At 37.9% G+C, this 286,640-nt stretch overlaps 9 protein-coding genes and 1 pseudogene across 14 annotated transcripts; 7 read left to right on the top strand and 3 right to left on the bottom strand.

Moving 5' to 3' along the window:
• The first annotated feature begins 24,478 nt into the window (after positions 1 to 24,478).
• Positions 24,479 to 59,040, top strand: LOC307164226 (uncharacterized protein). Its single transcript, XM_079880763.1, has 25 exons — positions 24,479 to 24,567; positions 34,189 to 34,318; positions 34,487 to 34,645; positions 34,749 to 34,886; positions 38,291 to 38,439; positions 39,487 to 39,590; positions 39,735 to 39,927; positions 42,530 to 42,661; positions 42,764 to 42,907; positions 43,131 to 43,269; positions 46,141 to 46,294; positions 51,695 to 51,831; positions 51,986 to 52,097; positions 52,744 to 52,807; positions 52,889 to 53,095; positions 53,402 to 53,547; positions 55,190 to 55,308; positions 55,459 to 55,583; positions 55,746 to 55,840; positions 56,290 to 56,426; positions 57,001 to 57,125; positions 57,340 to 57,485; positions 57,582 to 57,684; positions 58,287 to 58,429; positions 58,620 to 59,040. Exons 1-25 carry the CDS (start codon positions 24,544 to 24,546, stop codon positions 58,741 to 58,743), a joined length of 3,249 nt encoding a protein of 1,082 aa, XP_079736889.1. The 5' UTR covers positions 24,479 to 24,543; the 3' UTR covers positions 58,744 to 59,040.
• A 1,917-nt stretch (positions 59,041 to 60,957) lies between these two features.
• LOC307164489 (E3 ubiquitin-protein ligase TRIM39-like) lies at positions 60,958 to 68,238 on the bottom strand. 2 transcript variants are annotated; one of them, XM_079881398.1, is made up of 6 exons: positions 67,589 to 68,238; positions 65,148 to 65,243; positions 64,018 to 64,224; positions 63,901 to 63,923; positions 63,701 to 63,819; positions 60,958 to 62,395 (listed from the first exon to the last, which is right to left on the bottom strand). In XM_079881398.1, the coding sequence occupies exons 1-6, from the start codon at positions 67,979 to 67,981 to the stop codon at positions 61,911 to 61,913; spliced, it is 1,323 nt and encodes a 440-aa protein (XP_079737524.1). In that variant the 5' UTR covers positions 67,982 to 68,238; the 3' UTR covers positions 60,958 to 61,910. The 2 variants fall into 2 exon arrangements, with proteins under 2 accessions (XP_079737524.1, XP_079737523.1); XM_079881397.1 differs by having other exon boundaries at positions 63,994 to 64,224; positions 67,589 to 68,228.
• An 8,981-nt stretch (positions 68,239 to 77,219) lies between these two features.
• Positions 77,220 to 88,887, bottom strand: LOC307164483 (E3 ubiquitin-protein ligase TRIM39-like; annotated as a pseudogene). Its single transcript, XR_013824076.1, has 6 exons — positions 88,376 to 88,887; positions 83,293 to 83,388; positions 79,998 to 80,226; positions 79,850 to 79,872; positions 79,650 to 79,768; positions 77,220 to 77,997 (listed from the first exon to the last, which is right to left on the bottom strand). The product of XR_013824076.1 is annotated as an E3 ubiquitin-protein ligase TRIM39-like (transcript).
• Positions 88,888 to 101,403: 12,516 nt separating this feature from the next.
• mcoln1b (mucolipin TRP cation channel 1b) lies at positions 101,404 to 132,529 on the top strand. Its single transcript, XM_079881195.1, has 14 exons — positions 101,404 to 101,616; positions 102,340 to 102,593; positions 103,621 to 103,788; positions 104,464 to 104,620; positions 105,930 to 106,011; positions 106,364 to 106,460; positions 106,924 to 107,023; positions 107,100 to 107,206; positions 108,309 to 108,458; positions 108,536 to 108,637; positions 109,837 to 109,959; positions 110,782 to 110,988; positions 112,052 to 114,797; positions 132,429 to 132,529. Exons 1-13 carry the CDS (start codon positions 101,574 to 101,576, stop codon positions 112,181 to 112,183), a joined length of 1,722 nt encoding a protein of 573 aa, XP_079737321.1. The 5' UTR covers positions 101,404 to 101,573; the 3' UTR covers positions 112,184 to 114,797; positions 132,429 to 132,529.
• A 9,236-nt stretch (positions 132,530 to 141,765) lies between these two features.
• Positions 141,766 to 168,134, top strand: prr36b (proline rich 36b). Its single transcript, XM_079880622.1, has 5 exons — positions 141,766 to 142,305; positions 154,552 to 155,234; positions 156,005 to 156,098; positions 163,203 to 163,417; positions 163,625 to 168,134. The coding sequence occupies exons 2-5, from the start codon at positions 154,655 to 154,657 to the stop codon at positions 167,476 to 167,478; spliced, it is 4,743 nt and encodes a 1,580-aa protein (XP_079736748.1). The 5' UTR covers positions 141,766 to 142,305; positions 154,552 to 154,654; the 3' UTR covers positions 167,479 to 168,134.
• Positions 168,135 to 170,697: 2,563 nt separating this feature from the next.
• Positions 170,698 to 177,763, top strand: LOC307164803 (proline-rich protein 36-like). The gene is made up of 2 exons (XM_079881932.1): positions 170,698 to 170,704; positions 170,803 to 177,763. Exon 2 carries the CDS (start codon positions 170,890 to 170,892, stop codon positions 171,625 to 171,627), a length of 738 nt encoding a protein of 245 aa, XP_079738058.1. The 5' UTR covers positions 170,698 to 170,704; positions 170,803 to 170,889; the 3' UTR covers positions 171,628 to 177,763.
• Positions 177,764 to 180,357: 2,594 nt separating this feature from the next.
• LOC307164173 (uncharacterized protein) lies at positions 180,358 to 198,401 on the top strand. The gene is made up of 7 exons (XM_079880635.1): positions 180,358 to 180,420; positions 180,534 to 180,576; positions 184,688 to 184,776; positions 189,442 to 190,002; positions 190,062 to 190,655; positions 192,788 to 193,950; positions 194,445 to 198,401. Exons 1-7 carry the CDS (start codon positions 180,366 to 180,368, stop codon positions 196,578 to 196,580), a joined length of 4,641 nt encoding a protein of 1,546 aa, XP_079736761.1. The 5' UTR covers positions 180,358 to 180,365; the 3' UTR covers positions 196,581 to 198,401.
• A 1,816-nt stretch (positions 198,402 to 200,217) lies between these two features.
• Positions 200,218 to 238,295, top strand: pkn1b (protein kinase N1b). 3 transcript variants are annotated; one of them, XM_079880826.1, is made up of 22 exons: positions 200,218 to 200,741; positions 216,000 to 216,297; positions 218,446 to 218,591; positions 218,848 to 218,968; positions 222,279 to 222,427; positions 224,349 to 224,562; positions 224,867 to 225,052; positions 225,162 to 225,271; positions 226,474 to 226,617; positions 226,791 to 226,866; positions 227,565 to 227,694; positions 227,786 to 227,867; positions 228,701 to 228,795; positions 228,978 to 229,050; positions 230,053 to 230,144; positions 231,379 to 231,555; positions 231,948 to 232,010; positions 232,110 to 232,186; positions 232,572 to 232,714; positions 233,318 to 233,425; positions 233,559 to 233,639; positions 235,521 to 238,295. In XM_079880826.1, exons 1-22 carry the CDS (start codon positions 200,712 to 200,714, stop codon positions 235,722 to 235,724), a joined length of 2,799 nt encoding a protein of 932 aa, XP_079736952.1. In that variant the 5' UTR covers positions 200,218 to 200,711; the 3' UTR covers positions 235,725 to 238,295. The 3 variants fall into 3 exon arrangements, with proteins under 3 accessions (XP_079736952.1, XP_079736950.1, XP_079736951.1); XM_079880824.1 differs by lacking the exon at positions 200,218 to 200,741 and adding an exon at positions 211,962 to 212,230; XM_079880825.1 differs by lacking the exon at positions 200,218 to 200,741 and adding an exon at positions 211,995 to 212,230 and having other exon boundaries at positions 222,282 to 222,427.
• Positions 238,296 to 248,237: 9,942 nt separating this feature from the next.
• On the top strand, positions 248,238 to 271,854 carry engl (endoglin, like). The gene is made up of 18 exons (XM_079880914.1): positions 248,238 to 248,603; positions 249,865 to 249,975; positions 251,842 to 252,002; positions 252,077 to 252,214; positions 253,602 to 253,776; positions 254,057 to 254,225; positions 256,646 to 256,790; positions 256,869 to 257,064; positions 258,284 to 258,405; positions 259,247 to 259,396; positions 259,858 to 259,947; positions 262,449 to 262,655; positions 265,094 to 265,633; positions 266,468 to 266,537; positions 266,649 to 266,690; positions 267,597 to 267,692; positions 267,784 to 268,164; positions 271,474 to 271,854. Exons 2-17 carry the CDS (start codon positions 249,915 to 249,917, stop codon positions 267,861 to 267,863), a joined length of 2,442 nt encoding a protein of 813 aa, XP_079737040.1. The 5' UTR covers positions 248,238 to 248,603; positions 249,865 to 249,914; the 3' UTR covers positions 267,864 to 268,164; positions 271,474 to 271,854.
• A 267-nt stretch (positions 271,855 to 272,121) lies between these two features.
• Positions 272,122 to 285,546, bottom strand: LOC307164748 (uncharacterized protein). 2 transcript variants are annotated; one of them, XM_079881808.1, is made up of 10 exons: positions 285,407 to 285,546; positions 281,625 to 281,811; positions 281,429 to 281,515; positions 280,224 to 280,296; positions 279,153 to 279,641; positions 276,762 to 277,001; positions 275,203 to 275,360; positions 274,139 to 274,270; positions 273,454 to 273,619; positions 272,122 to 272,329 (listed from the first exon to the last, which is right to left on the bottom strand). In XM_079881808.1, the coding sequence occupies exons 6-10, from the start codon at positions 276,946 to 276,948 to the stop codon at positions 272,130 to 272,132; spliced, it is 843 nt and encodes a 280-aa protein (XP_079737934.1). In that variant the 5' UTR covers positions 276,949 to 277,001; positions 279,153 to 279,641; positions 280,224 to 280,296; positions 281,429 to 281,515; positions 281,625 to 281,811; positions 285,407 to 285,546; the 3' UTR covers positions 272,122 to 272,129. The 2 variants fall into 2 exon arrangements, with proteins under 2 accessions (XP_079737934.1, XP_079737933.1); XM_079881807.1 differs by lacking the exon at positions 285,407 to 285,546 and adding an exon at positions 281,915 to 282,032 and having other exon boundaries at positions 279,153 to 279,307.
• Positions 285,547 to 286,640: the final 1,094 nt, after the last annotated feature.

Here is a 286,640-nt window from a genome sequence, read left to right as displayed (position 1 = left end):
TCTCTTTTTAGAGTGTTTCCAGTGTTACATTTTAACACACATGGTGTGTTAAAAATCTACACAACATGTGTCAAAATGCCATCAACACATCTTGTGTGTTGTTTTTTAACACATCTCTTTTTAGAGTGTTGGTTGTGCAGTGAGAAAAGTGGCAAAACCCTTAAAACCATCAAACTACCGGTTTTCATCGGGTTAGTTCACTAAAAACAAATCTAAAACTATGGAAATTATTGTTTACTCACCCTCAAAAGACTTTCCTGATTCTGAGGTACAGTGGTGGTCAGAATTAATGGCACTCCTGGTAAATAAGATCAAAAAAGGCTGTAAAAAATAATTCTGCATGGTTTATCCATTTGATCTTTCATTCAAAAAATTCGCAAAAATCTAACCTTTCATTGAAGTAAAAGATTTGAAAGTGTGTGTGTGGGGGGGGGGATCACATTATGAAATAAATGCTTTTCTCCAAAACACGTCGGCCACAATTATTGGCACCCCTAGAATTTTTTACGAGTAAATATCTCTATTCCCATTAATATTTACCTTTATTTATCACACCAGGGTGACTAGGAACATGAAATTGTCCAGCTATGACTTCTTGTTTCACAGGAATTTAAAAATAAGGAAACACACAGGCCAAATTCCCTGAATCATCCGTCACGAGTAAAACCAAAGAATATAGTTCTGATGTGCATAAGAAGATTGTTGAGCATCACAAAATAGAAAGTGGATGTAAGAAAATAGCTAAAGAATTGAAAATCCCCATTTTGACCATCAGGGCAATAATTAAGAAGTTATAATCAACTAAAGATATTACAAATCTGCCAGGAAGTGGACGTGTGTCTATTGTATTAATGGACGGTGAGGAGGAAAGTTTGAGTGGCCAAAGACTCTTCAAGGATCACAGATGGAGAATTGCAGAGATAACTTGGGTATAGCCTACATCCCAAATAAGTTGGAAGTTTGGTCTTTTTTATTACTGTATTAGTCAATTAACCATCATGAAGGGGAATCCTGGAGAATGACATATTGAGGGAATCCCCAGTTCTGCAGCACACTGCAATATAAAGTTAAGAAAACTAAACAACCGAGAGAAATATGTCTACTAGATACCTCAGATTTAACGTTTTATCTCAGCATCAGGGAATAACATTATAATCTCATTCACCGTAGAGAATGCTGCTTACATGTGCAAATCTAACTGTGAAGACTTAAATGTTAACACAGCTTTTGTGTCTTTATCAGCTTTTCCATAGCCTACTGGCCCTGATAATCATCAAAAGTACTTACTGCTTGCTCCATTTTTGTATTCCGTTTTATGAATATGAGTCTCTCATCCATAGATATCATAAAGGCTAGATGGCTCGTCCGCGCTGCTGGCCAATGGAGCTCGACATACTTAGGTAAAGTTGGTTTTATATTCGCATATTCGCACATTCGCGGACTTCCGCGTTCAATAACTCGTGAACTAAACGTTGTTGCTACACAAAACACCTATCACATATAACTACAGATTAAACACCAGAAGCTACAACATAATTTTCCTCAAAACGATCTTTCCTTCGCACTGGACAAAATACATTGATCTCTATGCGCAGGCTGCTAAGAAGGGACCATCTGCAAAGTGCAAACCCGAAGGAAAGCTCGTTTTGAGGAAGATTTAAATATTAAAACAATGATTTGTGTAGTAACAATATTCAGCTCACGAGATATTGAACGCGGAACTCCGCGAATATGCGAATATAAAATCAACTTTACCCAAGTTAGGCACTTGATCATGTAGGTAGGACCTTCAGGACCACATACGTGGACAGCACCATGAACATAGTCAAGTAAAAAAATAAATAAATAAAGTTGCCAACCAGGGTAGAAATTGTTTCAGGTTTGATATTTGCTGCATATTGCTTTAGTGTACTTGTTGACTTGTAGACTGCTTTTGTGTAGGCTACTGTACACAGTACGCAAATGTTTTATGTAAAAGTTACAGTAATTCACCAAAGGGATTTTTTTCATGTTCCAAAGGTTGTAGTATGGTCCTACTGACCAGACTGACTTACTACATGTGAAATTTTGACAATACCTCCCTTACTGTACGTTCAGTATACAAATATTAATTAAAAAAAATTACAGCAATTCACCTAAAGTATTTTTTCCTGTTCCAAAGGCTGTAGTGCTTTCCTAGTGACCACACTGACTTACTACAGGTGGAATTTTGACAATACCTCCCTTACTGTACGTACAATAATCAAATATGTTTAAGAAAAAATTACAGTAATTCCCTTAAAGTATTTTTTCATGTTCCAAAGGCTGTAGTGCTTTCCTAGTGACCACACTGACTTACTACAGGTGGAATTTTGACAATACCTCCCTTACTGTACGTTCAATAAACAAATAAGTTTAAGAAAAAATTACAGTAATTCACCTAAAGTATTTTTCCCTGTTCCAAAGGAAGTAGGCTAGTGCTTTCCTAGTGACCACACTGACTTACTACAGGTGGAATTTTGACAATACCTCATTTACTGTACGTACAATAAACAAATAAGTTTAAGAAAAAATTACAGTAATTCACCTAAAGTATTTTTCCGTGTTCCAAAGGCTGTGGTGCTTTCCTAGTGACCACACTGACTTACTACAGGTGGAATTTTGACAATACCTCTCTTACTGTACGTACAATAAACAAATAAGTTTAAGAAAAAATTACAGTAATTCACCTATAGTATTTTTTCATGTTCCAAAGGCTGTAGTGCTTTCCTAGTGATCAGACTGACTTACTACAGGTGGAATTTTGACAATACCTCCTTTATAAACAAATAAGTTTAAGAATAAATTACAGTAATTCCCCTAAAGTATTTTTTCCTGTTCCAAAGGCTGTAGTGCTTTCCTAGTGACCACACTGACTTACTACAGGTGGAATTTTGACAATACCTCCCTTACTGTACGTACAATAATCAAATATGTTTAAGAAAAAATTACAGTAATTCCCTTAAAGTATTTTTTCATGTTCCAAAGGCTGTAGTGCTTTCCTAGTGACCACACTGACTTACTACAGGTGGAATTTTGACAATACCTCCCTTACTGTACGTTCAATAAACAAATAAGTTTAAGAAAAAATTACAGTAATTCACCTAAAGTATTTTTCCCTGTTCCAAAGGAAGTAGGCTAGTGCTTTCCTAGTGACCACACTGACTTACTACAGGTGGAATTTTGACAATACCTCATTTACTGTACGTACAATAAACAAATAAGTTTAAGAAAAAATTACAGTAATTCACCTAAAGTATTTTTCCGTGTTCCAAAGGCTGTGGTGCTTTCCTAGTGACCACACTGACTTACTACAGGTGGAATTTTGACAATACCTCTCTTACTGTACGTACAATAAACAAATAAGTTTAAGAAAAAATTACAGTAATTCACCTATAGTATTTTTTCATGTTCCAAAGGCTGTAGTGCTTTCCTAGTGATCAGACTGACTTACTACAGGTGGAATTTTGACAATACCTCCTTTATAAACAAATAAGTTTAAGAATAAATTACAGTAATTCCCCTAAAGTATTTTTTCCTGTTCCAAAGGCTGTAGTGCTTTCCTAGTGACCACACTGACTTACTACAGGTGGAATTTTGACAATACCTCCCTTACTGTACGTTCAGTATACAAATATTAATTTAAAAAAATTACAGTAATTCACCTATAATATTTTTTATATATTCCAAAGGTTGTAGTACTTTCATAGTGATCAGACTGACTTACTACATGTTAAATACTGCCAATACCTACCTTACTGTAAGTATAGTACAAACATATTATTATTAAAAAGTTATTGTAATTTCTCCTTTTTTCATGTTCCAATGGTTATAGTATGTTCCCAGTGATCACTCTACTCAATTAACTTTGATAAATGTATTAGGTAAAAGTATGTATTAGAACTGCTGTTCCTTGTACAACACAATTCTTTCATTGATTAAAAAAAGCAGATATTTTAGGTTAATCATATTTTCAACGTTATAAATAAGCAACACCCTTATTGTAATTATTCAAGTTAAGTTTTTGTTATGAAGTCCTGAAGAAGTGGATTCTGGAACACACTGCTGCTTCAATGTATATCTAATGAGTGATTATAATCAAGGTATTAATCAATAGTTTTTCTTCTAAATATCAAATGAGTTGAATGACTTCTCTAGGCTTATGAGATTTTACTTTGTTATAGAAATTATCAGTGTGATTATTGAAAATGTTATTTCATGCATTCTTTAAATGTCTGTATTTGATATCTGAGGTGTAACGTAAGGGTCTGGCCCATGCCAGGAATGCAGTAACAGTGCTTGCTCATTTAGCCTGGCTTCCAGAGATGAAATATGGACTTCTTTAACAGGTGTCACTACATCCATCTGCTTTTCTAGGCTACCCTGATAGCAATGGTCTCAGGAGTCATTGAAACCTATAGTTGAGAGACCATTTCTTAGTTAAATTCTTTACTTTACAGTTAGATTTAAAGTATCCTCTCCTTGAGAGAAATAACATGTTATATTAATGTTTTGAGAAGACTCTCCTCCTCACCAAATCCAATCTTGAAGAAACTGTGTCTGTGTGTGTTAGTATTCTTGGTTACATGTTAAGGAACAAGTGGAAATATAGCTGCAAGCAGTGATACGGGGCCAAGCCCATGAAGCAGCAGCAAGAGCAAGAATAGTAAAAACAGCAGAAATTGAAGAAAAAAGAGCTGGTTTAGAAGTACAGGTGAAAATGAACTCAAAATGAACAGAAGTTCAGATGAGAATGAACATATGAACAAGACATACATTAATCCAAGAGGAAGAAAGATTAGTGCAACGTTGAATAATAAAGGAATCGACATGACACAACATTACACACATTTTTTTTAAATCATCCCATGCGGGGCTCGAACCCATTATCTCTGGGTCAGATACCTGTCACTCATATCATTGCGCCACTGGGAAGTTGTGTTTTTGGTAAGATGAAGAAGGTCCAATAGTTGAAGTGAGAAGCAATTCAAAATGAATAATTTTTGTATAAATTCGCTGCATGTTGTATTTATCAAGTTCGTTCACATATAGACAACATGTCTGGAACAGGAGCTACTTTTCCACCACTTAAGGCCACAATACCTCTTGCGGTCTGGGAATGTGCCACACAGGATTCAAACCCACAACCGGAATGGTTCAGGGTTTGCGGCATGTGGTTTAGCAGCTTGCGCCACTCAGATGACGCTGGCTTACCAAGCTGCCGAGGAGAGGCTTAAGTGTAAGAATGAGCACACAAAGGCATGTTAACCAGATTAGTTAAGTTAGCAAGATAAGTTAGCTTAATGCTAATGTAGTTTATGGTTAACCTGATAGCTGAAGAGCCACATTAGAAAGAATGGCATCAGGTTAGCATGCTAACCAATTAGCATGCTAAGCTAACTACCATAAGACAACAAATACAGGTCAAATTTGGAGAAAAGTATATCAGGAATGGTAGCAAAAATAAAAAATCTGTTCAGTCACTTCTGTGTGGCTCGGTCCAAAGATCATCTGAGCCAATTTTTGTAAAAATTGAACAAGATTTGAATGAGGAGTAGCACAAAAAATTGAACACTGTACTTTTCAAAATGGCCACTACTGTAATGGGCAGAGTCTTAATGTAAGATATTGATTGTGATCACCATGAGTGGAATCAGGTGTACTAAGTTTAATTTTACATCTATTTACATTCACATCTACACTCACCTAAAGGATTATTAGGAACACCATACTAATACTGTGTTTGACCCCCTTTCGCCTTTAGAACTGCCTTAATTCTACGTGGCATTGATTCAACAAGGTGCTGAAAGCATTCTTTAGAAATGTTGGCCCATATTGATAGGATAGCATCTTGCAGTTGATGGAGATTTGTGGGATGCACATCCAGGGCACGAAGCTCCCGTTCCACCACATCCCAAAGATGCTCTATTGGGTTGAGATCTGGTGACTGTGGGGGCCATTTTAGTACAGTGAACTCATTGTCATGTTCAAGAAACCAATTTGAAATGATTCGAGCTTTGTGAAATGGTGCATTATCCTGCTGGAAGTAGTCATCAGAGGATGGGTACATGGTGGTCATAAAGGGATGGACATGATCAGAAACAATGCTCAGGTAGGCCGTGGCATTTAAACGATGCCCAGTTGGCACTAAGGGGCCTAAAGTGTGCCAAGAAAAAACATTCCCCACACCATTACACCACCACCACCAGCCTGCACAGTGGTAACAAGGCATGATGGATCCATGTTCTCATTCTGTTTACGCCAAATTCTGACTCTACCATCTGAATGTCTCAACAGAAATCGAGACTCATCAGACCAGGCAACATTTTTCCAGTCTTCAACTGTCCAATTTTGGTGAGCTCGTGCAAATTGTAGCCTCTTTTTCCTATTTGTAGTGGAGATGAGTGGTACCCGGTGGGGTCTTCTGCTGTTGTAGCCCATCCGCCTCAAGGTTGTGCGTGTTGTGGCTTCACAAATGCTTTGCTGCATACCTCGGTTGTAACGAGTGGTTATTTCAGTCAAAGTTGCTCTTCTATCAGCTTGAATCAGTCGGCCCATTCTCCTCTGACCTCTAGCATCAACAAGGCATTTTCGCCCACAGGACTGCCGCATACTGGATGTTTTTCCCTTTTCACACCATTCTTTGTAAACCCTAGAAATGGTTGTGTGTGAAAATCCCAGTAACTGAGCAGATTGTGAAATACTCAGACCGGCCCGTCTGGCACCAACAACCATGCCACGCTCAAAATTGCTTAAATCACCTTTCTTTCCCATTCTGACATTCAGTGTGGAGTTCAGGAGATTGTCTTGACCAGGACCACACCCCTAAATGCATTGAAGCAACTGCCATGTGATTGGTTGATTAGATAATTGCATTAATGAGAAATTGAACAGATGTTCCTACACTGTAAAAATTTTTCGTAATTTTAACAGTAAAAAACTGTAAAAAAAGCAACGGAAAAAAATGTTAATTCCTTAACGGTATGTACCCTTACTATATACAGTGAAAAACTGTAATAGCTCTCACGGGACATTTCATGTAATTTTACATTAATATACTGTTAAATGTACGGATTTTGGAAGTACACTGTAAAAAAAAAACTTACCGTTGCATTTACCGTACCTTACCGTAAAAAATACGGTAGCAAATGTTTACTAATTTTACAAAGTTTTACATCATCGAACTAAAAATTACGGTGAAAAACTGCCAGCTGGTTGCCAGTACTTTACGGCATTGAACTAAAGTTTACGGTAAAAAACTGGCAGCTGGTTGAAAGCGATTTACCGTAAAAAAGATGGTAGTAATATTTTAGGTTTTATGGCATTGAACATTGAACTGAACTTTTATATAAAAAATAAAAAATAAAAACATGCCAGCTGTGGTTTCCTGTAATCTAATTATTGTGAATTACCAGAGGTTTAGACGTTGATGTTCTATTGAAAATAATAAAGTTTTAAGTTACCATCATGGAGATGAGTGTTTGCTTTAGTTGGGCTCTTGACCCTTGACTTTTTAACTTTAGATTTTCTCTGCCTGCTGTAACTCTGTGTTTATAAGACATGTTGATTATGGCTAGGAAATCAGAGAGAAAATGAATCATGTGATGGCGGTTGTGTATCAGTGATGGCAATCACCATGTTTGATTCTCTGGTCTCTTATCTGTAATTATATGTGTTATTAATTTTACATTATTGATTGTAGTAGCCCTATGATTCTACAGCATGTGATCCATCATTGCTGTGATAATCAGAAATTTTTTTTAAACATTGTGTACAATAACAGTTTGAACTGCTGTATCTTTCAGACACACACACAGACATCAAGAATCAGCATATGAATCTCAACAATGGTGATGATAAAAGTGCAGCGCACTTGATGGAGCCTCCAATCAAAACTCATCAGTATCTCCCAGCATGCATTGCAGCAGGAATACATTATGCTGAATTGCCTTAGTATTTTCTTTTATTATTATATCTGCTTTTATTTTTGATGTTGTTTTTGTTGCAGCTTTTTAGTAGCTTGTTTTGTGATGTTCAGAGTTTTATCTGATTATTGTGTTGATTGTCACCGTTGTTGAGATTCATATGCTGATTCTTGATGTCTGTGTTGGTATAAATTGAGCAGTAGTTTAAAACTTTTTTTCTACACCATGTATTTTTAAAGTTCTTCAGATTATCTGTTGCTCACTTACAGAGATATTATACTCAATAATATGAAATATTTATTTTTAATATTATAATTAATATTACCACTTCGCTCATAAAGTGAGAAATAAGACTCTTTATGAGATCAGTGATTCAGGCCACAATATGACGATTATCTCATCATTAACCTGCCATCATTACCTGGTCACATTTTCTCTCTGATTTTCATGCCATAACGTTTGTGTTATATAACCACACAGTTAAGGCAGTCAGAGTAAATCTAAAGTTAAAAAGTCAAGGGTCAAGAGCCCAACTAAAGCAAACACTCATCTCCATGATGGTAACTTCAAACTTTATTATTTTCAATAAAACATCAACGTCTAAACCTCTGGTAATTCTCAATAATTAGATTACAGGAAACCACAGCTGGCAGGTTTTTATTTTTTATATAAAAGTTCAGTTCAATGTTCAATGCCATAAAACCTAAAATATTACTACCGTATTTTTTACGGTAAAGCACTTGCAAGCTGCTAGTTTTTTACCGTAAACTTTAGTTCAGTGCCGTAAAAGCAAAAAAAAATTCTACCGTATTTTTTACGGTAAAGTACTGGCAACCACAGCTGCCAGTTTTTTTCCGTAATATTTAAATCACTGCCGTAAAACCTAAAATATTACTACCATATTTTTTACGGTAAATCGCTTTCAACCAGCTGCCAGTTTTTTACCGTAAACTTTAGTTCAATGCCGTAAAACATAAATATTTATACCGTATTTTTTATGGAAAAGTACTGGCAACCAGCTGACAGTTTTTTCACCGTAATTTTTAGTTCGATGATGTAAAATTTTGTAAAATTAGTAAACATTTGCTACCATATTTTTTACGGTAAATGCAACGGTAAGTTTTTTTTTTTTACAGTGTACTTCCAAAATCCGTACATTTAAAGGTATATTAATGTAAAATTACATGAAATGTCCTGTGAGAGCTATTACAGTTTTTCACTCTATATAGAAAGGGTACATACCGTTAAGGAATTAACTTTTTTTTTTCGTTGCTTTTTTACAGTTTTTTACTGTTAAAATTACGAACATTTTTTACAGTGTAGCTTGTCTGGTGATAGTCCAATGCAGCATACATTGGGTACCATCTTTGGCACTGTTCACATTGGTAAACATGACAAGGATTAATTATGTAACAAACCACTAACAGTTATAGTTATGTGTGTTAACCAATTACATAATGCAATGAATAAATATTAAATAACATGTTCAATTGCTTAAATATTTTTGTTTACCCAAAGTAGTCCTGACTGAAAACATTTGAAAAAATTGTATTCAAACACACACATTTGTTTTACTTAAACTTTTACGTCACTTCACTAAAAGAAAATATAGTAAAGTAAAAAGTACTTGACAAAACAATCAGTTAAAGGGTTTATGATAATATAAGAACAACTTAAACCAACACTGTAAAATGTAATATGTTGACTCTACTTAGAAAAGGTGAGGAAACCAATTGCCTTAAAATTTCCAAGTAAAGTAGTGTATTAATGTTGTTAATCTAGTATACTCAAGCACTCTTGAATCAAAATCATTAGTTGTGTTAACTTCTCATTAGAGTTCACGTTACTAGGAAAATATCAGGAAACCAATTGCTCTAAAAAAAAGCAAGTAAAGTGAAATAGGAATAGTATGTGGTACTGACAAATGCTTAGTTAGTAAAGTTCACTTACACAAGAGTTCTAGTAACTAAAAAATAACTGTAGAGAGTACTTGATAATTTACTTTAAATGAAATGTATTTGTCACCATGGTTGTGTTTTGCATGCTGAATGATGAAGTCTGTGTGAGTCAAGCATGATCAATTACAAGATTTTCACAAATATAGAGGGATTATATAAACCCAATTAACTGTTTCAGAAGGTGTTTAGGCATAAACAGTAGCAACAAAATTATAGTCAAGTCAAGTCAAGTCATCTTCATTTATATAGCGCTTTTAACAATGTAGATTGTTTCAAAGCAGCTTTACAGAGATAAGCGTATAATTTAAGGTAACAGAGATTGTTTCGGCTTTACAGCAGAGTTAAGTTATTTCCATCTAAAGTTAGTTTTGATTGATTTGCTTCCGTCGCAATGATCATTTGTTATTAAATTAGGGGCCGCTAAGACGACACCATTCCCTCTACACAGACTTTAAACGCGAACCTGTGAGAAACACTGATGGCGTTCACATGAGCATTTAGAATGAGTTCTATAGTTATGTGCGTTTGAATATACGCAGGTTTGGAATTCCCTACAAGCCAAGCCTAAGCAGAATACTTGTCTTTCCTTATAAATTTTGATAAAGAATTTTATTTTATTGTGTTGCTTTGGGGTAGGAACGCGTAACGGATTTTCCCGACAACGCCTTATCTGTAGAGTGGTAGTGGGATCCTCCATAGGGAGAGACTAGTTGGCACTTCAGCACTGCGTTGTCATCGGTCCAGGCGAAGGTCCTTCGTCAGATCTGGATACAGCCTGGATCCGGCAGGCTGCAGGAAAACCTCGGGATAAACACAGACACTAAAATTAGCGTAGATGCCATTCTTCTCATGATGTAACGAGTACATCAGGATTTTTGGGAAGTGTTCCCGGTTCCGGCTGACCTAATCTATGCAGCCTAACATTAAATTATAGAAGTCTATAATGTATTATGTGAAAGCTAGGTCAAAGAGATGTGTCTTTAATCTGGCTTTGAACTGACAGAGTGTGTCTGCTTCCCGGACAATGGTAGGAAGACTGTTCCAGAGTTTTGGTGCTAAATAGGAAAAGGATCTAGCGCCAGCAGTCGATTTTGATATTCTAGGTATTATCAACTGGCCGGAATTTTGAGATCGCAATAGACGTGACGGACTATAATGCGTTAAGAGCTCGCTCAAGTACTGCGGAGCTAAACCATTTAGTGCTTTGTAAGTGATCAGCAATATTTTAAAATTGATGCGATGTTTAATAGGGAGCCAATGCAGTTTTGACAGAACCGGGCTAATATGGTCATACTTCCTGGTTCTGGTAAGAACTCGAGCTGCTGCGTTTTGAACCAGCTGTAGTTTGTTTATTAAGCGTGCAGGGCAACCACCCAGTAGAGCATTACAATAATCTAGCCTTGAGGTCATGAACGCATGAACTAATTGTTCCGCATTTGTCAATGAGAGCATATGGCGTAATTTAGATATATTTTTAAGATGGAAAAATGCAGTTTTACAGATACTAGACACGTGACTTTCAAATGAAAGATTGGTATCAAAGAGCACACCCAGGTTCCTAACCGACGACGAAGACTTAACAGAGCAGCCATCAAGTGTTAGACAGTATTCTAGGTTATTACGTGAGGAAGTTTTTTGTCCAATAATTAGAATCTCTGTTTTTTCAGAATTCAGAAGTAGGAAATTACAAGTCATCCAATTTTTTATATCCGCTATGCATTCCGTTAATTTTGTGAATTGATAAGTTTCGTTAGGTTTTGAAGAAATATAGAGCTGAGTATCATCGGCATAACAGTGAAAGCTAATGCCATGTTTCCTAATGATATCTCCTAAGGGTAGCATGTACAGAGTGAACAGCAGCGGTCCTAGTACTGAGCCTTGTGGTACGCCATACTGAACTTGTGATCGATGAGACATCTCATCATTTACTGCTACAAACTGATAACGGTCAGATAAGTATGATTTAAACCATGCTAGTGCAATTCCCGTAATGCCAACATTATGTTCTAATCTATTTAAAAGAACGTTGTGGTCAATGGTGTCAAACGCAGCACTAAGATCGAGTAACACTAATAGCGAGATACAACCACGATCGGATGATAAGAGCAAATCATTTGTGACTCTAATGAGAGCTGTCTCAGTACTATGGTACGGTCTAAATCCTGACTGGAAATCCTCGCAGATATCATTTCTTTCAAGAAAGGAACACAGTTGTGAGGATACTGCCTTTTCTAATATCTTTGACAGAAAGGGTAGATTCGAGATCGGCCTGTAATTGACTAATTCTGTAGTATCAAGTTGCGTTTTTTTAACAAGCGGTTTAATCATAGCCAGCTTAAAGTTTTTTGGTACGTATCCTAGAGACAAAGACGAATTAATGATATTAAGAAGAGGATCTATGACCTCTGGAAGTATTTCTTTCAGTAGCTTAGTCGGTATAGGGTCTAACATACATGTTGTAGATTTAGATGATTTAATGAGTTTAGTAAATTCTTCCTCTCCTATAGCAACGAATGAATCAAATTTTTCCTCAGGGAGACTACAATGCACTGCCTGATGTGATACTGTAGTAGACGGTTGCATAGTTATAATTTTGTCCCTGATATTATCAATCTTATAATTGAAGAAGTTCATAAAGTCATTACTGCTGTGTTGCTTGGAAACTTCTGGGCTTGAAGCTTTATTTTTCGTTAGTTTAGCCACCGTTTCAAATAAATACCTAGGATTATGTTTATTTTCTTCTAATAGGGTTGAAAAATAAGCAGATCTAGCAGCTTTTAAAGCCTCTCTGTAAGCAATAGAGCTCTCCTTCCATGAAATGCGAAATACCTCTAGTTTTGTTTTCTTCCAGTTGCGCTCCATTTTTCTAGCTGCTCTCTTAAGGGCCCGAGTGTGCTCATTGTACCACGGCGTTGGACTATTTTCTTTAATCTTCTTTAAGCGCAACGGGGCAACTGTGTCTAAAGTGCTGGAAAAGAGAGAGTTAAACGTTTCTGTTGTAATATCTAGTTCTTCTAAGCTATCTGAGATGCTGAGATGATGAAACTGATTAGGAAGATTATTAATAAAGCAATCTTTAGTAGCAGAAGTGATAGGTCTCACATATTTGAAACACGGAGTCGGCTTTGCAGCCTTGGCTAAATGCAAATTACACGAGACTAGGTAATGATCTGAGATGTCATCGCTCTGCTGCAGAATTTCAACGGCATCAACATCTATTCCGTGTGATAATATTAGATCTAGAGTATGATTACGACGATGAGTAGGTCCTGACACGTGTTGTCTAACTCCAATTGAATTTACAATGTCTTTAAATGCCAATCCCAATGCATCTTTTTCATTATCGATGTGTATATTAAAATCACCAACAATTAGTACTTTATCTGCAGTCAATATTAATTCTGATAGAAAGTCCGCAAATTCTTTGATAAAGTCTGTATGGTGCCCTGGTGGCCTGTATACAGTAGCCAGCACAAATCTCAAACGTGATTTATCGTTTACACTATATATTTTTACATTTAGCACCAATGCTTCAAAAGAATTATATTTAAAACTTGATTTCTTAGTGGTTTTGAAACTATTACTATAAATTACAGCAACACCACCCCCTTTGCGTTTCGGACGAGGCTCATGTTTATAACAGTAATCTTGCGGGGTTGATTCATTTAAAGTAATGTAATCGTTTGGTTTTAGCCAGGTTTCTGTCAAACACAGCACATCTAGGTTATTATCTGAAATCATATCGTTAACAACGAGTGCTTTTGAAGTAAGCGATCGAATATTCAGCAACCCAAGCTTTAGCATTTGCTCATCTGTAATATAGCTGTTTTTTATTTGTTGAACATCAATTAAATTTTTAACCTTAGATGGGTTTAAACGTTTTTTGGATTTCCAAATTCGGGGAACAGACACAGTCTCTATATGATGATAGCTAGGTGAAAGAGGCTCTATGTGATAGGATTTATCTGACCTTGGTGACGCGAGGCCGCTAGCAGACGGTTGGTTTAGCCAGTCTGTCTGCTTCCTGACCTGAGCCCCAGATTGTCATGTTTGAGCTCTAAGACTATGAGCCATATTACTAGAGAGAAGAGCAGCACCATCCCAGGAGGGATGAATACCATCTCTTTTCAACAGGTCAGGTTTGCCCCAAAAACTTTTCCAATTGTCTATGAATTCTATATTTATATATTATTAATTATCTATATTATTATAAAAGATCACTAATTGACACGGGTTACATTATACACCATTCATATTTTCTCTCTCACACACACACACACACACACACACACACACACACACACACACACACACACACATATATATATATATATGTGTGTGTGTGTGTGTGTGTAGTATTACTTCTCTTTCTTTGACACTAAACAACTGATTTATTGTTGCATCACTGCATCTATAGAAAGAGAATCATAATAAAGAAAATATAGTTCCAAGTGCCCAACCAAAGGGATCACTAATCGCCATAATGGTGACTAAAAATATTTTAAGAAAATCTAAATCAATTTATGAAGTCAACTTATGTTACGTTCTTACAAATTTTTCAGTTGTATTGACAATTCAACATTCAAGATTACTTTGGGAAATGAGTGAATGCAAACAAAGACAAATAACTGCAGAAGTGGAGGAAATTAGTGAAAAGTCCATTAAGAATTTCTCTGCCTCAAAAACTACACTCAAACCAATCAATTAATCTTAACTTGGGTTTTCTGAGTAAATAAAACATAGTATGTGAATAGTACAGATTACTAGATTTTTACAATTAAGTTAAGACATTAAGTAAAGTTAACTAAAAAGTTTTAGTAAGAACCACTGTTGGATTTTACAGTGAAGAGAGGATCAACAACAGCAAAATTTTGAAGAGGTGATATTGAAATATTACTCTAACCACGAGGAATTAATTACAACTTTTATGTATAATCCCAGTGGAAAAATTAGAAAGATAATAGAAACAATAAAGATAATAAAACAGTGCACTGTACAGTATCTTGAATGCCTCCATGATCTTGCTGTTCATTATCTGTCAGATTTGCTGCACCAATGCGTACAGGTTCAGTCACTACTGTTAATAATAATGTAGCCCCTATTAATGTACTACAACCTTAAACAAACAAAACCCCTTTTAGTGAATTACAGTTATTATATATATTATTATGTAAAACAGTATTATTAGATATTGTCAAAATTTCACCTGTAGTAAGTCTGTGTGGTCACTAGGAAAGCACTACAATCTTTGGAATATATAAAAAAAAACACTATAGGTGAATTACAGTTTATTACATAAACATATGTAATAAACACATGTAATAATGTTTATTACATAAAAATATTTGATAATTGTACATTAAAGGAGGTATTGTCAAAATTTCACCTGTAGTAAGTCAGTGTGGTCACTAGGAAAACACTACACCCTTTGGAACGCGGAAAAATAGTTATGGTCAATTACAGTAAATTTTCCATAAACCTATTTGATAATAGTATATACAGTAAGAGAGTTATTGTCAAAATTTCACCTGTAGTACTTCAGTCAGGTCACTAGGAAAGTACTACACCCTTTGAAACATGAAAAGAATACTTTAGGGGAATTACAGTAATTTTTTCATAAACATAATTGACAATAGTACGTACAGTAAGGTAGATATTGTCAAAATTTCACCTAGAGTAAGTCACACTGGTCATTAGGAAAGCACTACGCCCTTTGGAACATGAAAAAATACTTAAGGTGAATTACAGTAATTTTTTCATAAACATAATTGACAATAGTACGTACAGTAAGGGAGATATTGTCAAAATTTCACCTGTAGTACTTCAGTCAGGTCACTAGGAAAGTACTACACCCTTTGAAACATGAAAAGAATACTTTAGGGGAATTACAGTAATTTTTTCATAAACATAATTGACAATAGTACGTACAGTATGCGAGTTATTGTGGAAATTTCACCTGTAGTAAGTCAGTCAGGTCACTAGGAAAGTACTACACCCTTTGGAACGCGGAAAAATAGTTACAGTCATTTACAGTTAATTTTTCATAAACATATTTGACAATGGCACGTACAGTATGCGAGTTATTGTGGAAATTTCACCTGTAGTACTTCAGTCAGGTCACTAGGAAAGTACTACATCCTTTGAAACATGAAAAGAATACTTTAGGGGAATTACAGTAATTTTTTCATAAACATAATTGACAATAGTACGTACAGTATGCAAGTTATTGTGGAAATTTCACCTGTAGTACTTCAGTCAGGTCACTAGGAAAGTACTACACCCTTTGAAACATGAAAAGAATACTTTAGGGGAATTACAGTAATTTTTTCATAAACATATTTGACAATGGCACGTACAGTATGCGAGTTATTGTGGAAATTTCACCTGTAGTAAGTCAGTCAGGTCACTAGGAAAGTACTACACCCTTTGGAACGCGGAAAAATAGTTACAGTCATTTACAGTTAATTTTTCATAAACATAATTGACAATAGTACGTACAGTATGCGAGTTATTGTGGAAATTTCACCTGTAGTAAGTCAGTCAGGTCACTAGGAAAGTACTACACCCTTTGGAACGCGGAAAAATAGTTACAGTCATTTACAGTTAATTTTTCATTAACATAATTGACAATAGTACGTACAGTATGCGAGTTATTGTGGAAATTTCACCTGTAGTAAGTCAGTCAGGTCACTAGGAAAGTACTACACCCTTTGGAACGCGGAAAAATAGTTACAGTCATTTACAGTTAATTTTTCATTAACATAATTGACAATAGTACGTACAGTATGCGAGTTATTGTGGAAATTTCACCTGTAGTAAGTCAGTCAGGTCACTAGGAAAGTACTACACCCTTTGGAACGCGGAAAAATAGTTACAGTCATTTACAGTTAATTTTTCATTAACATAATTGACAATAGTACGTACAGTATGCGAGTTATTGTGGAAATTTCACCTGTAGTAAGTCAGTCAGGTCACTAGGAAAGTACTACACCCTTTGGAACGCGGAAAAATAGTTACAGTCATTTACAGTTAATTTTTCATAAACATATTTGACAATGGCACGTACAGTATGCGAGTTATTGTGGAAATTTCACCTGTAGTACTTCAGTCAGGTCACTAGGAAAGTACTACACCCTTTGAAACATGAAAAGAATACTTTAGGGGAATTACAGTAATTTTTTCATAAACATAATTGACAATAGTACGTACAGTATGCGAGTTATTGTGGAAATTTCACCTGTAGTGAGTCAGTCAGGTCACTAGGAAAGTACTACAGCCTTTGGAACGTGGAAAAATAGTTACAGTCATTTACAGTTAATTTTTCATAAACATATTTGACAATGGCACGTACAGTATGCGAGTTATTGTGGAAATTTCACCTGTAGTAAGTCAGTCAGGTCACTAGGAAAGTACTACACCCTTTGGAACGCGGAAAAATAGTTACAGTCATTTACAGTTAATTTTTCATAAACATAATTGACAATAGTACGTACAGTATGCGAGTTATTGTGGAAATTTCACCTGTAGTAAGTCAGTCAGGTCACTAGGAAAGTACTACACCCTTTGGAACGCGGAAAAATAGTTACAGTCATTTACAGTTAATTTTTCATAAACATAATTGACAATAGTACGTACAGTATGCAAGTTATTGTGGAAATTTCACCTGTAGTAAGTCAGTCAGGTCACTAGGAAAGTACTACACCCTTTGGAACGTGGAAAAATAGTTACAGTCATTTACAGTTAATTTTTCATAAACATATTTGACAATGGCACGTACAGTATGCGAGTTATTGTGGAAATTTCACCTGTAGTAAGTCAGTCAGGTCACTAGGAAAGTACTACACCCTTTGGAACGCGGAAAAATAGTTACAGTCATTTACAGTTAATTTTTCATAAACATAATTGACAATAGTACGTACAGTATGCGAGTTATTGTGGAAATTTCACCTGTAGTAAGTCAGTCAGGTCACTAGGAAAGTACTACACCCTTTGGAACGCGGAAAAATAGTTACAGTCATTTACAGTTAATTTTTCATAAACATATTTGACAATGGCACGTACAGTATGCGAGTTATTGTGGAAATTTCACCTGTAGTACTTCAGTCAGGTCACTAGGAAAGTACTACACCCTTTGAAACATGAAAAGAATACTTTAGGGGAATTACAGTAATTTTTTCATAAACATAATTGACAATAGTACGTACAGTATGCGAGTTATTGTGGAAATTTCACCTGTAGTACTTCAGTCAGGTCACTAGGAAAGTACTACACCCTTTGAAACATGAAAAGAATACTTTAGGGGAATTACAGTAATTTTTTCATAAACATATTTGACAATGGCACGTACAGTATGCGAGTTATTGTGGAAATTTCACCTGTAGTAAGTCAGTCAGGTCACTAGGAAAGTACTACACCCTTTGGAACGCGGAAAAATAGTTACAGTCATTTACAGTTAATTTTTCATTAACATAATTGACAATAGTACGTACAGTATGCGAGTTATTGTGGAAATTTCACCTGTAGTAAGTCAGTCAGGTCACTAGGAAAGTACTACACCCTTTGGAACGCGGAAAAATAGTTACAGTCATTTACAGTTAATTTTTCATTAACATAATTGACAATAGTACGTACAGTATGCGAGTTATTGTGGAAATTTCACCTGTAGTAAGTCAGTCAGGTCACTAGGAAAGTACTACACCCTTTGGAACGCGGAAAAATAGTTACAGTCATTTACAGTTAATTTTTCATTAACATAATTGACAATAGTACGTACAGTATGCGAGTTATTGTGGAAATTTCACCTGTAGTAAGTCAGTCAGGTCACTAGGAAAGTACTACACACTTTGGAACGCGGAAAAATAGTTACAGTCATTTACAGTTAATTTTTCATAAACATATTTGACAATGGCACGTACAGTATGCGAGTTATGGTGGAAATTTAACCTGGAGCAAGTCAGCCCGGTCATTAGGAAAGCACTACACTCTTTGGATAATAAAAAAAATCCCTTTGGTGAATTAATGTAGTTTCATTCTAAAATAGTTGTGTACTGTATGTACAGTCAGGCAGGTATTGGCAAAATCTCACATGTAGTAAGTCAATGTCTTTGCTTTAATGAGGTTGTAATTTGAGGTAGTGTATTTCTTTGTAGGGTGTGCTATGTAACTTAAAAATTATTCAATAACCATTACAGACACTTTGAAGGTATACGATGAAACTGTACTTTGTTTATAATGGTTGCAATGTTTTTTTAAAGCAAATCATTCCTCTATAAATACATCCATGAAGTAAAGAAGTTACTGTTTTCAGCCATTACATTAATAAATAAATGTAGATAATGTAATATTGTTTGATGGAAGGTGTGCCATAGAACCCCATAGGAGTTTTGCAAGTTTTTTTAAATGTTCACCTGTTAGGGGCGCACAGTCAAAGACCCAGAACCAGATATGATGAATGAAGACCAGGAGTCAGCATTATAATAAATTAAAGAAAAGATACTGAAGAGTTTTCAGTTTCATCAGCAGATGTCAGCTTCAAGACTGACTCACACAGGAGTTCGTAGGCTGCCCTGCTTAGTTACAAAGATCACAGCAGATTTACCATTTCCAAGGGCATTGATTACATCATTGCTTACAGGTTAGCTACTTCTGATTGGCTAAGTACACATAAAATCTAAACAATTTTCCACACATATACAGATAAACTGAAGCATTTCTCCATCGATTATGCAGCTGAAACTCGGACCCTGAAGTTAGGCACGTCGTGATCTTCCAGGTCTCAGATTTGGGTTGCTGGGCGCCAGCATGACCCGAACAACACTCTGCCAGTGGTTTCTTAACCTGTAATCAAGAAGACTAACACACACACTGACACACAGCTTTTTCAAGGTTGGATTTGGCCAGGCTCTAACTATAAACAGGAGAGTATTCTCAAAACATCAGGATTATGCGTTCTTTCTCCAAGAAGAACTACACTTTAGTCTAACTAGAAAGTAAGGCTTTAACTGAGAAAAGTTCCCTTAAACGATAGACTTCAATGACCCCTGTGACTCCCAGATGTATGTATTGACACATGTTGAAGGCCTTTCTTAACAAATCTTTCCATATTTCATTTCTGGAAGCCGGGCTAAATGAGCAAGCACTGTTACTGCATTCAAATATCAAATACAGACATTAGAGAATACATGAATAGAATATTTCAGTAATCTTCACTGGTAACTTCTAAAACAAAGTAAAATCTCATAAGTATTAACTCATGTAATATTTAGAAAGAAAACCTTGATTATAATCACTCATTACATATACATTGAAGCAGCAGTTTATTCCAAAATCCACACCCTTCACACCCAAAATAAACATCATGTTTGCTGTCATGCTTTCTGAGTACTTGTCAATAATCTGATGGATTCAGTACCACAGTGATATTTCTGCAGGACTGTAAACATCAATCAATGCACATGAATTGTGTTATTGTGACGTGAGAGTTTAATGTTAAACGAAGATGCTATACAAAAGGAAAACATAAAAGATAGTTTAGCCATTCTTTTTATTCAATACCTGGAGAACACTGTTACACTGTAAAGTCTTTATTGCACTTAAAAACAGAAAAACAGAGGTGCATAAAACAGCGAGACATGGGCTGTAGTATGTTCTGTAGGGTCCAGATAAGACGATCCAACTTGCTTTGGAACAGTCGGCCCATGCTTGCAAAACCTATTGAAATAAATCATATGTCATTATTAAAACCAACACCAACACGGTTCTTGTTCATTTTGATTTCAAATAAATTAATATAAACAGTTGTAAAATGAAGCGATTAACTATGTTCAGGAGATTACACATGATTTTGTACTTTCTACAGTCTGGATTGTTACCAAATTACAGTTCATGTACATGTTCATTCTTTCTTATTTCCTAAACACCTTTTTAAACACCATCATTATAATGCAGTTTTTATTGTTGCTAAAGGACATTCTATAGCATTAGAACTAATAATGTTAGAGATATTTGCTGGTACATCTGTAGTTGGCTAAAATGTAGTTGTCTGTTTGCACGCAATGAAAAAAAATTACAACTTTTTAGACGGTCCCTATCTTGTTCACCACACTACATTGGACATTCAGTGGACATTCGCAAGTAAGTGTGCCATTAAAACAATACTTGCCCATTTTTATCGATTGTGGAAAATGTAGTAGTTGACCATCTTTGTTGTCAACATCATGTAGCTGCTTAGAATTTGCAAAAAGTAGCTTTATTGCACATACTATTGAAAAAGTGTTTAAACGCGGAAGTCCGAATGAGCGAATATAAGACCAACTTTACCTAAGTGCTCGACATCCGCACACGGCGGCCATCTTACGACAGGGTGCTCGCTCACTCATAACATGGTGCATGTACTTTTAAATAACCATAACTTGCTCAATTTTCTACCGATTTTCAAACGGTTTGGTTTGTTATAAACGTCAGAGATGTAGCTATTATACTGCATACATATGAATAATTATGTTCAAAATGTTTAAGCATTCAGAATTATAGCCACGTTAATAACGTTTGTAAGAAACCAAACCGTTTGTAAATCCGTCCAGATTTCAGCGAGATAAGAGGATTTGTAATAATAATAATTAATAATAATAATTCATTACATTTATATAGCGCTTTTCTAGGTACTCAAAGCGCTTTACATGAAAGGGGGAATCTCCTCAACCACCACCAATGTGTAGCATCCACTTGGATGATGCGACGGCAGCCATATTGCGCCAGAACGCCCACCACACACCAGCTTACTGGTGGAGAGGAGACAGTGATGAAGTCAATCAGTATATGGGGATGATTAGGAGGCCATGATGGACAGAGGCCAAGGGGCAAATTTGGCCAGGATGCCGGGGTTACACCCCTACTCTTTTTCGAAGGACATCCTGGGATTTTTAACGACCACAGAGAGTCAGGACCTCGGTTTAACGTCTCATCCGAAGGACGTTCATTTGTGTGCGTGCTGCTCACTCACCTTAATTCACAGAGCCCTGTCCTAAGATGGCCGCCGGTGATGCCGGAAGTGACTCCGCCTTGAGCCATCTAGCCTTTATATGATATCTATGCTCTCATCCGTTCCTCTAGTTTTCTTTGTCAACAGCCGCTTGCACCCCCTGCTGGTGAGGTAGACTAACAGCTATGGAGATTATCAATCGGCAATCTACTGCTATTCCTGCCATTCCCGGATGTCAAATGTTGAATTTTCTGTCGAATTTGAACCACTGAATTTGTGGAAGCGAAATAAAATGGACCCAAAATTGCCTGTTGAATATTATAGGTTGTATTTTTAAACAGAATTAATATTTTGGAAGTGAAAACTGAAATATGGATTATTTAATTTTTATTAATGAAAATGTGTGTGAAATGTTTTGAATTGAAATATTCACAGCCTAAATATACAACCATGTTAAATTTCAGCCTATAAAAATGCAAGCAGGGTTAATGCAATGCATATTTTTTCAAGTAGTGCAATTCAACTAGCTTTTTCATTATTTTATTTACATACTAGCCTAAATCTAGACGCACCATAGCGGCAGCAAAAAAAAAAAATAGAGAGTTAATATCTTTTATCTTCAGTTCATCTGCATCTGAATAAAGTAGTTTGTGTTCTTATTACTCTTTCGATATATGATTATATGTTTCAGGAACATCACACTAACCTTCAAATAACATTCTAGTAACATTAAAGAAACTGGATATTTTTATGTTCTTGGAATGTTAGAAATCAACATTCCTATAATGTTGAATTTTAAATCAAAATTAAGTTGAAAGAATGTTTGAGGAACATCATACATTTTAAAACACGTATTTTGTCATGTAAGAAGTTTAAATAACACTCTCAACTTAAAAAACTCTCAAAACTACATTCCAAGACACAATAAGATTTGTAAAATATGTGATTGCTCCTCCGCAATTGCCGCTCACTGTGAGAAAGACAAGACGAAATATCTTCTTCTTCTTCTTCTTCTTCTTCTTCTTCTTCTTCTTCTTCTTCTTCTTCTTTTTCTGGTGTTTTATGGCGGTTTGGCAAGATGAAATATCTAACAAGAGTTATGAACCCATCGAATGGAATCACTGTTATGGTGACTTCACCTGAAACATCTAAACCTCTGTTAATTCTCAATAAAAACTTTTGTAGACGTCTGACAGAAATAAAGTCAGTCTGGTTAGTAATAAGTGAAGCTGGTAATGCTGTTTATGGAGTTGTTTAATCCTCCTCTGCTGAGATCTTCACAGATTTAATGTCTTCTTTTCTCTTCTGTTGATTTAATCTAAGACTGTGTCTGAAGTCAGTTGTAGTTCTTGTGTTTCTGCTCGTCTCTTTTTCTGTTCTCTTCTTTCCTTCAGTGATTCTGCTTGTTAACAGGCTTATTAAGGCTGAGATTACTCCATATTTAATATACACAGACTTTGTGGCTCAGATAAGGTCTAGTTCTGGTTTTTATTATTTGCTCTTGGTTGACATGCATTGCTATCCTGCTTGTGGCCCAGATCTGGCAAACAGAGCTGCCCAAGGGCCATCATTCCACACTGAATGTGGACCAGGGGTGCGTTTCCCGAAAGCATCGTTGGCCAACTATGGTCGCAAGTTCATCGCAATGTCCATTGAACTCTATTGGTAACGACGGAACTTGCGACCATAGTTGGCCAACGATGCTTTCGGGAAACCCACCCCAGATCATCATTCCATATGCCAGATGTGCGCCGGATCTGGGATGTCCCAATGTTCCTATGTGTACATGTATTTGGCTGCTGTGGGAGGCTCATATCCATTTATCCCTGCTGGGATAGGAACAAGAGTGAGGAGTCTTGTCAATTTCTTTATTTTAGCCTACATTGTGAATCTTTTATAGCCTAGTTGTTTTCAAATATTTTATATTGATATTGTGTGAAATTGTATTCTCAATATTTGTTTTTATGCCTGTGAAGCACTTTGAGTTGCATTCCATGTATGAAAATTGGTATATTTATTATTATTAGGCTATTAGGCCTATGATGAATTGATGAATTAAACATGTAGCCTGTGTAATATAAAGGCTACAATAGTTATGTGACAAACACTACACACACACACACAAAAAAAAAAAAAACAGTCAAAAGAAAGACTGCACTGTGTAAAAAAACAAAACAAAAAAATACTGAGTGATCTATAGATCAATAATATAGAAATATAGTAGGCTAATATAGAAATATTTTACTAGCCATATTTTGCCTTCTCAAGATATAAGCTACAAGTATTAATAACTGATGCTCTTCAAAGTCTGTGAATTTCATGAGTAAAATGTTTCCATTGCCAACGTAGGCACTCGGGGAAAACGCATATAGCTCCCTGTTTTATGGAAGTCTTAATAGCATACACCATTTTTTATATCTTTATTTCTAATGATCTTGACATAAGTTATTTTTCTTATGATCTTAGTTGCGATCACGAGAAAACAAGAAAGAAATAAAAATAATGAATGACCTCTTAGGCTTCCGTATCTTAGTTAAAAACAACTCCCTCCCGTTTTGAAAACGCGCCAAAGGTTGGAAACGTCCGAGAAGGGAAACGCCCTGTCTTGTTCATCAGAGTCCACTTGGCACTTGAACTGCTAGAGAGAGATGCTGTCTGCAAGATGGCAGCTCAAATGGAGACAACGGTAAGAATATATTTCACCCTTCTCACTCAGTAAACTGACTGAAGAGGATGGTCTTATAAGACCTTTTTCTCCAGAGACACGCGCGCGCTGCCATTTTTGGAGTATTGTCTCTGAACTTCCATTTTTGCGGTAACAGTTACTTCTGTATATTTCAATGGCATCGCTGTCGAGGAGTAATTAGCTGGTGAAGTGGATTTACTTACTGTAGAGTTAACGAAAGTTATCATGAGCATTGTAATGTTTAAAGCAGATGTCTTAACACATGTCAGTAGACCGGGAAGATTTTAAAACGAGCTGTTAATCATAATAACTGTGTAAGAAATATGGAAATACAACGATTGCATCGCTGGAAATGGGGCGGGACTAAGGTTTTATTGTGTAACGTTACTAGATCGCTCCTCATCAAATTAAGTCCAGGTGATGTGAAGTTCGGATCTTTTTAACTGACTCTCTCGTTCGATCTCGTTCATCAAAATTCGAGTCATTTTGTTCATTTAAGTGGCTTTTACTTTTTTTAACAGCCGAAATTTCCCCGAACACATACATTTACGCAATCCTGAATCCTCAATTTTGAATTAAGACATAATTATAATGTAGCCGAAGATAATTTACAGGGAACATAACTATTTAATTTAGTCTTTCCATGTCACGTGACAGACGCAATGAACGGATCATAAAAGAATCGTAAGAATAAAGTTTTAGTGTTGAATCAAACAGCTCACTCAAGTAATTTACGCCATAATCCAACCATTTCTCAAAAAAAAAAAAAACTACTCTTTCCTTTAATTGTAATCAATTCATTATTCCACAATAGCATTCTGTTAGGAGAAAAAGTATAGCCTACAAACCACAGTTTCCAGGCCAGGAGTGCTTGTTAATAAAATGTATTCAATTTTATGGGTAATTTAGTAGGCGAAAAATTACAGGTTAAAGGGGGGGTGAAATGCTCATTTTCACTCAATCTCCTGTTAATCTTGAGTACCTATAGAGTAGTATTGCATCCTTCATATCTCCAAAACGTCTTTAGTTTTATTATATTTATAAGTGAAAGATTGACTGTACCGAGTCTTTCCGGAAAAAACCGAGCGGCTGGGGGCGGGCCGTGTGGGCGGTGTGCTATAGCTGTGCTAACTGATCTAACAACAACACAGAGAGACATTTGAAGTAGTTTACTCACCGTGACTGCTCGATCCTTAAGCATTAGACGATCTGCAAATAAGTCGATCTGGGCTTTGTTTATAAAACAATCATCGTCGAAATGCAGGGAACAAAGATTCGTGCACAACCTCCGTTGATGCTTCGAAAAAACAAACTCCATCCACTATTCCCTTAACGCTGGGTTCTTTGGGAATCTGTGCAGGGTTGTCTTGCCCTGCCAACCAAAAACCCACTTCTTTGGTGACATTGACTTCCCTAAAAGCCGAGCATAGCGCTTTGAGGTAACGTACTGCTTTCGCTCTCTTCTCTCTCTGGTCTGCGAGTGCGCGCGCGGCCGCGGAGAAGTGCCCTTAGGACCCATATAAGGAAATTCCGCTCTATCTTACGTAAGACAGAGCCATACTCGAAAAAAACTTTCCGAAACTTGTGACAAACCGGAAGGAGTATTTTTGGAACAAAAATACTCCTTCAAACGTACAACTTAACTTTTGAAACTTTGTCCATGTTTAGCATGGGAATCCAACTCTTTAACAGTGTAAAAAACTCAGTATGCATGAAACAGCAATTCACCCCCCCTTTAAAAGAAAATCAAGACCAACAACTTTCTTAGACATTATTAGGAATAAAAATGTGAAGTTAAAAGAGTAGCGTAACTCGAGAGCATGTAGATGTGAATTTGAGAACTTGTACAATAAATATTCGTACTTGTACGCTAAAGTTTACGCTCACAGCTCCAATGTGAAAACCTGCAAAATAAAAAATTTGAAGTTGAATGTTGAGATTTGCACTTTGCAGAAAATAGTCACAAACCTTTATTCTGAATTTGAAGCTTCAGACAAGTTGTCACAAATCTTTAAAACACCATTCACAAAAACACAATGACAGACACAAACTTGTAGTATTTGCACTTATTCTTTCATTCACATCTACAGTACAACCTCACTTAGGCACTTGCAGCTTCTCAAATCGGACACTTCAATTTCACATTTCCACGCCTTGACTTTTGCTACTACTTTCGCGATATATTAGCGGTGGTTGAGTAGCACCGGCGGTGGTTCGCCAAATAACATTTTATTTTACATGAATGCTGTTTTACGTGAATATTATGACACGAGTGAAGCACAAAGCTTTGTTTATAAAATAAATAATAGGTTAGCAATTAAATGTTACATCACAGCCATGAAAACATAGATTCATGCCGAATGAGAGTTATGTCATGTGAGCCCAAAAATGTAAGCTTTGTATTATGTTTTGCGATCTGGTCACCCGATTATCAGCGAATATCTAACAATATTTCATTGGATATTGAATATCTTGTTTTTTTCCCAAATCTCCACTCACGTCTCGTCCATTTACGTAGGGGATTATTAAAGCTACACTGTGTAACTTTTTTAGTTGATTCTTAGCAAATATATTTCAAAAATATATGTGCTCATTAATATATATTTACTTCTTTCAAGTAATAAAGTATTCTCTTAAGTTTATAATCTGCCATTGAAAGTACATACGGGTGAGGGGTTCGAATGCCGGTCGCCATGTTGCCCCTCCATCTTGAAACTACATTAGCCAAAGAGGGACATGCCTGTAAATTCAAGCTTCGCCTTTTGCGTTTTTCACTCAGTGACACCGTGACGAATGCGAGGGGGAGATTCCTCGCGAGTCGCGACTGCCGGCAGATTTGAAAGATAGTGTGGTGTGTGTGTGTGTGTGTGTGTGCGTACTCACATTTGAAAGAGAGAATTAAAACGTCAACGCGACAGACAAATCAGCAAGACCATAGTCAATATTGGAGTAACTTTTCCCAGATGGAAAGAGCCCATGAGGAGAAAAGATTTTAAAACGGACGCCGAGGTTGCCTGCTTTCTTCTCGACAGGTAATTCAGCCTGTTGTAATTAATTTGTGTAAATTCGAAGTTTTATAGTTGCTTGTCTAAACATAGCATGGTTGTGCATAACGCCAGAACGACCTCTAGTATAACTTCAACCTCGCGTCAATGGTGAAAAAGTATTGTTTACCTTGTAACATAAATCTGTGCTGCGACGGATCACAGGTGATGAATAGTTTTAAAGGCGCAATTTTTTAAGCTATATATAAAAAAAGGACACTGTAAATTTTAGTTATTTTTAATTGCTTTTACTTTGTACACATTGTAACGTTAGCCTAATCTGATTATGCTGGGATAGCCGATTCCAAGGGTGACGTTTACCTCCTGACATCTGTCCTGTAGTTTTATTCATTTTAGACGTATTGTTTATTATTGTCATGGACGAAGTCGATAACTGGAAGCCATGTTAATCTTGGAATAATACGGCCACCGTAGGAGTTTAAACGCCCTCGGAATTGAGAGGAACAGAAACTAATTTTCACTGGGTAGTCATATACAATTTCACCGCTAGATGGGGGTAAAAATCACACAGTGTAGCTTTAACGTTTCTTCCTTGGGTTTGCTTTTACCACAGTAAAAATGCGAGTATAATTGGCTTGATACCTTTTTGCCTGCACATCAAATTCTATTCAACACAGTTCGTGTTTGTTATCATGGTAAGGCCCGTCAAGTTTATTTGTATTGCGCATTTCACACACGCTTGGGATTTTAGTTTTGCTTTCTCTGGCTGCACAAATTCAAACACAGCCTAAAAGTCTTGACACTGCAAAAGTTCAAATTCGCTCTTCAGACCTTTTACAACAGGAGAATCAGGAGAAAACATGAAGATTTTAGAAAACAGAATGACTGTCTCTTTCCTGTTCGTGTCCCGCATCCCTCTCAAGGCTATATGACGCATCTTTGTTGGGAAATATAAAACATATGTCTTTTATTAGGTAGGTTGCAGTTCTGGAAAATGGTGGTGCTGGAGACTAAAGGTTTCCTGATGGTTTCACACTTAGCCTAATTCTTCACCTTCATTCTTTTGCAGTGAATGTGTGTCTTTTCTTCTCCACTTGTATTTGACTGGCCCAATGAGCATTTCACTGTCCAATGGTCATGCCTTAACTAGAGCTGGGCGATTTTTTCCCCTAAAAAAATCTGCGATTTTTTTATAAAAAACTCGATTTACGATTCGATTCGATTTTTTCTCCCCCCATTTAAAACAAAATAACTGTGAACTGTAAATATATTTTAAAAATATATATTTATTGTATTTAATTAAAGTGTATAAACATAAACAAAATTGCAAAGGCAAACCCTTTCTCTAACTAAAAATTCACTGTGCAGTGTGCAACAAAGATTGTTAAACATCCAAATTATTTATACTGTATTTGGATTGAGCTAATAAAACAACAAAAAATCCTGAGGTAACTCTTATGCCTGGTTCAGATTACACGATTTTTTTGTCTGTTACAATAGTCACTGTCAGATAACACGATTTTGACTCCTAAAAATCTTGTCATGTCGTAGACAAGAAACATGTCAGACTACACATTGTTTTACAACCAGTCATCGCGAGCCATCTCACACACTCATTCAAGCTCACTCACATAGCCTACACACACACACACACACACTCGCGCGCACACACACACACACACACACACTCACTCACTCACTCACTCGCACATACACACTCACTCACATACACGCACTATCTCTCTCTCTCTCTCTCTCTCACTCACTCAGTCACACACACTCGCTCACTCACTCGCGAACACACACTCTCACTCACTCTCCCTCACTCACTCACTCGCGCGCCGTCGTCGTCGTGGACATAGATATCTATGGTCGTGGAGGACCGTTAAAAAATTAAACAAACATGCTAGTCTTTTTGTCGTGATGTCGTGAAGCATCGAGGGCTGCGCCGCAGGGAGCGTTCTACGGAAACCCTGAAGGAAGATTTGGCGAATGCAAAATGTATGTATTGAGAGAAAAAAAATCTAAAAAATCGATTTTTTGAAAATATGAATCGATTTGACCTACCAACTCGATTTTTAAATCAAATCGATTTTTTTCCCAGCCCTAGCCTTAACTGCAATTTCTAGTATTGCACTAGTATTGCATCCTTTTCATGGGCAATAAAAAAAATAATCTGAGGTAAATCTCTTTTTTTAGCTAATTTGATCTGTAAAAGAAAATGTGCCTAATAATTATGCACTCCTTAATATAAAGTTTTTCATTTCTAGCCTTCATGAATAATTATATGTCACTTATAAATGATTAAATACAAAATTAATAGTAGTAGTTATTAAGATTAATGTGGTTTGGAATTGGTAAAATGTGCCTGGAAAAAAAAATATTATCATAAAATCAACGTGCCTAATAATTCTGCACGCACTGTACACCCAAAAAACATTTCAAATAACCAGACATGATTAAATATATTGCTGTCCATTTAGGATGAAGATACAATTTTATTTGCCCTTTGAAGAAAATAGCCTACATATTTTAAGATTTCTATAAAGACACATAAACTGTTGTGGTGTGAATTAAAGAAACATGCGGACAGCACATTCTCATATAACCTGACACCAGCTTATAAGCACACGCAGCACAAGACTTATTCCTTTCTTTTTCTAACAAGCTTTATTAAATAATATCACAGTTTATTCTGTGTAATATTTATGCATTCCAATATTATCATTTCTAAAAAAATATTAACATTATTTATTAAATATAACATTATTAACCCTCTGAGGTCTGAGCTGTTTTCTGGGCCCTGGAGGTGTTCTGACATGCTCTGACATTTCTGGTTATTTCTGTTACTTGTGAAATTTTCATGGCTAAAGTCTAATTACACTGTATTCAGCACAAACTCTGCTACAATAATATATCAGCAGCATGTATGTAAAAGTTTGTAGTTTTGAGATGATGACATTTATGCATGGTTTGTGAAAATACAAAAAAAAATTCTCACTGAAATAAGGCCATGAAACCCATACTGATTATTTCTTCACAAGACTTTTGAAAATTGTATGACGTAGCCTAGAATATTTGCTGCAAAACTATGTGAAAATGACCCTGACTGCTCATTCAGATAAGACAATATATTGATTTAAAAATTTTACGACGTGTTTTGTGTGAAAAAGCTTTATGCGGGAGCATATAGTAAGTATGTAAGTAAGTATATAGTTAATATGTAAGCTTTTCACACCTGAGAAAGACAAAGAACCTCCCCTAACGGCCCTATTAGGAGCTATCAGGCCCTGTCATTCTGAGCAACCTTGCACAAAGAATGAGGAGATTTAAAAAAGAATGGCTTTTAAATTGTTTGGATTTATTTACAACACAACATAATCCAAAGATACACAACAAATGCCAAAAAAGCACTTCAAAGACAGACCTTTGTGCCATTCCTAAAAACATTGTACCGTATTTTCCGGACTATAAGTCGCACTTTTTTTCATAGTTTGGCTTGTCCTGCGACTTATAGTCAGGTGCGACTTATATATCAAAATTAATTCAGACTGAGATGAACCAAGAGAAAACATTACCGTCTACAGCCGCGAGGGGGCGCTCTAGTTGGCGGAGTTGTTCAGAAGCGACACGGATGATGAAGAAAATGATGAGGAATGAGATCGCGGGAGCTTGGTGAACTTGTACTGGTAACTTGCTTGTTGGACTCGCTGGCTTATGTTAATTTAGCTTATTCAGCCTCCCAGATATTTGTTCTTTATGCTATTGTGTAGCTGAATAACGTGTGCAGTGCGTGTGCGGTGCATATGCTGTGCAGGAGCAGCACGCGCTAAAGTGCTTTCACATAAGCTGCGTTTGCAGTGCGTAACTGACCCGCGGCTGTAACCCCAAACACATTGTATTTCAAATCCAGAAGTTATCAGCAAATTTTATTTAAAAAAAAAAGAAAAAGTTTTTTGTCAGCATTGCGATTCTCTTTATACGTATACTCTTTAATAGACGTATTCACGTTTAAACACAATTTAAACAAACTATTATTCAATGCATTACTTCTATATAATTATATATTAAGTTGCTCAAGCAAGTGGTAAAATATTTAACCATGCACTTATATTAAAATTGCATACATTTTAAATTAAAACTTAAAATTGACAAAAACAGCAGACTCATACCCTTTCTTTTGCATAATTTAAATCTTTATACAATAAATCTTGCATGTCACAAATAACTTGTTTTTCCACCTCCACGAATGAGACGAGTGTTGTTCATTATGTCGCCTTGTTGAAGTAAATTGTAGTTTTCCTTGATTTACCAACGCTTGAAGTAAAAAGATGACTGTGAAAAATAGTAGGCTAGTATTTAATTAAATGCATTTATGATGAAATTACTACATTTTCATGTCAATCTGGTCAATCTGTATTCATTTTGACCACAAACCGTGTGCTGTCACTTTAATTCAGCGCGTGCAGCACAGCAAAAATAGACTCGGTGCGGAAACGATCGCTGCACTGCTGTATACGCACCGCACCTGGAACGGATCGACGGACTGCAACCGCGTGCATTGTGAAAGCTCTGACCTGTTAACAAGGGTACGGAAAAATATACGCACTACAAACGGAGTATGTGTGAAACGGGCGTTAATGTGTTACGTTAACATACTGGACACCTATTCAGTCTGTTGTTCTGTGTGCTACTGTGTAGTTGAATAACTTGCCTTTCCTGATTAAATGTCTGTTCTTGGTCTTGGATTTAGGGAAATAAATTTCTAAATAAAAGCGACTTATAGTCCAGTGCGACTTATATATGTTTTTTTTCACTTCATGAGGCATTTTTTGACTGATGCGACTTATACTCTGGAGCGACTTATAGTCCGAAAAATACGGTACATACCTTTCATTTCCAAGATTTTCACTTTATCATGTTCACGTACAGAGACTCATGTGAATGTTGAAGTCCTCAGTGGCATCTGGGCCCTGAAAAAAAAAAAAAAGTGAACATACTGATATCAAGAGAAAGGCCTGCATGATTTTGGAAATAAATATTAGATTTTTCTGTTCACAGAATTTTAAAATTCACAGAATACACACACACACACACACACACAAATGTTTCCAACAATATATAATATAATGAACACCAGGTTTGTTGTGCCTTGTAGGCATAAGGTATATGCGCAGTGCCGGATAAAATAATAATAACAATAAATAACCTATAGCAGTATAAATCTTCCAAAAGATTTCAGTAACAACTAAGCTAGAGAAAAATATATTGATTATCATGTTACTTCAAATGTTTCCATCCGTTATGATGATATGAAATGAGATAATAATAAAAACATGAAGCCGTTTGGTGCGTTTTGCTTTCATCCAAAATATGATACAGTACATTCAAACGCGATCGCGCTGCAAAATATGATACATTCAAACGCGATCGCGCTGCAAAATATGATACATTCAAACGCGATCGCTATCCAAAATATGATACATTCAAACGCGATCTCTATCCAAAATATGATACATTCAAACGCGATCGCGCTCCAATATAAAACATTATGGTTACCATATACATATCTACGTTTGAGCAGATATCCACAAACACAGTAACAGTAAACACGGGTCTAAATATTATAATATTCCCCATATATCTAGCAACAGTTCAACTGCAACGTGACATTTATGCAACAATAACAAACTAATATGTAAGAATTTCTTACCTTACATCTTTCTTGTCTTCAAATCGCGTTCTTCTTCTTCTGAGGTAGCCTAAATCCAATGTAAGCTCAGGCACGTCTTTCAAACTCGACGAAAAGTGAAGTGAAGTGTTTTGGTGTTTTGTTGTTGAGGTAATGAGCGAGTTCGCGTTCCATGTGGAGATTTGCATGTGAATATCTTTTGCGCGAGTGGGCGTGGCCAAATTAACTGTAATGAGCAAGCGTTTGAGAAGCTGGACATCTTGTTGGTTTTATACAAATTACTTAAACAGAGAATATTTGTTTTCGTTTTGAATCCGATCATTTAAAAGTACACACTTAAATGTTTATAAAGGTATATGGCTCATAAATGTGTGACAAGTATTCGCTGAGTTTTGTTTCAGTTTATAGACGTGCTCAAGAAAAAAAAGTTCACCGCGACGGAGAGGCAGAAAGCACACCCTGTTTATTTTCTTTATTTTACAAAAGCACAATGTTTTGATTTGATTGTAAGTGGACACATACAAAAGGAGAAATATCACAGATTCTTTTTTTATATTTCTTTTTTCTGTATGACCATAAATGACGGAGTAATTTAAGTTTATAGTGCTACAATGTGGAGAAAATCCAGCAAAACGCGCACGCGCGTTTGTCGACCTCAGAGGGTTAATTTATTACATTGTTTACTTGGTCATGGCATGTAACACACACACACACACACACACACACACACACACACACACACACACACACACACACACACATACACATATAGCAAATCCCAATTTAACCCCTGCATGAGAACAACAGAGTACAATGAAGAAAAAAAACCAAAAAACTTGAATTTTACTCAATATTTTATTAAAATGTTGATGTTTTCTGTTGGTAAAGAAAATGCACTGTTTATAAATTCCATGTGTTTTTCAGATGGATGAAGTATTGAAGCTTTTAGAAAACTACAAACTGGAGAAGTTTTACGACCAGTTTGTTGAACTTGGAATTGAGGACGTGAAGGATTTTATTGACGGTGTGACTGATGAGGACTTGGACAACATGAGTAAGATTTATCAACTTTTTGTATTAATAAAAAATAAATGTATTAATTTTTTTTTTTATAGTAAAGTCATTACATGCCGTTACTACAAATCAAATTTTACTTTTTATTTTATTTTTTTATAGTTACTTTAATTATTAAATGACATTCTCTGCTTGGTGTCTCCCAAAGAGTTTAAGCAAGTTCAGAAGAACAAATTTAAGAACATGATCGATGACATTCAGAGACTTGGTTTGGCTCCTCCACAAAAAGGATCATTGAGGAAATCACTTCAGGCATATTTCCTGTATTATTCATATCCAAAATGTCAAGGGCGCAAAGAAATACAAGGTAAGTGTTTTGGTAAATCCCTTAAACGTGAAAGACAATGACCTTTTGTGTGATATTCTAAGAGTTAACTCATAATTTTGAGTTTGTTTGTTGTTTTGCACAGACATGGACCCATTACAGAACACAGTGGATGATCTTATCCTGAGGATCAGCATTCACGAGAACATCGGTGACAACATGACTGTGTGCTTGTTCACTGTTGATGGGATGCCTTTGACAGATGACCCATTCTTCAACACATGTGAGTGTTTATTGATATTCTCTTATAGTTAATAATGTGCTACTGTAACACAGTATATGTCGTATGCAGCACTGAAATAAGAAATCTTTTTTTTATACTTTACCAATTATACAGTCTTTTTCCTTGTACTTGATTTATTTTAATACTTAATATTTGTAATGATCTCATGGGCTAAAAGCAAATCAGTCTTAGTCTAAATGAACATGTTTAGAATTAGGGATGTACATTTTTAGGAATGGTGATAATCGATTTCTATTAAAATCAACTAATTAAATAATCGTTAATGTTAATACCATAAAACGCATGTGTAAACATAGTAGCCACATAGTAGCTGAATAGTTTTTTTTTTTAGAAATGCAATCTTCTCAGCCTTTTGTTTAAAATTTTGCTTTTTTTTATAAAACTTGCGCACATTCAAGTGTTGATAAATGATGAATGAAGCTTGAATATAATAATTATTATTTTTTTAAATGGAAAGAGTTAAAATATAAAGGTATATTTCAAGTACAAAACACTAATACCTAAATAGGAACATATAGTATACTAAAAGTGCAAAAGTAATAAGTATAATGTTATGTTCACTTAAATAACTTCAGGTATACTTTCAGTAAACTGCTAGTTTAGTAGTTTTATACTGCGAGTATACTTCAAAGAACAAAAAAATGTGCTACATGTGTTTTACTAGTAAACTATCACTATACCTACCTATAACTTCACTTGTAGTACAGCGAGTACACAACTAGTTTTTTGTACTGCAAAAGTTAACTACTGTTACACTAAAAAGTGTACTTTTTGGACACTCACATTTAGTCCCAAGTAGTTTTGAGAGAGTACACTAACAAGTATACTTCTAGTACATTCATATTAGTATACTTAGTAAATAAAGTAGTGTTAGGAAATTTTACAGTTAAGGAACCAGGACCAGATATGAACCCGGAGTCAGAATTATTGTAAATTGAAGAAAAGGTTTAAGAAAGAAAAAAGAAAAGAAAGAAAAGCATATCTTCATTGATATGACGCCTGAACCCTGAGTTCACAGAACTGCAATAGATGTCGAGAACAACTAATTATTTCATCTTTCTAGGGTGCCAGTTGTTCATTTTACAAATACTGACCTCAGGGTTCGTACGGGTGCTTGAAATCCTTGAAAGTGCTTGAATTTTGATGTTGTGTTTTCAAGGTTTGAAAAGTGCTTGAATTTTGGATAAAATGCTTGAAAATGCTTAAATTTGTAACTATTTCTTTCACAAGAAATATCTTTCTGACGAAATAGTTCTTTATTAAATGGAGAAAAAAATGTAGCCCTTCAGAATCAGATACAGATTGATTTACATTACGCTGGCCAGAGCAAAAGTAGGCGGAGTTTTCATTTTGATTTCCGCGGGGTTGTTTGGGATGCACCGTTTTTATTGGCCACGCAGCGGCAACAGTTGAACTATTTTAAACTTTGACCGCGGCGTGCGCGCGAGCTCGCTGAGCTCCGCTTTGGTCCGAGTCGCGCGGCGCAAGCCATTGAAATATATCGGTTTCATTTCATAGCGCAGCGCGGTCCGCGTCCTATCTGAAAGGGCCATTAGTGACTGAGAGTACTTGGTGTGATAATCTAATGTAAGTATTGCATGTCCGTTATGTCACGTTCATTTGTGGAATATGCAGTGAACATTGCCAAAATTACAGAACCGTAACGTGCAAATGAACCTGCAAACGTTAGCCCAGTGCATAACAACAGTCGTTGATTGCTGAACTGAAATCATTCAGTGTCATAAGAAGTAGCCTATATTGTTACTGTAAGGTTTAGGATGGCCCTATGCAATATTTACACTGCTCTATTCCAGTAAATGTATTAGCTAACGTTATGTCTTGGCCCAAGACATCTTGGCAATGAAATACATTTATCAGGCAGGAGCCTGTGCACTCAGATATTGTTCAAACCTTGTCTATATCAAGAATGTGTCCCAAAACGGGAAGGCCTGTCAAATATTTCTGTTCAAATCCTAAGTCTTCATATTTGAAATTAATTCAGTTTTACAGCCTATAAATCACATTTACTGGTAAGCAATATTTGGACATTAATATAATGAAAAGTATATTATTCATATGCAGGCTATATACTTAGTGATACATTTTGAAGAATAAAAATTGTGATTGGCTTAAATATTAGGGCTGCACAATATATCGAAATATTGCAAATGTATATATTACAATATGCATAATTGCATATCGCAGCGGCTTGCAATAACTGGGGTCATGAACAAAAGACAAAGAAAATCACTCACTGCTCTCGGCTGAATAACTTTTGTAGCTTTAATAAGAATGAGTATATTTAATTCATGCAGTGAAAACTAAGCAGTGTTTATTTTTACATTTGATTAATCAGTTTCTGTTGTTAAATAAACCTAATGTAGGATAACCTGAACCCCTAAACCCCAGTGATGTTAAAATAACACTTCTTATGCTACAGAACACTGATGTTCACTGTCTTGAAGTTGTAGGGATATTTTCTTATCACAAAAAGAATGTGAAACTCGTATGTGTAGGTTATATCATTTTAAAGATATTTTAAAGATAATTTAAATTAATTTGACACACTTTAAGCATTATCATATCGCATATTGAATACCGCATTATTTAATGAGTTATCGCATATCTCATTTTTCTTCAATATCGTGCAGCCCTCTGCAATTATGAAACATTTGGCTGTTTATCTCTTTTGATGTGATAAAAACACTAAATAATAATTTTAACTATGTATTGTTATGTAATTTACGGTAGTGTAAGGTGCTGGAAAAAGCTTTAAAATGGACCTGGAAAGTGCTTGAAAAGTGCTTGAATTTAACCTTGGAAAAAGTGTACGAACCCTGTGACCTGTAAAAACAGAATATTATGGCACACACACACACACAGAGAGATACACAGTATCCAGCCTTGTCAAGGTCGCATTTGGTCAAGCTCTGCTCTAAACAATACAAATTTTCCCAAAACACACTATCTGTATGTTTTGGGAAAGTTTCTTGTTTAGAGCAGAGCTCGACCAAACGCATGTTCTATCTCTCTATGAGAGGCACAGACAATATTCATTATTATCCATTAGTGATTGAAATAAATGCTTTAACATACGCTTGAAGATGTTCAAATCATTTAATATGTAGAAGAAAAAATATTGATTATTGATCAATAACTTATAAATTACTCACAAAAATATGTACATCTATACAATGAAGTGGCAGTGGATTCCGGATTATACTTTAAAGGGCCCCTATTATGGTTTTTTGAAAATGATTTAATAAAATCATGTTCAGTGATTAATTGTTGATCTCTCTCTTTCTAGTGTGTTCAGACAGCTTTGATTTTCTCCATTTAATGTAACTGAAATTGTCTTTTGCCTTTTGTGTTTATTCTCACAGGGTCCCTGAAAGACAGGCACATTGAAAATGGGAGTGAACTGTACGCCATATTTACACCAAAAGAAAACTTACGAGGAACTGCCAGCTCCCAGCAAAACAACATTAAAAATGAAGGCCCAAACAGTGTCTTCTGTCATGTGATGCTGAAAGTAACAAGACATTTTTTTTTTTTATCAATTTAAATGCAGCTTTTCCCCTCCCCAATACATTTTATATTTCACTTATTGAAAGTTTCACTATTTTAACTATCACCCCTTCTTTGGGTTTGAAGGGTCTGCCCATGTGCCAGTGGTTAAATGTCATTCTACCTTGTGCACAGTTCGTTGTAATTAATTTTCACATCTTTCTTTTAGATGCATTATACTATTTATACTATTGCACTATTTCATACATGACTCTTTCTTCTACGAGACTGTAGGGCATGGATGGGCAACTATTACGCAGAGTATAGCTTCATCAAATACACCTGAAAAATCAAACATTGTGATTACACTGGCTGGGTTTATCTGGAACGGCAATGCTAAGAGAATACACATTTTTCGGTGGATTGTACCTAATTGGGGTGTTTATCAATAAACGGGGTATAGTGCGAAAACACTTAAATGATATAGCATCAGTAAACCATCATAGAAGGTTTATTAACACACATTTGAGTGATTCTGATAATGTAAAGTTACAGAGGTCTAATTGGCTCTAATCAATATAAAATATTATTCAACCCTCAAAAGTCAAATTTTGTAGAGAATTCTTTACTCTTTATAACCTCAATTGAAAATTGCCGCTGGTCACATGGTCTATGGTCCCATACATTTAAAACATACAAACAATGCTGCCAATGAGAGCTCTTTTGTCTTGGCCATATTTTCTACTCAACTTCAGCACATGCAGGGGCTAAATGTATGCATGTGTAGCAAATTAAGTGTCGTTAGAATTACCAAAGGCTTAATTGTGTTTAAAAGTGACTTGAAAACAGTAATGTTGAATAGGGGTTGAATGATTATCACAGATTTATTATGAAAAAATCCTATAACTCAAATGTATTTTTATTTATTTATCTCGGATCTTTAGAAAAGCTTACATTTGTAAATTGATAGTCTCTGTGAGGTTGAATAATTTTGATTGCAAGTGTATATGCATGTAGGTATGGACAACTACTGTACACACATGCAACTATTGTTTTGTTTTTTTACAAACAGGGCAGGTATGAAATCCATGTGAACTTGGATTGTGACACATTGACTGAATTGAGAGGACGGCTTTCACTTGAGAGTGGAATACCTTCACATGTGCTTTACCTCAAGTAATTCATATCCTTCATTTTAATACAGAATATCAGATAGATCAAAACACACTATAAAATATTGTAAATAGTATATCTGTGGTATTTGTCCCAGTGGTTAAATCTTACTAAATTTAATCAATACTTTGTTTCTCTCTTTTACAGAGACAATGCATGTAAATTCAATGATACACTACGTAAACTTGAAATCAGTGAAGACGCAGTGCTGCAATTCTCTTTGTCCTCATTTCATAATGAAATACCGGATATGAATAAATTCTGCCAAAGTGATATCACCCCATCAGTGAAACAAACAGAGAAGGGCCTCAGTGCCTTTTTCTCAGCCTTGAACGCCGTTGTAAGTTTCCTTTTCTGATTACTCTTTACTTTTTTCAGCATTAAAACAACTAGCCTACCTCACATCACACTCATAATAATTCTTTACACACCAGTTCTCATGTTATAGTGTCTTTGGCAAGACGGTTTGTCAAATACTTTCTAGAATCTAGAAATAGTGTATTATATAGATGATGGGGAGTGATTCAGATAATTAAGGAAACATGTCAGTTTGACAACTTGTGTTTCTGTATTTGGTTGCATTGTGAGTATTTGCAGCGCATTTCTATATGTGGTTGCTTTGAGTATTTGTGGGACTTTTCTATATTTATTGCCTTGTGAATATTTGCAGCGCATTTAAGTATTTAGTTGCGTTATGAGTATTTTCGTTTTTTTTCTGTATGTGGGTGTTGTGAATATTTGCATCACATTTCTGTACTCTTGTATTGAGAGTATTTGTAGTGTGTTTTTGTATTTGGCTGTTTTGAGTATTTTCAGCATGTGTTGTCAAACTGATGAATATGTTTCAGGGCTCCAAACTGCGACTAAAATGGTCGCATTTGCGACCAAAAATATTTATTTGCGAGTGAAATTTCTGCCAAGGTCGCCATTGGCGACAATACAAATTTACTCCCTTTGATTGTAAAATTTGCATCCTACGTGCATGTTTTATAACCAGTAGCCTATCGTAGGGGTGTGCGATATGACGATTTTTGATCATGGACGATTAAAATGTCTCCACGATCTGCTTTTGAAGAAATATCGTAGAATCGTGCATTCTAGTTGCTGTTCTGGCGCCTCTGACTCCCAACATACTGAACAACGCGACGTATATTCACATGAAATGTTAACGCAGCGGAACGGGACACTGCAGTTCACAAAAGTTCATAATTTGCATGTGCTTTAATGCCTTGTCGGTTAAACATTTAATTCGCGTGCTGATGCGCTGTTCTAACGTGTGCGTTTCTCAGCGTGTACATGTGAAGTTCACATGCACTAAAAGCCTGTCTACCAGCGCCTGAATACTGGACTAAGTTATCTTTTGAGTCTTATTGTGCTAATACTGTTAAATACACACAAGGTTTACATAAACAAAGTCGGTTATGTCTAAAGTGAAAGCAAACTTGAGAAAATTTAGAGAAAATCTTCTTGTCAAATGCGTGTACATTAGACGTGTCGCGCTCAGCTCTTAAAGAGACAGTAGCAATAGTAAACACGCTGCCGCTTGTCCTTAAAGGGATAGTTCACCCAAAAGTAAAAATTATCTCATTATTTATGCACTCTAATGTTGTTCCAAAACTGTATTAATTTCCTTCTAATATTTTCTAATATTAATAATTTGAAGAATGTGGGTAACCAAACAGTAGCTGGTCCCCATTGACTTCCAAAGGAGAAAAATATACTATGGAAGTCACTGGGGACATCAACTGTTTGGTTACCCACATTCGTCCAAATAACTTTTATTTTCAACAGAAGAAAAAAAAATTATTCAAGTTTAAAACAACTTGAGAGAGTAAATTATGACAATTTGAATTTTTAGAACTATCCTTTTAATGTTAATGAAACAACAAAATGCAAAGAGAAAATTACTCACTGCTCTTGACTGATAACTTTAATAGTAGCTTTGATAAGTATCAATTTATAATTTATACAGTGAAGTCTATGTTTTGTTTTATTTTCATATTTGTTAATTTAATTACTTTCTTCAATGCTACTGTTAAATACACCTACTGTAGCTGAAAACAAAACAATCTTTATTTCATTTGTATATTAAGTTGTGTATGTGTAATGTTTATTATCTTTGATCTGAATATTTAATAACAAAGAAAATAATGACTACATTTTTTATCTTCGCCCCTTTCTGCCATTCTTTTTTATTTTATATTTTGTTACCTAAGGCTTTGTTTTTAAAATATGGACATTAGTTTGGCTGTAATGCTCAGTCACAAAATAGTAAAACCAACATAAAAAAGAATCGTGATAAAATCGTGAATTGTGATTTTCCTGAAAAAAATCGTGATATGATATTTTTGCCATATCGCCCACCCCTAGCCTATCGCTTCATTTGTTTTGTTAACGTCATGAAATGAGATGCTTTGCGTAAACGTTTCACTGAGTGAAAGCGCCAAAATATGAACTTATGAAATAGTTCATAAGTCGGAAGTGACATTCAGTTACCAAATAAGCTCCAGTTCCCAGAACATTCACAAGATGAAAATGCTGAAACTGTAAGAAGAGGAGAGACATGCACACAACAGGGTGACTAAAAGTAAGTGCATTGTTATGTGGCTCTTAAAAAAAATATTTGGCGCCTGATTTTTTCCCCTATAGGAGCCATTGGCTCCTTAATTGATTTTTTTGTTTGGAGCCCTGTGTTTTCTTAACTTGTTGTTTTTTTCTATTTGCGTGTGTTTTCTTCAGTTGCAGCGTGTTGAGCTCTCTCGGCCACCGTACTCCTGGCATGCATAGCAAAGCAAACTCGTATATACTAACCTGATACATGGACCAATAACCTACATTAAACCAAATTAGGCTAAAATAGCCACTTAATTATCATGAATAGGCAAAAATGTGTTTGTAAATCTAATACTATGCTTCCACTTAATCTAATTCTGAACATCTAGAGAATTGAAAATGGGGGAGATGAGTTCAAGGAAGTGATTGCATACATTCGGAAAATCAGTGGATGCAATGCCTTAGCCCAGAGCTTGTTTCAGATTGTGTGCCAAAACAAGACTGGTACACGGGGCCAGAAGGTAAATATATGCATAATATTTTTCATCAAATAAAATTTGACATAAATATGCTATATGTACAGTATATAATGCCTTAATTTATTATATTGCCTCTACTTACAGATTGCCATAGTTGAAGGACTTTACTATCTCTTCAGGGAGTTGTTACCCAGCCATACAAAAAGATCTGATGACAGGATAATTGAGGACATGGATGTTTTTGAGTATGCCCCAGTTTGCTGGGCCTACCTCATATCTCAAGCAGAGGTATAATTGCATTGTATAACGTACAGGTGTTTTCAAAGAAATGTTTTGACAAGTGTTAGTTAAGTGTTAAAGAAGCATTTCAAGTTAACAACAACATTGCCATTTTCAGTGTCTTGCATATATTCACCCAAGCAATCGTGTTTTATTCATACCAATATTTCAACAAAACAATGACAGTTAAAAGCATCAGATCATTCAGTGATTTCAGTATTTCTCCCTGCAGGATGTGAGCACAGAACATGAAAACTATGCTTCAATTTCCATGAAGGCACAGTCAACAAATCAGCGTTTTTCTGAGCCGGTGCGTGTAGCAGACGTGCCTGAAGTTTTTGAGAGAGAGTATGTGCTGGATGTCATTAGAGGTAAAAGTCTTCACTTTTCATTTGATTTGTTTATTTATGCTGTATGGCAGGTTAATATACACTGTTAAAAATAAAGGTTCCAAGTACAAAAGTTTTTTTTTTTTTTTTTTTTTTTTTTTTGCTGGATGCCATAGGAGAACCCTTGAGGTTCAGAGTAAAATCAACCTAGGGTCTTTTACACCATGACCACAATTGATCATCTTTTCGTCAATTGTGTGGCGTGAGAGCGTGTGAAAAGTCTCACGGTGAATGCGTGAGTTGGCAGCCCTGACATTATTAGTGGGGTAATTAACGAGATACAGATTTGGAGCCAATAGCGCCTGCACTAAGCCATTTGGCTGATATTTCTAAATAAACTCTAACTTTAATAATGTTCGACCAAGGGAAAAAGGCTTATTGGGGGGTGTTTGGCTCGAGGATTTTACTCTGAACCATCCCTTTAAGCACCCCAAAGAACATTTAGAGAACCATGTATTTAGTGTTATTTTAGAGATCCCAGAAATGGTTATTCACAGCAGTGCCACAAGGAACCACTTACTACCAACACTGTAAAAAAAAAAAAAAGAAAAGGCCAATGATTGTCAGCTATGGCTGCTTAACCAAAGCTATAAAATTCAAGTTCAAATATCCTAATTTAAATAAGTGCAAAAAAATATTTTACAGACATTTTCATTAAACTTTTTATACAAAAAAACACTGTTGTTTTACAAGTATTTCCTGAATTATCCCTAACAAACACATTCACTGTAAAATGCGAATCTCTTGAATAATGCGAATAACTTTCTCTAAAGTTCTTATAGAGAATTAATAGAGGTTTGCATGATGATTTGAAACTAAGTTTTATTGCAGAAATTACCACAGTGCTGTGATACTAAGCAGATTTTATGAAGTCGTTATGCAGAAAATCTTTTGGCAGGATCATGTAGATTCACTCAGAATCAGTGTATGAATCTCAACAATGGTGACAAAAAAAATAAATTCTGATAAACAGAAACTCTGAACGACAAAAAAATCTTTGTTGATTGCCACCATAGTTGAGATTCATATGATTCTTGATGTCTCTGTGCCTAATAAAAAACATTCTAAACATTTTCTGTATAATGAAAAAGGTCAAAATACTACTGTAATACTGTAAAAGGCTACTGTAAACCATGTTTTTTAACTCTTATTATACTCAGTGATGTCAGTGAATCAGGCTAATAGCCTAAATGATGACAATATCATCACCAGTAAGTGTACGACATCATCTGATCAGAGTTTCTCTTAGACTTTTTGCACTCTTTTCCAAAACAAACATGTATCAGATATCATTATAGCATGGGAAAAAAACTCAAGTTAAAAATTCAAGGGTCAAGAACCATAGACAGTATATAAACTGGACACAGCGACCTCATATGTTTCAACGGAGACAAGTGAAGTCAGTTAGAAGCACTCGCTTCCTGGGGGTCAAGCGTACTGCGCAGACTCAAACTGAGCTTGACGACGTAGATGTGACGTGAGCAACCCGTCTGTCTTCTAGTAGCTGTGCCAAGAGAAATCTGAATCATTCCCTTCCGAAACTTGCAGAGACGGAGAGTGTGAGTAGGAGCTGTCCATGATCTTGGAGCAGGAGCAACTTTTGCCAAGTATTCTGATTAATTATTCTGTCATTTTGCCTCCATGTCCCCGATTGCCGGCGAGCTTCTCCTCCTGTCCATACGGTAATTTCTCTACTGTGCGACAGAGAGTCACGTGGTTATGACGCAATCGTTAGCCTATTTTTACAAAAATTGCTTCTACGGGGCCATAACATAAGCTACAAGGTAATGGAGCCTTTATACATTTTCGTGTTTCTTTAGAAATAAATAATGGACAAATGGAGTCTTTAAACGCCTCAGATGTAAAGTTATTCGCTGTCAAAGTGACGCCAAAATGAATGGGAGTCAATGGAATGCTAACAGCAGGTGGGGGTCAGCTAGCCAAAATTATTAAAAGCCTTTTATTAAATCACAATTTACAGTCCACATATTTAATTCATGAAGAGTGCATTGATTAATTTACCAATAAGAAGTTAAGGTAAGAAAAAAAAAAGTAAATTCCTATAAACGGCATTAAAGGGTCAATTGAAAACCAGACAAGCAGGCTATTCTTGAAGTTATGTGATAGTTCAGCAAATAATGAAAATTGTCATAATTTACTCACTCTGAAGTTGGTCCAAACCTGTATGAGTTTCTTCTGCTGAACACAAAAAAAGATATTTTGAAGAATGTTGGTAACCAAACAGTTAATGGACTTTCATAGTATATCTTTTTTTTTCTTTCAAAAATATGGAAGTCAATGGTTCCCCACAACTGGGCCAGAGTTGAGAAACCCTGCTTTAACTTAAAGGACAATGCCTTGAGGAACCAATATTCTAATCTGAAGAACATGTAATGAAACACCAAGAACTTCTTTAACCTCCAAAGAGCCATTTAGCTCACTCAAGAACCCTATACAATGATAATTGATTCTTGACAAGGCTATTGGCAGAATCAAAGGTGCTGTAAAGAACCATTGAAAAACCTTCAATTTTAAGAGTGTATGTTAAAGGGATTGTTCACCCAGAAATTTAAATTACTCCATGATTTACTCACCCTCAAGTCATCCTAAGTGTATATGACTTTCTTCTTTCAGCCAAACACAATCAGAGTTATATTAAAAATATCCTGGCTGAGTGAATGGGGGACAAGATTTTGAAGGCCAAAAAAGTGTATCCATCATAAAAGTACTCCACACAGCTTCAGGGGGTTAATATAGGACACTTCAGAAGGAGGAAAATATTCCCCACTCTGTAAACTCTGTCTATCCTATGACAATACTGTATTATTATCTGTTTTATTTTTATCTTTTTAGAGGGAGGAATTATTCCAAACTGCACTGAACTGAACCTTAAAGAGACTTCAATCAAAAAAGCCACTGATGTTGAAAAGATTCTGCTCAGTCTCCCGCCGTTCATTGACTCCTTCCCCCTTTGGATTGACTGTGATGGTACTACACCTGATTCCAGGTATCACACACTTTCACTGCTGAATAATTTTTTTTACCATTTCTTTTTACAATTGCTGGGACACGTTTCTCAATACTGGGGTCACTTTTTCAAAACTCTTCACAAATTTCTTCTAACCAACTTTCTGCTCGGCACAGCAGTTCATTTCACAGTCAAAATACACTAAAACTACCAAAACACTTTATTCATGTCTAAAACAACTCATTCTTCCAGAATAGGCTTTTACCCAACAAACACACTATGCCATTCATAAAACAACAACCTAAAAACATGAACAACAGGTAGCATTATACAATGATTTCCGTTGTAAAAAAAATAAAAATAAAAAAAGTACAAAACGAGAATGACACACTCTACGACAGTGAGATCCCGCGGGGAGCCTGTGAGTTGCCCGCTAAGCACCTTTTATAAATAGCCATTTATAAGCTCTATAAACTTGCCAATAGCGATCCACTGTAATTCGCGGTCGTGGCCAGCATTTACCCGCTGTATCTCTATAGTTACCATAAACTTCGCAGCTTTAAAAAAACAATCATTATTCCTAAATAGCCAATCCGAGTCAGAGTAGGGCAGAATTGTTTTCAAAGTCTTTTACACCGCAAGTCTGACAACCGGACAACACTGCCGAACAAAGAACCGCACTTCGGAAAGCAAGCCTGAGGTAAGTTAGCTTACATTGTTAACTGTCCTGTCAGATACAGACAGCGACGTTGCCAATGTCATTACTTTTAATTTTGACATAGATCGCGAGCGGGCGCAGGCGCGGGCGCCGTGAGCGCTGAGCGAGCAGGAACGTATAAGTTTTCATCTGGCAGTTATAACTCAGTTACAGCAGCCAAACAAAATCTAAAGTTAGAAATGTAAGGGTCAAGAGCCCAGCTAAAGCAAACACTGAAAAATTACATTTAAATTTGAAACTTAAAATTTGAGATTTTCTCCTTCAGTGATTCTGCTTGTTATCATCAGGTGTCTCCAATAATGCTCAATAATCACTCAATTAATCACTTAATTATTTCATTAACTTCAACGCTGCTTCAGTGTTACTTCTAACACTGGTGAGTGTGTGTGGACTCATATAAACACTGAGCATTGTTAGTTTAACACTGGGGGTTTAAAATGACAAAAAAACTATTGACAATAGAGCAATTCCAATCGTGTCCTCACACCATCGGTGCTCAGGCCCTAACTAGAACTAACCGACTGCACATTGCAATTTATAGTCAATGAATACTTTTCATCACTAAATTTTAATCTGTGTGGCAATACTGATTTAATGCAGGCAAGTTGATTAGACTTATTGGTAGGGCTTGCATAGACTAGTCGAGTAGTTGATAGATCGACGGAAACAATCAACTACTCGAGCGTCCATTAACCATAAATTAATTAAAAAAGGCGAACGTCACCAACAGACACCCCACGTCAGATGTGTGGAAGTATTTCATCAAGGATGACAAAAATATTGTAATTGGCCAACTCTGCAAGACCCCATTCAAATATTGCGTGCCGCTGTCTCCTACAAGCGCTTGTGCTCCCATGGCGTCTGTCGTTGCTATGCAACCATGAACTGCGCCCTCCATGATGACGACGAAGAAGTATCAGCAAAGGATTAATTGATTTCTAGCCCTTGCATTAGCGTTACTACTAGATATATTTCTGGAGATGAGAAGGGAAAAACCCGCCCTGTACAGCTACGATCAGCTGTTCGGCCGAGCTTTTGATGATGTTACGGAAAGGCCGAAGCTGATTGTTTTTTGTCACATGACCTTGCGGTGCGCTTGAGGCATTCTGAAAAGTTTAGATGTTTTCATCTCGCCGCGACATCGGCACGCCTGGAAAAACTAGCGCACCTCGTTGCTTCCATTATGAGCGCGCTCGCCGCGCGCCTACATTTGAAATAACGAACTTCAGCGCGAAAAAGACGCAATATGTGAACGGCCCCTAGAAGCAGACGTCTGAAATGAAAGGCAAGAACGGCTATTTATTTGGCTTTAGACTGTTACATGAAAATTTAAAAATGAAATGTCATAATTATAATGTTTTGAGAGTTTACTTATGTAATTGTTGCATTAGGCTTTGAATTAATAAATGTTTAATGATAAGATCTTGCTATTTCATGTCTTTTCATTTACAGTAGCATGAACCACGAGTAGTCGAGTAACTCGAGTATTGTTTTGATAAGAAATCGACTAGCAGAAATCAGTAGTCGTGCAACCCCTACTTATTGGTAAACTGATCCAGCTTTGAGCCGTAATGGCAGTAAAAAAATAAAAAAAAAAGATCTGATGAAGGTCCTTCGCCTGGACCCGATGTCAACGCAGTGCCGAAGTGCCAACTAGTCTCTCCCTATGGAGGATCCCTTTACCACTCTACAGATAAAGCGTCGTCAGGAGAATTTGTTTCGCGTATCTACCCCGAAGTGACAAAATAAAAAAAAATTCTGTATCAAAATTCATAAGGAAAGACCAGTACTTTGTTTGTTTAGGCTTGGTTTGTAGGGAATTACAAACCTGCACACATATATTCAAACGCACATAACTATAGAACCCGTTCTTAATGCGCATGTGACCGCCATCAGCGTTTATCACAGGTCTCCCGTTTAAAGTCTGTGTTGAGAGAATGGTGTCGTCTTGGCAGCCCCTAATTTAATAACAAATGATCGTTGCGACGGAAGCGAATCAATCAAAACTAACTTTAGCTGGAAAATAACTTTATTAAAGAACCGCTATAAAGCCAAAACAATCTCTGTTACCTTAAATTATACGTTTATCTCTGTAAAGCTGCTTTGAAACAATCTACATTATAAAAGCGCTATATAAATGAAGATGACTTGACTTGACTTAAAAACGAATGTCATCTTAATGAATCCAGGCCCCAATCCACCCGAAACCATATGCATATGCACATGCACACCCAGATGCTACAACCACAGGTTTTCCCCACAAAAAGACATGCAGGTTAGTTGAACTTGAGACACTAACCTTGCTTTCACACAGTTTACTTCGGAGCGGGGCACGGTTCGCATGAATGTGAAAGCAACACGGACTCGGGTGCGCACTTGTTCAGGAAGTAAAGTAACATGCGCATGCGTTTCAGCTGATTACTGTGTATTTAGTTAAATAAAACGCATGTAAGGGATGATAGTGTTGATGCTTTACCTTGGATACGAGCAAGAGTGAGCCAGCAAGTGTATTCGCACACAGCCCCTGAAATCAGTGCAACAAATTAATGGAAATCCACTGTCTCCTCAAAAGAGTCAGTTTGCAAGCAGCAGAAGGCTACCTTATGCGACACACAGTAAACCCTTGTTGTTCCCTCAGCTGCACATAATAGCACCAAACTAATAAAATACACAATATATTGACCCGCGTTCTGTTTTATATCATGCACCGTGCACGTTTGCCATGACATAAGATGCATGCAAACGCACCAGGGTTCGATAGAATCAAGTTGAGTGTGAAACCATACCAACGCTGCGGGGGGCGCCGGGAACAATCGCGCTCTGGCTTGGACCGCAGTAAACAAGCCCAGTGTGAAAGCAGCCTAAATCCAAGCGGGAAGGAAGTCGACCGGAAGTTGAAGCCGGCCGCGTGCTGCCATCTTGTAGCAGAACTTCACTTGCGTTAGCATTCCCATTGACTCCCATTCATTTTGGCGTCACTTTGACAGCGAATAACTTTACATCTGATGCGTTTAAAGACTCCATTTGTCCATTATTTATTTCTAAAGAAACACAACAATGTATAATGGGCTCCATTACCTTCTATGTTACATTATGGCCCTGTAGGAACAGTTTTTATAAAAATAGGCTAACGATTGCGTCATAACCACTCGACTCTCTGTCGCACAGTAGAGAGATTACCGTACAGACAGGAGGAGAAGCTCGCCGGCAATCGCGGGGACGTCGAGGGGAAAGCCCTGTCGTTATATTTTAAAATAAATACTATACAAAATAATGAATCAGAATACTTACTCCTGCTCACTCACGCCAAAGAACTGTTTGCTCAAGCTCGCCGTCTCTGCAAGATTAACGTTGGCAGTTTGCACGCACAGCTACCAGAAGATTTACATCTGTCAGACAGGTTGCTCACGTCATCAAGCTTAGTTTGAGTCGGTCTGAGTCTGCGCGTCAGGGACGGAAGTGCTAAAAAATCGCTAAAAACGGGCTTCACTTGTCTCTATTGAGTTTCAATGAGATGGCTCTGTCCACTTCTTTTACTGTCTATGCCTAAATCAGGGGTGTCCATTCCTGGATGGTCAGAGTTTAGCTCCAACATGTCCCATAAAGTTTCTAGTGATCTTGAAGACCTTGATTACCAGGTTCAGGTGTGTTTAATTAGGCCTGGAGTTGAACTCTGCAGGATTGTGGCCCTCAAGGAGGAGGATTGGACACTTCTGCACTAAATTGGGATGCTGGAGCCTATAGAGCTGGTAAGTCCTTCCGCCCCTTCCGCTAACCCCACTGGACCTCTAGGTTGAAAAATCGTCAATGCAAGTGAATGGGAGAAAATAATTATTTTCTGGTCCCGTTTGAATTGTGCCATGAATGTGAACATATGTTGTCTGTGAATTTTTAATATAATTTTTCATGTGAAGAATGCTACAATTTAGTGGGTAGAAGTTTGATACGGTTAGACTTTGTGTGAGAGCACTTTGTGGACTACAACTCTCGACGCGTTTGAAACGTCAACACCACTCGCACATGGACACTAGCTCACGGATCCCGCTAAACATGACTGTGTCTTTGGTGCACTTCACCGCCTCCTTTCAGGGAGAGGACAAAATCGTTGAGGTTGGCGAAAACCACGGGTAAGTCAACTTTATGGGGTGACGTCACATAGGCGACATGTAGTCTTTCTCCTTATGTCTTTTCCACAACTGCTAGCCGAAGAATCATACCATATACTGTCAAACTCGTAACATGGAAACTTTTATATAAAAAATTCACAGACAACATATGTTCACATTCATGGCACAATTCAAACGGGACCAGAAAATAATTATTTTCTCCCATTCACTTGCATTGACGATTTTTCAACCTAGAGGTCCACTTGGGGTTTTACGGATGGGCGGGACTTACCAGCTCTATCCCACTGAGACCCTGGGACAGGCTTTCTCCAGCATCCCTTCAACCTTACCTAGGACAAGCAGTTTGGAAATTGATGGATGGTGTTTTCCTTTTAGACTTGAATGAATGTTCTTTTTGAACAATGAATGCAGTTTTTGCATATCTCCATTGAATTTATTGGTTCATTTTTGAACATACTCTAAATAAAACAAGACCACATTATCTATCATGTCAACATTATCTTACCTTTTTATTACTGAATTTGAGTTTCTTTTTCAGCAAAATAAATAATTATTATCCCTAATCCTAATCCTGATGACAATGTGCTCTTTTAGTTTTAACGTCAATCCAGAGGAAACATTTGCCGAAATGAACAAGGAAGTGGAATGGTATTCTTATTTGGTTGTTACTCCACCACTACAACTCAAGGAGTTTGGAGTAGACCCACCACGCTTGATCCTCCTCAGTCATGGTAACTGATGTCACACACTGTTTACTAATGTATAATGTACAACGTATATAACGTATATCATTAGAAGTGTTAGAAGAACTGATAATATTCCACTGGTAATGGTAACTACTAATATTACTCAGCAGGGGTATTAACTAATGTTTTATTGTTACAGAAAAATATGGCATGTACAGCTATAAAGATAAAGGGGCTCAACAAAACGTTGTTGTTTTCGACCCTCTTTCTGGAGAACACATCAGAGTGAACGTAGATGAACTGGCTAATAAGTAAGTATTATTCTTTATTCATCATTTTAGTCAATCGAGCGATAGGCTCACCCCAAAATTTGAGAATTTCTTTGTCCATACAATGGAAATCAATGGTCACAAAAATGGTTTCGTTACCATTTTTATATATACATCTTATTTTTTGTAAGTATAAAAAAGTCACACAATTTAAGAACAACGAGAGTAAATTATGACAGAATTAGCATTTTAAATATCATTTTAATAATTATAATAATGACCGGGCAAATTTTTATTGTAATCTTGTTGGGGCATATTTGTTAACAGGTAATTTTGTATTAATAAAATAATTCTAAATACAGCAGCTTCCAATCAGAATCAAGTATTCCAAAGAGCTGTGTAACAAACACTTATAACAAATACTTATAATGATTAAGACATGGATTATTATTATATTGTAATGTTATTAATACATTGTAATGTTATTAATACATTCAATCATTTTAACAAGGTAAAACAAAAATCTGTAAACCTTTGATATTATTATATGGTTTGGAACAATAGTATTGAACAATGCATAATCTACCAATTGTAATCCACTGTAGAAGTACTGTGCTGATGTGCATAAATGTTAATATTGTTATATAAGCTTTACAAATATCCATGTGACTGGTTTATGTCTCCCTAGACTGAGAGATGTCAGAGACGATCTAACCTTCAAAGTCACTAAGACTCCTAAAGAAGCTGTTGTGGTATGTTCACTATTGTACATAAATATGTCAAAAATAAGTCGTGAAATAATGTAATCTGTGTGGCATTTCATTGTTTTAAAGGTACTTCTTGATTCAAGTTCCTCCATGGGTGAGGAGTGTTTTGACAAAGACTGCAAAATGACGAGAATTGAAGCCGTCAAAGAAATATTTGATTGCTTTGCCAACCGATGCATGGCTTATAATTTTGAGCAAGTTATCTGCCTTGTGAAGTTTGACTCTATAGTGAAAACTCTTCATACATTCACAGAAACAGTGGAAACCTTCAAGGTAAAGTGGTTTTAGATTTTAGTTTAATTATTTATTAATATTATTATCATATATTTTGAAAGGGTCAACATAAGGGTCCCATATGTAATAACAACTGAAGCATTTTGTAAAAAAATCAAACAAATTATAGCATTACAATAACCAGGAAAATATTGATTTTTTTTTTATTTTTTTTTATTGATTTTTTATTCATTTTAAAAATAAATGTACTTATGAAAGTGTAACTGTTTAGACAGCTGACTAGGTTTGAAAAGATTTTTAAAAAAGAAGTTAATTATATTTAATACATAATTTCCTTGTTTTTAGGAGCATGTTCATGGACTTCAGCCATCTGGAGCCACTTTATTGTATGATGCCTTAAATCGTGGATGCAAAGAACTGAACCAAATCAGACAGAGATTTCCAGATTGCCGCTGTCGCATTTTATGCCTGACAGATGGAAACGATTGCGGGTGCGTTTTCAGGAACTCTTAGATAATCAGTTTTATGTTACAAAAGATGTATACTTAATCATCTGGTAACACTTTAGATACTGTTCCATCATTAATGAATAACACAGGAACAAATGAGTAACACACTATTAACACTTTAGTAACTACTATTAACTAACAAGAAAGAAGATAAATTAGAAAGTAATCCCACTCAGATGAATGTGGTACTTCATATACAGGTTCGTAATTAATGTGAATAATGTATAATTAATTCTAAAGCGAGGGCCGTGGTCACCCACCAGTAATGACTCAAATATTACCAAATTCTTGGATCAGTGTTCTTAACGTGAAACGCATAACTCTCTAAACGGTAAAAAGTGAACATGTGCGGTTGTTGCTTTTAAGAGGTATTTCTACTTTCTACCTATAGATTCAAATTTAGTTTTTGTGACCTATTTTTAATAAACTGTTGCTGCAAGTAAATCCTCGCTTCTCCTAACCTCGTCCTTGCAATCATCGTACCAGAACGACTCGCCAAAAGATGGATCCAGCAGCAAAACCAGACCACAAGTTGAACTCATTCAGGCATTATCTGGGACGCATGGAGCAAACTCTGTTAGTTTTTCAAGATGGCCATTGTATTGAAAATCCTTTTTTATAGCCACCTCGTGCCTGATAACAATTCTTTACTAAAGGACTGTTTCTGGAGCGGTCTAGATCAGGACATTAGCCTAAATTTGCCATGGGAAGACCCTAGCTGGACCCTGGCACAGTTTATTGACTTTGTCCTGCAGTTTTGTGGATCCCCCTTCACTGTAGGTGGAAGAGGATTTAATCATGACCGGCCAAGCCAGAGTCTCCAAACACCATGGATGTCATGCCAGAGTTTCCGGCCCTCACAAACTGCATGTCTGAAGCAACTAAGGCGTTTTTTTGGCATGTGAAATTGGCCTCCAGTTTAGCGGACACACCCCTGATAATCAGCAGAGGCAGCCTGCATCCCAAGACCCACGCTCCCAAATCTGCCTGCCTCAGAGCTTCTTAGTCATGTGGCCAGAGGTAATGTCTCTTTTGTCTATCCTCGCTGTGATGGCAATATCCATTATGTATTTTTGGGCCACACGTCCGGTGTCGGCTCCAGCCCTGCCAGAGCTTCAGTGTGGAGGTCCCCAGTCTCGCCTGCTCCTCACTGGCTCCTTGATCTAGCTCAATCTTCATTCCTTCCACCACACGGGCCTGGCCCTCCATCCCGCCTCCGCTCCACCTCCCTCCTTCACTTTAAAATTGATAAAAATGATATATTATGCATTATTCACATTAATTATTAACTTATATAGTAGTCCTCTGGAAGGTATGAATTTGATAGTGAACTATCTTGTTGCTAGTTAGTGTAAATAGTGTGTCACTTATTAGTTCATGTGTAGTTATTAATTAATGATGTATTCTTGAGTGTCACCAATCATCTTACTATAGCCATATGGAAAATCTCATGAGGGAAGGTTTCAATCGAAACGCATTGCAGTTCCTGTGTGTGCTACTTATTCAGTGAAATGTTGCTTAATATTGCATACAGAATAATTATATAAGATGCAGTTTGAAGAGCATTCTCATGTATTTATCGAGTATAATATTTGAAGTTACATAATATTCTTACAAAATACAGATCGATGTGTATGCCGGTTGCGACTGCAAAAAGGTTGATGGATTCAAAAATCGTTGTTGATGCTGTGCTGATCGGTGCAGTAGATAACACTGAGTTACATGGCATCAGCAATGTTACAGGTAACTTATAAAACAAAACTTATATATATATGTATATATATATATATGTATATATAATATATATAGATCACTAGGCTTTTATATACTTTTATAAACTGCTTAATATTATTTTCATTGTCTAATTATTACTGCTAAATGTTTTGTTTTGAGGTGGCTGCTGTTTTAAGCCTGAAACGAGTAAAGCAGCCTTGCAACTCTTTGAGATGGAAACTGTCTTGTCAATGGAGCTGAGGAAGGAAAAGAAATGCTTTGATGCATCATCAATTAACAAAGTGGTATATTTATATATCAGTCATATAGATTATATTTTAGTCATATAGATGTTCATGTAGTTTGCTAAAATGTGTGAAAAGAATGACAATAGACTGAAAACATGATGCAAAAAAAGTACAGTTTTAAGCTTTGTCCATGATTGTTTTTATTGATGTATTTGACAGGATGACCTCAACATTTTCGGGACCTGTGGTTATGATGTCCAACCAGAGGTTAAATTACCTCCACAGATACACAACAAAGTGACACTGACAAAGAAGTAAGAGCTAACATTGAATTAAAATTTGCTTGAGCTTAAAGCATGTATAGAATTTCACAGTAATTTTAGTATGTTTTGGAGAATTTAGCGTTAATGTACAAGGACATTGTTTTATCAGTTATAAACTAAAAATTTGTTTAAAAAAAAATCCATTTGAACTTATTTCTAAAGAAAATGTCCATTCAACATTGAAGACACTAAACATACATTACTTGCATAAAAGCGTTTGATGTTTTGTCTGAATGTTTTCTTTTAATTAAAAATGTAAGGCTGTTCAGATCCTAAACAGTAAACTTAATTGCCTACTGTAATTTAGTGATTGGATTTCTTAACACTGGGTCAGATAAACTTAATGGGATTGCAATGTTCATCATGAGGTAAAAATAATATTGTTTAAATAATATTGAAAATTTAAGTGTCTCTCACCATCTATGCAAAACTTACTGCAGTGCTTTGAAAAAGAGGATCGTGGAGTCCAAGACGGGCTTCTTTTTGGAGAAGGACAAGAGGATCTTGGAAGAGCTCAAGAATCTCCACTGTGACCCTCATCCGTTCTGCACAGTGCTGCCCTCCGAGGCAGATTTGGGTAAGAAATTGATGGTTAATATTAATAATGAATTCACTTATAATAATGGCTTCCATGAATTAAATAACTGACTAATAATTATAAAAATAAGTCATTTGTATTTGTGAATTCACATAGTTCATCATGTATTCTGATATATCAGCTTGACTGACTAACTAGAATCAGATTATTCTTACTCGCTGTAATAATCGGTTTACTGCAGGTTATCTGTTACACATTGCACTACACTACTGAGAAAACGGATAAATAAAATAATAATGGCACACTGGTCTCAAAACTAATAAAGATATGACTTCACTAACACATACTAAACCAGTGACTATTTTTTCCTTACTGTATCAATATATATAGACTTTTTCTAGAGGGACTAATAAAAAAATATGTGTGCATGCACTCAAACGCTGTGTAAAGATAACCAATATCATTAATAAACATGGTTTGTTATTAACAAAGCAATTTAGTTTCAGTGTGTCAAACAAAAAGACAATATCCATACAGGCAACCAAATACTTGTATTCATGTACCTGCAATATGAGCTAGTGTGCTGTTAAATAATACAGGTTTTGTTCTTCAGCCTTCTGGAAGATCCTCATGAAAGGTCCGTCTGATACCCCGTATGAAGAGGGAGTCTTTGAGCTGTATTGTGAGTTTGGTCCTGAATACCCTGTGAAACCACCTCTTATGAGGTTCGTCACCCCTGTATCCTTTTTCCCACTGCTGTCCTCACATGTGGTTCATCCATACTAGATCTGGTGAACTAATAGATTGATTTTGAGTCTTCTTTCAGCAGTTATAGATAGATGACATAGACATCCACCCAGTTTAATCTCCTCAAAATGAGAATTATCAATCATGCATAACCATAAATGAACATAAATTAGTGGCATTTTCCCTTAACTTCTTTTGTACAAAGGTTTACCATTGCAATGTGAACAATGTGGGAAGAATCTGTCACAACATATTTGATCGAAATTACTCGGCCCACATTACAATGAGAGAGATCCTGGATGCGATATTTGGGCTCTTGATCGCTCCTGAACCAGATGATCCTCTTGACAGGTAAACAGAACATATAGCCTATAACAGGATTAAAGTTGTAGCTCTTTAGATTTTTCATACAGTAGTCATTATGTAAACATTATGCTATTTGTTAAGCATTTTGGCAGAAGAATTCCAGTCCAACAAACACAAATATGTGGAAGAAGCCAAGAAAAGTACAAAGATGTATGCCAATTCCTCCTTGGATGACTTGGAAAAGGTAATTTCAAAACCGCAATTCCATGGAAGTTTACAAACGCCTCCTTCCTGCACTGTATAAAAGTATTGTTGGTTTAATGTAAAAAGTTAAGTTAACCTGGTTGCCTTAAAATTGTGAGGTCATTAAAATAAAAAAAATTGAGTTAATACAACAAAGGAGATTGATTTAATAAATAGAAACTCAAAATATTGTGTTATGTGAACCAAATTAATTATCTAAGTTGATTTGACAAAAGATAAAATGTTGTGATAACAAAGCATGAAAATATTTTTTACAGTGTACTACACTACCTTTAATTTTTAAGTACAATCAACTTGGATGTTTAAGTCATTTTAAATTAAATTAAACTGATTTTAAAAAAAGTTGAATCTTGTATAACAAAGTAGAAAATTACTTAACTTTGAAGCAATGTAAAAACACATTGTCATAACGTATTGCTCATATGCTTTACAGTGCAGTAACTACTAACTCATAATTAATTTAAAAACAGCAAACAGTGCATATACAGACACACATGTGCTTGATTTTTACAGTACTATCAATTTATTTTTTTTACATAAAGAGTAAGTATATTCTTAATATTTTTTTTCTTTCTTTTCTAGAAATATGTAGGTCCAGAGTTGCAGAAAAATGTCACTCCTCCTACTTTGACTTGTCCTCTGTCACACAAGTTGTTTGTTGATCCAGTGAAAACTACAGATGGAATGGTGTATGAGCGCAGTGCTATTGAGGATCATCTGAAGCAGTAAGCTTAGATTATTCTGGAATATTTTTTTCTTCCAGGATTTAAATTGATGAATTTACTAGATATAACTGATATTTTCAGTTGGACAGATATATATTAGAAACATATTATATCAAAGTACTACCTCTTTGGATTATTGTGTGGGGGGAAAATGGATGGTTTTATTTGACATTTTGCATTATTATTTCAGGCATGGAAGTACTGATCCACTGACGGAAGATGTACTACAGATAGCACACTTAAAGCCAGACCTGAATACAAAGAAGGCTGTGAAGGAATATCGCATGGCACAGATTAAGGAAACGCCCGTTTAGGATTTTTCATTCATATGTACCATTATGATAATCTTGCAAATTATGAGAGCAGTTTGATTTGTTGTTATCCCTGCTTTGGACCCTTTGTTCTCAAGTTTTCTAAATAGGGGGCTTACTTTATCTTAATATGTAAGATTTTACACTTTTTATTTCAGCAATATGTTATAACATGTCTGTAATTCAACATGTTGATTTTGGTTTGATGTTGGTTTGTGTGCTTTAATCTGTTCATGACTCGCTGTCAGTTGTCTGTGAATTACAAATCAATAAAAGTAATATTAAAATTCTGTGGCAATTTTATATTAACAGAATTAGGTTTTTCTATGTCAGTATTAGAATGTAGTCAATGCAATCTCCCCTAAATTACACGCCCACAAAGAATAACTACAAACGCTAATGTGTGGCATGAAGCTTATAGGGTCTCACCACTATCATTACACTCTAAAAATGCTGGGTTGTTTCAACCCAAATTTGGGTGAAATATGGACAAACTCAACAGTTGGGTTAAAAAAAATTAACCCATTTGCTAGATTTGTCCATATTTGACCCAAATTTGGGTTAAAACAACCCAGTATACACTCACCTAAAGGATTATTAGGAACACCATACTAATACTGTGTTTGACCCCCTTTCGCCTTCAGAACTGCCTTAATTCTACGTGGCATTGATTCAACAAGGTGCTGAAAGCATTCTTTAGAAATGTTGGCCCATATTTATAGGATAGCATCTTGCAGTTGATGGAGATTTGTGGGATGCACATCCAGGGCACGAAGCTCCCGTTCCACCACATCCCAAAGATGCTCTATTGGGTTGAGATCTGGTGACTGTGGGGGCCATTTTAGTACAGTGAACTCATTGTCATGTTCAAGAAACCAATTTGAAATGATTCGAGCTGTGTGACATGGTGCATTATCCTGCTGGAAGTAGCCATCAGAGGATGGGTACATGGTGGTCATAAAGGGATGGACATGGTCAGAAACAATGCTCAGGTAGGCCGTGGCATTTAAACGATGCCCAATTGGCACTAAGGGGCCTAAAGTGTGCCAAGAAAACATCCCCCACACCATTACACCACCACCACCAGCCTGCACAGTGGTAACAAGGCATGATGGATCCATGTTCTCATTCTGTTTACACCAAATTCTGACTCTACCATCTGAATGTCTCAACAGAAATCGAGACTCATCAGACCAGGCAACATTTTTCCAGTCTTCAACTGTCCAATTTTGGTGAGCTTGTGCAAATTGTAGCCTTTTTTTCCTATTTGTAGTGGAGATGAGTGGTACCCGGTGGGGTCTTCTGCTGTTGTAGCCCATCCGCCTCAAGGTTGTGCGCGTTGTGGCTTCACAAATGCTTTGCTGCATACCTCGGTTGTAACGAGTGGTTATTTCAGTCAAAGTTGCTCTTCTATCAGCTTGAATCAGTCGGCCCATTCTCCTCTGACCTCTAGCATCAACAAGGCATTTTCGCCCACAGGACTGCCGCATACTGGATGTTTTTCCCTTTTCACACCATTCTTTGTAAACCCTAGAAATGGTTGTGCGTGAAAATCCCAGTAACTGAGCAGATTGTGAAATACTCAGACCGGCCCGTCTGGCACCAACAACCATGCCACGCTCAAAATTGCTTAAATCACCTTTCTTTCCCATTCTGACATTCAGTTTGGAGTTCAGGAGATTGTCTTGACCAGGACCACACCCCTAAATGCATTGAAGCAACTGCCATGTGATTGGTTGATTAGATAATTGCATTAATGAGAAATTGAACAGGTGTTCCTAATAATCTAATAATCCTTTAGGTGAGTGTATTTTAGAGTGTATAGTAAATGCCCACATCTTATGGAAAGCCTTTTTAACATTTAATCCTAAAAAATAGTATCTATTTTCATTCTACTAGTACTTATTTTTTAGACGCTAGTATACCGTTAGGTACTAGTACTTATTAATTTGCTACTAGTGCTTAGTATTGATTCTTCAGGTACTAATGCCTTTTTAAAGATACTAAAAAGTAAAGATTATACTATTTATTACAATAGTTTCTATTTAATTATACTTAAGAAAAATTAGATCTATTAGACCTACTTATTTTTTTAGTTACTAGTAACTTTTTAGACCAAAGATATCATGAACTTAATAGGTACTAGTACTTTTTAAATTCACATTTCTGCTTAGTACTCTGCCACGTATGGGTGTAATAAAGTGAACAAAAAAGGATTGGAGAAACAAAAACAATCTTTAATAAATGCAAAACAGAAAACTCAGGAGAATAACCTAATTCAACCACATTGACGATACCGGACACAGAACTAGAGAAAATCAGGGCTTAAATACATGGGGAGACATAATGATTGACAGATGAACGTAATCAGTGTATATGTCTATTTAAAATTAAACAAATTTCAGGGTTTTTTCCCCACGCTTTAAAACAATTATCAAGACAAACATTTAATGTCTTTTTGAAAATAACAAAGAAATTGTGCAATCCCACATTTGTTAATTTATACAAGGTATCATTAAAATTTGGTCTGAAACTGTCAAACTAAAAGATTTCAGTAATTCTCATGAATCACTAAACAAATCATTTCACCTCTATAACTGAAATAATTATTCATTTACAAAAAAATTAAAATGTGCATGTTATACTATTATACAATTTCATGTGAAAATTAAAGTGACACACCCCTAATTTGGCTGGGGATTCGCAACACATCAGTGTTTCTCATTGGTCATGATCTATTATTGAACAGTTGATTAAGTATTGTGTAATGAATAAAAATGTATATAAACCATAACTTTTTCCATATTTTTTTTCAGGCAATTACAATTTTAAAATTCCCTGATATTTGCAGCTTTTCCATGTCTGAAGTCCTGAAAATATCTGGATATGCTGAGACAAAAATTTGTGATTTGATATTAACTTCACCTAAGCAGACAAGATGGGATGGACCCTATGAACACAATTATTTTACAAATGTATTAATCTTAGATGAATGAACTTTCTAACTACTTGTTTATAGTATAACAGCAATATGAGAGTGAGTGTTGCTGTAAATATCAGTCATGTGATCATCTGCAGCCCAATCACAGATCAACAGCGCTCTTACTCATGTGAATTAAATACTGGAAACATGATGAAAGTATGTCGATCCAGACTTACAGGTGTAACTTTTACTGAGTATTGACCGGTAAGATCTTCAGAGAGGAAAACCAACTGAAGAATGGAAAGAGTGTGTCAGTGAAGGTGGTTGTGAATGTGTGTAGATGTGTGTTAGTTACAGGATCAGAGAATGACACCGTTCCTCTGTCATAGTCCAGATCAACTCTCACACGATCAAGCTTCTGTTCAACACGAAAACCATACCCACACACTACATACTCCACACTCCAGACATCAGTGTCAAAGAAATCAAGTCCCTTCCTCTGGTTTGATGCTGTAGTTACTCCAAGACACCAGTATGAACTCTCTTTAACCTCCACATCCCAGCTGTGTGTTCCTGAGTTAAAACCCTCTGAACCCAGAACACAGTAATAATCGTCAAATCTCTCTGGATTATCAGGAAGAGGTTGATTGTTCCCGCTTTTTCTCACACTGGTCAGATCATCAGACAGGACTAGGAATGGATGAGCCGAGTTTGGATCCAGAATCACAGGAGCTGAGGAGACACAATAAACAGCAGCTTTTATTCTGATGTTCATATAATGATCAAGAGTGAACCGAACACAGATTGTTATGAATTATGACACTCATCCTATTGATCAAATACATCAGACATTTTCCTCTGATCACTGTCAGTGTTTTTAGTGTCACACTCATTTGTATTATCAGTGTTTAATCGCATCAGCGACAAACATTAAATGTGTGATTCAAACATTTGTGTCTCATCAAGAGAAACTGATAAAAGTTAAAATCACAATCAAACAATCAGAGATGCAGATGTCGAGATGAAAAACTATCTGTAAAAATTCTGATCATGTTCATAAAACTGGGTCTTAATGTGTGTGTATTTGTTTTAAAATACTTTGTTTCTGTCTGATGTGTTTGACTTAGTAATGAATAATCAATGATTTTAATATTTTAAGATGTAATAAATATCTGTGGTGTGAGTAACTGAAGCAGGTTCTTCTGATAAATACATCATTATCTGAACAGACCCTCATCATTGTGTTTCTGAAACATGGAAAGATCAAGATGAAGCAGCACTTCTTCTAGAAACACTTTCAAAACAGATTCAAGAAAATCTTAGAAAAAAAGTTTGAACAATTAATTCTAATATACATTTTGACTGTTTCTAAGTGCAATTTTTGAAAAGTTCTCAAATATTTCCGTAAGAATGTCTAAATAAATATTTTCTCATGGAATATGTTGAGAAGTTTTGAAGTTGTCTGATTGTATTATCTTACTCACAAGGTTGGATTGTTTAATATGACAAATACATGAATCATCAAGTGGTACATTTAACAATTTATAATATAAATGTGCGATTGTTACATTTTTTAATTCTTCTTAAGTTTTGTATTTAGAACAATCTTTATACACAGATTAAAGTTCTTCTTCTCAATGTTGTGAATGTTGTCTCAGGTTTCTGAGGAGATTATAAAATTAATAATTTTCTTCATGAACTTGAGAGACTGTCAACAGTTCCTCTAGTAACACATTATAATGGAAACTTTTGGAGGATCTTGAAATACATATTTAAGTTCTTGAGTTCACAATATTATATTTGAGCTCCAGTGTTTCAGTCTGAAGAATCACAAATGAAGCTTCAAGTATGTTTTCATTTTTACACTGTTGAGTTTGATCTGGACTTAAGTAGATGAAGAAAGTAGAAACATTCTCAAAAATAGTTTATACTATTGTAAAGTGTCACTACAAACTGAAATAATCTAGTGCTTTAGTGTCATGAAAACCTCATACATGATTTCCAGTGTGTAACAGCACTGAGCTTCTCCAGACTCACTGTTTTGGACGATGTCCTGCATCTTCTTCCAGACTCTGAACGGCAGGTTGCCCAAGTATCGTGACACATGAATCAAAGCTCCAGAAGCCATCTGTGGATCCGGCTGTGAGATCTGGACTCTGGAAGAACATTCAGGAGTCAGAACTGCAGTGGCTTTGGATCAGAACCAGAGAGACCAGAGACACCATCAGATCACTCACCTTTTCATTGAGCCTGGAAACTCCTGCAGAAAAAACACACCATTTATCATCAAGAACTCAATCAATCAATCAATCAATGATGTGAAATCAGACCTTCAGAAAGCAGACGTCACTGACTTTCATCATCTCCTCCATGTCTTTGATTGTGTGTGAAAGATCTGAGATGTGTGTGTTCATCTCCTCCAGCTTCTCCTTCATCATCTGCTTCTTCTGCTCCTCTTCTTCCCTCAGTGCAGTGATTGTAGCTTCTTCTTCATCTCTGAGGAACTGATGAAACTTCTCAAAATGCTGTTTAATCTGACGCTCTGTGTGCTCAGCTTGAGACTGAAATCACAATCATTGGAAGTATATATTAACCAAACTTTTAAAAAACTTTTAAGATGTCAATGAATTCTTTTAACAGAACATTTTCATTCTAAAAGACCTTACACAGTTTCTAAATGAACAGGCCTGGTTTCACAGACAGGGTTTAGATTAAGCTAGGATTAGGCCTTAGTTTAATTAGGATATTTAAGTAGCTTTTATTAACATGTATTAGAAAAAAACATTAGGCTACTGATGTTCATCTTAAGACAAAACAATGGCACTGACATATTTTAAGATATATATGAATATTAATCACATTGTCTGCATTCGTCAAAACTAATTACCTCAAATGAAAATGTGGAAGGTGAGAACCAGGTAAATAGGTTAGGTAAATAACCAGCTGACACTGCGCTTGATCAACATTATATGCAAACAGCTCTCTCTCTCTCTCTCTCTCTCTCTCTCTCTCTCTCTCTCTCTCTCTCTCTCTCTCTCTCTCTCTCTCTCTCTCTCTGTGTGTGTGTGTTATGTGTGTGGGTGTTGTTCACACCTCTACCTTATAAGAAACAAATTCTCCCCACAAAGATGGCAATTATCCGAAATCCTTGTCCTTGCGTGGACATTTTTTGGCCCCATGAGGAAAGCAGCTTATAAATCATAATAAGTGACGTTTTTTGAAAATGTAAAATGCAGATAGTTTTCTGTGATGGGTAGGTTTAGGGATACAGTTTGTTCATTATGAAAATTATTATGTATAAGTCCCCATAAACATGAAAACCCAACGTGTGTGTATTTGTGTTTGTTTGCGTGTGTGTGTGTGTGTGTGTGTGTGTGTGTGTGTGTGTGTGTGTGTGTGTGTGTGTGTGTGTGTGTTACAGTCGATAAAGGAACATGTAATTATGCCAGGCAAATCAGTTTAGCTGTTCTAATCATATCCTCACCTTGATGTGTTGAACTGTTTTCTCAAACTCTCCTTTGATGTTTTCACTGTGTTTAAGTTTCTTTTGTAAGGACTTCAGTGCTGTATTGAGCTCTTCCTATAATTTAAAGTGAACATATATAAGATACCAGAGATTTAATATGATTAAAGAGATTTTTATGTAATACATAAGCTTAAAGAAATAGTTCACCCCAAAAATGAAAAGTCTGTCATTAATTACTGACCCTGACGTCATTCCTAACCCATAAAGGTGATGATACATGCGGAAACGTAATCGGTTACTAACGTAACCTCGGTTCTCTGAGAATAAGGAACGAGTGACACTATGGGAAAACTCCTTTTCTCGAGAATATTGAATCCTTTATTTTAAAATGCAGTACAGTTTGACAGCGAGCATAGAGCAGAGCGTCTAGCTTGCCATTGGCTGTTCTACAGCGACTGCACATCCTATGGCGAGGCGGCTGAGACGTGCGAACCAATCAGGGTGCTTCCGAGCCCGCCAGAAGGGGCGTGGCTTATGACTATATAAACCCAGCCAGCTCGCCATAGAGTCAGGTTAAATCGACTGAAGCGAAACACCCGACTGATGTGGTAGCACGGCAGGGCAAGCAACACTCGTTCCCTATTCTCAGGGAACCGAGGTTACGTTAGTAACCGAATATGTTCCCTTTCGAGAACGGTCACTTCGTGTTGCGTCTAGCTAGACGCTATGGAACCCCTTGTAAAACGCTGTGCTACCACTTTACTTCACCCCCCTGGCTGGGGGACAGTGTCCTCTTAATCTCGGTCAGGTTCAACCAAAGCTGGCGCTCTAACACAATAAGGTTAGCCATCCCCCTGCCGATAGCCTGTACGGTTGACTTAGTGGCTTGCAGGGCTAAATCCATAGCGCTGCGCAGATCACTAAACGCTTCTGGGTCTGGATTCATGGCACGGAGGAGTCTGGACTGATACACTCTTGAAAAACAGCCATGGTGTTCAGAGCCGATGCAGCTTGGCCGACGGCGGTGTAGGTGCAACCAGCGAGAGCTGACGTGGTGCGGCACAGCTTGGATGGGTGGACTGTCTTGGTTCTCCATCCGCTGGAGGTTGACGGGCAGAGATGTGCGGCCACAGCCTCTTCTAGTGGGGACGTCCTGTCATACATCTTTTCCTCATACATCGATTCTCTCTTCTCAGGCATCCTTTGTGCACGTCTCTTCTTAACCAGCTGACACTGCGCCTGATCAAAATTATATGCAAACAGCTCTCTCTCTCTGTGTGTGTGTGTGTGTGTGTGTGTGTGTGTGTGTGTGTGTGTGTGTGTGTGTGTGTGTGTGTGTGTGTGTGTGTGTGTGTGTGTGTGTGTGTGTGTTTGTGTGTGGTGAAGCAGGAGAGCGCCAGGGGCGGGAGAGCGCGAGGGGCAGGGTCGCCATCCAAGAGGAGAGCTAGCCGCGAGTGCAGGATGGCGATGGGAAGGCTGTCACAGTGTAGGCAGCCACTCTGGTTGAGTGCACCTGTAGTAGCGTGGGCGAGGCACGGCACGGCACGCACTCGCTGGGATTGTCACCGTCGTGCAGAGGGGCTCCGCACGTGGAACATTTAGTGAGAGGCATTTGCAACAACGCTCTCAGAAATTTGCTCTTAAAGCAGGAGTCGCAACGGCAAACCCGCTGAAAATCTTTGAAAAGGATATAAGCTTCTCTCGCCGGATAGCTGCAGGTTAACAGCGATTTCAGCGAGGCGGTGCCGGTCCTCTGAATTTGCTTAGCTTGCAAGTTGCTCATTCCGCTACAAGGTGTACTTCGACGACGAGATCTCTGGAGAAGTCAACGATGTGAAGTTTCGCTGAAGGAGATTAAATCTGACTCTGTGGCGAGCTGGCCGGGCTTATATAGTCATAAGCCATGCCCCTTCTGGCGGGCTCGGACGCGATCTGATGTGAAGTGCCGTGATTGGTTTGCGCATCTCAGCCGCCTCGCCAATGGGCAACAAATTTCTATCTGGATACTTTAGATCGGTCGTGGGACTTGCTGTGTCTCACCTGGTTCTCCATTGATGGCAACATTGCCCAGTCTATCATAACCTTAAGACTTTCGTTCATCTTCAGAACACAAATAAAGATCTTTTTGATGAAATCTGAGAGCTTTCACTCCCTTCATAGACAGTCTACATGACTACCACTTTGACGCTTCAAAAATGTATTGAGATAGTAAAATGAATCCAAGTGAACTGAGCGGATTAGTCCAACATTTTTAAAAGACTCAATTGATAGATTTCATAAAAAAGATCTTCATTTGTGTTCCGAAGATGATACAAGGGGGCAATGTTTTGAGCAATGTTTTTTGTTAATGAGTCTTATGGGTTTGGAACGACATGATGTTGAGTAATAAATGACAGAATTATAATTGTTGGGTGCACTATCCCTTTAAGTGTTTAACCTCATTTTAAAATCCGTCTTACCTTATATGATGAAACCACTTCACCAATGGGTCTGAATTTATGATTGTCGTGTTTCTGTGAATTAACACACACTAAACACACAGGCTGTTTGTCCTCCAGACAGAAGAGTTTGAGTTTCTCACTGTGTAAACTGCAGATCTCCTCAGATCCCGATGATCGCCTCTCATTTCTCTCCTTCAGGAACGACTCACACAAGTTTTTTAACACAAGATTATTTGAAGGCTCATGTCTTGACAATCTCCTGCAGACAGGACACTCTTGAGTTTTCTTGGTTCTCCAGAACTGTTGAAGACACTCGTTACAGAAACTGTGGCTACATGATAAAAGAACAGGATCCTTGAAGATTTCTTGACACACGGGACAAGAAATATCATCTTCAGATAGTGAAGCCATTTTCTCTGTTTGAGCTCCAGCAATCTGAACTTTACTTTCACTTTCTGAATCAAGATTTCAAAAATGAAAAACAAACAAAAAAAAAACACAAGAGTCACAAACATCTGTTCAGAAACAAACGTTTCCAATCCTTCTTGAAAATTCTTCCTCATAGTTCTTCATTGATTGCCGATTCTTCATTGCTTTTGTCAAGACATTAAAGTCAGTATGACAGGAGAAACAACAAGCCAGTCTCTTCCTGGTAAGTGTTGTAAGAGGGTGGAGTTTCTGATCACGTGAGTGTTGTTTTATAATCTTTCCCTCACACACTGTGGCCTCAGAGCTTCACCTTTGTCACATTGCTGTCTGAGGTAAAACACACCCCTAATTTGTATACGGATGACGAAATGTAAAAGTGTGAAAATAAATAAATAAATGTATAAATAAATGTACAGAAAGACATAAATAAAGACATAAATACAAAAATGAAATAACATATGTGTGTGTGTGTGGGGGGGGGGGGGGGGATACCATTATATATTTCTAGGAAATAAAAGTATAGATGATACATCTATTTTTCTACATTCCTTTGAATATTTATTTATTACTTTGGCAGTTATGATATTCCATAGAGTTCACTCCAACCCTAAATCAAACACACCTGAACCAGCAAATAAAAGTCTTCAGATGAACTAGAAGCTTCAGTGGCGCTCCAGGACCGAAGCTGCCCATCCCTGACGCATACTGAGAATAATAAAAGACTCAGGACAATGTTTTGTTGTACTCAAGATGTTTTATTGCACTTTATTTGTTGGTGAGTGCGAGTGTGTTTGACGCTCACAGAGTTTCTCCAGCGTCTGTCATGAACAAATCTTTATCTAAATGATTAATTCACGTTGAAGTTCTGCTTATGGTGCTGATCTTCAGTGTTTGGAGACTCGAGCATAGACGCCAAACCAGTTTCTGTCTCTCCATCTGTTCTGCATCATCCATATGTCAACAGAAATAAACACATGAAATATTCTGCAGTGAGGATATGAAATCTAGAAACTGAAATTGATCTGCAGTTTCTCAGCTCTCATGAGGACAGAGAGAAGAGGACAGAGACCCTGCAGTGCTGTCACACACATCCTACACCCCACAATACACAGAAAGCAGCGCAGGGCTCTAGTGTGTGCACAAACCAGCGCTTAAAGGGTTAAACGCATGCTAATCACGTCACAAAGCAGATATTATAATGTATATTAACATTCAGTGCAAGTCAGAGGATTTTATAAAGTTCATAAAAAGCAAAAATAGCACACTTAAGTCAGAAGTTACCTAGAGAAAGTCTGAAAAGATAAAGGTATTCATAATAAATTCATCATATTATATTAATCATTTATTCCTCTGCAATGCCCTCGTGGTAAACACGTGGTAACTGCGCTCCTATCGCGTAAGACCAAATGGTTCTCTAACTCTGAAAGGTTTTAAGATTGTACAGTATATTTTCTTGATGAAACAACATCATTAATGTAATCTGAATACCTTAATTTAATAACTTTTGTCGAGAAAACCCAACGCTCCTTGTGTTTCCTGCTTCTGTGTCCCTTCAGTCTCGCTGTTCCTGAAAGAATGCCTGTCTGTCGGAGTGAAGAGACATGCGTGACGTTCACCCAGTAGGAAGGCACGTGTTGGCATTCTAATTTTGAGTGCATTGACTGGAATGCATGGTTGCTGCCTAAAAGATATTGCATGACAAATAAGGTGAGAGAAGTACATTTTAAAATACTTCATCTGGTGTACCCTGTTAAAACTATTTTTTCTTAGGTTTCGTACTGATGTAGATGTTAAAGGTTGTATCAGTGATCCCCCCCCCCCCCCCCAAATAATATATATCACATTCATCTAATCTTTCCTAACGATCCGCTAGCTACCCGCCCCATAAGCATGCCGTCAAAAAACGCCTGAAATCACTGATACAAACTTTAAATGTGATTTCTGTGGGACTGAGAAAGAAAATGTTGTCCACTTATTTTTTTTAAATTGCATTTATAGCAGGCCCGGGGTAGCCTGGCAAGCCAGACCTACATCAAGATGTTTGGTCTGGCAACTCACCATAGACACGGCTTAATCCGAGGGGCGGGCCGCGGTATGAACGGCTGTCTTTCAAATTCCCTCTGCATGCAATAGGACAGCGCTTCAACCAACCAGAGCGTTTTCCCAACAGCGGAGCTAACGTTAGTTGATAGATTCAACTTTTGAATCTGGCCGGCAAAACGACGAACACATCTTCCTTTTTTTTAAGAATGACTTAAGTGCCGTTCTTTGCTCTTTTCTCAAAGAAAAACTTAACTCCAAGTCCTCCAGAGTCGCGGACAAAGCCGATTCGAAAGATGTTCGCCAGCAGCAGCCGTCATTCTTTGTTTTCAAGTAGCAGCCAGGGAACCGTCGCAACTCTGTCGTCATATGTTAAGCCCGCCCAGCCTACTCTATACACGACGTGATTGGCCTGACCCAATTTAGGTTTTTGCAGCCTCGAAAGTCTATGGAGAGTTGCTAGACTGCCCTGGCTGCAAAATGTGAACCGGCAGGAGGGTTCTCGGTCGCGCACCCTAGACAGGCATGCGCGTCACCTTCTCCTGTGGTCTCAGAGCAGATTCCTATCTCTGAGAGTAGTTCATGTCCCAGGGGTTCTGAACCTCGCAGCAGATTTTCTGTCGAGGCAGAAACTCAGATCGGGAGAATGGATGTTGAACCGCCAGACGGTGGCCCTGATCTGGGAGGTTTTCGGAGAAGCGGAAGTGGACCTCTTTGCATCTCAAGAGTCGGCCCAATGCCCGCTTTGGTTCTCCCTGAGTCCCCCGGCTCCATTAGGGATAGATGTGTTCGCTCACCCTTGGCCAACGCAGAAACTCTATGCCTTCCCGCCCATCAAACTGTTCCAGGCGGTCTTGGCCAGAGTGAGAGAGAGCGGAGTCCGCCTCCTCCTGGTAGCTCCGTTCTGGCCGTCTCAGCCATGGTTTTCGGAGCTAATTCCTCTGCTGGAATCTTCCCCCTGGAAGATCCCGGTCAGGGAGGACCTGCTGTCCCAGCTGCAGGGCAGGATATGGCCCAGACATGTGGAAGCTGTATGTTTGGCCGATCAGAGGCCGTTAGCATTAAGTTCTGATCTCCCAACTGACGTTCAGGAGACCATTGCGAGTGCTAGAGCCCCTTCTACAAGGAGGCTATATTCTTCCAAATGGAAGGTTTTTGAGACATGGTGCTTAGCACATGATAGGAGCCCAGTTAACTGCCCTGTTGGTTCAGTACTGGAGTTCCTGCAGGAGAAGTTTGCTTCTGGAGCAGCTGCTACCACTCTCAGAGTTTATGTCGCAGCTATTGCAGCACATAGGGAATCGGACGAGATTCCCCTGGGGAAACTAAGGTTAGTTTCGGCCTTCATGCGTGGGGTTAAGCGCCTGAAACCGGCTCGCTCCCCTAGAGTTCCCTCATGGGACCTTTCTGTTGTCCTAGAGGGTTTGACGAAGGCCCCCTTTGAGCCCTTGGAGTCAGCTCCAGAGCGGATTCTGACTCTCAAGGTTTCTCTTTTGTTGGCCTTGTCCTCATTAAAGCGGGTAGGAGACTTACAAGCTCTTTCTGTTATCGAGTCTTGCTTGGACTTTGCTCCTGGCTTGGTTATGGTTTCCTTGAGGCCGAGACAAGGGTATGTCCCCAAAGTTCTTTCCACAACTTTCCGCTCGCAGGTGGTTAACCTTAACGCTTTCCACCCTCCTCCATTTTCTTCTGAGGAAGATAGGAAGCTTAACTTGCTCTGCCCAGTTCGTTCTCTTAAGATATATGTAGACCGCTCAGGCGGTTGGAGGAAATCTAACCAGCTTCTGGTTTGCTTCGGTGCTGGCCGCCGTGGGCTTGCTGCATCAAAGCAGAGGATTTCTCACTGGGTCACAGAAGCTATCTCGTTGGCTTATGAGGTGCGTGGCTTGCCTTCACCTCTTAGCATTAGAGCACATTCCACCAGAAGTGTGGCATCTTCTCAAGCTCTTTTTAGAGGAGCACTTTTGGAGGACATTTGTGTTGCGGCAGGCTGGTCCTCTCCGCACACTTTTGTAAGGTTCTATAATTTGGATCTTGACATGACCCCGGGTTCCCAGGTTCTTTCTGTTTGAACTCATCTTGGTCGTTGTCTCATTTATGTACCAGTCATGGAAAGTGCTCTAGCTTGGCGAGTTTGGTAGTCCATTCCCACTGCTCTATCCGCAGCGTTGAGTGAACCTATGAAAGAGAACGTCTCTGGTTACTTACGTAACCTATGTTCTCTGAATAGGGAACGAGACGCTGCGTTAGCTGCCAAGCTCCTCGCGCTGCTGGCAGTTTTCTTTTCGGCAGAGAAATCTGAGGAGCAGATGGCGCACGCGAATATGTAATGATGCGACGTAAGAACGTCGGGGCGGAGCCAGATTGCGCGGGCGCCATCAGCCAATGAATTGGCGTGATTCTATAGGGCTTCAGACAATCGGCACATTCAGAGAATATCCCACTGCGCTATTCGCAGCGTCTCGTTCCCTATTCAGAGAACATAGGTTACGTAAGTAACCAGAGACGTTTCTCAGGTAGGCTACCGCGGCCGAGAATTGCGAGATATAAAGTCAGAATTGCGTGAAATAAATTCGCAATTGCGTGTTATAAAGTCAGAATTGCGAGATATAAAGTCAGAATTGCGTGAAATAAAGTCACAATTGCGTGTTATAAAGTCAGAATTGCGTGAAATAAAGTCGCAATTGCGTGTTATAGAGTCAGAATTGCATGAAATAAAGTCGCAATTCCTTCTTATAAAGTCTAAGTGAATTATTAACCTTTACATTATTTGTTGAACCATGGTATTAATACAAACTACACAATAGTAAGAGCTGAACTGTTGCTTCATTTATCCAATTTGGAAAAAGTGCTAATTTGGAATTCCACCATTGAAAAAGTGGGCCGGTCTTGGGCCTGAAACTCCCGGGCTGAAAAGTGGCCCCACTCCGGCCCTGATTTATAGCTAAATGTTTTGGGTAGATTTGGAATGTTTTCTTTCTAAATGCTTATGGATGAAAGTTTACTTTTCTGAAAAATATGCAATTTTTTTTTTTAATAGACAAAGATTACCTCCAAATATGGCCTTTATTGTTAATATTTGTTTGATTATGGGAAAATACCATATACATAAACATAATGGGCTAAAGGAAAACCCAACTTTTTGTTATTTCAGATAGATATGAAAAATTACATTGAGTTACTACTTGGGTTGAAAAATAGTGAAGCAAAATACACCGGGTCTCTGTGAAGCTTTTATGCTATTTATATTATGATCTCATACCTGTTATTCTTTCTGTTTATATTATTGTCTTTCTTTTTTCTTTCTTTTTACTTGTATTATTATTTTATAAATTACACTGTATATTTTATTTTCCTATTTGTTGTAGTCTATATTTGTTTAATATTTTTACATTATATGTTGGATTATTGTAATGCTTATTATTTGTATGTGACTGGCATTCAATAAAAAATAAAAGGCGGGTGTTGGTAGTTTGGGGTGTTGGTTAGCAGGCGATTCCAATTTATTTTATCTTTAAAGTGCTTTAGGTGCCTATTTTACATATACCGGTAGCTAATTTTCCCAACGGATCAATCCCAAAAAGACTAATAAGGAATGAGAAAATGGCAATAAAAGAGACAAACACTTGTTATTAAAACAAAAGATATATTTTTTGAGACGCTCTTAAATCATATAGGCTACATTTACATATGTGTATTTTTCTATACAAAATAATTAAACACAGTACACACACATATTATGTTAACACAAACTTTTATTTTGGATGCGATTAATTGCGATTAATCATTGCACAGCCCTAATATATTTATATAAAATTAATTAAAAAAAATATTTATATGATTACCATTATAACCATTTGTTGTTGATGATTTTAACAGCAAATGACCCGTTGTACTGTGTGTGTTCCTCAGAGAAGGACCGGCTGCTGAGTCCCGTGATGGGATACGGCTCCGGCGACCTGAACGGCGGGTGTCACCGCAGCCCCCCCACCCTGGACGTGTGTAGATAGATAGATTCTATCATCAATTAGCGGTCATTCAATTAGATGTCCCTAAATTTATTGAATATTGTTTTATTGGATATAGAGTTTCATTTCTTTCCTGTAAAAATAAATTACAATATAAAACTTGTATGAAGTTGTTTTGTAAGGGACAGTTTTGGTCATAATTTCAGGGGAGGACAGAGATGAGCCACTACCAGTAGTAGGGGAAGAAACTGAGATTGAGGCAGAGGAAAGTCAGGATCAAGAAGACAGAGAAGATTATGAGCATGAGGCAGATGTAGAACCAGTACTTGGTGATGATCCTTTTACAAATATCACAAAAAACAGTGAATTTCAGTGGCGTCATCACACCCGCTTTACCCCAGTAAAGAGCGGAGCCACTAACACCATACGGCTACTTCAAGCAGTACGTTCCAAGTCAGATGTTTGAGCTGATGAGCACAACCACCAATATATATGCAGAACAAAATGGAGTCAGGACAGGGGGTGTAAACATGCCTCAGCTTCTGAGATTGAAGTCCTTGTCGTCTACATATGTACTGAGAATGTACTGGTCCTCCAGTATCAATATAGGAATTTTCAAGGAAACCATATCTCAAGATCCTTCTTTTCAACTATGAGAGGCCTCCTGGAGACACTTTATGAATCAAGGTTTCAAAAATGATAAACCACAAGAATCATAAAAAAACTGCTGTCTGTTCTGAAACAAATGTTTCAAATCCTTCTTGAAGTTTTTCTCTTTGTTGCTTTTGTCAAGACATTAAAGTCAGTATGACAGAAAGCAGAAATAACAAGTCAGTCTCTTCCTGGTAAGTGTTGTAAGAGTGTGGAGCTCCTTATCAAGTGAGAGTGTTTTATAATCTTTCCCTCACACACTGTGACCTCAAAGCTTCACCTTTCTGAGGAAAAACACGCCCCCCTTATTAGCATACCGATGACAAAATGTATAAATGTGAAAATAAACAAATGTATCAATAAATATAGACATAAAGACATAAATAAATGGAAATAAATGCATAAATACAAAAATTAAAAAAAAAAATATTGTGGGAAGAAATACCATTATACATAAGTAAGGAAATACAAGTGTTAAACTTGAGTGCGCAGTTCACCATCACTCCGTTATGGAAAACAAACGAAACGAAACTTATTCTTCTCCTCAGCAGCTTTATTCAGCAAAAACTTCAACAGGAAACGTAATCAAAGTCACGTAACAACGTCATGTCACCACGTTCGAACCGTAATACTTTCAAATAGAACAATTTTCGACTGATTCCGTATTACAATGTGTAAGAGTGCAATACTTTAACACCCCCACTCGCTCTTAGTTACAAAAACAAAACAAATAAGACTTTTCCTTATAATGTAAACATACATTTTTACACTCTTAAAGGGATAGTTCACTTTGAAATTAAATTTTGGTATGTTTTAGCTTACCTCATGGGCATCCAAGATGTAGGTGTCTTTGTTTCCGCAGTAGTTTCAAATTTGATATTTTTAGGTCAAACTTGTCTGTCAGTCAGATAATGCAGGTCTGTGGTCACTGTCTCAAAGAGCATGCACAGAGTCCAAATTAAACAATTCCCCATCGTTTGAACAATTCCCCATCAAGAACGGTTTGACCTAAAAATATAAAAATTGAAACTACTGCGGAAACAAAGACACCTACATCTTGGATGCCCTTGAGGTAAGCTAAAACATACCAAAATTTAATTTCAAAGTGAACTATCCCTTTAAGCACCAAACATGTCTCGGACAAACCTCTTTAATTTTTGTTTAGTGGCTGGCTTTGCCATAATATCAGCAAACATGTTCTCTGTGGGACAATATTCCAAGATTTTCTTACCATCATGAATAGTTTCCTTTTTGAAATGGTATTTGATATCAATGTGTTTGCACCTTTGCCTACAGACTGGGGTTCTGGCTAGTGCAATGGCCCCTTGGTTGTCTTCATACACCTTTGTTTGTGCGTATTGTTATGTGTCCATACCCTTGAGGAACTTCACTAAGTAGATATATTTTTTGAACGGGGTTTTGGTTAGACATAAGGTCTGTGGTGAACACAAGCTCAAGACACTTTCACGTTTTATTTTAAGACATAAAATACATCAGTATTACCCCACTTGTGATTTTGTGAAGCTGTTGCGTGTCTTGAAAATGGCGGTTGCTAACAAGTGTCTAAATGAGGACGAGAGTCGAGGAGATTAAATGTCATCAGTCGAACACTCAGATAACACTGATAAACTCAGTCCACTTATACAGCATCGTTGTGCTTATAATTGTGCTCTTACAAACTATTCTAACTCAAACGTTCTGGGAAAATGTTTTTAAAAATCTGAAAGAGTTGTGGGAAGCTCAGTCGTGGGACCGTGGTGTAGTTCGTTTATAGCCTACTTTAGCTGGCGACTGCATATAGGCTTCAAAATCATAAGGCTTTTGTGTTCAACTGTGAAAAGTATCTTGATGGACAAAACATGCAAGTATCATAAACTGTTGTTGATCACAGAGCTTGTTTTTAGCGATAATCCAAAAGCCTATGGAAAAATCCTATTGGGTTTTTGTCGAGGGATCCAGTGTGATGCGAACTGCCGGCTGGCCTACAAAGGTCAAAAGTCAAAGTTAGACAACTGAGGTGAGATGAACGGCCAGTCCGGGTATGGTATTGTTTAACTTAATGATTGTTATAAATTTATTGAGTTATTAGGCCGGATTGTTTATTGTCTTTTGTAGATCTGCTTTATATATTTTAAAACTTAAAGACAAATTTCAATCATGACAAAATATTTTTTGTTATTTTCCTGTTAATTAGTGTAAAGCAATCTTGTATAAAGCTCTATGTAGAAAAATGTGACTTGGCTATTTTAGAGAACAAAAAAATAAAAATAAAAATAAAATCAGAGGTTAAACAAAATTTTACCACGCTTTAAACCTTATCAAGCCAAACATTTAATCTTTCTTTCTGAAAATTATAATGAAACTGTGAAATCACACGTATGTTAGTTTATACAAGGGATCATCAAAATGTGGTCTGAAACTGTCAAACTCAAAGATTTCAGTGATTCCCAGAGACACTGAGAACTTTTCCAGGCATGGAAATCACAATTTTAAATTTCCCTGATATTTGTGGGTTTTCCATGCCTGAAACCCTGAAAATATCTGGATATATTGAGAGTAAAATTATTGATTTGATATCAACACCTCAGCAAAAAATATGGGACGGACCCTATGAACACAATTTTACAGATTTTTTTATTTTTAAAGATTAATAAACTTTCTAACTACTTGTTTATTGATCTGTAGTATACAGCAATATGAGAGTGAGTGTTGCTGTAAATATCAGTCATGTGATCAGCTGCAGCCCAATCACAGATCAACAGCGCTCTTACTCATGTGATATGAATTAAATACTGGAAACATGATGACTAAAAGATGAAAGCATGTCGATCCAGACTTACAGGTGTAACTTTTACTGACTATTGACCGGTAAGATCCTCAGACAGTCAATACAGCAGAAGAATGGAAAGAGTGTGTCAGTGAAGGTGGTTGTGAATCTGTGTAGATGTGTGTCAGTTACAGGATCAGAGAATGACACCGTTCCTCTGTCATAGTCCAGATCAACTCTCACACGCTCAAGCTTCTGTTTAACAGGAAAACCAAAATCTTTACCCAGTCCATACTGCACACTCCAGACATCAGTGTTAAAGAAAACACCTCCCTTCCTCTGGTTTGATGCTGTAGTTACTCCAAAACTCCAGTACAAACTCTCTTTAACCTCCACATCCCAGCTGTGTGTTCCTGAGTTAAAACCCTCTGAACCCAGAACACAGTAAAGAAAGTCAAATCTCTCTGGATTATCAGGAAGAAGTTGTTTGTTCCCGCTGTTTCTCAAACTGGTCAGATCATCAGACAGGATGAGATGTGGATCTGCAGTGTTTGGATCCAGAATCACAGGAGCTGAGGAGACACAGTCAACAGCTGCTTTTATTCTGATGTTCATATAATGATCAAGAGTGAACCGAACACAGATTATTATGAATTATGACACTCATCCAAAGATCAAACACATCAGACATTTTCCTCTGATCACTGTCAGTGTTTTTAGTGTCACATTCATTTTTATTATCAGTGTTTAATGGCATCAGCGACAAACATTAAATGTGTGATTCAAACATTTGTGTCTCATCAAGAGAAACTGATATATTGGAAAGGTTAAAATCACAAAATTCTGTTCAGCATTAATCATAACTAACATTTATTTTTCTTGCAGGAACAACATTCATATGCTTTGAATCTTAAATGTTTCCAAACCCTGGTCGAAAACTAGTGACTGAGTGTGTGAGTGTAAAAATAACAAATAGGGGAAATGAAACTAGACAGATGTCCAGGTTTGAAACCTTGTGATTAACAATGAAGTAATCAAGAAAACAGAGTTTGTTTCTACCTAGTAACAGAAAGGTTTGCCTATGTAGAACCAATAAAATTGTAGGGAAATTATGTAATGTATAAAGTGTACCGGTAATATCATTTTCACCATGCTCCTATTCTATAAAAACTGTTTTATATCTTTTGCTGGTGGGATTCTCTCTGAAATTGGTCTGAGATCCTCCGGCCGTGATTAAAGCATATTCTGAGGCATTGTCTGGAATCTGTCTAGTTATTGCTGTGCAGCAAGTTAGTTAGGGGAACAAGTTAGGGATTACGAACTCGAAGCCAGTTGTCGACCGTAGACGCAGAGCTAGAGTATATTTATATTATTATTTATAAGATATTATTAACGTCGACTGTAGACGTTCGGGGACGTCGATTGTAGACGAGTTAGACTGGTCGGGTGCGAAAATAAGAAAAATCTACCACAGCATCATCTGATGATCTTCATTAAACTGGGTCTTAATGTGTGTTTATTTGCTTTAAATACTTTGTTTCTGTCTGATGTGTTTTGTATTTATTTATTTATTTTTTATTTTTTAAGTTTTCTGTTGACATATAAAGGGTGTTACAACAGATGTAAAATGAAACAAGGTGTCTGAAAGAAAAAGAAAATCAATTCTTAAACAATTATTGAAAAGTTCTCAAATATTTCCATAAGAATGTCTTGTGAAATATGTTCTTCTGGAATATGTTGAGAAGTTTTGAAGTTGTCCGATTGTATGATCTTACTCACAAGGTTGGATTGTTTAATACAAAATATACATGAATCATCAAATGGTAAATCTAACAATATATTTCGTAATATAAAGATGTGATTTTTAAGATAATTAAGTTCTTCTCAATGTTGTGAATCTGGACGCAGCTTTCTAACGAGATTATAAAATTATTTAAAATGTAAAATTTTCTTCATGAACTTGAGAGACTGTCAATAGTCCCTCTAGTAACACATTATATATATGGAAACATTTTGAGGAACATGAAATACATATTGAAGTTCCTTTAGTTCACAATATTATATATTAGGTTCAGTATTTCAGTCTGAAAATTCATATTCAGTATATACCAGAACTAGTATGAACTTCACTTACTACAAACTGAAATAATCTAGTGCTTTTGTGTCATGAAAACCTCATACATGATTTCCAGTGTGTAACTGCACAGATCTTCTGCAGACTCACTGTTTTGGATGATGTCCTGCATCTTCTTCCAGACTCTGAACGTGAGGTTGCCCAAGTATCGTGACACATGAATCAAAGCTCCAGAAGCCATCTGTGGATCCGGCTGTGAGATCTGGACTCTGGAAGAACATTCAGGAGTCAGAACTGCAGTGGCTTTGGACCAGAACCAGAGAGACCAGAGACACCAGCAGATCACTCACCTTTCCATTGAGACTGGAAACTCCTGCAGAAAAAACACACCATTTATCATCAAGAACTCAATCAATCATCAATCAATCATCAATCAATCATCAATCATCAATCAATCAATCAATCATCAATCAATCAATCAATGATGTGAAATCAGACCTTCAGAAAGCAGACGTCATTGGCTTTCATCATCTCCTCCATGTCTTTGATAGTGTGTGAAAGATCTGAGATGTGTGTTCATCTCCTCCATCTTCTCCTTCATCATCTGCTTCTTCTGCTCCTCTTCCTCCCTCAGTGCAGTGATTGTAGCTTCTTCTTCATCTCTGAGGAACTGATGAAGCTTCTCAAACTGCTGTTTAATCTGACGCTCTGTGTGCTCAGCTTGAAACTGAAATCAAATCACATTCACTTCAATCATCTAAAACACACAACTGATTCTGGAGCAGCATGAAGAGTGAGTGGGGAAATGTGGGTTAGTTTAATACAACTTTAACTTTCTGAAGTACTAGCTTCTAACTTAGCACTGTAGTAGTAAATGTTCTGTGTCTGTAGTGTGAAAATACACTTTTTTGAGAATTAATCTTGTAGCGTTTATACGCCCGTATAAATCTAATTAATTATTATTCATAACGAATTATGATCAATAATTAATAATTAAATTATTTTCATAATTTACTGTAGCAGAATCAATAGTATGATTAGTCTATCAGTTCATCCAATGAACAGAAAGCATAAACAATCATTAACTCTAGGAAATATAATATCTTCCTGGCCAAGAAAGAATAATCCTCTAACAGTAAATTAAGAAATAGGGTAAAAGCATAGGTAACTTTTGATCGAAGTTCAAGACAATAAATTTGTTAAGCACATACACAAGCAATATCTTTTCAAATACAAACAATACTTTATTGATTATATACTAACACATAACTAACACAAACACACGCGCACGCATACACACACATTCATACAGGTTGCAGAAAGGAAGAGAGTAATAAAGAAAGAAATACAAAAAGAAGAATGAGTTTGGAAAGAATGAGTTTAAGGGTAAGAGGAAGGAAATTCCGAATTTCTATATGCACTTGTAAGACATGACCTGAACGAACCATCAATCATTAATTTAACCCTTCTATCGTTTCTTAGACAGGTTATTACATTTATCAAAACACCAGTTAAGATTTTAGTCTGGAGGTAGTCTACTTGCGTCTTTGCTTTTGCGTTCCTTTTGGGAATTCCTTTGGTCAGCGTCAAAGGGGTTTTCCCTCGTTCGTTCGTCGGCTGGCCTCCTCGTGCCTGGATAAATGTCTGTGACCAGTCACGTGGGGTGCTGGCGGAATGAAAGTCTTTGTTTGAAGCTGGCTTTGCAGAAGAAACGTGGATCGAACTCTTGTCGCAAAACTTAACTTAGAACCGAGACTCACAACGGAAAAGAGAATGATAACTCAGAAAAGAAAGAAAATTGAGAAGAGAGTAGGCTAGTAAGATGACTGGAAATTAATCTAACCCATCTGATCTTAATTTGGGTTGATCTGCTCGTCTGTTAACGTTACATGGTTACTAAAACCATCGTCTGCCGTCTCCGTCTTTGTTCTGCACTCGTTGAGAGCTCTTCTGTATCAGAACATTTTGAACGAACTTAGTGAGGGAGCGAACAGAGAATCCAAGATTTTTAAACTCAAAGTTTTGTCCCCCCTCCTGAAGAGAGCGGACCAATTAGACACTGGCTTTGTTTTCAAAGTCATAAATCATGTCTTATCTGGGATCTCCTTAATAGCAGAGAGAACAGAGGCTACAGTTTAGCCATCATTAGTATTATAAGAATGCAAAACATTTTACACAGATTTAATTCCAACCATCTTGCTAGTTGTGTTCGTAAAATAGCGTTGATATGAAACAGTACACACTTTCATTCACACATCGGATAATTATAACAATTACATGAATTATATGGGATTAAAGCATATTAATTGGACACATGTATTGTAGAAACACATAGAATGATGTATGATGTTTTTAAGTCCATTGAAAATTGTTCTTGAATGAGTTTTATGTATACTGTAGGAAAAATCTCAGTTTTCTGGTTTAGAAGAGAAAAGAACTCTCTTAAGAAAGTTTGTTCAGAGGTCTCAACGGGGGAGGGGTCAGGAATGCTGTGGTGTCATTTCTGAACCAATTTGTCTTTTAAAAACCCCCTCATACTGACAAGTTCTTCCTTTAGCTGGGCTCATAAAAGTTCTTAGTTGGGGGTTTTCGTTGGTTAGCGTAGACCAGCTGGAGCCTGATTTTATGGCCCCGGATTGGTGATTTGACCCTGGAATGTGAGGACTCTAGTGTGAGACCTTAGTCTCTGTCTTTCTCTTAAACAGTCAGCGTTTTGGCAACAAAGCTTAGTATTGACCAGCTATTTAGTTAGTGTTGGGGGGAGGCTCTTTTAAATAGCCAGAGTGATGAGGATCATTTGACGTTCTGAACAAATCTTCTGTTTTGTTCGGCAGGAAGTAGAGAGTTTGAATTAATTTTCTGGAAGAAAATTAGTCTGTGGTTGGTTTCTTCTCATTGTCGTTACAATCTCATCAGTCTTCACAAAAACAACACTGTTTTAAATGGTGTTATAGGAAGATTCATTCATATTTGATATCATATGAAAGTATAACTAAACTTAAGATGTCAATTCTTTATTTTAACAGAGCATTTTAAACTTTTGTTTGGTATCATCATTATGGTGATCAGTGTTTGCTTTAGTTCAGTGTGTTTTTTAAGTCTCATTCGTTATGCAAAAAAGCCAAGAGAAAATGTGTCTGGATTTTGTTAATTATGTTTTGAAAAGAATAATCGTCATGTAGAGACACACTAATGGGTTGTTGGGTTCATGAATTTTAATCACATTGTCTGCATTCGTCCAAATGAAAATGTGGAAGGTGAGCGCTAGCCAATAGGAGTAGTGCTGGTGCATTAGTCCCGCCCACTGGCTGACACTGCGCTTGATCAACATTATACACGAACAGCTCTGTGTGTGTGTGTGTGTGTGTGTGTGTGTGTGTGTGTGTGTGTGTGTGTGTGTGTGTGTGTGTGTGTGTGTGTTTGTGTGTGTGTCTGTGTTTGTTTGTTGTGTATGTGGGTGTTGTTCAGGTAACCTCTATGTGTGAGAAATAGAGGAACAAAATGTGAGAAACAAAATGTTTTGATCTGTAAATTTTTTTGGTCCCTGTGATGAAAACAGCTTATAAATCACACTAAGATTTAAAATGTAAAAATGCAGAAATTTTTCTATTATCGGTATGTTTAGGGCTATAGTTTGTTCATTATGAAAATTATGTCTAAGTCCCCATAAAACATGAAAACCGAACATGTGTGTTTGTGTGTGTGTGTGTGTACCAGCCAATATAGCAACATGTAATTGTGTCAGACAAATCAGTTCAGCTGTTCTAAATATGTCAAAAGAATCAATCCTCACCTTGATGTGTTGAACTGTTTTCTCAAACTCTCCTTTAATGTTTTCATTGTGTTTCAGTTTCTCTTGTAAGGACTTCAGTGCTGTATTGAGCTCCTCCTGGAATTTAAAGAGTACATCTATAAGACACCAGAGATTTCTGTAATATGATTACAGAGAGATTTTTGTGTAAAACATAAGCTTAAAGGAATAGTTTACCCATTACAAATTCTGTCATTAATTACTCACCCTGATGTCGTTCCAAACCCGTAAAGGTGATGATACACGAGACAACTTTTTTGAGTGGTGTTGTCGAGCGATTGTTGCTTGGGCACTTTCCCATTGAGAATGTGCAACACATTTCTATCTGGATCCTTTAAATCGGTCGTGGGACCTGTGTCTCACCTGTGTCTCAGCTGTGTCTCACCTGTGTCTCAACTGGTTGCACGTTGACTGCAACATTGCTCAAAAAGCTGCCCCGTGTATCATCACCATAAGACTTTCGTTCATCTTCAGAACACAAATGAAGATATTTTTGATGAAATCTGAGAGATTTCTGTTCCTCCATTGACAGTAAACTACGACTTTTTTACTTCAAAAAGTTCATAAAGAGAATCTAAATGAATTGAGCGGTTTAGTCCAACATTTTTTTAAAGAGACTCAATTTCTTTATATCAGTGGTTCCAAACCTTGTGTACAGGAGACCCCTATTTTAACATGAAAAATCTTTAATGAAAAGTGGTCTGAATTTCACAAACAAAAAACATAGAGACTGAAAGAAAATGTAAATCTACTGTATGTCAGTAGGTGGCGCTTATGGAACAGCAGAAATATTATAATATATATGTAATATGAAATATAATATAATATAATAGCAGAAATTCCCCGGTAACCTCTGTAAACAAAGCAGCTGCCCTGATAAACACTATGCGTTACATGAAGGGAAGATTAAAAGAAAATGAATGAATGAATGAATTCAAAATGTCATCAAAACTTTTCTCAAGACAGTAAGTTCCCTTCAGAGATACATTCATAGAATTCATTCATACAAAAATGTATATAATTTCCCTCAGCACTTTGTTGTAAAGGTGGTAAAATCTTTGAAACCATTTTTTCTAACAAAACTAAACCTACGCTTTTCTTAGTGAGGCGGTTACTTAATTTGCTTAATACTGGACAGGATTTACTATGGGTTTTTAAATCCTGGCAATCAAATACGATTTTAATGATTAAAGCGTAATACTAATCGTCAGAAATTGCATCGTGGTTTACCATCAAACTGGTAACCGTTTCATCCCTAACCCTCAAACTAGAGTGAGCTTGGCGACCCCTCATTAATTGACCCCCAGGTTGGTAAACTATGTAAACAGATTATATGATAAACAGATTGAATTTAGGCATTTATTAACATAAACATTCATCAGCTCAAGCATCAGTTGTGGTAAACAAAAGTTAAGGCATGTTCGCTTGACATGCGAGAACCAATGAGTTTCAGTGTTATGCATCACGTTTAAGCAGGGGCCTGTACCATGAAGATAGCTGAACAAACTCGGGGTTACAGGATTAGTTTTGAGTTGACAAAACCAAACCGATGCAATCAGGCTTTATTGGTACCATGATGCAGCTCATCGACTTTCTCTGTCAACTCAGGCTTTGATCTTAAGCTATGATTACTCCACGCGCGCGTGCACATAAAAGAGTGACGTCGACACTGAACAACCAATCGCGGGTAGAGCGAGAGCGATATATTTTTACATGGAGGAGCAAGAGATAATCATTCAGAATTACGATGAATTTAAATATGTATTTCAACCTCGAAACAATACGTTCTTTGCTGCCAAAGCAAGAGAAGACTGTTGGAGAAAGATTGCTGATTGTTAATGTGTAAGTTAAACAAATACGTTCTATATTTATGTAAAATTATGTATGTATGTGTAGCCTATATGTGTAATATAGCCTATAGCCTATTTTTATAATATATAAAAATGTGCATGTACCGGTACTAAGAAAAATTAATATTCATTGATTTTTAGATGCAACCCCAACTCCAAATGTTCTTGGCAGCAGATAAAGACAAAATATAAAAATATAATTCAAAGTGGTGAGTATTTACCACAACCTTTTATTACTTTTGTGAACATTTTATCACAAACACTTGTTTGCAGAAAACAGAAATAAAGAATTAAATTCAGAAAACCAGAATACACTGTGGCGGAGGAGTTGGCTCTGAGTAGCAATAAGGGACGGCCGATTATGGATGGGATTACAGGTGTACAATCTGACCCTGGTGCTGGCTCCTCTAAGCAAGTAACACTGGGTATGTGTGCAATACATTACTACTTTTTTAAGTTTTAAATATGGCTGACTGTATGTTCTGCAGAGGGAAATACAGTGTCCCTGTTGAAGCCAGCACACATACACACAGTCTCCCACACAGAGGTCAGGTGCTTTACAACAGTTATGCTTTACATTGGCCTATTTTTATTTATTAGGGTGGAGGAAATGAAGACACTCTGTCTGTGTGTTCTCAGACAGTTGCTGAGGTGAATGCACTGGGCTTTTTATTATGGCAAACATTTGAATGTGTGGCATAAAAAAGGGACTGGCCCTTACACATCTCTTTTATTGTAGGATTTTTCACAACCTGCCCCAGAAAGGCCTCTACCTCAATGGGCTTCAGAAGAAATGTGAACAAGGTAAGGATTTAAAACCCTTGACATAAATTACAGTCAGTCCTGTGTTTGTAGGAAGTCAAGGAACTTTTTGTGATTTTGATGAGCCTCCAGAAAACTTGTAATGATCATGTTTGTGGTGGAATTATGTTTCAGGTGGAAACAGACTCAGTCAGCGCCCTGTACAACAGGGGCCCTGTACAAAAGGAGTCTTGAACTAGACTGCACACTAAAGGAGACTTGAACTAGACTGCACACTAAAGGAGACTTGAACTAGACTGCACACTAAAGGAGCTGACTGTGAGCTGAGGAGGCTCCAAAAAAAATCAAACAGCTGGATAAAACTGATCTCAGTATGTATATATATATATATATATATATATATATATATATATATATATATATATATATGTATATATTAGTATAACTTATTTAACCAAGTAACACTTTAGTATGAATATTTATTAATGCAACTTTCTCTTGCTCTCTTTCTCCCTCCCATCCCACAAAACCAATAAAACAGTTTGAGACATATCTGCAGTTCCAATGTGCTTTTATTAAGTGTAATATTGTATGGTGATTGCATCTACATCTGCACCAGCTGGGTGGTCAAGTGTGATGGGGTCAGTTTCATCGGGGAGAAGCTGGTTTTGTGGTGTTTCTCGCTCCTTTCTACTGGTGGCTATATTGTGCAGAATGGCACATGCAGCCACTATCTGTGATGCCCGCTCTGGTGACTCTTAAGGGCTGAACACAGTTGAAATGTGCATTTAGGATGCCAAAGGTCATCTCTATCTTCACTCTGGTTTTACTGACGGCCACATTGAAGCGGTGCTGTGGCTCTGTCTGAGGGTCATGATAGGGGGTTATTGTGTAGGTTTTTCTAGCTCAGTTCAAATTAACAGTGTTTTGTATTGTACCAAATTTAACTTGCTTTCCTCAAAGTGCTGACACAACACAGACTCACAGAAAATTTGTGAGACAAGCACTGGAGCCAGGCCATTTGGCATCCAAACTTGATCATATATGTTCATGACCACAAGTCGTCTGCAGATGAAATGTTTAGTAAATCATTGTTATATCTGTTAATGTTACTATTAATTTAAAGATTCATCTCACAGAAAATAATCATCTCAAATATTCACATCATCTCTACCTGAACATTAAGGCTGTGATAGGACTTCCTATTAACATAATCTGCCTCATGTTCCCCTAGAGCAGTGGAGATTGGAGCAATAGACTGCATACATGTTGCAATGACTTGGGAATCCTATCATAAGATTAACAGAAGAATAATAAAAAAAAGATTCAAAATAATTCTTAACATGTATTATATTGTATAGTACACTTGTGAAATTTGCTTTAAAAAAAAGTGTTCATGTGATGTCACCCTATCAATATATCTTACTGGCAATTTTATAAAAGCCCTCTTTTATGGACATGGTCGATAAATGTCCGGGGAACACTATTAATGAAACTTTTCATGTAGAGCGAGGACCACCTTACGAATGGTTTGACAAACCGTGTTTTCCCCTATAGCTTCTGTGCGTCACCCACCGTGCAAGAATGTACCACTTGCCAAAAAAAAAAAATATATATATATTTGCGGTACAGTAAGTGCATGAATTCGACGTGTTAAATTCTTTATGTGCGGCTCAAGAAGTTCGCAAAGATAAGACATTCCTTCCGCGGAAAATCTGTATCTTTCATACAAGTAACTATCAGGAAAGGCAAGGGGATTTTGTCTGGCTAAAAACTCTTTCTCTACGAAGTGCTCGTCAAACAATTTGCGCTGAGATGTCCACCGGATTTGGAAGAAAAGGTGAAGTCATTGCAACAGACACTTGGAATAAGTTACGTCACCTATATGTTTCTTTGCTCTCAGCTGATTGGTCAAACTTCAGTCTGAGATCTTGAATCCAGAACATAACCTGCCCCGGAGCAGGTTAGCCGTGCAGCGTAAGATACCATAGCAACGAACACAGATTAAAGCCGAGCTACTTTCATAGTACCTAAAATCCAGGGTTGGCGGAAACTAAGCTGAAACATAGCTGGCTAGCCACCTAATCCGGCTTCATGGTACAGGCCCCTGGTTCGGTTGATCGAATGTTTATGTTTGCTGATCAGTGTTTATATGTGAATAAAAGCCTAAATGAAATCTGTTCATCATATAAAGCGATCAAGACTCTGAAAATGTTGAACTCACTCAACCGTTAAATTCATACTTTTTGAAGCGTCAGTGGTAGTTGCGTAGCTGTCAATGGAGGGACAAAAATCTCTCAGATTTCATCAAAAATATCTTCATTTGTGTTCTGAAGATGAACAAAAGTCTTAAGGGTTTGAAACGACCTGAGGATGAGTATTAATAACAGGATTTTAATTTTTGGGTAAACTGTCCCTTTAAGTGTTTATCCTCATATTAAAATCCGTCTTACCTTATATGATGAAACCACTTCACCGATGGGTCTGAATGTGTGATTGACGTGTGTCTGTGAAGTATAGCACACTAAACACGCAGGCTGTTTGTCCTCCAGACAGAAGAGTTTGAGTTTCTCACTGTGTAAACTGCAGATCTCCTCAGATCCTGATGAACGCCTCTCATTTCTCTCCTTCAGGAACGACTCACACAAGTTCTTTAACACAAGATTATTTGAAGGCTCATGTCTTGACAATCTCCTGCAGACAGGACACTCCTGAGTTCCCTTGGTTCTCCAGAACTGTTGAAGACACTCGTTACAGAAACTGTGACTACATGACAGAAGAACAGGATCCTTGAAGATTTCATGACACACGGGACAAGAAATATCATCTTCAGATAGTGAAGCCATTTTCTCTGTTTCAGATCCAGCAATCTGAACTTTACTTTCACTTTCTGAATCAAGGTTTCAAAAAAGATAAACCACAAAGATCTACTGTCTGTTCAGAAACAAACGTTTCCAGTCCTTCTTGAAAGTTTTTCCTCTTAGTTCTTCATTGATTGCTGATTCTTCATTGCTTTTGTCAAGACAGGCTGCGTTCAAAACCGCATACTTCCCTACTATTTAGTATGGGGAAAAGAGTAGGCGAGCGAAAAAGTACGAATCCAAAAGAGTAGGCGAGAATTACCTGGGTGACGTACTAATTATCGCGAGATTCGGACTTAAGTGCGTCCGAATATGCCTAGCAGTACTTTCCTACTATATAGTAGGCGAAAACAGTACGTGAAGGAAGTCGAAACATGTATTCATAAAAGAGTAGGCGAGAAGTTCCCGGATGGCTTACTGCTTCCGGCCAGATTCTCGAGTGCTCAACCGATGGATACTCTTTCTATCCCAGGAGGCCACGCGAGAGGATACGTCATTATCAAACATCGCAGAGATCGGCGACGCGGGTGCTTTCAAATGTGAGTAAACACGGTTTCTTGTGTTAAAATTGCAAGTGTTGCACTACTGTAGAGTAAACTGTTGAATTGTTGAAGGTGTAAAGACGTTACACAGTATAATATAGTTGTGATTTTGCTGTAAAAACACGTTTTATTATGTATAACGTTAGCTAACAGGGGAGCTCCAGTAAGGACACGTAAGTTACGTCTCTAACGTGGTTTTACATAAACCATTTACTCTTATTTTAAATGTACATTTACATCTGACAGGAAAATCTTCAGCAAGTATTGCAGAAGAGCACATCACAACATGAAATAGACATCTGAGCGATGAATGTGTGCTATTAAGGAGAACAAATCTATAAAGTAATAAACATAAGTTATATCTATTTTATTTGTCCTTACTGTTGATAAATTGAGGAACATTTATGTTGGATAAAAAGGTTAAAACAACCTCAACATGTAAATGTAGTGTTGAGCTCATAAATCTCAGAGGTAACGTGAATCTTGTCTGGATGTTACAGGGACAGATGAACAGATGTGTGTTTATCCAGTGGAGAGTGGCTCATGAAGCTGAATGCCCATCAAAGGCTTTGAGTGAGTATACTACAGAAATTAATAACAACTATTTAAATCTTAAGTTGTAGTTTATTTTAATTATTGTAATTTCAAACAGAGCTATTACAGCACTTTTCTGATTCTTGATTTTTTGTCTTCTAAATAATACTGAAATCAAATGATATTGTGCGGTTAAATGACTGCTTTTGTGCGTTTGTGCATTTTTGTAGGATCTGAAATGTCAGTAGGCTGGTGTGAGCACTGAGGATGAGGAGCCCAGAGCTGAATCCTGGAGATGGTGCCATGGATGAGTCCCTCCATCACTCCACCAGCCCTTCCGAGACCCTCCATCAGGCACGGCTCACCTCTGGCGGTCAGCTGATTCATCAGAATAAAGCCGCAGAATGGGAACCGCTGTGTTGAGACGGCAGAAGGATGTGGGGTTCAGTGCCTGTAGTCTACATACATGATTGTAGTTTGAATAAAGCTTTGTTTCATGCGTTGACTTGTATATGCATTTGTTTATTGTGTGATGGTGACTTTCATTAATTCTTTTACTAATTTATTAATATTTCTCATTATTGTCAGTAAATAAAATATAATTATTTAATTAATGCTTTATTTAATTGTTTGAATGAAAATGTAGTTCACTATATACACATCTAGAGTATATTCAATCATGCAGCTATGTCATATGACATACATTGCAATTTGTTTGTTTTATAGAATTATATCATTTTCAGTAAAAAGTAATATAATTAAGTATTGGTCAGCATTTATCATTGTTATAATTGTATGTCTTGGGGTGGGATAGCAATACAATTCATTCTGGGGTAATATTAATTTTTAATATTAATGATACTTAAATATTTCGAGTATAAAATCAACAGTTTTCTCCACACTCTAAAAAGAGATGTGTTAAAAAACAACACACAAGATGTGTTGATGGCATTTTGACACATGTTGTGTAGATTTTTAACACACAATGTGTGTTAAAATGTAACACTGGAAACACTCTAAAAAGAGATGTGTTAAAAAACAACACACAGCATGTGTTGATGGCATTTTGACACAATGTGTGTTAAAATGTAACTCTGGATAGAATAGCACTGGGTGGAGGGCAGTTTTTATGAAAGAAAATTATAGGTATATTTTATATGGTATCCCATAAAATGCTCTAAAATAAATAAAGCAATATATTCAAATAAATAAATTAAATCTTAATTCATGAAAACTTAAAGATTAACGGTTGTTTTTTTTTGCAGCCAATCACACCATGCCTCTTTTTCAATGTCTTTTTCAAATGCTGCTTTCACTTGTTATTAATAACCAGATTGACTTTATTTCTGTCAGACTCTACAGAAGCTCTTATTGAGCATTAACAGGTTTTGGTGTTGACGATTCATTGAATGTTTCATTTAAAGTCACCAGAATCGTGATTAGTGTCAGCTTTATTTGGGCTCTTGACCCTTGACTCTTTAACATTAGTTTTCTCTGATTGCTGTAAATGTGTATTTAATTTAACACATTTGAAACAGCAGAAATAATCATGAGAAAAATATGCTCCGATGATAATATTATCATCATGAACATGTAAAATTGTTCAGCTGAAGCTCAGAAAGAGTTTTATATTTGAAAGAAGAGTGTAATACATAATAGATTAGCATAATGCGATTATCTTAAAATTAATTAATAAATACACAGTTCGTACTGAATTTTACAGTGTAAGGTATCAAACAGACATCAAGAATCAGCGTATGAATCTCAACAATGGTGACAAACAAAATGCTTCATGCAGCAATGCATGCTGGGTGCCACCATAGTGCAAATCTCATCCATGACTCCCAGCATGCATTGCGGCATGAAGCTTTTCATTTGTTACCATTGTTGAGATTCATACGCTGATTCTTGATGTCTGTGTTTGACTAATTTCTGCTACAGATTAAAATTTTCAGAAAACATTTATTTTATTATTCTGCACTACTGGATAGCATGATGTCGTGTCACAGGATAATTATAACTAACAGCACATAAATAAATTAAATGTGCACCATCCATTTACTCATAAACTTGATCAGAGCTGCACTTGTTGATTATGACATCATCAAGAAACATCTTATCATATTTTAACTCGCCATAACAAATGTATTTTATTAAAATACAGTTAAAGCAGCCAGAGAAACACTAAAAGAAGAGTAAAGGGTCAAGAGCTCAAATAAAGGAGCCATTAATCACGATTCTGGTGACTTCAAATAAAACATTCAGTGAAACATCAACATCTAAACCTCTGTTAATTCTCAATAAGAGCTTGTCTATGTAGATTCATGATGTCTAAAACATCCAAATGTCCAAACAAACTCTTTATTAAACGTCACTGGACTACATAAACACAAGTTAACAATACGTTTCAGTTTTCATCCAAACACTCAGTTGTAAAAACACAGGAAGTAACTCTGGCAAATACACACCGACTACAGTCACATGTGACACATATCTGACACAAGTTGTGTAACTATAACACATTAGTGTGTAAAAGGTTTCAACACACTTCTGTGTAAGAGGAATAACACATTAGTTGTGTTAAAGGTAACACAAAATGTGTAGTCCTTATAAACACAGAGATGTGTTAAGAATCGACACAGGTTGTGTGTTAAATTTGACACAACATGTGTTGTCCCTGAGCACACACACTACATGTGTTAAAACTGACACAATATGTGTTAAAATCTACACAACATGTGTTAAAATCTACACAACATGTGTTGTCCCTGAGCACACACACTACATGTGTTAAAATCTACACAACATGTGTCATTTTTAACATCTCTTTCTACAGGTTGTGTTGTTTTCAACTCCTCATTTTGAGCGCCGACACTCACCATCACTGTGAATGGTATGCAGTGTTTGCTATGTTCTCAAACAAACAGGCCAGTGAAAATACAAGTTATTTATATACATAGATTTTGTCAGTTGTTACATTTTAATAAAATTCAAAGTGCAAACTCGGTTAACCTTTATTTCTTCATGAACTTTTGTCAAAAGCAGCATTATTAATTAGGGGTTGAAGCGTGAATAACTGAATAATGTCCAGTACAGTGAGTCTGTCCAGTCATTGAGCTTGAAACATTGTTTTGTACTTTGTGTGCACATGCATTCTGTCCTCGACTATTGATTAAACGGTTAATATTTTTGCATCTGGCCCTTTTGCTTTATTTTTTAAAATGACACAATTTGTGTGTTAAAATGACTTACACATTTATTGTGTTAAATTTGACACAACATGTGTTGTCCCTGAGCACACTCACCACATGTGTTAAAACTGACACAACATGTGTCATTTTTAACACATCTCTTTTTAGAGTGCAAAGCCGAATCTTCACACATGCAGCTGCCCTTTGTGCAGACATTACAAACATAATATGAGATTTTTTACACAGGAAAAAACCTACAAGGTTGAATATCTTAATATATATTTTCTTAAATAATTAATTATAATACATTTAAAAAATGTATTTTTTTGTTTATAGCCTAGGCCTGAGGGATGAAACGAGAGTTAAATTCAACAAGAAAAAGAGGAAAACAAAGCAGTTAGCCACTTTTGCTTGTGGATGAAAATGTTCGGATATAAAATAAAGAAATTAACAACATATTCAAGAGATGACAATTTGGGGATTTCGTAGTAAAAATAGGCTAAATAATATCGTTAAGGATAAAATGGTCGGTCACAGTAGGGTTAAATATAAGAACTTAAATCAACCCTAAATGTGATCACAAAATAAATGGGCAGCAGTTTCTTAAAAAAGACCACAAAATGAGCAAGTTTAATCAATATCAAGATTAGATGTCCTTCAAATCTTGTGTGATAACGCGTCGTAGGTCACATGATAACGTCAACATGGCAGATGTCCGGCTCGCATTCATACTCAACGAGATCTGGCTATAAAGTAGGCTACCTACTCTTTTAGCGCTCGTTAATAAGTACTTATTGAAATTAGTATACCTACTCATTGAGTATACGGTTTCGGACGCAGCCCGTGGCCACAGAGCTTCACCTTTGTCACTGAGCGATTGGTATGATGTAAAACACACACCCCTCATTTTGCACACGGATGAAGAAATGTATAAGTAAGAAAATAAACTAAATGTATAAATATATCACTGATTCTTGAGATAAGGGACAAAACATGTCCCCCATCAAAATGTTGCAATTTGCCTTAAAAATCAATAAATTATTTAATTTAAAAAGGCTTTAAAAGTTGGATATGAAAGACTTGCGTATGTTTAGACCCTTAGTTTTGTATATATTTATATTATTTCATAGAATTTTATAAAATACCGGCACTGCACTATGAAAGCCCATGCAAATGAACTCGTCCTCCGTAGAGGTCACAAAATCAAACTGCAAATAAAAAGTGTTTTAAAATGCCCAAAATGCACAAAGATGAATATGAGGTTAATTGGATGGCTTAATAAAATATCACAAAATACTTAAAGTGAACATTGCATTATTTTAGACATTAACAATAGCCTTTCAAAATCTGTCATCAATTCATGTCAACTCCGTCAGATATTTGTCAAATTCTAAATAAATCAGGCATATTTTGGTCAACTTAACCCTGAGGACCCCCTTTGACTTCTATCTGTTGATGGATGCAGTAGTCCAACACATGGTCTCGTAAGTTTACTTTGTATATTCAGCAAACAAGTTGAAATCCCTGTGGTCACAGCTTTTATGTGTCAACACTGTCTTCAAAGTAGGGATGATTTCAATCAAGAATTTTGAAATAAAAATTGGTAGTTTTGTTTAGTTTAGTGGCAGCTGGCAACTGAGGAAAATAAAAATGGCTACCTTTTGTTAGACATGATTAAGTTGAAAAAACATGTCAACTCCGTCAGATGTCAACTCTGTCAGATATTTTGTCTGATGGTGTTGACATGTAAGCTGACGGAGTGGAAAAGTGTTCCCAAATACTCATTAAGTAATGTATAACAACTACATAACATGATTATATGATCTAAGTATACATGTTGATTGACTTAAAATATCTTAATATACCCAAATGCCACATAATAACTTTAATAAAAAAGTATTTTTAGTTAGCTCTCAGCCTATTGTGTCCTCTTGCAAATCATTTGTTAGATTTACATTTTAGTTCAAATATACACTGAACAAAATTATTAACACAACACTTTTGTTTTTGTCCCCATTTTTCATGATCTGAACTCAAAGATCTAAGACTTTTTCTATGTACACAAAAGGCCTATTTCTCTCAAATATTGTTCACAAATCTGTGTTATTGAGCACTTTCCTTTGCTGAGATAATCCATCCACCTCACAGGTGTGGCATATCAATGCTGATTAGACAGCACGTTTATTGCACAGGTGTGCCTTAGGCTGGCCACAATAAAAGGCCACTCTAAGGCCTTGTCCACACGGACACGGGTATTTTTATAACCGTGACTTTTTTTACGCGGTTCGGCCGTTCGTCCACATGGAAACGCAGTATCAGGTCACTGAAACTGAACATTTTTGAAAACCCCTGCCAGGATGAGGATTTTTAGAAACGCCGGTTGCAGTGTTGTGTGTAGACAGTAAAACCGGGGTTTTTGCTTCTGATTCAGGCTTCTGATTGGCCAACGTGGCTTTACGATTAGGGTTATATCGCCGCCTGCTGGTGTGGCATGCTGTTGATAGCTTGATAGCGTGTTTTTGCGTTTTCATGTAGGCGGACATTTCTTTTAAACCGAGTATGTGTGGACGGGATTTTTTTTTTAAAACACAGGAGGAAAAACTCTGGTTATAAAAATACCCCTGTCCGTGTGGACTAGGCCTAAAATGTGCAGTTTTATCACAGAGCACAATGCCACAGATATTTCAAGTTTTGAGGGAGCATGCAATTGGCATGCTGACAGCAGTAATGTCCACCAGAGCTGTTGCCTGTGAATTGAATGTTCATTTCTCTACCATAAGCCGTAGAGAATTTTAGAGAATTTGGCAGTACATCCAACCGGCCTCACAACCGCAGACCACGTGTAACCACACCAGCCCAGGACCTCCACATCCATCATCTTCACTTCCATGATCTTCTGAGACCCGCCACCCGGACAGCTGCTGCAACAATCGGTTTTCATAAAGAAAACTTTTTTCATAAAGTTTCCAAAGAATTTCTGCACAAACTGTCAGAAACCGTCTCAGGAAAGCTCATCTGCATGCTTGTCATCCTCATCGGGGTCTCGACCTGACTGCAGTCCGCGTTGTAACCGACTTGAGTGGGCAAATGCTCATATTCGATGGCATCTGGCACTTTGGAGAGGTGTTCTCTTCACGGGTGAATCCCGATTTTCACTGTACAGGGCAGATGGCAGACAGCATTGTATGGCATTGTGTGGGTGAGCGGTTTGCTGATGTCAACGTTGTGGATCGAGTGGCCCATGGTGGGGTTATGGTATGGGCAGGCGTATGTTATGGACAACGAACACAGGTGCATTTTATTGATGGCATTTTGAATGCACAGAGATACCGTGACGAGATCCTGAGGCCCACTGTTGTGCCATTCATCCACGACCATCACCTCATGTTGCAGCATGATAACGCACTGCCCCATGTTGCAAGGATCTGTACACAATTCCTGGAAGCTGAAAACATCCAAGTTCTTGCATGGCCAGCATAGTTACTGGACATGTCACCCATTGAGCATGTTTGGGATGCTCTGGATCGGCGTATACGACAGCGTGTTCCAGTTCCTGCCAATATCCAGCAACTTCACACAGCCATTGAAGAGGAGTGGACAAACACTCCACGGGCCACAATCAACAACCTGATCAACTCTATGCGAAGGAGATGTTGCACTTCGTGAAGCAAATGGTGGTCACACCAGATACTGACTGGTTTTCGGAGCCCCCCGAATACAGTAAAACTGCACATTTTAGAGTGGCCTTTTATTGTGGCCAGCCTAAGGCACACCTGTGCAATAATCATGCTGTCTAATCAGCATCTTGATATGCCACACCTGTGAAGTGGATGGATTATCTCGGCAAAGGAGAAGTGCTCACTAACACAGATTTAGACAGATTTGTGAACAATATTTGAGAGAAATAGGCCTTTTGTGTACATAGAAAAAGTCTTAGATCTTTGAGTTCAGATCATGAAGAATGGGGGCAAAAACAAACGTGTTGCGTTTATAATTTTGTTCAGTATAGATGACCAACAGAAGACCTCCAGATACATTTGCTTTTTTCTTTTGATACCAGGAACATTTTGACATTTTCATGTGTGCCAAGATCCTGACACCAGGTACTCTTTGTATGAAGTTTGATACCCTTTCCCTTGATACTCTCTCCCTTTGCCATGTCAAAACTAGGTAAATATCTTTAATCAGTTTTATTCTTGATTAGTTTGTCAACACCGTCATTTGTGTGTCAACACCGTCAGTTGTGTCAACACCGTAAGATGGAGGTTTTTCATTTTTATATAAAAAGGTATGTTTCTTTTGTTCAATTGAGTGTGTTCATACATTAAAACACCAACTTATCTACATGCATCAGTGTCTTGTGTGCACAAAACCACTGATTGTATATATTAAAAATAAAAAAATTAGTAAACTAAATGAAGGTTTAAAAAAAATTTAAAATGGCTAATTCCAAAACAATGTAAAATAATATTAAAAGTGTATACAACGCAATTTATCACTTAACCTTGCTAAGGCACACCAGTTGACAAATGTCAAGTTACTAAGTGAGTAAATGTCAAATTTTATTAAAAGTGGTTAAATAAAAAACCTGTTCCTTTTCATGGTATGATAGATGAGACCCGTGTTTATGAAGATATCCAATTCAAATGAATGTAGTATCGATTTTTTGTTTGTCACTTTTCAAAAGTAGGCTACTTTTGTCCCTTATCTCAAGAATCAGTGATATACATAAAGACATAAATAAATTAAATGGATGCATAATACAAAAATAAATAGGAAAAAATACAAAGTCTTCAGATTAATTAGAGAAACTCTGGGTTTACCGAAGAAAACCTGCTCCCGACCAGGTTATGTTCGCAGAATAAGTTACCATGGTAACGGACTCCAGATCCGTTGCGGTCACCGTGATTTTGCCAAGCAAGACATGTTACTGGATCAACATATTTTGTTGGTCCTGGAATAACATTCCTGACAAATTTTGTTCTAACCCTATCCCTACCCAAACTCACCCTGGTTTTAAACCTAAACTCGACATAAACTGTAAACTTGTTCCTCAAATATGATTGGTTGATTGGAAAGTTGTTCCAGGATCAACAAAGATGTTGATCCAGGAACATGTGGTACTTGGTGAAATCCATTTCTTTTACTGTCTATGGTGAAATCACGTTCACCTATAAGTTACCTCTTTCAGAAACGGGCTTAACTTACACTGCTTTCTCGGGTTTGACATACCTCCAATTCTGAAACAGAAAACCCAGTTTCCCTCATTTCAGGGTTTACATATTCAGAGTTTTCCCTTAAACCTCCTTTCTGAAACAGGCCCCTGGAGACTTGGTTGTTTCTTCAACAGGATTCTTTGAGAACACGAGCTGTCGTAGCTGCAGTCACCAAGTCTAAATAACGTAACTTTACATGGTATCTTAGGCATCCAGTTGGCAGTCCTTAAAAGTCTTGACCTTACACACTGCCTTAGAGATGACCACTAAATCTAATCATCTAAAGACAATAGAGGCAATTACCCGCAACCGGAGATAATGGTACCCCCAAAATTGTATAAACACATGGTCACAAGAACTAATACTATGTAAACATAAACACATACTATCAGTAGGAAGATCAAAGACTAGCAAAACCCCTTCAATGGAAACTATATCGAATCTAATCAGTATATGGATGCCATCATATTCACCTTCAATGCCCAATACAGTGGTCACCTTAGTTTTTCATGTGATGTTAAGTACAGATCATCAGATCTTAAACATATTCTTAAATTTGTAATCCTACATTAGAAAGCTTCAGTGGCGCTCCAGGACCGAAGCTGCCCATCCCTGACATACACTGATAATAATAAAAGACTCAGGACACTTTGTGTTTTATTGTACTTTATTTGTTGGTGAGTGTGAGTGTGTTTGAAGCTCACAGAGTTTCTCCAGCATCTGTCATGAACAAATCTTTATCTAAATGATTCATTCACATGTTGAAGTTCTGCTTATCGTCAGTGTTTGGAGACTCGAGGATCCCTTACAGAGACGCCAAACAGATTCGGTCTCTCTCCATCAGTTCTGCATCATCCTGCATGTGAACAGAAATAAACACATGAAATATTCTGCAGTGAGTATATGAAATCTAGACGCATGAAACTGCACTGAAGCTCTATAATGAAACTGTAGCAGGATCTGCAGTATCTCAGCTCTCATGAGGACAGAGAGAAGAGGACAGAGACCCTGCAGTGCTGTCGCACACATCCTACACCCCACAATGCACAGAAAGCAGCGCAGGGCTCTAGTGTGTGCACAACCCAGCGCGTAAAGGGTTAAAACACATGCTAATCACGCCACAAAGCAGATATTAATGTCTATTAATATTAAATGCAAGTCAAAGGATTGTATAATGTTCATAAAAGGAAAAAATTATTAAACTATTAAATCAGAAGTTACCTAGAGAAAGTCTGAAAAGACAAAGGCTTTCATTATAAATGAATAATATTAGTCATTTTTCCTCACTGACTCTGCAATGCCCTCGTGGTAAACACGTGGTAACTGCGCTCCTATAGCGTAAGACCAAACGGTTCTCTAACTCTGCAAGGTTTTAAGATTGTACAGTGTGTTTTCTTGGTAAACAACATCATTAATGTAATCTGAATACCTTAAATGAATAACTTTGTAGAGAAAATCCAAAGCTGCGGGTGCTTCCCGCTTCTGCGTCCGTTCAGTCTCGCTGTTCCTGAAAAAGAATGTCTGTCTGTCGGTCGGAGTGAAGAGACATGCGCATAAACGCTGAGCTCATTAATATTAATTATGTGACGTTCACCCAGTAGGAAGGCTCGTGAAAGGCGGGTGTTGGTATAAATTTGAGTGCATTGTAGATTTTAAATGTGATTTCTGTGGGACTGAGAAAGAAAATGTTGTCCACTTATTTTATTTTTTTTAATTGCATTTATAGCTAAATGTTTTGGGTAGATTTGGAATGTTTTCTTTCTAAATGCTTATGGATGAAAGTTTACATTTCAAAATATGTTTTTTTTTTACAAAGACAAAGATTACCACCAAATATGGCCTTTATTGTTAATCTTTGTTTGATTGTGGGAAAATACCATATACATAAACAAAATGCTTTTTTTTTATGAAACTTTTTGTTATTTCAGATAGATATGAAAATTTATTTTGAGTTAGGCTACTACTTGGGTTAAAAAATAGTAAACCAAAATGCACCACCTTTTTACTTGTATTATTAGTTTATAAATTACACTGTATATTTTATTTCCTATTTGTTGTGGTCTATATTTGTTTAATATGTTTACACTATATATTGGATTATTGTAATGCTTATTATTTGTATGTGACTGGCATTCAATACAAAATAAAAGGCGGGCGTTGGTAGTTTGGGGTGTTGGTTAGCAGGTGAATCCAATTTATTTGTGCCTATTTTACATATGTCTAACTTTCCCAACGGATCAATCCCCCCAAAAAAACTAATAAGAAGCAGGAATGAAAAAAACGCCAGTAATGGCAATAAAAGAGACAAACACTATACTAAAACAAAAGAGATCTTTTTTGAGATGCTCTTAAATCATGCACATTTTTTTGATTAAAGTCTTCACTGAAATGCTGAAATATTTGGAGTTGGTAATATAATCATAATTTAGAAGCATTCCAGAATCTCAAACAGTAGGTCATGGGTTTGATAGTGAATGCATGAACTGATAAAATAGTCTATATACATTTGGATAAAAGTGTCTGCCAAATGCATATGTAAGTGTGAATTTTTTTACATTTGTTTTTTCCTAAATCTTGAATTTATGGTTAAGTGTGTGTGTGTGTGTGTGTGTGTGTGTGTGTGTGTGTGTGTGTGTGTGTGTGTGTGTGTGTGTGTGTGTGTGTGTGTGTGTGTGTGTGTGTGTGATTACATGTGATATAATATACCATTAAACCTATTCATTTGAGTGAAAAAGAAGGAAAGTGAGGAATGTGGTCTGAAAATCATCCAGGGGAATTTGCAGCAACACAAACTCATTATGAATGATGAATGTGTTCGTAATTTAATGCAAAACTAAATGTGACAATTTTATATTACCCCTCTATAGCATTAAAATACATCGCATATGCTGCATGATTGGGTCGTTTTGGGGCTTTTATTTTGACAGCGCCACAAGAGCGAAAACAAAAACAAAAAGAAGCGTTTTTCACTTATTTCAAGAGAAACTCCTTATGAATCCTGAATGTTTTCTTTTATTTAAGCCTAATGCTAAATAAAATGTGATAATTTTAAATTGCTTTTCTATGGTGCTTAATACATGTCGAACAGTCGAAAATGCATGCTTCCTACTTGGGTAATTTTGGGACTTTTATTTTGACAGCGCTTGTGGCCAGAGCACCTGATGGTGGTGTTTGTGTTGTGTTCTGCTCATGTTCAGACTCTGCAGCGATGCGCTTCATCCGCGCCTGTTTATATTCCTGAAGCACATCGATCATATTATTGTGATTTATCTATCAATATCTGATTTTGCTCATCGATGGTCGTAATATGTCGAGCGCTCACACCAGACCTTCAGCTGAAGGGGCCACAGGTTTGATATTATATTATTCGCCGTTATTTACATATAAAATGATATCACTTTTATGACAGATTATGCCTGTCGTTTTAATAAGTATGTCTGAGGTTAAATGATTGCTTCGGCTACATTTATAGAGCCTTATTCACATGTTTTAGCAGCAGGTTCATTTACAGTGAGAGCAGTGAAGAAACACAAAATGACAAAATTGTAATTTATTTTATTTATTTCAAAAACTTTTATTTTTGGAAGCGATTAATCATTGCACAGCCCTAAAAAATAAATAACAGTAATAATAATAATAATAACAATTATATATATATGTATATATATATAAATTGGTGTTTACATTATATGTGTGTGTGTACTATTTATAATTATTTTGTATATATAAATACACACACATGCATTTATATATTTAACAAAAATGTATTATATATAAAATATTTATATATAATATAAATGATATATACTGTATATACATGCAATTATTTCTCAAATATATACATGCATGTGTGTGTATTTTTATATACAAAATATAAAAACACAGTACACACACATATATTATGTTAACACAAACTTTTATTGTGGATGTGATTAATTGCGATTCATCGTTGCACAGCCCTAATATATTTATATAAAATTAATAAAAAAAATATTTATATGATTGCCATTATAACCATTTGTTGTTGATGATTTTAACAGCAAATGACCCGTTGTACTGTGTGTGTTCCTCAGAGAAGGACCGACTGCTGAGTCCCGTGATGGGATACGGCTCCGGTGACCTGAACGGCGGGTGTCACCGCAGCCCCCCCACCCTGGACGTGTGTGTGACGGGCCCTCGGGGGCCGGAGGAAGAAGAGGAGGAGGAGGCCCTGAGGAGGAAGCTGAAGTACTTCTTCATGAGCCCCTGTGATAAATACCACGCGAAAGGCCGCAAACCCTTCAAACTGGTCCTTCAGCTGCTGAAGATCATCTTAGTCACTGTACAGGTACATCAACCCTTTCTGCCTGCTCCGTCATTCATATATCAGCAGCCTAAAAAAGTATTTAGATACTGAAGTCATGCTTAAAAAGGTCTGAAAGTCATTGGATTTGATAATATAAACATCAAAGCATGTGGTCATTTAATGCATTCACATGCAGAGATTTTTAAAGGTGTCATTTTTTTCCCTCATTAAAAAGTTTTTTATTTAATTAAGAGGCTTTCAGAGTCATTTAGGATACCTCTTCATGACAACAATGCACTAAAACCGGAAAAGTTGTACCTTTTTTAAATTTTCTCCACGAAAACAATTAAAAACGCTGTATTATTCATGTCAGGCCAGTAGATGGCGATGTCACAATGTAAAGAAACACTACGCTGAACATGTAATACGCATGACGTCACTGTTTTCACAAATTCAGTTGTTGTTGTTTACAAAGACGATTGCACTTTAACTTAATAACTTCCATCCCATTTCCAATCTTCATATTTTTGCTAAACTTTTAGAGCAAACTGTTGCTTCTCAATTGCACTCTCATCTTACTGCAAACAATCTTTTTGAGCCTCTTCAATCTGGTTTCCGCAAATTTCACAGTGCTGAAACTGCATTAGTTAAGGTCACGAATGATTTGTTAATTGCTTCGGATTCTGGCTGTCTTTTTCTGTCGTGTTTTTGTTGTTTACAGATACGATAACGTATGGTTTTCAAAAACATGCACTTTAACTCTCGTTTTCAAAAGGTTTTATTTTCAGGCCCCCAAAATGCCATTGCCATGTAATGGTCAAAATGCATAATTTTTTTTTTTTAAAAAGAGTGTTGTGTAAATGGTCCCTTAGTTAATTAACACCAAGTTGCTAATTTTACTGTAGTAAAATACCTAATTATTAGGTTTTGGGGCAGAAAGTGGAGTATTTATACAATAAAAACTGTTCATCAGTCAGTGTAATATCTTGAAGTGCACACAGTGGATATCTGTCTTAACTGGTGTGTTTCCACCTGTGTGTGTGTGTGTGTGTGTGTGGGTGTCTGTCAGCTGGTGCTGTTTGGTCTCAGTAATCAGATGGTGGTGGCGTTTAGGGAGGAGAACACCGACTCCTTCAAGCATCTGTTCCTCAGGGACTATCAGGATGATTCTGAGGAGCCGCTGTGTATCCACACGCAGAAGAGCGTCCACGACCACATCAACTACACCATAGAGCAGGTACAGACACGCATCTGCACATCTGAGTGTCCGTGTGTGTTTAAACAGATCAGCTGAGCTCATGAGGGACACGCTTGTCTTTAACACCTGTGTGCGAGACTGCAGACGATCTAACCTGAGGAGAACAACCTCCAGATGAAAACACAGATGAAGATTTCTGTAATTCTCTGTGCAATATAATATAGATAGATAGATAGATAGATAGATAGATGAAAGATGGATGGATAGATAGATAGATGCATGGATTGATGGATGGATGGATAGATAAATGAAAGATGGATGGATAGATAGATAGATAGAGAGATAGATAGAGAGATAGATAGATAGATAGATAGATAGATAGATAGATAGATAGATAGATAGATAGATAGATAGATAGCATTTTTGTACAGACCCCAAGGTTTTGAACCTTGCTTAATAAATATGTTAATGAACTGAATTAATGAAGTAACTGCAGAGCTTGCTGTGGATGAGGAGGCCGTTGATCAATCTGTAGCTTCAGAGACCGTTAGCGAAACAGGATGTTAGCAACATTAGCACATCAGACCAGTGTTGAAACACTGAGCATGTCAAAACATCCACATCAAATCAGTTCATTGCAAACGTGCTGAACTAGTTTACAGTGTGTCTGAATATAACCTTTGACCTTTGACTCTCTGTGTGTGTGTGTGTCAGTATCTGTCTCTGCCGCAGACGTCAGTGGGAAGGTACGCGTACGTCCGCGGTGCGGGTGTGAACGACAGCGCCCTCTATCTGTGCCAGCACTACTACAGGAAGGGCACCATCGACCCCGTCAACGACACGTTTGACATCGACCCTCATGTTGTCACGGGTGCGCAGGAAATGACATCACATCACACTAATGCATAGCTCTGAGTTTAAAAACTAGTCGTCTGGTTGTCTGATGTGTTTGACTCTCTGGTGCTCTCCGCGTGTCGCTCAAAAATGACAGATTATTTATTTTTTGTCAATGAAATTAATGTACTATATTTTTGTTTGATAATGTTTTTCATTTAATATTTTGTATTTTTTATGGGATTTTTTTATATGCTGTATTTATAGTGCATTTATTCACTTTTTGAGCTTAGACCTGCAAATTAAATTTCCGACGTAAATGAAAATCTTGAAATCTTGAACGCACAGACTTAAGTTTGATCTCTTTTCAAAGACGACACTTGGCAGATTATTGCTGAAGTGAAAAAAGTCAACTTAAAAAAGTACCAGAATTTTACGTTTATTTTAATGAAAAATGCACAAAAATACTATTTTCATTTTTTTTATATATTTTCAAAATCACGTTTTACTCTACAACTGCGAGAAAATCAAAGCCATAAATCTAGTTTAGTCGCTTAAAACAAGAAAAAATGTCAGTGCAAGTAAGAAAAATAACTTAATTTAAATGGAAAAATATTGTTTTCCCTTTTCTTTTTATTATTGAAAATAATTATTATTACTTTTATTATTTTTTTTATATTATAGTACTTTTTTATTACCAATATTTTTTCCTTATGGATATTTTGTGTTGTTTTAAGCACAAACTCACTTAATTTTTATACATTTTTATTAAAAAGTATTTATTTTTTTTACCCAATTTCCTTCTCAAATAAGCACTTTTTGATTTAAGAATCATAAGAAAATCATACTGAAAACAAGACAAAAATACTAAGTAAGAAAATAATTCAGTATGCAGCGCTCATTTTTTACAATCCAGTCAACAACCAATGGATTAAATGTTTCAAAACTGTTTATCTCAGAAAAGTATGTGGTAGTAAAGTCGGCTGCAACTTCAGTTTCATGCCAACTTCAGCAAATATTCCATCCTGATTTTGCACCTCATTGCAGTGCATTCTGGGATTGCCTTCTCTGCACAAAGGGTACATATACATGTGGCCTAATAATTCTGCCAGTCCACCGGCGAGAGCAGAATAGGGAGGGTGGCGATGCTCCCTATGAAGGTGTCTCACTAGGGTTCAGAGCAGAGCTAAATATTACCAGAGTTCTAAATATTTGGAATTCCACGGAATCTGTGTTCTGTTTTCCTCTGTTGCCTAGCAACACAAACCTGCTGTCCGTCTGAATGATCAGTGATTCTAAATGAGCCATATTGACTCTTCTCCTGTGTGTTTCTGTTGTTGTTTTAGACTGTGTCGGAGTGGATCCACCGCCAGACCCTTCAGCTCCACTGCGAAACCACTACAAGACCTTAAACCTCAATTTCCAAAAGTGAGACAGACACAGTCAATCCAGCGATTCCAAATGAGAACATATTGTTTATATATGAAATATGAGAAGTATGAGAACATACTAAATGCTTCTATTCCTTATATAGGAAATATAATAATCACAGACCTCCACAAACAGAACATTGTTTACTTTTTTATCAGTGATTTTTAACATCCCCAAAGGGAGGTTTAGCTCAGTTTTGTGGACAGTAACTGTAGCTCAGTAAACACACACACACACACACACACACACACACCGTTAGTGTTGTCAAACCCTGATCTGTGTAAGAGGCGTTAGTCTTGTGAAATGGTTGCTCAAGTTCCTCTCTGCGCTTGTGTCTGTCTCTCCACAGGCTGATTAATGTGACCATCCAGTTTCAGCTGAAGGCCATAAACATCCAGACGATTATTAATAACGAGATTCCCGACTGCTACACCTTCTCCATCACTGTACGCACAGATTCACACTTTTACAACATCTCATAATGTCTCATAAAAATATATTATATTATATTATATTATATTATATTATATTATATTATATTATCATTCAAAGGTTTGGAATCTTTTTTTAAGAAGTCACTTATGTTCACCCAGGATGCATTCATTTGATCAAAAATACAGTCAACATTCGATAAATTTGGGCAGTTTTGCTGCAGGATTATTTCAATATTAAGTTCAAAAGAACATCGTTTATTTAAAATAGATATCTTTTGTAACATTATAAGTGTCTTTACTGTCACTTTTGACCAATTGAATGCATTTTACAATCTTATGCCAAACTTTTGAACATGTTTTCAACATTAATAATAATCAGAAATTCTTGAGCATCAAATCATCATATTTGAGGCTTTGTGTGTGTGTGTGTGTGTGTGTGTGTGTGTGTGTGTGTGTGTGTGTGTGTGTGTTTCAGATCCTGTTTGATAACAAGGCTCACAGCGGTAAAGTGAAGCTCAGTTTGCTCAACGATGCGTCCATTAAAGAGTGCCGAGACCCTAACGTGTCGGGACACGGTGAGCCGACCCCAAGCGCTCTCAGTGTGTGTGTGTGTGTCCTGCTGACGCTGAACCCGTGTGTCTCTGTGTCCAGCGGACAGTTACGCGCGCGTGGCGTTCGACGTGCTGGTGGCGGTGGTGTGCGGTCTGTCTCTGGTGTTGTGCGGACGCTCCATCCTCAGAGGAATCATCCTGCAACACGTAAGCCACAAACAATCCCCCATCTTTCACTCGCATCTGACACGGATCGGAATTTGATGCACACGTGTAAACACATAAATTCACGCGAGATCCGATTTTCTCGCATCCGGCAGATTCATGAGTCATGAGATCTTGTCCATGCTGACAAATAATCATGATCACTTAAATCAGTTATAAATAATTTTAGCACGGTCATTCAAAACCAGGGTCTAGCATGTGCATAGTAAAACAATCACAGAAAATCATTTTTGGGTAGGAATTAATGTAAAAACAGATATAAGATACTAGGGGTGTAACAATACATCATGTCAAAATATATCGCAATACAAAAACGCATCAATATGTATCGTGGATAGTGACAATCTGTATTGTGGATAGTTGGACCGAAATGAAAATTACTGTGTGAGAAAACATTCAAGTTTTCAGAGTTTTAGTGCCAGCACTGCATTAAACTACTGTATATAATGTTGAATATAATGTATAATCATGCAATGGGGGAATATTTGTGGGTCCTAATAATGCCAAATGTCTGATGTTACCAGTAAAAAGTGGCCTACATTATTGTTAATATATCTAGTCAGTGAAAGAGTGCAAACATATGTGTCTAAAATACTGTATGTTCAGCTTCAGAATCATGAATATTGTTATTCTGGTGTCTCTATTGTCCTGTTCATTGGGTTTTCAGCACAAGTCCAAGTCTATTCATTTACACACACAATGTAAAACCAAATATACCTTTTTAATCAACAGTGCGTTTTTTGTTAACCTTCTATCATATGCTTTGGGTTTCCAGTACCAAGTCCAAGCCTATTCATTTACACTCACAATGTAAACAGTGCGTTTTTTGTTAACCTTCTATCATGTGTCTTTGAGTATCGCAATAATATCGTATCGTGAGTTCAGTATCGTGATATGTATCGAATCGTGACATGAGGGTATCGTTACAGCCCCGTCAGATACCAGTCCTGTCTAAAGTGAGTGTAAACAGGCGGGACAAAAAAAATCAGATATGGTCAAAAGATTGGATCTGTGCATTAGGACTTGGAGTGTAAGTGTGTGATCTCCTAATGCATCCTAACTCACGGTTCCTCTGCGTCGGCAGGAGTTTGTGTGTTATTTCCGTCAGTCTCTGGGCCGTTCGGTGTGTTGGGCCGACCGTCTGGAGTTCATCAACGGCTGGTACCTCCTGCTCATCATCAGCGACGTCCTCACCATCATCGCCTCCTTCATCAAGATCGCCATCGAGACCAAGGTCACACGCTTTCCTGTGAGGTATCGCTGTGCTCGAGAAGCGCTCTGATCTGATTGGTGCTTGTGTTTGTGTCGCAGAACCTGTCGTCGTATGACGTCTGCAGTATTCTGATGGGAACCTCCACTCTGATGGTTTGGGTCGGGGTGTTACGATACTTCAGCTTCTTCCAGAAATACAACGTGAGTTACACTGCATTCCTGTCGCATATTCTACAGTCAAACCAAAATGATTCAGACACCAGATATCATTTTTATATATTTTTACTAGTGGGTGCAGGACACTATAGTTCATTTATGTAAGTGAGGATAGCAAAATAAAATAACTGTGACTATTATATTATACCCAGAAATTCTTCATACAGTGACAACCAGTAAAATGTATAAACATTTGAAAGCAAAAATGATTCAGACACTTTGACCTGACCATCTTATGAATTTATGTTTCTCTTAATTTAAGATAATTTAAGAATTTATTTAAGATTTTAAGTATTCAAGAATTTATCAATTCTTTTTATTTAAATTATTGTTGTGTTTCCAATCTATACTACTTACAAAATGTGAAAATGTGTCAAGAACTTGATGTTGAATTCTGTAATTTTGAAAGTTCAATAAACATTTTTTTTTAATAATTATAATATGCATGTGTCCAGGTGACATTTCACCCCAAAATCAAATAAAAAAAGTCTCATTTTCATTATTCTAATCTGTCTCAATGTTTCACTTTTTTTTTAGTTCTCTTTATTCTCAGTGATGATTCTTACTATTGTAATACAGTATTTGTCTTGCTATATTATTACTTTTATTAAAATCGGAACAAAGTAAATTCAGTAAGACAAAATATAAAGTGCTTGGAATTTTACTTTACTACAAATTTTAAATAAAGCATATATTTTTTTCTAATAGTATAGTAATAAGTGTTTGGAGGTGAAATGTACTTCATTTAATTGTCAATGTACAAAATCTTGGGCCATAAAATAGTTATAAAAATAGGCTTTTCTTTATGCTAGTAAAAATTATAATTATTTTTAAATTTTTAAAATATTTTTTTTCTTTTGATTTTTATGACCCTGAAATTTTTTGACAGGCTTTGTGAGCTTCACATTTCCTCTTTCTTTCTTATATTCTTTCTATTTTCTAATAAATTGGACTCTTTAATTGGCCATAAAAGAGTATTTATGCTAGTAAAAATCCATTTATTTTTCTTTTGATTTTGTCTCGAAATACGACCCTGAAATGTTTAGAAAGCCTTCGTGAGCTTTCTTATCTTTTTTCTTTCTTTCCTGTTTTCTATTAAATCTGACACTGCAAATATTACCAAGTCAAAAGCGTAAACCCAGAGACAGTAAACTGAACGAGTGAATCTCCTGATCTGTTGTCAGATCCTGATCGTGACTCTACGAGCCGCGTTTCCCAGCGTGATCCGGTTCTGCTGCTGCGCTGCTGCCATTTACATGGGCTACTGCTTCTGCGGATGGATCGTCCTGGGACCCTACCACGCTAAAGTATGTAATTTAAGCACATTCCTCACATTCTTTCAACTTAAATTCAAAATAACACAATTTCTTGCATAACCCTTTTAATTCAGCTCAAAATATCTTACACTGGGTGTCTTTGCCGACCTGTTGTGGAATAATAATATAACATGATATTTCATGACTCTTGATGACCTTATAGCTCTATATGGAGCAGATCAGCTGTTCCTCTGGGTCCTAAAGTCCGTTTCTCTTCAGTATGCATTCAGATACACATGTAGACATTATAAAATAAAAAATGTTGGTCAAGTTTCAGCATTTTTGTTTGAATTTTGAGCATTTTTATGTTTTTCTATGTGTACTGAAGCATTCCTCGCATTCCCTTCATTCCTAAGGGGGTCAAATTGACCCGCGAGTGAAGGATGAAGAAACAACGTGGCGCAGGACGTGAAAATAATAACTGCGTCGGACTGAAACTAGCAATAAACACTGCATGGCGCCGGTTTATGATAGGGCCCATGAAGTCCAGATCTTAAACTCACTGAAAGTCTTTGGGATGTGCTGGAGGAGACTTTACAGAGAGCTGGACTCTTGCATTGACAATACAACATCTTGAGCGAAAAATTATGCACCTCTTGATGGAAATAACATCACAACATTTATTTTTTTATCAAGAGGAGTGTATATTTTTGATCAATATCTTGTTATATAGAGCTTATTTGGCAGGTGGTCATAATGTTTTGGCTCACCGGTGTAAATCACCACATTAAAACATCCATAGTTTTCTAAATCCTGTTGATTGTTTTCTAGCATCCAAGCATTGACATGTCCTCGTCTGTGTCTCTCCACCAGTTCCGCTCTCTCTCTACGGTGTCTGAGTGCCTGTTTTCCCTCATCAATGGAGACGACATGTTCGCCACGTTCTCGGACATGGAGCAGAGCGGGACGCTGGTGTGGGTCTTCAGTCAGGTGTATCTCTACACCTTCATCTCGCTCTTCATCTACATGGTGCTGTCGCTCTTCATCGCGCTCATCACCGGAGCCTACGACACCATCACGGTGAGTCCTGCTGTCCTCGACCCAAACTAACGAAATACAATTACTAAAACTAAATCTGAATAAAACTAATATAGAAAATAATAAAACTAAATTGACATATTTACACAAAATAACAGAAACTTAAAGAGGTGGTTGATTATGAATTCACTTTTTATTTAACTTTAGGAATTCGACTATACTTTAGGAATAAACAAATTCAACTTTAGTTAGTGTGTAATGTTGCTGTTTGATCATAAACAACATCTGCAAAGTCACAACGCTCAAAGTTCAAAGCAAAGGGAGATATTTTACTTTTACAGAAACCGTTTTTTAAGGACTACAACTAACGGCTGGTAGAGACTACAATGAGCTTCTTCACGACATCACTAACCCTAAAATTAACATAAATCCCACCCACGGGAACAATTATCATGACAGAATATGCTAATCAGTGACTTGAAGATAGTTAACTCCACATCAGCTATATAAATTCATCAACTAACCATTGAGAGACGTCCTGTTGCTTCTACATGTTGTCACTTCTTCTTGAGTCTCTCCATCATTGTCTGACTCCGGTTTGAGCATAAAATGCAGAACAGTTCAGTGACATTTCAGTGTGTGTCTGTGTGAGGTAATCAGAGCTGCTAACACACACACACACACACACACACACACACACCAGCTGTTGAAGCTCCGCCCTCTGTGCCGGGAGCAGCAGCTCATTTGCATTTAAAGGGACACACACAAAAACAACGCGTTTTTGCTCACCCTCAAAAAATTACAATTTTAACATGATGTGAGGTATTTTGAGCTAAAACTTCACATACACACTCTGGGGACATCAGAGATTTATTTTACATCTTGTGAAAAGGGCATTATAGGACCCCTTTAAATAAAATATCCCTTTTTTTGGAATGACTTTGAGCTTTGTAAGCTTGCAGATCTTTTCTCGTGCTCAGACAGCAACATTACACACTAACTACAGTTGAAAAGTGGAAAAGCAGAATAGGACCCCTTTAAAAGTGCCTGTCTGAAATGTGTAAAAACGTCTGTGTGTGTGTGTGTTTGTGTGTGTGTGTTCCAGCAACAAACGCAGGACGTGCTGCATGTGTCTGAACTGCACCGGTTCATCGCCGAATGCACCGACACACCGACCTCTGGAAACTTCCACTGTCATGAGTCATCGACCTGTTCACTCTTCTGCTGCTTCAGCTAGTGTGTGTGTGTGTGTGTTTCTGGGTAACGCTTCATTCATCTCACACACACGGGATGGACATGCACTCCTATGTTTGTTTGTTTACAGATAAACTTGTTTTAATTCCGTTATTTTATATTTAAATCCGTTATAATTAATGAGCAAACTGTGTTTGCATATTCATGAGCATCTTGGCCAGAACAGGTAAAGTGAGCGGCGCCCTCTAGAGGCGAGGAGGAGGTACTGCACACAAACTAACACCAACACAGAGGGAAATAAAGGACATTTCAGGTGTTTTGATGAATCTCAGTCACAACAAAAATGTCCAGGTCACATTTCAGAAAGAAAAAAATATATTTTGGGATTTAAAAAAAAATTAAGCCTTTTTTAGGACCATTATGATGTTTTGCTTTGTGATATTATTTTCATGACGTTTAAAATAAGTGTTTATTTAAATACAAAATATATATATATTTTCAATTTAAATATGCATAAATTTAAGATTTTAAGATTGTGGAAAATACAACAAATATGTTACACAAATAGTTTTGAGAGATTTTGTCATGAAAATAATGTCACAGTGCAACAAAATAGACGTGTTTTCTGACATGCAAAGCGATATTTCTCGTCTCTCACTGATTTCTGGTTGAAATACGACTTTATATTTCAGGTGTTTTGGTGAATCTCGTGATAAAATGTCCAGGTCACATTTCACCCTAAAAACACACGCAAAAAAAAAAAGAAGTTATATTTTGTTTTTAAAAATTAAGCCTTTTTTGGGACCATTATAAATTGGTCTTAATTGCTGGAATTATTTTCCATTTTAAATCTGCATAAATATAAGTTGCAGATTCAAATACAAGATGCATAAAAATAATTTGAGAGAAAATGAAACACATTCGTTATGTATATGTCACAATGCAACAAATATTAATCGGCTTTGTTTTCTTATATGCAAAACGATGTTTATTTTAAATAAGCATAAATTTAATAATAATACACCATGACATTCTGTTTTAGAAAAAAAAAATTAAGTTTGTAATTTATTTGAACAGGGTTAATCTAATTTAAAACGGTTGATTATTCGTGTAATGAAAATAATTTTTAGGTTGAAATACGACCTGCACATGTTTGTCAGATTCACTTGATCATTTTTATTCCGTTCATATGCTTTCATATTGCCGGCTATGACCACATCTGATTTTATGCTTTTTGTAAGTCATTTTCAGGAAATACATTTTTAAATGTGTTTTGTGGATATATAGATATTATAATGCTTATGTTTCATAAGCACAGTAGGATATTTGTGCTTTATTGGCATCATATGGATGATAATGCCACATTCTGACGCTCTTTCTGTGCTTTGTTTCAGATTTCTCTAGTGTGTGTGTGTGTGTGTGTGTGTGTGTGTGTGTGTGTGTGTGTGTGTGTGTGTGTGTGTGTGAATGTGGTTTACAGGAAGCGTAGCTTGCAGGTTTGTCATGAATATTAATGTGGGTGGTGTATTGTATCTGTCTCCAGTGCATTTGCTCCTTCAGCGTGTCACACACACACACACACACACTGATGTTTGGAGAAGCCCTGGGCATCTAGAGAGGTTTTTCCCTGTGTTATTGACACACACTGGTCAGTCCATCAGGGAATCACTCGAGCGGTGAAGCTTTGAGTGTGTTGTGTGTGTTCAGAAGTGTGTGTGCTCAGTAGCGGGATGATAATATTAGCTTGAAATGACTTGTATGTCTTATAACGCTTAATTAGATTCATTACTAGTACTCGAGAAACCATAAGCAGTGGTTGTGGATGAGAGGCCAGATGAATACAGGACAGAAAGGGAACAAAAAGTCATTATTATGATTATTGAAGGTTATTTATGAGCTCTCAGTATAGCATATTTATGATATTAATAATGGACTTTTCTACGCTAATAATAATCATCTTCAGCTTTTGGCAGTTTAATATCAGATCCGTTCAGGTTTATTGCTCTGAAAGAGAGAGCATTGAATTAGATTCAGTGTTTTTGTTGTGAGGAAGATGCTGTTTTTGCCTTGATGTTATTGTTTCTCTTCAGAATGAATTGTTGGTGTAGTTTCATGATTATTGTGATATGTTTACTGCCGTTTTAATGAGATCTAAATTATTTAAAATGCTGTATTTTGTTTTAATTTTTTACATTTATTGTATGTAACTGTAAGCTGAGATGCTTTTGGTCACATCTTTTATTTAAAGTCTCAGACAGTGACACTCATTTTTAACAGAGGGAATATTTGTGTTTAGTTTTTTTTATAATGCAGTTTTGCACATTTTTTTGTTCGTAATTTATTTGGAGAGATTGAAGGTGTATCTGTGGTTTAGTGCATTTTTAATTTAAAATGGTTGATTCATATGCACAGATTTGATGTCTCTCTGTTTTCAGACACGTTGTAACACTTAACACATCTGTGAATGTCAACATCACACATCTGCCAGTTTTATGGATTAAATCACTGAAGCCTCTTCTGTTCGTGTAATTGTGTCTTTTCGCTCTTCAGTTATACTTAGACTTTCTTAAAATAAATATTTCGATCCAGGTAAACACCCTGACATGCATCAGTGATCATAATTGAGGAGATAATATAAGGCAATTAGACATTTTATTGTTAGGGGTTCAAGCACGAAGTGCTGAAACCCTATTGTAATTGTACTGATTTTTAGGGGTTCAAGCACGAAGTGCTGAAACCCTATTGTTATTGTAAGGATTTTTATTATTAGGGGTTCAAGCATGAAATGCTGAAACCCTATTGTAATTGTAAGGATTCGTAAAACGCATCGTGCAGGCCAAACCGTAAGGCCTAGAGTCTTGAAACCTGGCCAGATGGTAGGCCTCAATTTGGGGACAACCTATCAGAGTATGACCCCGATTGGCCCATAGGTGGCGCTACAGCAACCAAAAGTTCAAAATTGCTCATAACTCTTAGACCCTTTGTCCCAGGCTCAAGTGTCTTACATCGTTGGAATCCTTGGCTCAAGGCGGACAAAATGGCTATCTCCGATTTGGATGTAGGCAGGGGAAATTTTCTGCTATGTCGAATTTTGTCCAAAACCTACTTTTGCGAACTAGTCCCTGGTTTTTCGCCCGATCGGAACCAAACCAGTCTAGGACAATTCTCTGGACTCTCTAGATCAATAATTATCGAAAAAAAGTTGAACTTTGGCATTTGGGTGGCTGTAACAGGGTCATTTAGAAAAGGGGCGGGGCAAAATACACTAAAAAGCCTATAAATCCCAAATGAAAACTCAGAACTTCACAAAAATTGATGAGCATATGTGTCATAACATGATGAGGAAGCATGCCGAGTTTCATGCAGATCGGACCCTAGGTGACGCTATAAATGGCAAAAAGCTTCCATTCTTATTAGGGGTTCAAGCATGAAATGCTGAAACCCTATTGTAATTGTAAGGATTCGTAAAACGCATCGTGCAGGCCAAACCGTAAGGCCTAGAGTCTTGAAACCTGGCCAGATGGTAGGCCTCAATTTGGGGACAACCTATCAGAGTATGACCCCGATTGGCCCATAGGTGGCGCTACAGCAACCAAAAGTTCAAAATTGCTCATAACTCTTAGACCCTTTGTCCCAGGCTCAAGTGTCTTACATCGTTGGAATCCTTGGCTCAAGGCGGACAAAATGGCTATCTCCGATTTGGATGTAGGCAGGGGAAATTTTCTGCTATGTCGAATTTTGTCCAAAACCTACTTTTGCGAACTAGTCCCTGGTTTTTCGCCCGATCGGAACCAAACCAGTCTAGGACAATTCTCTGGACTCTCTAGATCAATAATTATCGAAAAAAAGTTGAACTTTGGCATTTGGGTGGCTGTAACAGGGTCATTTAGAAAAGGGGCGGGGCAAAATACACTAAAAAGCCTATAAATCCCAAATGAAAACTCAGAACTTCACAAAAATTGATGAGCATATGTGTCATAACATGATGAGGAAGCATGCCGAGTTTCATGCAGATCGGACCCTAGGTGACGCTATAAATGGCAAAAAGCTTCCATTCTTATTAGGGGTTCAAGCATGAAATGCTGAAACCCTATTGTAATTGTAAGGATTCGTAAAACGCATCGTGCAGGCCAAACCGTAAGGCCTAGAGTCTTGAAACCTGGCCAGATGGTAGGCCTCAATTTGGGGACAACCTATCAGAGTATGACCCCGATTGGCCCATAGGTGGCGCTACAGCAACCAAAAGTTCAAAATTGCTCATAACTCTTAGACCCTTTGTCCCAGGCTCAAGTGTCTTACATCGTTGGAATCCTTGGCTCAAGGCGGACAAAATGGCTATCTCCGATTTGCTCGCCCTTCAGGCGCCAATTTCGAGTAAATTGAGGTTTTTTGAAAAACCTACTTTTGCGAACTACTCCTAGGTTTTTAGCCTGATTGGAACCAAACCACTGCAGAAATATTCTCTGGACAGTGACTATCAATAATCATCAAAAAAAAATCTTAATTTAAATTCCCGGTCACTAAGGGTAACCAAAATGTTTGAAGGCACCACAGCCACTTTTACTAAAACAATTATAACTTGTAAACGGAAAGAGATATTTTTGCTAAACTCGGGACACATTTTCATTAGCTCAATCTTAGGTCATTTGATTAAAAATCGCGACAATTGGCCACTTGGTGGCGCTATAACAGGGAAAAATGTCATGAAAATGGCTATAAACGCATACAACCATTAGTCCCTTGAAATCCTGAATCCTTCCTGAGTCCAACGATACCAAACATGCCAGGTTTCGCCTTATAGTTTATGTATCATTGTCATTTAGCACTTTAAAAACTTGCAATTATCTTCGAAACCATTAGTCCGATCGTGACAAAAACACCACAGGAAATTTGAAAACATAGGTCAATAGCTAAACAATAACACCCAAATGTCAAAATTATGATTGGAACTGAAAAAAAAAAAACACCCGACACCCGTGAGATATTTGGCATGCTAAATATCTGGACCTGTCGGCGATTCAAAATCTGCTGTGTGAAAAGTGTTCTGACTGAAAACTACATTGGCGATGACCGACAGCCAATGAGAGAGCAAGATACAAAGCAGCGGGGAGTTCGGGGAGGAGTTATAGACCAGAATATAAGTATTTTAATAGATATATTTACAATTATATCAAACAGAAACAAAGCACAAACATTTGCTTGACCAGCAGCAACAGCAGCACACTGCAAAATGATTTATTTACCCACTCTCTTTGCAGAACACAGTCCTTGCTCCCCTCGTCTTCCTAACCATTTCCTCCTGCATAAACTCTTTATTTTTCTCCTTTTTGCAAATCAGCGCACAGACAAGTTGGATCTCAATATTCTTGCAGGCTATCCTTTTTAATAACAATTTCAGTCTTGCGAGAGCTCCGGTCTTGCACGCGTGATCTCACGTTGTTTCCTTGTCACATCTCGCGTGTCTTTGATTGTGAAACGTAGTTTGCGTGCCAGACAGAGCTGTCGGCGATTCTTCCTATTGTAAAGTCATGCAGTGTGAAACCTTCTGTCGCCGATCCATCGTGCAGTTTGAACACAGCAGCGACTGAATCCTGGCCTAGATAGTCATGCAGTGTGAAAAGAACAGTGACCCGACTACTTTGTCATAAAAGCATTTTGAGATGCAAATACATTTAACCACGTTAGACGGAGTCGCTCACAGCCGCATATGCTCAAGCACTCTTCGCAAAGCGCGTGAGTATTTAAAATTAAAAGCAGCTTCTGTCTTTGATTTTCATATTTTTAATATATAAGCCAACTGCATTCCAAAAGACACATGATGTCTTCGTAGAGCATTTGTAAGGAAAATACCGGCAAGCGACACCGCACACTACAAGAGTAACATCAAGCAAAGCACGCGTATCATAGCGCATCTTGTGCAATGCAGTCCGCGAATATCCTTGTAATTCGCTTCAACTTTTCCGAACTTTATGAATGATTATTTTTTGGAAGGTTTGAGTGGTGTTGTGTGTGTGTGTGTGTGTGTGTGTGTGTGTGTGTGTGTGTGCAGGGGCGTAGTTTGTGGGGGGGTTGGGGGGAGATAATCCCCCCCCCAATATTTAAATCTATGCATTACAACCCCCCCAATATTTCTACCATGATCACATGAAAAATATGCAGACCCAAACTTCAACCTCCCCAATGTTCAAACCAAATCTACGCCCTTCTTTGTGTGTGTGTGTGTGTGTGTGTGTGTGTGTGTGTGTCAGACAGAGGAATTATTAGCAAGCAGAATATGGTTGTTTATAAAGCACACGCAGCATCATCACGTATCTGTGTTTAAAACTAAGCTCAGACTCGATTCTGAAATGATCTGAATAGATAGAGAATCGTTGGAGAGAATCTATAACACAATATCACATAAAGGTCTATATGCGTAGTGTGCCAAGTTGATGCTTTATCCGCAGTGCAGACTGCTTTACTTGCTCGCTGCTTTTGCGGTTAAAAAATCGCCTTTTATCACATCGCGATATTATTATCGCAAATGCAATTAATCATTCAGCCCTAAAAAGTACAGTTTTTTACAATAGAAATGTACTCGAAGTAAAAGTACCCACATTTAAATCTACTCTTAAAACTAAAATTTTACCAAAAAAATACTCAAGTAAATGTAATGAAGTAAATTTACTTCATTACTACCCACCTCTGATGGTAAATACCCTTAAACGTTAAAAGGGCGATACAATATTTCGCTTTCCTTGGACACTGCAACCTTTTTAATGAATATATATATGGCTTGACCTCAAAGACAGATGCAGATAATCGCACTCGCTCAGTCGATCTCTCTCATTCACTGTCTGATTCAAGAACTGTCTGTTTCAAGTCTGTTACAAATCACCATGATAAACATTCTTGTTATCATTATTAACTTATTTAAGATTCAATACACACGAAGTTCAAAACAAGCAGGGAAAAAAGAAAAAAATAAGAAAAACGTAAACATGCGAATATCGCAGTTGCTGCGGTTACTTGCATTCCTCTGCGGTTGGCTTGTCAGTTGCGCGATACTGCAATATTGCAAGACAACCCTAAAAGAATGTATAATTTTTTATTTTAAGTTATTTGGGTCAAGGTGAAAGAAACAGACGCAGTTGGTTTTGGGTTTTTCTTCACAAATTTTATTAAAACTGCAGAACTTCTCGAAGCTTCTCGAACAGCTTAGGCTGTTGAACCATTCATCCTAAAACAAATGAGTCAGTGATGTCTTTTCATTTACTAACTATCTATTGTTCTTATTTGTCATCTCATCTTTCTGAAACAAACTACGAAGAGAACCTTTTCACTTATAAATATAATTTTCTCTTTCAATCAGAACAAAATTGTTAACTATTTGCTCACCTGTTGCACCATTTCCTCCCCAGTAGATGTTCCTTGCTTCTGATTTAATTAGGCCCTACCGAATACTATAACTGGGTGTAGCACGTCAAGTCACGTTGCACACTACATGCTACACAGTGTTGTGGAAAAACGTTTTCCTCATCCAAAGTAGTAGACAACTACTTAATTGATGTCGCTGGTAAATGTAATGTTTTATCATCTGCATACATGACTGTCCACACACTTTAAAACAAGAGAAAGTTTATTGGTCTTAAACAACCACATTGCAATTGTTTCACATCTGAATAATTTCCAATATAAATAAATGTTGTCCCATGAGACAGTTAACATTTAAACCAATGTAGAGTATAAGTACATTTGTAACATTTCAGTTTATCCAGCTATAATTTATAAACCAGTACATAAAAAGCTGAGCTAAAAACTAACATAGCAGTATTGTTTATTTCAGTGGGTAAAAGCTTTCTAAATAAAACTTAATGTCTTAAATGCTTATGTGCTTAAATGCCTTAAACACCTTAAATGCTTGAACCCCGATAAATGCTGCTTGCAGCTTTAATTATTAGGGGTTCAAGCACGAAGTGCTGAAACCCTATTGTAATTGTACTGATTTTTATTATTATTATTTTTCTTCTGCCGTAAAACGCATCGTGCAGCCCAAACCGTAAGAGCTAGAGACTTGAAACTTTGCCAGATGGTAGTGCAAAAATCGAGGAGAGGTTATCAAAATATGACCCCGATTGGCCCATAGGTGGCACTACAGTGCAAAAAACAAAAAAAAATCATATTTTTGCTTAAATCTCATTAACCGTTTGTCACAGACTCAAGTGTCTTATATCATTGGAATCCTTGGGTCAAGCCGAACAAAAAAGGCCTCAAGGATTTCATTTCCGGTATGCAAATTTTCCGCCATTTTGAATTATGTCCAAAACCTACTTTTGCGAACTAGTCCCTGGTTTTGTGTCCGATCGGAACCAAACCAGTGCAGAAATGTTCTCTGGAGTCAGAATATCAATAATTATCGAAAAAAAGTTGAAATTTCGATTGACGGTCGCTAAGGGGCGCCAAAATGTTTGAAGAAGGCGGAGCCTATTTTACTAAAATAGCTATAACTCCAGAAGTAAATGAGGTATATTCACCAAACTCGGTACACCTGTGTAAGAGGTCAATCTGAGGTCATAGTAAAAAGATTGCGGCGATTGGCCACATGGTGGCGCTATAACATGAAAAAAACATAAATCAGGCTGTAACCACCTGACCGTTAGTCCGATTGACTTGAAAATTGGTATGCAGTGTCTTGGTCCAAGCTGTCATGTATATCTATGAGGACATTGGTGTATCTCAAAAAACATGGCCGCCATCGGCCAATGAAGTTTGAGCACCTATTAGACAAGGTTAACGGAGGCCGATCGGAACAAAACTCGGTGGGCATGTTCGACTCATGGCCCTAGAGGTCTGTAACAATTTTGAAAGAAATCGGCCACTAGTTGGCGCTAACGAGTTTTATGGCTCTGTAATCACGTGGTGTTACACTTATCATCACAAAATGCATATCATTTGATAGACCTGCTCATGCTGAACAACTTTGCCTCTAGAACCATTGCTGTCAATCAAACAGTTTATTAATTATTCACGAATATGTTAAAAACCTACTTTTGCGAACTAGTCCCTGGTTTTTTGCCCGATCGGAACCAAACGAGTCTAGGACAATTCTCTGGACGCTTTAGATCAATAATTATCAAAAAAAGTTGAACTTTTGCATTTTTCGCATGGGTATAATTGGGTCATAAAGAAAATGGGCGTGGCAAAATGCAAACAAAAGCCTATAAATCCTAAACAAAAACTCAGAACATCACGAAAATTGGTGAGCATATGTGCCATAACATTCTAAATAAGCATGCAAAATTGTATGTAGATCGGATGATAGTTGGCGCTATAACTGTTAAAAAGCAATGGTAAATTGCCTGTATTGGCTGTAAATGGACTTTTCAATCTATTATTTCAGTGGTTAAAAGCTTTCTAAATAAATCTTAATGTCTTGAATGCTTAAATGCCTTAAAGGCCTTAAATGCTTGAACCCCGATAAATGCTGCTTGCAGCTTTAATTATTATTATTTTCCCCTAAAACGCATCGTGCAGACCAAACCGTAAGAGCTGGAACCTTGAAAGTTGGCCAAATGGTAGTCCTCAATTTGGGGAGAACGTATCAAAGTATGACCTCGATTGGCCCATAGGTGGCGCTATAGCGACCAAAAGTGCAAAACTGCTCAGAACTCCTAGACCGTATGTCGTAGACTCAAGTGTCTTATATCATTGGAAAGCTGGACGCCTGACGAACAAAACGTATATCTCCGATTTCATTTCCGCCATGATAGATTTTCCGCCATTTTGAATTTTGTCAAAAACCTACTTTTGCGAACTAGTCCCTGGTTTTTCGCCCGATCGGAACCAAACCAGTGCAGAAATGTTCTCTAGAGACTGAAGATCAATAATTATCGAAAAAAAGTCGAAATTTCGATTCACGGACGCTAAGGGGCGCCAAAACGTACGTTGTGGGAGGGGCCTATTTTACTAAAATGGCTATAACTCCAGAAGTAAATGAGGTATCTTCACCAAACTCGGTACACATATGTATGAGCTCAATATGAGGTAACAGTAAAAAAATCGCGGCGATTGGCCACATGGTGGCGCTATAATATGAAAAAAACATAAAACAGGCTTTAACCACCTGACCGTTAGTCCGATTGACTTGAAAATTGGTATGCAGTGTCTTGGTCCAAGGTGTCATGTATGTCTATGAGGACATTGGCGTATCTCAAAAAACATGGCCGCCATCGGCCAATGAAGTTTGAGCACCTATTAGACAAGGTTAACGGAGGCCGATCGGAACGAAACTTGGTGGGCATGTTCTACTCATGGCCCTAGAGGTCTGTAAGAATTTTAAAAGAAATCGGCCACTAGTTGGCGCTAACGAGTTTTATGGCTCTGTAATCACGTGGTGTTACACTTATTGTCACAAAATGCATACCATTTCATAGATCTCCTCTTGTTGAACAACTTTGCCTCAAGAACCATTGCTGTCAATCAAACCGTACATTAAATATTCGTAATTATGTTAAAAACCTACTTTTGCGAACTAGTCCTAGGTTTTTCGCCCGATCAGAACCAAACGAGTCTAGGACAATTCTATGGAGTCTCTAGATCAATAATTATATAAAAAAAGTTGAACTTTTGCATTTTTCGCATGGGTATATTGGGGTCATAAAGAAAATGGGCGTGGCAAAATGCACTCAAAAGTCTATAAATCCTAAACGAAAACTCAGAACTTCACAAAAATTGATGAGCATATGTGTCATAACCTGCTAAAGAAGCATGGAAAATTTTATGGAGATCGGACCGTAGTTGGCGCTATAACTGTTAAAACGCTTTAAAACCATATATTTCCTATGGTAAATTGCCTGTATTTGCTGTAAATGGTGTCTTCTATCATCATATAATGTTCATATCATAATGTTCAAAACCAGTGCAGCACAATTCTCTGAACTCTCTAGATCAATAATTATCAGAAAAAAAGTTTAACTTCTTCAAAAGGTGATTTTATATGAATATAATGACATATTAAGCCAATAAGTGGTATTTTACTGCCCCCTGCTGTCATTTCATCATACTACTCCCTAATATTGTTATAAAATTCATATTTAGACTTTATAAAATCATTATTTTAACATTTACAATCACATTTTGTCAAAACTCATCTATTGAGTATTACTATTGACAATTGTGTTACACTGAGATATGGAAATGGACGAAAGTAAATGAATGAAATGAAACGAAAGTATAACGGCATTTAAGCCACGCCCCCGAATACAAATTCATTCATAACTCGAAAACGGAAAGTCGTTGCGCGCTCAAATTTTGATGGTGAGGACCTCTCCGGGCTCTTGATCGAAACGTGTCGTCGCGGGCCTCGGGAGCGCGCCCCCCGCGCATCGCCAGCCCGCGGGACCCCCGATTTTGAACGGCCATTACTCCCGACCCAGACCACCCCGAACATTGTGTGAGAGCTCGTTGGAAAGGGCCCGTCCTTGGCTATCTTCGATTCAAATGTGGTGTTATTTGCCCAGGGCATTCCAGAGATAATAGCCCGAACAGATATGCCTTATAACAGTCATAACTCCCAGCCCCAATCGCCCAAAAACACCTTGATGGTCTCATTCAACAGGGCTCCTCAAGCACTATCTATGCTCTGAGTTTCAGAATTTTTCGCCTTTTGGTTCCTGAGATATAAGTAAAAAAACAAATTCCCATTCATTCATTCAAACACTTCAACTGTAAAATGTAAGCTATAATACCACTGTTGTCCACTAGAGGGAGCAGCAGGATTACGCATGATCTTTTAATTCGCTTTCAGTATTGGGAAATAAACAAATGCTTTAAGAAGCAATCTTTTTTATTATGATGTTTTTTTTTTATTATGATATTTGTATATATTTTATTTTTTTATTATGATTATGAACGGTTTGATTGACATTAGTGATTCTTGAGGCAAAGTTGTTCAAGATGAGGAGATGAAGATATTTTCACAATATCACATCCTAAAACCATTGAAAACATATTTGTCTTTGTGTGTGTGTGTGTGGATGTGTTTGTGTTTGTGTGTGTGTCTGTGTGTGTAAGCATGCTTAATGGAAAGAACATGGAGAAACTGCTTTGTTTTACTGGTGGATAAAAAAGTCTTTCAAATGAAAGTGAGTCAATTAGTGGTCTTCTACTGCCCTCTGCAGGACATTCTACTTAATAAAATATTTTCATCTGTGCTTTTGCATAAGTTTTTGGACTATATAAAATTACTTGCATGAAAATCACCTATTATAACACAGTCATGTTTTGTCAAAGTTTATCACTTCATTTTTACTGAGCTCTCAGTTTGAACAATTCTGCCTCTCAGTGATTAATTTGAAATCTGAAAATGGTGTTATACAGAGGAGATTTGCAATTATCATTTTGTTACCTATCTTTTATTTTAAATATCTACATCTACAACAAAATGTGTGTGCATGTGTGTGTTCAAGCATGGTTAGTGTATTAAGTATTATTGTTTAAGTATTATTGTTTTCATTTACATTTTAACCACCAGAAGAAAAACACTCATTGGTTCATTCTGCTCACTAAAATATAATTTTTCATTTTTTTTTCCATTTGAAATATTGTTTAAACTTAATAAAATCATTAAAATAACATTTCAAATCATATTTTGTCTGTTTATAAATCCCACAGACTCACATTGGCTGCAATACTAATGTTTTTGTAAAACACAGACCTGATAGTCTAATCTGTGTGTATTGTGCATATATTATTGATATTATTACTATTGCAAATCATGTTATTGTAACTCATATCTTAATAGAATATTATTTGTAATTTTAATTCTTTATTTCTTAATTGTTTTTTTATGATTACTACAGATATTATCACCAAAGATATCAACTACACCTTCACTTTTAGTATTGACACGCTGCACACACAGCACAATCACACACTCACTAATGCATTCAAATAAATGTAATCTTACTGTGCTACTTTATTTGTACATGATTAGAATGAACAGAAATCTAAGACTATTTTTCTTATTTTGTTAAAGCCATTTCAGACTACAAGTAAGCATTATATTACTAATCATCTATTTTAAAGGTTCCATACAATTGAAAACTGTATTTATCTTGGCATAGTTGAATGATAAGAGTTCTGGACATGGAACTGACATACCGTGAGCCTCAAACACCATTGTTTCCTCCTTCATGTGTAAATCTCCTGTTTGCAAAAGACCGCTGAAAAATGAGTGAATCCCACCATAACACCGACTGTGATGTTGGAGTCAGGATCATTAATATTTATACCCCCCAAATTTGCATTTTCCAGTCCATGTTCTAGGCCAGGCAGTGTTAATGTGGACCTGCACAGCCGAATCATCAGAAGATCTGCAGGTATTGTGAAGAAGCAAGCAAGGACAATAGTGAAAATGGCAGATCATGGATATAAATGTTATGTCTGAGGCTGTGCTGCGGATTTGAGAACTTTTCATTCCCTTCCCACAAAAGAGAACTGTCAACAGGCATGGTTGATGTTTACAACAGGATACCTCACCATTTTAATTCAAAGCTGTTAGTTTGCTCTTAACGGAGGCCAATCAGAACGAAACTCGGTGGGCATGTTCGACTCGTGGCCCTAGAGGTCTGTAAGAATTTTGAAAAATCAGCCACTAGTTGACGCTAACAGGTTTTACGGCTATGTAATCACGTGATGTATATCATTTGATAGATCTCCTCATACTGAACAACTTTGCCTCAAGAACTAATGCTGTCAATCAATTTGTTCATTAAATACTTGCGATTATGTTAAAAACCTACTTTTGCGAACTAGTCCTAGGTTTTTCGCCCGATCGGAAATATACCAGTGCAGTACAATTCTCTGGAAGCTCTAGATTATTAATTATATAAAAAACTTTAACTTTACCCATTGGGTAGCCATAACAGGATCATTTAGAAAATGGGTATGGCAAAAAACACTCAAAAGCCTGTAAATCCTAAACAAAAACTCAGACAACTCACTAAACTGCCTTATGTGCTTAAAGACCCTAAATGCTTGAACCCCGCTAAATGCTGCTTGCAGCTTTAATTAGGGGTTCAAGCACGAAGTGCTGAAACCCTATTGTAATTGTACTGATTTTTATTATTATTATTTTTCTTCTGCCGTAAAACGCATCGTGCAGCCCAAACCGTAAGTGCTAGAGACTTGAAACTTTGCCAGATGGTAGTACAAAAATCGAGGAGAGGTTATCAAAATATGACCCCGATTGGCCCATAGGTGGCGCTACAGTGCAAAAAACAAAAAAAAATCATATTTTTGCTTAAATCTCATTAACCGTTTGTCACAGACTCAAGTGTCTTATATCATTGGAATCCTTGGGTCAAGCCGAACAAAAAAGGCCTCAAGGATTTCATTTCCGGTATGCAAATTTTCCGCCATTTTGAATTATGTCCAAAACCTACTTTTGCGAACTAGTCCCTGGTTTTGTGTCCGATCGGAACCAAACCAGTGCAGAAATGTTCTCTGGAGTCAGAATATCAATAATTATCGAAAAAAAGTTGAAATTTCGATTGACGGTCGCTAAGGGGCGCCAAAATGTTTGAAGAAGGCGGAGCCTATTTTACTAAAATGGCTATAACTCCAGAAGTAAATGAGGTATATTCACCAAACTCGGTACACCTGTGTAAGAGGTCAATCTGAGGTCATAGTAAAAAGATTGCGGCGATTGGCCACATGGTGGCGCTATAACATGAAAAAAACATAAATCAGGCTGTAACTACCTGACCGTTAGTCCGATTGACTTGAAAATTGGTATGCAGTGTCTTGGTCCAAGCTGTCATGTATATCTATGAGGACATTGGTGTATCTCAAAAAACATGGCCGCCATCGGCCAATGAAGTTTGAGCACCTATTAGACAAGGTTAACGGAGGCCGATCGGAACAAAACTCGGTGGGCATGTTCGACTCATGGCCCTAGAGGTCTGTAAGAATTTTGAAAGAAATCGGCCACTAGTTGGCGCTAACGAGTTTTATGGCTCTGTAATCACGTGGTGTTACACTTATCATCACAAAATGCATATCATTTGATAGACCTGCTCATGCTGAACAACTTTGCCTCTAGAACCATTGCTGTCAATCAAACAGTTTATTAATTATTCACGAATATGTTAAAAACCTACTTTTGCGAACTAGTCCCTGGTTTTTTGCCCGATCGGAACCAAACGAGTCTAGGACAATTCTCTGGACTCTTTAGATCAATAATTATCAAAAAAAGTTGAACTTTTGCATTTTTCGCATGGGTATAATTGGGTCATAAAGAAAATGGGCGTGGCAAAATGCAAACAAAAGCCTATAAATCCTAAACAAAAACTCAGAACATCACGAAAATTGGTGAGCATATGTGCCATAACATTCTACATAAGCATGCAAAATTGTATGTAGATCGGATGATAGTTGGCGCTATAACTGTTAAAAAGCAATGGTAAATTGCCTGTATTGGCTGTAAATGGACTTTTCAATCTATTATTTCAGTGGTTAAAAGCTTTCTAAATAAATCTTAATGTCTTGAATGCTTAAATGCCTTAAAGGCCTTAAATGCTTGAACCCCGATAAATGCTGCTTGCAGCTTTAATTATTATTATTATTATTATTATTATTTTCCCCTAAAACGCATCGTGCAGACCAAACCGTAAGAGCTGGAACCTTGAAACTTGGCCAAATGGTAGTCCTCAATTTGGGGAGAACCTATCAAAGTATGACCCCGATTGGCCCATAGGTGGCGCTATAGCAACCAAAAGTGCGAAACTGCTCATAACTACTAGACCGTATGACGTAGACTCAAGTGTCTTATATCATTGGAAAGCTGGACGCCTGACGAACAAAACGTATATCTCCGATTTCATTTCCGCCATGATAGATTTTCCGCCATTTTGAATTTTGTCAAAAACATACTTTTGCGAACTAGTCCTAGGTTTTTCGCCCGATCGGAACCAAACCAGTGCAGAAATGTTCTCTAGAGTCTGATTATCAAAAACTATCGAAAAAAAGTTGAAATTTCGACTCACGGACGGTAAGGCCGCCAAAACGTTCGTTGTGGGAGGGGCCTATTTTACTAAAATGGCTATAACTCCAGAAGTAAATGAGGTATCTTCACCAAACTTGGTACACATGTGTAAGAGGTCAATCTGAGGTCACAGTAAAAAAACCGCGGCAATTGGCCACATGGTGGCGCTATAACATGAAAAAAACATAAAACAGGCTATAACCACCTGACCATTAGTCCGATTGACTTGAAAATTGGCATGCAGTGTCTTGGTCCAAGGTGCCATGTATGTGTATGAGGACATTGGCGTATCTCGAAAAACATGGCCACCATCGGCCAATGAAGTTTGAGCACCTATTAGACAAGGTTAACGGAGGCCGATCGGAACGAAACTCGATGGGCATGTTCGACTCAAGGCCATAGAGGTCTGTAACAATTTTGAAAGAAATCGGCCACTAGTTGGCGCTAACGAGTTTTACAGCTCTGTAATCACGTGGTGTTACAAATATCCACACAATATGCATATCATTTGATAGATCTCCTCATCCTGAACAACTTTGCCTCAAGGACCATTGCTGTCAATCAAACCGTTCATTAAATATTTGCAAACATGTTAAAAACCTACTTTTGCGAACTAGTCCTAGGTTTTTCGCACGATTGGAACCAGACCAGTCTAGGACAATTCTCTGGACTCTCTAGATCAAAAACTATCAAAAAAAAGTTAAACTTTTGCATTTGGATGGCTGTAATAGGGTCATTTATAAAATGGGCGTAGCAAAATACACTAAAAAGCCTATAAATCCTAAATGAAAACTCAGAACCTCACAAAAATTGGTGAGCATATGTGACATAACATCATTAACAAGCATGCCAAATTTTATGGAGATCGGACCATAGGTGGCGCTATAACTGTTAAAAAGCTTTAAAACCATATATTTCCTATGGTACATTGCCTGTATTGGCTGTAAATGGTCTTTTCCATCTATTATGTCAGTGGTTACATGCTTGCTAAATAAAACCTGATAACTTTTGATGCTTTTGTGCTTAAAAACCCTTAAAGGCCTTAATAGCTTGAACCCCGATAAATGCTGCTTGCAGCTTTAATTATTATTATTATTATTATTCTTCTGCCGTAAAACGCATCGTGCAGCCCAAACCGTAAGGGCTAGAGCATTGAAACTTTGCCAGATGGTAGTACAAAAATCGAGGAGAGGTTCAGAGATTATGACCCCGATTGGCCCATAGGTGGCGCTATAGCAACCAAAAGCGCGAAACTGCTCATAACTCCTAGACCGTATGTCGCAGACTCAAGTGTCTTATATCATTGGAAAGCTGGACGCCTGACGAACAAAACGTATATCTCCGATTTCATTTCCGTCATGATAGATTTTCCGCCATTTTGAATTTTGTCGAAAATCTACTTTTGCGAACTAGTCCCTGGTTTTTTGCCCGATCGGAGCCAAACCAGTGCAGAAATGTTCTCTGGAGTCTGAAGATCAATAATTATCGAAAAAATGTTGAAATTTCGATTCATGGACGCTAGGGGGCGCAAAATAATCGTTGTGGGAGGAGCCTATTTTACTAAAATGGCTATAACTTAAAAAGTAAATAAGATAGCTTCACCAAACTCGGTACACATGTGTATGGGTTCATTCTGGGGTCACAGTAAAAAAATCGCGACGATTGAACACTAGGTGGCGCTATAACATGAAAAAAACATGAAAAGGGCTATAACCACGGAAGTTAGTCCGATTGACTTGAAAATTGGTATGCAGTGTCTTGGTCCAAGGTGCCATGTATGTCTATGAGGACATTGGCGTATCTCAAAAAACATGGCCGCCATTGGCCAATGAAGTTGAGCACCTATTAGACAAGGTTAACGGAGGCCGATCGGAACGAAACTTGATGGGCATGTTCGACTCATGGCCCTAGAGGTCTGTAAGAATTTTGAAAGAAATCGGCCACTAGTTGGCGCTAACGAGTTTTTTGGCTCTGTAATCACGTGGTGTTACACTTATCGTCACAAAAAGCATATCATTTGATATATCTGCTCATGCTGAACAACTTTGCCTCAAGAACCATTTCTGTCAATCAAACCGTTCATTAAATATTCATGAATATGTCTAAAACCTACTTTTGCGAACTAGTCCTAGGTTTTTTGCCCGATCGGAACCAGACCAGTCTAGGACAATTCTCTGGACTCTCTAGATCAATAATTATCAAAAAAAAGTTGAACTTTTGCATTTGGATGGCTGTAATAGGATCATTTATAAAATGGGCATGGAAAAATACATTAAAAAGCCTATAAATCCTAAATAAAAACCCAGAACTTCACAAAAATTGGTGAACTTATGTGACATAACATCATTAACAAGCATGCAAAATTTCATGGAGATCGGACGATAGGTGGCGCTATAACTGTTAAAAATCTTTAAAACCATATATTTCCTATGGTAAACTGCCTGTATTGACTGTAAATGGTCTTTTCCATCTCTGAATATATAATTTTCATATCATAATGTTAAAAACTAGTGCAATACAATTCTCTGGACTCACTAGAACAATAATTGTCAGAAAAAGTTGAACTACTTCATTTGGATAGCTATAATAGGTTCACTTCAAAATGTGGCCTTTACCAAGTGTCCCCGAAAGCCTATATCTCTTTAATGAATGTTCAAACCTTCTTAAAAACAAGTCAGAACATGTGAAATATCACTCTGAACATGCATGAAAATTTTCAGACAGATCTGACAAAATTTGCCTCTATAACAGTAAAAAAGGTGAAAATGATATGAATATAATGACATATTAAGCCAAGAAGTGGTATTTTACTGCCCCCTGCTGTTTAAAATAGTCATGTTGTCATATTGTTCTATAATTTATATTTAGACTTTATAAAATCACTATTTTAACATTTACAATTACATTTAGTCAAAAATCCATCTGTTAAATTATTAGTATTGACAGTTTGATCACATCATATATTTCAAATGTCTGTATCTACAATATAATGTGTGTGTGTAGTCTTAGGTTTCTGAATAAATTCTGAATGATCTGATTAATAGCTTACAAAGACTTTGTGAAATGTTTATAGACCATTCAAATATATTTTCATAATGACATATCCCAATAGCATTGAAAAAACAACATTTGTCTTGTGTGTGTGTGTGTGTGTGTGTGTGTGTGTTAACATGCATTATGGATTTAAAATGGAAAAACTGGTTTGCTTTAGTGCAGAAAAATGGTGAAAATCAAGAAGTTTAAAGTGAAAGTGAGCCAATATGTGGTCTTCTACTGCCCTCTGCTGGCCATTCTACTTATTAATGTCTACCCACATATGCTTTTGCATTCATTAGACACTAAAAATCACTTATATAACAATAAAACACTAAAAAATCACTTATATAACAATTACTATTGTAGCACAATCATATTTTGTCAGAGTTTATCACTTCATTTTTACTGATACTTCACATAATTGCTAGCAATGTGGTAAATCATGGTTAAATCACACTAAAAACATGGTAAATCAATAAATGATACTAGAATGTGGTGTATCAAGGTAAATCATACTACAATCCTGGTACATCATTCTAGAACATAGTATATCATGGTACATCATGCTAGAACATGGTAAATCATGGTAAACTATGCTAGAACAGGGTAAATCATGGTAAGCCATGATAAATCATAATAAACTATGGTAAATCATGTTAGAATGTGGTATATCATGGTAAATCATGCTAGAACATGGTAAATCATGGTAAACTATGCTAGAACAGGGTAAATCATGGTAAACTATGATAAATCATGATAAACTATGGTAATCCATGCTAGAATCACAGTAAACAATGGTAAATCATACTAGAATGTAGTATATCATGGTAAATTATGCTAGAATATGGCAAATCATGCTAGAATCATAGTAAATAATACTAGAATGTGCTAAATTGTTGTGGGAGGAGCCTATTTTACTAAAATGGCTATAACTCAAGAAGTAAATGAGATATCTTCACCAAACTCAGTACACATGTGTATGGGTTCAATTTGAGGTCACAGTAAACAATTCTATGGAGATCGGACCATAGGTGGCGCTATAACTGTTAAAAAGCTTTAAAACCATATATATCCCATGGTAAACTGCCTGTATTGGCTGTAAATGGTCTTTTCCATCTATTATGTCCGTGGTTACATGCTTGCTAAATAAATCTTAACTTTTGATGCTTTTGTGCTTAAATGCTTAAAAGGCTTTAACTGCTTGAACCCCGATAAATGCTGCTTGCAGCTTTAATTGTTTTTGTTGTTGTCTATTATTAATATTATTTTCAGTTTGTCAGCATGGGCTTAAATCTATGACCTCATTAATAGATCATTATTTAGTTTTTTCAAGAACAAAAAAAAAAAATTCAAATAAATGAAACTGTTCATAATGAATGTGTCTGTCAGGCTCTTAAAAGGAGTTAGTTTTTTTCATATGGACTATTTTCTGGTGTTTTTAGGGTGTTTTTGTCTTTTTGAAGTTTGACAAACACCCCTTTGGTGTTTCATCCGAAAAAAGAAGTTTAGACGGGTGTGGAACAACGTGATGGTGAGCAAATTATTTAATTTTTTCACACACACACACACACACACACAAAAAAAAAAAAAAAAAAAAAAAAAAAAAAATATATATATATATATATATATATATATATATATATATAAAATATAAATCAATTAATTAAAATATATTAAATTAATTTTGTCATTACAGAAGATTCAAGGAATTTCTTGACTTATAACAATAGTTTTTAGTATAATATAATTTAATTAATTTTAGTAATAGTCATTCTGTATGCTATATTAATAATAATAATTCTGCGGCCCAAAGGTTACTTTTTTATTTTCATATAATTAATTTAGTCATTTTAGTATTCAGTTGTCATTCTGTGTGCTGTATGGACTTGGCGTTTCAACGGTCATCCGCGTCGTAAATTCTGCAAATTTTTGCATATTTTCATTTTTTTTTTTTTTTATCTACAATTATAAAACTAAATTTTGTATTATAATACCTTTTCATCAAATTACAAAATACTAGTTAGCGATTTTGGCTTCTGAGATTCTTCCTGATTTCTTTCCTCTGTTGAACACAAAAGAAGATATGTTGAAGAATGTCAGTAACCATACATATAAATTTTTTTTTTTTTCATAGTCAATGGTGTCCATCAACTGTTTAATTACCAAAATTCTTCAAAATATAATCTTTTGTGTTCAGCAGAAGAAAGAAACTCATGCAGATTTGAAACAACACAAGGGTGAGTAAATGATGACCGAATTCTCTATGTTTAGGTGTACTGTCCCTTTAAGAGCAGCTGTGTCGTGTTGATAAACTGTGTGTCCAGCAGATGGAGCAGTGGACATCATGCAGCAGTGCTTTACTTCAGTTCATTTACTAACCGCCAGGAGAAAGAAAGGAGACTAGAGGGAGGAGTGGCTGTGAATGTAGAGCCAGACGACTGAAGAAAACAGACACAATAAAAATGACTTTGATAAATGAAAGCTGGCAAACCTTTAGAGTGCCTCTACGCTTCAGTCACAAAACACAGATCTACATTTCAAACAGAGACTGAGTTGTTTTCAAAAAGGCAAAACCAGTTATGATGTCAGTTCATGTAGTTACTTACAGTTTAACAAGATAAGCACACTATCCTGGCAGAAATGACCTTTAGATGCTGTAGCCAAGTGATTAGATCAGACGTGTGGGTCTGGTTCTCTTAACACGGACATGCATTATTGAGTGGAAGAAGCACAACGGACCCTCAGATGGACTGAGTCGAGTCCCAGGAGAGAAGAGCCTCGTTCCTCAGTGTCCTGCGGTAAATGAGGCCTGTTACCTGTCAGTCTGACACCTGACGCATGAATATTTCATGCAAGCGCTGTTTGTTCCAGGCGTTTTACTGTGCTGGCGATGCTGAAGAGGGTTTGAAAGCAGGAGAAGGACCTTGACTGGAACCTCTTTTGAGTTTTCTCACTGTCCTTGGGCCTAAAACTGAAGATGTGAAGAATAAGAGCTTCCACACATTAGGCCAATGCAGAGAGGAAGATGCTAATGCAAATAATGTGTGTGTGTGTGTGTGTGTGTGTGTGTGTGTGTGTGTGTGTGTGTGTGTGTGTGTGTGTGCTGACCTAGAATGACATATGACCAGTGTCATGTAAGAATCATTTTTTTTATTACAGTTTTTACCATTTTATTGCCAGTCACACTATTCATTCCTATGGGACTTTCAGTAAATATGATTTATGAGGTGAAGAATTTCCAGTTTGGGATTTTTTATTTTATTTTATAAATCTATAAATAAACTTTTATAGGAATGTCTTGGTTTAAATGATATTGGACAACCATTTTATTCAGAAATGTAATTAATGGACATTTTATATAGACGTTTCTTGGGGAAATTCTAATATATAAAATGCAAAGAGATTATATAATTGTTAATTAAATTATTGTATATGATAAAATTGTATAATAATACAATTCTTTATTTATTTATTCATGTATTATTTATTTATTATACTACTTTGCCATTAAAATAGCCTTTGCTGCTGATATGCAATACATAAATAAACATGACAATTTATGTACTGTTAATACACAAGGAAATCATTAAATTCTGTTGGTTCCCGTTGCTCACTCAGAAACTAAAGGCTTGAGAAGGCAAAAGTAATCAAGAGAGTTTAGTACAGGGTCAGTTAAAAGACAAGTTTAATAGTCATCCTGTGTATTTAGGAGACATAAACTTTATCATAAATGACATTCATTTGACTATATCTAATGGCTAATGTACCGAGACCTCATAATGTAATTAAAGCATCGGTATAATGTTATTTACTCATTATATTTCCTTTCTCGTAATGTTGTTGGAGCGAGTCGCGCGCGCGATGCGTGCTCGAGCGTGTGCTTCATTAGCGTTCAGAAGCTGAATGTTAATCAGGTGCAGTGCCGGCATGTTCGTGTCTCCAGGGTAACCGTGCTGCAGCTTGTGTGTGCAAACGTGTGTGTGTGTGTGTGTGTGTGTGTGTGTGTGTGTGTGTGTTTGTGTGTGCGCGCGCTCTGAACGCACCATTTGCATGCGCTGCCGTATCCATCCGTGCAGAAGAGCCTTTGTGTGTGTGTGTGTGGGTGGGTGGGTGTGAGTGTGTGTGCGCGCGCATAAATGCCGACACACTCCCAGTCCATCTGCGTGTTTGCTTGGAGTTTTTCTGGTGTGATTTGCGTTTGTGTGTGTGTGTGTGTGTAAGAGAGGTGATTCTTAATGATTTACTTGTTAAATAGCTGCCTGTATTTTAGTGCCTGATAAGTATGTTCACATGCACTAATTTTCACAAATCCTAATTAATCCAATCCGACTTCAAATCCTTAAAGGTACAGTAAGCTATTTCTGGAAAATGCTGTTGAAAGTTTATTTCAATCAGCAGTAGGGGGCATGTCCACTCATGATGGGGTGGAGAGTGAACCAATCAGCAGTAGGGGGCGTTTCCACTCATGATTGGGGAGGAGAGAGTGAGCCAGTAGGTGTGTTCGACATCGGCTGCGGCTGGATGTATCCGATCGGCGAGAGTAGCCGGAGACGTGAAGTCGGACACTTTCTGGTTTCCGTAGTAACCGCTCACGTGGTGTTTACATACTTTACCACAGCTGCAGTGAAATAAATGCAATATTTGCCAAATAATACAGATGTTTCAGAGACATTTTCAATCAATACTTTACAGTATGTACTGCTTCATACAGTGTCTGTTTGAACAAAAATAAAGTTCAACACAAGCTACTATCAATGAAGTGGAGTCTACGTTTTTTAATCAGTTTTAATTTGATAAACATGACACAATATAACATCGCAAATACATGAAAAGAGTGTTTACTGTGATAAAAAAATAATTTGTGAGCTTTAGAGGAACTAAAGGTGTTTGAATAAACATGAAACACACGTGATCGTTGTCGTGCGGTGAATCTGACCAATCGTAGAACAGGGCTGCGTTCAGCCCTGACAAAACGTTGCACAACGTTTTTTAAACAGAAACGGTGATGCGTTGAACACACTGTTCTGATGACGCAAGAGTTGCAACTATGGCAGCTGAGAAGGCCATTCTTTGTGTTCTTTGTGAAGAATTTTCGGAGCCTGATGAAGTCGGTATAAATATGTTTTTAATACTACAAACTATGCCCGATGTTACAGTTACTGCACTTGCCGCCCAGAACAAAAGAGAACATCCCAATCGAGTGAAGGGATTTGTGGAAACTGAAATGGAAGCACACATCTTACCTAATTCAGACTAAAACACATCTATTTAGCCTCACATACTGACTTTATTTGTAGTTCATACTGTTTTAATACCCTGTATTTTCTTTCTCATTTTTAGGAAAAGCACTTAATTGCCATTGTTTATTTCTATACCAAATGTCATACACTTGCAATGAAGCTAAAAATAGAAACAACTACATCATTATGTTGATATCCTATATTTTTACAATAAAACTTACGACAAACATGTCTTCTAATATCCTCAGTTGTTGCGTATACCGAGCTGCATCGAACACATTTGTAAATTACTTTCCTTGAACCCATTGTGCGAGTTCACTTTAATACCGCGTGCTTTATTTACATGTTGCTGCTGATTGGACTGCAGTTCTGACGCACCCACCAAACGAGAAAACGTATCTCAAACCCCGTTGCACACCGATGCACACCGTTTCCAGGAAACATGACGTTCAACCCGGAAACCGTAGCAAAACGTTACGCACCGTTTTGAACTTGAACGTGCCCCAGCTGTGTCGTCATCCGAGCTTGTGCAGCCGCTCTTGAGAAGCTGCGCTGGCTGAGTTCTCCGGCTACTCTCGAATCGCTCTCGCGGTCGTTTGATGGCATACGTCACAGTCACGTGGCGTTGGCGCTGTATCAAGTCAGACAAAATTTCTAACCGGCATGCACTGCTTCAAGTCAGCCGCCGATCGGTCTGCGCAGAGCTGCATGAAGTCGAACAAGCCTAATCAGCAGTAGGGGGCGTGTCCACTCATGATGGGGGAGGAGAGAGTGAGCCAATCAGCAGTAGGGGGGTGTTTCCACTCATGATGGGGAGGAGCAAGAGTGAGCCAATCAGCAGTAGGGGGCGTGTTCACTCATGATGGGGGAGGAGAGAGTGAGCCAATCAGCAGTAGGGGGGTGTTTCCACTCATGATGGGGAGGAGCAAGAGTGAGCCAATCAGCAGTAGGGGGCGTGTCCACTCATGATGGGGGAGGAGAGAGTGAGCCAATCAGCAGTAGGGGGGCGTTTCCATTCATGATGGGGGAGGAGAGAGAGCAAGAGGGAAATTTGGGGTGTGTTCACACTTGTAGTTTGGTTCGCTCGAGCTAAATGCGCTTGCTGTATGTGCGTAGCCTACATAAGATGGTATTTTGACCAGCTGAGAACTCATGAAGCTCATGAGCTAATTAAATCTGTAAATTAGTCAAAACAACTGTGATGGGCAACATCGCGACTATGACCCAAAAAAACAGATACGTTTACAGGTCGTTTACATGTCTTTGGTTTGTGTTGCATTCATATTTCAGTCGAACTACACCAGAGTTCGTTTGGAAGCGGAGCGAGACCCATCTTGTTTAGTGGCACCAGGGTTCACATGGCAGCGTTCACACTTATTCAAACGAACCGCACTATTAGAGCAATCGCACCAGAGTTTGTTTTAATCCAAACAAACATGCCAAGTGTGAAAAAACTGGCAAAGAGACATTACGAAAGAGAAAAGCTCAGAGGAATATCACTAGAAAAAGAAGGGTTATGATCAGGCAAGAGATTTAGGATCCGCATTAATATTAGACAAGCTTTTCAGTCCTGGAGAGACTGAAGCGGGAAGGCCTGACAACGGACACCAAGGTTGTGTTGTTTCTGCCCAATACGCGATTAACACTGGTTTTGAGTCAGTGCTGGCGACTTACAAACCAACTTGTATATTTTTCACAGCTTCATTTTGCTTCTGCTATGATAAAGAGACATCCACTCTTGCGTTGCGTTTCCATGCATTTTGGGGGCGGAGCAATGAAGGGAGGGCTGTATTTGTTTGGGTTGATTTCAAATATTAACAGTGAATAATGATTCTCAGAAATCGCTTTTACTGAAGCTTCAAAGTTTCGTTTTATATGAGCACTAACGTTGTGATCCGATTCACATATTCGTTTACATGTGTTTTATATTCCGAACACAACTTTCACATTGAGAACCTGAGAAAAGGTGGGTTCACGCTGTCGTAGTTACCGTAATGAGAAAAGATGCCGACTTGTAAAAAATGGTAATTATAACATGCCGTAAATGCAGCAAAAGCCACTACAATAATGTCCACAAGTGGCCTAAAATTGGCATTTTTGTCTTGATGGCATATCTAAAACAGCTGACATATATGTTAGAAGAGCTTTCAATATTCAGTCTCTTGCACTGACCAGTTCATAACACCCATGAAGCACATAAACATAAGCCACTGCACAAGGTATTTTTTTAATTCTATTGAGAAAACCGTCAGATTCAAGCATTTACACGCTCATTTTCCCCCTATTGATCGTATTATTCCAGGTCTACACCATCCCTTCATTGGTATCGAGCTCAGTCAGATGGATTTGAGATTTGAGCCTTTTCAGTCCGATCGAGCCATCAATCCAAACAGACTATTTGGTTGCATGTAAATGTGGTTAGTGAGACACTTTCTGTGCCTTTGGTTTCAGAAGTAAACCTATTTTCCTATAGTTCTGAGTCATGAACCACACCAACCAGCTCAGACATGAATCATTGCAGAATTAGAATTAGAAAAGAGAGAACAAAATTAGAAGCAAAAAGGTGTTTGAAAATCATAAGTTCTTATATGAAACATTGTGAATGACATTACTGAAAGAAAATATGGTACAATATTAAACTTTTTTACTTAAGGTCCATTCACACCTAGAACTAGATTATCGTATACAATGCACGATAACGTAGATAACGATGCAGTTTTGTTTCGTCAGTTCTTTAAAGTCTGGTGGATTCTGATTGGCTGCCGATGTTTTTATCATTCATCAGCAGGATGATATCATTAATCTGTGTCTTATAGTTGTGTGGACTTCCCTATTCTCAGAAAATTAGACTTTATTTGTAGTTATCGTGCATTCTTAGTGTGAATAGGCATTTGCAGCCATTAATTAAAAGTATGTTTTTATTAGCATTTGGCTATTAAATAAAAATATGAAAACATTGACGTCATAATTTCATTAATGTTATTTACATGCTAAAATCGGTTTGTCTGAGTAGAAAACGAATTGGATTTTACTTCTGGAACTGGATTGTTTTGCTCTCTGAACTTCTGCGCTGATGTTTCTGGATCCAGGTTTTTTGTTTTTAGGGAGTGTTTGTTCCTGTCTGCTTTGACGGCATGTTTGCTAGCTGGGGCTTGTGTTTTTGTGCGAGTGTGTGTTTGACGCAGTGCCAGTGTTCTTGAGCTGTGTTGCCCAGCTGCAGGGCCCATCGCCGGCATTGGTGAAAAACAATCAGATAAATAGCATAGGAAGCGAGTGGCGGCTCATATGCTCCGCCCCTTCCTGCCGGTTCGGCACCGTCCCCTACCGCAAGGGTCAGGATATTTCCTCCCTTTGTGTGCTCCCAAAATGTCCATCACCAACACACTGAGGTCTGAGGTCTGCTCTCTCTAAAATGTCACCCTTTATTTTGCCTGGGCGCTGTGCTGTTGCTAAGCATGAGGTCATCGCATGACTCCAAAAGCACTGTGATGTCATCATTCCGTTGACATCCAACAAATCCAACCTGGACAACCTTGTGACAACTACACAAATTAAAATGTCAGATATACAGTCAAACCAAAAATTATTCAGACACCAGATATCATTTTTGATATATTTTTACTAGTGGGTGCAGGACACTATAGTTCATTTGTGTTAGTGAGGATAGCAAAATAAAGTAAACTGTAACATATCATACCCAAATATTCTCATACAGTGACTACCAGTAAAATGAATAAAAATTTGGGCCTTTGACCTGACCATCTTTTGTTTAAGTGTTTTTTCTTTAATTGCTAATGCGACCTTTTTACAGCACAGACTGAACAGAATGAAGCATTGCTTGGTCATTGGTGAGCTAAATGAGTATTATCTAATTGTGTAGTTAAATTTAACAGCTGACAGATATTCAACATGATTCATCTGTGAGACAGTCTAACAGAAGGACCAGTGAAATATCAACTAGTTCTTATCATATTTTATTACAATTTTCTATAGAGAATAAACTGTGATAATGTGGGAAAATATTGAAGGTGTCTGAATAAATTTTGGTTTGACTGTATGACTATGTATGCAACCTATTCAAATGAAATTCATACTGACTCATGGGACCTGGCAGAAACCACAGAGAATAAACACAAGAGAAATGCCTCAGCTTCTGCTAGAGGAACATTTACATGCAGCTTTGTTTGTCAGACAAGCAGAGCATCGCGAGACAGAGAGGCAGACAGACGAAAGCCCACCCTGTGTCTCGCCAGAGAAAGCAAGACAAAGACTTGAGGGAGAGCATGCAGTCTGAAGCACGAGCAAACGCTACCAAAACACATTCAGAGATTAGGACAAATGTGTGTTTTGATCCCCCAATCACTGGTGGAGTGAGGTGAGAACAGGTGTCGTATAGCTGTTAGCTAAATAAATCCAAACAGAGATGTCCTTCGTGTTTACTCTAAATGTTGCCCCGACATTGCCATTTTATCCTACTGTGGTTTCATATTTTATCTGGATAGATTAGTGGTTCTAAACTAGTGGGTTGCAACTCAAAAATGTGTTGCAGGTTTGTCCACGGTGAGCATGAGATAAGTGTAAATAATAAAATATGGCTAACAATAAATTCATGCAGAGTTATGATGGCAAAGTAAATAGGTGTGGCGAATTTTAAAAGGGAGGTTAAAATGCTGCCCAAATCCCATCAATGGTCAGATTTCCTGTTCAGCTGGATTCATTTTAATAATTTTGTATAGAGTTGGGCCATATTTTGCATTGGGTCACAATCTGATGCAGCAAAACAGCAGCTCACTGTAAAAAAAAAATGATATGATCAATAAGTTATGACAACATATGTTTTTACATTGGTTTAACTCATCAAAATAAGTTTAGCATTTTTTTTATAAGTTATATAAGATTCAACAAGTCAATTAAATGTAATTTAAGTTGAAATGACTTAAATTTTTAGGCAACAACTTTTTTTACTTTTTTATTTTAGTATCATTAATATAGTATTATAGTTTTTGCTAATATGTTGATACATATAAAGTTTTAGTAAATTTGTGTTTTGTCATTTTTTATTAGTTTTTAAAAATGTTTTATTTCAGTATTACTTAGTTATTTTAATACTTCAACTCAAACTAAACAAAAATGATAGACAAAATGTTGCCTTTGCAACTACATTAAACAAAAATAAGTTTCATTTTTCAACTTTCAAATTTCATTATATTTTGCTAATCGAAAACGTTTTTTTTTTTTTTATTGCTTTTAAGTTTTAGTTACTAATATTAACCCAGCCCTGTGTGTGTGTGTGTGTGTGTGTGTGTGTGTGTGTGTGTGTGTCTTGAGTGCACAAGTGAAAGTGTAAAGAAACGGCGGGAACGCGGGCGTGGGGGGCAGGGGCGCGCATTGGGGTCCGGGGCAGAAGAAAAGAAGAGGGATATGGCGCGTAAAGAACGGGAGAAAGAAAGAACGTGGGGTGGCCTGTGCGATGACATCATCCCTCATTTGCATAAATCTCAGTCTGAGCGCTGATTGGTCACTGGCGGGAGAAACCGAAGCCGCTCGCGCTTTTCATCCTTTTCAATGCTTTCTCTCTCTCGCCCGGTACCGTGTGCGCGTGCGTGCGCGGATCGCCAAGCGTCGTTTCATTCTCTGCTGCCAGGAGGAGACGCGCACATCTCTTTATCACCGGTAGACAGTCAGTCAGTGAGCTTCACACAGTCTCAGTCAGAGCTTCACTCTTCTGGTTTAAATCTCAACATTTGTTGCCGGTTTCGTCTCGATTCACATCGCTGACCACCGGCGTTCCGCTTGGAAAGAAACGGCAGGAGACGCGAGTAGTACCGACTGGGCGTTGCTGGAGGAAAAGCGCTTTAAAATTCGGTAAGATTCCACCCTAGAAACAAGCGGTGATTCATTAAACACGTTTTCACTGTGTCAGAACGAATTAATAAATGTCAGTGCCAATTTAAGAGATGCATTTCATTCAACAGCATGATTTACGACTGAATGCATTGATATGTAAATGAATATTTATGAGTTCTTGTTCACATCGGTCATTATAATAGTGCCGGCGGAATAGACTAAATGAGATCATCAGTTGAAAATGCCACTGAAGCGATCAGGTTTCACACCGGTTTGATTTATAGGCTTATATCTATCACACGCAATCTGTCTGTTTTACCGTTTTTTATTGCGTGTTAACCGGCATATATTGCCTTCTTTTATTCCGTGTTGCCTTGTTCATCCTTTCAGTCCGTTTCAACGGTGGATGTCTGGGCGGTGACGCCAAACCCACTCGTGCTGTGGCCGAATTTAATCACGGACAGTCCTTCAGAAAACACATACAGCACTGACAGATGATGAAGAAGAAATTATAATACAGTTTTCATAAGAGTAATGTTTTTTTGTGTGGAGCAGATGCAGTGAAACTTTCCGCTCGTGCGTTCGCTCGAGCTCTTTTGTTCTACGCCTCCTCCACCACCCGCCCGCTCCACATCCAATATATTCACACACCCGCTTCATACACAATATATTCACACACCCGGTACATACTACATGACCCGTTCTATTCTTCGGTCTATAGGCGTATAATATAGCATAAGAACCATAGGCTACCGGTCCATATACAATGTATTACAGTCTACAGAGACTGAATGTGCCGGTATATGAAGGCTTTATTATACTGGATCGTATCAGAATGTAAATATATAAACTATATTCACATATTTAATCCATACAAGTGTAGTGTATCTGCTTTTTAAGTAAAACTCAATGTAATGACCTCATGCAGGCTTGAAAATAAAGGTTCCAATGGGGAGTTTTCACAGTGATTCCATAGAACCATTTTTAGTTCCCCAAAGAACCTTTAAAATAAAAGAACCATTCTTTTCTTAGTTTGAAGAACATTTTTAACACCTAACGAATCTTTTTCAACTATAAAGAGCTTTTTGTGCAGTGGAAAGATTCCATGGATGTTAAAGGTGTTTCACCATCAACGCCGATAAAGATGAGTGTAATGATACCGCAGGAATTAATTAAGGGACCCAACCTTCCAAAATACACGCCCGCTGGTGCAGTTTTGCTGTCTACACCCTGTTCATTTTTACGAGATACAGAACAGAGTTAACAACCAGCAGCTCGATATCATCCAATGGACTACTGTGAAGTATTGATGTTTCTGCATATAAAAAACAACCAGGAGCGATTAATCTGACTGCATTATCTTTTTAGAAATGTACTTTGAGTTTAGAGAGGATCCCGGGTGACCTCTATGCACAGGGCTTGTGGGGTATTTTTTCACTCTATGTTGGTATATTCATTGTTTAGGGCCAGTGAAAATCAACAGGGTGGTTTCTTGGCATTGCTTTCTTCTCAAATCCCTACGCAACTTGAGTCAAAATGACGCGCTTCGCAGCAGGTGCAGGTTGGTTTGGCTACTTCATGCTGCTAAATCTTGGCTTTGTAAGTCAGTTCATCCTATTGTCTTGCTTAATAGTTCCCTTCTCTCCTCTCGGCAAACAAAAGGTTTAAGACGGATGCCTCGACCCCCTGAGGCCTTCATCTCACAGCTCCAGATCTGTCTCTTCTGCTTTTGTTTGGGATATTGTATATAATTTTAGGGAGGATTAAACAATTCTAGTAATACAGACTATTTTAAGATGTCAGTGTACATGAATTCAGAATGTGCAAGGTCAACTCTCTCTAATTATTTCAGATCCATTTTTGTTCCAGTGTCATTGTTCTGTCATATTATGATCCCGATACAATGCTGTGGCTGTCTAACTCCGGCCTACAGGGATTAGGCTCTTGGGGGGTCGGCATTGCCAGCAATTACAAATGTGTCATGGCATGATGGGTAGTGTGACTGTATAAGGAATTGGGGGTGGGACTGGCTCTGGCTTTGCTAGAGAACAATTTACAGAAAATAGCATCAGAAAGGTCAGATCCTTGTTTATGAATATCTAAAGTGACATAAGAGAACATGACTAATATGCGTAATCTGGCCCACCAACATTTGCTTGCTCACTGTACTCTCTTAAAAATGGTTTATGGATGGATCCATAAGGAACATTTTGGTCGCGTTGTATCTGCGTTGACGTAATTTCCAATGAAACAGGAAGCTAAGGCGGGACATATTGAATGGCTCCTCCCCCTTTTCAAATAGCCAATAGTGTTTAGTTTACCTCACAGATTGTGAGTCGTACTTGACAGCACCATGGAAGCGAATCGGATTCAATAGTAGAGGTGTAAATAAATTCTAGCCATTTCATTCTTAACCAACGTACAGTTCGAAAACGGAATAAAACTATTTTTCTCCAAACCATATTGCTCCGTGACGTTTCAATGGTCGCTTTGGCCAGGTTGTATTTATAGCATGGGGGCGGAGCTTTAGATTCTAGAGAGCATTTGATTGGACAGAAGATGTGATGAGAAGCTGAAGTCCCCGGTGATGTCATAAAAATCCCAGAGAGACAGAACTCTGATTGGCTGTTCAGCTTAGCGAATGAGAATAAAATTGAAAGTGATGAAAGCGAGCAAAGAAGTCAAGACGGAACAAATAGAAGGCTGTTATATGATTTTAGATTCTTAATGTTCTTCACACTGGTTCTTTTAAGAACAGTTCACTGAAATGTTCTTTGAGGAACCAAAAATGGTTTGGTTACACATTGTTTTAAGGTGACGTAAGTTACATTGCACCGACTCAAATAAGGAGTAATATTAATAAACTACATGTACTTACTATAGAGTTACGGTTAGGGTTTGGTTTAGGGTTATTCACTTGTAATTATGCATAATTTAGTGCATAAGTGGATGTAGTAACGTTTAACTATGTCACCTCAAAATTACCAATGGTTCTTCTAATGCATAGGAAAACACTCTTTTGGAGCCTTTATATTTGAAAGTGTGTTGAACACTTACTGTTGTCCCAAGAGGAAGTTTCAGTGGTTTTCCTGTGTCATCTGTCGTTTTCTGATAATTCTCCCTCCTCCGGTAAAGATAGCACTCTTGGGGCTGAGCAGTTGTCAGGGACAGTTGGCTCTGTTTGGATGGGATATTGTGTTGCAGCTGTGGTGTTCTGCAGGGTTCCGAGTGCTTTTTTGGGGTGTGTTTTTTGGTTACGGTTCAGCTTTCTGTAAACATGTCTGCTGTGCAGTTGTAGCGCTCTTGCTGTGTTAATCTCCGTCTGAGGCAACATTATATCAGAGCAGACATGCAGCCCTGTCTTGATGCATTTTGGTCCTTTGTTCTGGTCTTGGCAGATGTCACTCAGTGAATGGCATCTTTGAGAGTGTCACTGATTTCATGGGGTGCGGCAATTTACTAATGGATGTATTGACCCCGCTGCATTTCTGAAGGTTATAGTTCATATGGAGTGTCTGAAAGTACATATTAAAATAACCCTGAAAACTAGGTGTCTTGATGCCGTAGGGCTCCATGCAGTGGAAAATGTCAACCAAACTTATAAAGGCTTGAGACTAAATTTCCTTCAGCATCCAGCTTACAGTGTTCATAAAATATTACTTGGATGCATCCACGTAAAAATAAACTTGAGTTTTATGCACAATGCTTTGTGCAAGCATTGTGTGTTTTGGGTGGTTGCATCCCAGTTCTCTGTGATATTCTAGTCTGTCTGTGGGATTTTTTTTTTTTAAATATCAATGTATGTTATTGCAGTTATTTGAGGAAAATCTGATGTGCTCAAGATGCCAAATCATTATGAACTCAAACATTTCTCACCAAATTATTTGAAGATCAAATGATCTTAGCAGCTATCCACATGAGTTTTTACAATAAGGTCCTATTAGTGCATTAAATAACTGAGCAATGCATTTGTTGCAGTTTTTATTAATCTTTGTTAATAAATACACAACTGTCCATTGCTATTCATGTTAGTTCATTAAATAATATTTACAACTTTTGTATTAGTCAATTGAAATTTACATGAACTAAAATGTAAATGTTTGAGAATTATTTTTTTCTAATGTAGTAAACTAATGTTAACAAATGGAACCATATTTTAGTGAAATCTTGTAAATATAGCTATTGTCTATGGCAAAAATAACTAATTTATGTGTATTTATTTTCTGATTGTATGAGAGAAATCTGAGAGGTTGATAGTTGCCAGAAACAACCTGAGCAATTAGATTTCCTCTGGGATAGTATTATTTAGGAGAGCTTTATCCAAAGCAGCTTACAATGTATTTTAGCACAAAAACATTCTGTCTTGAGCAACCAGGGGGTGTTTATTTTTGCTCAAAGCCACAACAGTGAAAGGAGAATCGCTTTTGCAGGATTTTATACCTACAACCTTTGGCTTGACCAGCTGAGATACCCAACCGTTACAGACTAAAACCAATGTTTGGTTGTATACAGCTTCGTTAAGATTTGCATTTCTCCAACGGGCATGTTATAAAGTTTTATTTGTTGAGTCAGAACAGAGGCTCAGAGTCCATCTGGAAGGTGCCAGTCAGCTGTGAACAGAAGGATAATCCTCTTATAGGTACAGTCATTTCCTGTGAAGTGAGTGTCACTTCCTCCTGTTTGCTGAAGGGCACGTTTATTGTCCAGTGCAGATGACGTTTGTGGCCATACTGTCCCAAACAAACACACACTATCAGATGCCATTGATCGAACCCCCCACCAGCTGGACTTTATCAGCTCTTTTGTAATTTGGTTCTTCTTTGGTTCCTTTTTTTGTGCTCACAGTAGATAATAGAATCGAGCAGCTCCTCAAATTACAAATTAGTTAAAAGGCCCCTTTGCACCCAAACCTCCCAATTTCAGCATGTCCACATGTTCTGCTAATGCACTTCCCATCTGTGCTGCGACCACTGCACTTTCTCTTTCTGATCAATATCCTTCTCATCTCATAATTTCTCCTCTAATTTTCTTCGCCAGGTGGCATGGTACACATGCTGGCGCACATATCTGGCCCATGTCCTGTGTGCATCCCGTTGTGCGGGTGTCCATCGGAGGATCGCTCAGGATTAGCATCATGCTTTGTCCCAAGTTAACAAGCTCTGTCATGTGTTAATCTCCCTGTCCCCAGGGGACCGAGTTGGTCCGCTGCTGGTTGCGATGTTTCTCCCTGCGATGGACAAAGGTGCTGGTACCAGTTCCCTTGGTCATGTGACCCTTCTCTGGCGTTGTGTGTCAGACGGATGCACAATTTCCAGAATTTTTATTTGAACAGTTTTATTGCATTTCCTTAAATTACAGTGCTGTTTTAAGGGGCCTTTTACAACGGAAGCGCTCATGTTCACTTTCCTGAAGCTCAAACAGTAGAGCGTTGGCGCTTGCAATGCCAAAGTCATGGGTTTGATTCCCAGGGAAAGCAAGAACTGATGAGAATGTTAATGTGTACCTTGAAATGCAATGTAAGTCGCTTTAGATAAAAGCATCTGCCACATGCATAAATGTAAATGTAAATGTTCACAAACCACTAGACGGACTGCTGCAAAATAGAACAGAAAAGTTATTAATTTGCTATGCCTTCTTAAAAGATTGACATTTATGGCACGAGATGCATGACATGATAAACAAAAATATCTTTCCGACATTCATTCAGTCCAACTGGGAATTCACAAATATATATATATATATATATATATATATATATATATATATATATATATATTATCAAAATCACTGATTTGTGACGTTGCGATTTTTTTTTTATATAAACCACATTTACCATATTATGATGCTAGATCAAAAAAAAATTATATATATATATATATATATATATATATATATATATTATTTATTTATTTATTTATTTTTTGCCTTTTTTGCGCTTAAAGACTCTTTTTAACATCAAGCACGTCCATGTTTTTTTTTCTTCATCGAGGTATGTTTCTTTACCACACTAATGTGTAAATAATTTTTACTGCAAACTCCATTTTTGCAGTTATATAGAGGTTAAATGGCAGATTATGCAGAAACCCCAAAAAATGCAACGTTTTGATTTTGCATCGTCCTCTGCATTCACAAATCATGAAAACCGGGTTGGTGGTGTACATTGAACCTACAGTCAAAACTAAGGGGACATGGTGATGGAAATAATATGAGATGCTTTTGAGTTCGCTTGCAAAAGTTTTGAGCTCCACCAAGAAGCTTTGTTTGCTTGCAAAGAATACAAAGGTTTTGCAAGTTAACGCACAATTTCTTTGGGGGAAGGGAAAAGTTCTGCAAGCGAATGCAAAGTTGCTTGGGGGAAGGCAAGTGTTTTGAAAGAGAGCATACCATTTCATTGGTTAAGGCAAATGTCTTGCAAGAAAGTTTCTTGGGGGAAGGAAAAACATTTGTGACCAAGCGCAAAGTGCTAGGGTTCCCCCAAAATGCAAACATTTTGAAAGAGAGAGAAACTCAAAATTTCTTGGGGGAAGTCAAAAGTTTTGTTAGAGAGTGCAATAGATTTGGTGAGCAAACACAATAGCTTTTACCATCACAATGTCCCCTCCATTAGAGATTTTGAAAGGATGAGAAACGCAAAGTTTCTTGGGGTTCTTTTAGGTTTTGCAAATTAATATACAATTTTTTGGGGGAAGGCAAAAGTTTTGTGTGCAAACACAAAGTTACTTGGGGTAATGAAAAAGTTTTGCAAGAGATTGCAAAGTTACTTGGGAGAAGGCAGAAGTTTTGCGGTTTCTTTCTTCTACTTTGGCGAGCACACACAATAGCTTTTTCCATCACAATGTCCCCTTTAGGGTCTTTAGGGTACAAAACAGACATAACACAAGCACACATCCAGGGCAAACGGCCTATAAGTGTCCCTTTGTAGGTCACTAATCTGTTGCATCTCAGACAGTCATGGAGTGTTTCACTCCCAGGCATAACATATGTTCCAGAAACCTTACGTAAATCTTCCTTAGAGTACAGGGATTACCTCTTCGTCACCTGGATGCTGTCCAGGTGTCTGCCGCAGGAGTAATTGGTGCTCCGGGCAGGAAAAGCTTCAATCACAGCTAGTTTAGTCTCGGTTTACCATTGGTTTTGTTTCCATCAAGTCCCCTGAGGGTAATACACTCAAAGTGGTTTCTTACAGCCTGACGTCACTACCTTCCTTTCCTCGCTCCGCTTGCGGATTGTACCATTGAATGGGCAGATCTGTTTGTTTTTGTGTGTTGGACAGAGTGGCTTCCCAACCTTTGGCCAAGGGTGTTTTGGGAATGCGCTGGCCGCGATCGCAATCTCCACAGCGGGGGCAGTAAAGTGGCTTTTGTTAGCTTGGACAGCAGCGGTCCTGTCATGTGCCTCCTTGTGTTTCTATCCTCTTTTCCCTCCTCCGCGAGGGCCACCAACCCAACAATCCCTTCTTTGGTGACTTGTTTCATTGCAATGCACCTCGGGCCATCCAACTTCATCTCGGCATGTGTATGCTGTATAATGGGCTCAGTCAGAGAGTCATGTGATTGGCATATAGAGAGGGAACCAGTATCTCCACACAGATGCGTCTAAGACGCCGTCCGCTCTTGAGTGCTATTATGTAATTGTGTTTGTGTTATGGACACCAACGTCCAATGGACTATTCATGGACTATTCATGGACTCATGAAAGCGGTTCTGTGACGCAGGCCTCAATCACACCTTGAGTCAGTCTTTTGCTTGTGCCGCTGTAGAGAAGGCTAGCATTATATGATGAATGGAGGGATTGAAGTACTTTTTTGTGATTCATTTAAGCAATGAACATTTTAGTCCTAAAAACATGCAATATATATTTTTTTCTGGCCATTGATTTGTATTTTAAACCTGGCTTTCAATGATTTCTGTTTTGGAAAATGTATGCAAATTAGTGCATATTTAATTAGATAATGCCTCATTTGCATACTTCAATGTAACGTTTCAGAAAACTTGAAATACTAAACAATATTTTATGTTGTTGTTTAATTTAATAACTCTTTCATTTAGATTGGGGTCATTAGATTTTTGGGGGGTCAGAAAAATTTAATGAGGAAACAAACAAAAACCATAGCTATCAATTAACTTAGAAATTGTCATACATTTGAATTTTTACCACTAATGTGCCCTGTAAATAAATTTATAGTGTTACTGTATTCGGTTCCTCCCTGCTGTGGCTTTACATGGATTTTATTAGCATATGAGATTTGAGGTGAGGTTTTATTCTTGCTTTATTCTGAATGCTCAGAAGATGCCTGAACAATTTGATTACAGATTCTTACTCAAACCCTTTGACCTTTTACTCTTCAGACTAGCGTGTTTCTTAACCAGCAAACTGCCCTTTTCCCGCCCCACCCCGATGAGGAGCCCCGGTGCCCCTGTTTGTGGTGGTCCTTTCTGAATAGAGCCAGTGTTCCCTTGTTTTAGACTGATAGACAGGGGTTGAGGGAGACTTCTGCAACCTCCGGAGGGCACGGGTGGGGGGTTGGACGGGGAGGTTAGAGGGTGCATAAAGATGCTGTACTCAAAAAAAAAATACTTAGGCCTAAATATAAGATTTTTTCTTTTTAATTTCATACAAAAAAATCCATCCATTTTTATTTACATTTTTTAACAAAACAAACTAATAATCTACATGTGATGCATTGTCAGTCATACATACATTTCTGCACTCAAAAAATCATGGCATATTTGCGTTTTATTTCGATAAATATTATCACATTAAGTTTATAAGTTAGTTTTATTAGTTATAAGTTCATTTATTAGTTAAAACTGTGTGTGCCAAATATGTGCCAGTATGGAAAATATATATGGAATTCAAATGCATAAAAAACCTAACTCATTTTTTTAAGTGTGTATTATCTGATCGGAGACGAGAAATTGGCCGGACAGATTTGATATGTGAAATCCTAAACTGTGGCAAATGACAAATTAGTCAGCCCTCTGACTAAATGCCAAATCAGAGGCCCGCCGCCAACAACGATGTCCCCAGTGCATGCAAACGGGCCGGGAGAAGCCATGCGATTCATGCAGCATCTTGGCGGTGTGCAAATTTGTGCTTCATCTCTCACAATCTCTCCATTGATTGCAATTCAAAGGGGGTAAAAACATTTCCTATAGTGAGCTATTCAGATTTTTGCAGTATTCTTGTTCTTCAGTTTTTAGACATGTGGGTTTGGCCCGGAGTGGCTAAAGTTAAGATGGCATTAGCCTGTTAGAACCTGCTGTGCCGCAGTGGTTAGCTGATTGTGAGAAGCAAGCTTTGCACACAGGGAACTTTTTAAGGCACAATGCAGTACTTAAAAATGCATATGGCTGTGTTGTGCTTTGCCCTCAGATAAAGAGGCCAAAGTGCATTTTGCCGTTACAATGCGGCGATGACCCGATTAGCATGAGGGTGATCTGCAGTTCAGCGGCGGGACAATTAAAAGACTAATGCGCCGTCGCTGGAGACCTGCCAAAAACACTGCTTCTAGAAGGTATGCAACGCTTCTGTGTATGCAGTGTTTGTTTACATCATATGTGGGTCTACAGGGGATGAGCGCTTCTCGCCCGGCTACTGTTAAGAGTGGAGTCATCCCTTCAGGAGCATTAGGATCCTGCACAGGGATTGGTTACGATAATTGGATGAGGCATTAAGCATGAGGCGTGTGCAGGTTCGTCCCTGAGAGTGACGGAGTGTCGGTAAGAGGGTTTGTGCTTTAAGAAGGTTTGTAGGTACGATGGGTCTTATGTTTGTAAGGTCACAAAGCCACCATATTTACCTTTTCTGGTCATTTTCTCTCCATCTCGTGCTCTCTAAAGCTGGGTTTTATATTAAATGACATTGTGTTTATCACAAAGATTTTGTAGCATGTTAGGTTTGTAGATTTATTAGGCCATTAGGTTACCTAAAGCAGTGGTTCTCAATCTTATTTTTACTCAAAAGGCCCCCCATTTTCCAACACAATATTCGAAGGCCTCCACCATGTAGGCCCCATATTTATTTAATACACCTATAGACACATTGGGTATTTCTGCAGTAATTATGACAAAGCTCCTTGTTTTTAAACTTATTAACACAATCTGGGAGCGCTGACACATTAACCATGATTAATTTTGGGATTTCAGAAGTTTCAAGAACTGTATGTCCTTCAATAAAAATGATTTATTGAGGGATGATGAAACGTACCAAAAACATTTTTTCATACTTGCCTGTCGAAATCAGCCACTTTGTAGGTCATCAGAAGTCAGAAGAGGTCAGATCCTCCCCCCAGAATTAGATGGACAGCATAGGCTTCTGACCCCCCCGGGTCACTATTGTTTACATGCAGAGGAAGCTGTCTATATCCCTCAGCAGGATCGTTAAGGTCATAAGGCCATGTGATGGTGAGTGTGTTTTCCTCTCGGAAGGAGGCTATTTCACTCCTCTAATCTCTTCAGCTCTCCACCACCTGACGTTCTTGCATCTGATTCTCATCTATCATTCCAAACTGGATCAATAGCAAGAGAAAAACAGTCAGAATGGGTAGAGCGGATGCAACAAAGCCTGTATTTATAAGCAATATTAAAATAGAGAGATGTGATCTAGAGGAGATGTTTTTCATCAGGGAAAACAGCCCTTGAGCTCTCTGAGGTGGAAGTGATGTTGCATGTGGTTGAGTTTGTTTAAAAAGCTAAAATCTTTGATGTTCTTCATTACAAACTAATGCATTATTTAATCCGACTATATAGTTACTTTTTGTGATTGCGTAGTTGGGTTCATTTAGGCATCTAATAACATGGCAATTGCACTCGGATCCGTACCAAAATAATCAGTCCAAGATTGCCTGAACAAAGTTGTCACGGCCTGATTGAAAATGAACACTTTTGGTGAGAAAGCAAACCAACCCAACAAACCAAACTGTATCATAATTCATAATGGGAAATGTGGTGTGTAAAAAGCTGGATCAAGAAAAGCTGGAGAAGAAAACCTCTACCACTTCTGCTTCTAAAAAACCAGTTGGCTCCACTACTGCACCCACAACCAAGACCCCTACCAAGACCCCTACCAAGGTCTGATTCTGAGCATTTTAGTTATTGCAGTTGAAAGCTGAATCAAACCAAGAAGAATATGTGTCATTGTAACAATTTAAGTCCCTGTTTTGGAACAAAGTGAACAATCTGCAGGTCTAAAAAAATTTCTCTATTGTTCATATGCCACGTGAACAGTTGTTTTCAAGTCAATGTGGTTATTGTTAATGTCATAGAGTACACAATTCCTATCAGTAACCGATGGCCATAGATAGATCTCTGTCTAAGACATAATATATCTTTTCATGTCTATTTTCTCATTTCTGGCAGCATATATGAATTGGATTCTTTCCCCAGGGCTTTTTCTCTCTTTTCCATTACTGTCTCTCACCCCCTCCCCCAAGTTTCTCTCATTTGGGATGCTCAGCTGCCTGGACCATCTGTGTGAGGACTAACTGAGGAGATTTTGTAATGGGCAGAATGAGTCTGAGGGGTGGAGGAATGAATGTCGACCTCAGAAAGAAACTGGAAGATTCTGTAATATAATGAGGACGAGGTGTCCGGTGACACTGATGTCTGCCTTATGAGTGTGCGTTTTCAGTGTTACTCTTACTCAGTAATTTTTTTCCCATGCTCATTTGAGCCAAGCCACTTCCTCTCGTTGGCCTCTTCCACTGGATGAACTTTGCTGTGGAGCTGCTGCTCTTAAATCATGCAAACAACATCTGCGTCAGCAAGGCATTGTGGGTAATGCATCTGGCATTGCTGCTTTGCTAGTAGTTAGCAATTAGAAATCCCCCCAAAGGGTTTTGAAAACCCAGATATTTTTTACACAAGAAATGGCACCAAAATAATCTTATGATGGATGTCTTGCCATATGTAAAACTGTATTAATGACAGCTATAATCTTATGCCAACCATCACTCCTAATAGATGGAAACATCATCTTGTGTGGCTTTAATTCAGTTTGGTTACAGTTTAAACAGATCCACAAGCTCTGAATCAGCTGTTGTTTTCCCTCGGCACAGCAGGCTATTTACCTCATTCCTAATCTCTTTCTTAAGCGGTTTCTTCAAGCATTTGCATGCAAACCAAACCTGACTCTTTATCTGATTGTTCTCTTAGGTCCGTCCACCAGTGAGAGGGGGTACAGATTTCTGTCTTGCTCAGACTTGTTTTTTATTGTCTGAAGTCTCAAATCAGACTATAACTCTTTTTTTGCTTTTGTTTTCAGGTCAATCGAAGGCCGTCTGATAGCAGTAGACTCCAACTAGTGCACTGAGTCCTGGGTTCCTGATTTCTCTCCTGCTGAGACGGACCTCCAGGACTAGGACAAGATGAAACCGGATGGTGTTGACACAGCAACAATGGAGCCAATGGAAGCATTAAATGCAGGTCCTGTGATCGAGGTGGCGCCAGTGGGTGAAGCTCAGGACCAGGCTTTGCCCACAATGCAAACAGAAGGTGAACCACAGCCAACAGAGGCACTTTCAGCAACCAATGAGACTGGAAAGGACAAGCCTGCAGACCCCAAATCTAAGACGAAGGCTCCTGCCAAAGCAAAGGCACCCACCGCTGGTACCAAGGCATCCACGACCAGCTCCCGTCCCACCACTGCTCAAAGCCGTCTAACAAACGGGGCGCAGAAGTCGCAAGCTAATGGAGTCACCAAAAAGACCACAACAGGAGGCCTGGAGAAGAAAACCTCTACCACTTCTGCTTCTAAAAAACCAGTTGGCTCCACTACTGCACCCACAACCAAGACCCCTACCAAGGTGGCTGAGAAGAAGCCGATGGGGACAGCGAGACCTGCCAGTGCTCCAGCCAATGGCTTGAAGACAACAGGGACAGCGCAGCCCCTCAAGAAAGCCCCTGCTGCACCAGCTAATGGCCTGAAGTCTAAACCAAAAACTACAGGTAAGTCAGAAGAATCATCTGAGCTTCTTGATTCTTGAAGTTCAATGAAGGCCAGGTGTCTCCAACCCTTCTCCTGGAGAGCTGGGCTGTATCCAAAAACACCCCCTATACCCTTAAATAGGGTCTTGAATCGCACATCCATCCATTTTCCAAACCGCTGGTCCAATGTGGGTATAGCGTAATTTCATACAGGTATAAATTCATAAATTCAAGCATAATATAATTGACTATAAAATTGTTTAGTTAAGGTTTATACATGCTAGTTTCCATGACGGAGTTCAAGATAAATCTTTTCATCTTACTACTAGAGCTGCCAGCTTGCTAAGTTTCAAATGATTATTAAACAGCAAGCACAAACTATGCAAAAGCGGCGAACTCAGTTTCTGAATTCACTCACTCGTTTTCATTACCTCCTTCAAATGAACTATATTAGTGGAGTAATGTAGGGAATAGGGAATGAGGGTATAGGGGGTGATTTTAAGCATAGCTCTGGAGTCCTGCAGACTTCATTTCCAGCCCGGCTCCAATAACACCTGCCTGTAATTTCCAAGTTATCTTGAAAACCTTGATTAGCTGGTTCAGATGTGTTAGAATTAGCAGGACTGTTGCTCTCCATAAGTGTGCTTGGAGACCCCTGATGTAGGCTAGATTTTTTTTTTTTCCAGTAAAGCAATTCTGATGTAGCACATTATCAAATTTCAAATTAACTTTCTGTATTTGTCTTATTGTTCAGTGCTCTTAAACACCCTTACCGTCATCCTTCACTCTAGCTCCAGCCTCAAGGCCTGCCACTGCATCCACCACCAAGACCGGCACCACTGGCTCTCCCAAACCTGATAGGCCACCTGTCGCCAAGACAACCAGGTAGGCGTCTCATTGGTTGAGCTCCTAGCCCAGGGTTTGTAGATTATAATTCTGCAATGTGGGCCATTGCAGTAGCTCATTCTCTTCCAAAGTCCTTCAGGCATTGCTCATTCAGCCTCACGTTGCAGTCCACATCTCTCACAATCACTACTCTTCATTCACTGAATACTTAAAGCATTAGGCATCAATTCTAAGCCTGAACAGGAAAGAATTTTATTTGCTTGAAAATTAACTGGCACAGTCTTCAAATTCCTGATTACAAAAAACTGTGAGGGGGAACTCTCTCACGATTGAGAGAAATTTTAGACTCTCCCCAGAAAGTTTCCATAATTATACCAACAGTCTCGTCGGCCCCCCAGTAGTTTCACACAATGAGATGCTGATATAATGCAGATCTCAATATATCCAGGACAGATGCAGAGGTTAGGATGGTTATCATGCAGGGACACAATCTTAGTCATGCTGGGAATCATAACATTGAGCTCATCCGAGCTGTTTTGAGATGCCTGCAGACAGCCATGAACAGTGAAGGAGTTTTTTGTTACTTGTTTATAGAGGCAATGAGGGACATCCTGAGGCCTGTAAAGGAGCTCAGACTCATGATGTTATGTGTGGGTGGGGGAAAAATGTTTTTGTGACTTTTGTAGCATGTGAAGTTTTGTAATGTGATATTTGGTCCTGCAACCATATATTGTTGCAGATCTCTTTAGATTTTGACAGATGTTGATCATCTTCTTTTCCTTATAAGATGCTTGAAGTGTGTGTTTTTTCTCCAGTGCTTTTAAAGTAAGGAAAAAGGACAAAAGTGAGTCTGTCAAAGTTCTGTTTTGGCGGTTTTAGGTAATTTCTACAATTAATTGGTGTTTTAGTTAGTTAGTAGCCTTGTATATCACCTATGTATATACCTAAAACATTTTTTAGGAGTAACCCATCAAAGATGACAACAAAAGACAAATATATTTTTTATAGGCAAAAATACTTGCCCACAATTTGTGTGATTAATTTGATCTAAGATGTTATTCATATTCATGCTATAAAAAGTCAAAAACAGAGCTCTGCCATGACTCCTCCCACATCATAAAGCTGAACAGGAAGTTTATTTCAAGATTAATGGTGTTTAGAGTAAGAAAGCTGCTGTCTCAAACACAGATTACATCACATACTGCTTGAAAAGGAAAGACAGTGTAAATTACACTAATAGCACTGCAGTATATTCCAGCACTGGGTTTAGGAAAGATAATCTGGGGAATCCACCCTGAGCCTTTGTTTTCCGTTTCTGCCTTATGATTGTAAGCTCAAACTCTAAATGGCAGCAAAAAGGCCTCTTGTTGTCCAATTAGTGCAGGAGTTTTTTTTTTTTATTGTTATTTTGACCCTGTGGGCATCTTCGATCTAACACGTATTTAATGCTACCTCAGGCCAAGGAAGACAAAATTTGTGCAGTTGAGCAGCATAACAAAACTTTTTTTGACTGCAGTGTCTTAATATTAATTTAACATTTGCTTCACAGTCCAGTAATATATGACTCAGTTTTGGGCGCAGCACATTTTTTCTTTGCATTTGTGTGAGTGTGAAGAGTCTTTGTGTAGTGTGCATATACGCCTTCAGCAATAGAGGTTGTACAGGGAATTCTGCATCTTCTGTACCTACTGGATTTTAAATAAATAAAACATGCCATTGGCATTAATGGTGAAAAAAAGCTTTTACATTGCTACATAAAATATGTAGGATTGCAGTTTCTGCTAGTGGCACCACGCAGATTTGCAAAAAAATTATAACTGTTTCCAAACAGGTATTCCAAACATTCTCCAATGTTGCAGTTGGACTGCTGAACTAAATAGAGCAATGTTTTAAAAGCACTACAATGTTTAACACTTTTCAGACTGGGATAAGGCAAAACAAGGCAAGGCGAGTTTATTTATATAGCACATTTCATTCACAATGGTAATTCAAAGTGCTTTACATAGAAGGAATTAAAATAATCAAAAGAATATAATCAATAAGAATAATTAAAACAGTTTAGAATAAAAAAGGGGGAAAAAATACAGTGAAAATACCTGGTATAATAGCTAAAAGCAGACTCACGATGCTTTGAGTAAACCCTTGGTATTTCTAGCTGATATGATCCTAGTGATCTGAGTGATCTGTTAGGTTTATATTCAGTGAGCATATCTGCAATGTATTGAGGTCATAGGCCATCAAATGATTTATATACCAGTAAAATACTTTAAAATCAATCCTAAATTTAACTGGGAGCCAGTGTAAAGACCTGAGGACTGGTGTGATATGTTCATATTTTCTGGCTCAGAATCCTGGCGGCAGCGTTCTGTATGAGCTGCAACTGTCTTATGGTCTTTTTGGGAAGGCCAGTGAGGAGTCCATTACAATAATCCACCCTGCTGGTGATGAAAGCATGCACAAGTTTCTCTAAGTCTTGTCTGGAAACAAAGCATCTAATTCTTGCAATATTTTTCAGATGATAGTATGCTGATTTAGTTATTGCTTTGACATGACTACTGAAACTAAGGTCTGACTCTAGGGACACACCGAGATTCCTTACTTGATTTTTAGTTGTTTGACCCCTAGAGTGAAGGTATGCGTTCACCTTGAGAACTTCATCTTTGTTTCCAAATGCAATGACTTCAGTTTTGTCTTTGTTTAACTGAAGAAAGTTTTGACACATCCAACTGTTGACTTCGTCAATGCATTGGCACAGGGAGTCAATGGGGCTGTAATCGTTAGGCGATAGGGCTAAGTAGAGCTGTGTGTCGTCTGCATAGCTGTGGTAAGAGATTTGGTTCTTTCTCATTATTTGGCTCATTGGGAGCATATACAGGTTGAACAGGAGTGGCGCAAGAATTGAGCCTTGAGGGACTCCGCATGTCATGGATGTCCACTCAGACTTATGGTCTCCTATACTCACATAATAACCTCTCCCATCTAAGTATGACCTGAACCATTTTAGGACTATCCCAGAAAGCCCCACCCAGTTTTCCAGCCTGTCAAGAAGTATGTTATGATCGACAGTGTCAAATGCAGCACTGAGGTCGAGTAGTACCAGCACTGATAATTTGCCCGTATCAGTATTTTAGCGAATATCATTTATTATCTTTATAAGCGCTGTCTCTGTGCTGTGAAGCGGTCAGAAACCAGATTGAGAGATAAAGAGAGCAAGTATTTCAACATTAAGAAAAAACAGTCGTGTTCAAATGGGGTCGTGTTCAAATGAATCCACAGCGTTGGTCGATAAAAGCAGTGCAAAGATGAATGCAAGTCATGCTAGTTGCACTAGTGTAATGCAGACTTGAAAGAACTGGCCAGAAATATGAATCATTTTGATTTATGTCGTAGCGCAACCTTAATGGATGAGCTCTTTCCTGATGATGATGTCATACTGATGTAAGAGCTATGGGCTAGTCGGTAAAGGGTGCGTCTGTTGCTAAACCATTTCTCATAAATTAGTTTCTCTCGTTCTTTGTCCCTTTGGCTCTCGTTCATTAGAGTTTAGACCTCCAGAGAGATGTTTTATTGCAGCCACTGCACCTAATCTCTAAATGGAGCGTGCGTGTCTCTGAGTGCCCAACAGCCAACTTGATGGATGCTTTACAACACTTCAGTGATTCTGAGTTTGCTGCAGCGCTTGCGTGTTCTTCGCTTGTCTGATTTCTCCATCTTTCTAGGCTGTGTGTGTTCACTGGTGTCCCGCTCCTGCAGTTTGACATGGCTGTTTTCTGGACATGCACATTTGTCTTCACTTTTCAGTTTAGCTGTGAGACGCTGTGACCTGCTGCGGATTATTTTTGAATTGTTTAGTTTCCTCGAATTTTAAAAGCCTTAAAACATATATAGTTCCCACCAACAAGAAATAGTGATTAACTTAATTTCATGTCATTTCAAATCTGTATGACTTTATTTCATGGGACACAAAATTAAGAATGTTGTAGAATGCTGTATAATGAAACTGAATGGAGGCATTATAAGATATTATTTTATAAGATATTCTTCAAATAGCCACATTTTGTTTTCCACAGAAGATAATCATATGGTCTTTTCTGTGGGGCACAGTCTGAAAGCCACTAAACAACAACAAAATGGCTGCATGTGCTGTCTAGTTAGTGCAGGAGTCTGTGTTTACAGACATCTTTGATTTGATGCATATTTGCTGCCGCAAGCCAAGAAATCACTGCAGATGTTCAAATTGAGATTTATGACCATTTTTGCTGTTGGGGTAAAATACATAGATCAAATTTTATTCAGATGAACGACTATTGGCCTTCATTAAGCTAACACAGCAAGCTGACATGCAGGTGAGTGCCAGCAGGTAGACGCAATTTCATCAAACGCTGCTGAATCACAGCTTCACTAATGCATTGGGATTCAACCTGAAGGGACGTGAACCTCTTTATTGAGGTTAAAGAGTCCCTTCAGGCCAGAGTGCCTTATTAAAATCTCATCAGCCATAGTCTGCCAGTCACTGGCTCAGGAGGAGGTCGTCTTCCTCATTGCCGCTGTGGCTTCAGGGGAAGTTTTGTCACTCACAAATGTAACAGCAAGTTAAACAGTGTTTATAAACCAATCCGACTCCAGGCTTCTCCTTCGCTCACAAATCATTAAAGTGCTATCTATAAAATGCCTGAATTGCATGCCATTAGCTTGAGGCAATTCACGCAAATGCATGTGTGTCAATGTGCTTGGATTGTTTTTAAGCTTCGGTGCATTTTTAGGTTTTAATCTGCATTGTATTTGCCCCCAACCATGACACAGATCTGACGGCAAATTACACTCAATTGGGGATAAAATGAAAAGCGAAGGCCTAGGTTGGTTTTGTTGTGTTTTTTTTTTTCTATTAGGGAAATATTTTTACATAAAGATGATAATCAATGGCATTATTTACTCACCCTAATGTTACACCGAACTCGTATGACTTTGCATTGTGGGTGTTAAAGTTTTTGGTAAAAGAGAATACCACAGCCCCTTTTCTCTGTTTTCTCTAGTCATGTTGCACCGATTTCAATATTTCTTCATATTTCTGCTGCATAGACAGCCCAGTTTTATTAAAAGATCATCTTGACAGCGGTAAATTACCACTTTTTAAATTCCCGAAAGGACAATAAAGCATCACCAGTGTGCTATTAACGTACCATAAAAGACCCAAATAATATAGTGCAGAAGTCATATGAACTATTGTTATGGTGTATTATTGTGCCCGTTTTGGAGCTTGACAACTCCTGGTCACTGTATTCTTTCGTTGTATAATAAAGAGGTTTTTGTTTCTCTGTCCCACACTCTCTTGAACTCATTGTCTGTCTCATGTGTTCCAAGAGAATGATGCTTCTGCTAATCTCTGCAAGCTCTCTTCCTAAATTGAGTCATCCTGTCACTGTAGATTATACATATCAGTTTTATGTTTGAGATTAAGAGGAAGACTTTTATAGAACCTCTCATTCGCTCTCTTTTTCTGTCGCTCTCATCTCTGTCTTTCTCATCTCATAGTGCATTCTTCCCTATACTAGGCACAATTTTTCCCCAATGTTCCATTAAATAATTATTTATTTTCTACCTGGTATATGTTGACTCTATGATTCCAACCAGCTGTGTGTCTTTACTGTGGTCTACTAAGTATGACTTTTTGATGCTGGTAAAATCAAGGAAGAGATGACTTAATGAGAGAGAAAAAGCATTAAGGTCAATATTTGGGGCTCATCATGATGTTTATAATGATGGCTTCTATTTTATATTGATAACTAAATTATATATATATATATATATATATATATATATATATATATTGGCGATCCTTAAAAAAAACTGCACACCTACTTTATGAACTGTACACAGGCTTAATTATCAAGTTGGCTCACAGACTAATGTACTAATCCAGGTTGTGAGCTTAAGTAGGTGTTTTTGTAAAGTGAAACTAGGTTGAGGAGCTACAACACACCACTGCATTAATTCATGTGTGGTGTGGTTTTCTCTGTAAGGTTTATCTGTTTATAGACATGCCCTCTTTGTTCCAGAACTTTCACTGCAGGATCTCTCTCTCTCTCTCTCTCTTGCTCATCCACTCACTCTCTCACCTGATACTCCATATGTAGGACACCACAATTTTGTAGCATCTCATCCCCGCAAGTGCTTTGCCTATATGAAATGTGGAATGCATAAAGCATGTATTTTAGCGAGATCCATACTCTTTTCCCGAGTGGGATTTGCATGGTTATTTTTACTCATCACAATGAAAGATTTACATGGTGCTCGCTGTGTCTTGTCGCCCAGCCTCGTGCTCTCCAGCTCTTTATTTAGAACAGGAGAGACACATGCAGTGGAGCATAGACGGAGGAAATCAGAAGCTCCTGCCAGACCCACAGGATGTAGGTTAGTTTACTCAGACATGACCTGGACAAGTATTGAGTCACTGGCGTGTGCCGAGTTTAACTCGCACTAGACCAGAGAGGACAGATACTAGATCCCTTTCTCAGGGCAAAACATGTATATTACCACTGAGTCAGGCACCGCAGGATAGAGGAGAGGCATTATGGGTAGAAAACTGGGGGAGGGGTTTTCTTGAGGAGAATGTTTTTGCTAGTATTAACATTGCTCTAGGTTGTGTTACGGAGCTGCCTGTCCTGGCCTTCTGTGCTGTGACTAACAAACCTCTGTCCAATGAGTCACTGCTCTAGATGGGATATATGGGCCATCACCCACAACTAAAATGTCATAAGAAGAGGAAGATGGAATTGTCCTCATACACACTAGTATCAGAACTTCTCTGTGTGATCTTTCATTCTGCTGTTTAACTGAAAGGGGACTTTGTCCTAGCTGGACATGAAAGCTCAACTGAAGTCTCTTCTTCTAAAATCTCGACTTAAAGGGATAGTTCACCCAAAAAGGAAAATTCTGTCATCATTTACTCACCCTTATGTTATTCCAAACCTGTATGAGTTTATTTCTTCTTTTGAACACAAAACAAAAGAAACTCATACAGATTTGGAACAACTTGAGGGTGTGTAAATGATTAAAGAATTTTCATTTTTGGTGATCTATCCCTTTAAAAAATGCCTTAATGACTCACCACACCTGTTATTAAGATTTGACTGCTATCTGCAGGTCTGTTGGCTCTGTTCCTGCTGCTCGTTCTTCACCTGCTGCCCCTAAGCCTGCGACCCCAACCACTCCTGGCAAGACTTCTACATCCAGACCAACTACTGCTACACCCAAGACACCATCTACTACTGCTAAACCTTCTCCTGCTAAAACCACAGCACCCCCTGCTGGTCGCACTCCCACTCAGACTCCTAAGACCACAACACCTGTCAAGAAAGGTGGGCACCTCGTGGAATACAATAAACGCATCCATGTAGTACAGATGTAATCCTTGGAGCATTCATACTGTGTTTAAATACTTGAATACTGATATTTTAAGAGTAAATATTTTATAAAATAGATACTTTGTCTAGTATTTAGAGTGCTGTTTAAATTGTGATACCGAGTGATACCGAGTTTGAAATTATATATTCTGTTTTCTTTAGATGCCAGTAAGCAGCCATCCACTCCAGCAACCAAGAAGCCCACATCTTCTCCACTTACCCGGCCAGCACCAGCCAAGACCACCAAACCTGACACACCTAAGTCAGCCTCCACTGCAAAGGCAGAATCAGCCTCCAAGAAGCCCACCACCTCCAGCAAGGCGGCAGATGTTAAGACTAGTAAACCCAAGGAGAGCAAAGCAACACCTTCCAAGGAGGTCAGTGCAAGCTCCAAGACCACAGCCAGCAAGCCAAGTGCTAAAACAAGCAGCCCAAAGAAGTCAGTTGGCAGTAGCACTCCAATGCCAGTGAAGGGTGGCCCTAAAGCCTCCCAGCCAGCAGACGTAGCAGCCACAGAGGTTGAGAAGAAGGATGTGGTATCTGCTGTGGTTGCAGCCACTGCTGCAGCTTCTGTTGCTGCTGCTGTTGTTTCTGTGGTGACCTCTGAGGAAGCCCCTGAAGAATCAGCTACAGCTTTTGTTCCTGCTGTCGCTGAAGAGGCACCTGAGGACTTGTTTACCCAAGTCAATCCTGCTGCCTCTGAGGTGAAATTAGAAGACTCATTTACAACTCTCATTCCTGCTTCCTTTGAGGACTCTAAAGAGGATTTTAAAGAAACGGCTACATCTGTCTTTGCCCCTACGGAAGCAGCTGAAGACAAAGTTACACCTGTCATTTGTCCTGTCTCTGAGGAAACACCTGAAGACATAACTACGCCTGTCATTCTCCCCACCTCTGATCAGGCACGAGAAGAAACTGTTTCACCCGTCATTCCCCCTACCTCTTATGAGGCAGCTGAAGAAACAGTTTCACCTGTCATTCCTCCTGCTTCTGAAGAAACACCTGAAGATAGAACTACATCTGTCATTACCCCTACCTCTGATGAGGCACTAGAACAAACTGTATCATCTCTCATTCCCCCTACCTCTGATGAGGCACTAGAACAAACTGTATCATCTCTCATTCCCCCTACCTCTTATGAGGCACCTGAAGAAACGGTTTCACCTGTCATTCTTCCTGCATCTGAAGAAACACCTGAAGATAGAACTACATCTTTCATTACCCTTACCTCTGATGAGGCACGAGAAGAAACTGTATCACCTGTCATTCCCCCAACCTCTTATGAGCCACCTGAAGAAACTGTTTCACCTGTCATTCCCCCTACCTCTTATGAGGCACCCGAAGAAACAGTTGTACCTGTCATTCCCCCTACCTCTTATGAGGCACCTGAAGAAACTGTTTCACCTGTCATTCCCCCTACCTCTTATGAGGCACCCGAAGAAACAGTTGTACCTGTCATTCCCCCTACCTCTTATGAGGCACCTGAAGAAACTGTTTCACCTGTCATTCCCCCTACCTCTTATGAGGCACCTGAAGAAACTGTTTCACCTACCATTCCTCCTTTATCCGAAGAAACACCTGAAGACACAACTACATCTGTCATTCCCCCTACCTCTTATGAGACACCTGTTAAAACTGTTTCACCTGTCATTCCTCCTGCCTTTGATGAGGAACCCGAAGACACAGTTACACCTGTTATTTCTCCTACATCTGATGAGGTAGAGCTTGTCTATCCCCAGGATGTCCCCCTGAGCATGGACACTTATAAAGATGATAATGCCATGTCTCAACTGGCTGCTGAAGTGGATCTGGTCAGCCTGGAGGAACCAGTGCCTGCTGTGTCTCCCCTGGGCACCACAATACTGTCCCCACCATCCTCTCCCACCGGCCCAACATTCATGCCAGTCGAGCTCCCAAGCTCAGCTCCCATACTGGGCTTGCAGGGTCCAGCTGAACTGTGGGCACAGAGCTCTTCACTGTACACCAGCACTGCGACCTTAGAGAACCAGGTGCAGGAAAGTCAGCAGGATGAAGAAAGTGAGCATGATGATGAAAAAGAGCAGAATGATATACAGATGCCCTCTGCAGCAAAGAATGTGATGGGAGACTTTGGTCTGCTGGGCTCAACTGGTGTGGATCACATCAGAAGTGCGGCTCCTGCCTGCCCCTGGCAAGAAAGAGAAGAGGCAGTGGAGAAAGCTGAAGAAGAGATTAATGAAGACAATGATGAAGAGGAGGAAGAGAAAGAGGAGGAGGAAGAGAAAGAGGAGGAGGAAGATGAGGAGGAGGAGGAGGAGGAGGAAGAGGTTAGAGAGATTGGCATAAAGGAATCAGTGCCCCAAACAGAGAAAGAAGATGACTTTAAAAAGGGGGTGGCAGATTTTGCCAGCTGTGACTGGGGTATGATGCAATCAGATGACATGTACAGCAGTAACAAACATGACTCAGAAGTGACATCTCCCTTCAATGCTGAAGAGAGCTGCAGTGCTAAAAAGACAGGTGACTTCATCATGAGCGAGACAGACAGGGAACAGCCATTCACAGGGCCTCCTGGAATTCAGTCTTTCGGAAGTGAAGATGAAGAAGATGATGAGGAAGATGAGCATATGAAGGAAGACATGGATCTGGGCTTAGAGCATGATGATGAGTATTACAAGAAACAGAAAGAGTTAGAGAAGGAGGACCAAGATGTGGAAATGGTCCACAGGCACATGGCTGAAAGTGGACTTGGAGTTTGTGGAAATGATAGTAATGAAGATGATGATGATTACACAGAAGAGCGTCATCTAGATCTCAAGGGTCACACTGCTGCAGCACCATCTATGCCTTTGAAAGCAGCATGGAGTCATTCAAATCCATTTTCTGATCCCTTGGCCCAGCCTGCTTCCGTCCTGTCTGAATCAAGCCTGTCATATTCAAGATTTCAAGAGCCAGAAACACTTAGCAAATTCCAGGTCGATCCAGACACAACCACCAAATTCTCAGCTGATCCAGATACACCACCCAAATCCCCAGCTGAGGCTTTTCTGGACATGAGTCCACCCCTGATTCAGGCATCAGAACCTCAATCTGATATTCGCAAGGATACTGGGAGCTCTGTCCCAGCAGAGTCAGGTATCTTAGCTGCTCCTGCAATTGGAATGTCCCAGTCCAGCACTCTCAGTGGGACAGCCCTGGCTGCTCACAGCAGCAGTGAGACCAGCACACCTGAAGAGCTTCGGGATTATGACAGCAGCTCAGGTGTAGAGTCCCGATCAGACAAGCAGCAAACACCAGTCCCTGCCATGCAGACAGACATGGAGCAGGACCTTGGTATTCACCTTGAGCGTTGTGATGGGGAAGAGGAAGAGGCAGAAACTCTGCCGGCCGATGAGGTACTGGGTGATGCCGCAACAGCGCCAGCCTCTGTTCCATCATCACCATCAACCTCCGGTGATGAGGCCAGTGATACAGAGGGTGAGATGCAGATAAATGACCCTGATGTCACGGTTGATGACAACACCACAGTCCCCCACAACCTTGCAGCCCTGGAGGAGGATGAGGAGGCCCCTGAACAGATTGGAGAGGAAGATGGTGATACGCCTCAGTCAGCCAACTCTGTGGCCTCCTATGGTTTTGACTGCTCCGCGTCCATCTCCAATGCCCACTCCATGGCTGAGAGCTGTGGAAAGAGCCCAGGTATCTTTAGCTTGGAAAATGAAGAGCAGCTTCCGGAAGAGGCTAAGGATCCCTCTTTCATCAAGGAGCTCACCCTGCCAGCAGCTACCGCCTACAGTGATGACTTGTTGGGCTGCCCAGTGGATTTGCTGCCTATAAGCGAGCCCACAGAGAGAGATGCTGGGTTTGATGAGCACTACATGCTGTGCAGTAAGACAGACCCAGGCTCTATGGAGGAAATGGATCCAGAGTCCCCCATGCACCTCTCACCCCAACATGGGGACGATTCAGACGGCCAGCCACCTTACTACTCTGCTATATGTGATAAGACTGATAACTTTCTGGCAGGTAACGTATAAAGTCCCTACTTCGGAATGCACCTTGTCTACCCCAGACCCCAAGCTCCCACCCTGTGTCCTTCATTTCTTCCAAATGTGGGGTTAAGCGAGCGGAGAAAGTAATAGAAATAAGTAATAGAAAGGGGAAAGACAAAATGGAGCCGCCAGGTGAGGGATTATAGCTTTGTCTGAGCTGCTCTCTGTTCTTTTATTACCACGGTGATGGTTATGATTGTATGGCTTAAATTTGTGTATGTACAGTAGCTATTCTCATTTTCTATTAGAATGTACTTTTTAAATAACACTGCGCTTCATTGCACCCCTGAACCTGCAATGTTAGACTAAGTTAAGATAACGTCCTTTGATGAAAGGACAAAAATGCAAAAAAAATAAACACTTGGTGGACTCCAACTACCTTTGTATTTATCCTACTGTTTTTACCAATCAAATGTCAATTTTTTATACTTTTTTTTTTTTTTCTTGTTTTAATTTGATTTGTTAAGATCCCTGTCTTACCTTAATGTTTGTACACACATCAGTTTTCCTGCACTGTAAAAGTAGCTTTACTGTCTTTTTAAACCTATTCCAGCACTAACTGTTTTAGCATTAAATACAGGTTAGATAATCTTCAGAAGCTTTTCACTCTCAAAGTGTTTGACATAGGGGGGTGAATAAGTGTTAGATGGCAAGTCATACTCCAATTTTTGTTTGTGTTTTGTTAGTTTTGGGCTACTGCTGTGCATTTTAGTGAAGAATAACATAGATTGGCACGTAACTTAAGTGCTTTAAAGTACTGGGCTCAGATTGATCTGGATTCTTTCATTTACAGTAGTTGGACATTTGTACTTCAGAACGGACTACTATTTCTGTTCATGGAAATTCAAGTGTTTTCTTGCATTTGTAAAACTTAAAATGATGCTCGCAGGTCAGTGTACTGTGAGTATTGGGACATTTCAACAAGAATTGGAACTGCATGTGCAACTAATTAAAAAATTGTTATAATCTTGATATGATTCCAGACATCATCCAAGGATGTTTGGAAATTAATGATTCAAAATAACTAAAGTTTTTTTTCCCAAAATTCCATTAAACATCATTGCAAGGCTGTCTGTTCCTGTTTGTTTTGTTTTTTGAGTGGCATGATGGTCTATTCTCATCCGAGTGCTCCTGTGGAATTTTATTTTGAACAGGAAATGGATATCTGCTGAAATGGTGTTTATTCCAGATGTATTTTGATGAAATGACAGTCAGTGCTCATAGTCTTTAACCCCCCTCTTCAATAGCATGTCATTCCTCCTAAACTGAACACCAGAAAAGGACCCCTCCCTGAAAGCCAAACACAAGTTGCATGGAATCTCAAGGAATTAATTGATGAATTTCAAGAATTGCCTGTTTTCATGTAGCTAGTATCATTAGACATAAATGCATAAACACAAACTTGACACAAATATTTCAAAACCTGCCTGAATGTTAAATTTGGTCCTGTAAGGGTGTGTCAGGGAACCTTCTTTCTTGCTTTTCCTTTTCCATCTCTCAGTATCTCTCTCTCACTCATCTACTCAGCACTTCCTTTCTTACTTTTTTTTTTAACTACCCGTCATCAAAAAAAGTCATTTTACATCAAAAATATCTGGAGGTGAAATTAACAAAGTACAATTTATCATCCATTTAGCTCCCTGTCTGTTCTGTTATGTGAAATTATGTATGCCAGGTGACAAACATTGAGAGAATGATTTTGTTGTTCTCTCCAAATTACCACAAATCCATTATTTTAATTAAAGACTAAAAATTAGCAAGTTTAGGTTATTATGATTTTATGTGGATGTATGTATGTATGTTTCATTTACCCTTAAAAACTGCCTTCATTAATGGAATTTTATCTTTATTTAATTTGTAATATTTTACGTTTTATTTAGATTATGTTATATATATTTGTCTTATTGTTTTTTTATGAATATATTATTTAATATTATTATTATTACTTTTTTATTTATTATATTTATATATGATTCATTTACATTTTTAAGTCCTATTCAGGTAGTCTATAAATGTATTTCAGGTACATGTTCAGTGAAAAATTCAGTTCTGCTACATTGGATTTTTTATTTTTATCCCAGTTACTGTTCCAAACAATCAGACCCTCTGCAACCCACTCCAGTTCTTGGATTGGTTTAGATATGACACCTCATTTATTTGATTACATACCTGAATTGCCAGAATGAAGCCCAAAATATAATTTGTTTGTTTTTATTTGAATATATGGTAGCGTATGCATATAGTCAAACACGAAACCTTTCATACTCCATTTGAGTATACTCCATTTGATAGTGTGCACGAGCACAGGCGGTCAACACATGCGCTCTAGAAAGTTTCAACCTTGTCCATTGTCTTCGCTATTTTTCTCCAGAAGTTATGACCAATAAACATGTCTCTGTATTCTTTTAAACTAAAGTTATCTCATAACCCCCTTTCACAAGTGCTTGTCAATGCGGGCATCTGTTGTTGTTGCAGTCTCTGTTATTTTGTTGTTGTCTTTTTAGTTTCGTTTTCTACTGTGGAACAACGACCTGTGCCAGTGTTGACACCTGGTTGAACAACTGATTAGTGCAAAACAAATTCAATGCACATCTGCGACCTGCACGTACGTGTAAAAATCCTAAGTATACTTTGGGCTTAACATTCAAACTCTGAAAGATTGCTTTACAGTTTCAGTTTTTTCAGTCAAAACTAACTACTCTCTTGAATCTTGCTGGCGACATTTTTGAGCTACACAATCTAACATTGTAGACTGAATATTACTTGAAAGGAATATTGAAAGTTAAATTTAAGCTCTATCCACAGCTTCTCTGGCTTGAGAGCACTTGGCGCATAGATCCTTTTTTGATTTTACAAACAGAACCCAGTATAAATTATTTTCTTTGGTAACCAACAGAATGCCACAGTATAGAATGTATTGAACACAGAATATTCCTCATGTGATGGTTTGCTAGTTTTTAAAAATATTCAAAGGTGTTTACAGGAAGGATGTGTGGGAAAACTCGATTCCAGACTTCATTAAGTTTTGTCTAACTTGTTGTTTGGTTTGTGTGTTTTCTTTTCTTGTCTGCCTGTTCCTTTTTCTGTCTGTGCTTTTCCTCTGTTCCTGTTCAGTCACACCCTTCGTCATAACAAATGCTTCTGTCAGTAAACGCATATTGCAAGTGCTCTTGACTGTCCACAGGGAAACCCTGGAACAGCATACAGACTGGTGAAGTTTCACTTAGCCAACAGGACAATGGTAACCATCCAAGACTAATCCAAGAAATTAATGACAATAACTACCTTGCTCCTCTGCCGGACCAACAGAGGCAGCTACAGCAGCCACAGCCTCGTATCGATGTCCAGCATGTTGATGTTTCTCCGAGGTTCCCACTGACTGCATTGGTGCCAAACATGCAACTGCGACGGTTAGAGCAGCACCAGCTGCAGTTGAGACACATTCGACGGCGCCAGGAGCAGGAACGGCTGCAACGCCTGTGTCTGGAGGAGGAAAGGCAGCGGCAGGAACAGCAAAGGGCACTGGAGAGGCAACGTCGAGAGCTGCTTCAGTTGCAGCTGCAACAACAGCAGCAGAAACACCGGCTACGCCGACAGCTCCTGCAGCGCCAGCTTGAGATGGAGCAGCAACAGAGAGTCAAACAGCAGCTGCAGGTGAAAGGGCAACCACCGTCTCTCCTGGCGCCCTCATCTGGACTCTGCACCATCTACGAAGCCATGGAGACCAGAGAGGAGGAAGAGGATGAGGAGAGCAGATCTGGGGGAAAACAAGGTTCTCCCAACCGGACTGGCCATTCGATCCCGACGGACCTACCGCTGAGAGTTGCCAACGGAAACCTTCGCCGACCGCCGCCACAGGAGCTGGACTGGAACACAAAACTGGACATGGTCCAGCAGCTGATTAACCAGACTCTGCTTCTGGCCGGGGAGGACGGCTGTCCTCCACTCCTGTACCTGCCTGGGCAGGGAGGGGGAATCCTCAGCCCTCTGGAGAGCAGCCTGTGGCCACACATCATGTCCCACTTCGACTGCTCCGCTGCGACAGTGGCTTCAGTTAGTAGTTACTCCCCCAGCAGCCAAGCCAGTTCCCCGCAAGGCGACTGGACTGTGGTGGAACTGGAGACGCATCATTAAAAGCCTGATTCCTCGATCAGCCAAGCATGTGCACAAATTATACAATATCAATCCCATATCCTAAACTATTATAGAAACTCTATACTGTTCAAAGCCACGTTTCCACCGAAATGACCCACAACAATTTGTCCCAGGAACTATTTTTCCCCCAGACCTGTTGCTGTCTGCATTTCCATCGTGGTCTAAAGTACCGATAAGATTAGGCAAATTAGTCCGGTGACGTAGGACTGCGCGCAACTTTCCAGTTCCCACTGGATTTCGTCCTCCTCATATAAGCTTAATAAAGCCTTAACCTTGTCGTTGGTCCATCGGTCGTATTTTTTAAACTCAAATAGCAAACAATCTTACTGCACGCACCACAAATTACTTTCAACCAATTGCTTTGAATTCAACCAATCAGCATGTTCAGTGTCCAAGTCCCACCCCCAAAAGTTCCTGAACTTTGAAAAAGTACTACCTCGCAAGCAGGGACTTTCTGAGGGGGAAATTTTCATCCCAAACTTCATTTAGACCCTGGATCCTATAGTCGAAACACACTCAGTACCGTCCCAAAGTCCCTTGTTCCTGGGGAAAGTTCCTGCGGTGGAAACACGGCTTAATACCTGCACTTGCATTATACCGCGGTGCCCAATCCTGTCTATGAAGAGCTTCCTCCCAGTTCAGTTTCAATCCTGCTCCAACACACCTGTCTCTAATTAAAAGGTTTTCCTGAAGATCTTAATTAGATGGTTCAGTTGTGTTTGATTAGGATTGGAGCTGAACTTTGCAGGGAGGTAGATCTCCAGGAACAGAATTGAAACCTGCATTATACAGATGTATGCTATTTGACCCTTATCCTCAAACTGTCATTTTTGTTTGTTTGTTTGTAATTAATGTGGTCTAGTCCATTCAGAATGCTATCATTTTGAGTCTTAGGGTTGCAAGCACTTCCCTGAAGAGTTTTTTTGTAGCATAAACCTATCATTTCTCTTCCTCAAACATATTTAAAATCTACACATATTTATGGCTTAATGCCAACATGAAATTGATAATTGACAACATGAAAACAAAATTGACCATGTTTACTTTTTTCTTGATTAGTCATAATGTGAATGCTTGTGAAAGATAAATAGTCTTAATCTTTTATCAAAATGTAAGAGCCTGCTCTGAATTGACTTTCCTTTTTAGCCAATAGCCTCACTTAGGCCATGTGGGTTATTAGTTAATGTTAAAAAACAAACAAATAGCTAAGCAGGCATTGTTTTAGGCCAGTGTTTCCAAACCCTGTGCCTGGAGGCAAAACAACAGTAGACATTTTGGACGTCATTTTGGTGAGTAGACATCAGTAGACATTTTGGTGTGCCTCCAAGAACAGGGTTGGGAAACACTGTTGCAGGTAATCCAGGCTTTCTTAGATCTTGCCAATAGTTAATGCAGTAGCCTACTTTATCAGTGGCTAATGTTAATGTAATAAAGCATTCAACAATCATTTGAAAATGGACTTTAAAAACTCCTGTTGTTTCAAGAAGGGGGAATTGACTACAAACTGTATCTCCTGTAGAGCCCGACCGATTTATCAGTCTGCCGTTTTTATCAGCCGATATGAGCCTGTTGCAGGTACGGTAGCGGCGTATATGACGCAGATAAGCCGCCGATATGATTTTTTTTTTTTTTTTACAGAACATATAACGCGGATAAAATGCTTGTAAATTGCGTAACTACGTAGTTTGTCCAGCAGAGAGTGCTCCATTGTTTGCTAATGGCGACCGGACGGGAGCGGCGCGATGCAACAAAAGACAGTTGAACCAATTATAATCAGTGATGTGGTTTACACTGGATGCGGCGCGACGCAAGCAACAAATCTCCGACAGTAAACTGATGACTAGTTTTGCTTTGTAACGGGCGCTTTTTCGCGTCTAGGGTAAACAGCTGTTGCGACGCGAGCAACAACGGCCGCGTCCGGAATAGACTCAGGGCCCTACTTTAACGATCTGAAACGCAAGTATCAAACACGAAACGCAAGTAACTTTGTGGGCGGATCTCGGGCACTGTTGCTATTATACCGGTGGGATAAATTTCTCTTGCGCCCGACGCAAATCTAAAATGGGTGGTCTGAAGTAGCTTCATTATTCGGCGTGGTTTGGGCGTAACGTGAAATAAACCAATCAGAGCGACATCTCACATTCCCTTTAAGAGCAGGCGCGCTTGTTCCATGGCGGATTGCTATTATAATGGCGGATTTGCCAGGTGCACGCCAGGAGCGGTTCACAGCCGAGGAGACCGATGTTCTCGTCAGGGCCGTAAAACACAGAGATGTGACGTTGGGGATGGAGAAACACACCCAAATTAGCTTCGGTTAAACAGGCGTATAATAATTTGGGTAAATGTGTAAGATAGATTTATGCCTATTTTTCACATCTTCATGGACACAACAATGATTTCCCTCGTGTGTTAATATTTTTCCTTGTAATAATGTATGATTTGCAAAAATGAAAACTGCTGCTTCTGTGTAGATGAGAGAAGCAAAGTTTATGCGCGTTGTGCACACTATGGCCAAGCATGCGCCCTTAAAATAGCATATGAATAACATGTGCAACGCTCCACTGACTTTAGACTAGGTTTTTCCTGGTCAGTGGCGGAATTGTTTTCTAAACCTGCAAAATAGCACCAGGGAACGTTTGCGCCGGAACACGCCTCCTCTTTGCGCTGAACCGCCCCCAGGAGTACAAGTTCACTCGCTAATTTACCGGCGTGCGTCTGTGGAGTGAGAAGTCCGCTGTGCGCGGGTGCAAAATAGGAATGATACATGCGTCGGTGTACAAAGTCAATTGCGCTGGGTGCAAGATAGGGCCCACAGTGTTTAAGCCCATTCTGCCTATAATGCTACGTTTCAACATCAAGCAATATTCTAATAATTTATATAATTCTAACATTTTATATAGGGCCATTTTGCATAAAGAGTAGCCTAGTTTCACATTTAGTACATTTTGCTGACTACTTATTTAAAATTGTATAAAAGTACTGTACATATGTAATTAAAAACGTTTTCATTATGGTATTATTACTTTTACTTTAGTAAAAAGATCTGAGTTCTTCCTCCACTGGAATAGAGGAATTAAGACTAATAATAGAAGATAATAAGGTTGTGCCAGTGACACTTTTGATACATTTATTGATACAAGTTATTTTTTATAACGTGACTAAATTAAAAGACGAAGTCATTAGTGAAGATTATGCAACAGTATTTATAATATAATATAGAACAGAACCTGCAATGCAAACTAGTTTGGTTACTCAATATGTCAATACTCAAATGTATCATTCTCATTCTATCATTCACCCTGCCTCCATTACATATCTTTGTCACACAAGTGTTTGATCCCCACATTTGAGTGATCATTGCAAAACGCATGTTTATATATACAGTACTGTGCAAAAGTCTTAGGCATGTTAATACCCCCCCCCCCCCCCAAAAAAAAATCAGTTATTTATATCTTTTGCTGTAGTGTGTCAGTAGGAAATATCAGTTTACATTTCCAAACATTACTTTTGCCATTAATTGTAATAATCCAGTGAGATTTGTGTATGCACAAGGAGTCTGACAACAGCCGGTATGATCTGATCTCACCATCATCGAGTCCGTCTGTGATTACATGAAGAAACAGAAAAAACTGAGACAGACTAAATCCAGAAGAAGTGCGGGAACGTCTCCGAGATGCTTGAAGAAACCTTCCTGCAAAGCTACCTGAAAAACTATGCGCAAGTGTACCTGGACAAAAGCCGTTTTAAACGCAAAGGGTCGTTACACCAAATATTGATTTGAATTAGTTAATAGAAGTTAAATCATAAATAAATTCAATTTGTGATTTTATTTTTGAAAGCATTCTCACTTTACAGCATTTTAACACAAGTGCCAGTACTTTTCATGCCTAAGACTTTTGCACAGTACTGTATATTACTGTGTATTCTATACAATACCAGTCAAAAGTTTGTACACACGAATGATAAATAATATCGGCCGATATCAGGCATTTTTTACTCCCTAATATCGGTATCGGTCGGGCTCTAATCTACTGTTTTTGCAAGATACTATTTAGAATGGCAGTATGTAATTGAATATGTATAATAATGCAGGAATTAAAACAAAAGTAAACAATTATAACTTTATAATTGGAATCAATTAGATAGAAATAGGAGGTCAAAAGAAAAGTAGAGCCAAGGGATTTAAACCTTATGATGGTTCATCAGGTTCCTATGGGGAAATTGACTGCAAATTCGCATTCAACAGCTTTTTTAGTCCTGGATTATTTATTTATGTAATTTATGGCATATTTAGACTTAACTTTGTAACTGTTTGATTTTCACATTGATATTGGTTGTAATTAGATTATGGGTAATGTGTTGTTGTTGTCTAAGGACTGTTGACCTCATGTTGCTGTGAACAGAGCTGCTTTGTTTGCTCTTCTCCTCTGGACAGGGAGATTTCAGTTGTGGGGAAACTCTTTTCTCCCAACATTCCTGAACCATTACCTCATTTCCTGGGTCCCTCTCGTTTCAATGGGTTTCCTGGGTTACTGATGATGTCATGGCAACTAGAAAAAAGGAGGTGTCTAAAAGACACATCAGGGAAAAATGGAGGGTAGGATGTGTGTGTGTGTGTGTATGGGACTCTCCAGACACAAAGGTTTAGTAAATTACGTGCTGACGATCTGATTTTCTTGGGATGCTGTGGATGATGTATTTTTACATCATTTGTGTTGTGTTGGCAAGAGTTGTGAGTTAGTATTAATCTGTCATATTTTCTACAGTGCTTTAGTTCTTTCATTTCTCTGTCTTTGTTCATTGTGTTCATTGTCTGAAGACTCTTTACCTTTTAGAAGCAGCTGAATCATTTGGGGCTAGACCTGTTTCAGACAGACTATTGACTATTGAGTTGCAATAGTGCCATCTATTGATGATGCACCATAACAGCAACTGATGTGGTGGTGGATTCTCAAGACAAACCACTTTGTTCAACCAAGTTATATTTAGGAATAAATCAAAGATTCATCTGTCATCCCTTTATAGCACATGTAGCAGCCAGTTAAATACTTTCTGAGGTTACCATTTCTGAGGTAAGTTAATAATCACTGTTTTATGTATGATATATTGTAATTAATCACTGGAGACATTTCTACAATGTTGTATGGGTGTGTTTAAACTGTTGGTTGTAGTTTTTTTTTTTTTTTTTTCAATTCAAATCATAATTGTAATGATAAATAAGTATCAGATACCAGCGCATATTTAAGACTCATTTCCTATAATCTCTTGTTTTTGTAAGATAATGTAGATGACTTAGAATGAAAGTATAATACTTTTTATTTTTTATTTTTATTCCTGCAATATAATGTTTATTTAATTAAGGATAAAAATTGGAGGTCAAGAGTAGCTAGTTATGTTTTATTAAGGGAGAGGGCTAAGTAATTATAATGAACTACAGAGTTGCTTTGAAAGAAAGACACAATAAAACTGCATTATTTCATGGCAGATATATTTCAAGATATATTTAATCTATTTAATATATTTAATTTCACTCCTTCACCTCTATGTAATCTATTCGTACTGTAATTTCCATCCTACAGCTCAATCTTTGTCCGGATTGCAAGTGAGTACAGTGAGTGTAGTCATTCATCAGTCATACTTCACATCTCATAGGGAGTAACCACTCCTGATCATTTTGTAATAACTAACAGTTTGTTAGGCTAATGTTTTTTTCTCCTACCTTGGCTGACGTTCCTGTGGAGGATATTACTACACCAGTTTAAAGGTTAAATAATTGCAATTAACAATTAAAACTAGCCTACTAAAAGAAGTTTATTATGCTATTTTTAGCCAGTAGGCTAGGTTGTGCTTGCAATATTTTGCTGACTCAGCCACAGCTAAGCAAGAATTACTTTTCTCGAGCTGGCCGGTGATAGTCACACTTGATAAGAATAACCCAAAACGAACTTTACTTTGGACAGCATGTTTACAAGCCATGCGCGGGTGACCACCATCAAACAAACCAAATGTGGGACGATTATAAGTGTGTGTGTGGGACATGTTACCAAACACTAAAACATAACCTGAAACTGTTATATAATGTCTAACTTAATAAAAACATTTGCATTCTGCCTTTCAGCTGATAAAAGTTCTTTGTTCTTTAGTGCCTTCCAGAAAACACCATTACATCACAATGTAACATAACATGTCTTTATTTTACATGACATTTAAATTCAACATTCAAAGGCAGCAGGCATCATGCAGATAACTATTTTTGAAACGGTTCTGACCAAGTCCAACTAAAATCCAACAAAATAAACAATGAACAAATAAAATATAAAACAACATGAAATTAGATCATTGAGCATCTAAAAAAAATTATTTGACCGAATTATCCATTTGTTTTCTGACAGGGAACGGAATCACCAGTCCACATTTTGATTGACAGCCATCACAAACTACTAGTGACCGTGTTTACTCCTTTCTTTTCAACCATTGGATAGGATTTTAAAAAACGTCTGTTGTATTTTTGTACTTCTGACGATGCGCTTTTAAATATAGGTCTAGGTGAAAAACTACGCCGCAAAAAGAATAAATTAAATGCTTTCTTAAAAAGGAAAAATAACGCATGCACGTTTTCTTAATATGATAATTAAAAACCAATAGACTGATGAAAATGCGGGACATTTTCTCAATATGCGACGTGCGGGACAAGCATAGACGGTAAAAGGGGAGAAGGGGTGAAAATGCTGTGCGGTACAACGCAAAGCGGGACGGGTGGTCACCCTACTGCGCGTGCCTAGCTGCACTTGACAAGAACGGTTAACCAATCACTGCGCCTCACTCTAATTATCAATGTCTGATCTGATGCATTTTATGTAGGCAATACTGACTGATTATCCTATTTAATTTAAACAGCTGTATTGACACATCCTTCTTTTTTTATACATTTTATTATCTAACATTGATAATCTATGAGTTCAGTTTCAAATGGTCAGTTTTATATCTGACTGACCAAATGATTAATTGTTTGGGGGGATTGTGGTATCAAACACATGCAATAGTATTAAAATAAATAGCGACGTTCACCTGTATATTTTGAAGGTTATAAGAGCCTGAAATAACAGCACCTACTTATGAGGGTATTTTAAAGGCCTTTTACATTTTTTTATTTTTTTTTAATTTTTTTACGGCGGTGTCAGTGTGATCCACAAGGGGGCACATTTTCCAACTTTAACACAAGTAAACGCTCATTATTTAGCGTAAAGACAGATTAAAAAGTTTGCGTGTTGCATTTCTGTTCTAATCCCGGATGAATTTGCAGAACTCGCCCAGATAGCAACATTGTGTCGGCCCAAATCCGGCCCACATCTGGCAAATGTGGAATGATGATCTGGCCACATGTCAGCCAAGAGCAAAGAAATAAACTAGAACTGGACCTTATCTGAATATTAAACATGGAGTCATCTCAGCCTTAATAAGCCTGTTAACAAGCAGAATCACTGAAGGAAAGAAGAGAACAGAAAAAGAGACGAGCAAAAACACAAGAACTACAACTGACTTCAGACACAGCCTTAGATGAAATCAACTGAAGAGAAAAGAAGACATTAAATCTGTGAAGATCTCAGCAGATGATGGTGTCTCCTTATCAGTGTCATAATCATCCAGAAGCCACCTGTTCCATCTTTAGAGAAGGCAAGAAAACTGATGATTACTAAATTTGACAAAGAAATAAAAAGTCAGTCTCTTCCTGGTAAGATGTTGTAAAAGGGTGGAGTTTTATGATCGTGTGGGTTTGTTAAAACAGGTCAAAGAACAGAACAATATCAGGAATTCTTCAAGTTAAATATTAACAAAATGCATTCAAAATTAACTTGCATTGAAACTCTTACATATAATGCTATACAATCTTATATCAAACACAAAATAACAATGAGAGAACAAAAATACTGATACAAACAGACTCAAGACACTTTATTTGTCAGTGTTTTGTTGCTCTTTGATTATTAGTGTGTGGAAGCTCACAGAGATTCTCCAGGGTCTGTAATGAACAAATCTTTATCTTGATTTCTTCTCATGCTGAAGTCACAGTAATAAACACACGTCTGCTTATGGTGCTGATTGTCAATGTTTGGTGGCACAAACTGCACTTACAGAGTTCACCCAGTGTCAGTGTGGGTTTCATCTGGGTCCAAAGACATGCAGGTGGATTGTAAATATTTTATTTCCAGAATCAGCAGAAGGACAGCATTAAAGTTTCAAGATTTGATTCAATTGTGTTGAAATGAAATAGCATCATAGACACTTCCACTTTTACCTGCATTAGAGCAAATGAGATGTAAAAATTCCATATAGATTAGTCAAACAATGAGCAAAGTATCATTTGGGGGGATGTAGAGGGTATGTTCCAGGGTTACACAATCAAGCGTGTTGTAACGCTTTGACCAGGATAACTCTAGTGAAATCGATGGAAGAAAGAGCTTAAAGGCGGGAAAGGCTGTATTACGCACATTTAATGGCAGGTACAGGCAACGCGATCCTCCCATACATGAGAGATTACTCTTTCTTAGCGTCACAAAATAAATTAATAAACAAAAGTATAACAAAAAGGTAGAGCACTCTCAGCATCTACTGTGGTTATCATCTCAAAAACTCACAACTCAACAATGTCATCACGCATAGCGCACGTCATGACTGTCGTGATCAGTCTCTTAAAGGGCACACCGCACAATAATGTGATGCATGTAAATACACAGTTTCGTGTGTTTACATTTCGTGCATTCTTGTCAGATGGTAAAGTCAATTAAACATCCAACAATGTAGATTTAAATATTATTCTGGCAATGTTTTGCTCCAAAAAACATTTGAAAAACTAACTGACTCCACCCATGCTTCCTGTTATGTAGTAACAAGGACAGAGCCGTCTAAGCATGAAACCTCTGCAGTCGGGTAACACATTTCCTTATAAATACTTTCTTTGTGTAATATGAAACATGCTGCACTATGGGTTTAGTTTAATTCTGAATGTAATTAATGACTACAAGCTTTACATTCATCTAGTCACAGACTGCAATAAGATGTTAAAGTTGTAAAAAAATTACGCAGAAGTGTTATATAACGTTCTCTGTCATGTTGCTCAACACATATTTCTTAAGCTTTTTAAAATATTTTTATTGTATTAAAAACGAGATTATTCAGTTCATTCAGTTGAGTGGCTTGTTTACCTACACTCTAAAAAGAGATGAAAATGAGTGTCAGTTTAAACACAAGTAGTGTGTGTGCTCAGGGACAAAATGTTGTTGTGTCAAATTTAACACAATAGATGTGTAATTTTAACACACACATTGTGTCAGGTAATCAAATACTCAAATGTGTCATTTTAAAAAATAAATTGTAGATGTCAAAATAGTAACCATTTAATCAATAGTTGAGTACAGACTTTATGTGCAAACAAAAAAGAAAATGTTTCAAACTGGACAGACTCACTATCCTGTACATTATTCATGCTTCAACCCCTAATTGACAATGCTGATTTTGTGAAAAGTTTTTGAAGAGTAACAGTAACAGTTAATCAAGTTTGCACTTTGAATTAAATTAAAATGCAGCAACTGAAAACATATTGTGCATTAATAACGTTTATTTACATATAAATAAAATGTTTGACTACATAGCAAACACTGCATACAATGCACTATGAGGGTGTGTCAGCATGCTCTTATAAAATAATGTGTTGAAAACAGCACAACCTGTGTAATTTCTCAACACATCTCTGTGTTTATAGAAGGACTACACATTTTGTGTTACCTTTAATGTGTCAACTAATAAAAGTGCTCTACGCGGCTCCGGGGGTTAATAAAGGCCTTCTGAAGTGAAGCTATGCGTTTGTGTAAGAAAAATATCCATATTTAAAACTTTATAAAGTAAAATAGCTTCCAGCCAAACGAACATACGGAAGTGCAACTTATGTGAGTAATACGACATACTGCTGATATTTACACTACTCCATGACGCACTACGCTACTTCAAGTCAGGTTAAGTCAAGTCACATTTATTTATATAGCGCTTTTTACAATACAGATAGTTTCAAAGCAGTTTTACAGAAATAACAGGAAATTTTGCAACAAAGTTTGTTTCTAGAAGAAAATAGCATCACAGTCCAGCTTAAGTAAGATCAGTGATGTTTCATTTTGTTGTAAAAGTTATTCATTTAGTTCATTTATATATATGTAGCCGCTCTGGAGAAAACGTCTCAGTTACGTATGTAACCCTCACTCCCTGAAGGAGAGAACGGAGACGTAGTCGATGTGTCGACTGATCGGGATCACGCTTAGGGAGCCTGTCATCTTCGAGTATTGATAAAACGAGCCAATGCACACATTGGCGTGCGAGCTTTGCATCCACGCTCCGCCCCGCAGTGCAGGTATAAATACGGAAGTGGATGCACGTACCACTTTTTTTCGCTTCGGAGCCAAGTGGAGCACGGAGTTAGCGGTGGTCCAGCAATAGTGGCGTTGGGACCACGTCTCCGTTCCCTCCTTCAGGGAACAAGGGTTACATACGTAACCGAGACGTTCCCTTTCAGTCGCTCACGTTCAACGTAGTCGACGTGTCGACTGATCAGGATCCCTATTAAAACGCCACTAGTGCTGCCACCTTCCAGTGCCTATACAAAAGCCTCCTGATCCCCCCGCATTATTGAGGATAGGACAGGGCTTAAGCCAGGGAAGTCACTGCTTTTCCACAAGACCACTGGGAAAGTGTTAACCTTTCGTTGGAAGGAATACGCTGCAGGAGCCACATCCTGCACGTAGGGAGGTAACGTGGAAAATAACACATATGGACTGGGCGAATTACCGGGCAGTACAACATATGAAATGTCACTGAGGTGGCTCCAGCCAATAACAGGAGGGAGATGCAACCGGACAGTGACTGCAGAGCAGGCTCTGCTAAGGGAAGACACGGGCTCGCTGCAGGGAGCCGTACTGTGGAAGAATACACTTATGGGATCGCCTTAGGGATCACAACATATGGGCCCAGCCTGGCACAGGTTCCACCAGTGCATATGAGTGTTAGGCCTGGCCTCGGACGCTCCGCCACATCCAACGCTGAAGGGGTGTGGAGGAACTAAACAGGGTTCGGCTAAAGAGGAACTCTACAGGAGCAAGAATGGCGCACATATCCACTCCATAGGAGAGGAATGGCGCAGCAAGCCGACACTTCTAACCAGGCTTACAGTGAAGCTGGCTTCATGTGAAGGGAGCCCACAGAAAGCAACCGGCTCACTCTCTCTTTGGAGAGGCTCACTACCCAAGTGGGCACGGTGCACCTTGGGTAAACACACCAAGATGATGGCAACCACTATCCAGTGGGCCAACCTCTGCTTGGAAACAGCCTTCCATTCTGCTGGTCTCCGTAACAGACAAGAGCTGGTTTGAAGTCCTGAGGCTTTGCATTCTGTCCTGTTATATCCGTAAGGAGCGGAAGGAACAGAGAAAAGCCAGGGCTGGGGCTGCATCCTCCGGGGCAGCGCTTGCAGGCTAACCACCTGGTCCTGTCTTAAGGGAGATGTAGGAACCTTTGGCACATATCTAGGCTGGGATCTCAGGATATCGTGAGAGTTGGCCGGCCCAAATTCCAGGCAGTTGGAGGCTCGCCCAGACCCCCATTACTGCATGCCCGTTATACCTGGCCCCTCAGCTGGTGTTAGCAGACACTTGTTCCAGGGGCGTCTAGCCCGGAGAAAAAAAAAAGGCCTGATCACGGCTGAGAGTTTGGCGGCAGGCCGGGTGTTTGTCACATGGAGCGTGCCGCTCTGCCATGGCCACCTCGGGACTTGGCCACGAAGCCAGTGCTGAAGCAGTCTGATTACCTGACACAATGTGGAAGCAAATCTATTTGCGGCTGCCATATGCCCCAGGAGCCTATGAAAAGTTTCAATGGGACCCTTTCTAACTTCTGTCTAAACCGACCGGACACATTCTTCTTGAGAGAAATGTTAGACGGAGTCCATCTCCAAAATGGAAAAGAGATCCTCAGTCCGTAGACGAGTTTACTCTTTCCCAGCTGACCCGAAGACCCAACTGGCTATGTAGCACTCGAACACTCAGTGTTTGACAAATGTTATGTCATCTTCCAGTTCAGTTCTCATATAATGGTGTCAATGCAGGCAGATCAATATTATTGTTGAATATTCAATTTAATGTTAAATTTAATGTCCCCAACTAAGCAAGCCAAAAGCCAATGGCAACAAAGGTGAAAAAAAGCGAAAAAGGTGACAGAGGCAAGAAACTATGACTCCATCAGTGACTGAATGGAGAAAAAAAAAACTTGGGAGAAACCAGACTCAGTCGGGGGGCCAGTTCTCCTCTGGCCAATGAACGAACAGTGTATGATTATGATTCAGGCAGCATTACAGTTCAGAAGTCAGATTGGATTGGAATAATCGGAATATATCCAGTTCCATCTGGTTGAAGATTGGAGTCATCACGCCAGTATGGAGACGAGTTTGTTGAGGAGGTTGTTTGTCGATGAGGCCAAACTTCCGACGTCACAAGTTGCGTAAGTTGTGCTTTGGCCGTAAGTAGACTGCGGATGGCTGTTTGTCCGGAAGCTAGAATTTTACTTTGTAAAGTGTTAAATATGGATATTTTTCTTAAACAAACTCATCACTTCGCTTCAGAAGGCCTTTATTAACCCCCCAGAGCCATGTGGAGTTTGTTTATGATAGATAGATGCACTTTTATGGACTTCAAAACAGAAACAACCATTCACTGCTATTATAAAGCTTAGAAGAGCTAGGACATTTTTTTAATATAACTCTGAATGTATTCGTCTGAAAGAAGAATGTCATATACACCTAGGATGAGTTGAGGGTGAGTAAATCATGGGCTAAGTTTCATTGTTGGTGTTTTCTTTTATCTTCAGTTGATTTCATCTAAGGCTGTGGCTAAAGTCAGTTGTAGTTCTTGTGTTTCTCTTTCTTTCAGTGACGTTTACATGTGCACCAATAATGCGATTATTTCCAATAATCACTGAATCACTTTGCTGAAATATCTTACAGGATGATGAACAGACGTAAGGAGTCAAAGAACATGGTTCGGAGAAGGAGGAGAAAACAAAATATAAACATGACCACCACTGAAAGCACAGGTGATGAACACAGAGAAATCTGATATCTTAATGATTATCTATTGAATTCTAAAGTACTTCATTTACATGCATATTCTGTCAAACAAATCTGCTTACCTCAGAACATGACAGTTCTTTCAGAATCTCTACAACAGCTCATCTCCTGCTTTACTTATATCCATTAATTACTAATTATTACAGGGATAGCCATGGGAAGTACATGTTAAATACATAGGGGGGAAGAATGTTATCGAGTTTGGGTATTTGCCAAATTGAAGTTATGTATGTGCTTATGGGTGTGTAAGGCCCGCTATATTGGTCCAATTGCCGGTTCGCCAATACACGGGGAAGGTATCACGTGTTCTGTCCTCACTCATGCAAAGTATTGGTTGGTTAAATTTGCAATACATTAATCATGTATTCACTCGTTAATTCATCTGACTCCATAAATGAAAGGTTTTAATAACATCTGTGCCTCACTAAAAGTGAGCGAATGTTTGACTATTCCTTTAACCATTAAATGAACAATATCAAAATCAGTTATAATAATCACATGTAACAATTTAATATTTCAGATATCAGAGATCAATTCCACAATCAATTCAAATATCTAGAACATGGTTATACATTGGTTACACCAAATAATCTTACCCAGCTTGTAGCCTACCAGAGAGAGAGAGAGAGAGAGAGAGAGAGAGAGAGAGAGAGAGAGAGAGAGAGAGAGAGAGAAGACCACCTATTCCATTTTTGTCCAGCAAAGAAGCCCAGAGAGCCGGAGCACATCTTCCTTTATCTTTCTGACCAGGTGACATGGGGGATGGGGAGACCACCCTCAAATGGCTTAACCAGTTTTCTCTAAACTTCTATAAACCTTATTACCTTTTATTTTATCTATCTGGATATGAGATATCTGTACCACTCACTTTGAGACATTTCAAATGACACCAAAAACATAACAGTCAATGGTAAACATTCACATTAAACCATGTTCTTGTGTAGGTTCTTTGTTGTTTCTGAGGGGAAGAAAGGCTGTATGGGGGAGGTTGAATGTTAATTAGCCAGCAGGGCCATTTTGTCCCTTAGACCAGGCCCCAACAAGTATTTTCAGTCTTACAGGTGTTACACGGTGCATCACCTGCCTGGGACGCAGCAGCTAGAGTTCTTACTAGAACCAGGAAGTATGTCCATATTAGCCCGGTTCTGTCAACACTGCATTGGCTCCCTATTAAACATCTTATACATTTTAAAATATTGCTGATTACTTACAAAGCACTAAATGCTTTATCTCCCCAGTACTTGAGTGAGCTCTTAACGCATTATAGTCCTTCACGTCTATTGCGATCTCAAAATTCTGGCCAGTTGATAATACCTTGAATGTCAAAATCAACTGCAGGCGGTAGATCCTTTTCCGATTTAGCACATAAACTCTGGGACAGTCTTCCTAACATTGTCCGGGAAGCAGACACACTCTGTCAGTTTAAATCTAAACTAAAAACACATCTCTTTAACCTGACATACACTATAGAACATTATACATTTATATTATTCAAATTAGTAAAATGATTGTTAGGCTGCATAAACTAGGTCAGCCGGAACCGGGAACACTTCCTATAACACCTGATGTGCTCGCTATATTGTAACCAAAATGGTGTCTACGCTTATATTAGTCTTTCTGTTTATCCCGAGGTTCACTGTAGTCAGCCGGATCAAGGCCGTATCCAGATCAAATGGTGGACCTGTGTCTAGACACAACCACAACACATGATGTAGTCAGCTGGATCCAGGCCGTATCCAGACCAGATGTTGGACCTGTGCCTAGACATGACCACAACGCATGATGTAGTCAGCTGGATCCAGGCCGTATCCAGACCAGATGTTAGACCTGTGCCTAGACATGACCACAACGCATGATGTAGTCAGCCGGATCCGGGCCGTATCCAGATCAGATGGTGGACCTGCGCCTAGACACGACCACAACACATGATGTAGTCAGCTGGATCCGGGCCACATCCAGATCAGATGGAGGACCTGCATCTACACATGACCACAACGCATGATGTAGTCAGCCGGATCCAGGCCATATCCAGATCAGATGGTGGACCTGCACCTACACATGACCACAACGCATGATGAAGTCAGCCAGATCTAGGCCATATCCAGATAAGATGGAGGACCTGCACCTACACATGACCACAACGCATGATGTAGTCAGCCAGATTCAGGCCGTATCCAGACCAGATGGTGGACCTGCGCTTAGACACGACCACAACGCATCCCTGAAGTGTCAGCAGAGATTGTGTCAACTAAACTCTCCCCTGTTAAGGCCTCATCGACACGACAGCCAGTGGCACTGATCCTCAACAAACCCGTCTCCATACTGACGTGATGACTCTGACCTTCAACCAGATGGAACTGGATAATGCTGCCTGAATCATAAACATACACTGTTCGTTCATTGGCCAGAGGAGAACTGGCCCCCCGACTGAGACTGGGTTCTCGCAAGGTTTTTTTCTCCATTCAGTCACCTGAAGGAGTTTTGCTTCCTTGCCACTGTCGCTTTTGGCTTTTGGCTTGCTTAGTTTGGGACTTTTAATATTCAACAATATTATTGATCTGCCTGCATTGACACCATTATATAAGAACTGAACTGAACTGGACGATGACATTGTTTTCTACAGAGCGGCTTTATAAATGAATTAAATGAATAACATTTTTACAACAAAAAATTAACCATCTCTGAACTTACTTAAGCGGGACTATGACACTATTTTCTTCTAGACCTGCTGTACTGCAGAAACAAACTTTGTTACATTATTTTACTGCTATCATTGTAAAGCAACTTTGAAACAATCTGTATAGTAAAAAGTGCTATATAAATTAAGGTGACCTGACCTGACATGCCCATACAGAATCTGCGCTCTTTGACTCCACCTGCCTGCACTGCAAGAATATGAGTCTTGCATCGCTGCATTCCCGGATCACCTTCCTTAAAGGGACCATTCTCGCCTTGTTCTTTCTGGAGGTCCACCAGGAGCTTACCAAAGGATGGCGTGCCCCTGCTCAACATACATACACAGTTCTGCCTTCACCATGGTTGACAGCACAGAGGAAAAAGTATACACTAAGCTCCCCCTATTAGGAGAAGCCGTTACCGTGCACCTTGGCCCACCCACGGACCGCAGCAAATCAGGCTTTTACAGCCGTTATTTTCTCATCCCCAAGAAGGATGTTGCCTCAGGCCCATTCTCAATTTGAGATGTCTGATTTACTTCCTCACAAGACAGCCATTCAGAACGTTAACTTTGAAACAAATCCTCATGAAAATTCATCCAGAGAATTGATCCTATTGGTGGATCTGAAAGACGTTTACTTTCATATCCAGATAGCCCATACCCCCCCCCCCCCCCCATCACAGACTGTTCTTGAGATTCGCGTTCAAGGGGGTGGCATACCAATATACAGTTCTGCCATTTGGACTGTCTCTAGCACCATGTAATTTAACAAAGTGTATAGACGCGTCCCTTTCCCCTCTGAGGCAGATGGGAGTCCGCATCCTCAACTACCTTGACGATTGGTTGCTTCTGGCCCAATCGGAACTGGAGCTATGTACACACAGATCCTTACTCCTCAGTCACTTGGAGAGCTTGGGGTTCTGGTCCAACTTCAGCAAAAGGCTGCTACTCCCCAGCCAGCGAATTTCATTCTTGGGAGCGACATTAGATTCAGCCCATATGCAGGCTTGGCTTTCACCAGAGTGCTCCCTGAAAATACAGAGCCTGGTGGCCTTGTTCAAAGTGGGGAACTTCTTTCCCCTCAAAAAGGTCCAGAGGCTTTTGGGCCTCATGACAGCAGTCTCCCTTTTCGCTGGGTCCGCTGGGTCTGCTCCAAATGTGTCCACTCCAACATTGGCTAAAAGCCAGGGTCACGCTCCGATCATGGCGTACGGGCCAGCACATCCTCAAAGTGGTGCCTGGTGCCTTTGAAATTGCCCCACCTATATCAGACAGGGATAGAACTGGGATCAGTTTCCAGAAGGAAGGTGGTCTTAATGGACGCTGCCAAGACGGGCCAGGCTTCAGCCTCAGGACAGCCCCCATGATGAGTTGGCACATCAACTGCTTTGAGATGATGCGGGTAATTCCGATTGGACAGCATTACGGTGGTTGCTTATATAAACCACCAAGGGTTCTCAGGTGTTGCCCTCTGCGCAGAATGGTGAGCCATCTTCTCCTATGGGCACAGTGTAACCTTCGTTCTGTGAGGGCATCACATGTGCCAGGCTCCATGAATACAGGAGCAGACATGCTGTCTCGCAGTGGCCCATCTCCGGTGGAATGAAGATTCCACCCAAAGATAGTCAGCACAATATGGCACATCTTCAGTCAGGCGGACGTGGATCTCTTGCATCAGACAAAAACAATGAATGTGAGACAAAAGCCACTGTCTAAGTGAAAATATGGTAAATGATTCAGGCATGTGTGAGCTTTCTGATTCACAAAACAAAAGAGATAAATTCAGACCTCTCACTTGTGGATTCTTGTAATTTCTTTTGAATAACTATGATGTTTGATTAAAACTCATTGATGAAAAGATTAGCATAATAACGTGATACATATCACATGTGCTCTGTGTTATTGTGTGATGTGAGGAATGTGAATATTAAATGTCTGATTTTACTCTTTGCAGTGAGGATTGTTCTACTGGGGAAGAGTGTGTCAGAAAACAGTGGAGTGGGAAACTTCCTGTTGGGGCGAGCAGCGTTTGACAGTGAAGCTCCTCCAGATGTTGTAGAGAGAGTCGGAGGAAGATTGAAGGACAGATGTGTGAGCGTCATCAACAGTCCTCAGCTGCTCCAGACAAACATCTCAGATCATCAGATCACACAGACTGTGAGAGAGTGTGTGTATCTGTCTAATCCAGGACCTCATGTGATCGTTCTGCTCCTCAAACATGATCAGTGTTCAGCAGAAGATCAAAAGTGTGTGGAGAAGGTTCTGGACTCTTTCTCTGAGCAGGTTCATCAACACACCATGGTGCTCACGACAGAAGAGCCGACTGAAACCAATGACATCCTACAGAAAATCATTCAGAAATGCTTCAACAGACACTTCAGTCTTCAGAGAAGCAGCTCTTCTGATGATCTTCTGCAGACGTTTGAGGACATTGTACAAATGAATGATGGACGGCACCTGGATTGTGCTGAAGCTTCACATTATTTCACAATAAAGCAACAAGCCACAGAAATACGTGAGTGGGATGATATTTGATGTTTTTTGGTAAAAATGCTTTTCATCTATTTGTTTCAGAGGGTGTGAAGCTGAATCTGGTTGTGTGTGGGAGCGACGGCACATTAAAATCCTCCATATCAGAGCAGATCCTGCAGCAGACAGACAGAAGATCAGACGTGGAGCTTCATGGTCGTGTGATCAGTCTGGTGGAGCTTCCATCTCTGTTCAACACTCGGCTCTCAGAGGAGGAAATGATGCGTCAGACTCTCCGCTGTGTGTCTCGCTGTGATCCTGGAGTTCATGTTTTCCTCCTCATTATTCCTGATCCACTCAATAATGAAGACAAAGCAGAAATGGAGAAGATCCATAGGATCTTCAGCTCAAGAATCAACAAACACATCATGATCCTCATAATGCAGAATTCCGAGAATCAGACAGCAGAACTCAATGAAGAAACACAGTCTGTCATTGAGAGTTTTGGAGGACGACATCATTTCTTTGGTCCCACCACACAAGTGTCAACGTTGATGGAGAACATTGAGCAGATGCTGGAGGAAAACAGAGGAGAGTTTTTCTCCACAGAGACATTTTTTGAGGTTCAGATGAAAAAACTGCTGCAATGTGAAGAGATGAAGAAGAAAATTCATTCACTAGAGACACATTTACTATCAGGTAATGTCCAGAAAATCTGTTTGAGTCTTAAAAAAAAAAAATATATATATATATTAGGGGTGGCACGGTTCACAAAACCCACGGTTCGGTTCGTATCACGGTTTTAGGGTCACGGTTTTCGGTTCTGTACGGTTCTTGTTGTTATTTTTTCTTTTAATCTTTAACACTCCAAAAATTTACTTCAGCATATGATACATAGCTTAATTATCTAATTATTAATTTATTTATTTCATAAATGGGGCGTGTTTGCAAAACGCAGCTTCTCATTTCCCATTTCGAAGTAATATGGTGAGTGAGTGAGCGGTTACCGAACTTTACCGAACTTTCAGTGGCCCTGGAGGTCCATCCATATAGTGAGAGCTACGTGGGCTGTGTCGTACAGTTCGTCAATTTCTCCTTGTGTCTCTTCATCATAGGCGTAATTTGCGGGTGGGACATGTCCCCACCATTTTTTGCCAGGGTCGATATTGTCCCCAGTCCCCACCACTTTTGAAACATCTCGCGGCACGGATGTACCAATACAAATACATAAATCATCTCCAGGTAACTAAGTATTCTTTTCGTTCGTTTGTTAAATAATAAGCAATCTAGCGCTGAAATGTGTTTTTTTTTAATCAAGTGATCAAAGTGCTCGTTGCCGCTGCGATCAGTGGCGCTGATACAGTGTTCTCTTGTGGCTCGCGTACACGCCGCACAGTCTTCACTCGGACGCGCGCTTCAATCCGTTGTGGAGACTCTCTATTCTTTCCGGTGAAATCACGAAACAAAATTCACACATCTGTCCCTGCATGATATACAACCACTGATAAACATAATCGGTTTTGATGAAAAAGAAAAAAAATATATACGAGTGCGGATTAGAACTCAGAACCTCTGACACACTTGGCAAAAGTTCTGCCACTGGACCATTAAAGTACATATGTGAAACAGTCGATATATGTATATTCACGTGAAAAAACAACATATAGTGGAGTAGATCTCATTAAAAACCCAGTGCACTATTTAAATCGATTGCTGGACATCGTAATGTTATTCTACATACATCTGATTTATGATTTAGCATTGCATTAGCACGGGCACGAGGCTACATGCGCATACGTCGAACCGTGCGACGCACACACGCACCGAACCGAGACAAGCGAACCGAACGGTTCGGATGTTTTTTCATGTACCGTGCCACCCCTAATATATATATATATATATATATATATATATATATATATATATATATATATAAAGTAGATTATTAGAATAGTCAAATTGATAATTTTTGCTAATTACAGAACTACTACAATTCTCTGGAATTTTCTAATTTGGTGTTTAAAAATACAGTCTGTAAAAGTAACAAGAAAGTAATTTAGTATTGATAAAAGTCACGTGACCTTGTGTCTAAAATTCAAATGAACAATATTAGAATTCAGTCTGTGTAATTTTTTCCTGTTCCATAAACACTCGCCACACATTGAAACACTGTTGCTGAGCTGCATATGTTGTCTGTTTGTGACATATAAAAAAAATCACATACATGGAAAAACAGCACAACAAAACAGTCACTTGCTAACGTTTATACTCCTCTGGTCTATATAAGACATTTTCACATAAAATACCTTCAAAGTGTAGTTGCAACCAAGTAGATCCTCAGGAAGAAGATTCAGCAGCTCTGTTATAGATCGTGAGTACAGGTTAAATCGCTGTCATCTGGTGATGTATTCTCTCAAATGGACTTGAATTGTAGGGCCATGATGATGCAGTCAATATTTTATACAAGGTTTGCTTTATTTTATAAGTTTTATAACCCCCCTTAATAACTTATTCAACAGACCTACAGATAGGTCAGAAGGTGACCACATCACATCTGTAACTTCTGGAGCTCATGTTTCCATTGTGCTAACATGAGGATTTCAAGCCTTAATTGAAGAAAATATGTAGAGATGATGTATCACTGAATTGCTCCACCAGTCCACGAGTCTTTGAGTGTAGTAAAGTAGTTTAGTTCATTTTGATCCATAACAGATTAAACATAACCAATTAATTCAAATTGGCATTACACTTCAGGTGCAAAATATTGCTTGCAATTTTCACCTCTGATGTTTTATTAAATTTAACATGTTGATGGACTTCCTCTTTTACAGGTTCAGCAGAGAGTGAAGATGAACTGAGGATTGTGCTGCTGGGAAAAACTGGAGTTGGGAAGAGTGCGACAGGAAACAGAATCTTAGGAAGAGATGTGTTTAAGGCAGAATTATCTCACCAGTCAATAACTAAAGAGACTCAGAGAGAAACATCTGAAATCAACGGGCGACGTGTTACTGTAATCGATACTCCAGGACTGTTTGATACTGAACTCACTTATGAAGAGATCCAGAGAGAAATCAGCAACTGCATCTCCATGATCCTGCCTGGACCGCATGTGTTCATCATTGTGCTCAATTTAGGACAACGATTCACTCAAGAAGACGCAACATCAGTGAAGATCATCCAAGAGACGTTTGGTCAAAACTCTTTGCTGTTCACCATGGTGCTCTTCACCAGAGGAGATTATCTAAAGGACAAAACCATTGAAGAGTTTTTAGGAAAACCTGGATCTGTGATCAGAAACCTGATTGAAGCGTGTGGAAACAGATATCATGTGTTCAATTATAATCAGACTGGAGAACAAACACAGGTGTCTGATCTACTGGAGAAGATAGACGACATGGTGAAAGTAAACGGGGGGAGTTTCTACTCGTGTAAGAAATTCAGACAAATGGAAAGAGAAAGACAAGAAAAACAGATGACGATCCTTATGGAGAGAGTGGATCAACTGAACAGAGAAAGAGAAAAACTGATGAACGAACTAGAAGAAGAGAAAGAGAGAATGAAGATGATGGAGGAAGAAAGACAGAGTCATGATAAAGAGCAAAAGAGAAGAGAAGAGGGGGGTAAAAACAGAAGAGGAAGAGAGAGACATATTTTTGATGAACAGAATCAGAGACTCATAAGTAAAATGGAGGGAATAATTAGAGAGAAAGGGAAAATAGAAAAAGAGAGACGAGAACAACTAGAGGATTTAGAAAAGAGACTGAAAGAAGAAAGAAACATGAGAGAAGATCAACAAAAGACTTTCAATGAGAAACTGAAACTCCTTGAAAAACAGCACGAAGAGGAACAAAATGATTTTGAAGAGAAAATGAAATATTATGAATATTATGAAGATGAACTGAAGAGGAGACGAGTGGAGTTGAGAGAGGAATGTGAAAGAGAGAAAGATAACATGATGAAGCGGTTCTACACTGAAACTGATGCTTCACAACAGGTGGGTGTTCATGTCACTTTTGGACTTTCAAGTTTGTACTGTTAGGGATGTGGTTTAGACCATCAAAGTCATACAGTTAAAGTAGCTTAGATCTTAAAGGGATAGTTCACCCAAAAATGAACATGCTGTCATCATTTACTCTTCCTCAAGTTGTTCCAAACCTGTTTGACTTTCTTTCTTCTGCTGAACACAAAAGAAGATATTTTAAAGAAGGTTGGTAATTAAACAGTTGCTGGTCCCCATTGACTTCCATAGTATTTTTTTTCCTACTATGGAAGTCAATGGGGTCCATCAGTCGTTTGGTTACCGACTTTCTTCAAAATATCTTCTTTTGTGTTCAGCAGAAGAAAGAAAGTCATACAGGTTTGGAACAACTTGAGGAAGAGTAAATGATGACAGCATTTTCATTTTTGGGTGAACTATCCCTTTAAGAAAACTATTATTTCCAAAGTCTTTGCATAATGGATGATTTTTGTTGGTTTTAATTCTTAAAGAACAAAGCCTGCAGGAGACTAGAGAACGAATACAACAAGTGGTCCTGGAGTCTTCGCAGTGCTATGATGGAAATTGAGACCAAACTACACAACAGAATAGAAAATGAAGCAATTCATGAAGTTGAGGAAACTGATCTTCAAAGAGAACTGAAGAAGACGAGTGAAGAAGTGGAGAAATCAATGTCAGACTTCTTTGAGAAAGACACAGATAAGGATATACTGATTCAGTGGAAAACATCATTTGAATTCAAAATCAAAGATCTTCAGGAAAACATTGTGAGAGAAACAAAGAGGAAAATAAATGAGATTCTTCAGAGAGACCTGAAGAAAAAGATTGATGCTCAGAAGAAACATTATGAAAACACTCTCTATGAAAAGAGCAAAGAACTTGCCTTAAAACTCAAAGACAAAACAAATGATGAAGAAATACTGAAGAAAGAGTTTAATTTGTTTTGCGAACAGAGTGTGAAGAAGATCATCAGAGACACTCCTGTAATCAGAGACATTGATATAATGAGAGATGTGAGAAAGATCCTAAATGACACCTATGAGATATGTCTCCCTGTAGACCACTGGAGGGAGAGGGGGGATATTTTTTCTGTAATAAATTATTCTTATTATGTAGATATAAAGAAATCCAGTGGAATTACAGGAGCTTTCACAAATGCCATCAGAGAAGCTAAGAAGAAGCTTGGTTACATTCTATCTCAAGAGGATGAAGACCAAATAAGAATGTTTATCACAGATGTTGCTCAGCAGACAGACAAGACAATTGAGTCATTTAAAATTTCAAAGATGGGCTATGACATCAGCTGCATTCAACAACTCATAGATTACATCAAGACAAGAGTAATACAATATGAGGAAGGATCAGAGCAATATGTGTTCAATAATGAATTCTTCATGGATTTGATTCTTTCCATCTGTAAGAGAGCAAACAAGATGATAACTGACCAACACAGATTGTTTAAGACAGACAATGATCCAGTAATATATGTTGAGAACAAGAGAGAAGAGTACTATAGTATTTTCCAGAAATACTGTCATGGATCAACATCAGCTGTCGTTTTTGGAGAGATCATCTGTCAGAAACTTAAAGAGCCCATTGAGCAGAGTGTCTACAAGAAGACTGCCAGAGATCTGACAGATGAAATGAGATCAAACTGTGAATCACTGGATGGAAACCGATCAAAACTGGAGAAACACATCCTGAAGACACTGGCAGAAGAGGAGGATTTTGACAAGTACATAAACTATATTCATAATCCCAGAGATCACCTCAAGAGTTTCATCAGAGATGAAGTCAGTCGGTACATCACTGATAAGTTCAGTGTCAGTGTTTTTCTCAAGATGAAGCAGAACATTAAACTCCTAAAGCAGAAGATCATGAAAGCAGCTCATGAATCTACTGAACATGTTCAAGTGAACAGTGGAGATGTTGGTTTGTGGTTGAAGAGTTTCACACAGCAGCTCTCAGATGAGCTGATCTTCTCTGAAAAAGACTTCATTGGAGTTAAACATGATGATGTTGATGATTTCAACCTCCTAGAAGGTGTGATAAGACAAGAGCTTCCTGCTATAATGTCAGAAATTAGCAGTAGATTCAACACAAAGACCTCTCCAGTAAATCTGGACTATAAGTTCAGACCAGATGAGATTCTGATTGATCACTTCTGCCAGTGCTGTTGGGTCCAGTGTCCGTTCTGTAGTGCCGTCTGCACCAACTCCATGGAAAACCATCCTGGAGATCACAGTGTTGCTTTCCATCGTGTAAGAGGAATTAATGGCACGTGTTACGATTTAACACAGAATCTCTGTGCTGATATTTGCACAGATTTGTTGAAAAGTGATCAGCATTTTTACACATCAAGTGGAAGTTTTCCATATAAAAAATACAGAAGGGCAGGTGGCATTTATGCAAAGTGGGGCATAAATTCCTCTGACTTCTTTGATCTGATGTACTGGAAGTGGTTTGTGTGCAGATTCCAGAAAGATCTGGAAAAGTACTACAATAAAACATTTAAGGGGAAGGGTGAGATACCAGATGAATGGAGAAAATACTCAAAACAGGATGCCATTGAGAGTTTGGATTTGAGTTTACAATGGAGTGGACAGAGTTTTTGCACCATCCTTTAGTAAGAAATTAGGATCTATTACATTCATCAGAGCGATAAAAATAGCCATTGATAAAACAAAATGTTTGATATATGTTACTGTTTAATACTAATCAAAAGTGCTTAAGCACTATTATGAGCCCAAAATGATAAGGATTTTAATGAAAGTGTTGATATACAAAAATATTGTTAAATCATTGGCGACACAATTCATTCATCTGTTAAAAATCTTCTTATATCTCCGAGGCAAGAAGGTTGAGGATCCAAATGCAGTTTTATTGAACAGAGGGTAATCCAAAGTCGAAAACAGGCAAGAGGTCATAAACACCGAGTAATCAGTCCAAACTATAACAGGGTCACAGGGACATAGGCAAAAGGGAAAATCCAAGGACAGGCAGAGATCAAAACCAAGAACATGGGAATAACCAGGACACAGGCAGATATCAAAAACCAGGAACATGGAAAACAGTAGAAATGCAGTGTAAACAACTAACAACTTGGTAGGGAATGACAGAAAGAACCAGGCTTATATAGGGCGAGCAAACAAGAAGATGAGACACGGGTGAAAACAATGAGTGCTGATGAGTCCAGGCAGAGAATTATGGGAGATGTAGTTTGTGAGGGAATGACAATAGTCTGTTGTGGAGTGCCCTCTGGTGGCTCTCAAGGGCACTCCAGCTGGTGACCGTTACAATATGTCCTTTTACAGTTATTTTTTATACTTGTATTATGTGAAACTTAGTTTTGACTTGATAAAATGATAAAACACAATTATTGTTAATATTTCTATGTTACTATGTGCAGAGATTTTTTGTCCAATAATTAGAAACTCTTTTTTTTTTTTTTTTTTTTTTTTTCAGAATTAAGTAGTTGGAAATTACTAGTTATCCAATTTTTTTAAACCAGGGTTAACCAATTCCATTCATTTTGTGTATTGGAAAGTTTTGTCGGGTACAAAAAAATATATAGCTGAGTATCATCAGCATAACCATGAAAAATATTGCCATGCTTCCTAATGATATCTCCTAATGGTAGCATGTACAGAGTGAACAGCAACGGTCCTAGTACTGAGCCTTGTGGTACACCATACTGAACTTGTGATCGATAAGACATCTCTTCATTTACTGCTACAAACTGATAACGGTCAGATAAGTATGATTTAAACCATGCTAATGCAATTCCATGGCATTAGAATTCCATATGGTCGATAGTGTCAAATGCAGCACTAAGGTCAAGTAACACTAGAGAGATACAATCACTATCGGATGATAAGAGCAAATCAATTGTAACTCTGATGAGAGCAGTCTCAGTACTATGGTACGGTCTAAATCCTGATTTAAAATCCTCGCAGATATTATTTCTTTCTAAAAAGGAACATAGTTGTGAAGATACTGCTTTTTCTAGTATCTTTGACAGAAAAGGTAGATTCGAGATTGGCCTGTAATTGACTAATTCTCTAGGATCAAGTTGCATTTTTTAATAAGAGGTTTTAGCCATCTTAAAAAATGTCAGTACATATCCTAATGACAAAGATGAATTAATGATATTAAGAAGAGGATCTCTTAGTATAGGGTCTAACAAACATGTTGTTTATTTAGATGATTTAAATAGTTTAGACAGTTCTTCCTCTCCTCTATAGCAATGAATGAATGTAATTTTTCTAATTTAAAGTAATGTAATCGTCTGAGTTCATGATCTAGGTTATGATCTGTAATTGTATCATTAACAAGAAGTGCTTTTGAAGAAAGGAATTGAATATTCAGCAACCCGAGCTTTATCAGTTGTTCATCTGTATTATATCTGTTTTTTTATTTGTTGAACATCAATAAAAAATGTACACTTAAATGGGTTTGGGAGTTTTTTGTATTTCCTAATTCGGGGAACAGACACAGTCTCTATATGATGATATCTAGGTGAAAGAGGCTCTATGTGATGGGATTTATGTGACCTTGGTGACGTGAGACAGCTAGCAGACGGTTGGTTTAGCCAGTCGCTACAAACCCTATGTTACTGCAGCATGAGATCCAGCAATATTATAAAAATCAGTTAGAAAAAAGTCTACGATGACTTGCAGACACACACAGACATCAATAATCAGCGTATGAATCTCAACAATGGTGAAAATGAAAAATACCTTGCTGCAATGCATGCTGGGTACCAGCATAGTACAAAACTCCCAGCAAGCACTGTAGCATGAATAAATGATGCAGCTGAATTTTCCTATTATTTTGTTTAATTCTAAATATTTGCTTTTATTCTTTGCTGTTGTTTTTATGACATTTAGTTGTTTGATGGTCAGAGTTGATCTAATTATCTGAATATGTTGATTTGTTGTTTGTCACCATTGTTGAGATTCATGTGCTGATTGTTTATATCTGTGTGTGTCAGTGAAAGTCAACTTTTTGTGCTCATGTTTGTTAAAATCTTCTAACTGATTTTTATAATACTGCTGGATCTGGGATTAACACAAAGTTGGATCAGCCAGAGAAAATTTAATATTAAAAGTAAAGGGTCAAGAGATCAAATAAAGCAAACCCTGATCACCATAATGGTGACTTCAAATGACAATTTCATTAAAACATTAACTTCTAAACTTCTTTTAATTCTCAATAAGAACTTTTCTAGACGTCTGACATAAAGTCAAACTGTCAAACAAGTGCATAATGTGTAATGGCTGGAAGTCAGTTGTAGTCATTGTGTTTCTCTTTTTTTCTTTTCTTGTTGTTTCTCTTTCCTTCAGTGAGTCTGCTTACATCAGGTGTTCATCACTAATGCTCAATCATCACTTAATTAATCACTTAATTATCTCATTAACTTCAACACTGCTTCAGAGTTATTTTAACATCCTGTAGTGTGGACACAATGTACACTGAGGGGTGTAAATTTATCAGTGGGGATTTTGCAGTTGGCTTCTGCAAGTGACTTATGGTGAATCATTGTTTACCCCCCAAAAATGTAATTGTAGGTTTTATTGTCCTAGAGCTTCAATGTGAATTTCACTTTGCTCAAATCTGCCTGTTCACTGCGACAAACGACAGCCGTTGGACTGGAAGTCATTTATTTCCAATGGAGAGTAGTACGGGAGCTGTGTGTGCAGTTCTGATCCATATGCGTATGTGAAAATTTTGGATCCGATTTGAGCATCGGATGCATTGAAATATTTGAACGACTAGTCGACCGGATGTGATGTATTCTAACGAAAACTATGAGTGCGAAGCTAGAATTACAAAAATTTGAACACTTTACGTTGTTCTTTAAACACTTTCTGTAATAATAATAATAATAATCATGGCAGAAATAATTATTTTGTAATCATTAAATCAAGTGATTAGTTCTATAAAATCTACTATTTTTTAGTTTTTGTATGGAGGGTGATTTGTTTTGCGTGGATATATTCATACATGCATGACATTAATTAAATCCATTAAAACCATTCATTTTACTATGGTGACGAGGGTAATTTTAACGGTTGCTTCACGACAAATTTCAAAGTTCCGTGCGACTGCCGCTAGAGGTCGAAATGGCAACAAGTGTAATACGGTTAGAGTAAAATACAGTCTATGGTAAAAACGAAAGCGCTCCCTTCTATGGCGGACTCAAACATCCATCACATGACTGCGCTCCGGTGCGCGCAGGCGGCTGGTCGAGTTCCAGAGCGCGCACCACCGGGTGACGGTTACGTGCTTTTAGTCTCATCACAGAATGACAGGGGCAGGACGGATAATTGTGCACTCCTAGAGACTCTCTACTGAACCCTACCTGGAGTCTGCGAAGATGCACTTTAGGGTCTAATTTTGGACTTCATTTAGCCTATCCAGTGTGCCGGGGGTGAATATCTGTCCCAGACGCACGGAAAACAACTTCCCTTTATTCAATACTATATGCTACACATTTTAGGCTATGAATGCGATCCAATCTAAACTGAGCGACCAATAAAACTTGTTCCTCTGCCTCGTCAAGGGAGTTGACGCTGGTTTTCGCAGAAATGTCTCGGTGGATGTGATCTTTATGACCGAACGCGGCAGCGCAACAGGACAACATGATCTTCTTCATTTGTCTCGCGCTTCATTGCCGTTATGATGATGTGACTCGTTGGTGAAACTGAAGCTGCTCAGGTGAGAAGCATCGGCATCTCCTCTCTCTGACACCTGAGATGGCCATCAACATCAGCGGCTCCATGCGTGTAAGTTTAGACCATCTGTCGCTCCTGTCAATGAGCTGCACAGTTGCTCTTTTGCACTTCACATAATCTATTTTTTATTTGTGTGTGTGTGTGCTGTCTTAATTTAAAAGCTAATTGAATACGAATGTAAAGTACACTCAACAGATATAATGAACATAGCAATTCTGCTTTCTATCAAAACCTATAAGACAGGCAGTCGAGAGCAGGCTGCTGGTTGTATATATATATATATATATATATATATATATATATATATATATATATATATATATATATATATATATATATATATATATATATATTACAGTATCTGCCTTCGTTACTTCGTTATAGCCTACAGTTCAATCTTAATAATTGTGGCAGAAAATTTGTGTAAATGTAGCTATAGTATTTTAAATTTGCTTTTATTTTTATATTTTCAATTTAGTGTAAGTTTTAGCAATTTTATTATGTGCTTCTGTATTGTTTTATTTTTGTTTTTATTTCTTTTTAAACATTCTATTTAGCTTTTATTTATTTTTACTTCAGCTCAAACTTGTTTTGTTTCCTTGGTTTTCATCAGTTTCTATGGCTTTTCATTGTTTGATTGACTGGCACACCTGGTATTCATTGTGTTGATTGGTTTGCTCCGTGTATTTAACTTTGTTTTCCTCAGTTTATTGTCTATCTTCATTAGATATTATTGTGCTGTTCTGTTCTAGTTTTCATAGTTCCCGTATTCCGAGTATCTTGTTATTTTGAGAGTTTTGCTTTATTAAAGAATTGCCGCACCAAGATCATAACATTTTCCATAATTACCTGCAACCACTGCTAACACAGGTGAACTTCTCTGCCCTCATTCGACCTCTTGAGGATTTACTACAGTGTTGCATTTACATAATGAGTTCTGTGAATTTGTTTTTCTTTATTTAGCATTTGGACTGAAATATAATCCTGTTGCTGGCGTAATTTAGTGTAAATTACCTAGATTTGCTCTTTTTGTAATCTTTGTTCTAGATTAGGAGGCTTCAGCTGGTTTGTCATTGAAGTGAAGGTGGTCAGCAGCTGTTTCAGACCTGTGTTAGTTTTGTGTTCATAAATCCTTTAAATATAATGATGGTCTTGTCAGCTAATCTATCAAGAGTATCTCCTTGAAGGAATAATTCAACTGGTATCTGTCCGGTGGTCATCAGAAAGCTTTGGATTTAGCATGTTTAAGGTGTAATATGAATTAGCCTATACAGTTGAATTACAAACCCCAATTATGAAGCATTAGATTGGGAAGAATCTAAATTATTTCTTAAAAAAAAAAAAAAAAAAAATCCCCCATCTTTATTATATTTGAGGTCATCTATATGCTAGTGCACACACACTAAATCATGACAAAATAAGATAGTAGATACACACATTTGCAGTCTTTCTCTTCTAAATGTCCCCACCACAACTATAGCACAGAAAAACAATATCGTTTGATAATCTCACTTCCAGAATGATGTTTTCAGCTGATGAACGATAAAAACATTGGCAGCCAGTCAGAATCCACCAGTCTTTTAAGAGTTTGAGCATTTAAAGCGGCTGGAGACAAAACTGCAGCGTAAGCACTTATAATAAACAGAACGTTATCGTCCGTTGGTCAGCACACTAATATAGTTTTCGTTCTAGTTGTTGTTAATGGTGTGAACGGGCCTTTACTGCTTTATAGAACAAAACACCAGAGAGGCTCTCTGTCACATCGATGTTTCAGCTTCATCCAGGGAAGAATTAAAAATTAAACAGCTTTTCGTACAGAACTTGCTGTCCTCTGGACGAGAAACTGCCTCAGCTGTTCTCCATCAGACTCGTTTTTAATGTTTCAGCACAAACCTTAAACTGAACTAATGTTCACAGGCAAAGTTAGGCCAAGAACACACTCTATGCACGGTGATCACACATTTGGAGTAGGATTTTCTTGGAAAAAAGATGGGATTTTCACTCAGTAAATGCTTCAGTGCTAAGTAGAAAGACTGAAAAATGTAGAAAAATCAAAAAATGTTGAGATAAAATGCTATATGCTATTGGAGACAATATATAGGAATTTTTAAATGTAACTTTTTGAGTGCATTTCATTAGATGCAAATACCTCCCTATAAATAGATATTGTGGTATGTTGTGACACTGATGATGATGTGAATCAAAACACACTGAGTTTATGTTTACACTGAGCGGATTGCACTTTTTTGGCCTCTGAATAAAAGCGTTGTGTGCAAGATTCTCCTCTTGTTGGACAATTTTTTGAGCTTACGCACCAAAGTATTTTGCATTTACAAACCTCTTCAGTACTACGAAAACCATTTTATAGTGCATCTATACTAGCTTGTTGTTTTGCATGTGCAATTTGAAATGCAGGTACATGTGGCCTTTTCCCCACATGTGCTCATGCATTCAGTTCTGCTTTCGTATAGGGATGCACCAATATGAAAATTTTGCCCGATAACCGATAATGTTTTATATTTGAAAGCCGATTACCGATATATTGGCCGATAAATCTAAATCCAAATTTTTATATTATTTTTGAGAGCCTACAGTACTTACAAAAACAAAAGTCTCACCATTAACATCCATGTCCCAAACACACAATCATAATATGTTTTCATTATAATTTTATGTCGCCTAGGCTATATGACAGACTTGCGCTGCACATGTTGCACTGAACGGTATTTTCCTTTGTTGAAGTGTTTCCAATCATATTTCAGGCAAGTCAACATCATCAGTGTCTCGGCTGTATAGGAAATAATCCATTATTTATCAGCTTTAATATACAGTATTGGCCGAATTTTCTGATTGTACTGATAACAATACCATTAAATTGAACATATATCGTCCGATACCGATATGGTGGCCAATATATCGTGCATCCCTGCTTTCGTATACTTGCGCGGTATGTTTCTTCCAATGAGATGTTTGTGTAACTATTTTGCTCGCTGGAGAAAGATCCGTGCCATGATCCTTTAAGCCTGGCCGTGTCCCTCTTCACCCCATGCCTTTGCAGCCCATTAGATGCATTAAAGCTCATCGCACAAAATCAATAACCTGCTGCGGGTCGGTTGCTAAAACAATTGTCCAAATGTTTTTCTTCTGCGAGGAGAGCAGAAAGCAGCCCTAATGCCCTGGAGTGTCCCAGCTGATAATGCAAGCGCTCCGGTTACGAGCTTTCTGCCCATCGTGGCTGGAGAGAAACGCCTTCAGACGGCTGGAAGGGCCCTTATGGTGAAATTCACCAGCATCTGTTTACATTAGAGAGAACATGAGCACCATCAAAACGTAATATGAGACGGGGATGTTTTGACAACACTAGAAGACATTTTGACCACCTCATTTGGCAGATTTGTGCATGAAAGCTTGATGCAAATGTCCTCACCCTTGTCTAGTGTTCATTATAGAAGATGCTGTGACAAAAGTAGACTTACTGTATAGTCTCCTGCTTTTTTTTATTGCAAAGCACCACTGGTTATTAGGGTACTTTTTTTGTTATATATATATATATATATATATAATCATACTTCCTTCATGAAATTGTATGTTTAAATATGCAAATAATGCATCATTTTATTAAATATGCACTAATTTGCTTATGTTTCCTGAACAAAAATCTGGACATTGGATAAAGCCTGGTTCAGAATCCTTGTTTAATTTTGTTGACGCATTAGAGCTAAATACTTTTACTGTGGGGATTTTTGATATCACTGTTTATCACTCCATAAATCAGAAAAAACTGGCATCAGACAGAAAACGCCATGTTTTTAGGAAGAAAATGGTATATAAAACAGTGTGAATGATATATGAAGAAATCTTCAGAATATAGACAGGAATAAAACTAAAGTTAGGTGTTATGAAGTTGAGAAAAAACTCAAGACGTTTAAAGATATGTATCATCATTGAAATCTACAGATGCTAATAGATAAAGCGCGATATAATAAACACTTATATGTGTATTGTGGATGTTCCACTAGTCTGATAGAAGACATGTTATGGAAGCAAAATTGACCAAAATCTTCTTTATTTTTGTCTTGCCTTAAAGGGACAGTTCACAATTTTTTTTATTTATTTTTTTTGTTCACCCTCATCTCGTTCCAAACCTGTGTGAGAAACGTGGATGTTGGCTGGCATCTGAAGCTCCTAAAATTACACACACAAAAATCCACAGTATTATAACATATGACTTGTGTCCACAAGACTGTTGCCAGGTCTAATGCAAGTTTGAATATGAAGAAAATATTTTATTGAAAGAAGGTTTGGTGCAACATAAAGGTGAGTAAATGACAGAACTGTAATTATGGGGCGAACTATGCATCAATAGTGACTATAAATCAGCCAAAAAGGAAAAGCATCATTTAAAGCAAATACTCATCATGAACTGGGTCAGAGATGATGTAAATGTAATCAGCTTTTCTTTTAATAGAGTTCAGTGAATTATTATCCCTTCCTGTTCAGCTGTAAATCCTCACAAAGTCCAGAAACATCAGACAGTTTTTCAGCGAGTGATCAGTCATTAGGGGCGAATGTGAAACTATTAGAATCTTCATAGTGGAAGGATAGGCACTGTACACACAGGAAGTGATGTCAGTGTAGGCACTGTACACACAGGAAGTGATGTCAGGTGCTGCACCTCAGTTTGTTTGATGGCTTCAGGAAGAACCTATTTTTGACTGGCTATGTTTCCATCCACATTTCTGGTTAAACTTTAAGGTGACGTAGTTACATTGTACTAACTCAAATAGGTACTGAGTAATGTTAATTACTACATGTACTTACAATAAAGTTATGGCTAGGCTTTGGTTTAGAGCTAGTTACTAGTAATTATGCATAATTTGCTGTAATTACTATACTAAGTAAATCTAGTAACATGTAACTACGTCACCTTAAAGTGATACCACATTAGTTTGTGCAAATTTTAGGAAATCGCATAAAAAAAGGTGGATGGAAAGGCCAAGATGTGCATTAAATGTTTTTAAAATGCGCCCAATTGAGGCGGATAATGTTTATATTCATTAAGACAACTAAATAAAAGTTTTGCAATATAGTTTCTCTCTGCCCTGCCGTTTATAAAAACTTGATAAAAAGAGCTCAGCCTAAAATAAGGCTCACTCTATTGCTGTTTTTGAGTCTTTGCAATGTTTAAAGCACATGACGTCCTCAAGAATAATATCAGGAAGGAATTCGGCAAACGGGACGCAGAGAGCCAATATATGAGCAATTAATCTGCAGATATTTTCTATTTTTAGTATATGTTTTGAGGTCTTGTGTTTCTGTGTATAGGCCCTGTGTAAATGATTTTATTTATACATGATCTTCCTTTTTTCCACATTGCTGTGCTTGATTTTTCTTTTAACTCTGCAGCTGATTTTTTTGAGGAACTCCTTTTTTCTTATAATTTTTTCTATGTTTGCTTTATTTTAAATGGTTTGACATGCTATACTTCATCTAAAATGATTCTAAACTTTGCTGTTTTGGCAAATGATTTGGGTACTGCAAGAACCTTTTTGAGGAACTTCTAGTAAAACGATTAAATTTAACAGTGTGATGTGCTATACTCCATTTAAAATTGTTTTAAACTACCATTTTCTTTAAAACTCTTGTATAATGCATACACATGCAGGTTCTATAAGCTCGTTAGCTGAGCGACTCGTTAATAACTAATCTGCAGGACTATTTAAGTCTATGTATATTTGAAAAATGCAAGATGTCTGTTAGATGGGTGATGGGTTAAGATTATTCATTCTGAAGTGACTCTCACATGTCTGAATAATACATCTGTGCGTGTCAGAGTTTCATCTGAGATGTCAGTGTGATTTCACAGACAGTCGTGATTGTGTCTGATTGCTTCCTGAACGCTGATGGTCCGTGTCAGAGACGAGATGAGAGAGTTCAGGACTCAGATCTTATAACTCTAGAGCTGATTGGAGATGTGTGGATGCTCAAACGTAAAATCAAAATTTACTTTATTAAAATTGTAGTAAGTAAAGTAGTCGTTTTGTTATTGATTCATCAGAAATAAAAAAAATAAAAAATGTCTTCTTAATCTTATCCAAGTCCTTTTTTTTCAGTTTTGTTCTGAAATATGTCACATTATGCATGGAACTAAAAGCAGTTTGAGTTTCATGTCGACATTAAAATACTTAAAGTCCCACTGTAGTTAATCATTTTGTCCCTTAAAACCCATTTAATTTTTTTTCTTTTTCTTTGAAGAATGCCTTAAAATAGCTTAAATGTAACTCTACGCTCTTGCCTTCTATGAATATGCAAATGAGCCCCGCCTCCACTCACTCGCACCAGCTCAGAGATCCACTCGTTGACGATCACACGTTGATCTGATTGAATACAATGGTTTGTGACGTCAGAAACACCAGCGATTTCAAACCGTGTTTTTGAGACTGTCTTTGGTTCACTGCAGTTTTAAGAAGAAAATGCTCTGCAGTGGTGTTGACTTATGAATTTGCACTCGGTTTGTCTAAAAGCATATTTAAAATACCACATAGATATATAAACAACATTAAAAGCTTGATTTTCACCACAGGGACACTTTAAATGGTTTGAAGGTTCACGGTGAGCTTAGACAAACACACACTGCGCTTCTAAGCTCTTGAACTGAATGATGTTGTGTTTTCTCACAAACATCATCTCTGTCTCCTGAGTCTGTGTAAACCAAGCTGAATGACTGCTAAAGATCGGCAAACACACAACGACTGGTGTAAGAAGTGCATCAGAAGTGCATTAATCAAGTCAAGGGGGATTTGGTTTGTTTTCTGAGATCAGTTCACAAGATTTTTGACCTTCTCAGGATGAATCTTTCTGGTAATTAAATTTTTATTAGTGCTCAAAGCACTAAGAGAAATGGATCAGTCCATTCAACGCTCAGTAATGACTTCCTGTCCCTCTCTCTCTCTCTCTCTCTCTCTCTCTCTCTCTCTCTCTCTCTCTCTCTCTCTCTCTCTCTCTCTCTCTCTCTCTCTCTCTCTCTCTCTCTCTCTCTCTCTCTCTCTCTCTCTCTCTGTCTCACGTTCGTATGCGTCTGTGTGTGTCTTTCATTGATCGGTTGTGGAGATGTTGAGCGCTCAGGTGTAGTTTTCATTCGGTGTCAGCGAAATACGATCTCCTCACACAAAACAATACATGAAATAATAAACAGTAAAATTAACATGTATACATGATATTTAATGTATGTGTGTCTCTTTTGCTATCAAGACTGCATTTATTTGATCAAAATACAGTAAAAACAGTAATATTGTGAAATATTTGTACAATTTAAAAATCTGTTTTGGTCCCCATGAGCAAAACAGTTTATAAACCAAGCAAAATGTTTTCAAATATATGAATGCAGAAAGTTTTGTGTGATGGGTAGGTTTAGTTAGAGGATAGAATATACAGTTTGTACAGTATAAAATGGAAATCAGTATGTGTGTATTCTCAAACTCAATCTGCTAAACTAAAGACCCACTTTTAGTTTTTATGCAACCAAAAAAAAAAAAAGTCTCACAGACATGATTGAACTCTTGCTAACATACAGTAAGGCCATTACAGCAAAGATAAGCCAAAACACACGCTCAGTGTTTCCAGTGCTCTAGTTTACGTTCACACACACAGACACACACACACACATACAAACACGCTAGCTGATGTAACTGAGGATAATCATAATGTTTATCAGGCCGCCTCTCAAAATCATTTATAATCCGATTTCAATCTCCATTAAAATCTGATGGTCATTTATTTATATATTTCAGTTTTCAGTTTTCTGCTGTGTGTGAAGATGACCGTCATATAGAAGCATTTATTAGCTGCAGCAATATAACAGAATTGTGTATATAATATTTTTAAGAGGCGCCTTCTACGCCACTCAAGGTCACCTTACAAATCTTCCTAAAATCATCAGTATAACGACAATAGACAAAGCATACTATAATATACATTAAGACACTGAAGAATATGATATTGCTCAATTCATGTGCAATCATAAATAAGCCTGTTTAAATGAGTTTTAAGACAAGATTTAAAACTGTGAAGACTGTCGCTGTTACGAATGTCCAGGTGAAGGGGCAGCATAACTAAAAGCCCTATACCCATGGTAATAATAGGGATGCACAGATATGAACATTTTGGCCGATAATGATAACCGATAATTCTTAGTTTGAAAGCCGATAACCGATATCTTGGCCGATAAATCTAAATCCAAATTTATATATAATTTTTTAGAGCCATTACAAAAACAAAAGTCTCACCATTAAAAGCCATGTCCCAAAGACACAATTATGATGTTCACATAATTTTATGTAGCCGATATGACAGACTTGCGCTGCACATGTTGCACTGAACTGTATTTTCCTGTTTTTGAAGTGATTCCAATCATATTTCAAGCAATTCAAACCCATCATGTTGAACAGTCGCATCTGAAGTGTCTCAGCGGAAGGAAATAATACATTATTTATCAGCTTTAATATATTGGTCAAATTGTCTTATCGGGCCGATAACGATAACATTAAAAATGAACATATATTGGCTGATACCGATATGGTGGCCCATGTATGGTGCATCCCTGGGTAAGACTAAAAAGATTGATGAAGAGGATTTGAGGGTATGGGCAGGAATATAAATTTGAAGAAGATCATAGAGATCTTAAGGAGCTAGATTATTATGAGCCTTCAAGATTTTGAAATCAATTCGATATTTTACCGGAAGTAAAATAAATACTAATACTAACACTAAATAAAATAGAAGTAAAGTAAAAACTTCAAGAGTGTTAAAGAACAGGAGAAATGTGCTCTATGGGAGGGGTTCTGGAAATAATTTGTGCAGCTGTATTCTGGACCAGCTGCAGTTTATGTTTAGAAGGAAGACCAAAGAGAAGAGAATTGCTATTATCTCCGACATAACTAGGGCATTAACAAGGATAGCAGTGCTGTGCTGTTCGTTGTCAGGGAAGGACGAAGATATGTCCGTAAACATATGTTTATGTGTTTTTTATGTTTCGTAAATTAAAATATTCAGTACGAATGATATTATGAACGTGAGCTTCAAAAGATAGGGTACTATCAAGGATGACACTCAGACTTTTAACCTGCGTGGATGGAAATACTATGGACTGGTCAATAGTCACAGATAAGCTATCAGTTATTGCCAGAGTAGATTTTGTACCAACCAGGAGAATCTCAGTTTAAGGAAATTAGATGAAAACCAAATTTTTATTTAAGATAAACAGCTGAACAGAGAAAGTGGAGGGAAAACAGAAGTAGGCATGGAAGACAGGTCGTTGTATGCATAGCAGTGGAAATTAATACCGTACTTCCTAAAAATATGTCCATGGGGGCCGTAAATAGATAATAAACAAAAGAGGGCCCAACACTGAGCCTTGGGGAACACCAGTGGTAAACTGCAATGGCTTGGATCTGAAGTTTTTGAGTTGCACAAACTGAGCGTGACCAGAAAAATACAATCTAAAGAAGGTGCCCCTCTTCTGAACACAGAAGACAGACACAGGTGCCCATAACTCCAAGGGAGGCCAGCCTGTCTAGGAGGATGATATTAATATTTAATAGAACATGATTTTAAATAAATATTTAGAATTACAATTGAGGTTTTAAAGAATATTTTGCCCCAAAAAATAAAAAAACAACAAAAAAATAAATAATAATAATAAGTCGCTAGGGTGTTCTAGGTGGTTGCTATGGCATTGCTAGGGTGTTCTGTGTGGTTGCTTGGGCGTTGTTATGTAGTTCCTATGGAATGTTCAGAAATTTGCTACAGTGTTGCTATTCAGTTGTAATCGTGCTCTGAGTATTGCTATGCAGTTGCTATGGTGTTCTTGGTGGTTGCTATAGGATTACTATGTGGTTGCTAGGTAGTTGTTAGGTGTGTTACAGATGTTTGTTATGGCATTGAGTAGTCATGGTTAAGTAGTTGTGGTTGCTTGGAAAATGCTAGCTGTTACAAATAGCTGTTAGTGCATTGCTAGGTAGTTGCTAGGGTGTTCAGGATGGTTGCTAAAGCATTGCTATATGATTTCTAGGGTGTTATTGGTGGTAGCTAGCTGGTTGCTATGTATTACAGATGGTAGGCATTGCTGTTAGGTTGCTAGATAGTTGATAGGTGTTATAGATGGTTGGTAGTCCGTTGCTAGGTTGTTTCTAAAATGCTCAGGGTGGTTTCTAAGGAATTGCTATATAGTTGCTAGGCAGTTTATAAGGTATTCTTGTGGTTGCTTGGTGTTATAGATTATTGCTATGGCTTTGCTAGGGTGTCCCAAGTCTTTCACTCAGATATTGTAGCTAAATTTTGAGGAAGCTGTTGTAATAATTTTCTGTTGTTAACCTCATTTTTTTACATTTGCAGAAACAATTAAACATAAAGTGAAGTGTTAAACTGTTTAGTGTTTTTTTTAAGGCCGTGTACCTCAGTTATCATTGTCAAGTTGTCATTCAGGTTTGTGTGAAATGTTGTCTGTAAACATAGTGGTCGGATGGCTGAGCATTACACTGTCAGCCTGAGTTGTGGGTGGGGTTTAGCTGTGGGCGGGGCATAACGAGTGGGGTGATGTGGGCGGGGCTTAATGGCAGGACATAGTTATGGGCGGAGTTAACAGTGGGGGGGGGGGGCATCAGGGCAGAGTTATGGGCGGAGTTGAATTATGGGCGGGGCATCTGGGTACTGTGGAATTGTGGGCAGGGCATCTGGTAGCGTGGAGTTATGGGCAAGTTTTATAAACCCTGTAAAGCATCACAGGACGGTTTCCACTGTCATTTAGGAATGCAGTCTCTCTGTTTAACCTGGTTAATTTGGACCTGAGATAAAAGAGGCGTGACGTTATTGTACTGATCATAAATTAGATCATGTTTAGATTCAGCACATACTCTTTCTTTAGACTAGCTTGATACAGTAACTCTGCTTTGCATCACGAGATCTTGTGGCCCGAACCATCTGAGGACAGCAGAGACCACGAGTCCTGTGCCTTTATATGGACAAACACACACTTTAAGAACATTATTCCCTGTTATTTATTCTAGAAACTGTATTTTAGTTGTTGTTAAGCCTTACAGTCTATTTAACTCAGTGTTGCACTTGTGCGAGTGTGTGTGTGTTTTCTTTTTTGGGCAGTTTCGTTTCCTCTTTGGCTGTCACAAGTGTTCACGAATGCCATCCTGTGTATTAAAAGACACACACACACACACACACACTGAAATGCTCGTCTCTGAACCGGAAGTTGGTTGAGAGATTTCAAAAGCGATCCATCCACGTGCCCATGTATAAGTGTGTGTGTGTGTGTGTTTCTGTGTAAACGGCAAACATCTCTCATGTGTCGTGTCGAGATGAACAGGAAGCTGTTGCTGTCGTTCTCTCTGAGCGGAAGCTGTTCATGTTCATGGTGTCGGAGGCTCTGATAGCAGACCCAACAGGAGTGTGTGGCGATGGATAGTGAAGGAGATGTGGGAGATTGTTCTCTGGAGGACGTTCCCTCCAGCCCGGTGGAGACCGAACATGTGGTAGGATCTCAAAAGCTGCTCTATGTCACTGTTCTTCAGTCTGTTAAAGGGCCCAAAACTCCCCTTCATGTCGGTCCAAACCTGTAGCTGACTTTCTTTTTTTTAAAAGTGAAACAGAAGAGAAGATATTTTGAAGAACGCTGGGGTTATTTTAGTATCGTTTAATCTACTTTTGTAATATTTATTCACATTTTTTATGTTTTTATTTTTACTTAATGTAAAGTGCTGCCATATAATTTGCTCTTAATAAAACAAAAACTAATAAAAGGGAGAAAAGCACAACAAAATTGATAAAACAAACTTAAAGTAAAATGTCAATGAAAATGATTCCATGCTATTTAACTATATTAGTTAACTTGAACTTTCTAAAAAGCATGTATTAATCTTAATTGGTTGATTTCAACATTTACTAATATATTATTAAAATTAAATGTATTTGTGAATATTATTTAATGAACTAGCAATGAACAATTGCATTTTTATTAACAAATGTTCACAAAGATTAATAATTACTTTAACAAATGTATCACTCACTGTTAGCACTGTTACCAATTTTACATTGTAGCCTTGGCAGCCGAAATAAAATCTGCTTAAGATCATTTTTATTTCATTTAATTTCAATGAACGTATATGTTTTTCAGTATCTTTAACGTTTAGCACACTGGTCCAAACATCATTGGACCCCATTGACTTGACATTGAAAAAGAATATCTTCTTTTATGTATTTTAAGTCTGAAACGACATGAGGGTGAGTAAATGATTTGATATTTTTGGCTGAACGAGGCCTTCAAGGCCTGAACTAAACCCTCACGAGCTAAAGATCATGATGATGATGGTTTATAGCTGTCAGGTTTTGTGTTTTTGATGTAGTGAGACTAATGCAGCTCAGAGCTTTAGTGATATTCACCACCCATCCTATTTCCGTGACGTGACGCGTTTCTGAGTCAAACTGGATATGCAGTGAGATAAAAGGAGGACGGAGCCTGATTTTATTCAAGATAAACTGATTGGATGCTGAAAGAGTCTCTAAGAAGGATCGATGGAGTCAGTCGAAAAGGAGGAGGAGAAAGTTGAAAGTATAAAGACAGTTTTTTTGTCTTTAGAAAATTGGGCACTGATGAATCATTCAGAGACGAGGAATGTGTATTTAAAAACATATGATTCATATATAATTCCTTTGGAGAGAAATAAAGGCCCAAATGAGTCACTAGCTGTCATCCAAAGTATACACAGAAAAAAAGGGTGTCGAATTGACTTTGAAACTCAAGAAATTGATTGTAAATGTCACTAATAATTACTAAGAATCTGCAATTAACACATTGAAACATTGAAACGTACTCCAATTACCTTTGTTTTATTTCGAAAAATCAGTTCACGCTGAAATCGGACTTTTTATTTCAGAAAGCTGACTTTGAAATCTTGGCAAGTTTGAGACATTGTTGAGATCTGGTCTGAAACTCCAGAAGAGAAACACTGGGCTCTTTTATAAAAGGAGAAATATCTGAGAAGCGTTTTCAGGGAAACAGTTGAGATTCTGAAGAGATTTCATAGCGATTCCTCTTTCCTACGGGTTGTGGTGATGTTTTTATGTGTGTGTTGCTCTTACTGAAGTGACTTTTGCTGTGTGTTTTGTAAGTGAGCTGCTCACAGCAGAACTTCCTTATTGAGTCACAGTGTTCATGTGTGTGTGTTCGCTCTGAAACATACTGTAGATGAATGTTTCTGCGGTGTCTCGAGTTTGGTACCTGCTCTATTTACACTGTCAGACGTGTGTTTAGTCTTTGAATGGCTGTGTGAAGTGTTATATTTCAGTCTGGTTGCAGTTCAGCTCAGTCTGTGTCTCTTGTGTCAGTTTATGACAACAAAAACATAACGGAAAAGAGAAGTTCTGTAAGTTTACAGTTTATATAAAGTTTCTCTTGAAGTTGTTGACTTCCTCTGCACGAGCGCTGAACCGCAGAGCTGCCCTTTGCTTCTGCTGACTCATGTCAGATCATTAACAAACTAAAGTGCTGGAATAGATTTAATTACAGGCTTAAAACGTGTTGCACTTAATTGACTGCTTAGTTTGGGACATTTCATTTAATATTCAACGAAATTATTGTTCTGCCGACATTGACACCATTATTTACATTTACATTTATTCATTTAGCTGACGCTTTTATCCAAAGCGACTTACAATTGCTATATATGTCAGAGGTCGCACGCCTCTGGAGCAACTAGGGGTTAAGTGTCTTGCTCAGGGACACATTGGTGTCTCACAGTGGATTCGAACCCGGGTCTCTCACACCAAAGGCATGTGTCTTATCCATTGCGCCACACCACCCCTATTTGAGAACTGAACAGAGCTGGACGATGACATCACGGTTTTCTCCAGAGCGGCTATATATATATATATTAGGGCTGTCAAACGATTAATCGCGATTAATCGCATCCAAAATAAAAGTTTGTGTTTACATAATATATGTGTGTGTATGGAGTATAATTATTTTCTATATATAAATACACACACATGCATATATATTTAAGAAAAATGTGTTATTTATATATAAAATATTTATATATAATATAAATTATATATAATCTAAATATATATACACATTATATACATGCAAATATTTCTTAAATATATACATGCATGTGTGTGTATTTATATATAGAAAATAATTATCCACCGTACACACACAAAAACAAACTTTTATTTTGGATGCGATTAATCGCGATTAATCGTTTGACAGCCCTAATATATATATCGATATATCATTATAATTTTTGTTGTATAAAAGTTAAATTAGTTTACATATATATATATATATATATATATGTGTAAACTAATTTAACTTTTTTACAACAAAAATTATAATGATATATCGTGCATCCCTAACAAAACATACTTTTAAGCTATTTGTATTGTATAAAGTGCTAAATAAATAAATAAAAAAGATATTAAAAGTTCAGTTCAGACTTCATACATGCACTTAAAACCGCAGATACGCTTGATATAATGAATGATGTTCACAAGTCTAGTCAGAACTCAAACACACTGAGACGTCTGTGTGTTTGGTGTAAGAGCAGGTGGTGTGTTTCTGAGTTATTAATGATGAACGCCGCCACTGACCCTGGATCTGTCTCAGACTCACACATCACACTCTTCGTTTTGCTCTTCTGTTCACAAGGAAACACTGTTTTGTCCACTGCTACTGAGTTTGCGAGATGTAAGTCATTTGCAGGTGAATGATGTTTAGAGGTGTTTTGAGGAACAGGTAAACTAGATCATCACAAGCAGAACTGTTCATTCCACTGAGTTTTCAGTCACTTCAAATCATTGTTATTATTGGATGCAAATCCAGATTACAAAGAATAGACACGTATATCTATCTATATATCTATATAGTATATATATGTCTGTCTGTTGTTTTGTTGTTTTATCTATCTATCTATCTATCTATCTATCTATCTATCTATCTATCTATCTATCTATCTATCTATCTATCTATCTATCTATCTATCTATCTATCTGTCATTTTGTTGTTATATCTATCTATCTATCTATCTATCTATCTGTCTGTCTATCTGTAATTTTCTGTCTTTCTGTTCTGTATGTCGTTCTATCTACTGTATAATTCTTTCTTGTCTGTTGTTTTTATATGTCATTCTATCCATCTGTCGATCTATCCATCTGTCATTCTGTCTGACGTTATATCTGTCTATCCATCTGTCTGTCTGTGTATCCTGCACTGACCCTTGACCCCTGACCTGTGTGTGCCAGGACTCAGATGGCCTGTCGGTGCTGGAGCAGCTGGGTTTGGACCAGAACTCAGATCTGTCAGACTCCACCGTTCAGCAGCGATTGGACGAGCAGCGCGAGAGGATCCGGAGGGAGATCCGGAAAGAGCTGAAGATCAAAGCGGGAGCGGAGAACCTGCGACGGGCCACGACTGACAAACGTAACGCCCAGCAGGTGGAGAGCCAGTTACGCAGCTCCACACGCAAACTGGACTCGCTCCACACTCAACTGCAGGAGCTGGACGCACACATCGTCATCAAGGGCCACGACGACAGCAAAGGTCAGAGGTCAACGTTATCATCTCACCTTTACAGGCACAGTGAATGCTTAAAGGTTAGCCTGGCAAGCCAGACCTACATCAAGATGTTGGGTCTGGCAACTCACCATTGTCAGGGCTCAATCCGAGGGGCGGGATAAACGGCTGTCTTTCAAATTCCCTCTGCACGCAATAGGATAGCGCTACAACCAACCAGAGCGTTTTCCCACCAGCGGAGCTAACGTTCATTGATAGATTCAACTTTTGCCGTATCTGGTCAGCAAAACTACAAACACATCTTCCTTTTTTAAGAATGACTTAAGTGCCGTTCTTTGCTCTTTTCTCAAAGAAAAGCTTAACTCCAAGTCCTCCAGAGTCGCCGCCAAAGCCGATTCGAAAGACCGCTGTTCGCCAGTAGCAGCAGCTCTTCTTTGTTTTCAAGTAGCAGGGAACCGTCGCAGAACCGTCACAACTCTGCTGTCATTATGTTAAGCCCGCCCACTTTCTCTATACACGATTTGATTGGCCTGACTAGAGTTTGGTTTTTCCAGCTCCGAAAGTCAACGGAGAGTTGCTAGACTACCCTGGCTGCAAAATAAATTTTGCTGCCGCTAGGGTGCATCTAGATTTCTAGGCTACTTAAAGGTCCCATATTGACAAAACCGAAATTTCCTGGCTTTTTTTCATGATAGCAGAGGTCTTGGGGCTATGTAACTACCATATAAGTTTCAAATCAGTCTATCCACAGACAAATGCACACAGCCTGCATAAAGTAGCTGTGCCTTTTCACAAGCCGTTGTGACTTCCGTATAAATGTGACGTCAGAACTACTCATTTACCACCTTCAGTCACTAATCCGAGCACTGCCCTGCGTCAGGAAACTACATCATTTCACAGGCTTCCGAACAACATTAATATACCAGTGGCTAATGTTTATTTATACGGAAATACCACAGCAGTTTAGTTCGAACTTACTTTAGTTGTACTTGCATGGGTAACGTTATTTCAAAAGTCTGAGTTTGTTTACAGACAGTTTCAATTAGCGTTAATGTTAAATCTGAGTGCAGCATTGATGTAATGGTAATTATAATACTCTTACAATAACGCCAAAAGTAAGGAGGTGGTTGTTTGTCTCCTGTCCAGTAAGGCCAGAAACATTTCCCTCAGCAATGTCCATCATTACAGGTGTTTTATTGGCCTTACTTGTGAGCATCACCAAGCCACAGCAGGCTACAGCATACATGACCCTAGTTACCTGTGGTTGGCCTGGCCGTGCGTCACTCAGAAAACAACAGGCCAATCAGAAGAGAGGCTCATGAATATTAATTAGACAGTCCAAAATCGACCTGTTCTTAGCAGAGCTCCTGAGAAAGGAGCTGTAAAAATATATTGGGATGGGTTTTGGTACTTATACCGCAAATATATATTCTTAAGGACATCAAACCTAATATAAAACTCCAGAAAGGTGTACAATATGGGACCTTTAGGGAATATGATTATATTTCTAGGGCTGGGTATCGATTCAGATGTTCCAATTCGATTCGATTTCGATTCCTGATTCGACACAGTGAATATAGATTTAATACAAATCCTATATTTATAAAAAAAGAACAGTGAACACAAGTTTACAAGTGATTAATTAATAAAAAGAAATTAAGAGCAACAAACCTGTATATTAAACTCTTTTTATTTTAGGTAAACTTGGGTACATTAAAACAGAATCCAAGGATTTTGATGAAATTGATGATGAAAATATGGACAAGTCAGAACAGTTGCATGCCTTGATCAAACAGGATCCGGTTATTTTATGTTTAAGATAAAAACAAACTAAAAATCCCACAGCATTATCTGTAACATGGAGGCTGCAAGTCTATGAACAGTGGAGGAAAACTAATACTGGCTTTTGGGTGATAGATAAATAAATATGGAAAAAAAATCGATTTGTGGCCTTTGAGAATCAGTTTTGAATCGACCACATTTTAAAAAACAATTAATCAAAAAATCCCAGCCCAGCCCTATTATATTCCTCATTATTAATGAATGAATATGAATCTTCTGGGATGATGTGATTGGTTGTGAGCATACAAGAAACTGATGTATATATTTAAAGCCCTCATAATCCTGTTAGACCGTGACCCTGTATGAATGTTTGACCCTGTCTTTGACCCCCAGATGACCTTCAGTCTCTCGGGTCGCCGAGTCGCTCCTCAGCCAATCAGGACAGGATTAAGGCTCTGGAGCGACAGCTCAACATCGAACTGAAGGTCAAACAGGGGGCAGAGAATATGATCCCCATCTACGCCAACGGGGTTACCAAGGTAATGAACGTCTATCTATCTATCTATGTCTATCTATCTATCTATCTATCTATCTATCTATCTATCTATCTATCTATCTATCTATCTATCTATCTATCTATCTATCCATCATCTATTCATCTATATGCCATTCTATCTACTGTATATATAATTCTGTCTATCTATCTGTCTTTTGTTCTATCTATCTATATATAAATGTATGTCTGACTATCCATCCATCCGACTGTCTCCATCTGTCCATCTCTCGGTCCTCCAGGATAAGAAGATGCTCCAGTCGGCTCAGCAGATGCTGCAGGACAGTAAGACGAAGATCGACATCATCCGTATGCAGATCCGTAAAGGCATGCAGGCCACCGAACAGACCGACGACACTCAGGGTACTGAATGTGCTAGTGCTACTAACATACTCTGTCTCATAGAAATGAGCGTTTACCCACTTAACATCATAATAGATATCCTTAAACGGCTTAATATCAGCATTAACCTTTATTTAACAAGGCAAGTCACTTAAGAACAAGTTCTTATTTTCAACAATAGCCTGGAAATAGCATAGAGATCCTGAACATGAAAGTCGGGTTGACGTCTAAATCCAATGTTTGTTTACGTCAAGCTCCAATGTTGGGCAGACGTCACATTTCGGTTGTAATTTTAAAAAATGCATGGCAATACACTTATTACTAACCAGATTGACTTTGTTTCTGTCAGACGTCTACTGAAGGTCTTATTGAGAATTAACAGAGGTTTAGATGTTGATGTTTTATTGAAAATGTGTCGTTTAAAGTCACCATTATGGTGATCGGTTTTGCTTTAGCTGTGCAGTTTGACTCTTGACTTTTAACATTAGTTTTTCTCTTGCTGCTGTAATTGTGTTTGTTATGGCAAGACCTGCAAGAGAAATGATGTACAGATGATGTTGACTACTTGATGATGATAAAGATATGAATATGATCATCATGTAGTGTTTGATTCACTGATCATATTCAGAGTCGATTCTTTGTTTAGATATCATGTTTTTTTATTTCAAATTATTGATTATAATAGTCCTGTGACTGTCCAGCAGTTTACTAATCTGAGGGATTGAGCACCAAGAAGTTTTAAAGATTCAAATTACACTGATCACCATAATCAATGAAGTGACTTCAAACCAAACTATTTTCAATAAAACATCCAACATCTAAACCTCTGTTAATTCTCAATAAGACCTTCTGTAGATGACAGAAATAAAGTAAATCTGGATAGTAATGCATGGAGCTGGTAATGCTGTTTCTGGTTAAGATTAGCCTGGGTTTCCCCATGCTGCCTTGCGCGCAGCGCGATTTTATTCACGCTGCTAGGCAGCCTGGACACCATGGACCAGATTTTCCCCTCACAAAGGGAACCAATCACAGAACGGGGAGGGAGCAGCAAGACGATGACGACGTCTATGCGACACACCAAAGCAGTTTGTTTATATCTATGGATCCAACATGGCATCAGACGCGAAGTTACCTTTTGATGCAGCCTTAGATAGTGTTCTAAGTAGTTTATTTCGTCTTCTTCCTCTTCGAATTTCTGTCGCTCTACATACGTCATCTGGTATAATTGAAACGACTGGCTATGAGCTACGTACAGGCGCATTTGATAGACATTCGTAGCGCCCAATAAACGGCTCTGGGCATTCGTAAACCACGCCTCAAATACGAGAAAATGAACATGTGGTTCCCAGACCACGTCTCAATGAGACGAGGTCTGACGTTAGCCAGGCTAGGTTAAGATGGTAATGATAATAATGTATGTGGAGTTGTTTAATCCTCCTCTGCTGAGATCTTGAGAGATTTAATATACTGCCATGCATTTCACACTTTTTGCAGTGCGGTGTTTATTCCAATCAAAATTCAACGTCTGTCTGACGTTGGGTTTAGACGTCAACCCGAGTTTCATTTTCAACCAAAATATGACGCCTGACTGACGTTGGATTAGTTGGAGTCCGACGTGTTTGCTGGGACGTTTCTCTGTTTGACTCTATGGAGGTAGTCTTATCTCAGACCTCATCAGCATTAGTCCTATCCACACTGCAGCTCAAGGTTCACTCAAATAGTGATATACGACTAATATGATTTCCATCCTTACAAATTGTAAGTGTATCATTTCATATAGCGAGGACATGAACTCTCATGGCATGTTTTGAATGCTAGGAATGATGCAGTTGTGGATGTTTGCGTGAAATGGTTGGTTCATAAACAGAACTGGTGTCTGCTGTCGTTTCCTCAGACAGTCTAATTCTGTCCAGTGACACCAGCGTCTGTCTTTCCTGCTGTTTGTCTGTCAAAAGGTCTCCGAGGCGTCAACATTAATACATTAACATGCTCAACATTATTGAAGGAATAGTTCATTCAGAAATCAAAATTCTGTCATTATTTGTTTCAAACCTGTACGACTTTTCCATGGACCACAAAAGGAAACATTCTGAAGAACGTTTAAACATGTCTATGCAATGAATGCTAGTGACAAAATGGATGAAAAGTGTTAGAAAGTGCTATAATCCAAGTCTTTCAAAGTTATTTGAGATCTTTGTCAAGTCGAGTTACATTTATTTATATACAGATTGTGTCGAAGCAGCTTCACAGTAATAAACTGAAAAATAGCAGGGTTAATGTTGCAGAATTCATTATGAATTTATGGTAAAGCAGCTCGACAGAAGAGAAGTGTCATTATTGAGATCAATTTAGTTCAATGTTGATTCAGTTCAGTTCATTAACAGTGTCAAAGTTAGTGTCATTCATCTCAATTTAGTTCAAATTAATGTTTTTATCTGATAGTCAGACCCTCCTGTGCTTTTTGGAGCTTGATATTTGAAGTTCCTTTTGGCTGTTGTATATAAAAGATGTGAACAAAATCTCCTTTGAGTTCCACAAAAAATAACAACAAACGTGTTTGAAACGACATGAGGAGGGCGAGTAATAATGACAAACTTTTGGATAAACTGTCCTTTAATAAAACTACATCTGAATGCAGAGAGTGAAAGAGACAGATTTGAAGACATGAGAAAGATAAGAGATGGAGAGGGAGGAAATGGAGGGTGAGCTGAATCTGCGGCTCTAATGGACTCTAATGGTGTGTTTCGGCGCTGATGACTCGTACCCCGAGGCCGGAGGGTTAAGAATAGATTTATTAATGTGGCTCCGCCCTCGGCCATCGCTGAGATCCACGGGACACTCCTGGGAGTGACGTCTGACATCCTGTTAGGGGATTTAAGGACTCCATTTTTACGTTTTAGTAATTTTAGTTCTGTATTACATTTTATTTAATTTCAGTTAATTTTTTTTTTTTTTTTGTTGTAGCTTTTTAATGTAATTTTTACTTAAACTAAATGAAAATTAGAAATGTTGCCTAGACAACTAATTGAAATTAAATAAGTGCCTTCAGACCGTCCATATTTAAAAGTTAAAGTTATTTAACTTTCCTAATCACAATCAAACAAACATAAACTCATCACAGATTTTCACTCAGTGATGGAGGACTTATAAATAGTGTGAGTGTGTGTGTTTGTATGCGTGTGTGAGAGTAAGTGTGTGTGTGTGTGTTTGTCTATGTATGTCATCACTTGGAAGGATCTAACATGTGTGTGTGTGAGTGTATGTGTGTGTGTTTGTCTATGTATAGCACGCCCGGAAGGATCTAACCCGTGTGTGTGTGTGTGTGTTTCAGCAGGTAAGCCGGATCTGTGTGGGATGGAGCTGCGTATCGAGGAGCTCTGGCATCATTACCGAGTGGAGCACGCCATGGCCGAGGGAGCCAAAAACATGCTGAGACTTATGGGAGCTGGGAAAGCACAGGACAAGAAAGCTATTGCTGAGGTGTGAGAAATATATGGTTCCCAAACCGGGGTACTGACAGAGTGGGTACGCCAACTTTAAACCCGCGCAAGTATTTCTAATAGTCAAAATATTGCTTCTAGTAAATAAACAGGAACAATGTAGTGTGGTAAAAGGTCAAATACATGACATCCAATCAAATTACCACATCTTTTGTGGTCAAAACTGACTGTATCCACACAAGCAGGAAGCATATGAAAGGTTGTGTGCAGAGTATATGCAATCACACTACATTACTGCCATTCTCGACGATGTACCTTTGTAAAAAAAAAAAAAAACAATCGGGGGGATTTAACACTTAATAGCATTAAGACCAAATATAGACTGCGCATAGAGATCGATTTAAAGTCCCCCTGTAGTCAATAATTTTATCCCTTAAAACTCATTTTTGATCACCAAAATGATGTAATGAAAAAAGAAAAAAAATCTTCATGCCCTCTGGTGCTCTTCAATCATTTTTGACAGATTTAAAAAAAAAAAATTAATAGGTCTCTTTTTTTTTTTTGAATGGTACGAAACTTGGTAAAGGTTTTGGCACTTGCTGTGTGTACACACACACACACAAAAAATGGACATGATTTGAAAAGGTTAAATGGTCCTGTAAATAAATAGTTACATTTGTGCACCTAGCGGTAAAACATGAGCGCACTGGAAACTAATGGGAGACGAATTTTATCTAGTGGAAACTTTTGGTACTGCAGCCAAACAAAATCTTACTGAAAGATTATTTTTTTTAGATATCAACCTCAAATTTGGAACACAACTTGTTTAGATTTATGGCATTGATTTTCTCACAGTTTTAGAGTAAAACGTGAAAATATATATTTCATATAAAAATTGAAAATAGCATTTTTGTGCATTTTTCATAACAATAAACATACAATTCTGTATCTTTTCTTCAGTTTTTTCAGTTCACATTTTAAAACTTGTTTCACTTCAGATATAATCTGCCAAATGTCGTCTTTGAAAAGACGCAAGTTTACTTAAGTCTCTGCTCTAAAGCATTCAAGATTTACAACAGTTTAAGTTGGAAATTTAATTTTCAGGTCTATGCTCAAAAAGGGAATAAATGGATTAGAAAAACTGCATAAATATAATTTAGAACCATAAAATTATAATAAAAACATTGTGTAACTAAAATATTGTCCTATCATTTTATTTGACGTAAAAAATAAAATTCGGTCATTTTTGACTGACACAGGAAGAGCACCAGAGGGTTAAAATATCTTGTATGAAACTCTACACACTTGCCTCATTTATATTCGCAGTTCTATGAATACGCAAATGAGCCCCGCCTCCACTCACTCACAGCAGCTCAGAGATCCACTCGTTGACGATCACACGTTGATCTGATTGGTTACAAGGTAGTTTGTGACGTCAGAAACACCAGCGATTTCAAACCGTGTTTTTGAGACTGTCTTTGTTTCACTGCAGTTTTAGGAGAAAATAGTGTCTCAGCTGAAGGAAATAATCCATTATTTATCAGCTTTAATATATCGGCCAAATATTCTTATCGCAAATAACGATAACATTTAAAATGAACATATATCTGCCGATACCGATATGGTGGCCAATATATCATGCATCCCTGTTTATTTATCATATTAATCATTAAATTAAAGGAATTTTTTAGAATTTGGCATAAAACATAAGTTACATTTAATAGGATTAGAAAAACCTTTGCAGTTTTTAAGGTAAAATAAAGGTAAAAAATGCACTGGAAAATCTATTTAATGGGGCAAATATTGTCTCTTCATAGAAAAGGTGTGACTGCAGTCTAAGTTTATAAGAGAAAGATGTTAAATGCAACGACACTCTAAAAAAAGTTCCCTTAGGATAAATCAAAACGGACCTTTGCTTGCTCCTTGTGGCGGGTTGGTTAAGTGTTTGTTTGTGTGTCTAGGCTCAGAGTCGTCTGAGTGAAGCGTCCCAGCGGTTGGATCTGCTGCGGGTGTCGTTGGAGCAGCGGTTGGGGGATCTGCCGGAGGAACACCCGAAAGCGTGTCTGATTAAAGAGGAGCTGGTGCTGGCGTCGTCCTCGGCCTTCAGCTCCCGTCACAGCGCCCCCTACGTCCACAACCAGTACAGCACCCTGTGCAAACCCTCGCCGCTCACCGGTACGCCAGACACAACACACACACACACACACACAAACACGTCCTCGGCCTTCAGCTCCCGTCACAGCGCCCCCTACGTCCACAACCAGTACAGCACCCTGTACAGACACACACACACACACACACACATACACACACACAATGCAACAGGCTCCTAATGGTCCTAAAATAGGCAAATTTTTTAATGCCAAGTGTAATTTGTTCATTTTGATTTGGGTGAAATGTGAGCATGAATGTGTTTTTGAGGCTGTAGTTTCAGTGTGTCGTGACCGAGCCGGATATGAATGTTGTTGTTGTGGTTCAGGGACGCTGCAGGTGCGTCTGCTGGGGTGCGTGGGGCTCCTGGAGCTGGTCCCGGGTCGCAGTCGCTCGTCCCCGCTCGTCCTGCCTCACTTCGGTCCAGGAGACGCTCGCCCCTTCAAACTCACTCTGAGCAGCAGAACCAGCAGCTTCAGCCTGAAGATCCCCAGCAAGAGTGAAGATCTGTCCGGTCAGTTCAGCTCTCGGGATGGTATTTAACTGAAATGTTTTTATTGTATTTGAATGATGGTCTGATGTTGTGTTTGTGTGTGTGTGTGTGTGTGTGTGTGTGTGTGTAGGGGAGGTGAGCGCGGTGTTGAAGCTGGAGAACTGTGTGGTGGGACAGACGAGCTGGAAGAGTGTTGGTGAACAGACCTGGAATCAGAGCTTCACTCTGGAGCTGGAGAGAGTGAGTCACACACACACACACACACACACACACACACACACACACACACACACACACACACACTCACACTCAAATACGCATGCTCTCACACACACACACACCCACACACACACACACAGACACACACACGCACTAATGGTCTAATGCCCTGTGTTCAGTCCCGAGAGAAGGAGATTGTGGTGTACTGGAGGGACTATCGCTCGCTCTCTCACACACACACATACACACACTCTCACGCACACACACTCACACACATACACTAATGCTCTAATGCCCTGTGTTCAGTCCCGAGAGATGGAGATCGTGGTGTACTGGAGGGACTATCGCTCGCTCTCACACACACACACATACACACACTCTCTCACACTCAGACACGCACTCACACACACACACACACACTCACACACACAGACAGACACACACACGCACTAATGCTCTAATGCCCTGTGTTCAGTCCCGAGAGATGGAGATCGTGGTGTACTGGAGGGACTATCGCTCGCTCTCACACACACACACATACACACACTCTCTCACACTCAGACACACACTCACACACACACACTCACACTCAACCCGCACTCAAACACACACACACACACACACACACACACACACACACACACACACACACACTCACACTCTCTCACACACACACACACACACACACATACACTAATGGTCTAATGCCCTGTGTTCAGTCCCGAGAGATGGAGATTGCGGTGTACTGGAGGGACTATCGCTCGCTCTCACACACACACACACACACACCCTCTCACGCACACACACTCACACACACACACTCACACTCAACCCGCACTCAAACACACACACACACACACACACACACACACACACACTCACACACACACACACACACACACACTCACACTCTCTCACACACACATACACACACACACACACACACTAATGGTCTAATGCCCTGTGTTCAGTCCCGAGAGATGGAGATTGCGGTGTACTGGAGGGACTATCGCTCGCTCTCACACACACACACACACACACCCTCTCACGCACACACACTCACACACACACACTCACACTCAACCCGCACTCAAACACACACACACACACACACACACACACACACACACTCACACACACACACACACACACACACTCACACTCTCTCACACACACATACACACACACACACACACACTAATGGTCTAATGCCCTGTGTTCAGTCCCGAGAGATGGAGATTGCGGTGTACTGGAGGGACTATCGCTCGCTCTGCGCTCTGAAGTATCTGAAGCTGGAGGATTTCCTGGATAACCAGAGACACCGGATCCAGCTGGAGCTGGAACCACAGGGACTTCTGCTGGCCGAGGTGCCAATCACACAGAAACACCCCTAACGTGATGTTCATTTGCATACGGTCATATTTTAGCATCTCACTTGTCATTTTGAACTATTATGACCAGAAAATGTGTGTTGAATGCAGTTTGTGAATTTGCCATAATGTATATCCTGATTTTGATAGAAATTTGGTGTGTGTTACAGGTGATGTTCATCAACCCTGTGATCGAGAGAGGTCCACGTCTACAGCGCCAGAGGAAGGTGTTTTCTAAACAGCAGGGTAAACTCACTACCTGTTAGCTTCTCCTGCAGTGCATGCTGGGAAAGAAAACGTCTCAGGATACGACTGTAACCCTAGTTCCCTGAGTAGGGAACGAGACGCTGCTTTGGGAACGCCCCTACGTGATTGCGTCACACGACCAGGAAAGGATAAAAGCACATCCAGTCTGACCGGCGTTAGCTTTCGATAAGGCCGAAGCAAGTCGATCACAGGAATGCACGTGAGATCCATTTGCGATCCCCACGTTAAGAGCTTTCGTGCTGCCCCAGCGGGGCCCGAACCGCAGGGAACGCTCACCCGAACACCCTCCTCAAAGAGTGACAGGCGAGAGCGGAGCGTGCGAAGCGGCAGCCTCTCACAATGCTCACAGTCAGCCCTCTCGAAGGCTGATAGAGCATGCTCTGCTCCCAAACACACCACACAAATTTCATGTGTATCTCCACCCGTAAGATAACAAGGGCAGGGAGAAGCAAACTTGAATGATTATTTGGACGCCGTTTTAAATATAGATATTATTTATTATTATCTATTTTAGACCCCCCAAAAAACTATAATCCAAATGAATGGAAATGTCATATGAAATTCAAATACAGTGTCTTAAACATTTTTTTATTAAAGCTCTTTTTTGGTTATATATAGATAATATTGTGACGTAGTTTTTACTGTATTTAACTTCTGTCCTGTTTGTTGTGACTCAGGGAAAGCGTTCCTGCGCGCTAAACAGATGAACGTAGACATGGCCACGTGGGTTCGTCTGCTGAAGAACGCCATTCCCATGAGCTCGTCCACACACAGCTACACACAACACAGCCACACACACAACAGCAGGTAATACACAGCACACACACACACACACACACACACACACACCTGTGATCCATCCTGACCAACATGACTGACTCTGAGCATTTCTCTACAGCGAGATTTCCATTCAGAAGATTCAGCTGGACGACGACTCTCCTCCGTCTGTCACGAGGAAAAACACACAGACGTCTGAGACGGTAAATCAGAAACACGCTTTCATATATGGACAATAATATTTAATAACATATTTCCTATATGGATCATTGAGTGATTTTCTGGATTCACAACATAGTTCATACATCATATCAGTGAATATTTGAGTGGATATTGTGACAAACAGGACGATATGATCCTCAATATTTCAATCTCAAATACTGTGTAATTGTAGCCATAAACATATTCTTAATTAATTTTGCTAAATTAATTCTGGCTGCTAGTCATACTGTATTTACAGCTTACAAATGGTTTGTAGAAGCTTCTGCTTGGTCTTAATGTTTTATGCATCATTTTATGCGGCTGACAACTTTTCCTTTTGTATGACCAAGTGAAACAGACTTATCTTAAAATATACAATGATATAATGATATCATCACTCAAAAACTCAATTAAACATTTATTTACATTATTAAACATTATTTATCAAAGATTACACCACAGGTTTTACGTCTTTAAATAATTAATTAAGTCTTTAATAAGTTCATTTTGCAAACAAATTTCTTTAATATAGAATTTGATATTTTATCTTCTGTATTTTAAGTGTAGCAGCACAATATGACTTGCACTGATTTTATTTATTTTGAGGGAAAACTATTTACAATGAATGAAAACTCGCTCTCGATTCTAATTATAATGTGCTTTATTGGCATGAACCATACAAAAAAGTACAAGTAAAACAAGGAATATTAGCAATTGAAGTAAAATAATACATGCAAAATAAAGTAAGAAAAGAAATGATGTAAACTAAGAGAATAATAATGAATGAATGTAACGATAAAGGAATAATAATGTGTTGATGATAATAATTTGTCAGGTGGACATTGGGCTGGTGCCAGAGCCGGTCTCTCCTCCTGATCCTGTTCCTCCTGAGAGAGCTGTCAGGATCAGTTCCCATAATTCCCAGCGCAGGTACACGTCCTACCAGCACAACATATGTCTTCCAGACCGGGCCAAGAGACAGCGTCACACACACACACACACACACACACACACACACACACACACACACACTCATGATGTAGTTTCTGACCTCACACCAGCTCTTACCTTCAGTTTAATTACATCCGGCCTGTGTGTGTGTGTGTGCGCAGGTCGTCCAAAAGCCCTCTGTGTCTTCAGGATTTCCGAATGATCGCAGTGCTCGGCCGGGGACATTTTGGCAAGGTAACTGGAACACGTTCAGTCTTAAAATAGAAACTGCAGCAACTAGTCAGACAGAATCGACACACACCGAAAACGTCCTGCACCCAAGGCAACATTTCTCTATTTCATTTAATTTTATTATTATTTTTTTTTAATCTAATATTTTATTTCAGTTTCATTTCAATTGACAAAAATGTATTTTAATAGTTTTAATTAACAACAACAATAACATTATTATTATTTTCTTCTATATTTCTGTTTTTCCTCCACACCCTACTGATGTTACCGCTGTGATCTGTACAGAAAAGCTTTTTTTTATATATCAGAAAAAACAAATGTCATATTAGAAAACCAAATCAAGTTTACAAAAAACAAACAAACAAAAAACAACGACAAAAACAAGCCCAACTCAAAACAAACTTTTTAAAGCAGTTTTGCTTCTGAACTCAGATTTTATATTGCATTAACAATTTTGTTAAAAATTTAAATGTTTTTATTTTATTTTAAATAATCATTTTATTTAGAATATTTACTTTATTTTGAATATTTTCAGATTTTTAAGTTTTCTTTTTAATTTAAGTTTGTCTTTTTTTATTTGTTTTTCAACATTTCAGTTTCTAGCTTAAGTTTATATTTTTTTTTCAGTTTTAGTTTATTTCATTTTGATTTTAGTATTTCACACTTAAACTTTTTTTATTTCAGTTAGTTGTCAAGTAAACATTTCTAATTTTCATTTACTTTAAGTTTTTAATCTAATATTTATATTTTATTTCAGTTATCAGAAATGTTTCTTAATAGTTTTAGCTAACAATAACAACTCTAGTGAGTTCTACAAGAAAGTTCATGTTTTACAACAGTGGTTTTGCTTATGAACTCCGGTTTTACATTGAATTAACGACAAAAGCTATGAGAAGTCTTTTCTCTTCCCTATTTGAGGCACGCACCAGTTAAGAAACACAAAGAGCCAGTTTGTGAATTAAGATTCATGTGCACATTGAGTATGATTTGTGTGTGTGTTTCCAGGTCCTTCTGTCTGAATACAGACACTCAGGAAAGATGTACGCCATCAAAGCTCTGAAGAAAGGGGACATTGTGGCGCGGGACGAGGTCGAGAGGTGAGTGTTCACTTTAGGATGTATTTTTCCTAATAAACATTGCATGAAAAGATATTTTGTCACTGGGTTGGCTTGTACTTTTATTGAAATCTTCCTCCACAGAGCTTCAAATTAAACATCACATTAGTGATGCACCGACATTTTGGCAACTGAAAATATTCGTCCGAAAATGAATTTTCGGTTTCGTCCATAAAGACTGACGTTTAATTAGCGTTTGTCCGATTGTGCATTTTAACTGTGTCAGTGTGTATTTCCTGCATTTTGATGAACCGAGATCTTTTAGTCTGTGCTGTTTTCAGTTGATGCGTGAACAAAATTTGTAGCGCCTGCCATCCAATAATCACAATAAGTTTTGTGCTTTGATGCTTTTGATATGAAAAAAATTTGATCACAAAACAATAAATGTGGTTTTGTTGCTCTTTAATGTGGCGTGACAGATCGCTGTCGCCGCTTCGAGAACTGGTCATCTTTTCCTCTTTACTACTAGTTATAGCACAAAATATACATATATGAACATCAGAAGGAATGTTGAAAGAAACAGCAACCTGTTGTATTCATTATTTAATGTATATTTGATAAATCTGTGATGAAAACAAGGTATTATTACAGCCACCATTTAACTGTTTATATTTGTTTATATTAGTTTATATTAGTTTATACAAACTACGAATTGTAATAGAAATATATGTAACACTTTACAATAAAGTCCCATTAGTTAATGCATAGACTAATATTAACTAAAAATGAGCAATACATTTGTTATAGCATTTATTAATCTTTTGAAATGTTTAAATAAACATTAACTGAGATTCATAAATGCCTTAAGTATTTGCAACGTTAGTTCATGTTAGTAAATGGAATATTATTGTAAAGTGTTACCATTGTATCATTAAAAAGTTGAAATAAAAACTAACTTTTGTGCAATTTAAACTGCTTATGTGCAACTTTATGTGCAACTTGCTTATCTGACTTTATTTTCAGTTTCTCTTTTGGCTGAATGAAAACTTTATTTAGTTTCTCTTTTGGCTAAATGAAAACTTAAATTTCGGTTTTGGTATAAAATGAATTTCAGTGCATCACTAGATCACATGTTTTCTGACCGTCTTCGGAGAATCTTTGCTTTCATAAAGACAGAAAAATAGCTTGATCTGGTTAAGACACATATTACAGTCTTCAGTCTAAACCCTAAACCTCTCTCTCTCTCTCTCTCTCTCTCTCTCTCTCTCTCTCCCAGTTTGATGTGTGAGAAGCGTATCTTCGAGACAGTGAACAGCGCGCAGCATCCGTTCCTGGTGAACCTGTTTGCATGTTTTCAGACGCCAGAACACGTGTGTTTTGTCATGGAGTACACGGCCGGCGGTGACCTGATGATGCACATACACGCCGACGTCTTCTCGGAAACACGCTCTGTGTAAGTGTGTGTAATTCATCTAGTTAATGTGCTACACTAGTAGTTGTTAAAGTGTGTATTTTGGATGTGTTTTTCCTGGAATTATGTTTAAAAATAAACGTTCCAAAAGGGTTTTTTTCACAGTGATGCAATAGAAGAACCGTTTTTGGTTCCCCAGAGAACCTTTAAGTGAAGAGTTCTTACATTTTTTTTTTTTTTTTTTTATGAAATTCTAAATTCATTTTAACATTCTAAAGAACCTTTTGTGGAATGGAAAGATTCTATGAATGTGAAAGGGTTCATCATGGAACCATCGTTGTCAATAAAGAACCTTAATTTTTAAGAGTGAACAGTGAGGATTTTGTATACAAGTATATATTTTGTATATATGTGTGTGTTTGTGTGTTATGCAGGTTTTATTCTGCCTGTGTTGTTTTGGGGCTTCAGTTTCTTCACGATAATAAGATTGTGTATCGGTGAGTACATGCACAATTACAGCATAAAACTACATACTGGCACGGTTTTCAAAAACTCTTAAGATAGTAAGTTAATTCTTGTGTCTATGTGTGTGTTAGAGATCTGAAGCTGGATAACCTGCTGCTGGATACTGAAGGTTATGTGAAAATCGCAGACTTCGGTCTCTGTAAAGAGGGTGAGTCACAGACTGTCCTGATATTGATGGAGTTAATGGACTAAGAACATGATGTTTGTTCACTGATGGTTCAGAGAGATCTGGAAATGACAGGTTGTCAGCAGAACAGATTACAAGCATTCTGCTAACTGCATACTATTTTTAATAGTACACAAGAAGTCTCTTATGCTCACCAAGGCTGCATTTATTTGATCAAAGACACAGTAAAAAAAAAAAAAAAAAAAAACTGTTTTCTATGTGAATATATGTTAAAAAGTAATTTATTCCTGTGATCTAAACTGTATTTTCAGCATCATTACTCCATGAGTTTACTATATCCATCATTACTTTCTCTCTCTCTCTCTCTAACGCCTTGTTTTTGTCCCACTCTCTCTCTGTCCTGTAGGAATGGGTCATGGGGACAGAACCAGCACATTTTGTGGGACTCCAGAGTTTCTTGCTCCTGAGGTTCTGACTGACACGTCCTACACAAGAGCCGTGGACTGGTGGGGTCTCGGCGTGCTCATTTACGAGATGCTGGTCGGAGAGGTGTGTGTTTGCGCACATTTTGCTTAGAATTTTTATATTATTTCCCAGTAAAATAGTTTTTTTCTTGCTTTAAGTATAAACCTAACAAAATTTGGTAAAGTTCACTTCAATATGTGATTTTCTTCCTTAGTATTTTTGCCTTGTTTTTTTCCAGTACAATTATCTAAACGTTCTTAAATCAAGATTAATTTGCTTGAGATGCAAAATGGCATAAAATAAGTCTTGTTTTCTGAGAAGCTTATAAAAATGAAGTGTGTTTGTTTAATATGAGGGGAAAATGTGCCAACTACTCTTGGTATTGTTTATTTTTCTGATCCTATTGGCAATTTTTTCTTAATTTAAGCAAAAACTCATTTAATTTCGAGCAATTTCTCAGAAAACAAGATGTCATATCCTATGTCATTTCGCATCTCAAGTAAATGTATCTTGATTTAAGAATGTTTAGATATTTATACTGGAAAACAAGACCGAAAATGTGTTTGCTAAAACGAGAAACCAGTTTTCCAGAAAATAAGCTTATCACATATAATATCTTGCACAGTTATACTTCTTAAGTAAAGACTTAAGTATCAGACTAAATCCTGATAAATGATCTGTGTTCAGTCACCGTTCCCAGGTGACGATGAGGAGGAGGTGTTTGACAGCATTGTAAATGATGAAGTACGTTACCCAAGATTCCTCTCCACCGAGGCCATTGGCATCATGAGACGAGTAAGTCTGTTCATTCAAATTAAATATTTAGGTCTTAATTTAAGTTTGATGTATTTGAATTGCATATAAAATTTGACTTGCGGGGTTTTAACGTAAACTATAATGTAAATGTTTTCTTGTTTTCCATTGGTAGCTGCTGAGGCGTAATCCTGAGAGACGACTGGGCTCCGGGGAAAAAGACGCAGAGGACATAAGGAAACAACCGTTCTTTAGAGTATGAAGAATTCTTTGACTTTTTGGCTTGACTTGCTACAATAATATGGGGTCCCTAAAGAAACATGGTGATGGTAAAAAAAAAAAAAAAAATAGATGGGAGTAAAAAATTATATTTCAATAATTTTGTGCTCATATTTCAAAACTATTGTGTCGCCCCGATAATTTGTGTTTGCTCACAAAAACATATGCGTTCTCTCGTAAAAATCTCTGGCATTTGCTCACAAACCATTTGTGTTTGCTTGCAAAAGGTGTGTTTGCTCACAAATCTGTCACATTCCCCCAAAAATCTTTGCATTTGCTTGCAAAACATCTGCATTCTTTTGAAAGACTACAGCGTTCCCCTTTTTTTGATCACAAAACATTAGTGTTCTCTTTCAAAACTACTGAGTTGCCCAGTGAAACTGTAAGGCTGGTGTTTGGTTGGGCTCTTTGTTTTGATGCGTCATGTGATCCCCACGTTTCCCTTGCATTCATGCCATGTGTTTTTGCTTTCATTTGTGTTGTTCTCATTGGTTTATTGGTTTCATTACATTGAGGTGTTGCTCATTAGTAGTCCATGTATTTATAGCCCTGAGTTTTCCATGCGTGTTTGTCTAGCTTTGTCATCTTTTGATGCTGTAGTCGACTGTTTTGTGTTTCATGTTCATGCCATGCTTTACTTAGTCAAGTTTATATTTAAGTTATGTTGATTTCCAAGTTACTGCTTTGTTGATTCACTACAGTGGAATTAACTGTATTTGGGCTCAGAAAACATCTCGGTTACTAATGTAACCCTCGTTCCCTGAAGGAGGGAATGGGAGACGTAACGTCGACATGATGACGTAATCGGGATCCCAATTACGTCGTCACGACAACGTTACGTTGAACGTGAGTGACTGAAAGGGAACTGACTCTGCTTCAGTGGAACCATTACAGAAACTTTGTTTCTCGCAATACGTTTGTGTTCTCCCTCAAAACTATTGTGCTACCCAAAAAAACTTCTATTGTCATGTCATGTCATGTCATGTCAAAAACTGACATGTCCCTTTAGGGGCTCCGTACAATAGACCCTTTTTGCGCCGACGTCACGGAGTTAGCTGGAGGCAAAACAAAGGGAAAACTGGAGGCAGCCAATATAAATCAGCTAGTTCGTCATCCATTAATATATATAGTCTGCTACATAAGAAGCTTAATGTCATCTTGCTGTGCTGTTGGGTGCCAGGATCGACGGACTACATGCTCCAATTTGAAATTTTATCGCATTTTGTCCGACAAAAAAACAGACGACAGCTGTGTTTAAACGCAATAAAGCAGAAACAATCATCAAAACTGCTCACATTTTTTAAGCGCACACTTCATTTCAATAAACTGTTGTCTTTTGTTGGTATGGATTATGGTTTGGTTACGTGTCTAAAGATTTCCCATGCATGGCCACCAAGAGATACCATTAGAAATTGGGGAACAAGTTAAGTGATTTCTCACATAATTTGCTAATTTGTTAGTGCATAAGTTTGCTAACTTTGTTAGTTGTACAACTTGCAGTTAGATAACTGCTAGCTAACGACCAGAGACTAAACATAAAAGAAACTGTTCGGCCAATCTGGCTCTGTCCGTTAGTTAGCTTTTCCAAATAACAATCACGGCTCTGGACAGTGAGTGGCCTTTCATATTCAGATAAAATTGGATTTTCTCCAGTCATTGTTACAAGCTAGCAAAGCTAACGAACAAGCTAACAAAACTTGCTAGCTAGCATTAGTGAAGTGGCCAGGGGAATCGTTCTGCCTCCACCTAAGCTCCGCCCACAAAAAAAGTCACATGTTTACTAACTGAAAAGGGGTCTATAAAGCCAAAGTTGCGATCTTAGTGACAGTGTGGCTCCATCTTCTCTCTTTCTCTGCAGAATATGGAGTGGGATGCGCTTTTGCAGAGGCAAGTTCCTCCTCCGTTCGTTCCCGCCTTGACAGGGAAAGAAGACGTCAGTAACTTCGACTCCGAGTTCACCAATGAGGCTCCAACGCTGACACCTCCTCGTGAGCGCCGGAACCTCTCGCGCAAAGACCAGGACTACTTCAGGGACTTCGACTATGTCTCGGACTTCTGCTAGGGCACAAGGGTGCAAACTGAGGCTGCTAGGAGTGGGAGATAACGTCCTAGCGTGGTTCTCGCACCCTAGTTCCCATCAAGGGTGCGTATCCTGAGGATTCACTCAGTGAAACAGGGACGCTGACAGGCTAAACGCCTCTGATGACTGTAGAAGGTACATCAAACATGAAGAGATTCAAAAACCCAGATAATGTGAAGCTCTGTGGTGTATCTGAAAGCTGGTGGCCAAGATGTTTTCTCGTCCTATTTGGCGGGATTTTCAGATTTGCTCATGGTTTGCTCACAGGCTTGCTCATGACATTTCCCAAAATCCTTAGTACCAGACGCTCAAGTAGTCGACTGGGATCTCATGACTAGACTGCTGCTGGGATGATGTATTTTTGTGGTCCAAAACCCAGAAACAAGCCTTTTAGCACTTTCAGTTCCATCACCCTGAAGTCAATGGGTTTTTTAAATGGATTTTGCCTGAAATAAGGTCTGTGATGAACACAAGTTCTAATGATATTTTCACTTTTTATGCTGCGGAATTTAATACATCAATAATACATAAAATTATTTTTTATTTTTTTTACATCTTCAAATAAAGCAGTTGCTAACAAGCGTCTTAATGGGACTACAGAGGCTGTCGGGACATTAAACATAATGTCGAAAAGCTAAACTCATCATGTTTATAATCACGCTCTTGTAAACTATTCCAACTCAAAACTTTCAGGGAAAATGTTTTTAAATGAAGACTGAAGTTGTTGTCGGAAGCCTAACTCTTTCTTTTCCCGCTAGCTTTTTAAAAAAGTTGCCAATCACTGCCAGCGTTTTTGATCATTTTCACAAAACTTTCATGGCTCCCAGAATATTTTGTTGTGTATATCTAAATATATAATACATCAAAAGAAAGAACAGAGCCAAAAAAGCATTTTATTCTACCTTTTATGCATTTTTATCAACACTTGAATGTGAGTAAGTTTCATAAGCAAATCAACATTTTTAACAAAAAGCTGCGAAAATTGCGTTTTTGTCGAAGACTACGTCCAGATCGGATTCAGAACGAGGATCAAAACACAGATAGAGTAGATCGAGTCCATCAAACCCCCAAAGCATCACAGTCCTGTTCCTCTTTGTGTCGACTTTCATTCGGTAACGTTACGTAGTTTTGGGTAACGCTTTATTTTACAGTGTCCTTGTTACACATGTTACATGTAGTTACTGTAGTGTAATAACTATAAATTATGCATAATTACATGCAACTAACCCTCAACCAAACCCAATCCTAACCCTTATCCTAAGTATGTGTATTTAATTATTATTACACCGTAGTGAAAATGCATAATTACACTGTAAAAAGGACACCTTAAAGTCCACATGAAATCAAAATTGACCATATTTACTTTGTTTGCCTAAATTGATCGTTTTGTGGTGAACAATTCATCCATGCAAGTCAATCCACACAAAAAAATTTTTTGGCTTCGTAATCTTTAATCAAAATCTGAAAATGCCCCTCCCCTCTGCATTGGAGGACCTTCTCTGATGACGTAGGTTTGAGGAATTGGTTTGGGCAACGCTTAACCACTCCCCTCAAACCGTTAGTCTGTTATGAGCAGAGATGGAGAGGAGGAGCGCTAGAGTAAAACCCTGCCCTCTGTTCAATATTCCGTTTCACTGGGAAATACGTCACAACACTGGAGAAAAGTCGTTTGCAACTTCCGGTTCACGCGGACTTTAAAATAAAGTGTAACCTAGTTTTGATTTAGCCTATATGTTTGATGATCGCGTTAGCTTACTTGTGCGTAAGCAATGCTTCTATCGTTTGTCTTCGGATCCAGAGATTCTGTACTCTTTCGGAAAATGCGTAATTTACCCTTAGCGCATAACAGTAGCCGTGTTTCCATTACCCTTCAAAGTGCGAAAATACGCCCAATGGAAACACGTCAATTTCACAAAAACTCCCATATATCGCAAAAAGGTTTTCCGCTCACATGAAGTGCTTTTTCAGGCAATTCAAAAAAGGAATATTTCGCAAAATTGCAATGTTTTTTTTTTTGCATTTACAGGTCACCTGACGTACGTAAAATCACATGACCATTCTTTAAAGATGGCACAGTATGTTTTGACAGAAGACGAGACAGAGTTCTTTATTAAACTCATAAAAGACAAAAGAATACTGGATTCTAAACAACAAAGAAATGCCACAATTTATCAAGACCTTGAAGCAGATGTAAGTGAGAAATACCCAGAAAACCTCATACTGTACATGCTGCTCACAAGTATAAGGGGCTTTCCTTACCCTTAATGTTTGGATTACACGCCTACGTCTACTTCCATTAAAAATAATGGCTAGTGCAGTGGCTGCGATATACATAAACCTACTATCATCCGTTGCCATAATTTTAGAACGACTTATCGCAAGAAGAAAAAATTACGTTTTAGTCACATAACATCAGTTAATGGAAACGCTGTCGTTTCACAATCGTTTTTTTATCGAAATATATATTAAAAAAAATGTTTTGCTCAAATCTGAAATGGAAACGTGGCAAGTGAAAACATAGATTGCCAGAAAAACCGTACTATGATGGGGAAGCATTGTGTCATAAATGTTGGCTAATCTCGTCAATGGTGGGGAGAGTTAATGGTGATATAATAAGTCATGTGACCGTGGTGTACTTTTAATTAACCTACGTTTAGCTTTTTATTTCTGCCGATTTGTGAAGGTTATCATAATGAACAAAACGTGGACGCATCATAAACTTTGTGTTGGTCGCAGAGCTTATTTTCTGCAATAATCTAAAAGCCCATGGAAAAATCCTATCGAGTTTTTGTGGAGGGAACCAGGGTGATTTAAACTACAAAAATGCATCATTAATGCAGTGCTTTTTGGGAGCGTGTTAACTAGCAGAGTCCAGTTTCATGGCACTGACCCCAGTTCTCCCTTCATCTCTCTGCCTCCATCTTCTTTTTCTACCAGTGTATCTGTATATCACACATGGTCCAGAGACTGTTTACTTCTGTAATACACTCATTTTAACCACACAAGGGCGCCAGAGAGTTTGAAAGAGCTGTGGAAACACTGTTACTGTGTCAGTATGAGCATGTCCATTAATGAAATGAGTGTCTGCAGCATCATCGACTGCTATATTTGTATTTGTAGAGATTATTTAGCTGTTGTTGTTTTTTTTTCTCACTGAAACTTGAGTGAGAAATGCTATGCCTGAAAATTACAATATTAAACAACTCAACTCTTTTGTTTCTTTGGGGGGATTAATATTCCACTACACATGCACACGTTCCATAAAACAGATTATTTTAATTTGCAATGGAAATTTTAAATTGCAATGGAGGTTGGCCAATTTTGGTATTTTTCTGATAAAATAAATTTTCTTTATATAATTAAACAGAAAAAAGAGAGGAAAAAGTGGGAAAGTGACCAAAATTAAGCAGGACAAAACCTGAAGTTTATGAGCAGTGCAGGATGAAAATTCAATTCAATTCAATTCAATTCACATTTATTTGTGTAGCGCTTTTCACAATACACATCGTTTCAAAGCAGCTTTGAGGAAAAGAGGAAACTGTCTAAGTTATGTATTTCAGAAATGTACATATACAAAATCACAGTTAGCGAAAAATTTATTAATTTAAACAATGTAATAATTTAAGGCAGAAACAATGAGCTCATTGAAGCAATGAATACTTGTTTAACAAATGATTATGACATTGCGTTGACGTTTTCATGATTATGAAAATGAACAGAAGTTTAAGAGATCAGTCCTCACACATGAAAGGTAAGATCTGAAACCTTGTATTACTAGCACTAGTTGTGTTTATTGCCTCTCTAAGATGAATCGCTTGTAGTATTTGTAAGTCACTTTGGATAAAAACGACTGTTAAACAAATGTAAATGTAAAAGAGATGTGAACACTCGCATGCTCATGATCTGTCATGGCAGTACAAACAAGAGTAAACCAGACAGTGCTGAAACAGTGTTGTGACGAACTTCACATCTTAAAACATGATGGAGGGATGGTTTGAGATAATGTCTCATTATTGCCCAAAGAAGAAAGTATCCATGGAGACCAAAAGATGGAGCTGCTAAAAAAAGGGTCATGATGTCCTGTGAACAAACTACACTTCTATGTCTTATAACAAACCTATCAGCATGGGTTGCATTGGTAATGACGTAGGCTTTCAGGGAAAATTGAGGTGCATTATCTTTCTCTTTCCAAAAAAGCGGCCTGTCTAGTCATGGCGCAGATCTTTGGACATATCATTTGAACACTGTATGAATACTGCGGGCATTTCCGTCACCAGTTTTAACGTTATCGTTGTGTGTCGCTTTAAGAGTGACGCAAAAGACAGAAATTGGTCATTTTGACCCGAAATTCTTTTTTTACTTAATTGAGTGTTCATCAGAGGGGTCCAAGACCCCAGGACTTTTGTCACACTTGAACCATGAATACACACACACACACACACAAAAAAACATTATGGATTCGAGGAGTTTTGTGGTTGAAATTTAAAAAAGTAACAAATCCTTCGCTCGCAGGTCAATTTGACCCCTATAGGAAGGAATGAATGGAATGTGAGGACTGCTTCAGTACACATAGAAAAACCTAAACATGCTCAAAATTCAAACTAGAAATGCAAAAAAACGTTGCCAAAACATCTTTTTTCTAATGTCTACATGTGTATCTTAAGAGAAACTGACTCTAGGACCCAGACGAACAGCTCATTTGCTCCATATAGAGCTATAAGTCCATCTAGTAGTCATGAAACATCATGTTATATAAGTTTTTTTTCGAGGTCGACAAAGATACTCAATATAAGATATTTTGAGCTGAATTAAAAGGGTTATGCATGAAATTGTGAATTGTTTTGAATTTAAGTAGAAACAATGTGAGGAATGTGTTTAAATTACTATTTATTTATTATTTATTGATCAAATCTAGTAATTTAAAGGTAAATCAAATCAAACATGACAAAAAATCTCCAAGAAATTGCATTAAAAAATAGAAAGATTATCAAAATGAAATAAAATAAGCTTTCTTGGAAAAAAAAAAAAGTATAATTTTAGGGCTTCGGGTCATTTTGACCAGCGAGGGAAAGATGTGTTACAAAGTGCGAGGGAAGGATGAAGGTTAAATCATATTTGAAAAAGTCTTTTCCAGACTTTCAAAAACCCATCTAGATAAAATCTGGATATGCAAAAAAAAAAAAAAAAAAAAAAAAAAAATTTTTTGCTGTCAGTCTGAACATGGCCTAAATTACTAATTGTTTATCTTATCTTGATATTGCTCGTGTGCTTCGTACTTCAATAATTTGGCCTTTTCCAAGTCACACTGCACTAAACTCTAGTAACATGTATTTTTATGGCCAACAGTGCATTCATTTCAGTTGCTTTGGGGTTAAGTATCTTGTGCAATGGCCTTTTAAACCAAGTTTTAACAAGATAAATATAAAGCAGGTTCCAGTTCATCATCTTAAAGGTATTTGTGATTTGATTACTCAAACTATGCAGGTAGTCAGTGATGCATAAGGCCACGTCTCATTTGACAACTAATGCATCCTGTTGCTCGTGTTAATACATCATAATTGCAGGATGTGTTGGGACAAAAGTTGAACAGTGAAGCTATCCGAGGTTATTTCAATCACCGTACCAGTCTTAAAAGTTTATTTGTAGTCACAAAATCAGAGTCCCTTCCCTAGAAAATCTCTATGAAATAATGGACAATGGAAAGTTATTTGAGTTTGCTTAAAGGAGAACTCCGGTCAATTTTAACATTGAGCTCATTTTTTTGTACATTTGGAGTGCTGTCAGTACAGAGAACAACAAAAATCGGTGTTGCCTACACCGTGTTATCCTCTTTTTAAAATTTGCACCCTGTTGACTTCAATGGGGCAAGTTTTAAACCTGCTTTTAGCCTCTTAACATCCTTGATGTGTCATTACAAGTGCACAGGTCATGTGAGTGATTCCTTCAGAGTGAACACGGGTGAATCTGACTGCAGTAGATATAAATACAGGTATGTGCGCTGGCTGAAATAACATCATTTTTATTCATATCTTTCACATCTACTGCAGTCAGATTCACTCGTGTTCACTCTGAAGGAATCACTCACCTGACCTGAGCACTTGTAATGACACATCAAGGATGTTAAGAGGCTAAAAGCTGGTTTAAAACTTGCCCCATTGAAGTCAACAGGGTGCAAATTTTAAAAAGCGGATAACACGGTGTAGGCAACACCGATTTTTGTCGTTGTTCTCTGTACTGACAGCACTCCAAATGTACAAAAAAATGAGCTCAATGCTAAAATTGACCTGGAGTTCTCCTTTAATAAAGGAGAAATAAAGTCTCGACTGACCACTTGTGATAGGATCATCCAACAAATAAACAGATGTGATCCTGCATCTGGATTTTCCCCATTAATTTAGGAAAGAAAAGACTGTCTTGGCCAGCATGAATTTTCATTTTTAGCAGTGGTTCTCAACTTTTGTCTGACACAATATTATAAAAGGCCCCAATATACGGGGTAAGACATTTCCTCTAGCGTTTCTAGAGGCAGCGCATTTTCCACATTTTTTATCAACAGAAACTAGGGCGGATACATTTGAAAATGGCGTTTTGGTTTATAAACGCTCTCCGTCCACACTAGCGTTTTCAGGCGTTTTCGGACGTTTCAGTGTGGATGAGAAACTTTTGAAAAACGCCTGAAAACGCTAAATTCACCTTTACTGCGCATGCGTAAAACCCCACAAAAGATCACTGATATGATTCAGATGGAAAAATAAATAATGAAGTTATCGTGCATTTCTTCTAACAGGATAATTTTATTTAGTAAAATATCTCAGCATTCACTGATGCGGTCCAGGTCGCACGCAGTCACCATATGTTTGGTCTAAAACGCTAAAACTGCTCTCATGTATTGCCGCAGGACAGCAAATTTGAGTAAATTCTGTCATCTTTGCAGGACTGTGTTATGAAGAGTGTGCAATGTAGAATATTTTTAGCAACAGTGTGAAAGTGAAGAGCACATAACAGGCACAATACTGGTATAAACATGAATATCTATTAGTACAATATGCGTCACATGACAAAATTTATGTCATGGTTTTTAAATGCCACCGGTTTCACAGTCCACACAACAACGCGAAAACGGCGTTTTCAAATGTATCCACTTTGGATAATTTTCAAAAAAAGCTTCGTTTTCATTAATAAAAACGCCATCTCAGTGTGGACGGAAGGCCAAAACGGAGAGAAAAATATACGTTTTCAAACAAAAACTTATTAGTGTGGACATGGCCTAGGAGGGTTGATATGTTAAATACAATATTCAACTTTTTTTTATATATATATACAGTTCTTAGTATATATACTAAGAACTGTATATATATATAAAAGTTGAATACATTTTAATATTATTTGTATTAATAATAATACATATTTTTATGTTTCGCTGTACAACGGAACATATTTCTACCATATTGTGACGTATGTCCAAATTACATGCATTTAGAAAATAGATTTTCATTTCATGCCCCTTTGGAAGTATGATGAACAGAAGGGGTTATGAAAAAAATTTGAGAAACCTTGTGGAGAATGCGAGAGTAGAAAGATAATATAGGGAACATTTATCTTTCAACATTCCACTCTGTGTTTTTCCAGGTAGTTTACAATGAATGAATGCAGAGAAAGCCACTCAGACAGAAGGAAAAAAACGCACAGTTCAAAATGATCTCGCTCCGGACTAACCAAAACATCTGACATGCAATAATTGAACATCATCAGACTAGACTATTTTACCGCAGAAGTAATTAAATGGCATGCTTTTTTTAGAGCATCTCTCACTGATTGCAGCAGCTGGTTCAGATTTGCCGGGTCACATGGGCCGCCGGGCTCATTCACAAGGCTCAGGTGTGTTCTGCTCTCATCTCATAAAATGTTTTATAGAGTTGAACTTTTTTTCCACGCAGTTGAGCCCTGATTGAACGAGAGTATCTTTGCTGAACTCGTTACACATATTGTACTCTTTGTCTGAACAACTTCTTATACTTTAATGTTTGGAACTACGCTCTTAAAAATAAAGGTTTCATAAGGGGGTTTAAGCAGCAATGCCAAAGAAGAACCATTTTTGGGTTCCCCAAAGAACTTTTCAGTGAACTTCTCATTTGAATAATCTGAAGAATCATTTTCCTCTAGAAAGTGCCTTTTGTGCATTTGTAAAGGTCCCACGGATGCTAAAGTTTCTTCATAAAACCATCAACGCCAATGAAGAATCTTAATTTTTAAGAGTGTAGATTAGGCTTAATGCTACATTATTCTAAATGTCATAATCATTTGTTAACAAACAAGTATTCATTACCTCAATGAGCTCATTGTTTCTGCCTTTAATTATTACATTGTTTAAATTAATACATTTTTGGCTAACTGTGATTTTGTATATGTAATTTCTGAAATACATAACTTAGACAGTTACCTCTGATAAATTGTAATGTGGACTCAAATGCATTTTCTGTAAAGCTGCTTTTAAAATGATGTGTATTGTGAAAAGTGCTATACAAATAAATGTGAATTGAATTGAATGAATGGTTTGCTCATATTCTTAAACCTCAGTAAGAGGGTTGTTGTTTTCTTGTTTTAGCAAACACTGTTTTTCCTTGAGATGCGTTTCAAAACAATGTGTGTTTGAGTTTTTGACAATCAAGATGTTTGATTTGAGTGTCTCTTAACTGTAGAATAATCTGTTAATCTGCAGACGGGAGCTCACTGTTCCATCATGTATTCTCTTGTTTCTTTTGCCCAAGGTGAAGATAACAGATATGTCTGTCTTTCACTGACTCCAAAAAAATGACCCGTTTTATTATATCTGGTATATTTGTTTACACTCCTCAAAATATCTCTTTCTGTTAGTGTCTTTTTTGTGTGTGTGTGTTTACATCATTTGTCTTTAACTTGTAGATTGAGTTCTCCAAAGCCAATCAGCAATCAGATTCCCTCAGACTGTTGACTTTAGGGAGAAACTGTGGCCATGATCCTAAATAACTGCAGCCTAATCTAAAGGTAAAACACTCTCCCTGGAAACTATTACAAATGTTCTTTACATTGTAAAATCGCTGGGATTCTGCATAAGTAGAACACTGGGTTTATATAATTCAGTTAGCTAATGAATATGACTAAAGTCGATTGAGTTCTTAGTGTCTTATCCAGTATTCCATTTATTAAAAATAAAGGTTCTTTATTGGCATCGATGGTTCCATTAAGAACTTTTAACATCAACGGAACCTTTCAAATCCAGAAAAGTTCTTTATGGTGGAAAGAGTTCCTTTAGATTATTAAAAGGTTCTTTGGGAAACCAAAAAAATGGTTCTTCTATTGCATCACTATGAAATCCCCACCTTTTGTAACCTTTATTTTTAAGAGTGCAGCGACAAGCAATGGCCATTTCCATTGAACGAGACAAAATACTGCGTTATAAAATTCAATTGATCGCAAATCACAGGCAATCAGAATCCAGGGCTTGAATTTCGGCGTGGGTATTGCACATAATTTTAATCATTCCAGCAGGTCTCACGCTTATAATGCAGGAAAATCCCACAAACATTGATTCACTTTAGCATGTAGGTTGTATGAGTAAATTAATCCACACATATTATAGATCAAAACAGTCATTTTACAACGTTCTGCAAGAAGTAATTTTACAAACAGTGAGTGATTCAAGTGTCAAGACGGCGATACTAGACTCTGGCGTTTTGGGAGTCGGGACAGTTGACGGAAATTGTCACTTGTACAATCAGGCCAGCGTTGCTTCGTCACTAAAGTTTGTCATTTGCACGTCTTTTTAGGTCTTACTAATTTAAACATTCAAGCGGTTTTAAACTATTCAGTACTTGCGCGCTCTCTGAGAGATGCTGTTCTCGCCGCCTCACAAACAGCTCGCGAGGAACAAAACTGAGTTCTTTTCGCAGATTATAGTGATTTCATGGACAAAAACACACAAAATGATGTCGAAATTCCTGTCTCGGCGAGTATCCTCGTAAACACAGTCGGTTATGTCTTAAACAAACAAACAGTTGAGAAAGAAAACGCATGTGTAACAGTATATATCCGTGCACTAGCTCTTAAAGTGACAGCAGCCTAATATGTGTCTGCCATTAATGTTGATAAAATGACAAAAGAGCTTTAAATGTAAGGAATCAGGATTTATTAGCTTATGTATTTAATTTATACAGGACTAAAAGACTATCCAGTGTTATTCTACATTTGATTCCTTTTTATTCAGTTTCTGTAGTATTTCTGTACCTGAACACTGTAGTGTTAGACCTTTACTCTTTATTTCTCTTTATCTTTATTCTATTGTATTTATTTGTGCTACTTTTTTCAATTTAATTCAAAGATTGAAACCAAGCTTTCTTGTGTTGTGTAAACTCTTGAGCAACAAAATTACCCTATGATTACCCAATTAAGTGAGCAAAAATGTAGGTGTGACGTAATTTTAAATAAATAAATAAAAAATCCCCTTCCCAACTCCCCCCTCAAATGACCCCCCCCCCCCAAAACACATAAAACACTGACAGTACCTTATATTTTCATGACGTCCGTGATGCTTTTCCAGAATGAAACCCATAGTAATGTATTTTCTGCATCCAGAGAAAAATAACAGAGAGACAGAAAGAGATGTGAAAAATCTCCAAATTTGAAAATATCTAGCTTTTCTTAGTTTAAACATCACAAAGATTTGTGTGTGTAAAATGAAAACCAGTCTTTGTTTATGTCTGTAAGTGAAAACAGAGAAGACTTTCTTCACAAAGCTTTGCCCGTTCAGAATGAGTATTAGTTCAGAATTACCATTTCTGTTCTTAGGAAACCATGTTATACAAAACTCATATTTCTGCTTCTATATTCAGTATTGTCTAATAACTTGCCACAACTTAGTGGGATAAGATGGAATTTCCTCGTCTGGTGGCATTTTCTCACTATTTTCATTTTGGAAAGACTCCCAGGGACAAAAAAATTCCCTTTAGTTCTACTTTAAAATAAGCTGTTTTATATGTCCGGGGTCCCAAAATCTCAGAGAATGTGCAAGTGAAAATAGGAATAGTAATTTTATATAGGCCTAAACCTCTTATCTTCCCATCTGATTTATTTAATTTGTTCCTCTGATCAAACCCAAACGCAGTAGGCAGATATTATTCAAACTTTAGCCATGAGTTTGTCTCACAAAGTAGATATGTAATTATTCTGTTTAGTAATGTGGTTTTGTGAATTTCTACAGTGTTTGAATCAATCAATCTTAGCATGAAAATAAAAAAGGAAATGCATTATATTTATGTTTTATACTGGTGTCTGAAACCCCAACCAGAATTAAACATTTTCATGGAGGAGATTTGATGCATGTTATCAAGTTAAAAACTTTCTTTTATAATCTGTTGCCATGTGATTAGGAAAAATCAAGAAGCATTAATCTGATACACTGATCATACTGTAAGTATGTTTTAAGTTACTAAAATGGGCCTTGAAAGAGTTCAAACAGAACAGACTTGTGGTGTTACTGTAATGTTTCATGACGGACATTATTGTGATTACATTTATTGTGACGGACGGATTGTGATTACATTTATTTGGCAAAGGCTTTTATAGTGCTTTTTGGAAACCAAATGTGGAACCAACATTGTGTTATTGCTAAGGCAGTGCTTCAGGTTTATACAGTTACCATGGAGACAAGGGCAGGCAATATTTTGGTAAAATGTTCACTTTAGGAAACTTTAGTGGCGCCCGATCCTCACCTGATCTTCTGTGAAGCAAACGACATATAATCCAAAGACATAGGTCACTATGACCAAAAACAAAATAACTAGAAACAACAATTAGAAAAGTCCATTGCTGGATTTATTTATTTATAAGTTAATTTATTTCTTCCTGTCAGAAACCAAACAAGATGATTGAGCCTAAGTGTTTAGGTGAATTATTATGAATGCCTTGAAACCAATTTAATTATGAATTAATTTGTAAAAAAATGTGTTTATTAATCACAGTATGTGCAGAATTAACTGTAACAATTAGCTAAAATAATGGTTGGTATATTTAACACCATTGTTACATACATTAATACCAAAATGCCATTTATCCCTTTTCACATTTCCGGGTTTGTCATAGCCGAAGTCATAGTTGGGTAAACTTCTATAGCAGTGAATGAGAGACTAAGTTACATTAATATCTATATTTGTGTGTGTGTTCCAATTTACTCAAATAGCAAAAGAAAAAAACTCCCAACTTTCAAAGAGATGAAAAAAATAGAGAGATTGATAACGGCAGTCAGAAGAGAGAAGACTTCAGACAATGCAGAGAGAGAATTATGTTATTTTAAATGAAAATATAAACAACTTTGCAGGATTTTCGATGCTGGTGACCGTTAAAACGCGTCATCACAGTCTGTGAAAACGGTCCAATAACTATTGTCAGGAAAAAGCCCGTTATTCTTTTACTTCAAGTCTCTCACTTTTGGTTCCTAAGTTGTCCTCACAGACAAAAACGTATAATTTGTGTAAAATCACGCCAAATTGAATCGTTCTGTGTCTTCATCTAACGTTACCTGTTCTTCGACGCTCGTATCTTCTTAAACTGTCACGACTCGCTCCCTCAGACAGTTGTTCAGCGCGCGGGAACTCTCTCTCTCTCTTCCTCGCGCCTCCCGCACGTCGGCCCCGCCCCCTCCGCTCTACACCAGCTGACCCGAACTTTTCTCACCCGATCAGAAGACACGGATCCACCTATACGAGCTCTTCTGCGGGGCTTGACGGTCCATTCAAGAGTCCGCAGTCCTGCCCTGTCCTGTCCTCTGCTGGGGGTCCCACGGGTGAGCGCCTCGGTGATGTCCTTCAAGTCCCGGACTTGCTGCAGGTGAGCTTTTGCACTTATTAGGCGTTTATTTAGTAGCCTAATGCATTTATTGGCGAAAATGTAGGCTAGGCTATAAAACTAGAAACATATATTTTATTGGACTGTCCTGGGTATAATACAGGTAGAATGCTCTTTTATGAAGTTATTTCACTTAAGGACTTATTTAGTAAGATTATGCCTGAAAGGGTTTTTTTTTATATTATTTTTTTATCATATGTAATTTAAATAAAATTGTGTAAAATGATTTGTTGTGTTTGTTTGCTTGGTTTTATTGTATTTATGTGATATTTGTATTTTTGTAATTTATTTTTTGCCATGGAAATAGCCTTAGATGCTGAGATGGCATTAAATAAAACAATCTTATCTTATCTATAGCCTATATGAAACTATGAATCAGAAATGTAAATGTATTTTGCTGATGAATATTCAGTTGTATTATTTATTTCTGTTGTGCTTAGAGTTGTTGTTTTTTAAACAAATTATTTATATATAAATTCATCATGTATTTTATCTTAAAGTTGTGTGTGTGTGTGTGTGTGTGTGTGTGTGTGTGTGTGTGTGTGTGTGTGTGTGTGTGTGTGTTGTGGTTTTTGCAGTTCTGTACGGGATACACCTGCATAACAGGTGGTGGGCACAGAATAGTGGGGCAATGTGTTACTTACTACACTGAAAAACACTATTACCTATTACCTTTACCTAAACGATTATTATGAGCCCAAACCTGCACGAGTTTCTCTCTTCTGCTGAACACAAAAGAAGATATTTTGAAAAATGCTGATAACCAAACGGTTTCTGGGAAAAATACCATGGAAGTCAATGCGGCCTATCAACTCTGGTTTCCAACCACTGATCTATATAGAATGACATAATGTCATTATATAGATCAGTGTTTCCAACATTCTTCAAAATATCTTTTGTGTTAAGCAGGAAAGAAGGAAGGAAGGAAACTCATACAAGTTTGGACCAAAATGAGGCTGAGGAAATGGTGACAGAATTTTTGGGTGAACTGTCCCTTTAAGTCATTAAAAATTGCAGGCTTTAGGCTAATAGTTTCTTGTGTCACTTAGTTTTGCTATACTGAAAACGCTTTAGGCTAATTTATGACTAATATGAGCCTATGATTAAAAAAAAGAGGAATTGAAGTCAAAATCTGAATATTGCGTTGTGGGCTTTAATAATTTTTTGCGTTTGCTTCTCTCTCTCTCTCTCTCTCTCTCTCTCTCTCTCTCTCTCCCTCTCTCTCTCTTCATTTATCTCTTAGTACCTTGATGTAAGACTCTTCTGTGTCTGAAGTCTGTGAAGTGCTGAAGGATGATGCCCTGGACGGTCTGTGCTCTACTCTGCCTCCTTCAGGCGGTGGTGGGAACTGCAGGTAAAACACACTTTAAAATGCCCTCTGGGTAACACAGAGAACAAGAGATTATAAAAATGAGATTATTTCTGCGATGCAGGTGAAAGAGAGAGCAGCCAGACACATTTCTCAAGGGTGCATGTGAAAGCTTGAGCAGACGTGTGGTGATTGTGTGTGTGTGTGTGTGTGTGTGAGAGTGAATGCATTAACAGTGTCCTGCGCTGTGTATGACGGGACTGTGAGTTTCATTTGCGTCTCTGAGTTGGACGTAAGCTGTTATGTTAAATAAGTGTGAGTGACTATTAGCACGTGTGTGTTTTGGAGTACAGTGGTGGTACCATGAATTATCGTATTAATAATTACGTATCATTGTACTCTAAGATAGTGTAAGAATACCATATTACCAATGATAGCAAATTCTCTTTTTCAGTGAAAGAAAATACAGCACCAGAAATGTTTTGTGTTTTTAATTAATTCAGGCTTGGTTTCACAAACTTATTAAACCAGGATTAGGCCTTCAAAATATTTAACCCTCATCCTTTCCTCGCACTTTGTTACACATCTTTCCCTCGCCGGTCAAAATGACCCGAAGCCCTAAAATTATACTTTTGTTTTTGTCCAGAAAGCTTATTTTATTTCATTTTGATAATGTTTTTTTTTTTTTTCTCTTTTTTAATGCAATTTTTATTTGTATTTATTTCGTTATTTTTTAAATTATTTACCTTTAAATTACTAGATTCGATCAATAAATAATAAATAAATAGTAATTTAAGCACATTCCTCACATTCTTTCAACTTAAATTTTAAATAACTCACAATTTCATGCATTACCCTCTTAATTCAGCTCAAAATATCTTACACTGGGTGTCTTTGCCGACCTCTTGTGGAAAAATAATAAAACATGATATGTGACCCTGGATCACACAACCAGTCATAAGTCGCACGGGTGTATTTGTGGCAATAGACAACAATACATTGTATGGATCAGAATTATCAATTTTTCTTTTATTCCGATAATCATTAGGATATTAAGTAAAGATCATGTTCAATGAAGATATTTTGTAAATTTCCGTACTACCGTAAATATATAAAACATTTATTTTGAGTGAATGCAGCACAATCTCGAACATAATTGGACAACTATAAAGGCGATTTTCTCAATATTTCGATTTTTTTGCACCCTCAGATTCCAGATTTTCAAATAGTTGTATCTCAGCCAAATATTGTCCTATCATTACAAACCATACATCAATGGAAAGCTTATTTATTCAGCTTTCATGTGATGTACAAATCTCAATTTAAAAAAATTGACCCATGTGACTGGTTTTGTGGTCCAGGTTAATCATGACATATCTCATGACTCTTGCCACTACATGGCCTTATAGCTCTATATGGAGCAAATGAGCTGTTCCTCTGGGTCCTAAAGTCCGTTAACTTCAGTATGCATTCAGATACACATGTAGACATTAGAAAATAATTTTTTTGCAAAGTTTTAGCATTTTTAGTTTGAGTTTTTCTATGTGTTTTGAAGCATTCCTCGCATTCCATTCATTCCTATGGGGGTCAAATTGACCCGCGAGCGAAGAATTTGTAACTTTTTAAAATTTCAACCACAAAATTCCGAACTTCGGATGAGACGTAAAACTGAGGTCCTGACTCTCTGTGGTCATTAAAAATCCCATGGCACTTCTCGTAAAGAGTAGGGGTGTAACCCCGGTGTCCTGGCCACATTCCACCTATTGGTATATGTAACTGTATCATATATCTCTTTTAATTCCTTGCTTTTATTTTGTGATTATTTCCATTCCTTTCTGTGTAAAGCACTTTGATTTGCCATAGTGTATGAAATTCGCTATATAAATAAACTTGCCTTGATCTGTGTGTCAGTGTCCAGCAGGGAGCTGCAGTGCTCCATGTGGCCTGTGGAGGCACTGCACCCCGTACAGGCTCAGCTGGAGCGCTTCGAGGCGGGAACGGGCTGTGCCGCCAGAGAGGGCGGAGCTAAAGAGACCCATGTGATTTCTGTAGGCAAAGCCTCCAATACGCAGGTACGAGACCTCTGTCTGTCCGCTCGTTGGTTCCGTCGATGTGCACACGTCCCGCTCAGGTGTCCTGTTCACAGGTGACGGTGGTGTTGAGACCTTTGACCCTCTCGCGGCCCGTCAACCGTCCGGTGATTCTGGTGCTGAGCTCCCAGCATGCCGTGCGCTGGGTGTTGGAGAACGAGGGACTCCCGCAGAACATCAACGTACTGGTGCAGGTGTGTGTGTGATTCACTCGATCACATAACTGTTTATTAGAGTTTTTTATTCATATTTATTGCTACTACAGTTTATTATTTATGCTATTTGTATTCATATTTTTTGTTGATTAAATATGTTTTAATTGGATGTAATTTTGTCAATTTGGCTTGCTCAGTTAATGCTTAAAAGACAAAGTTAATATTATCGATTTGACTGCTCTGACAGAATTGAAACTCAATAAGGACTCTATTGTCTTCTGTTGATCTGGTTTACAGCTGAATCAAATTTGTTGGGTAATTGATGCGCAACTTTGCGACATTGACTGTTTTTGAACTAAACTGAATCAATAGGCTATAGGAAACTGAGCTGAATGATGACACTATTGGAGTACGATTTGCAAGAAAATACTATTTAAGTCTTTCTACTTAAAACTTCACGTTTAATTTAATGTGTTTTTGCATTTCTTAGTAGTAGTTAATTGTCTCATTGACTGGCTATTTCTGAGTGCAGATTGTTTCTACAACAGATAGAGCTGCTTTATATCTGAAATCGAATTCATGATTGTACACTGTTATTGAGCTGAACTGAACAGCTGAAATTCAAGTCATTTCATAGTTGATGGATTTTGCAATTGATGGTATTTTCCTGTTTATTACTGTCAGGTCAAGTCACGTTGATTTCTACAGCGCTTTACACAATACAGATTGTTTCAAAGCAGCTTCACAGTAATAAACAGTAAAAATGATGCAAACTTCAAATAAAAAAAAGTGTAATTTTAAAGAGTCATTTCGCTTTTCAAGTGGACAGAAATGTAAGCCATTTGACGCTGGATTTCTGTTTCTGACTGTTTAGAAAACTTGATGGATTTATGAAAAAAATTACATTTAGGTGTCCATAGTGTTGGGAGTAACACATTAAACCAAACATTACTTTTAGTAGCGAATCAAGTAATGCATTAATCTTACATTTACAACAAAATATCTGAGTTTCTCAAATAAGTAATTTCGCAGTCTATTTCAGTTGCCTCTAAATATAGCAACACGCCAACAATGTGCCTGAACACACCTGGTTTTCAGACCAGCAGCCCATGGGTGCACAAATGGGCATTTGCTATTAAAACAATGGATGTGAAAATGTTAACTGCGTCAGGCTGAAACTAGCAAAAAACACTTGCGTCGAGCCTGCAGCTGCATTGCACCGGGTGTGTGATAGGGCCCTCAGTGTGAAAGGCCTTTACATTTGCCAAAAACTTTAGTTTTTTTCTGTTATTCACTAACAAACAAGCAAGCGCAGCCCAGGTGAGAAAAAGCAACGCAAAAGTAACTTCTCGCATTCCTTGCCATTTATTTAGGGAGTAACGTAATATTGAAATACATTATTTTAAAAGTAACTTTGCTGTCCCAGGTGTCTCTGAACTCCACGGTCGAGTCTTCGAGTCTGTCGATCCGCGTGGCTCAGGTTCGGTCTCTGCCACGGCGTCCTCGAGTCCTGCTGCGCTGGATCCTCCAGAGACACGCCACCCTCTCGTCGCTCACACACACTGTCCGCGCAAACCGCGTGTACCTTCATCTGGGAGAGGGTGAGAACAAACACAGACATGCAGGATGGTGTTTTATGATGGTTTTCACCCACCCACAGGAAAAAATACTATAGTATATTATAGTAAAATTAACATTTGGTCATTTTATTATGGTATTTTATTATGGTAAAAATTACCATATGGTCATTTTACTATAGTACAATTACCATAGTTTACCATATGGTTCAAAAACACTATAGTATAGAGTATTTTTACTATAATATACTACAGTGTTTTTTTAATGTGGGGCATCCTAATGCATTTCCCAATCCGCCTGCAGATCCCAGCATGCCGAGCGAGTGCCGCCTGCAGTCTCTGTTTCTGTCGCAGAACTATCTGTCCTCAGAGATTCAGGATCAGGAGGTTCACGGCTGCACGCCGACTGACGAGCCGGTGGAGACGGAGGTGCACATCATCCGGCTGTGGTCCCCGGGCTCCGGCCTGTGCGGGTCAGTTCAGCTCTCCAACCCCAAATTATATATATATTTAACACATTAACTTAACACATTTAGCATGAGGGTAATTCAAAGTACTTTACATAATAAATTGACAAAGTTATGTTATGTAATGAACACATAAAATACATAAAATATTTAATATAAAATTACAAATACTCATAAAAAGGTACATTAATAGAAATAAATAAATAACAATACAATGGAAGAAATAAAAATGGAAAAAATTGATACATGTATTAAATTAAATGAAAATAAATGGCATACATAAAAATGACAATAATAATAAAATAAATGTTTTAATAAAATTATATATATATATATATATATATATATATATATATATATATATATACAGTGCAATGCATAAGTGAATACACCCATGCTAAAGTTGACTAAAAAGAGGAATAAAAAATCATATTTTGGAAATTGAACGTAATGCCTTAATTAAAAAAATTAGGAAAAATCCAACCTTTAAGGACACCAATTTTCTTTGTGAATGAATAATGTATCGTAAATAAATAAATGTTCTTCCTTAAAATACATGGTGCATAAGTGAGTACACCCCTATGTTAAATTCCCATAGAGGCAGGCAGATTTTTATTTTTAAGTATTTTTAAAATGAACAAGAGGAGTAGCTGGCCGCACACTGATCAACTCAAGACTTGAAGTCTACAAAAGCATATTTTATTTTTCAAATTGCATTGTGCAAATAAAGTGCAAAGTGCATGTGGATTAAAAACAGACTAGACACCAGCAAACGTTTCAGCACATTGCTATCTTCAGTGCTCATTTAGCTAACAACATTCACCCTTTTAAAGCAAGTCAGCAATTAAGGATAAACAGCTGAATACAATCATCTCAATCTCAATTGTCTCAAGTAGAATTACAAACAGATATAAGTTTCAAATGAGCAGCTTCCAATGATAATACAACTAATAAAGTTTTTTGAACTTAAAACTTTATTTCCTGAAGGCATGAATGAAGAACTTGAATTTTCCTGTTTTTTGTAAAACACATTCTTTCTTTCTGTATGTCTACAATGCTGTATTATCATTGGAAGCTGCTCATTTGAAACTTATATCTGTTTGTAATTCTACTTGAGACAATTGAGATTGAGATGATTGTATTCAGCTGTTTATCCTTAATTGCTGACTTGCTTTAAAAGGGTGAATGTTGTTAGCTAAATGAGCACTGAAGATAGCAATGTGCTGAAACGTTTGCTGGTGTCTAGTCTGTTTTTAATCCACATGCACTTTGCACTTTATTTGCACAATGCAATTTGAAAAATAAAATATGCTTTTGTAGACTTCAAGTCTTGAGTTGATCAGTGTGCGGCCAGCTACTCCTCTTGTTCATTTTAAAAATACTTAAAAATAAAAATCTGCCTGCCTCTATGGGAATTTAACATAGGGGTGTACTCACTTATGCACCATGTATTTTAAGGAAGAACATTTATTTATTTACGATACATTATTCATTCACAAAGAAAATTGGTGTCCTTAAAGGTTGGATTTTTCCTAATTTTTTTAATTAAGGCATTACGTTCAATTTCCAAAATATGATTTTTATTCCTCTTTTTAGTCAACTTTAGCATGGGTGTCTAAACTTATGCATAGCACTGTATATACATATAACACATTTAACATGATGGTAAATTAAAGTATTTTAAATAATAAATTGACAAAATTATGTTATGTAATGATATAAATATTTAATGTAAAATTGCATAAACTTTAAAAAAAAAGTACATTAGCAGTAAATAACAATAAAAAGTAAGAAATATAAATTGAAGAAATGGATAAATGTATTGAAATGAAAGGGGAAATGAAAATAAAAGGCATACATAAAAATGACAACAATAATAAAATAAATGTTTTAATAAAATGATATTAAAACTGTAATGTCATTATGTAGTGTGTAGTGTAATATTAAAAATGTAATATAAATATATACTCAACACTCAACACATTCAACATGATGGTAATTCAAAGTATTTTACATAATAAATTGTCAAATTTATGTTATGTAATGATTTAAATATTTAATGTAAAATTACATCAACTTTTTTTTAAAGGTACATTAGAAATAAATAAATAACAATAAAAAGTAAAAGGGGAAATGAAAATAAAAGGCATACATAAAAATGACAATAGTAGTAAAATAAATGTTTTTAATGTAATAACCCAAATAATGCATTGCATTTCTATTCATTAGAATAAAAAGCAAGCTTAATTTTGCTACATTTAAACTGATTAATTCCCTATCAGTGCTCCATCATAGCAGCACTGCTGTTTTGCGTTATTATTTAACAAACTCGCAATGTCTCTCTGTCATAATTGACAACCCATCACAGATGCTGTGGAAAACAAAGTGATAAAAACATCATGAACGTGACGTCATCTCTGTCTCAGGTCTCTGCAGGTGGAGGTGTCGGTCTCTCTGCTGCCCCCTGTGGCTCGTTCAGGTTACCACAGGATTGTTCTGATCCTCAGCAGTGCAGTTTCAGTCAACTGGGCTCTGGTGGCTCCAGAGGTCAGAGGTCACGTCAGGGTCTATGTAAGGCAGAACTTCATCAATCTGTATTTCTAACCTGTGCGCTTGTCCAAACACTTGCTAAAGTTGTGTTTCTCTCAGTCATCCAACAGCGTTAGTCTACCGTACAGAACTCAAGCCCCGGACCTCAGCGTGACCAGCACCGTGACCTCTGACCTCCACAGCACCCCCGACCTTCTAGAATGGGCCTATCAGAACGGCTTTCCTAAAGTGACCTCATACACCGAGGCTGATCTGGCCAATCGCTTCATGATAAAGTTAAGAGAAGGTGGGAAAGGTGAGTGACATTTTTAATGTGCGCAGCATGTGTATACTCCTATTACTTATGAATGGGGGAAACTGCAACGCGCAATACACTTTTTTAACGCTATTTGAGCATAAGAAACTACCTTTATTGGACAGTTCATGTCAGATTTTATTGCTGATTTGAAATATGTTATTTAATTGTGAGTTCGGCAAGCAGTTTTTGAGAAGTCAGAATTCCCCCATTCAAATTGATAGGACTTGGTCCTAGATGCCCGAAATGCCCAAAATGCCCAAATATGGCCTTTGTATATCCTATATCCTATACTTTGGTATAGTTCACACTGCATGAGACTGTATCCCACAATGCAATGCATTAAGGCAAAACCATTGTTTTTTCGTGCACTGGTCAATTTTGAGATTTCGTGTTATTTGGCATTTCATAACGTGTTGTTTCAGACTAGAGCTCAGAAAACATCCAAAATACATTTAAGTGTTTATTTTAGTAGATTTTATCTATTGGTTGTGAGTTTTTCCCACCACTTCAGCAGCTCTTACACACACCAAACTTTACAGTTTTATTCCTGTCTGTATAAGGCTTTTACTGAGGGGTTTGTTCATATATCATTCACACTGATTTATTTTTTTCTGTCTGTTGATGGTATTTTCTGATTTATAGAGTAATAAAAAGAGATATTCAAAATCCCTTCTATAAAAATCTTTAATATGTCAACAAAATCAAACAAGAATTTTGATCCTGGCTTTGTCCAATGTTCAGAGTTATCTTCTGGAAATGTATGCAAATTAGTGCCTAGGTCATTAGAAAAAGGCTCATTTGCATATTTAAACATAATTTATCATGCAACTTTTTTTTTTTTTTTTTTGCAATTCTTAATATAATCAATCAACTGCGGATGTATAGTGATGCATATTAGCTAATTTTGTAACCATATTCACCTGAAATGTCTTTTATTTCCAGTGTGATGCATGAACCACAATGTTTCCTCTGACTCAGATTATTTGATCAGAGAAACAAAAAGTCATTTTCAAATGCAAAATAACTATTTCTGACATGATAACTGGACATCACTCGCAAAAAACATAATGAGCTCTTGTGAAATTATTGTGGCATACTACTGTTTTAAACATTTATCATCACATATTGGCAACACATTCACAGACTATATTGCTAAAAGTGTTCAGCTGCCTGTAGACAGCGAGGTTTGTGACTGAGGTTTCGTCGTGATGCTCAGGCTCTGAGACGAGGCCTTCAGACGAGGAACAGGTCATCGTGATGGACAGAAGCAGAGAGGCGTTCAGATGGCAGTGTGACGGTGGAGCTCTTTCTGTTACTGTGGATACACACATGCTGCAGGTGAACAACACACTCACCAACATTTTCTTCCTTTCTTTATGCTTATGAAGTGAAAACAGTACTAGTGTCACAAAACATATTTGAGGTCAGTAAGATTTTTTTTTTTTTTTTTTTTACTTTTATTCATCAAGGATGCATTAAATTGATCAAAAGTGACAGGAAACTATGGAAGCCTGTTTCCACCATAGAATAATAATAATAAAAATAATAATAAAATAAAATAAAAAATCTATTTTTATTTAAAAAAAAAACTATTATTATCGTGATGCTACTTCGTAATTTCGTAGTTTATATCTTGCAATTCTTAGTTTATATCTGCAAATTCTGGAAAAAGTCAATTATTTTAATATATTATATAAATTATATAATTTTTTTTATTATTCCATGGTGGAAACAAGCTTCCTTTAGAATGCTCTTTATAATTATTCTTCCTATAAAGACCTTTATAATGCCGCATAAATGCTTTTCTTTTGAACTCTCTATTCATCTAAATATTTATATATATATATCACTGTTTCCACTAAAATATGAAGTAGCACAACTGTTTTCAACACTGGTAATAATCATAAATGTTTCTTGATCATCAAATCATCATATTAGCATGATTTCTGAAGGATCATGTGACACTGAAGACTGGAGTAATGATTCAGCTTTGATCACAGGAATAAATTATATTTTAACATATATTCATATAGAAAACAGCTATTTTAACTTGTAATGCAATTTTACTGTTTTTACTGTATTTTTGATCAAATAAATGCTGAAGAGATTTCTTTCATGAATCTTTTATTGAGTATCATATCACCAAGTTTGACTAATTAAACTGTTTGAACACACACAGATGTCGCCAGTGACGACAGTGACCCTGCGGGATCGCGACTGCAAGGCCGAATTTAACGGAAGCCATTTCCTGTTGGTTTTCCCAGTCATTTCCTGCGGGACGGAGGGAGAAATGGATGGAGCGAATGGAAGAGTTCATTACACAAACACGGTGAGAGAGAGAGAGAGAAAGACATAAATAATACACATAATTATAACTAAATATGATGAAATTAATTTTAAAATTATTGTAATATTAATATAGCTGATGTAATTCTATAGTTTTCAGCACAAAATTCAGTTCATAGTGACTACTGATTTGTCAAGATCCATCAAATTATCATAAAATAGAATTTCGTATTGATTATTTCTGATTTAAAGAAATAGATGAATTAAATCTGACCCGGGTCACGTCGTCTCGCTGTCACTCGGTTTGTGTGGTTGTATACTGTATGAAAGCATAACCGTGTAAGCTGTAACCACACACCAAAAACAGATGACCCGGGTCACACTGCACCGAATCCAGAGCAAAGAGCAAAGCATTATCAGGTGTGGAGATGGGAACATCTTCAAAAGAAAATAGGGAAGAATGGTCCATTTCTTACCTGAATATACTTTAATTGTGTTTTGAAGGTGTTCCTGTGGAAACAAAAACCATCGGAGAGTTTGAACAATGAGACGGACTGGGAGGGTTCGGATGGGACGAGTCTGCTGGCCGTTCATGTGAGTGTTTCAAACCCTAGTGCACTAAATGGGGAGTATTCAAACGGTGATGGATTCTGGAACCTCATAATTCATTTTATGAGGACAGAATTATTTTTATCAAATGTTTTGGGTCACTTAGATGATTTGCTCAGTTTTGACTGTACAACTGCACATCAACCACTACAGTGGACACTAGTGCATCATCATATACACTGCCACCAAGTGGTAAGCCTTTGATTGTGGATTTTTTTTTTTTTTTGGCCGACCACCAGTCAGAAATGCCAAGTTACTCCGAAATATCCATCCATTCCTTCTATCCTAGGAGACTCTTGCAGGCTAAAAAAAAAGTTGCAATATCAAGTAACATGTAAGGAGTTATATCATTGATATATTTTCCAAGTATTGATTTTAGATTGGGAGGAAATTCTGATTAATTCTAATCATTCTAAATTGGACATCATGCGTCACTAGCTATATTTCAGCTTCATTTCATTCTACTACTGTGACTGTTGTTCTTGAAAATACTTCATATGCAGTATCTTTTTTGGATGTAAATAAATGTATTTGTGTTATTAGAATGTAATTTGCAGTTCAAAAAAGTAATCTGATTATGTAATGCATGTTACTTTTAATGCGTTGCTTTACTCGTAACATCAAAAAAATATCTGATTATGTTATGCACATTACTTGTAATGCGTTACTTGTAAAATCGAAAAAAACAATCTGATTATGTAATGCACATTACTTGTAATGCATTGCTTTACTCGTTACATCAAAAAAGTAATCTGATTACGTAATTTCTGTTATTTATAAAGCGTTACTTTAGTCGTTACATCAAAAATGCACATTACATGTAATGCGTTACTTTACTTGTTACATTGAAAATGTAATCTGATTACGTAATGCATGTTACTGGTTATGCATTATTGTTATATTGAAAAAGTAATCTGATTACATAATGCATGCACTGTAAAAATGAATACGCTATATCTAATGAATAAAATTGTGGCAACAGATTACAAGCAATATTATTAATTAAATTTAAGTCACCATTATTGTATCAGTGTTTGTTTTATTTGGCCTCTTGACCTTAAATCATTGACTTTAGATTTTGTTTGGCTGCTGTACCTGAGTTATAACAGCCAGATGAACAAAGAGAAAAGGTGATCTGGTGGTGTTGGTTGTGTTTTAACATAATCATTATTTCACAATCATTTAACCTGAATCACTGAACTCATATAGATCCCAATTTACTTGGGAACCTAATTTACCAATTTAGGTTTTTAATTATAGCATGTTACTTGTTGTAATGCATTACCCCCAACACTGCTCATTTCAGATAAAAATAAAAACTTTTTTTTTTTTTTTCACCATCTGAAACCATCAGTAGATCAATGCTGATTTCAGTTTGGGTGTACATCAACATACTCTGGTAGACTGGAGGGAACGTGAAGGTTTTCTACATAGTCTGAGTTGGGTTTCCTCAGAGATGTTCCTTCACCAGATCTTTGGTGGAATCACGTCCTCATGTTCTGATCTCAAAGACAGGCGAAGTTCAACTTGTGTGAAGTTCTTTTGTCTGCTGGTTGAACAGGATCAAACTCAGTTGCATTTGTAATAATTGAAGCTGTATTATATTTATATATATATATATATATATTTTATAGTTTTCACATTACTTTATATGATTTTCTTCATTGGTTTGATAAATACATACAGTATTATTGTGTTTTTACTGTATTATGTTTAATACAGTGTATCTTCAGTTAAAACCAAAAATGCATACTGTCCATCTGAAAATCTCTTTGAAAAAAAGTTGACCTTGTCTTTCATGCCCTAAGAAAAACACGTCCATCCAGGAAAATAATCCTGACTGAGGTTTTCATATGCATGAAAGGGTTAAATCTATTTATTAGAAATCTTTCGCTGCAAAAATGATTTTCTTTCTTAGTATGTTGGTCTTGTTTTCTACAGATATCTAAACATTATTGAGTCAAGATACTGTTGCTATGTGGTAACTTGATGAAGATGCAAAATGACTGTCTGTTTTTTTTCTGAAGCGAGTTTAAGCTTAAAACAAGAAAAAAATATCTGCCACTGGGGTCAGAAAAATAAACTTGTTTTCTCTTTAAATTAAGTTTATTTTTCCGACGCCACTAACAGATTTTTTTTTTTCAACTTAAACTGGTAACACTTTACAAAAAGGTTAATTAGTTCACATTAGTTATTGTATTAACTTACATGAACTAACAATGAGCAATACATTTGTTACAGTGTTTATTAATCTTTGTTAAAGTTAGTTAATAAAAATGCAGCTGTTCATTGTTTGTTCATGTTAGTTCACAGTGCATTAACTTATGTTATTTTGCTTTTTAAGTAAATGTATCTTGATTCAAGAATGTTTTGATATTTGTACTAAATAACACATTGTGATTCACTGTTTGCTCTCACTTTTGATCAGTTGAATGCTGCTGTAAATGTGTGTATGATGTGGTTTCCTCTGGTGTGTTTGTGCTCAGATCAGCTGTGATTCGTCTCTGTCGACTCTGGTGAGTCCATCAGACGTGACTCCGTCGGCCCGTCCCGAGGAAGCTCTGCGTCTCAGTCCGGCAGCGGCTCCTCCCTGGGTCCCACTGCTGTCCATGAAGCTGTTCGTGACCGAGGCCCTCGAGAGGAGACCCGTGGGACCCTGCGTGATCAGCGCGTACGACCGGCTCTACGTGCAGGTCAGTGCTGTCCAAGCGTGCGGCACAAGTGCTGAAAGTGACTCTCGATCGCCCCCCGGTGGCTGGTCCCAGTACAGCTCATAAACCCTGACTCTCGATCGCCCCCCGGTGGCTGGTCCCAGTACAGCTCATAAACCCTGACTCTCGATCGCCCCCCGGTGGCTGGTCCCAGTACAGCTCATAAACCCTGACTCTCGATCGCCCCCCGGTGGCTGATCCCAGTACAGCTCATAAACCCTGACTCTCGATCGCCCCCCGGTGGCTGGTCCCAGTACAGCTCATAAACCCTGACTCTCGATCGCCCCCCGGTGGCTGGTCCCAGTACAGCTCATAAACCCTGACTCTCGATCGCCCCCCGGTGGCTGGTCCCAGTACAGCTCATAAACCCTGACTCTCGATCGCCCCCCGGTGGCTGGTCCCAGTACAGCTCATAAACCCTGACTCTCGATCGCCCCCCGGTGGCTGGTCCCAGTACAGCTCATAAACCCTGACTCTCGATCGCCCCCCGGTGGCTGGTCCCAGTACAGCTCATAAACCCTGACTCTCGATCGCCCCCCGGTGGCTGGTCCCAGTACAGCTCATAAACCCAGAGTCTCGATCGCCCCCGGTGGCTGGTCCCAGTACAGATCATGAACCCTGAGTCTCGATTGCCCCCCGGTGGCTGGTCCCAGTACAGCTCATAAACCCTGACTCTCGATCGCCCCCTTGTGGCTGGTCCCAGTACAGCTCATAAACCCTGACTCTCGATCGCCCCCCGGTGGCTGGTCCCAGTACAGCTCATAAACCCTGACTCTCGATCGCCCCCCGGTGGCTGGTCCCAGTACAGCTCATAAACCCAGAGTCTCGATCGCCCCCCGGTGGCTGGTCCCAGTACAGATCATGAACCCTGAGTCTCGATCGCTCCCCGGTGGCTGGTCCCAGTACAGCTCATAAACCCTGACTCTCGATCGCCCCCCGGTGGCTGGTCCCAGTACAGCTCATAAACCCTGACTCTCGATCGCCCCCCGGTGGCTGGTCCCAGTACAGCTCATAAACCCTGACTCTCGATCGCCCCCCGGTGGCTGGTCCCAGTACAGCTCATAAACCCTGACTCTCGATCGCCCCCCGGTGGCTGGTCCCAGTACAGCTCATAAACCCTGAGTCTCGATCGCCCCCCGGTGGCTGATCCCAGTACAGCTCATAAACCCCGCCCTCCTCGTGAAGTCTAATGGATGCGAGGGAAACTAAACAATCAAATTACACTTCAAATACAGTTTTTTCAAAGATTGTTTCTGTCATTTTATGATTGACAGCTTCTCTAAACGAAGTGTCACTGAGACACCAACGGACTTTTTTGGGGGATTTTCGGGAGGAGATTGGAGCTTCAACTTTAATTTCTACATGTTAATTTCTACATTTGCACAAGATGTCAGTGCCATGTTAAGACTTTGGCGGCTTCACTTTTCAACAATGGAAGAGAGTGAAGGGGCGGCGTCCATCTTTTTTCCCAGTCTATAGTGCTGTTGGCTGGGCGCCTCCTGAAGGCCAGAGCTGCTGATAGATGGCGCTGGAGTCGATAACGGGATTAAACCCGCTCAAGGACCCCAGACTCCTGTCGCCATGTGGAGCTTACAGTCAAGGCCACTAATGGACACACTCCACTGACTGTGTGTGTGCAGCTGAGTTTATATGAGGAAACTCATGTGAAGTCAAATATACAAATGATGCCAACAAATCAAAAATTATCGTTCAACATCAGCTGAATTTGCAGACCACCGACACCTAGCAACAAGAATTCAACTGAAAATAACTAATTCAGTGACATACTATTATTAAATATGAGTAATTAAGAAAACTAAACCTAAACATATACAAATATTAGTGTTCAATTTTATAATATTAGTGATCTTCTGAAGAAAACATGAAAGGTGGGGTTTAGAGTGTTGCCATGGGGTTGCTAGGGTGTTGTGGAAGGTTGTTGGGCTGTTGCTATGTGGTTTTTTTGGGTGGTTACAATGCTGTATTATATAATTTCTCAAAAATAATTCTTAAGAAAAAGTGAATTTTAGCATCTATGTGGGTTTCTTGGGGGTTGCTAGGCTGTTGCTGTGTGGTTGCTAGGGTGGTTGCTAACCTGTTGCCAAATGGTTGCTGGGGTGGTCTGTGTGGTTGCTAAGCTGTTGCTATGTTGTTTCTGGGGTGTTACAGGTGTTTGCTAGGTTGTTGCTATGTGGTTGCTAACCTGTTGCCATATGGTTGCTGGGGGTGGTCTGTGTGGTTGCTAAGCTGTTGCTATGTGGTTTCTGGGGTGTTACAGGTGGTTGCTAGGCTGTTGCTATGTGGTTTCTGGGGTGTTCTGGGAGGTTACTAGGGTGTTGCTGTGTGGTTGCCGGGGTGTTCCGGATGGTTTATAGGGTGCAGTGTTTGATTAACATAAGTTCTCTGTGTGTGTCTGTCAGATCTCGGTGGCGTCTGGCGCTGCGGAGGCTGTGGAGCTCCAGTCGTGTCTGGTTTCTCCTCTCTCAGACCCACAGGCTCACAGCGGCTGGTCCATCATCAGAGACTCCTGCCCGTCAGACGCGTCCTTCACACTTCTCCACGGAGAAGCCCAGGAACCAACAGACAGCCCAGAGAGTGAGAGCAACGGAGATGAAGAGGACGAGGAGAAGACTAAGAGACGGCCGACCCCTCGCTGGAGACACACAGGGGCCCGCAGCGGAGACGAGAGGGCCAGACGGATTAAAGACAAGAGACCCGACAGAGTCAGGGCCAGGAAGCCTGAGGAGCGCAGGCGGAGGAGGAGGGATGATGGGCGCGAGGGCACACACACACTGCGCTTCAGCTTCATCCTGCGGCCGGTCTATAATAACTCCATTCAGTTCCTGCACTGCCGGCTGCGCCTGTGTGCGGCGGACGAGGGGCCCTCGGGGGCCGACGCTCGGGTCTGTGCTCAGGGGCCTCGGATTCCTGCTCTCACACACACTCCTGCTTCTCAACAGGTACTGTTGGTGTCATTACTCATAGAAAACTGTGATGGCTGCAAGCCATTTGTCATATTTTTGATAACTGTCAACCTCAACTATATTAAATATCATACTGTATAGATCATAATATAGTTCATATAATATGAATTACTAGATTAAACATTATTATCTGATATATTAAAACATAACATGTTAGTAATGAGTTCCAGAAACTTTAAATACCTTGAGTGTAAAGATGTAGGCTATCACATCAATATATATACAGTCAAACCAAAAATTATTCAGACACCAGATATAATTTTGTATATTTTTTTACTATCTGTAAAATTTATAAACATTTGGGACCAGAAATGATTCAGACACTTTGACCTGACCATGTTTTGTTTAAGTGTTTTTTCTTTAATTGCTAATGCAACCTTTTTACAGCACAGACTGAACACAATGAAGCATTGCTTGGTCATTGGTTGAGCTAAACTGGTATTATCTAATTGTGTAGTTAAATTTAACAGCTGACAGATATTCAACATGATTCATTTGTGAGACAGTCTAAGAGAAGGATGGACAAAACCTGTGAAATATCAACTGATTTAATAACTATATATATATATATATATATATATATATATATATATATATATATATATATATATACAGTATATATATATATATATATATATATATATATATATATACAGTATATATATATATATATATATATATATATATATATATATACTGTATATATACACTGTATCAAATATATGTAAAATTTACAAAAAGTATGGAATGACACTGGAACCAGAACTATTAAAATCTTTATGATTCTTATCTTTCGTCTTCCTCCTACAGTGTGAGGACAGAAATCTGTCTCGTCCCGTGTTGGTGACGTATCCTGTTGGGTTTCTGGCTCCCCCTGCTGGTCTGTACACATCAATGCAGCGTTGAACTTTCATTCACACAAACGTTTTGCATTACTCAGACTTGTGTTTGTTCTGTGTGTGTGTTTGTTCTGTGTGTATGTGTGTTTCAGGTAAACTCACTGAGATGTCGAGACAGACTCCCACACACAGCGGTGCGTTACACCTCCTTTATTCTGTTACTTGCACTCTTAAAAATAAAGCTCTGTATTGGCATCTCTCGTTCCATGAAGACCTTTTGACATCCATGGAGTCTTTTTTAAACGCACAAAAGGTTATTTATATTGGAAAAGGGTTCTTTAGATTTTTTTTTTTAAAAAGAAGGAAAAAAAAGGTTATTTTAAGAACTTTTTACTAATGCTTTTTGGGAACCAGAAATCCCAGACAGCAAGCAACCATCGAAAAACAATGTTAAATCAATATTATTGTGTCAATGTTAACTGCATTGAATCAACATCACTTCTGCCCCTGCAATTAATGTTGAAAATATGTTGAAATTTCAACAAAAAATCAATGGTAATGGTATTGAATCTATGTTACAATGTGATGTTGCTTCAACATCATGCTTGCACTCTCAGAAAATGAAACACAACTGCAAATAAAAGGCAATAAAACTCTCAAGATCTCAGCAAACTGCATTACCAGCTTCACGTATTACTTAACCAGACTGACTTTATTTCTGTAATTCATCTACAGAAGTTAGTGAAATCCAATAGTGATATGATCACCATTATGGTGATCAGTGTTTCATTTAGTTGGACAGTTTGACTCTTTGCTTTTTATGGGAGTTTATGGTCTTTGTAACAGTGTTTACCAAAATGCATAATTTGTTGCAAAGAAAGCCAGAAACAAAGATGATCAGTTGATATAGTTTTCATAATCATAATGTAGAATAATTCACTAATCTTAAACCTGACCAAAAATGCTATTAATGGATTATATTCACCAACAATACTTTCTTGCAACAGATCAGACTTTCTGAATTTTGATTTTTAAAATACATAGATGGAAAAAGTCTAGTTCAATTGTATTTTACACAGAATGTCTTGGCTTGTGTTCAGGTGCAGACGAGGGTCCTGTGCTGGCGGTCGTCTTCGCTGCGTTTGTGCTGGGTTTGTTCCTGATGGGGGCGCTGTGGTGCATCTACACTCAGACTGGTACTGATCTCCCTCAAACTAAATGATCATCTAACGCTTTGCTACATGACGGCTGGCCATTAAATACACGCTTGTTGGTTGTCACTGTCAGGGAGGCGTGAATTGACCCAGAGAGCCGGTTTTATAGAGACATCGGGACAGAACACGGCTTCAGAAACCCGCCGACACTGATGGAGCAAACCAGTTGCCACCAGGCCAACTAAAGATACGACACGACCGTCAATGTGAAATAAAGCGCTATCATGTGATTTCTGCTTTTGTTTACAGCTGAATTTGTGTATCACTGTTCTGAGGTGCTTGTAGCCTAACGATGGATCCTCGTTTCTGCCACGGAATAAAACAATAAAAAGGTAATTGTGACTTTTTATCTCACAGTTCTGTTGATAAATAAACTCGGAATTGTGCGGGAAAAGTCAGAATTGAGAGATATAAAATCACCTTTTTGTTTATTTTGTGGCGGAAACAGGGGCCTGTACCATGAAGGTAGTTGAACAAACTCGGGGTTACAGGATAAGTTTTGAGTTGACAAAACCAAACCGATGCAATCAGGCTTTATTGGTACCATGATGCAGCTCATCAACTTTCTCTGTCAACTCAGGCTTTGATCCTCAAGCTATGATTACTCCACGCGCGCGTGCACATAAAAGAGTGACGTCGACACTGAACAACCAATCGCGGGTCGCGATTTTTCCGCGGAGGAGTAAGAGATAATCATTCATAATTACGATGAATTTAAATATGTATTTCAAGCTCGAAACAATACGGTCTCTGCGGCCAAAGCAAGAGAAGACTGTTGGAGAAAGATTGCTTATTGTTAATGTGTAAGTTAAACAAACGTTCTATATTTATGTAAAATTATGTATGTATGTGTAGCCTATACGTGTAATATAGCCTATAGCCTATTTTTATAATATATAAAAATGTGCATGTACCGGTACTAAGAAAAATTAATATTCATTGATTTTTAGATGCAACCCCAACTCCAAATGTTCTTGGCAGCAGATAAAGACAAAATATAAAAATATAATTCAAAGTGGTGAGTATTTACCACAACCTTTTATTACTTTTGTGAACATTTTATCACAAACACTTGTTTGCAGAAAACAGAAATAAAGAATTAAATTCAGAAAACCAGAATACACTGGCGGAGGAGTTGGCTCTGAGTAGGCAATAAGGGACGGCCGATTATGGATGTGATTACAGGTGCTGTACAATCTGACTTTGGTGCTGGCTCCTCTAAGCAAGTAACACTGGGTACGTGTGCAATACATTACTACTTTTTTAAGTTGTAAATATGGCTGACTGTATGTTCTGCAGTAGAGGGAAATACAGTGTCCCTGTTGAAGCCAGCACACATACACACAGTCTCCCACACAGAGGTCAGTATGCAGCAGACAGAATTACCAAACATAACCTGCTTTTCAACAGTTATGCTTTACATTGGCCTATTTTTATTTATTAGGGTGGAGGAAATGAAGACACTGTGTCTGTGTGTTCTCAGACAGTTGCTGAGGTGAATGCACTGGGCTTTTTATTGTGGCAAACATTTGAATGTGTGGCATAAAAAAGGGACTGGCCCTTACACATCTCTTTTATTGTAGGATTTTTCACAACCTGCCCCAGAAACTGAGGCCTCTACCTCAATGGGCTTCAGAAGAAATGTGAACAAGGATTTAAAATCCTTGACATAAATTACAGTCAGTCCTGTGTTTGTAGGAAGTCAAGGAACTTTTTGTGATTTTGATGAGCCTCCAGAAAACTTGTAATGATCATGTTTGTGGTGGAATTATGTTTCAGGTGGAAACAGACTCAGTCAGGGCCCTGTACAAAAGGAGACTCGAACTAGACTGCACACTAAAGGAGTCTTGAACTAGACTGTCCACTAAAGGAGTCTCGAACTAGACTGCACACTAAAGGAGTCTCGAACTAGACTGCACACTAAAGGAGACTTGAACTAGACTGCACACTAAAGGAGCTGACTGTGAGCTGAGGAGGCTCCAAACAAAATCAAACAGCTAGATAAAACTGATCTCAGTATGTATATAGTTATATATATATATATATATATATATATATATATATATAGTATAACTTATTTAACCAAGTAACACTTTAGTATGAATATTTATTAATGCAACTTTCTCTTGCTCTCTTTCTCCCTCCCATCCCACAAAACCAATAAAACAGTTTGAGACCTGTCTGCAGTTTCAATGTGCTTTTATTAAGTGTAATATTGTATGGTGATTGCATCTACATCTGCACCAGCTGGGTGGTAAAGTGTGATCGGGTCAGTTTCATCGGGGAGAAGCTGGTTTTGTGGTGTTTCTCGCTCCTTTCTACTGGTGGCTATATTGTGCAGAATGGCACATGCAGCCACTATCTGTGATGCCCGCTCTGGTGACTCTTAAGGGCCGAACACCATTGAAACGTGCATTTAGGATGCCAAAGGTCATCTCTATCTTCACTCTGGTTTTACTGAGGGCCACATTGAAGCGGTGCTGTGGCCCTGTCTGAGGGTCATGATAGGGGGTTATTGTGTAGGTTTTTCTATCTCAGTTCAAATTAACAGTGTTTTTTACTGTACCAAATTTAACTTGCTTTCCTCAAAGTGCTGACACAACACAGACTAACGGAAAATTTGAGACAAGCACTGCATGGAGCCAGGCCATTTGGCATCCAAACTTGATCATATATGTTCATGACCACAAGTCGTCTGCAGATGAAATGTTTATTAAATCATTGTTATATTTGTTAATGTTACTATTAATTTAAAGATTCATCTCACAGAAAATAATCATCTCACATATTCACATCATCTCTACCTGAACATTATGGTTGTGATAGGACTTCCTATTAACATAATCTGCCTCATGTTCCCCTAGAGCAGTGGAGATTGGAGCAATAGACTGCATACATGTTGCAATGACTTGGGAATCCTATCATAAGATTAACAGAATAATAATAAAAAAAAAAGATTCAAAATAATTCTTAACATGTATTATATTGTATAGTACACTTGTGAAATTTGCTTAAAAAAAGTGTTCATGTGATGTCACCCTATCAATATATCTTACTGGCAATTTTATAAAAGCCCTCTTTTATGGACATGGTCGATAAATGTCCGGGGAACACTATTAATGAAACTTTTCACTCCTGCAGAGCGAGGACCACCTTACGAATGGTTTGACAAACCGTGTTTTCCCCTAGCTTCTGTGCGTCACCCACCGTGCAAGAATGTAGCACTACCACTTGCAAAAAAAAAAAAAAAAAAAAACCCGCAACGCAATACAATTTGCGGTACAGTAAGTGCATGAATTCGACGTGTTAAATTCTTTATGTGCGGCTCAAGAAGTTCGCAAAGATAAGAATTTCCTTCCGCGGAAAATCTGTATCTTCCATACAAGTAACTATCAGTTAAGGCAAGGGGATTTTGTCAGGCTATAAACTCTTTCTCTACGAAGTGCTCGTCAAACAATTTGCGCTGAAATGTCCACCGGATTTGGAAGAAAAGGTGAAGCCATTGCAACAGACACTTGGAATAAGTTACGTCACCTATATGTTTCTTTGCTCTCAGCTGATTGGTCGAACTTCAGTCTGAAATCTTGAATCCAGAACATAACCTGCCCCGGAGCAGGTTAGCCGTGCAGCGTAAGATACCATGGCAACGAACACCGATTAAAGCCGAGCTACTTTCATAGTACCTAAAACCCAGGGTTGGCGGAAACTAAGCTGAAACATAGCTGGCTAGCCACCTAATCCGGCTTCATGGTACAGGCCCCAGGTTTCATATGTAGGCGTAATGATTTTACTTGCTGCTTTTGTTTTGCTGCTAAAGTAACACATTATGTGAAACGATCTTAAATGTTCTTTATTTAATTTTCACTCCTTTAATTGTTTTTATTGTAGTATGTTGTAGTCCTAACATGTGTCTTTAAGTGTCACTATTAAAGAAATAAACTCAGACAGTAAGGGTTGGGAAGGATCTTAATAATCATTTGCACTTGGGCAGTTCTGTACATCACTTACAAAACTAAATATAAACTTCTGAGAGCATGAGAATACAGAAACACCTTGAGTACTGTCACACAGCTGAAATTTTACAGTTGATGTTCTTATAAGCCTAGTTGCATTACTGTATTTGTTATTAAAAGTCATATCATGGATATCGGGGTGATTCTTGATCATTTTGAAATCAGAGTTTTAGGTTCTTCGTGATTATGTCTCAACCATGAACACACCACATGACACATGAAGAGCCAATTATAACAGGCCTTAAAGCTATTCAGTATGTGATGTGAACAAATTATTCAGACTCATTTCACAATGCAATAACGTGTGCAGTTACACAAAAGCAAATGTTTTGTAGGCTACAACAACATTAGACAGAGAACTTTAGCAACACCAGGTGTGTGTGTGTGTGTGTGTGTCTGCTGCTCCTCAGGTCCCGTGGTACAGTCCGCTGTGGTTCTCTGAGTGAGTCTGTAGGTGGCGCTGTAGGTCCATTCTCCTCTGGAAGGTGTGTGAGCAGTGCGGGCAGCTGAACGGCTGGAAGTTGCTGTGTTTTCTGCTGTGTGTGATCAGATTAGAGCTCTGACTGAACGCTTTACCGCACACCACGCACACATGAGGCTTCTCACCTGAGAGATCACAGACACACACACACACACATTATCTCAGCCTTACTGTCTACTTTCTACACAGGCAGCTAATTGATAACATCCGTGACATAACCAGGCGCGATGCGATCAGATCTAGCCAGCGACAAGATCATCTGTCTAAAACAGACGCAAAGAAATATTTTAAAAAAAATCACAGCCAATCAGAAGTGAGTGTGGGCGGGGACTAGAAGTGACTACACTCGCAACGAAATAGATAGGTGATAAGAAAACAATATAATTATTATCGTTTTAACATTATTACTGAGTGTCTGAAACAATCTCTGTGGTAGAATACACTTGTTTGTTAACATTGTGCTCAAAGTTTGAACGTTTTTGTTTCCTTTAATTTATTTTCGAGATCTGAGGTGAGTTATCCATATAGGCTACCTCATCAAATCTGAACTATCTTATGGGAAAATCACTTTCATCAATTATACATAATCTTTACATTTTACTCTATTATTCTTTCATTTTTGCTTAATAAAATATAATTGAGTGTTCTAGAAATACTTTATTCCTCTGTTAAATCCCCCTTTTTTATGCATTTTGGCTGTTTTGTGGGCCTGAAAATGCAAAATATATATATATATATATATATATAAATATATATATATATTTTTTTTTTTTTTTTGCATTTTCAGATTTTATATATATATAATTATTACACCATTTTAGCATTATTACTGAGTGTCTGAAACGATCTCTGTGGTAGAATACACTTGTTTGTTAACATTGTGCTCACAGATTGAACATTTTGTTTCCTTTAATTTATTTTAAAGGAAAAGTTAGTAGTTCACACAAAATTATATTCACAAAATATATTCTTTTGACCATTAAGTAAAGCACATAATCATACCTTTAGATAATTGTCGTAGCCTGCCTACGTCATATGTTGTTGTTGTTGTTTTAGTGTGATGTCGCAGAAATAACCGTTTCTAAAATAAAATAGTCGCACGTATCTAAAAAACTGATTAAAGATGCCCTTTATTGTGTCGCTGGGTCGCGTCTGGTTGGGACATGGTGTGAACAATATTCGGTTACATCATTAGCTTAGAGTAAAAACATTAGAAGTCAATGGAAAGCTCATTATCTGTGTATTTTACCAGTGTGTATGAAGGTGTGTTTCTTCATGTCAGATTTCTGGTGGAACCTCTTCCCGCAGAAGGGACACGGGTACGGTCGCGTGTCCGAGTGAATGAGCAGGTGTGTGGACAGAGTCGACGACCTCTTGAACACCTTCCCACAAACCTTACAGCCAAAACTCCTCTCCTGAAACACACACACAAACACACAGCTTACATTCTGCCCTTATATTCATTTATGCAGTACACTGTGTATATTTTCTGTATGAATGATATCTGGACGACCTGATAAGTACTCTTAAGTATTATTCAATCAGACTTCCAAGATTTCCGACGTTTTACACAAAATCTGATTAAAAATAAATAACTAGCCTATTATTTTTTATTTCAGAGATGATAACCAGATGCCACTCGCTGAATTAAACATATGCTGCATACTACTTCATGTACTTTAAAAAAAAAAAAGTAAGTAGTATATATTTTCATTTTAAATTTAGTTACAATTTTAGTAATTTTGTTGTGTTTTTGTCATTTTTATTAGTTTTTTTTTTTACTTAAATTTAGCCTATACACACACACACACACACACACATATATATATATAGTTATAGATATTTAAGTACATAAAATTACACAAATGTTTCCTGGGTAACTAGCTGAAGTAAAATAAGTTTTAAAATAAGTTTCTTTAGTTTCTTCTACTCACCCTGAGGGGTCCTGGATGTCTGTACCCATAATGCTGCTGGGCGTGGCTCGTGGAGCCGGCCAATGGGAGAGCAGCCCTGTTGACATGTGACTTGCACAAGCGAGATGTCAAACCTACAGCAGAGGAAAGAACCTACAGAAGACACAGTAATAGTAATATTAATATATCACACAATATCACCAGTGATGGAAATGGCATTGATCAGAAACACACATCAGAACAATGCGACACAATCTCATGTGATCATATGCAAATCCCATTTGAGGTTTAAAACGTGCATGTGCTCATGAAATGTTCAAAAACCACACAAAAACCACATGTAATTCTGAGTAAGTTGTAAATGTGTGAAAATCATATCAGGTGATCAGATCAGGACTAGCGCATCATCAAATCTGAACTATCTTATGGGAAAATCAGTTTAATCAATTATACATAATCTTTATATTTTACTCTATTATTCTTACATTTTTTGCTTTATAAAATATAATTTAGTGTTCTAGAAATACTTTATTCCTCTGTTAAATCCCTTCGGCTTGTATCTTTTTCATTCGTGACCCACTCGATCTGCTGAATAAATAAGTGGCCGTTTACACGCCACACTTTGCAGCTAAAAACAGAAAACGTTTTATACGTTTTGGCTGTTCATTTACACAACAGTTGTGTTTGTGGGCCTGAAAATACAAACTTTTGAAAACGGGTTTCAAAGTGCAAGTTTTTGAAAACGGTCTCCGTGTAAACGACAAAAATGCAAATCTCTGAAGACGATGACGTCATGCACGCGCGTATTACGTGTTCAGTCTATAGTGTTTCATCGCCATCTACTGGCCTGGCAGCAGAATACACAGTTTTTAGTCGTTTTCGCGGATCCGTGCGAATAACGGGATCGTTTTGACAATGGTGCCGTCTGACCGTGGAAAACTCAAAGGATTAACTTCTCAGTTTTAAGCATATCACTGTCGTGTAAATGTTCCCTGAATGTATTTGTTCATTTGTTCTCTGCTGAAGAGCTTATGATTTCAGTCAGGTGTGTTCAATAAAGGACACACACACGTGCAGTTCCTCACCTTCTCACAGAGCGGACACTCGCACAGCGGCGTCTGGACGTTGGTCATTTGATGGTGACTGAGTAAAGCCTGAATCAGACGCTCAAGATTGCTCGGTCTCTCCACAGCAGCGGAAGACAACGACAGGTCAGACGAATAAACATCAGGCTGCTTCACCGCTATCACACACACACACAACAGAATAGAAGAAGTTGTGTTTTCTTCTTAGTATGCAATTATGATGACTTAAAATAAAACAATGTTACTTCATGAAGTGCTTCATGAAGCTTCTAAACATTTAGAAATCTGCTTTCAATCAGCGTTTCAGAGCTTGTTTCAAACTCGCCAAGCCACATGATTTCATCAAACAGGGCTTCGTAACGTCATTTTGTCCGAACCTTGATTTGACCTAGTTTGCCAAGTCCCGCCTTATAACAGACAAAACAAGCACTACAAAATAATAATAATGTTACAGAACCATCATATTTAATTAGTTGTATGACATTTAATAGATTACACTTTCATGAAAATGTGCAATTGGTTTGTAAGAGGTGTGATGATACATGTTTTTGTTGCATTTAAACTGTTTTGACCAGCAGGTGGCGCCAGCCTGTGGTGTTTAGAGCGCTTGGAAACAGCAGTTCAATTAATCCAGAGTTTTTGAAAAGCTTTGTTTCACCCCTCACCACTGTTTGCCAAATTTTGAGCAGTATTAGACAAGGATTTAAAAGCATACTATGCCGTTTCTGTTTTTGTCAAACAGCGCCCCCTAGAGTCGTTGTGGAGTACTTGTGTTTAATGTTACTGTCGTAAATACCACTCACGCAGAGCCGTCTCTGCACTCACGGCCTGATCTCCTTCACGCTTTCGACTCTGCCATGATTCACGTCTGAAATGCGTGCGAGTGTCTTCCATAGAGGCTGCTTCATATGTTCTTGATGTACGTGACGTCGTGCCGTAAAGCAAGCCGTGATCCTCGCGAGATTTGTCGGGGCGCCACCTCTCAAACCTGCATTGCTGGTTTTCCCCGCTTTGCTATCGGGATGATTCGCCCTACTACGAGTTCCTTTACCATCGAAATGACTTTGAAGCTGTTCTATTAAGGTACAAATCTTGCATAGTGTGCCTTTAATCATTTCTGCAGCGCATTCATTGAATCACTCAGTCCTCTTCCCTATTAATTCTGTCCGCAAGGCATTATGGGAAATGTACTCTTAAAGATGAACAGCATAATATCAAGGCGTCACGCTGAGACATGGTGTGATGTATTCACAATAGAAAAGAATAGTTAGTGGTGAGGTATTTAGTTAGGCTAATGAAAAAAAGATCATAATGACTCATTCAAGTTGTTATGATTGTATCAATTCATGGCAGTCATTTATGGGAGATTTGTTCATGATAAGTTCTCATGAGCCGCAAGTGCTAATTTTATCATGATTAAAAGTTGTAATTCAGATCCTCTTTTCATTATGAGTGTCTTTAGATGTGCTGAGAAACTCCCACAATGGAAGTGTTTCATATCGTGCTGGATCTGCCCCAGTACTGCAGTCACTGCTGGTGTTGGTCTGGTGTTTGTGTACCTGGTGTGTGTTCGGCTTCAGCTCCATCAGTGCTGTTATCGGTCCAGCACACCGGCGGCCGGCTGCTGGCGGAGGAGGAACCGGGCAGCAGCTCCAGAGCCTGTGATTGGTCAGGAGGCTGAGAGTGGGCGGGGCGTGTGGAGTGATGCCCCGCCCTCTTGCTTCTCACTAAAAACGATCGAGGCATTTCATCAGTGGGAATGAATCCACGACGGGCGACGGGCGAGGTCAGATTACAATCTGAAATGAAAGCACAACAAATCCGAAATTTTTTATTACTATGAATACATTATTAATAAGTTAATTAGTTCAATATAATATAAGATAATTATACTGTACAGCCAAAAACAAACTTAATTGCTTTATTTCCCTTTTATCACTGTAAAGCTTCTTTGAAACAATCTGTATTGTAAAAAGCGCTATTTTAATAATGGTGAATATAATAGGCTATAATAGGCTATAATAGGCTATAATATAATATAATATAATATAATATAATATATAAATGTATTCATAATATTATATAATAATAATTAGCATCAGTATTGTTATTTTTTATACAGAAATTATTCATGATATTAAACATATTATAATATACATTTATTCAAAATATAATCCATTAATTAATAGCCGTACTGTTTTTTTTTATTAATTCTCCACATCAGAAGATTAACGAACCAATAAATGAAGGTAAATACTATAAAAATATAGTATAATATAATGCATATAAAAATGTTAATATATGAATATAAATTATCATTAAATAGAAAGTATTCATCATAATAAACAAAACAAATTAATTTAATATAATAATTAGTATTGTTATTTTGCTTAATAATCCACATTATGAAATATAAAATATTGATATAATATAACTATATAGAAAAATATTTATAGATAATATTTGAATATATAGAAATGATCCTAATGAACATAATCTAAAATACATTTATACAAAATATAATAATTAGTATCAGTATTTTTATTTTGCTTAATTCTGCAAATCATAGATAAATTATCCAATAAATGAAAGTAAATACTATTAAATTTCATGTAATAATATATAAGTATCAATACAAAAAGTCGGATTATGCATAAACTGTCAGAATATACATTTATTAATAATATAATAATTAGTATCAGCATATTATTTTGATCAATTCTCCAAATCATAAGCATGAACCAATAAACGAAAAGAAATGGTGAATTATTGTGAGAATATAGACATGTGATCCTGCATAGATGTATGCGAGTCTTGTTTTGCAGTAACAGGTATAATCTAGTGAAACAGATTGAGTGTTCAGTGTGTGTGGTTGAGTGTGTTGCAGCTGTTGAAGAGTGAATTCAGTTAAAGACCACAGAATCTGAGGTTTAGAGACGTGAAGCACCTGCGCCGGCTCGCTCACCTGCAGCTCAATATCTTATTGAAACTCCTCCGAAGAATTTATTTAACTTTCAACTCATTAATAACTAAAACTCACTACACTTTGACAAGTTTGCTCTGAACAGGTGCATTACAAAGTGTTTAAATGCATAAATTGAATCTTACCAACTAAGCGATATTATGTTCAAAAGACGTCTTTTCAAGGTCTTAGTCACAAAAGCGTATGTTGAAAAGACGTCCACTGAGGAGCAAGAATGAAAGTTTTCATGACGTCTTTTTTTTGACGTGTTCTGCACGTCTGATATAGACGTTCATGGATCCTCCGTTCAAGGTTAAAAACTAGTTCAAATGTGGTCATTGTGGACATATTTCCAACATCATTTAAGGTCTCATTTAGATATAATTTATACTGTTTCTGGACCAAATAAACACTTTCAGGATGCATTGAATTAAAATGTAATTTCCATCTGTAATTGCAAAGCGACTCCCAGACAGTGTGTTTGTCCAAAAATCATGAAAAAAAAAAAAAAACTTACTCACACTTCATGACAAAAAAAAAATGATTATATGATATGATTCATGATAAAACTATACTAAACTAAACCAATAAGCACATATTAAAAGTTGTTTTTGATGCACTAATGCATGCAACACCTTAATCGCAAACAACGAGAACGACAAGAGTATATCAAATATAATTTTTTGTTGTTTCTACATTAATTTGGAGATTAACTGTGAAATTATTACATTATAAAATATATTAAAAACGTATAAAACGTATAAAACGTGTGATTAGTCTAGTTAATTTTCTTAATCGATTGACAGCACTAATTCAAAGTTGTCTTTGATGCACTAATGCATGCGACACCTTTGGCATTAATTGCAAAAAACGAGAATGACAAGAAAAAACTCTTTAAAATCAAAAGAATTTAGATGTGCGACCATGTTAAATTTCTTTTCGTCTTTCTGTGAGTATTTAGCTGTGTGTGTGTCGGCGTCAGACTCACCGGTGGGCGTCCGGGCGATGAAGACGCATCTGCTTGATTGAGTTGTGATTCAGTGAAGCTTCTCCAGACTCAGGCGAGAGGAACGGCCTCACAGGAAGTGTGAACGTGTGTCCTCACAAGACTTCAAATCAGGACGCCTGGTAAATCTGCTCGTTCTGCATCACGGCCATCCAGGATGAAAGAGCCAATCCATGTCAAATTCATACGCCATCATAACTGATTACGTCTCATAGATGTTCTCTGTTAAATGTTAAAGTATCAGAGGTTTCTCTTACAATTCCTCAGGAGAAATAAAACGGACTCAAACGAGCCACTAAGAGTCTATGCAGCTGTAAAATGAATGTGAAGAGCAGCTCAGATCATTTGAAATTGACTTTTGGTTATAAACTTAAAGCATTGTTGAGATCTTTTCTGATGCAAAAAGTGATGTTCTTTCTCAGTTTTGTTGTCTTGTTTTCTTGTTGAAACATCCTTAAATCAAGATACGCTCTTAAAAATAAAGGTTCCAAAAGGTGGTTTTCACAGCGATGCTATAGAAGAACCATTTTTTAGTTCCTTTCAGTGAACAGTTCTTAAAATAACCTTTTTTTTCTTATTGTGAAGAACATTTACATTAAAAAAAATCTAAAGAACTTTTTTCCACTAAAAAGAACCAGTGTACATTTACATGAGATGCAACATGACAAATTATAAGAAAATACTATCCAAATTGAATGCGTAAAATGTGAAAAAATATCTTACCAAATTGGTCGGAAAGAAAAAAAAAAGTGTTATCCCTTTGAATTAAGCTTTTTTTCCTGACCCCACTAGCAGATATTTGTTCTGGTTTTAAGCATTAACTCACATCATGTTGATCAATTTCTCGGAAAACAAGACTTCTTATCTTGTCATTTTACACGCAAACAAGACAAAAAACCCCCCCTACTTTTTGCAGTGAATATGAGTTCAAACCTGCTCTCCACGTTTATTTTACAGCTCTTTACTCTGACTAGACACTATTGGCCCATTTGGGTCATTTTGAGGAAGAAACAAACATCTGACACTAAAACACCATTGAGATGAAAGACTAACCTCTGATCAATACAGTGTTCTTCTGGGAGATCATTTGACTTCTCCAGGACTTCATACGAGCATCAACTCCTCTCTGTACTTATATGACCGATCAGATGATAAAAAAAAACAATGAATATAGCAGCTGTGAGAGACGCTGGGTTAAAGAAACTTCTTGAGACCACAGAGATGTGAAACGCTGCACCCACAACGACCCACTGTGTGATTTGGTTTGTGATTTCAGAGTTTGTGTGTACAGAGGACTGAGGGACATTACCCAGCATGCCGAGGGACAAAGCCATTGTAGTTTTACTTTTTTGCAGATTTTAGAACAACATCTTCAGCAGAACAAGGGAAGACAAACTACCAAACAGGAAGAAAATTGAAGAACAACACACTGTAAAAAACATTTGCTGTCTTCTATTTTTAAGTCCAATCAACTTGGATGTTTAAATCATTTCAACTTAAATTGCATTAAAATGACTTTAAAAATTAGTTGAATCTTGTATAACTTGTAAAAAAAAAAGTTGAAAATTACTTGACATATTTTGATGAGTTAAAGCAATGTAAAACCATATCATAACTTATTGATCATATGATCTTTTACAGTGCAGAAACTATCAGATTTTTTTGTTAGACTGCATTAAAAACTGGGTTGTTTCAACCCATGTTTGTGTCAAGTATGGACAAACCCAACAGTTGGGTTTAAAATTTTAGTTTAATAAATTAAATAAACCAACGGTTGGGTTTGTCCATATTTGACCCAAACATGAGTTGAAACAACTCAGTGTTTTATTAATAATAATAATAATAATAATAATAATAGGCTAAATATTAATCTTTACTGTAAAATCTTTTTATGCATTTTTCTCTTTTATTCTTGGTTTTATATATTATTCTTAATCAATTGAATTGCATGTTGTGAATATTTTGATGTAAAGCACGGAAACACAACTATAAGGTTCATTAGTAAATGTTGAAATTAATATGAAGATTAATAAATGCTGTAGAAGTATTGTTCATTCTTAGTTCATGTTAACTAAGGTAGTTAACTAATGAACCTAATTGTAAAGTGTTACTAGGCTACTTTGATTAAACCAAAACATGCCTTAACTCGCACCTTTCAAAATGGCGTTTAAAACCAACTTCTTAAAGGCCTAATGTAATGCAAAGAGCGAGAGGGGAACATTCAAACATCATAATACATTGTAAAGATGTTCCTTCACCTCACTTTACATTCGTTTTCACTTGCAGACACTTTCCTACCAAAAGCCACTTTCAAGAAAGCGCACAAAGCGCGTTCTGTCGAGTTCCTAGAAAGATGCAAAGAAGACAAGGTTGAAAAACGGAGAGATCAATGCGCACAAAGAAGCCCACCAGTCCCTCCATCTCCCCCTGGAGCTCCTGCTCGTCTTTACCCACCACAAGCCCACCGCTTCACCTGCTGCGTCTGCAGACGTGCCGCGCTCACCGCAGAGCGACGCTCCTGACGCGCCCGCCGAGGGAACGAGTCGCGATAAGCATCGCGAGTCTCTGAGGGTTTGTGGCTCGGGGGATTTGAACACTGGAAATTCATCTAGTTCAGCTTCATCTGAGAGAGATTCACCAGCTGTGCGGGTCAGGAAAGAAAACACACCGTGCTTAACAAGTCATTTGTGATCTTAAATGATTTTGAAACACCTGTGTGTAAAATACACATTAAAATGGCCTACTTGTATAGACTTGCATTTAGGTCGCCACATCAATGACTTTAACTACAACAATAAATAACGATAAAGTTTTGTTAATTGTTAAAGTGTACCGTCAAATGTCGCGGGCTTAAGGTTAACAATAGAGATACAATCAGTGTGAACTTGAATACGCGCCAAATCTGTGGGGGAATTAATCTCCCGCCCTCACTTGAAATGTCGATCGCTTGGATTTCCATTGAAGTTTGCTGAACATCGGTAAAAGTGACCTAAAGAGAATCACATCACTTGGCCTACTATAATAATAGTAAATCATAATGCTAAAAATAATTAATTGGTTTGAGTAGGATAAACTTTTGATTTTGAGTTCACAAAACTAACATGTTAGTAATCTGAATTGTTTCATTGTTTTGAGTTTTATGAACTTGTTTCTTTTAATTTAGACAAACTTAAATTTAACTGAAACTGAGCTGGGATTTCCATTTCCCATGATTTGCCATGGCATTTGAAAGTGAGAGTAAGTGCACAAATTAAGTTGGTTTGAGGGGGGGGGGGGGGGGGGGGGGGTCGGTTGGTTTGAGCACAGGTATGAAGAATATAGAGCTGGTAAGTCCCGCCCCTTCCGTAAAACCCCGCTGGACCTCTAAGTTGAAAAATCGTCAATGCAAGTGAATGGGAGAAAATAATTATTTTCTGGTCCCGTTTGAATTGTGCCATGAATGTGAACATATGTTGTCTGTGAATTTTTTATATAATCTTTCATGTTACGAGTTTGACAGTATATGGTATGATTCTTCGGCTAGCAGTTGTGGAAAAGACATAACGAGAAAGACTACATGTCGCCTATGTGACGTCACCCCATAAAGTCGACTTACCCGTGGTTTTCGCCAACCTCAACGATTTTGTCCTCTCCCTGAAAGAAGGCGGTGAAGTGCACCAAAGACACAGCCATGTTTAGCGGGATCCGTGAGCTAGTGTCCGTGTGCGAGTGGTGTTGACGTTTCAAACGCGTCGAAAGCAGCGAAGAGTTGTAGTCCACAAAGTGCTCTCACACAAAGTCTAACCGTATCAAACTTCTACCCGCTAAATTGTAGCATTCTTCACACGAAAGATTATATAAAAAATTCCCAGACAACATATGTTCACATTCATGGCACAATTCAAACGGGACCAGAAAATAATTATTTTCTCCCATTCACTTGCATTGACGGTTTTTCAACCTAGAGGTCCAGCGGGGTTAGCGGAGGGGGCGGGACTTACCAGCTCTATTATTGCCGTAGGGGAGCACGGGGCACTACCCCGCGACATAATTTTGGTTTGGGCTCAATTATTAAAAAAAATAGTTAGTCAGATTCATCTTCTTTTTTTTTATTCACATCTCTACTACAAATGAGCACTTTGTTTTTTTCCTAGGACCAATTTTGTACAGTTGCACTGAAAGTAATAGTTGTGCAAATGTTACAACTTACCCCATATGCGGGGTTAATTGTAACAGACAGACGGGTTAGTTGTTACACTTGTGTGTAACACACATATTTCAGTACTATTTTATCTGTATAGTTTGAAATTTTTGTACATCTGTATAGATAGATATCCATACATCCTTAGAGATAGATATCCATACATCCATCCCTCATCCAATCATCCTTCTATTGTGGATCAATATCATGGATAGAGATATATGAAAGGGCTGCACAGTTTTGCAAAAAATAAATAAATCAAATCATCAAATATTGCAATTGCTATTGAAATATATTTTTGCAGCTGCATGCAAAATTATTATTATTACTAATAATAACAGTAATAATAATAAAACAAGCTCACAAAATCACAAAATCACATTTTAAAGGGTTTATTGCATGAAAAACAGGCTTTTTCATATAAAACAAGTGATCAATGCATAGTTTGACAACATTGACAGCCAATCAAAATCCATCTGACTTGAAAGAGAGCAAACATTTAAAACGGCAGACTTAGAAAAAAATCTCAGTTGCGGATGCTATAGCCTTATAGTTATTGTTATCATCATAGTTATTGTCTGTTGGTGTGGTGGACGCTAATATAGCCTATTTATAGTTATTGTTATAATCCTATAATTATCGTCATTTTTATAATGAGCATGCATACATCCCAGATATCAACATTGTGTCGGCCCAGATCCGGCCCACATCTGGCACTTGTGGAATGCGGATCTGGCCCACATGCAACGTTGAATGATGGCACTTGACTGGACCGCTCCTGTTTGCCAGATCTGGGCCACAAGCAGGCCATAGCAATGCCACATGTCAGCCAAGAGCAAAGAAATAAACCAGAACTGGACCTTATCTGAGACACAAAGTCTGTGTATATTAAATATGGAGTCATTTCAGCCTTAATAAGTCTGTTAACAAGCAGAATCACTGAAGGAAAGAAGAGAACAGAAAAAGAGACGAGCAGAAATACAGGAACTACAACTGACTTCAGATTAAATCAACTGAAGTGAAAAGAAGACATTAAATCTTTGAAGATCTCAGCAGAGGAGGATTAAACAACTCCACAAACAGCATTACCAGCTTCACTTATTACTAACCAGACTGACTTTATTTCTGTCAGACGTCTACACAAGTTTTATTGAGAATTAACAGGGGTTTCATTTGAAGTCACCATAACAGTGATCAGTGTTCCATTAGTAGGGATCATAACTCTTAGTATATGTTTGTCTTTTCTGGCTGCTGTGTGTTTGTCAAACACATTAGCAAAAGGAATTAAAGTGAACCGCAATTTTCATTAGCACAAAATCAAATCATGTTTAACCTCACCAAACTTTGAAAGTTACAGATAGAAATTCGTCCAAAAATGTAACCCTTCTGGACTGTTTAATATCATTCCCTCATTGTCTCTCTTGCTCTGCATTACAACCTGTTTGTGGTTTCAGTGAGAAAATGAAGAGGAAGGGTGACAAACAAACGTGTAACTTTCTCACGACCCACCTCTCTCAAAAACTGTCGGTGGCCTGTAGTGTGTGTTGACTAAACATCAGCCTTTAAATACAGATGCAGAGAAGATGATAATCAGATGATAGTCTGAAAATAGCACATGTTATTACTGAAAGTATCATTTGTAATGAAGACAGAAGCACAGACACACTTTACAAGCAAAACATTTGTTGGTTTAAAGTTCTAACACAATAGATATTAAACATGAAGACAGTCAGTGTTGTGTTTGTGGTGATGATAGTGATTCTCTACACTGATAGAGACACGCCTGATCTGAGATGGGATTTCAGTGTCAGCGCTGTATGTATGACACATAAAACATTTATTTCCGTCTGAAAACCCCCCACACGTGTTTTTGGCGTGTCATGGAGTCAGAATGACTGGAACTGAATGGCCTTTCCGTGACCCACGACCTCCTCGGCCTGGCATCACTTCACTCCACCTCGCTCTTTCGGGCTTTCTGTTGTCTGTCGAGTGCACTAGAGTAGGTGTGTATGGAGGTGTGTGAAGCGCACTGCTCGACTGTACTCAAGATACTCACAGTTTCACTGCGGGCATCGGGCGATGACATCATCGCGCCTCACACGCTCTCTGCCATCTAAGAGGGAAATCTGGCGCTGTGTTTGCAGAGAGTCACATCAGACAGTTTCAGCCGGGACATTTCCACTTCAGACTGGTGTGATCATGTTGCCGGATGAAACCAGACAAAAACAGAATTAAGTATGAAGATGATTCTTTATCAGACATTTTAGGTCATTTATATATGATAAGCTGAAAAAATTCACAGTAACAGTGTTTTATTTTACCATCAAGAATATATTTATAAATTATAAAATTAGTGCGTGTGTGTGTATATATATATATATATATATATATATATATATATATATATATATATATACACACTAAATAATATAAAACTATAAATAATAATAATATAATATAATTATTACAAATATAATATACACACTAAATAACTAAAATTACAACTGAAATAAAAATGATAAGATAGATATATATATAAATGATTAAATTAGTGCATATATATATATATATATATATATATATATATATATATATATATATATATATATATATATATATATAAATCCACACACACACACAGTAATCTTATCATTTTTATTTAAGTTGTAGTTTTAGTTATTTTACATAAAGATAAAAACTAAATGAAAATGAGAAATGTTGCTTTGGCAACTATCTGAAATAAAATGTTTATTTTTTTATGTTATATTTTATATAATTTAATATTTGTTTCATTTCAAGTAGCCTAACAAAAATGGTTATGGTTGTAGTTTGATATTTATTAAAATGTTTTGCATATCTTCTCTCGCAACTTAAATCCAACCAATAAAGAAATAAAAGAAAGTATAAATATAATAAAAAAAATATAAAATAAAATAAAGCCATTTAAATTAAAATATGTAATTTCTAGTGATACAAATCTAAATGTATCACACGTTTTAATAAAAAAAAATATTTTAAATAAAATAAAATGTGTGCAAAAACATTTCAGGCAATTGAGAGTATAGAAAACATTCAGAAAACAGATAAAAGTATCAAACACAATGAAATCCTGAGGTACAAAAAACGATTGTTGGTGGATTCATGAGTCTTGCTGTGTGTGATTTAGAAATAGTTTCTTACAGAACCTCTATATATCCATGCAGGATTGATGTGAATCTCAGGCGGGGCGTTTGGACGCAGGTTTTGCGTGGGAAACCGCAGACCTGCTCTATTAATAGCAGGGGCTTCTT

This window comes from Squalius cephalus, assembly GCF_949319135.1.
Source record: "Squalius cephalus genome assembly, chromosome: 1".
Classification (NCBI taxonomy): Eukaryota; Metazoa; Chordata; class Actinopteri; order Cypriniformes; family Leuciscidae; genus Squalius; species Squalius cephalus.
This window is presented reverse-complemented; position numbering and strand designations above follow the sequence as displayed.

What these genes read in the sequence shown, in the direction of transcription:
- LOC307164226 (XM_079880763.1), top strand. Translation starts at nt 24,544, where the DNA reads ATGGCAGCTCAAATGGAGACAACG. An exon ending in ACCTCATATCTCAAGCAGAG is followed by an intron (nt 42,908 to 43,130) that starts GTATAATTGCAT and finishes TTCTCCCTGCAG; the next exon opens with GATGTGAGCACAGAACATGA. An exon ending in CCTTGGATGACTTGGAAAAG is followed by an intron (nt 57,685 to 58,286) that starts GTAATTTCAAAA and finishes TTTCTTTTCTAG; the next exon opens with AAATATGTAGGTCCAGAGTT.
- LOC307164489 (XM_079881397.1), bottom strand. Translation starts at nt 67,981, where the DNA reads ATGGCTTCACTATCTGAAGATGATATTTCTTGTCCCGTGTGTCAAGAA. An exon ending in AAGTGGTTTCATCATATAAG is followed by an intron (nt 65,244 to 67,588) that starts GTAAGACGGATT and finishes TTTAAATTATAG; the next exon opens with GAAGAGCTCAATACAGCACT. An exon ending in GTGACGTCTGCTTTCTGAAG is followed by an intron (nt 63,924 to 63,993) that starts GTCTGATTTCAC and finishes TTTTTTCTGCAG; the next exon opens with GAGTTTCCAGGCTCAATGAA.
- mcoln1b (XM_079881195.1), top strand. Translation starts at nt 101,574, where the DNA reads ATGTCGAGCGCTCACACCAGACCTTCAGCTGAAGGGGCCACAG. An exon ending in TTCAGCTGAAGGGGCCACAG is followed by an intron (nt 101,617 to 102,339) that starts GTTTGATATTAT and finishes TGTGTTCCTCAG; the next exon opens with AGAAGGACCGACTGCTGAGT. An exon ending in GCTTCTTCCAGAAATACAAC is followed by an intron (nt 108,638 to 109,836) that starts GTGAGTTACACT and finishes ATCTGTTGTCAG; the next exon opens with ATCCTGATCGTGACTCTACG.
- prr36b (XM_079880622.1), top strand. Translation starts at nt 154,655, where the DNA reads ATGAAACCGGATGGTGTTGACACAGCAACAATGGAGCCAATGGAAGCA. An exon ending in CCTGTCGCCAAGACAACCAG is followed by an intron (nt 156,099 to 163,202) that starts GTAGGCGTCTCA and finishes TGCTATCTGCAG; the next exon opens with GTCTGTTGGCTCTGTTCCTG. An exon ending in CACAACACCTGTCAAGAAAG is followed by an intron (nt 163,418 to 163,624) that starts GTGGGCACCTCG and finishes TGTTTTCTTTAG; the next exon opens with ATGCCAGTAAGCAGCCATCC.
- LOC307164803 (XM_079881932.1), top strand. Translation starts at nt 170,890, where the DNA reads ATGCAACTGCGACGGTTAGAGCAGCACCAGCTGCAGTTGAGACACATT.
- LOC307164173 (XM_079880635.1), top strand. Translation starts at nt 180,366, where the DNA reads ATGCATGTAAATACACAGTTTCGTGTGTTTACATTTCGTGCATTCTTG. An exon ending in CATGAAACCTCTGCAGTCGG is followed by an intron (nt 180,577 to 184,687) that starts GTAACACATTTC and finishes AATATCTTACAG; the next exon opens with GATGATGAACAGACGTAAGG. An exon ending in GCAACAAGCCACAGAAATAC is followed by an intron (nt 190,003 to 190,061) that starts GTGAGTGGGATG and finishes TATTTGTTTCAG; the next exon opens with AGGGTGTGAAGCTGAATCTG.
- pkn1b (XM_079880824.1), top strand. Translation starts at nt 212,156, where the DNA reads ATGGATAGTGAAGGAGATGTGGGAGATTGTTCTCTGGAGGACGTTCCC. An exon ending in ACAAGAAAGCTATTGCTGAG is followed by an intron (nt 222,428 to 224,348) that starts GTGTGAGAAATA and finishes TTGTGTGTCTAG; the next exon opens with GCTCAGAGTCGTCTGAGTGA. An exon ending in TTCTCGGAAACACGCTCTGT is followed by an intron (nt 231,556 to 231,947) that starts GTAAGTGTGTGT and finishes TGTGTTATGCAG; the next exon opens with GTTTTATTCTGCCTGTGTTG.
- engl (XM_079880914.1), top strand. Translation starts at nt 249,915, where the DNA reads ATGATGCCCTGGACGGTCTGTGCTCTACTCTGCCTCCTTCAGGCGGTG. An exon ending in CCGGGCTCCGGCCTGTGCGG is followed by an intron (nt 254,226 to 256,645) that starts GTCAGTTCAGCT and finishes TCTCTGTCTCAG; the next exon opens with GTCTCTGCAGGTGGAGGTGT. An exon ending in ACGACCGGCTCTACGTGCAG is followed by an intron (nt 262,656 to 265,093) that starts GTCAGTGCTGTC and finishes TGTGTCTGTCAG; the next exon opens with ATCTCGGTGGCGTCTGGCGC.
- LOC307164748 (XM_079881808.1), bottom strand. Translation starts at nt 276,948, where the DNA reads ATGCCTCGATCGTTTTTAGTGAGAAGCAAGAGGGCGGGGCATCACTCC. An exon ending in GACATCCAGGACCCCTCAGG is followed by an intron (nt 273,620 to 274,138) that starts GTGAGTAGAAGA and finishes TGTGTGTTTCAG; the next exon opens with GAGAGGAGTTTTGGCTGTAA. An exon ending in ACACACCTTCATACACACTG is followed by an intron (nt 272,330 to 273,453) that starts GTAAAATACACA and finishes GTGATCTCTCAG; the next exon opens with GTGAGAAGCCTCATGTGTGC.